This window comes from Lepidochelys olivacea (assembly GCF_965140295.1).
Source record: "Lepidochelys olivacea isolate rLepOli2 genome assembly, chromosome: 8".
Taxonomy (NCBI): domain Eukaryota; kingdom Metazoa; phylum Chordata; order Testudines; family Cheloniidae; genus Lepidochelys; species Lepidochelys olivacea.
Genome location: NC_140418.1, coordinates 95,780,069 through 96,005,786, shown reverse-complemented (window position 1 = coordinate 96,005,786; position 225,718 = coordinate 95,780,069). Strand labels below are relative to the sequence as shown.

At 45.1% G+C, this 225,718-nt stretch overlaps 4 protein-coding genes and 1 pseudogene across 11 annotated transcripts; 2 read left to right on the top strand and 3 right to left on the bottom strand.

Moving 5' to 3' along the window:
• Positions 1-2,174: 2,174 nt before the first annotated feature.
• Positions 2,175-28,041, bottom strand: CDCP2 (CUB domain containing protein 2; the record flags this gene model as incomplete). Its single annotated transcript, XM_084636349.1, has 6 exons — positions 2,175-2,568; positions 3,988-4,166; positions 14,188-14,541; positions 15,909-16,250; positions 17,068-17,415; positions 27,966-28,041. The coding sequence occupies 6 exons, from the start codon at positions 28,039-28,041 to the stop codon at positions 2,251-2,253; spliced, it is 1,617 nt and encodes a 538-aa protein (XP_084492475.1). The 3' UTR covers positions 2,175-2,250.
• Positions 28,042-34,626: 6,585 nt separating this feature from the next.
• LOC311525247 lies at positions 34,627-42,398 on the top strand (annotated as a pseudogene). Its single transcript has 4 exons — positions 34,627-34,743; positions 35,512-35,664; positions 37,322-37,396; positions 41,467-42,398. The product of its transcript is annotated as an uncharacterized misc_RNA (transcript).
• A 95-nt stretch (positions 42,399-42,493) lies between these two features.
• CYB5RL (cytochrome b5 reductase like) lies at positions 42,494-57,170 on the bottom strand. Of its 4 annotated transcripts, none has more exons than XM_084637192.1 (7): positions 57,102-57,170; positions 53,837-54,016; positions 52,412-52,560; positions 51,325-51,412; positions 48,074-48,178; positions 45,472-45,675; positions 42,494-43,725 (listed from the first exon to the last, which is right to left on the bottom strand). In XM_084637192.1, exons 2-7 carry the CDS (start codon positions 54,011-54,013, stop codon positions 43,522-43,524), a joined length of 927 nt encoding a protein of 308 aa, XP_084493318.1. In that variant the 5' UTR covers positions 54,014-54,016; positions 57,102-57,170; the 3' UTR covers positions 42,494-43,521. The 4 variants fall into 4 exon arrangements, with proteins under 4 accessions (XP_084493318.1, XP_084493317.1, XP_084493320.1 ...); XM_084637191.1 differs by having other exon boundaries at positions 57,067-57,138; XM_084637194.1 differs by having other exon boundaries at positions 45,472-45,555; positions 57,067-57,138.
• Positions 57,171-57,260: 90 nt separating this feature from the next.
• MRPL37 (mitochondrial ribosomal protein L37) lies at positions 57,261-65,312 on the top strand. The gene is made up of 7 exons (XM_084637190.1): positions 57,261-57,761; positions 59,688-59,871; positions 60,357-60,472; positions 61,022-61,207; positions 61,491-61,648; positions 64,256-64,459; positions 65,075-65,312. The coding sequence occupies exons 1-7, from the start codon at positions 57,374-57,376 to the stop codon at positions 65,177-65,179; spliced, it is 1,341 nt and encodes a 446-aa protein (XP_084493316.1). The 5' UTR covers positions 57,261-57,373; the 3' UTR covers positions 65,180-65,312.
• A 23,290-nt stretch (positions 65,313-88,602) lies between these two features.
• Positions 88,603-225,295, bottom strand: SSBP3 (single stranded DNA binding protein 3). Of its 4 annotated transcripts, none has more exons than XM_084636475.1 (18): positions 224,875-225,291; positions 224,008-224,080; positions 223,738-223,799; positions 221,652-221,736; positions 130,404-130,493; positions 107,963-108,043; positions 107,200-107,259; positions 103,648-103,714; positions 103,472-103,548; positions 98,495-98,583; positions 98,292-98,340; positions 97,426-97,461; positions 96,788-96,842; positions 95,110-95,180; positions 91,593-91,671; positions 90,693-90,721; positions 90,253-90,354; positions 88,603-89,069 (listed from the first exon to the last, which is right to left on the bottom strand). In XM_084636475.1, the coding sequence occupies exons 1-18, from the start codon at positions 224,928-224,930 to the stop codon at positions 89,040-89,042; spliced, it is 1,191 nt and encodes a 396-aa protein (XP_084492601.1). In that variant the 5' UTR covers positions 224,931-225,291; the 3' UTR covers positions 88,603-89,039. The 4 variants fall into 4 exon arrangements, with proteins under 4 accessions (XP_084492601.1, XP_084492602.1, XP_084492603.1 ...); XM_084636476.1 differs by having other exon boundaries at positions 98,495-98,559; positions 224,875-225,283; XM_084636477.1 differs by lacking the exon at positions 107,963-108,043 and having other exon boundaries at positions 224,875-225,295.
• Positions 225,296-225,718: the final 423 nt, after the last annotated feature.

Here is a 225,718-nt window from a genome sequence, read left to right as displayed (position 1 = left end):
CTGTTGACTCATATTTAGCTTGTGATCCACTATGACTTCCAGATCTCTTTCTGCAGTACTCCTTCCTAGGCAGTCATTTCCCATTTTGTATGTGTGCAACTGATTGGTCCTTTCTAAATGAAGTACTTTGCATTTTTTCTTATTGAATTTCATCCTATTTACTTCAGACCATTTCTCCAGTCTGTCCAGATCATTTTGAATTTTAATCATATTCTCCAAAGCACTTGCAACCCCTCCCAGCTTGGTATCGTCCGCAAACTTTATAAGTGTACTCTGTAGGCCATTTTCTAAATCGTTGATGAAGATATTGAACAGAACTGGACCCAGAACTGGTCCCTGCGGGAACCCACTCTTTATGCCCTTCCAGCATGACTGTGAACCACTGATAACTGGTGGGAGACTCCTTCTGTCAACCTAGTTGCCTCAACACCAGGGATTACGTCGACCTACCTCCGGCACTCAGGGCCCAAATTTTTTCACAGTCGTGAGCGACATAACTAAGTCAATCTAATTTGTAAGTGTAGACCAGGCCTGAGTCACAATCCTGTTGACAGGTTTCAGAGTAGCAGCCGTGTTAGTCTGTATTCGCAAAAAGAAAAGGAGTACTTGTGGCACCTTAGAGACTAACCAATTTATTTGAGCATAAGCTTTCGTGAGCTACAGTTTATGCTTATGCTTATGCTTAAAGCTTATGCTCAAATAAATTGGTTAGTCTCTAAGGTGCCACGAGTACTCCTTTTCTTTTTGCGAATCCTGTTGACAGCTGTTAATAATACTGCAGGTAAAACCAGCAACAGGAGGATTTAGCCACATGATGTGATGCTATTATAGAAATATTATCCAGTTAGCATCCTCATCAGAATGGACCCATGTTCAAGGATAATGCTGCTAAAAAGGACTCCCGGATTACCCACTCACATGCTGTCTACCCTTAGGCTGAGTTGCTCATCCTTTGAATGACCCTGTTTGGACACACAGTATTTTAAGGTCTCGCTGCACTGCAGTACAATTTGTTTTGTTTACACACTCCAGCTTTTCAAACTAAACGGCTTCCCTTATCTATGGCACTGAGATGCTAGAGGGAACTTGACATGGCTCTGTAACGGGATCTGGGCAGCAAGAGAAAATCTCGCAACAGCAAGCACAAGGATCAGCAGCGGTTGGGGACACTGGTGTGAGGGAACCACTTGCATCACTCTGCAATGGCTCCTGCTCTAGCAGACCCAGGAACTATCCTGGTGGGGGCTGGAGGTAGCTGTGGCTGGGTCATACAAGGTGCTAACAGTCAAAGGGAAGCTGCTTTCGAGATGAGGGGGGGAAAAAGGAAAATATGGGAGGAGAGATCACAGGGGGGCTTGGAGGGCTTGCAGCATGAGCGTCAGGAGAAAAGGCCTTTTCTGTAACAGTACCTCGCTCTAGTTTTTAGAGCTATTGGACTACAAACTGGTCACCAGCATAGTGCTGAAGACTGCACAGCCTGGGGCTTGCTGAGGAAAAGTCCACATTTGGGGGAAAGAAGAAAATCTCTCTCTCTCTCTCGTTTGTCAAGTGGATGAAGCTGCTCAAAGGGTTGGAATGTGAGAATAAGTCCTGGGAGACATGGAAAGAAGGGAGAGCAGCTGAGTTGGTCACAGAGGTATGATAAATGCAATGTATCCTATGGCTGTTACAATGGGGGGGGGGGGCGTGCGCACACGCAGTGTAGACCTGAAGAAGAGCTCTGTGTGGCTCGAAAGTTTCTCTCTCACCCCAACAGAAGTTAGTCCAGTAAAAGATATTACCTCCCCCACCTTGGCTATGTGCGTGTGTGTATAGACCGATAGGGACGGGCTTTATATCTACCCAGTGTATTGTATTTTAAAATTCAGCCAAAATTTATTTATAGTGATATTTCTAGCCAGAGGCAAAAAATATTACAGCCCTTACGGTAGCCCCACCACTGGAAGCAGCTGTAGGAAGAGTCATGAAACCCAAGATTCAGATTCCTAAACCCAATTGACAGATTGAAAGAAAAAAAGTACAGCTGAGAAGAGGAGCTGTTTCCCTAGTGCACCGATTTCTCCAGAGAGCAGAAAGCAGATAGAGGTTCAACCCAACCTCTGTTTCAGGACATGGAAGCTGAGCTTCCATTTTAGCAGCTGCATTGAAACTCTAAGCCCAGGATCTAGGCTGAAAGGACACTGGCTGTGCATGTGTGTCTGTGACGGGGAGAGAAGGCAGGCAAGGAGGAATTGGGCCAAAGGCAGCATCCTATAGCAGCACGAGTCCAACCACAGCAATCACCATGAGGATACCGGCAAGAATACAGATGCTAATGAAGACAATGTCACTGGTGTCCTGGCTCTTGCTCTCATCGGCCTCCACTGCTTCTGCATCCTGCCCGTGGGACTCCACCAGGTTCTCCGCGAACTGGTTCAGCCGGTAGGGGTCAGAGCTCGAGATAAGGTTTACTGAGGCTTCTTTCCTCTTAGGCTCGCACTGCACTTCATACTCATGAATGTCCTCCTGGTTCCCAGCTGAGAAGTCGATATACAGGATACTGACAATCACAGACGTGTGGTTTCTTTTCTAGAAGACAAAGGTTTTAAAGGACAAGGGTTTGTTTTTACTTGTCAGCCTTTCAAATTAATAAAAACTAAGCCTCCAGAGTAAAAGTTTCAGGGCATGGCTGGAGTTAGGCTCCCCCCAGGGAAAGGAGAGTTACAGGGTATTCATGGCATTTCATTGCCAGCAGCCTGAAAACTTGCACTGAGAACGCGCATTAAGAATAAGACAGTGTATGAGGGTAGGCCATGGGGCAGAAACCAGGTTGATCAAATTCCCTAGAAATAGGGAGCCTTATTTCACAGGGACGTTAATGAGAGTTGCAAGTGCTCAGCCACTCAACCATGTCAGGCCAACGCTCACCATAAAGGTCTGGGAGTTGGGACTTGTAGATTCTGTTCCTGGCTCTGGCACTGACTTGCTGTGTGGGCCTAGGGAAGTGACTTGGGCCAAGTTTTTCCAAAAATGGCCACTGATTTTTGTGTTCCTCAGTTTTTTGTCCAGCACCTATTTCCTGAGAATCCCAGACTCCAGCTGAATTCAAGGGGAGCGACAGGACCTCAGCATCTCTGAATAAGACCCAAGGAGCCTCATGTTGGATATCCAAAGTAATTCACCCAGAATCAGTGACCATCTCTAAAGAGGTGGGCCTTTCTGTGCCTCAGTTTCCCCTTTTATGAACTGGGGCTAGTTTACCAGGGGCCAGAGTGTGAGAGACCAGAGCTGTGTCCAGTGCACAGAGTGCTTTGGATGCAGCAATGGTGGGGCTTGCTCATGCCAGGCAGGGGGAAATTTAATCAGAGCTGCCAAAAGCATGTGCATAGTTTTATCTGAGTAACTAAAAGCTGGGTACACAGTGCCCTCTGCTTCAGGCCTGTGTTCACGTGGGGAGCAGCTTACAGTGACCCAACAGAACATAGCCTAATTCAACTGTACAAAATTCTGACCTCGAGCAAGTCACTTCGTCTCTCTGTGCTTCGTTATCCCCATTATACAGATGGGGCTAATAATCCCTTTCTCGCAGACCCTTTCGGTACGTCTACACTGTGATAAAAGACCCACAACAAGCCCAGGCTCAGGCTGTGGGGCTATAAAATTGCAGTGTAGATGTTCAAGCTCAGGCTGGTGCTGGGGCTCTGAAACCCTGCAAGTTGCTCCAGCCCAAGTCCAAATTCTTCACTGCTATTTTTAGCCCCATAACCCGGCCCTTTGAGCCTGAATTAGCTGATCCTGGCTCTGAAACTTGGTGCTGTGGGATTTTTTTCCCCTCTGCAGTGTAGACATACCGTTAATCTTGTATATTTGGATTGTAAGCTCTTCAGGAGACGGACTGTCTCTTACTATGCATGCATGCATGTGCATCATTGGATGCAGATTTTTTATCATCTTACTGTATTTGTTTTAGGTAAATAGGATTCACTCCTTATTGTACTAATCACTTACCTGGGACTCAGTACCACAGGTGTCGAACCTGGTGTGTATTTTAAAGTTCAGGCCAACCACTTGGGCAGGACAGGCTGGGGTCCCTAAATAAATCTTATTTCTCTCCAGCTGGGCAAGAGACTGCACAGGAATCTGGATCTGGAAATCTGTTCGCGTGCAGCTGACGTTCACGGGAACAACTGTTGTGGGGGAAGAAAGAAGCTTGTCTAAAATTCACAAGACTGCGCCAAGTGGGGATTTTACAGTACAAGGCAGTTCCCATAGCTGAGACTAGCACTGTAGCTATTGTCATCATGTCATACAAAGAAGACTACTAGTGGCATCCACAAGCAAGTGACCAATGTTGACAATGCTTGCAGTTTTATTGTGAGTCTTCTGATATATAATGTTTTTCTTAAAGCCCCAGCTGCTGGAGTCAGGTGATTATGTGAGAATTTCAGCTTTCATTTGAAAAAAAAAACCGCAGTAAAGTTTCTAGTCCTTACGGTAGTGGAGAAGAGCTTGAAAGTGCATGATCTGAGTGTAACCTAAAGGCTCAGAAAGGAGAAGACAAAGAAAAAGAACCCTACGTTTATCATTTTTAAAAGTCTAATGAATTTTAAACCCAATCTCAGATTTTCTGGGGGCCTGACTCATGATTTGTGAACACTTGGGGTTAGCAAGATTCTGCATCAGCATCCATTGGGAACACCACAGGATGTGTATTGGATCCCTTTGCTTCGGGATGTGATTCAGAGCACTTCTGACAATCTAAAAAGACTTGACCATCCTGGGATCTAGTTATCCAAGATCCTGCTGAAGCCGCACGTTTCAGACCAGTTTGTAACCCATTATTGGCATGCTTGGCTTTACCAATTGTGTCCGCACACCACATGGTTAATACTTTGGGTCTGGTTCTGCCAGCCCCCGCCCTGGGGGAGCAGTGTGGTGGGAAGGATGCCAATCAAACTGGTCAGCTAAAGGCTGCATCCCACAAAGAGGTCTGAGAGCATGTGCACAGCATTCTGCCTTCCTGTGGTCCCCATGGGGCAATGCGGCTCAGTGCCACCCCAATGCAGGGCCATGGTAGTGTCTAATGTGCCCTTTAAAGATGTGTAACTCCTGCCCCAGGCCTAGAGCAGTGTAGGATTGTCTTCTTGTCACCAGCTGAGCACTCTGTTTTCTGCACTGGTGAGGGAACCCTCTCCTCAGGCATGTCTATGTAACAGTTTGACTGGTCTGCCTTCCTCCCCGCTCTCTGTGAAATACTCTGGTCCCAGTGTGGATCCACCTCAGGCCTGGTCTACACCTAAAACATAGGGCCACCGCGCTACATCATGCAAAATTTCATGCCCCGTGCGACATAGTTAGATCAACCTAAACCCTGGCTGTAGACACAGGTAGGTCGCCAGAAGAATTATTCCATCGACATAGCTACCACCTCTTGGAGAGATGGATCAACTGCATTGATGGAAAACCCCCTTCCATCAGCGTAGGAAGCGTCTACACTGCCGTGGCACAGCTGCCGGGCCGTAACTGCTGTAGCGTAGACAGTCTGTGCATGTGGTACGTGGAGCTAGTTCTCAAAACATGGGAGTCTCACGGTTTCTGTTATCGACCCTGCTGGTCTATCTTGCGGCTGTGGGAAACGTTACACCCAGCACCAGCAAGGCAGCAGCTTCTCAGGACTGGAATCCCTCAGTGAGTCAGGCACGGGTATGAAGCACCACGTGGCTGAACAGCATGAAGCACAGGACTGGGAGCTCGGATCTTCCGCATCCTAATATTGGAACGGCCTTGAGTACATCGGTGTCCCCGGGCTCTACTCCTCCGTGTCCCCCGCTCTAGGAAATGGGGTAACAATACCTACCTGGCAGGTGTGTTGAGAAGACAAATCAAGGTGACGCTGAACTCTGATGATGTAAAATGCTAGGTTCGTGCTGGTTCTTCACGGCCATGCACCTTGGGCAGTCATTGACCCCACTTTACTTTGCACTAGTGTAACTGTCTACCTGAGGAGCAGGGCAATGGAGAATCAGGCCCTGCATCTACAGTTCTACAGAAAGTGTTGCATCTGTGTCTGCCTATATAGCAGCTGGCCTTTCTGCATGGAGAAAAAAGCACAGACACCAAGGGGAAAGGGAAATAAGAACAAAAAAGCCCATTATATTTAAAGGTACCTCCCACCGAGCCCAAACACTAACAATATGAATTATTGAATTATTCTAATGAACTCTGTTAGAATCAGACTCTTATGAAACTAATAAGATGCAACAAAATCAATAGGGAAAAAATTGTGTCACTTTACTACACTTAGTACATTATAGAACCATTAGAAGATTTACCAAATAAATAGAGTGCATTAAATCAAGGGGAGGAGAAAATGGATCCTCGCTCTTGGGTTGAAGGCTTCCTTTAAAATGACCATAAATCACATGGACAGCCCAACTAACATCCTTTCATGGGTCCACCTAGACAGAAAAATATTTACGCTAATTACAAGAGCCTGATACAGCCCTCTCTCTGTATGTCATTTTATATACTTTGCCCATTACTGCACTGAGCACACCATGAATCATAGAATCATAGAATATCAGGGTTGGAAGGGACCTCAGGAGGTCATCTAGTCCAACCCCCTGCTCAAAGCAGGACCAATCCCCAACTAAATCATCCCAGCCAGGGCTTTGTCAAGCCTGACCTTAAAAACTTCTAAGGAAGGAGATTCCACCACCTCCCTAGGTAACGCATTCCAGTGTTTCACCACCCTCCTAATGAAAAATTTTTCCTAATATCCAACCTAAACCTCCCCCACTGCAACTTGAGACCATTACTCCTTGTTCTGTCATCTGCTACCACTGAGAACAGTCTAGATCCATCCTCTTTGGAACCCCCTTTCAGGTAGCTGAAAGCAGCTATCAAATCCCCCCTCATTTTTCTCTTCCACAGACTAAACAATCCCAGTTCCCTCAGCCTCTCCTCATAAGTCATGTGTTCCAGTCCCCTAATCATTTTTGTTGCCCTCCGCTGGACGTTTTCCAATTTTTCCACATCCTTCTTGTAGTGTGGGGGCCAAAACTGGACACAGTACTCCAGATGAGGCCTCACCAATGTCAAATAAAGAGGAACGATCACGTCCCTCGATCTCCTGGCAATGCCCCTACTTATACATCCCAAAATGCCATTGGCTTTCTTGGCAACACTGTTGACTCATATCCAGCTTCTCGTCCACTGTAACCCCTAGGTCCTTTTCTGCAGAACTGCTGCCTAGCATTCGGTCCCTAGTCTGTAGCGGTGCATGGGGTTCTTCTGTCCTAAGTGCAGGACTCTGCACTTGTCCTTGTTGAACCTCATCAGATTTCTTTTGGCCCAATCCTCTAATTTGTCTAGGTCCCTCTGTAGCCTATCCCTACCCTCCAGCGTATCTACCTCTCCTCCCAGTTTAGTGTCAGGACTTCCACTGGGGCCTTTTCTTTACATTCTCCTACTGTTCCACTGCCACTGAGGGAGTGCCATTCGTGGCATTTCTAGTGTACTTGCCACCATGGGATCTAACCCTGCTAGTGCAGACCAGACGAATGAGAGCAGTTTCAAGCCTCTACGGTGTTTGTTATGCATTGTCCATTAGTGCCAAGAGATCCCAAATCAGACTGGGCCCCAGCTCTACTAACTGCTGTACATACACACGGTAAGAGGCAGCTCCTGCCCCTTGTAATACAAATAAGCAAGGGACGCCAGATCGCACAGGGCACCCACAACAGAGGGAGGAATTGAACCCTCTTCGCCAACAGCCCCATCTAGTACCTTACCCACCAGGCCACCCTTCCTCTCTGGAACCAGAGCAGAACACTCTACCATTTGAATCTCTACTCCAAAGAAAGAGTCACTGCAAGGGAAACTTCACACAAGAGGCTCATTCTGTGCAGTACGAAGCAATCCCAGGTTCCATCATGAAAATGGTCATGCTCCTATGCAGTGGCTGTTTAAGGTAGGTTTGTACCACACAGACTGTTAACTGCAAGCGGATGTGTGTACACAGATCACTGGCAGGAGTAGGAAAGTAACATGCAGAGATAATTTGCTGAGGAAAATAGTGGTTTTACATTCTACTTTTTCCTTTCAAAATTTAACATTCATCATATGGATTTATGCAACGGGGTCTAGCAGGATTCAGGAGACTTGGCTCCCTGCTCTGCCACTGACTTGCTGTATCACCTTGGGGGAGGCACTTGACCTCTGCACCGGTTTCCTCCATCTTCTCCTCCACCTTTGTCTGTCTTGTCTACTTAGTTCCCGCCCTGAAAAGCTTACACTCTGTCGCTCACTATGTGTATATACAGTGCCTAGCACAATGCAGCCCTGCTCTCCATGACAGCTTCTCGATGCTACTGGAAATCAAAGAATAAACCACAGTGATTATGAGGCGGGAAGCAGAATCATGGCATGGCCACGCTACACAATTAAGGCATCCTCCTTGATGTCGGCAGACAGCCTTCCCAATAATGACGTCGCTTGTACACGGCTACACTTTGCTTCTCCTGTTGGCGATGTGCTTCCTCACCAGGAGCGCTTGTCTCGATTGTACGGTCAGTGTGGGGCACTGCGGGATGGCTTCTGACAGCCAGTCTCAATCGATGCAAACGACACAGTGTGTACACGGGCACTGCACCAACCTAACTACATCGACGTTGACTCGATGCCTCTCATGGAGGTGGAGTTAAGTGAGGGCTTGACTACACTAGAAATGCTACAGTGCTGCAGCCGTGCCACTGTAAACTGTCTGGTGAAGATGTTCTAAGATGACGGGAGAGAGTTCTCCCGTCGGCATAATAAAACCACCTCCGCGAGAAGCAGCAGCTACGTCGGTGGGAGAAGCTCTCCTGCCAACATAGCACTGTCCACACTGGCGCTGAGGTCGGTGTCACTTATGTCACTCAGGGGGGATGGCTTATTCACATCTAGGGTTGCCAACCCTCCAGGATTGGTCTGGAATCTCCAGGAATTAAAGAGTAATCTTTAATTAAAGATTATGTCATGTGATGAAATCTCCAGGAATACATCTTACCAAAATTGGCAACCCTACTTGAGCGATGTAAGTTGTACAAACGTAAGTGGTAATGTGTACAAGCCTTCAGTGTAACGGGCAGTTACGTCGGCAGGAGTGAAATTTTAGTGTAGTTGCTTCTATAGTTAGATCGACATAAGCGCCTTGCGTCAGCCTAACTCTGTAGCGTAGGCTAGGCCTCAGATTCAGAACAGACATTAGGAACCAGATCGACATAGGCAGTTAGGCTCCTACCGTCCACTGAAATCACTGGACGTTAAGAGCCTAAACGTTAATGTGGATCTGGGCCCAGAAGGCTAAATGCAGCAGCTCACTCATCATGTGAATTATGACAAAATCAGAGTGACCCAGGATGGATCTGAAGGCAGAAAGACCTCAGCAATATCTCGGCTCTGTGAGGCTACGTCTACACTAGCACTTTTGTCGGTGCAACTTGTTGGTCAGGGTATGAAAAAAAACAACAGCCCAACCGACAAAAGTTTCACCAACAAAAACGCCGGTGTGGAAAGCGCTGTGCTGGCGGGAGGCACTCTCTCGCTGACATAGCTACTGCGGCTTGTTGGGGGTGCTTTGATTATACCGGCAGGAGAGCTGTCTCCCACTGGCCTAGAGCAGCTAGACAGGAGAATTTACAGCGGCGCAGCTGCAGCGGTACAGCTGTGCCGCTGTAAGGTTCGTAGTGTAGACACAGCTAAATAAGGGCCATGTCATGCCCTTAACAGGCGTGCATGATTGACACCAATGGGAATTATACACATGGGCACAGACCATACTATGTCCTGGAGTACCATCTGCACTTTGAATGGCCTAGGTTTGCTGGTCAGAATGAAAACTTTAGTGTGACTTAAAAGGGAACCTTTGACTGTAGTATTTAGTGCACTTTCTCAAGCTCGTGTGAGAGGCAGCTCAACCTAGTGCTCTGAGCACAGAGCTGAGAGTCAGCAGCCCCTGTGTGAACTCCACAGTGACACTGGTCCTTCCAGCAGACTTGGGCAAGTCGCTTAGCTTCTCCCCCTCAATTTCCCCATTTACAAAATAGAGAATGCTTATGAACCTCCCTCACAGCAGCATGGTGAGGGTTAACATACTCATTTTTAAAACGTACTTATTAAACAGACTTGGTGTGATCTATTTGAAATCATAAACCTATATGTTTATGGGCTGCTAAAAGGATCTGTTGCTGACCATATGTACTGCCGCTTCTTAGTTAGAGGCATTGGGCCTAACTTGGCCTCTTCATATAATTATCACTAGCGTCTAATGGAAAATATGTCCGAATTAAAAATCCATTGGTAAGTTACAGACTCCTTATGCCAGGAGCAGACACTAGTCAAAAATTAATATAGAACACTTTGCACTTCTCTAGTACATCCAATGATTTCAAACCACTTCACAAATACTAATGAATTAAGCATCATAACACCCCTGTAGGGAAGGGAGACATTATCACTGGTTTACAGATAGGGAAACTGAGGCACTGGGTGGTTAAGTGAGTTACCTCAGCTCACACAGGAAGTTGGTGGCAGAGCAAAGACTAGAGCTACCTCCTTCCAATTCCTCAGTCCTATGCTTTCATCAGCAGACCTTCCTCCCTCCCCTTTGCTCCACTGAGTTTTCTGAAAATGCCAATGGCATGAAGCAGATTAATCCCTTGCCAAACATAAAATTAGGCAAAACGGAAGACTTTCTGGAGTCACTGTGGCTGAAACCAACTAGCTACTGTCTTTTATACTGCAGAACCCAGAAGAATCCTGCACCCAGAGCACACCACCAGTATAATTTGGGGTGATTGTGTCTCTGTGCATAAGACATTCCGATGTTTCGCCAGGGTTTCAGAATCTCATACATCAAGTTTGAACTTTGATGGCTGAGTTATAAAACGTTAAGTACATGAGGTTTGTAATCACCACACTGATTCCACCTTAAACTACAGCAATGCTACCGAGCTCAGCTATAATCCCCCTTCTCATTCTATTACCCAACCCAAGAGGTTACCCTGCACTGTGACTGTAAGGGGAGGAAAAAAGAAAGCACAGTAGAGGCTATGCTAGTCCCATCCGCAAACACTCACAAGCAGCTCCTTAGCTAAAAGCCTTCTGAATACTCAGAGAGGATCATCTTGAGCAGAAATAGGTCATGAATCATCCCTGACACACAGGTCAGCTCCAACACAATTATCTTGAAATACAATGAATGCCATCAATTCACCCCCTTTTGAGGAGGCACAAAGGTTGACAACTATATGAGGAGCATTACACAGCAAGAAAGCATCTGGGCAGCTCCTCCTGCCAACTATCTCCATATCCTGGAACCTCCAGGCTGACAGAGTGTGGCTTGGGTCGTTTCCAAAGACACAGCCCTTGCTGGTACCTCACAAACCCCAGGATACTTATGTGGCTTTACAGATAGAACGCCCAGGAAGCTCTCACTGAAAACAGAGTCCACAGGACACTTTTATTTCCAAGGGAATATTCCTTGTGAGAGTGAGTCTCTTGCTGAGCCTCTTGCCAGTCTGCTATGGACCCCCTCCCCACAAAAGTGGGCTCACTGCTTGTGCTAATTTCAGCCATTGAAGGTAAGGAGTAAGGGCCTCTGCCAATTCCAGCCAAACCTCCATCCTGTCTTGAGGGCAGGAGATTAGTCCCCAGATGTGGGAGACATGGGGGATATAAATAATAATCAAAGAACAGGAGAGAGAGTTTAAATAGGTCCCCACTAGGACACTTCAGGTTCACAGATTTTAAGGCCATATGATCATCTCATCTGCTCTCTCACATGACAGAGGCCAGAAAACTTCTCTTGCTGGCAGGTTGAGGCATGAGCTTTCCAGGACAGGCAAGAACATATTCTGTGGGACATCGGGATTGCCAGTCTGGATCAGACTCATGGCTCATCTAGTCCAGTAACCTGTTTGCAACAGCATCCAGCACCAGATGCTTCTGAGGCAGGTGCATAAGAAACCCCATAGAAGGTAGATGTGGGATAATCGGCCCCTCAGGGGAGTCTCAGAGTCTAAGACCAGAAGGAGCAACCAGATCATCTAGTCTGATCTCCTATATATCACTGGCCAGCAACACTCACACACTAAACCCAACAACCAAAATGAGACCCACGTATTACAGCCCACAGGAGACTAGACTAGTATGTGCCACAGGCAGAGAATAGGAGGGGACCAAAGTGCACCAGTGCCCAAGGCCCCTGCAGTGGCAGGGAAATGATTGAGTGAAAGATACCCAAATAATCCTGGCAAGTGATCCACACACTGCAGGGAAGGCAAAATATGTGGAGTGTGGCCATCAGCTACAGCCTGAGCACGTGAGCAAGAACCAGCCAGCCCAGCACCTGAGAATGAGAATGCTCGGAGCCACCTCAGAGCCCTGGTCTGACGCATCCCACTCAACGTCCCTTTTCCCACTGTGGCCAACCCTGATGCTTCAGAGGAAGGCGATATAAACACAAAAACAAACCACCATCATCACCACACAACCTCCCAGAATACATGGAGGAGGGGGCGTGCACAAAATCCCTTCCTGCCCCCTCCTGGTGGCCAGCTGAAACTCTGAAGCATGAGCTTTCAGGAACATAGACGTAGACCAGAAGTGAGCCCCAGGGCCGCCCCCGCCCCACACACACATCCCAAGCAACCCCATCATACAATTGCACTCTTAAATTTGTCCAGCTCTTTATTAAAACTAATTGTTTGCCCCCACAACTCCTATTGGGAAGCTGCTCCAGAACCTCACCCCTCGGATGGTGAGAAACCTTCGTCTAGTTTCCAGCCTGAGTTTGTTCATGGCCAGTTTATACCCATTGGTCTTGTGCAAACATTGTCCTTTTAACTTAAATAGCTTTTCACCCTCCCTGGTATTTGCCTGCCAAATGTATTCAGACTCAGAGAGCAATCATATTCCCTCTCAGCCTTCTTGTTGCTAGACTAAACAAGCCATGCTCTTCCAGTCTTCTCTCATAAGATAGGCCCTCCCTTCTCCTGATCATCCTAGTAGCAAATCTCTGCACCTGTTCCAGTTTGAATCCATTCCTCTAGAACCGGGTGACCAGAATTGTGCACAATGTTCCAAATTTAGGTCTTACCAGTGGCTTGTACAGGGGCATTAAACATTTTTCTCTTTTCTGGAAGTGCCTAGCCTCATACAGCCTAGGATCGTGTTTGCCTTTTCTCTCCTCTCCTCTCTCCTCCTAACTTGAGGATCTTGCTCCTTTTCATAGGTGACTGGAGCCAAGTTTGGCCATGTTATAAGGCTTGCCTGTTAAATCAGGCTTTTAAGTTCTTGCCAATCAGTGGAAGGGTGGTTGTTATGAATGAAGGGCAGGAGTTTACTGGAGGATGCCCAGATGCCATTGTGTTAAGTATTCGAACAATAGCTTATGTAAGTTTGTAGCTATCTTAGCAAGACAAGGTTTGGGAACACAGGTACTCAGTTCCCCAGTCATGGTTTGGCCAGTCTCCTATGCACGACCCTATCAGCCAAACTCCTGCCTGGTGTCACTCCACAGGCTGAGTCACCAGGCATAAACATGGCCTAGTGTTTTATTTGTTCAGTGTCTCAGAACCCTTCCATCCCAGATCTAGGTGGCTGGGTTAGTATATAACCCAGGGGCTACTTCTTTTTAAAAGTGTCTTTGCAGATCTGATTGCATGTGTGAAATGCTGATACAAAAATATGTCATGCACTTTTTTATGACTAGGCATTTGAACAACGGAGTGTCCAACTGATATGTAGGGTGACTGGACAGCAAATGTGAAAAATCGGGACGGGGGTGGCGGGTAATAGGAGCCTATATAAGAAAAAGACCCAAAAATCGGGACTGTCCCTATAAAATTGGGACATCTGGTCACCCTACTGATATGTGCAATTACGGTGGTTGCAGAGGTACAGCTGGGTAATCGCACATGCAAAGAGCCAGTTATAACTCCCCACTGGCTAGCCTTTTGCACACTTGCCCAATTTGCATGTGCAATTATAGTAACAGCATGCATGCAAAAGTTTGGTGCACAAATTTGCTCAAATTTTTGTGCATGTACTTTTGGAACAATTTTTACTGACTGTCCCCATATTTATAATTCTCTGAAGCCTTGCCCTACAACTATCAGCAGGGAGCGAGGGAGAACCGGATCAATGCACTGAGTCATGCCTTACCTCCAATATATGCTACCGAGAACCCCCTGTTGGCCGTGTTCCTGTCTGTGTGGAGGACCAACAGCAGTTTGTTTCGAGTGGATGTTATGGGAGACAGCATCTCTCTCCCACACCACTTCCCCAGGAGGAAAGCTTTCTCAGTGCCTCCATCAAACACTGCCAGATGGTCGTAATCACAGCCATCTGTTAGACTGTTCCGCCCCTCCAGAGCCAAGTCCAGGAAGAAGACTTTGATTCGGTATCCTGGGGGAAGCTGGATGGTCCAATGACATTTGATATTGTTGGGGTAAAAGTTGGGATACTGAGGACTGGAGAAATTTCCTTTGATGGCTGTGTATACTTCCTGGCATTCGCCTGGTTAGAAAAAGAAAAGGCATTACCAACCAAACCAAAACCTCTGGTGGAGGGAGCAGCTGCTGGGGGGTTCCCTTGATTTTATTGCTAAAATATATCTCAACAATTATCTTTTCCACATAAAGGTTTCACAGCTACATACTGTATAATCTGCCCCAAACGTTCAAAGAGTTAGGGGGGTCATTAGCTGCACAATTGTGGCCAGACTCCACACAACGCAAAGGAGTTCAAGAATAGTGAAAACAACGCGCACCCATGCAGGGCTTTTCAACTGAGGACATTAGTGTGCTTTGGCGAAGAAGGGAAAAGGGAAAAGGGAAGTCTACAGACAGGGAAACAGAAGTTAAAAGCTTAACATGTCACATGACCAGGCCATAGACAGGGGTCATGGTTACAGCTCAGAGCAGGAGTCAGGGTCAGGCCTGGGTTAACTGGAGTGAGGCAAGGCTGGGACTAGGCAGACACAAGGACTGTCATAGCCATGGGCAAACGCTTTGCGCAGCCACTGCACGGCTGCTGCAGCTGGCCTTCAGAGCCAGTCTGCTGACTCTTCCCACCAATCATGCTGTGTGGCCTATTTGTCAGCCTGCTACAGGCCAGCTGTGCTCGTTAGGTTGCCTGGAGATTGGCTCTGCTGTTGCAGGCCCCGATTCCTGACAGTGCTACCTTGCCGAGGTCACTGGGAGCTTTGCCATTGACTTCAAGGAAGCAGACTATGGCCCTAACTGAGGGTGGGTGGTCTTGACCCCGACCTAGGACACAGGAATTGTAGGTTCACTTCCCAGCTCTGGTACAGGCTTCCTGCGTGACTCTGGGTAAGTCCCCTGATCTCTTTGTGTCTCAGTTCCCCATGTGTAAAATGAGGCTGATACCATTTCTCTACAAAGGTGCCCCATAAACATTTTGGGGAGGCTTCAATGCTATAGTAATTGGGGCCGCAGAAGGACCTAGATAGGAATGACTTGCTCAAGATCACCCGGCGAGCTGGGACAGAGGTGGGGATAAAACTCTTTCCTCCTGAGTCCTAGTTCAGTCACCTGCCCAGTGAACGATTCTGTCTCTCTAGAGTTAAAGTCAGAACGCTCTTAAATGTACTTTTTATTTAAATGAATACGACCCAGACGCTTGAAGGGCCTCTTCCACCCTCTGGGAGCCCCTCAGATACTAAGGCTTAAAATTCACAAGCATGACATCAAACCATTTCACTTGCCAGTCTGCACCCAAAAGATCTTGCCATTGGTGGAGGAACAGTAAATCTATACCTCCTTTGTGAGAGCAACACCCTGGGACAGTGGTTGAGAAGGAGAGGGCCCAGAGGGCTTCCATATATCCGGTAACTTACGCTGGACAAGCAGTTGCCTCCGTACCTGAGAAAAAATAAGCCTTGAAGCCTCTACCTCCTATGTTGAAGTCTGACTTGAACACCAACAGGAGCTCATGCGTGGAAGAGACGATATCAGGGGGTTTCATATTCCCACAGTAGTGGCTGAGATGCATGTTCCCCATAGTGGGCCCATCATAGACGGCCACATAATCAAAATTGCATCCTTCGTTGTTTTCTATCTGAAAGTCAGCAAAAACCAGCTTGATGACGGAGTTGGGCACTGCCCGGATGATCCAGCGGCATTCAGCATTATTAGGGTAATTCTCGGGGTAATCGGGGCTTGTTATCACGCCGGAAAGGCCCGTGAGCACTCCCCCACAAACATCTGGAAACAAACACAGACAGGTTACACACGTGAAGCAGAGGGAAGTCCCATAGCCCACAAAGGGGATGGAGAACATCCACACACATGTCCCAACCCCAGAAAGAGGAACAAAGGAGGCAAAGAAACAGCTTTGGGGTGTAGAAGGCTGTATGTTGTCTCCAACTCCATAAGGAAAAGAAGTTTCACACCAAATGAGCAGAGCAACCCAAGTTTCATTCCATTTGGAGACTGATGATGGACTAATGTACTGGGCCTGGGAGATTCCTCCTTCAGGGGGCATTGTAGGGAAAGTGTTTTTTACTCTCCTGTCCTGTTTTTTACTAGTCAAAATGGTACATCACATGATGCTCATTCAGCACTACGGTCCCATTGCAGGGCTGAATCCTTCTCTGTTATACCTGTGCATCCCTGCTGTTCATTGCCCAGGTCTAACAACACAGTTAAGCAAATAAGCCTGGAACCCCAGGATTTTGCAGACTCACTTTTCAGACCTGAGCTACACTTTAAGCCTGACACTATGCGAGACCTGTAATTTGTGGGGGCGGGGGGGGGGGGGAGGAGAGATTTTTAGCAGAGTTTATTCAAACACCCTCAAACAGACCAGATTCGCATCAGAACTGAGCCGGGTGTTCATCACATCCCTAATTATTTCACTCTGTATAATCCTTTAACTCTACTTTGTGGGACACTGTTTGTTTCAAAGGTGCTTGTGTAACAGTCTCTTTGTCCACTGCTATGCAGCAAACCTAGAAGTTTTTCACCCAGGCATTTCATGCATTAACCTTTTGAGGAAACACCACATAAAAACTGTTCCAACCTTTCCGGTAAGTTGCAGAAAAGCCTTGACTGGCCACGTGCTTATCCGAGTGAAAGATGATGGACATGACATGCCAGGAAGAAGTAAACGGTGGAGGGGAGCTCTTGCCACAGAACTTTCCCAGGAGATTCCCCTCATCCTCAGAGAAGCCGTTGTAGATTTTGAGGTAGTCGTAGTCACAGCTGTTGTGATATTCCAGGTCAAAGTGGTCAAAGGTCAACAGGGCCGAGGATCCTTCTGTGACCACTATGAGCCAAGTGCACTCAGTGTCATAGGGGTAGAGTCCAGGGAAATTAGGGCTGGAGAAGTTGCCATATGGTGCGGAGAGGACTCCGCCACATTTGACACCTAGAGTAAACAAAACTTTGCTTAAAAAAAACAAACAAACCACAGAATATTTATCTGCTTGGTAAATCTCCGAAGCTGATGATTTGCAAACCAGTTACAATAATTGCTCTTTGGAGCTGCTTGCTCTTAAAAGTGTCTGCACTTCAGTGGTGCACAAAGTGATTTTCTGTATATTTGCAAAGTACTTCGGGCAAAAGAGGGCAGGAGCCCAGAAGTGGGATTTTAAGATGGAACTCAACGTGGTGGTGATGCTGTTGTGCCAAAGTCATTTACAGAAACAATAATTAATAGTGATTTATTAATCTATTTTCATTCAGGGATAGTTTGCTCACTCACTTCCCAATCCTTTGCCCCTCTAATCTAAAGATACTGGCCCCTCTCAGGTCATTGAGTTGTTTATATTATATCTATAGATCAGGGATCGGCAAACTTTGGCACGCAGCCCATCACGGAAATCCACTGGTGGGCCAGGACAGTTTGTTTACCTGCAGCTTCCGCAGGTTCGGCCAATCACAGCTTCCACTGGCTGAGGTTCGCCATTCCAGGCCAATGGGGGCTGCGGGATGTGGCGTGGGCCGAGGGATGTGCTGCCCGCCCTTCTCGCAGCTCCCATTGGCCTGGAATGACCAGTGGGAGCTGTGATCGGCCGAACCTGCGGACGCTGCAGGTAAACAAACCATCCTAGCCCGCCAGTGCATTTCCCTGATGGGCTGCGTGCCAAAGGTGCTGATCCCTGCAATAGATGAATACACATAGCTACACAGGAGAGCTTTCCCATTCTAATTCATGCTGCCTGTTTGAAATCTTCCTCCAGGAAACGAGTTCCATGTGGTCCTTTCTGACCTTTTTCTTCCTGGAAAAAAAGCACAGTGAATCTGAAACCAGTGGAGACACTGGCCTCAGTTATACCCTGCTTGGAAAGCTGCCTTCGCACTCCAGAATTCACTGACTGTCTGGGAGATGACAACAATACTAACTGAATCTAAAAGGCAGATCTGACACCTCCAGCACCCCATTCAGAAGGATGTTGTGCTGGGTGGCCATTCCCTCCGTCTCCTCTATGCAGACCTCTCAGGCGGACCAGAGATGCTACTGTGTATGAAGCAAGTATCTTCTTGGAACATTAGGAGTCATAAAACATCAAGAACCACAGTAGCGTATCCTGCCACCCCCAATACACAACAGCAACCACACAATGTTCCTGGCTACCATTGAGCATATGGAGAGCTAGCTGGGGCCTGTATTTTCCCCACAAGGGGACTGGACCATCCATTTACTTCCAAACGTTGTCTTTTAATCAGTGGAAGAATATTTTATTGAGGAAAAGTCCACAGAGGAGCTTGTTTGGAAAAGGCACCTGTGAGAAAATATACCCCTGAATTCACCCCGTGCACACTATTGTAACAATCTTTGTACAAAGTATGCCTCATGAGGTGTCATTTGAAAATTCAGAATTTGCTGGGCATTATTGTCCTGGTAAAACATGTGTAGCAACATTGTGTGTAAAGTTATAGGATTCTACTAAACATGTTTCAGGTCTGGGGATGGCCAAACCAGTCCCTCAGAGACAAAGGGCAAGCTCACACCTCAGCCAGGCGTAAATGAGGGCAATAGGCCAGTACCTGATAAATGGCCATTCTTTAGTAGGAAAGGAGGTATGGGCGAAAAATCTATATCTTAACAAAAAACAAAAAAACCCCAAACAAACAGTAATAAGTTCTCATCCAAACAGACTTTTTGTCTCCTGAATCTCAGTTGGAAAAGCTTTCCAAGGGAGAGACTGACACTATACAAAGGGGGACAAACACACCGAGGAACCTCGTCCCCTTCTCCTCCTCCTTCTCCTCCTCCCTCTCTCTCTCTCTCTCTGTCCACCAATTCACTGCACCAGAAGAAACAAAGGAAGCAGCCATTACACAGAAAGTTGTCCTGGCCTAAGAAGTTCAGCCAGTAAGACTGTTGAGAACGTGTGGTGAGAAAAACTGTGCTTTGAATTTATCATAGTTCATTAAGTTAGGCATTAGTTGTGTTTGCTCTTTATGTTTCTTGTAACCATTCTTGTAACCATTTCTGACTTTTATGCCTCATTACTTGTATTCACTTAAATCTAGTTAGCACACTTGTTCTATCTAAGTGCGTGTGTTTGAATTGAAGTGTTTGGGCAAATCCATCTGGCATTACAGGATTTCTGCATATCATTTATCTTACTAAAATGCAGGACTTTATATGAGTTTGTATAGTCCGGGAGAGGGCTGGGCAGTACAGTACATACATTTCTGGGGGGAAATCTGGAAGTGGGAATGTGCTGGGGTCACCCTGCAATTTAATTCAGGCTGGCGGGCTGCAATGCACAAGACATAGCAGGGAGGGATTTATATGCTAAAGTGAGCAGTCCGAAAGTGGAGGCAACAACAGAAAAACGGTGTAAAGGGCACCCCAGGTTAGCAGGCAGGGGTGACCCAGTTACTCACTAGTCTAGATTGTATCCTGAGTATGTCACAGCATACAAACACCTGGCCCCTGAAAGCATGAACTGTAAAACAAAATCACTGTCAAAGTAGGTGAGTACTCAGAACTGTCAGTCTTGTCAGCATTCTATTAACTTTCATCTTTCCAGTGCTAATATGTTGGGGGGGAGGGGGAAATATTTAAAGCTGGTATATGAAAATCTAAGCTCAGAGAAACAGGAGTGAAAGGCTTGATTCATTTACCAGTGAGTTATGGATTTACCGATTGATTTTCAAATGAAAACTTTATACCACGTCTTCTTCTTCTTCAACACACAGCTGAACAGTTGGCCATAGTGATCGTTCACCATTTGGTCCATTCCTGTGCGGCCACAAGGGCTTGATGGCCCAAAAGTCCAACATCATAACAGACTTGACGAATCCGTTTAATAGGGGGTCTGCTTCTGGGCCACCCTTGGTTGGTGGAATTTTATCCCGGATGTTACAAGCCACCCGGGGAACGGCGTTCACTGGAACCTCTTGTGGCATTCTTGCGACATGTCCAAAAAGCGTAAGGCGTTGTCTGTGAACAATGACCCCAGTAGTCTGTAGACTGGCATGACCATAAACATCTGCATTACAGATTAAGTCATTCCACTTTATGCCCAATATACGACATCGGCATTTTGTGTAGAAAACCTCCAGCTTTGCCCAGTCTAAGCAGTGTAGTGTCCATTGTTTGCTCTTTTATACTGCAATGTAGTTACTATAAAATAAAGGGAGTGTGAAGTAGCTGGCAAACACCTACAACTCACCAGAATCAGAGAGTGGATGAATGTGCAGTTGTGCTAAGCATATACCACCAGGGCCAGCCCTAGACAAAATGCCCCCTTAATTTGTTAAACTTTTGAATACCTTATTTTTTATTGCATTTGTAGCCCATTTCATGACTTTGATGCATGATTTACATGCATGATTTATCTCTGTCATATAAGATGATAAATTTGCATGCTAGGATCTGTAAATCTGTATTTATTCATGCCATATATAAGCAAATAAAAAAAACTGTTTCCTTTAAGCTTACAGAAACTTTTTTAATTTTAAGAATAACTGAAATGTATTAACATTAAGAAATTGAACTTTGCACGAACATTGGGTGGACTAGTATTAAATAGCGTTACAGTAGGTGACAGCCTTAGACTGTTAACCGTTGTCCTTTAGTTCAAAAGGTTGCTTTTCTTGCCTTTGTCCTCGTGAACTGAAGCACAGCGTCAGAGAGATTCAAAGACTGGCCAATGGCATTTTCAAGCGACAAAATAGCAAGTGATGTCAGTCTCTCATCGGTCATCGTCCATTGAAGATACATTTTAATGAGCCTGAGCTTTGAAAAGCTGCACTCACGACTCACGACTGTGACCAGCAGCATGAGCAGAGTCCTCAAAGCTATCTACACATTAGGAAAAGTGTCCTTCAGCTCTGCATCATAAATGAATTGGAGAACTTGGAGTGGAGAGTGCTTCCCGTGTTGCAAAATGTGACAGATGTTGTCTAATTTGACATAGAGGTCTTTATCATTGACGTCCGAACATTCCCCAAGTATCAGCGTCCTGTGAAGGTCAGTACAATTGTTCAAGAGTGTTCTTCTGTCTGCCAACAGCTTACTAAGGTTAGGGCTTTTCGTGGTGCTTCATTTGTCCAAACCTTTCTTCAATGGATACTCGAGGAGTGTGAACAAGAGAGCAAAAATACTCCCTCTTGAATTTTTCTTCCGAGCTTCCCATCATCTCATCTCTGCCCTCATAACCAAACTGTCTCTTATTCTGATGAATACGAGTTTGCTTGAAGACAGGCTCAACTCCTAAGTTTTCCGCCATTTCTCTGGCAGCAGTGATGGCATCTTCAAATCCATTGTCTCTGTAGGCCACAACGAAATCAAGGCAGTTTCTCATCAAAACAGTAGCAGTCATGATGTCCATCGACTGAGTTTGTAATGCCTTGCTTACAACATTTACTTGGAACAGGATATGGTGCCAAATCACAACTGAGACCAGAGATTTGAAGTCAGTGATCTGGTATGCCAGGCTTTGTGCCTTGTGTCAGATAATGGTCTTGGCTTTACTTAGACTCATAGACTCATAGATATGAAGGTCAGAAGGGACCATTATGATCATCTAGTCTGACCTCCTGCATAATGCAGGCCACTGAATCTCACCCACCCACTCCTGCAATAAACCTCTCACCTATGTCTGAGCTATTGAAGTCCTCAAACCATGGTTTAAAGACTTCAAGGTGCAGAGAATCCTTCAGCAAGTGACCTGTGCCCCATGCTGCAGAGGAAGGCAAAAAACCCCCAGGGCCTCTTCCAATCTGCCCTGGAGGAAAATTCCTTCCTGACCCCAAATATGGCAATCAGCTGAATCCTGAGCCTGTGGGCAAGATTCACCAGCCAGACACCCATCCCATCTAAATTCCATCACAGGCCATTGGGCCTATTTACCATGAATAGTTAAAGATCAATTAATTGCCAAAATCATGTTATCTCATCATACCATCTGTATGACATCTGTAGTATGCAGACTGCACCAGTTCCATCAGGCCGTCGTAAACCTTAGTCACTCGGTACCTCACTGACCTTATGCTGTCAATGTGGCTCTCCCTAAGAGTGTCACTTAGTGGCTTCACTGTCAGATTTGTAACATTGTCCATGAGGATCTTCCCCCTGATAGTTCATGCTGAAAACAGGATGCATATTTTTTGCAGTACTCTGAAGAGAGATACTGAATCTAAAGAAGATGACGCTGCATCTCACACAACCAGGTTGAATGAATGGCAGCCAGAAGGCCCGAAGAAAGCTCTTGGATTCAGCTCACGGATCCTTGCCTAAACACCACTGTTTCTTCCTTCATGTTCACACCATTGTCATAGCCTTGGCCGCCGCAGTTCTGAAGGTTAATTTTATTCTCATTCCAAATGTTCATAAACAGTTCTGTTTGGCCTTTTCCAGGAGAGTCATCCACAGGACGGAAACAGATAAAGTGTCCCTTTACTTGGATACAGCCATCCTCATCATCAACAAATCTTACTGTAAATGACATCTTTTCACTGTGATTAATGTTGGGAGTGGAGTCCATTATTACGGCGTCGTACTTTGCTTTGCTGAGCTGCAACAATATGTTATCAAGCACCTTCCTTGCCAAAAGGTAAATCAATTCATTTTGAATTGTTTTGCTGCAGTAATGGTCCATAGCTTCTTTACAAACTACTTGACGTAGGTGCTCACGCATGAAATCATTGTATTTCCCAAGGAGCTCAACAAAACTGAGGAAATTACTGTTATGTTCAGTGAACAACTTGTCCAATGAGCCCCAGAAAGCCAAATTATTCTTTGCAAGAAGAGGGTAATTGAGATCAGACACTTGAGCATGTTCCTACAATGCTTGGTTTCTACATTAACAATGCTCTGCTTTTCTGCATCTATGCATTTATTCAGCTTGAGCCTCGACTCATCCTCCATCCATCTGGAGTAGGCCATAAAATGGCTGCGTGACTTTTCATGTTGCTTGAGAGCATCAGTTAAGCTATGCCGGTAATTGTACACAGAAAGCGCACGCAACAATTTGGCATTCTTGTAAAATATTTTGCAACAAAAACAGAACACTTTGTCACCTGATTTTGAGTAAACTAGCCAAAGCTGATTCAGTTTCTCACCATTCTTGAGCATTCTTTCACAGTGTGACTCTGAGAAGTGTCACTTCTGCTTATTTACTGGAAATGTCATATCCTCGATTTTGCTCAGCTCGTTCAAAACTGTATGATCAATATCAGCAGAGTTTAGGATCGCTGGTCATAAAGCAGGATCTGATGTATCGATTTGTGGTGTGCAATTTTTCTCACTGCTGTTTCTGTCATCATGTGAGGCTGATTCTTCTATATAGTTTCTCTCTTTTCATGTAAAACAGATTTTTCTTTGTCATCACTCTCCTTTTCATGTGAGCCACATTCTTCTTTATCATCACCCTTCTTTACATCGCCAGGAAAACTGGACGATTCTCCACCACTTTCCTCACATTTCCATTTCTTATCTTCAGGAAAATCTGCTAATTCCTTAGCAATAGGGCTTCCATCACTTACACTTCACTCCTCAATTTCTTCTGCACTGAGACGATTGCTACTGCCTAAAGCCTGGCCTTTGTTGTTCGGTTTCAGATATTTTCCCATCAAATTTGTCCCTTGCTGCAAACTAGATTGCAATTGCGCATTTTGCTTTCTATACTGAGCTCCTGAAGGCTTCTTCAGGGACATCTTTTATTTTCTTCAGGAGAAAACAGATAGTGTTAGGGAGAGCAAAAGTCTATGTTCCGCAGTCTTAGAAAGTCATCAAACATTACGTGTTAAGCATGGCAAAAGAAGTAACAGTATTTCTTTTAAATTGTTGCATGGAAAGGGATTTGGTAGTTATTTCTGGCATCTCATTAAATATGTCCTTTATTAGTCGCTACTTACATGCTTCAAGTCTTAAAACACAAGTGTACTTTCACAATTACACAATAAAACAAGGTTCACAATAGCGCAACTGTGCTCTCACTTCATTCTTATATCTCACTGACTGATTGGCAATGCCCCACCCCTTATACACCCATGAGGGCATGGCTGACAACATTCTAGGAGGTTCAAGGAAAATGTAGTTCTCAGAAAGTCTGGAAGGTTCCATGAGATTCTACAAAGGTCCAGAACATTCTAGAAGGTTAGTGAAAAATGAATCCACATAAGGAATACCTGAAACATTTTACTTCAAACCTTTTATTTTCCCTTTTATTGCTAACAACAAAAACAGCACCCCAAGCCCAACGCCCCCCCACAAGCCCTGCACCCCAGGCAGTCGCCTGGGTCGCTTTCCCCTAAATCCGGCTCTGTATACCACATTTGGGAGCAAAGAAAGACCTTTTGTCCCTTCTGAGGTACATGTGTAGATTCCCAAACAAGTCAATATGCTCTCAGTCTGGGCAAAGTCTATTGCAAATCAGTCACATTGCTTTTCATTATGCTTGGCAGTGCTGTGACCTGCTAAGCATGGAGGATCTCGGCATAAATGTGCATTGTGATGAGAAGTCAAAGACAAACGGTTAATGTACATTTGTGTGTTTGGGCACCTGCGCATGGGCAGGATGGTCAGATAGCAAATTGACATGGTAATTACCAGGGATAGGCGATAAAGTAATGAGGGGAAGGTATTAAACTAATAATGTTATTGAAATAAATAGCTAAGCGGGGAGCCTGCAGGGGGGGTAAAGGTTACTTCAGAGACAATTACTGATGAATTAATAGCTCAGTGCTTCAAGGTACTTAAGTGAGCGCAGTAAGTGACACTGGCTCATGAGCAGCCAGCACCATGTGAGGCCTTTGGATTAAGAGGGAGGTTCATTGAATTCAAGTGGACTTATTTCGTGTTGCAGAACAGATGACAGTGTGGTCTAGTGGCCTGGGAGTCAGGAGATCGGAGCTGTAGCCCTGGCCCTGCCACTGACCTGCTGTGTGACCTTAGAGGTGTCATCTCACCTCTCTGTGCCTTGATATCACCTCTGATTAGACTGAAAGATCTTTGGGGCAGGGAGTGTCTCTGACATACATACATGTGTACATACAGCATCAAGCACAATGGAGCCCCAAACTCAGCTGGGACGTCTCAGTGTTATTTTATAATATAATATTATATAATATAATAATTCTAATTAAGACATAAATGGGAAAAGGGGGACAACCCACTGGCCCAGCCCCACCAGATTTAGCAATTCCAAGCCCTGCGAGGTTGAACGACATATCCCAGCTGGCTGGAGTTGCCGTAATTTTGACTGACAGCTTAAGTACGTGTTCCTGGAGGAGTTAAAACACACAGGGAAGCTGCCATGTGCCTGGGGGCTCGATACAGAGCTGGTTGGAGCGACATTCTGGATGTGGTGCTGCACCCACGTGAGCACTTCTACTATTTTTGCCCCATCCCGCTCTGAGGCCACCACGAAGACGATGTGTGCATTGTAATTCTGTGTGCAGCGTGCACAGAGCAGCAATGCAGCATTCCCGAACCTGTGTCCACTCATTTCTCTTCCAGCAAGGAAATACCCCAGCCTTAGGCTAGATCCTACAAAGTGAGCACCCTCAGCTCCCACTAGCTTCCAAGGCACTGAAGGGATCAGCATCTTGCAAGAGTAGCTCCCAGAGTCCACATCTATCCTGACTAACTCAGACACCAGGACAGCCCCAAACTCCTGCCCATCCTCTGAACTGAAATCAAACCCTGGGAGGATCAAGAGGGTATAGTTTAACTTTTGGGTTGCTCATGTTTTGTGCACCTTTGACTTCCTAGCTCCACTGTGAGATGCTGTTGCCACAGGACCTCCACTGATTATCGGTGAAAACATGACAGATTTCATAGCCTGATCTGAGAGATGCATGTTCTTAGTCCAGGATCAAGTCCACATTGCCTTCATTTTACAGACAAGCCAGACCTAAAACTCTGCACTAAAAACAGCTCTTTGCTGAAGTTCTGATCTGGGTCCAAATTGTGTGACTTGCCTCTGTGTCTTTCTAATGAACATCTGAATTCCTCCAAGGGAGGGAGTGTAAGTCTCTCTAGTTAATTTAGTGACAAAACCAAGCTGTCAATATCTGACTCTACAAAATCCTTAATGTGGCAGTGAAATTTTAGCCGGTATTTCCTCTGCTGGACTTTCCCTACTTCTGAACCAGTTTAAAAGAAGAGTAGTTTGTTGCGATGGTGGGTTTTTAAAAAAATAAATACTTAGAGAAGCAAACAAATATTTCAGAAGAGTAACTGGAGACTGATGTAGAGACTTCCACAGTGCCACCCTTCAGTCTTTCACACACTACAAGAATGAAACACAAATTCAACCAAGCAGCATTCTTAAGCATTTGATCCTGTGTCAGTGTCTGGTGAGCAAAAAGTGACCTTCCGCAGGCCAGACACATCACTACATAGAATCATCGAATATCAGGGTTGGAAGGGACCTCAGGAGGTCACCTAGACCAACCACCTGCTCAGAGCAGGGCCAACATCCACTAAATCATCCCAGCCAAGACTTTGTCAAACCGGGCCTTAAAATCCGCTAAGGATAGAGATTCCACCACCTCCCTAGGTAACCCATTCCAGTGCTTCACCACCCTCCTACAAAGAAGGTCCAAGTGCTGATGAGTAAGTTAATGGCACAGGTTTTAGTGATGCGACTGTAATATTTCATATCTATAGTTAAAAAGCAAATCCAGAACTTCCACACTGCTTTAGACCCAGGCCTTCAGCTGGTGTACGTAGTCCATTAAGTTCAATAGAGACACCAGCTGAAGAACTGGCCCATGCAGTCTACTGTGTAAATAGTTGGGACAATGCAGCGGAAACAGGGCAAGGGTGCCACCAGCAAGGGATAAGGGTTAATCAGCTTAACATAAGCAACAACAAAAAACCCAGAGCAACTGCAAATGCCCCCCAGCCTGGCACTCAACTCAGTCCGATGACCCTGGGGGCAGCGGGAGCCCTGCCATTCACTGCCTGTCTTCCAAGCAGTCATTTGATAGCCTATCCCCTGAGCACATGTGCAAGAGGAGGAAGTTTGGCTAAGATTAACCACTTGCTTACTGGAGAATAGGGAGCAGCCCTGCCCCAGGCCACATCTGCACACACTGTACTGTCTATACATTAAAAATCTAAATAAAACAGAGCCATTTACAAATGAGTAAATACGGTAATAATAATAACGCATAACAATGCATAAGGGCTTGGCCTGCAACTGCTTCCCCACATGTCTAGTTCTGTTGCAGTCAATGAGACTGTGTGTGTGTAAGGATGGCTCATGTGAATAAGGGCGGGCAGGATCAGGTACTAAAACAACATCAGATATTGATAAACCAGATAGACTATCAAAAAGCCCATGAAACGGGCATCGTTCATTCATGCATACACACAACAGGGGACCTAGGAGCGTGCCTGCTGCCAGAGTCCTGTAAGAGCTACTCCAGCTGGACATCAAAATGATGGAGCCCCTGGAAGTTAACCCTTGGTGCTTTGATGTAGAGCACAACCAAACAGAGTCTTACCTTTCTTAGCATGCATCCTGTTTGCCACACACAAGAAAGTCATTGCCACAAGACACCCGAAGTGAATACGCCGCATCCTCAGACACAGCTGTGCTACGAGGCAAACAAATCTACTGTCGTGAAACAGCAAGGATCTGCTCAAAGCCGCCTAGCTGAAAAAAAATAAAAAATAAAAAGTAGGAGGCCGGTAGTATTAATAGAGGAATTAATAATTCATTGCATGTTTGAATTAGTAACCTGATCTATTCCTTGATCCCTTCACTTGGTTTTAATGATCTGGATCAAATGTCCCTAGGATTTACACTATACCAGATACCTTGTCAATACGCTATATTTAGAAGAGATATTAATGTTTCGGCTATGGTATATAACTGCAGTAAGTCTGTGCTGACAACGTGCCCTTCTGGGGCTATGAAAATAATTTAGTTCACAATGCAAGACAGTGAACCAAAATGGGAATTTCAGCCTTAACACAGAAAAGTACCTTAGGAATTAACTTGATTTATACCGCGGCACAGGCACTCGCTGCACAAAGCCAACTGTTGATAAAAGCAAGAGAAACAGAGAACATATTTGAGTCCATATTTTTAAACAAAAAACACATTTCACTGCTGTTCCCAGCAATGTCATGCGATGCGCATATCAAAGACCCAGGGATCTTCAGATGCAAAGGTGCTTGCTCAGTTATCTGCCCAAAAGCTTGCACTGGTTAGTTAGTAGTAACTGCAATTCAAAATGGCCAGTGAAATAAGCAGAAGGATTTTGTGCTGCACAGCAGGGCCTGGAAGGGGGAGCATGTTTAACCATCATTTAGCTGGTGAAAAACAGATGAGAAAGGGCAGCCCGTTTTCTGGGCTAAGTCTTGTATCTTGGCTTGAGTGGCAAAAAGCAGCAGCCTGAAAACCTGGCAGGATTCTGGCAAAGCTTGATGGTTCGTTACTACCTGTGAATGTGGTTGGACATAGCCTGATGTTGAAAAAGGAAACTTGTATATATTCAAGGGGCAACAAAGCAGGTTTGCTTAGCTGAGAATGTCCTGAAAGATTTGCCTCCAAAAGATTATACAAAAGTTATTTTAAATTGACTTCCTTCCCCCTAGTGTCCCAACTCGACTTCCCATTTTAATATATTGCTTTTTTAAAAAGAGGAACTAACAAGATGCATCTGCTATGATCAGACCCTGTGTCCTCTTTGTTTTATACCTTACCCTTTCTTTATGGTCATCTCTTGCTGTGTTTTCTCTCTTAGATTGTAAGCTCCTAGGGGCAGGAACATGCCCCTGTTTATTGTCTGAAAAACACCATGTTCATCTCTGGTTATTATTAATAATTATTTGTATTACAGTAGCATGCAAAGGCCCCAGCTGAGAGTAGATCCCCATTTTGCTAGCCCCTGTACATACATATTGAAAGATTCAGCCCCTGCCCTACAATCTGAATAGACTAGACAGGCAACAGGTGGAAGAAAGGAAATATTATCTACATTTCACAAATGGAGAACAGAGGCACAGAGAGATGAAGTGACTTACCCTAGGTCACACAAGAATTCTGTAGCAGAGCAGTTCTGGACTCAGCTCTTCTGAGCCCCTTTTTCTTTATGTGGCACAGTCTAAACAATAAATAGTTATGTGTGAGAGGACCGGGATTGGTTCACCGGCATGTCTGACTTGGCTTTCATCTCCCGCTGTGCACAGATAGGTTGCTACCACTCCAGGTTTGTTGTTGTAACTCCTCTGTTGATTTTTTTTCTAGCCCAACCTCCATGAATGCTGAGAACTATTTCACAGCATTCACTTACAAGAATGCATTAGCATTTCAACTGAGGGAAGCAGGGGTTATTTGGTGCTGTTTTAAGTACACACTAATGCCCGAGTTAGCCCTGGACTCCCTAAGCAGGGGAGTCTGCCCTCGTTAAATGTGGTGAGATGAAGCATTGCTTCTAGCGTGGTATGATCAGGCAAAACACCACGTCCTCAGCAGATGATGGCGTCATGTCCTTATCATGTATCCGTGCTGAGCTGGTGAAAGGTGCTGAGCTGGCAGTCTTGGAAACCAGGGTCCTCTCTTCACTGATGAGGTACAGCTGCAGCAGCCACGGTGAAGATTCCTCCATGTCGTCAGCCAATATGCTTTAACCCTGATGGGGCGGGATCACTTCTGGGGATGAGAATAATTAAGCCTCAGGCCCATTCTGCCTTGGGAAGGATAAAGAGGAAGATATTAAGTACGAGGATGGTTTTTCTGATGTGGTCACTCAGCCCCTAAGAACAGGACTGGGACCCATCAAGTCATTTCACACAGGCATTCCAGCAGTTGTCAAATAATGCCAGTCTGGGATAGAATTCAATCCAAGATTTTAAAGGCTGTATTCCATCACCAACTCGCATCCCCTGCATTTATTCAGACAATAGCCCAGCCATGTTCTTTGTTAATTTAATTTTATCTCTAGTCTCATGATACCTGGTACTTTCCTGAAATCATCAGCTCCTGGAGTAAAATGCTTACATGCGAACCCCAGCTTTTAATTTTAAAAAAAAACCCAGTACGTTTCTAGCTTTCATGGCTGCAGAGAAAAGCTTGAAAAATGTGACCTGACTGTAAAGTTAAGGTTCAGACAGCAGAAGCTCAAGAAGAAGAACCCAACAATAATTTTTCTCTCATGCTTTTTGAGCCAATCTCCTGATTTTTGAAGGCCTGGGGTTGGTCATATTGAAGTCATCATGCTCATTGCCTCAACAATGTTGTGTATTGACAGGATTATTCCTGCAAGTAACATATTTTGGGTTGGTCATTCGACCAGGAATGGTGACTATGATGGAGGTATTCAATGGTTACCAATCAGGGTAGATGGGCAAAATGCTAGATCTCCCATCGGACATTGATGCAAAGCCTTCTAATGTTAAATCCAAAGAGGTTCACAAATGTTTTATGCCAGATCCAGGTCACATGGGCTCACAGGCCCTGAAGTTTGAAATCTTTGTGGGTGCACACAGGGAAGGGTTAGGGTCAATGCCTTTGTGCTCTGCCTGCCTGAATCTACTTATAACGCATCAGCTTCTGTGCACACTAAGTGTGAGCTCATCGGGGGACTAGAAGTGGGGCTAGTGGCACTGCTGGAGAATACCATTTGGCCTTTCCAGGCTCAAAGGTGGGAGAGAGCAAGTGGGCACCGTGGTGGGGTGTTTACCCCACACTGGCATACAAGAGGTTACTAAAACCCTAGGGAGGCTGCACGGGAAACAGCCAATAGGAGAGAGACAGCGAGGAGTAGTCAATCAGGGCTCAGGAGTCTCACAGAAAAGGAGCTGCAGGCAGAGCAGAGGTTGGTTGCTGCTGGGAGCACAAGGGGTGAGAACTGTGTCCCTAGAAGGCTGAAAGAAAGCTAGCAGCATGGACAGGTCAGTTGCTGGCAGGGACCAGGGGAACAAGGGAGAGCTCCTGGCTGACTCCAGGGACTGAGCAGCTGAGGGCCCTGAGGTAAGGGGGAAGGAGGAGCTGGGGCCATGGGGAAATGGTCTAGGGAATCGTAACAGCAGTGAGAGGAGTGAGAGGAGCAGCAGGAGGCTGCTCTACACAGGGACCCTGGGCTGGGACCTGTAGTAGTAGGCAGGCCCGGGTCCCTCCAACTCACCACTGGGGAAGTGGCAGGATTTGGACTGCAATACTAACCGCCAGAAGCGGGAAACATGGATGGTGACACGGCCGGGGGTTGAGCTACGAAGAGGACACTGCAGTTCCTGGGGCCATGGGAAGGGCTGCCTGCAGACAGAGCAACAGAGTGCAAACCATGGATGGGAGGGCATTGGCGTAGAGCTAATCCCCAGGAGAAGGCACCAGACTCGTGGTGAGTGATGCGCCCCCTGACAGGCACAGTCTAAACGCATTGGCCAAGCACAGCCACAAAGTGTGCTCGTGGACAGCCAGCTAGCACCAAAAACTTCCCAGTCAGAGGTTCACAGACATGAACAGAACTAGTCTGGGCTGCTGCTGGTTCAGTCACCGCCGTCCTCACTCAACATCAGTGGGAATCTCTAGAGTAAACTAGCAATGACACTGCTGGCATCTGTACACTGATTTTCCTCCTACACTAGGATTACCATCCCCAGTGCCCTGGGGACATCCCGAGACACTATGGAACCATTGGTCAGGAGGCACCTTGGAAGCACAGGGACACCACAAAGATGGTCCTGGCTTCCAATAAAGCTCAGGAGAGCTGTGCATTTTCAGTGCTGAACCCCTCTCCTGGTAGACTGGCGGGTGGGGCAACCCACTGCTTCCAAAGAAGAATTGGTCCAAAACAACATTTGTCCAAAGATACTGAGGGTACGTCAACACTGCCATAAAAAACCTCTGGGTACCGAGTCTCAGAGTCAACTGACCTGGGCTCAGGGTGCTATAAAGTAGCAGTGTAAACATTCAGGCTTGGGCTGCAGCCTACATTCTGAGACCCCAGGAGGGTCTCAGACCCCAGGGTCCACCCCGAGCCCGAATATCTATGCTGCAATGTTATAGCCCCGCAACTCAAGCCCTGCAAGCCTGAGTTAGCTGACCTTGGCCAGTTGTGCTCTTTTATTACAGTACAGACATACCCTGAATTTCCTGTCTCCTCTTATTATTGTATTGTATTACAATAGGTCCCAGAGGCCCCACCAAATATCAGGGCCCCATTGTGCTCGGCACCATACATACGCATAGCAAGAAACTGCCCCTGCCCCAAAGAGCTTACAATAGACAAGTCACAGAGTTGCATGGGAAACTGAGGCACAGAGAGGTGAAGTGACTTGCCCAAGATCACACAGCAGGTCAGTGGCAAAGCTGGGAATAGAAACCACATTGCTTGCCTCCTCTCATTCCTTATCCTCTTGACCATACTATTTCCCATGGAAATAACCCCTACAGGAAACAATTTAGTCCTAGGACATTGCCATATTGTTATAATTTTATGACCTCAATGTAGGCAACATTCCTGAACTGCTTTACTTAATATCGCCCCCTCAGATTACTATGGATGTTAGTTTCACCAGCCACATGCTCCGAAGCCATGAAGAGTTTATGCTTACAAACGGAGAGCCATGCCAAAGAACCACCAATTTTGTCAATAAAGGGCCGGATTTCTAATGGTTAATAGAGTAACATCTCACCAGCTGACTGAGGGAGAACAAAGCAAATACTATATAAATAATGCTTCTTTCTTCTGCTCTCTCTCCAGAAAAAGAAATGCAAATCTTGTTTGCCTTAATGTTTATGGAGGGTGGAGGCCTGGATAGAGTCAACACAGTAGCCAGAATAAGTAGCAGGAGGAATGTCAGCCATCCATTTTGTACACACTGGAGGGCAGGCAGTCATGTTAAGTAGAAGTGGCTTCATTTTATTTTAACTTAATCTTGTCAGTGTTTAACGTGGCTGTCACAAGGAGAGCAAAGCACCTTGAACAGAGGCTACACCAAGGCCATCTGCAGGTAGGACAAAAACAATTCTTCTTCCTATCTGTCAGTGAGTAGAGTGTCACCGTCCCTGGAGCCCATGAAATACAATGGGTGGTGGCTGTAGTGTGGCCCTACTGTGTAGACATTAAGCCTGTTACCTTCTGAGTGCACATTTTTACATATTTACCTTTCTTAATACAAAATGCATTCCAGATTTGCAAAGGGAAAATCTTTTTGGTACACTGAGGGCCCGACTCTGCTCACTCAGATTTACACCTGTGTAACTCAGCCGATCTGATGGGAGTTACTCCGAATTTACAGTCCTGAAAGTGAACCCAGAACTGGATCCTGTCTCTCCTGGCCAATACTATTGGCATTCTCAACATGAGAAAATACATGTGAGCAGCTCTAAGACAGGCAGTGAAAGAATAATGCCATTTAGGAATGATCCAGGCAAGATAGCAAGCACATCGTTTACCAAAGGCAACCCTGAACACAGTAATGTTTTTGTGACTGCCTTGTAATCTAAGGAAGAAGCAGATCATTTAGTCTATGCCACTCAGATGAACTCTGTTTTGAAATCTGATTGGGTGAGACAGCGCAGCCCTAGTCTTTAAAAAGTGCATGATCTTGGCTCCAAGATTTCCAAAGCCAGAGATTAGTGATTTTGGATGACTCAGTTTTTTGGGTCTGAACTTGAGACACATTAAGGGACCTCATTTACAGGGGAGGGTGTTCAGCGCCTTCTGAAAACCAGGCCCCTTCAGGCTGGGCACCCAAAACCACGAACCACTTTTGAAAACAGGGCTCCAAGTCAGATGGGGACAGTGCACCTGACTTTTAAAACTTGATAGACTGGTAATCACTCCTAATTAGTGTGGTTGTTTCTCAAAGACAGTTGGTAGCCTAGAACTAAAGATAGCAAAGCCACCCAATGAAGAAAGTACTGAAGATGAATGGTGACTCATAGGCAAGAAATTGATTATTACAGAAAACGTTTAAAACCTTGGTGAATTACAATGTTCTTGCTCGACAGCTCATGCTCCTTTTTGTGCAGACTCTTGTAAAGCGGATGTAATCAGCTGAGGATAATCAAGACTTTGTGTTGCTTCTGAAAGATTTGCTTCTCGTGCCGTGCCACATTAGCCAGGGAAACGCAGAAGACAGCAAGCGTGTCATCTGTCTCCCTCCTTCTAAGGGTGAAATTCTCTGGTGCGGCAACAAAACAACACTCAGATGAATGCCAGGAAACCAAAAGACCCAAAGGCCTCAAAAGAAAGAGTGACAGGTGCTAAAAAAGTCACTTTCAATGCAGCAGGAAGAGAAGAAAGGGCCGCCTCTAAATCTAAGCCAGTAAGACATGGTGCATTTATTAATTAAGCAATAGGGATCAATACCCAAGACATTTCTTGTGGATTAATGTCCAGCTGGGAGGAGCTGACAGCCTGAGGGACATGAACACCAATCTGTCATTAATCCCCAGGAAATGCTCTCTGCCAAGGTCATTAAGTGCCTGGATTTATTTTATGGGTGATAATGACAATAATCATACTTCCTCCCTTAACCCCACCCCAGGAGAAGTGCTTATAGAGCTATGCAACAGCAGCAAATCAAATACAGTATAGGGTACACATGAATACAGACTGCCCTCTTCAAATACAAATGCTCAACATGTGTGTGTGTGTGTGTGTCCTATTTAATATCAGCGAGGAAAAGGCATTCAGTTACTGTGGTGCTGGGGCCCATGTAAGAACCTAGATTAGCAAGGTGATGTATCCTTGCCCAGAGATGCAGGGCATTCACTGCCCCCATTAACACTCACTGTGGGTGGCTGGGATGTGCAGTGGGATGTGTGGGGTTGGCTGGGGTTTGCCTGTTTGGTTAAAGGGTTCAATTGGTATTTTTGTTATCTTCACTTTGGGGCAGGCCAAGGGTTTGAGCTGCTGGGGCAGGATGGGTGGCTAGCGGCTCAGTGAGTGTGTCACAAAATTCCATTTGGGGAAGAGTCCAAGACGGACGCCATGGACCAGACGCTCCTGCAGCTGGTGTCATGACACTGGCATGTCTCTTCACTCAGACATCCACACACACTTACTTCTTGGTCCGTATATTCCCCTTAAGTCCCCAGATGCTCCTGCTGCTGGCGGTTACTCACCTTCCAAGCTTCAGATGGGCATAGAAACCACAAGAGCTTCAGAAGCCACAACTTCTAACCCAGCCACTGTCAGCCTGAGGGGACTTCTAGCCGCCCAGAGACTCACTAAGGAATTTAAGGTACTGTGATTATTGCTGTAGAGATGCTCCTAATCAGAGCCTCTTAAGAGCAAGGCTCCAGTGACCCTTCTGCTGTGTCCTATAGCTGTAACCATCCCCCTCAAGCAGACACCAGGAGGCTTCAGAACATGAGCAAAAGAGGCTAAAAAGAGGCTGCTAAAAGCATCTTTTCCAAGGTCCTATTAATGGGCACAAACTGTAAAACGGAGCCTGGGGCCCTGTTGCCCAATGCAACCTCCACAATTCCCAGCCCTCTGCAGGCCCACAGCCTTTGCTCCCCCACCCCACACACACCCACACCCACACCCACACCCACACCCACACACACACCCACACACACACACACACACACGCAGGTGATCATCCCCCACAGGCAGTGGGACAAAGCCCAGTGGTTTTGATTAGCCCCACCCCTGTCAGGCTGGCCCCGACTGCAGAGGTTCGAAGCTGTGCTGTAGAGCTCCTTAACCTCGCTAGCATGGTTAACAGAGACATCCGCATGCGCCCCTTTCCTGGGGACCATGCTCAGTCCTGGAGTGAATCCCTGAAGGAGAGCCAGTCAGACTCTCTTTATCATCCCACCTACCCTTTGAAACTGGCCTCCGCTAACATGATTAGCCCTGGGATTAAATCCATTTGACTCATGGCACGAATCGATGATGATGTGTTTAACTCCCCTACCTGTTTAAGGCAGCTGCTAGCAGTGGGCTGGCCATCGACTCTGTCGTCCAGACACAGCCACTGTTTTCGGGCTCAGGTAAAACGTATAATGCCTAATACTGGGGCTCAGGCATTTTCTGTTGGAGACAGTTCCAGGATGTACAGTATAGCTAGAGATGCCGGCTAATAGTCTGACAGTGGATAGCTCCCATCTAAGCCACAGAGTGTATTAAAGGACTGCCTAGTTAAACAAACAAAGCCCGAAGGAGCCCTTAGAAAAGTGCTACAGTAGGAGTGGAGATGTTAACCACAGCGTCTGGGACAAATTCCAACTCAGACAATGACATTCTAGCTAAATTCCCCTCGCCCAGGGCAGGGAGTAAGGGGAGCTGGGGTCTGTTCCCAGCTCAGCTACTGTGACCGTCTGTGCAACGTTGTCAAATGACAGCATCTCAGCTATAAAACAGGGATACTGACACCGGTACCTGCCTCATGGGGATGGAGTGAGGCTAAGCTCAGTAACAGTCATAAGGTGCTTTGAGATCCCCTTATAGCAAACAAAATAAGGCTGTATTTGGATGCTTGTAAGTCAAATGCAGGCTATGTGAATACAGATAGTTCAATATGGCTGTGAATATAGTGTTGTTCTTCAGTTCCAGCCCTAAAATGTTGTGTATTGTTGCTGCCTTCAATTCCAGAGGTGGCTGTGTTGCAGTGGTAGGTGAAGTGATCCCTTATCTGCCTCACAGGGACATTGCAAAGCTTAATTAGTTCACCTTTGTAAAGTGCTTTGAGATCCTTTGATGAAAGATGCTGAAGAATGGTGAAGGCTACCGCAGTGTCTGCAGGCCCCATTGTACTGAGCCGTGCACACGCCCACAGTCAGCCACTCCCTGTCCTGACGAGCTGACCAGTGTGTGGGTATGAAAGGCGGCCTGGAGCGTTGTTGTCTTGCTCATGTATCTTAGCACCTGGTAAAGCATGATTTGACTTGTAGAACCGAGCCACTATGAAAAACAAGTCAAGACTCCAGATCTCTCGTCACAAGCCCATCACCATCATCAATGAGAAGGTACGTGTTCTGTCCGCCTAGCACAAGGTCTCTCCGATGACATGCTCAGGGCAGTTTTCTCTTGGACATTCCTGGGGCTGAGGAGAATGGTGACATCCCCTCAATTAGCAATGAAGACTGAATACTCTATGCCAATAACAGTGGGACACACCACAGAGGAGTTGCCCTGTCTAGGAACTGTTCCAAGAGCTTTGAAGATCTGGACTGGGCTGGGCTCAGGCCTCTTTCAGTGACTAGGATACGTGCATGTTTCAGGTACCAGTGGTCTATATATGATAGATCCAAAGAGTTCAGCACCCAATGTGCACTGATTCTGGTGCCTAAATGGAACCTGAGCTTATTTGAAAATTTTGCCCTTTGGGCCTGATCCAAACCCCACTGACATCAATGGGGTTTGTATCAAACCTATAGGAATGCGTCTTTTCTAGCTGAAGAGGTGTGGTCCCAATTTGAGTAGGCTAACACCAGCTAAAATCCTAGTGAAGACCAGGGAGTTGGTAGTGTTTCACATATTAGTGGGTTGAGTTAAAGACTATGCAAGATCCTAGATCTAGCACTAGGATTTTACCTCATGTTAGTTACCGTGTGTTAGCTAACTTGAGTTAAGAACACACCTTGTTTCTGAGTGAAGACAAGGCCTTCATGTCTGATTTTCAGTGGTGCTGAGCCCATAACTCCTGCTTTGGGTCAGGCCTTTGCTGTTCAGAATAGCCGCCATTGCTACGCTCATGGATAAAACTACAAGGGTTGTGATTAGTCCTCGCATTGCTTGGAACAGACTGATCATCTGGGCTTAGAAAGAACATGCTTCCTCCAGGCTCGCTTATTGTACAGGTGGCCAGAGCATTCCTAGTTTCCCCTGCTTTCCTCCAAAGTATGCATCCATCACTGGCCACTGTCAGCAACAGGATGCCTGCCTGGATGGCTCACTGATCCTGTCTGGGATGGCAGTGCCTAGGATGCTCTTATTTGTGTGGTTTATCTTCCCCATTCCATCCAGCTGCACGCCGTGTCCCCAGTTTGTGCTATTTGTTGTACCCACTGGATACAACATTACTCAGGAAGCCAGGAGAGGGGGTAGAGAGCTCTCTACCAGGGAGGCTAGCAGTGATGTGCTCCTAAGAGACAGCATATATCAGCCTCATGACACGTTCACCCTCGTGTGACCTGGGGCCTGCAATTCAGCTGCTGTGCCTGAACTGAGGGATTGCTATTTGTCAGCTAAGCAGTCCTGGGCGAGGGGGGGAACGGGATGAGGAATAATGGTGACCAGCCAGGTCAGTCCTGTCAAAGAGGAGTCTTGCCATTAACAGCAAAGACCTCTGCATCAGGCCCACAATTGATTAGTTTGTACTGAAACCATTTTGCTTCACTAGAAACAGAGTTACGCCATATCTGGGTCTCACACAGTTTCTACCATGTAAGAATCTATAAACCACAAGTTGAAAAAGACTTGGATTAATTTAAATGGAAGGGATGTTATCAAACAGTGGGACTTCAGAGCTGATCAAGGGTTTACCACAGTACCAAGTAGGGAGAGGAATTACTTAGGCAGGAACACGAAGTAATGAGATGAAATTAAGAAAGAGAGTATCTAGGCTGCGTATTGGAAAAACCTTCCTGGCAGGGAGCTGCATTAGGGGGTGGACTTGTCTCCTTGGGGAAGTACTGAAAGCCTCATTGCTAGGTCATGGGTCTAGCACTGGAAATGTCCTGTAGGGACCAATCCTGCATTGGCCAGGAGATGAGCTGATCTCTCTGATCCCAGCATTCTGACATGAAATGAGCCATCTGCATCTCCAGAGATGACTCTGCCCACACACAGCACTAAGAATCCATTTAATAATTGATGCAACAATCAATATCGAAGCATTTTTTCAATGAAACTCTTCCTATGGGATATTTCTCTGTTCTGCTCCTAGAGTCTGTTGAAAAGTGGGAAAACCCATCTTCCTTTAGTAAATAAAGAGCCCAGGCAGCATCCTGCTAACTGAGCATTAGTGTCCCACACAGGCTGGGGCTGGAGTACAAGAACAGCCTGTCTTTGCAGCATGGCTTTCAAGCTCAGCACACTTAGCAAGGGCCCCTACCTCCTCCAAACGGGGCTGCCTGAGCAAGGGAAGGTGTAAATCCGAGGTTAGGCAGAGGGAATCTTAACCTAACCCACCAAGACAAAACACTAAGTGGAGTGGGGGAGAGTGTCTGTGGATAGTGGAGAATAAAGATCATTAGGGTCTGCCCAGACGTGAACTCTATTTAGAGCAGTGGTCCCCAAACTGGGGGGCATACTTCCCCTCCCCCCCAGGGGGGCACAGAGGAATGTTCAGAGGGGCAAGCCCCCAAGGGGAGGGGGGAGCACCCCACTGCCCCGCCCCTGGCCACAGCTCTGCCCTCATTCCCTCTTTGCCCCCCAGGCCAGTTCCGCCTCTAGCCCCAGCTCCCCACTCCCCCATCCCCAGTTCTGCCCCAGCTCCGCCCAAGCTCCTCTGCTGAGCCAATTATGCAGTAGTTGGGGGGGGGGGACAGATTCCACTACTGTAAGGGGAGGGTGCGACAGGAAAAGTTTGGGCACCGTTGCCTTAGAGATTGCTGCGCTGAGAGCTGCTGTTTAAGGCTCGTCACATTTCCAGGGCCACCTCCCACACTAAGGGGAAATTCCACTGAAGAAATTCCCTCCTCCAGGGAATGCAGATGGCTGTGCTGGTGGAGCTGCATACAAAAATGCCACCCTCTCTCCCTGCAGTCTGCCTTTGCAGGCTTGCAACCCAATAATATTCACAGCCTAGTCTGTGTGTCTCTCACTTCCCTCCCTTCTAGCCAGGAACAAAGAGAGAAGGCTTAGCAGCAGAAGGGCCAGACCAGCTGGGCAGGGTTCTGCCCCATCGTGTTCCATATGTGCTGAAATACCTAGGCATGTTGGGGGGGAATTTAAAGTAACAGTTCCAGTTTTAACTCTCCCATTCTTTGCTAACTTGAAGTTATACCCTTGCATTTTCAAAGAGTCACACTGGGTACATCGATACTGCAGCTGGGAGCATGCTTCCCTGCTCAGACATGGACTTGGACACACACACACACACCGATGCAATTTGCTCAAGCTAGCGTACTAAACGTAACAGTGTAGTTGGGGGTATCACAGGCAGTGGCTCAGGCTAAGTGCATGTGCGCATAGCTGGGGTTCTGGGTGGATTTGTCCTCAGGTAGCTAGCCCAAGTCTCCCCCGTGCTACCCCAGCTACACTGCTATTTTTTGCGTGCTAGCTTGAGCAGAGCTAGTGCACCTGCCTAGCCTACCCAAGTAGGGGAGCACGCTCCCAGCTGCAGTGTAGACGCACCCACAGGCGTTTAGCAAAACCTCTAGATTTTCAAAGCTCAATGCATGTGAACAAGTCTTTGAAAATTTGGCTTATAATGGTCTAAGATGATGCCTTCCCCTGTGTTCCTAACCAGGGCCAAAGTACAGCCAGGTACTGAAGAATCTATCTCAGGCTTTATGACACCCAACATATGTTGGGGCAGGACTTGGGAGTCAGCATGGGATAGAAGTCCTACTAGAGAGGACAGGTTCACAGAACTTCCCCATCTACCACAATAGTATAGTGGCTGCCCCCAAGGCGGTTAAAATATGGTTTGATATTCCAGTGCAGACCTAAGCAGGTTTTAACCATGTGTCCGAATTGGGCAAAAGCCCTGGATATATCTTAGCATTTACTGATGCTGGGGAACCAGAACCACATTTTGTGTTGTGGGGACAACTGTATTGTGAGCCAGCACTCTGACCCAGTTCCATTAATGTGTGTGTGTGGGTTAATTCTTGACTCCCAGTAATTGGAGTCAACCCTCACTGACTTGCCTGGACGTTGCCTGGTTAAACCTCGTAGCTCTTTGAAAATGTAGAGATTCACATTGTTGGAACAGAATTTATTGTGGTTCAATTGTAACACACAACAGTGTGTGTGTTTGTACAGGGTCTAAAACCATGGGGCCCCAATCCTGCCTAAGGGTGCTGGGCGTGACCGTAATACAAATAAATTAATTAAATCATATTATAGCATTAGGTCTTTGTTACAGAGTCCAGTCTCGTCGGCAATACCGAAAGAGAAATCCTCTTGTGGCAGAGTGGAAGGGCTGCTAAGGGAATATTTACCGACCAAACGCACCAACGTTACTCTTATGAGCCTGCAAAATGTGCCAGTCTCACTATTGCTTTAAGTGAAGAAAGAAAACACTTGGTCAAGCAAGTCACTCCTCCTCGGTATAAGTTAGTTGTCAACGTCACCATTGGAAACAAAAGCAAAGATGAGACTGTGGATATAGTGGTGGCTAGCCAGTGTCTGTGGGACCCTCATTCAGATAACTTCACATCCTCCCAGTATGTGAATGAGACACTTTATTGTGTTGTTTTGGTTCATGCTGTTTATTTCGAGTAACAATCCAAATACATCTCCTTCGCATAGGAAGAGCTTAGGTATGTTATTAGCTACAAGTAAAGAGAGACACTCAGACACGGGTGTTTGATGACAAACTTGGAACTATGCCATAGCTACAGCATACACAGTGGGAAGAAACTCTAAAACAGAATAAAAATGCTAATTGACAGATGAATTTAAAGATGTGGAGAGAGACTATGTGCGCCATACATCACATGTACACTTATGTGTACAAGATGCCTTATCATATCCTATAACAATACCTGGCTCTTACATAGTGCTTTTCACCGGTCTGCCTCAAAGTGCTTTACAAAGCTAAGTATCCTCGTATCACTGGATGTATTTTTACCTAGCAGCTTCTATGCACTGCCCCTTTCTCCCCCCACAATGCTAGAGCATTCCAGAACAGCCCTGTGGAAAACCCAAACATTACTCCAGATATGAGGCAGTGTTCCTGGGAAGTTCACAAAGTCAGTTCTGGCAGCCCTCTGCCTATGGAAAAGTCAGGCATTCACCATGAAATAGCTTTTCTACCTTGAAAGTAGCTTCCATTTCATAAACAACAGAGATTATCAAATGCTTGGGAGCAAGAAAAGCAAATAATCATCATCCCTGAGAAACTGAGGTTTAACAGCAGCTAGAACATCATGCACACACTTTCTCAAATAGATTTTTAGGATACATTTTTATTCTCCATGTGAAGTGTTGTACACAAATGATAAAGGATTTTACATTTTTTGGGTATACAGTGCAAACCCATACCAGTGCATCAATACATCATGAGGCAAGGCTCCATAAATGCACAGTGACCAGAAGTACTAGAGTATGTCTAACTGCATTGTAAACCTGGGTCTCCGGGACCCAGGCTCGTGGACTCAGTGTTTCCAAGCCCGTGTTTGAGCATCCACACTGCTTTGTAAACCTGGGTTTACAATTGCTGGATCCAGGTCTCATAGCTGTGTTAACGCATCCATACTATTACACTACACAGACCTTCGGTTTGACCTATGTTCACACTGCAAAATGAGAGGGCTTGGACTTGAGTCACAACAGGAGTCAGGCTCTGACCCACCGCCCTAGGAAGGTCCTAGGACCTGTGTCCTGATTGCTTGCTGACTTGAATCTGACTGATTTGGAATGGGCTCAGGTTCAAACCTGCATCAAAGCCTGGTCTTTTGTGCAGTGTAGACATACACTTAATGTCCCTTATGGCAATAACCTCTGGATTAAGAGTTCCCAATAGTGCACAGTGACATGATAGACCCAAATGGCTTTCAGGGTGTTAGTGCCATGACAATGATGCACAGATCGGAGCAGAGTTACTTACCTTCTACTTTTTAATTACAAAATGAAAGTGATGACACAAAAAAATGAGGTAAAAGTAATGTTAAATGTCTCTTTCATGAAACTCTGAGTTACTGCTTCCACTATCATTCTTCTCTTTCCTGGCTGTGCCAAGTTATTGTAGCAAGTATGGTTTGTCAGCTAGCCTGTAGGGATTTCTAAAATAATATATTAAGAATTATATTAAAGACACTGTATAAAATATTTTATACAAAAACATATGAAAATATATGCACGAGAAACCCAAACTGGTCAAAGGACAAGTTCAAATTGATGTTTGCATAGGAAACAGCAAACAGGTGCATGCTTGGTCTGCACTTCTTTTCAGAGGAAGCAGGTCTGGAACACACTGCTAAAATACAAAATAGGAATCCTCTTTGAGTCCTATGGCTTTCAAACATCTAGTCATATCTTCATTAAATGCTACTGAGCCACAAATCAGCACAAATGGCTTTCTTCTACAGGAATTTATCATTTTCTTAATCAAGTTCTCAGTTATACGGCCAGTGTGTGTGTTTTCTTGATAGCTCCAAGGAAGTTTTTCCAGGGAAGATTCCTGGAAAAGCAAAAAGTTTACACTGTATCAAGTTATTTTAGAAAAAAAGGATGATTAATACTTTAAAGAGTTAATGCTTAGACCAAACATCCGACCTCCCTTGACAGTGTTTCATCTGAAAGTTTACCCTTCAGGAATGCATCAAGGTGGTTTCTTCCAGGTCAATAATTGATGTAAATGAACCACTGCCACAGCTGTGCTTTTCCAGGACAATGCAAATCACAAAGCCCAGGATGAATCAAGTGTGAGCTGGGAACAAAGCATTCTCTGTCAAGGGGATCTGGCTGTGGAACAATCTTTCAGAGGAGATCAGGCAAATCCAGAATCTGACCATTTTTAGGAAATGTTGCAAAACATTCCTCTTTGAGTCAGCCTTCCCATCAGAAGTGACACTCACAATATGAAAACCTCCCTCTATTCCCAACCCCCTAGCCCCCCTCTGCAAAAATAAAACCCTACCCCAAGCAGAGTTTTGACCCTGAAAAGGGAGAAATGCCAGATATTCCATGAAGTCCACTAGGGCCTTTGCTATTGTTATTGATTTTATGTGAAAGGTGCTCACATACTACCATGATGGGCAACCATATAAAACTGATTGATAAGTAGACAGATAGAATTATGAAAAGGAAGCTGAACAACTTGGTGTTTAGAACAAACCTCTTATGAGAGGAAATCACAATGAGACAAGATAAGAGAAAAAAAAGTATGGACTGCCATGTATTGATTAGTGTCAAACAGGCACCACTGTCCTGTACAGGATGGAATTTCAAGACCTCCTCAACGTTTGTGACCATCTTATTCTTTGGTGGCTGCCCTGCAAAAAGGTTTTTAGGAGCAGAAGGTCATAAGTTCTACTCCCCATTGCCCAAACTGGCTAAATGTGGGACCCAAAGTTCCACAATGAGGGACACAAAAAATTATACATGCAGGAAACTTAAAATGCTGTGTGATTCACACTGTTAGCATAAACAACTTTCTACAATCTGAATGCAATGAATCTTTATTTCTGATGTTAATAATTTTCAACAATAAAAGTGAGGGAACACCAGATTTGTGTGGAATGTACATAAATTTGAGACTAAATGAGCTGCGCCCCTAAAAATGAAGGCTACTTTAGAGGTAGGCTCTTGTCCATGAATTTGGTATAGTTAGCAACTTTAAGTATGTGGCCCCAACATTTTTACACATAAACGTGACATTGGCTTCATCAGAGGACTCCAGCGTGAGATGAGTTGATGAATAGCTGGGTGGATACATGCTGTAAGGTGAGACACCAAGCTAGCAGTGAACATTTGTGATGACTGAAACTAGCTAATGAATGTGAGCAGCGAATGAAAGGAGCTAACAAATCAATGCATGGGTGCTGAAAAAAGAAGATCCTGTGGGTGCAGTTTGTTTATTGTGAGTTTCACAGGGAGCTGAGAGTTTTATAAATACAATTTTTCAGATGCAGCAATGATCAATTTGGAGGGGGAAAATATTCCATGGTGGACACAGGGCAATGGGAGCTTCCTAACAGAACCTTTGTGAAGACAGGTCAACTAATGAGTGATACAGTTGAAAGTCTGCTAGTTAGTATGAACAGGATTTAAGAACATGTTATCGGACAGATGCTACTGGATCAACACATGGCCTTGTCCACTGGTAAGCAATCAACTTAGATAACACTGAGGCAAAAGCAGAGAAGGCAGAGAGTTGTTCACCACAGAGAACCCAGGGATGAGTGTATATATATCAGAATGTTACCTGGCTAAGGACGTAACATGTTCTGACGTTCCAGTATCGAGACTGATCTTGGAGAAGAGGTTTCAAGTAAATATTTTCAAAAGTCTGGAAGCAACCAACCAGGGTTATAAAGGTTTCATCATCTTCATTTTCTGTTATGTACTGGAGGATGGGGAGCATTGGTGCTATGCCAGTACCAGAGGCAAGCATAAGAAGTTCTCCATACTAGAAATTAAGTGGAGGATTTTGATTGGATTATAGTAATTGGAAATGGAAAAACCTATTAGATTACTCCATTCCTCTGAAAGGGTGCGATAGCAGGCCTATAATATCAGATATGTTCTCTCATGGGGGACTGTGTCAGGTACATTTACGCACAAAATTTAGTTTTTTCAAAGGCAAGATTTTACAAAACCCAAGCTCAACAGAAACATTTTCAGGATTTAAAAAAAAAATCAAATGAAAACGATTTTTTCTTGGATATGAACATACCCCTGAGTTTTAACCTTGATTTCAGCTAAAACATGTTGAGCCTCAGTTCAGCTGCACCCCTTGCCAATACCCCTTATCAGCAGTGGTTTATATTTCCATTGTAGACATGCCCTGAGATAAAGATGAAAGCACTCAGATCACATGTTGTAGATTGTGGTTTGGACCGCTGCAGGAAGGAACTCTTTCCTTCTCTGTACAACTGTTTGGTGCATTATGGAAGTTCTCTACCTTCCTCAGCAGCAGTGGACATTCCAAACAAATAATAGTAATACTTACCACTTTTTATCCACAGAGCTCAAAGCACATACAAAAGATGGGTGAGCATTATAATCCCCAATTTATAGATTAGGAAGTTCAGGCATGAGGAGGGCTTGATTTTCAGAAGAGCTGAAGGACCTCAGCTACTTGCCCGAGTTCGCACAGCATGTCACGAGAACCCTGGTCTCCGGATTCCCAGTCTGGTGGCCTGCCCCCTTTAGCCATGGCTAGGAACTGGATATCGGACTGGATGAACTACCAGGTCAGATCTGATAATGGCAAATCCTACGAATCCATACAAAATCAGATGAAGTGCTCACAGCCAAATGAATCACTCTCATTCAAGAGCTGGATTGAGGACATCTGAGCTGTATCCCAACAGAAAAGTTAGTGGCCTGTGGAAATCAAAGCCCAAAGCTCCATTAGACTGAGAATAGATTTGCAAACTAAAGGGCCCACTCCAACTCCTATTGACTTCAGTGGAAATTGGATCCGATCTTTTATGAACAAATCTATCCTAAGTGCTATGAAACTTTCAGCTTCCTTTTATACAGGCCACTGATTTATACAGTATACTAATTCTTTGGAACTGCTATCAGTGGGAGCCAGGGGTGCTTAGCACCGCTCAAACCAGGTCCTATAGATGCCTAGGGTACCAGTAAGGCTGGTTCCCCGTGGTACAGTTTGCAAAACCTATTCTAATTTATGAATTGGTAAATTAGCTGAGCAGGCTAGAAGCAGGGTACAGAGATAGTGTTTTGGGACTATTTTGCGATATATTTTGACTGTCCAGTTTATTGTGAATGACCTATTTAAATTGCTGAGCTATATCCACTTTTAAAGTAAGATAAGTTTTGTTGTATTTTGGTAACAAATAGCTCTGAATGCAAAAATAAAAGGGAATTTTATTTTCAGGTGTTAGCAGAACTCATAAAATATTTTCCATCTATTATCATTATTCATAAATAATACAAATAATAACAAACAGTTTGAGCTTCTATGGTGACTTTCACCCAAGGGTCAGAATGTGTTTTATGAGCTGTATTTACAGGGATGATTCACCCTCTGTTAGGATGCAGTCACCTCTGGCAATCCAGCATAAACTTGATCCACGAGTTCTGAAGGAGAAGTGAAGAATAACTTTCCCAACTGAAACAGCAGGGGGGATTTCAGGAGGCAGAATCTAATTGCTCTACCTGGAATTTGGCCAGATCCCTGGGGTTTTCACACTCCTACGTTGCAAGTGCCATGGGATCTCTAACAACCAGAGCCACAATTCTACATCTCATCAAAAAGGTGGGGATTAAGTAACAGTCCCTATGTTTGTGGGAAATCTCTCCAAAATTTGATATAGTCATTTTTGCTGGGGGTTTGGCATCCATACATGGGATCACTATTTGCAGCATCATGGACATAAAACTGCACACCTCACTGAAGTCTGCATAATCTGATGATACGTCATGGGCCGCATAAATATATCAAATGCTTGAGATCTGGCCCTGGGACCAGGAGTTTGACACCTCTGCTCTGGTCAAACTTGGTCTTGAAACATCAATGTAGTTCAAAGTGATGCAAAACAAATTTGCACTAATTTTTGGTGATAACTCTGACCAGGTTTCTTCGTTTCAACACTAATAAAAAGGATGGTCAGCAACCCTTGCTAGTGTTTTATAATCTCCCTCCTCCTTACATATTTTGCATTCTAACAAGATTCATTTACTCCAATCAACTTCAAATGCTGTAGCACTGTACAGTAAATGTGTAAATCCTTCAAATAATCAAAATAGTAATCTAATTGACAATCTCCCTTTGGTACATTACACAAAGTGAGCTGCCATGTGCTGAGCCATTCTGTATTTTTTATATAACTAACCTGATTAGGGCTATATGGGAAGCCTCCAAATGGCCCTCGCCAAAAGACTGTGTCTCCTTCAATCCAGGATTTTACATATTGTGACATTAGCCCAGCCTCATAGCACTATTTAAAAAAATCACACAAAAGGAAAGAATAATTATACTTTGCTGGAAAGTTTCCCAGCTTAAAGTTAATTACAAAATTATCTCTGTTTAAACAAAAGGGGGGGAAACATTTCAGGGGTTTAAAAAATGACTGTTCTATTTGCAAAATAATATAAACTTGTAACAGTAGCAAAGTCATTTAACTGAAATGATACTGGATTAAATCCAGCTTGAATATAATGTAAACACAATACACACTTATGAAGCCTACGCTTTCTGAAGCTACGAAAGCCTATCAGAACTCTCATTTACAAAGCACACAAAGAAGAACTCCTCACAGTCAAAAGCACAGCAAGCTTTCCTGTGTTCTCCAGAGCTCAGAACACAGCCACGTAACATGGTTATTAAATGACTGGGAGCTGGAAGTGCATTCTGGGTATTGATATTCAAATGAACACCACATATTGTATACTTTGTTTCAGATCTCCCAGATGCTACAATGGCACAGCAAGTAACTACTGAACCAGAGTCAGGTTTCCCATCTGAAATGTTAAAATGGGTATTTTTAGTACAGATCATCTGAATGTGAAAGGATGCTCTGAGATTTTACAAAAATATTGACATGGACCTCACTAAAAAAGGCATTCACAAAAACTGCTCTTTTTCCTAACGGGTACAAAACCACTGTGAAAACACTGTTATTTTGTTACTGACAGGAGTCAGAGCTTGCCTGCAATAGAGGAGGACACAAAGGGAAACGCTAAAACCATGGGATCATCCAGTTAGTCCTGTTACTATCCCTAGTGGCATCCATGCTGTAAGATACTATCAGAGACATTTTACATTCAATGGGGCTTGCATCTTGGGTAGTCATTTAACACCTATGCACAGTGGGTGGAAAATGTTATCAGATTAGAACGGTTTGTATGGTAAGCATCTTACACTCACCTGCCACAAGCATAAATGGCAACACAAGGTATAAGGCAGTAGCAAATTAGCATTTACTTCCTGTTCCCTACAGCACTGGGGGAAAAGCATTTGGAACTGAAACACTCTCCACACCCAAATATCCCCTCTCAATCTAAATGAGAAATGTCTGAACTGGTTTATAATTAATTTTTGTAAACAAAAAGAAAAAATATCTCCTGGGGTGAAAACTTCTACACTCAGTTTTACACCAAAAGAAACTGTAACATTATAAAACTACTTACAGAAGGGTGTAAAAGTATGGCTTGGCACTTAAGGACTAGAGGCCTAGGGCTAGCCAACTCTGATTACTGAAGGAACTGCTCCAGCCCACCTGTGCTGTGGGCCCTGAGAAAGACAGCTGATTCCCCTATAAGGGGCAGCAGGAAGCTGTGGTAGAGAGTGAGGAAAGGTTCTTGCAGGGAACATGAGAACTCAGAGCCAGGAGGATGAACTCCAGCCAAGTAAAGCACGGGAGTGATTGTTAAATTAGGACCCAGCTCTGGAAAAGAGGAATGGGGACTTTCTACTGAAGGGGAGAGAGATATTGAATGGGGGTTGGGGCCTGGAGGGCAATGTGTTTCTGAGGACTGAATAAATTGGATCCCAGAAGGGGACTGTTTTAAGTACTGTGGACTGTGCAGTTCTTAAGGGGCCCCGAAGAAGGGGAAACAGAGTAACCCTAGGCCACAAGGGGAGTGCTCAGAAGGTGGCTGACCCTGTTACAGAGGGTTATGCATGGTAAATAGCAACTCCCTCACTCTAAACTGTAATATCATAAACGTGATAGTGTAACAATAAGAAACAGAGGGGTTTGAACTGTACTTGGATTGCACAGTAATAATAATATAGTACTTCCCAAAATTGCCTGAATAGTGTGAAATATACTACAACCTACACAGCAAGTTATAAAAATGGGTACTTTCTGAGGAGGTGTTGCAGGTCTTTTATTACTGCCAGAGAATCACTATAGTTCCCTTTGGGATGAAAGGTTTTATATAAAGGAAAGGTATTATTACAATCATTACTATTATTATTGAAACGCAAAACCTGTGTAATAAGCACGTATACATGAAATTTCACAGTCAACCTATAAATGTATCCTATTAATGCACCTCAAATGTAGCACTTTTCCCCGATTGCCACAATAGTGAAATAACCCACCCATAAATGTCTTTTATCAAAGCTACACACATTTCTAAAGGACTACGTTCTATCATACAAATGAATAATAAATCCTCAAAAGTATAAACTCCTGGGAGACAGGCAGAGGTTGTACTCTAATCTGCCTGGAAGCTGTAGCTCTCAGAATTTTACACGTGGAGTAAAATTCATCCTCCCCCCCCAGAAATTAGCAGAGATATGTAAATTTGACGAGAAAGATGGAACTGATTTTGATTTCCTTCACAAAATAATTATTTTCGCTGACTCTGGTCCTACAGTCTTATTCAGGCAAAACTTCCACCTAAGTCGAGGGGTGAAATCCCAGCCCTGTTTAAGTCAATTGGAACTTTGCCATTAGCTTCAATAGAGCCAGGATTTCACTCCAAACAGGTCTCAGTATCAGTTTCTAAATGTGAAGACCACAAAACAGATGCTTTATGGTTCTACACATTTTGCAGGAAAATTTCAGTTTCCCTGAAAAGTGTCCTTAAAGCAAACAACCCCTCAAGAAGCCTAATTGCTGAAGGTTCATCTTGTGATAAAGGCATTGACCAGGGATGTAGGAGAGCTGGGTTCATTTCCTGCTGTATCACAAACTTTCAAAATCCTCCATTGGCATTGACGCTGCACTCACATGACAGACTTTAGGGGTGAAACAGGACCAGAGGGGCATCATTCCCCCAGGGATTGAATGGACAGGATTTAGAACTAAGCCCTGATCCTATTCCCACCATAGTCAATTGCAAAACTCTGGCCTTGATTTTGTAAGGATCACTTAATAGGGAATATGTTGTAAATCATTTATTTACAAAAAGAAAAGGAGTACTTGTGGCACCTTAGAGACTAACCAATTTATTAGAGCATAAGCTTTCGTGAGCTACAGCTCACTTCCTCAGATGCATATCGTGGATTTATTTACAAGACACCTTTTCTCTTTCAGTTTTGTGTACGTGAAATGACCACTCTTATCAGCAAAGCACAATTGCCAACAGAGTCCCAAATTGTTTACAATCTTATCTAATATAGACTACTTACTTTTATTAAAACTTCAAAGTATCCTTCAGCGTTTACAGGGCTAACTGGAGTATAAGCTCTCTGAACCTCCAAACCATTCACCATCCCTCTGAGAAGAAAAAAAGATGGTACAGGAAACCATTACTGGAATCACTGATTTATATTCTTTGGAGCAATGAGCAAAGGCTATTGTCTGAAACAAACAGCAGTCTTTCCTCCCCATGGGTCATCCTTTGCTGAGACAGATGTTCCCTCAATTAGCTACACATCCAGGGACTGAAATAACCTCAGATTTCTCTGCAGACCCTTTATGACACTCCCTAGTATTCCTCCAATTCTCTAGGCAATGGCACCACCTATGTCGCACATGCAGCTTCCCCAGACAAATCCGGCAAAGGAGAGTAACAGACATTTTGTGTGGAGCAGATGAATGTGCAGTATCGTGAGGAATGCTATATTGGTAAATTTGGATTGTATGCTGTTTGGGCTAGGGGCTGTTTTTCACTGTTTGTACAGCATCCAGTAAATATATAATAACTGATACATATCAATGGTGCCTACAGTCTGACCTTCTTCTGTATCTGACAGTGGTCACCATGAGAAACTAGTACAGATGACAGCTCCTCCCATGTGGCCCCTTTTTGGCAAATACTATGCCAGGGGAGCAAATGTTTTTCCTGACCTCAGCTGGCAATCAGCCACAAAGCACACAGACTTTGGATACAATATTGCACTGTGCTTAGCCACCCCAAGTTACAGGGCCTAACACTGAACTCCTGATTTAGTAGTTTGTCTTCATGCTGCTACATGGATATAAATCATCTGCTGAAACGACTACTTTTTCTCTTTTTCCTTCTGTTAATTGCTCTCCTTAGCCACCCTTAGTTCTCTTTCCCCACCACCAACACAAAGCTAATGTTGGGTAAAAATGAAGCTATGGAGTGGCTTTCACCATAAAATTAACAAACTTAAACTCATGAGTTCTTTCAACTGTATCATTACAGAAGCACAGAAATGCTGATTTACTTGGTATGAAATCTTTGTATATTGACAAACTGCATGTTAAGTCATGTAACGTAGCCTGTTTAATTAGAGACAGGGACAGTACCTTAACACAATATGTTGTCCTAAACTCAATCCCAGGCTGCTATTTCCTGGCAGCTGAAATGTATACTGGCAGGTGTCCTCTGTTAGCTGTTCCACAGAGCTTATCTTGAATGCAGTAAATGTATCTGGATTTAATTCTGAATTACTACTCTGCAAGAACAACAATAAGCATTACTGGGGTGGACAGCATCCTTTATTGCACTTTTATTTTTAAAAAACCTTGTGTGTGAATTTAGAGCTGGTGAAACTTAGGACCCCAGAAAAATGTGCCTTGAAAACTCGAGGGAAAAGCACAGATTTAAGGGTCTCTCTGCTGGTTTGTTTTTTGCAGTGTTGTTTTCAAAATCTAAGATGTCATTTTAAAAAAAAGTTAGATTTCCGATCCTACGACCAGGAAGAAAACCTTCTAAACATGACTCAGTGCAATGCTGTCTTTCTGACTGTGCAGAGAGAGTTCAGTAGAAACGGCTCTAAGAGAGCTTAAAATCCTAATGGGGACTTAGCGCTGAACTCCAGTGATGACCATTTTAAAAACCAACACCGTTAATTATTTCACTGCTGATTATGTTAGTAGAAACCTCCAGCTTTACCAGCATGGTTGGATATATCTGAAAGGGCATTTGACAGGAATAAAACTATGTTTTGAAGAGTCAAATAATTGAATGCTATGTCAAATATTAATTTTTTATCCTCAATATATGAACTTGAAAATGAAGTAAAATAAAAGTTGTCCAAGGTGAACAGTGAATGCTATCATGGTAGAAGAGATGCCAACACTCTGCCTTTTTCCCTAAAAACTTATTGCCTCATGCTGTGGAATCATCACCTATTCTATTCTACACAGGGCACATCACTGTAATATCTGAACACTTTCACTAGTGCATTAAAAATGTGCGTAACACCTGTCATGCATTGTTTGTTCTCTCATCCTCTCCCCAAAGGAAGACGTATGTGCAGGAAGGTGTCTTGGTTTGGTAGGATTTTAGAGGACTTTACATGTTGCTATGTATTTATGTTAGCGACAGCAAGATCAAAGAAATGCGCCTTGCGCTTGGAGTGGAAGATGGTGAAGTTTATGATGGCCCTTAATTTTCTGGGTGAGTTCATTCCACAGTCTCAGACTGGCCCCAAAGAAAGTTCTCCTGCACAAACAAGCTTTATCCTTATTGTATCACCTTCATGTGATGTGAGCTTGCTGCAGTGGTACCAGAAACTGTACTTTAATGAGGTACATAATGAAATCCAGAGAGTTTCGGAACTTTCATTACAGCAGATATTGTGGGGGAAGTCTACATTCTTCTAGTAAAAGACCATTATAGATCACCCCACCCTCAGCTATCAAACAGCTATCAAACGCTTACAAACACAAATGTGATAAAAGTACTGACTGACTGGATGCTATGAAAAAGGCCTTTAAAGTCCCTACCTCCTCCTTCTGTTTGCTCAGGAGGCTTCTGTCTTTCTTTGCTTTGGCTTCTTCCCACTGGGCTAGCTCCTTCTGATACACATCATAGACACACGGTTTGCAGCCACTGCCACAGCACTGAGATGGCAAGGGTTCAGTAGGCATAAGAGAGAGCCAGTCATCCTCACTTTCACTCATTACCTACAAAACACAACCCAAGCATCATTCACAGGGCTACTTGTTTTAAGGAAGAGGCACACATGAATCTGGTGCTAGCTATCTGCTGCTTTAGAGACATCCATCTCAATATGTTGAAGATTTAATTCAGAAGGCATCCAAACTTTATCTAGCTGAAGACACATCAGCTAACTTGATACAAGCAACGCTCCATCTTCATTTAGTGGCTGCAATCCTCTACTTTAACACAGAATTGTTATACTGCATATGACCAATGCCCTACAAAGTCTAGTATCCTGTCAGTGACTGTGGCCAATACCAGACGATACAGAGGAAGGTGTAAGAAACCCCTTATCAGTTTGGTGACCGGTTTATGCCCAGCAGAATAATTGTCTGTATTGTGTACACATTAGACAGAAAAAAGAATTTAACTGTGGATGTTCTCAGTATTCATATAAATTGCTATATTTTTTAAATCCTAGACTCAGCTTCAGTAACCAAAGAGGAGCATTGTGACCTAAAATTTATTATCTCTGTGGGCCTACATTAAAGATAAATACAGGGTGTGCTCTGGTCCCATCTTTATCTTGCATCTTTCTCTAAATCCCCTCCTTTATTTTCTTTATTAAAGTGCTGTATTCAACATGAAAAGTAACATTCTAAAATGTGGCCTGCAGCTGCCCCAGCTTTTAATAGAGAGGTCCAACCTCTGGGAGGCTGGAAGATAAGCGATGCTGGAGAAATATAGGTGGTGGTTAGAGAGAGGAACTTGACAGGGAGCAATGGTTAGTGAAATCAGTCGAGTGAAGGGCCATTTTGGTGAGCAAGAGAGTTGCTACAGGGTTAGAGATCGAATAAGTAGGTGAGGGCAAGGACTGGTAGAATTATCTTTAACTCCCCATCCAAATATCCTTATATTAGACAGTCCTAGATCATGTCCTATCAACAGAAGTCCCAAAACTGACCTCTGTGGAACATCATAACTTTTTAATGTACTGCTAAACTTGGTATTATTCTCAGTGCTTTGGCATATACTGTTAAAGAGTGTTTGATAAGAGCTAGATATTATTAAAGGCTCTATCATTCAAACATGAGGAAAATTATAAAACCACAAGTGGCAGCATTGAAGAATACTTAACACCTATAACCATTTTCATGGTGCTTTATGAGCATTAAAACTTATCTTCACACTTGTGACAAACATATTATTATTCTCATTTTACTGATGGAGAAATGGAACACTAAGGCCAGTATTTTGAAAAGCGGCCACTGATTTTAGCAGTCTAGCTGGAGGGAGCAACACGCTGAGCATCCATCACCCCTAGCAAAGTCAATAGGAGTCATGGGTGCTCAGCATGAGCAGGTACTATGCCCCTATCTTTCTGATGGAAAAGAGCCTAAGACATTAGGGAAGGCAGGTCTCTGCTTTGGTGAGTTTCCAATCTGGACTGAGAGTAGGCAAAAGGGGCCTGTACAACACAGGAGCAGTGTTTGGGGAGGGCGTTCAATATGCCCCTCAGCTCTGTGATTCAGGTATGGCTGTAGTATGATAAATCCATCTTCTCCCTGCAGTCCAGCCCAGCCATGCAACTCCATCATGCTACCAGGCAAAGGCGAGACTGGGAGCCTGCTGCTCTCTGTAGCTATGGGAGGTGGCAGCTAATCATCCCAGTTGGTGGGACCCAGAGTCAGGGCAGATTGCAGGGCAGCTCTCTTGAAGCCCCAGCTCCCGGAGTCACAGGATTATGGGAGAAACTCTGCATTCATGGATGGACAGTTCCAGCCTGTGCCATGGCAGAGACAGGCTTGAAAATGGGCCCCTCAGCTAGGGTTGACAGGTGTCCAGTTTTTGACCAGAACACACGCGGCTTCGGTCAGCACTGCTGACCGAGCCGTTAAAAGTCTGGTGAGCAGCACAGTGTGGCTAATGTAGTCTCCCTGCCTGACCTGGCTTCGTACAGCTCCCGGAAGTGGCCGGCATGTCTGGCTCCTAGGCACAGGGGCGGCCACTGGCCCCTGCCCCGAGAGCTGGCTCCGCAGTTCCCACTGGCTGAGAGCTGCGGCCCACAGGAGCTGTGGGGGCAGTGCCTGCAGGAGCAGGCAGTGCGCAAAGCCCCCTAGCCCCTCTGTCCAGGAGCTGGACATGCCGGCCACTTCTGGGAGCCACCCGAGGTAAGAGCTGCATGGCCATGGCCCACACCCCAAACCGCTCCCACACCCCAACCCCAGGTCAGAACCCCTTCCTGCATCCAAACTCCCTAATAAGGTCCACAACCCCCACTCCCTACCCCAGGCTTGAGCCCCATCCCACACCCACACTCAAACACCCTCCCAGAGCCCGCACCCTGCACCCCAACTCCCAGCCCTGAGTTGCCTCCTGAACCCCAAACTCCTCATTCCCAGCCCAACCCCAGAGCCCACCCCCTCAGCTAGAGCCTGCACCCCCACCTTCTGCCCCCTCCTATACCAGCCCACACCCCCTGCCCCACTCATAGCCCCCTCCCACACTCTGAACCCCTCGGCCCCAGCCCAGAGCCCCCTCCTGCACCCCAAACCCCCCATCCCTGGCCCCAGCCGGAGCCCTCACGCCCCCACCTCACCCCAACCCCCAGCCCAGAGCCCCCTGCACCCCAAATCCCCAGCCCCACCCCAGAGCCTGCATCCCCAGCCGAAGCCCCCTGCCCGGTGAAGGGGAGCGCGGGTGGGCGAGCGACGGGGGACGGGGCGAGCGACGGGGGACGGGGCGAGCGGGGCAGGGGTGTGCGGGTTCGTGGGATTAGAAAGTTGTCAACCCTGCTGACTCCGCAGCTGGCGGGGCAGGGCCCGGCCCCGCTCCGGTCAGGACTCTCTATAGCCCAGGTGGGGTGGGCACCCCAGGGCGCGGGGCGCCTCTGCCCAGCCCCCCACGCACCAGGTCCCCCCAGAGGCTGCGGCAGCGGCCGCTGGCGCCCACGGGCCGTGGCTGGCGGAGGACGCTGGGGGCCCCCGGAGGCCAGGGGCCCGGCTGGGCCGGACGCGGGGGTAGCTCGGGGACCGACCGGGATCCCGCCCGCCGCTCAGGCCCGGCTCCTCACCCTGCCCCTGAGCCATCCTCCGGCTCGCGACCTACCAACGGCCGCGTGCCCTAGGCCACGCCCCCGCCATTCGACGCCCCCCAGAGCCCGACTGGCGCCGCGCCCCCTTTCGCCGGGAGGGCGGGAACAGACAGGGCTCACGCAGGCGTCATTGGCCGGCGGAGCCGCCAGTCGCCGGGATAGCGAGCGAGCGCGCTGCGTACCCGGTGTGCCCCGCGCTAGGGAAAATGGCGGCCCCCAGTCGGTGACTCTTCCGGGTGGCTGGGCCGAGGAGGGCCAGGGCCGGAGTCCCTGACGGGAGCCGAGCATGGCGGGGTTGTGGTGGCCTGTGAGGCCGGCGGCCGGGGCGCTGCGGGCGTGGGGCCCGCGTGGGCCGCACCGCGGCAAGACTGTGCAGGCCCCGGACAGGCCGCTGCCCCGCACGCCTTGGACCACCCGCGGGCCGCCCCCGGGGGCCCCGCTGCCCCGCAGCTGGCAGGACAAGCGGCCGGTGCAGGAGCAGATCCCCGGGCTGGAGCAGGTCACCTACGCGGGCAAGCAGCACTTCGTGCCCTGGCTGGCCCGGCCCCGCCACCCGCGCTGGGAGCGGGGCTGGCACGACCCCCGGCACTCCCCGGGGCCGCGCTACGAGGCGATGCCCCTCTACAAGGAGCGCGTCTGCTACGTGTGCCACCAGCGAACCAAGATGCTGGAAGGTAGCGGGCGCGGGGGAGAGGTGGAGGGTGGGTGGGTGAGCCAGGCCTCCGGGGGCTGGGAGCGGGCAGCAGCGCCCAGCCCTGCCTGGGCAGGCAGCAGGGTGGGGGTGAGGTGAAACACCAGCCTCGGGAGAGCCAGGGTCAGTTCCCTGAGCTGGCACTGCTGTCCTGGGTCACTTTGGGCAAGTTACTGCAGCTCTGTGCCTCACTGCCGCTGCCGTAGCTGGGGATAACAGCCGCTGCCGTAGCTGGGGATAACAGCCGCTGCCCTGCCCGCCCCCATCGCGCTATTGTAAATACATGAGGTTGTGAGGTGCTCAGATGCTACAAGTGATGGGGTCATATACATACCTTAGATTGGGAGGAGGGGTGTAGAGGAGCCTGCCTGAGAGAGCAGGAGTAGCAGTCAAGGGACAATTACAATAATATGCAACAACTAGCTGCCAGACCTAGCCTATAATTAGGACCCTACCAAATTCAGGACAATGAAAAACACATCACACACTGTGAAATCTGGGGTTCTGTGTGCTTTTACCCTATACGAATTTCAGAGAGAAGACCATCATTACTCAAATAGGAGGTTCTGACCCAAAAGGGAGTTGCAGGGAGATCACAAGTGTGGGGGTTTTTTTGGGGGGGGAATCACTGTATTGCCACCCTTACTTCTGTGCTGAGCGGCTGGAGAGTGGTGGCTGTTGGCCAGGTGCTCAGCTCTGAAGGCAGCACCACACCAGCAGCAGCTCCCAGGTAAGGGTGGGAATACCATACTATGCCATCCTTATTGCTGCTGGCAGCCGGTCTGCCTTTAGAGCTGGGCTCTCAGCAAACAACTTCTGCTCTTCAAGCTCTGAAGGCAGCACTGTCACCAGCAGTGCAGAAGTAAGGGTAGCAGTACCACAACACTTCCTCCAGTAACTTTGCAACCCACCTCCCCTCCATAACTCCTTTTTGGGTTACTACCCCTACAGTTGTAACATTGAAATTTCAGATTTAAATAGCTGAAATCATGACATTTATAATTTAAAAACTCCTATGACCATGAAGTTGACCAAAATGGACCGTGAATTTGGTAGGGCCCTACCTATAACTCAGGTGGAGGCTGCTTGTTGACCTAAAACAGCTCATATCAAGAAGGCATTTTGCATTGGCTGGAGTGGCTGTAACCTGACTTGTGGTGGGGTGTGGGCTCTGCTGCGTTCTTCCCCCCCGCCGCTCACTTGTATACAAGAATAGTGGTGCGCATAGTAGTCTAGCACCGACTTTCTCAGGAGTGTGGACCAACAAAAATACTGGATTAGTCTGTAAGGGCTGCAGGTTAGGAACTATGTCCCCTTAAGGTACAGGGCTGTGTACAGTGGGGCTCTGACTTTTGTTGGGGCCCCAGCTACTATGATAATTTAAACAGAAAGCTAAAACTTTGGCAAGGGGTACAGGCTCTCTTTCTCTTTGGTATACCAGCACTTAATTTCAGATGAACTATGCATGCAGCAGAATGCAAGATCCCATTTATGTTTAACATTAAGTATAATATGCAAAGAAATGTTTTTACCCCATTCTCTGCTGTGCTATACGTAGTCCCTCATATCTTGTTTCCTTGTAATTCATAAGCCAATATATACTAGAATTAAAAAATGAGTAGGGAAAAACACTTATAAACTAACCTCTTTCAATAAATATTGCATGGTGTAACTTATGGTGCTAATGAGGCATGCATACTTTTTTCGATGTTGTACATAAATGAAAGTGGTCAGACTACATAAAATTAATGTTCCTGATAACTTGGTCATGCTGAGAAGTATTCTATATTAGTGGTAGCATAAGTGCTTAAGATTCAATAAGTAAAAGACCATTTTTATATTAACCCATTTATGGCATAGGTAACACTGCTGAATATCTTCAATAAATATATTTTGATTTGACTCCAAGGAGTAAGGCAAGCACTCTGGCTAACAAAGACCAAGCTAATGGAAGGCTTACCTCCAAAAGTACTTAGTATTATTGATGAACCAGCCAACCAACTAGAGAATCAGGATGAGCGAGTACAAAATGCAGTTTCTCATGCACGTGTCTGGAATACCACTGAACTTATTCCCAAGAGAGAGAGTTATTGGTAAGTCCTCAAAAGTTAAAGAAATCTTTACTTATACTGCAGCCTTTTCAGGGCAGCTCTGCTTCAAACAGCCCGTTAAAAGTATCAGGTTTTTTTAAAACTATATTACCAGCAGAACATTATATTTACTGTTTAATGTTACTGAGGTGAATTTAGTTTGTATCTGGTTGCCAGCACTCACTTGTTTACAATTGTACTTGTGAGTATATTCAAAACTTGTTTTCATCTTATGTCAAAGTGTGTAACAGTCTGTGGGTTTGTACAAACTTAGTTCTATTTTGGATCACATCCTAGCTAATACAGATGTCAATTGTTTTAATAATTGAAAGTAAACATTATCATTGCCAACTTGGAACATGATTGGTATGTCAGATGGATTGAAGTATTAAACAAATCTGCATTAACCATTTGGAAACGTTACATATTTCATAACTTTCAAAGTCATTTTTGTATCCTATCCTACTAATCCTTGTCTCATTCTAAAGCCCTGTACTCTTGGAAGACTTGTTACATTTGTGTAGGACAATGGCTAGCAAGTATCCTTCCCTCGCTAAAAGAATGTTGGCTAGAGACTACAAAGTGGCGGCTACATGGGAGAGAGGTTAGTAACTTCTTTCTTTTTTTTTTTTTTTTTTGTAGAAAACACTTCTCTCTTTCTCTTTACTTGTAATCCTGATAGAATCCTAAAGAACTGATCATTTGTTTACTACAGTATGTGCATGAAATCTGTACAATCTTTCAAGCCACACTTACATGGGATCAGTAGCTAGTGAACTAAATAAATAGAAGTGTTATTTTTGTATTCTGTGTAAAATGTTGTCTCCAGTTGGGCTGCTACTTAACAATCGTGGGCGGGAGGAGGAGGGAAAAGAGAGGTGCCTTGCAAAATAAATCAGTATTTTTGCAGTAATACTATTGTGACACTTCATGGTTGACTCTGCAGGGGTCAGCCTATGGCTTCATTTTTCCATAGAGTATTAAACATTAGCAAATGAAACCTAGGGCATCTTTTCCTTAGAATACATATTACAGTAAAACTATAGCAATAGAAGAATAAATCTAATAGTGTGGTAGATTTATTCTAAATTAAGTATGAATGTTTAGTGAGTCTTTGTTTAATGTGTGCATGCAATATAATCTCTTTTTACAGAATCATCTATTCTTCAGGTTCGTGGCATGAATGGAATACTTTTGAATGCCATTAATCCATTATTGCCAATAGCCTCCAAGGATGAGATTCTGGCTACTGAAAACCACATTCTAGAGACCTTCCATCCCATCTCTCCTACAATTGATCTTCAGGAAGTTAATGTATATGAAGAACGAAATTATACAGGTAAAAGTTACGTAGCACTTAAACATTAGCTTGAATATTTATGTACTAGTGGACAGCACTAAAATCTTTAACTTCCCTTAAATGTTTCATGTGCTGAGGTTAGATGGTGTACAGTTGAGAATGGATTAGCCAATTGGCTAGTGCTGCTATAGGGTATCTTACATGTTCTTCACAGCAGTAAGTCTAACCTGTGTTAATACAAATTTAATAATTACTGAAGAGAGTAAAAGACTAACTTTGTATTAAACTGTTTTTTTGTATCTCATGGTTACCTATAACCCAGGTTTTAGAGAGGGTTATCCCTACCCTCATCCTCACACTCTGTACTTTGTGGAATCAGCCAACGTTCGTCCAGTCCGATTTAGACCAGAACAACTCCGGGCTAAAATGCTCATGTTTGCTTTTGGCAATGCACTGGCAAAGGCCAAGATTCTGTATGGGGTACGTATTAAAATGACTGTCATACCTTACTACTTCTATAGTAGAAGTCATTGTTCATGGAGGCTGTTGTAATGGTATTATCTAAAGGTGCAGTACAACCGGGGTGGTTGGAGATGAATAAATTGCAAGCCAGCAGCAAAGAGAGTTTTGCTTTCAAGTGTACAAAATTGGAGCTCACAGACTTGAAGGTAGATTGTTGAAATACTTACTTACTACCTGCACTTTATCTTAACTGTGGAGAGAGGAGGTATCTGTTGCTGAGTTTTAATTCAGACAAATATAGCACAGAGTTTGTGGTTCAAGCTTTCCTATGCCATCCCATCCTTGTGCCACAATCCTGACCTAGAAGAATGAACACTAGGTGGGAGTGGGTAGTTCAGTCCTTAGCATTGTAGCTGAAAGTTCCAAGAAGGATGCCAACCACAGTGGACTTTTTGTGATGTGGACACCTCTCCCTTTGAAACGGGAGTGAGAATCAGAGGCCACTCGATGGCAATGACTTAGTCACTGTTGACCTGGATTGAATTTGAACTGATGACCTAGAGGTGAGAGCCTGTGAATTCTATTAAGTCTGACATTGCAATATTTTGAAATCTGCATTGATATCTAGTGATTTTGTAGGCCAGGGATTTATAGGTAACCTTTATAGACATGTTTTGATTAAGATGTTTGCCAATTCAGAGTAACACCTTATTATACCAATAGCAATTATTTTAATGTGTTAATGAAGGTTAAGAGTAGACTGGCAATGGGTAGAAATCAGTGAAGCAACTGTCTTGTGTGTAACTGAAATGAAAAACTAGAACAGCCATGTAGTTCAGTTTACATCTATATTCCATTGCCATTTGAATGATATTTAATTAAAATTAGGGCTGTCAAGCGATTAAAAAAATTAATCGTGATTGAATGCATGATTAAAAAAATTCATTGCAATTAATCACACTATTAAACAATAGAATACCATTTATTTAAATATTTTTAGGTGTTTTCTACATTTTCAAATATTGATTTCAGTTACAACAGAATACAAAGTGTACAGTGCTCACTTTATATTTCTGATTGCTTTTTAAAGTGCAAATATTTGTAAATGAAATACTATATTTCAATTCACCTAATACAAGTACGATAGTGCAATCTCTCTTTACCGTGAAAGTTGAACTTACAAATGTAGAATTATGTACAAAAAAAACTGCATTCAAAAATATTAAAACTTTAGAGCCTACAAGTCCACACTGTCCTGATTTCTTGTTCAGCCAATTGCTCAGACAAACAAGTTTGTTTACATTTGCAGGAGATAATGCTTCCTGCTTCTTGTTCACAATGTCACCTGAAAGTGAGAACAGGTGTTCTCATGGCACTGTTGTAGCCAGCGTTTCAAGATCTTTAGATGCCAGATCCGCTAAAGATTCATATGTCCCATATGGCTTTAACCACCATTCCAGAGGACATGCGTCCATGCTGATGATGTGTTCTGCTTGATAACAATCCAAAGCAGTGCGGATCGACGCATGTTCATTTTCATCATCTGAGTCAGATGCCACCAGCAGAGGGCTGATTTTCTTTTTTGGTGGTTCGGGGTCTGTAGTTTCCGCATCAGAGTGTTGCTCTTTTAAGACTTCTGAAAGCATGCTCCACACCTCATCCCTCTCAGATTTTGGAAGGCACTTCAGATTCTTAAACCATGGGTCGAGTGCTGTAGCTAGCTTTAGAAATCTCACATTGGTACCTTCTTTACGTTTTGTCAAATCTGCAGCAAAAGCGTTCTTAAAATGAACATGTGCTGAGTCATCATCCAAGACTGCTATGACACGAAACCTATGGCAGAATGCAGGTAAAATAGAGCTGGAGACAAACAATTCTCCCTCAAGGAGTTGAGTCACAAATTTAACCCATTATTTGTTTAACAAGCATCATCAGCATGGAAGCATGTCGTCTAGAATGGTGGCCGAAGTATGAAAGGGCATACGAATGTTTAGCATATCTGGCACGTAAATACTTTGCAATGCTGGCTACAAAGGTCCCATAAATAAGAAGTGGGGGCAGCATTATCTCCTGTAAATGTAAGCAAACTTGTTTGTTTTAGTGATTGTCTGAATGAGAAGTAGGACTGAATGGATTTGTATGCTCTAAAGTTTTGCATTGTTTTTGAGTGCAGTTATGTAACAAATCTACCTTTAAATTGCACTTTCATGATAGAGATTGCACTGCAGTACTTGTATGAAGTGAATTGAAAAATACTATTTTTACAGTGCAAATACTTGTAATCAAAAATATAAAGTGAGCAGTGTACACTTTGTATTCTGTGTTGTAATGGGAATCAATATATTTGAAAATGTAGAAAAGCATCCAAAATATTTAATAAATTTCAATTGGTATTCTATTGTTTAACAATGAAACTGCAATTAATCGCAATTAATCTTTTTGTTAATTGTGTGAATTAACAGCCCTAATTTAAATGCAAAATCTATATTCAAAACCTGTTTGAATAGAGTAACTTTCTGGGCAAGATAACACATTTGTTAAAGTCCTGGCTTTAAACCAAATGATTGCTGATTCTGCATCTTCTCATCCAGTGTCTGTTGTAACTCTTCCTCCACCTCCACCCAGGATGATCCCAAAGTTTTAGAACACCCGGTAGTAGTACAAAGCATTGGTACAGAGGGTCGTATTTTCCAGTTCATGGTGTTCCAGTTAAATACAACAGACTTGGCTTCTAGCGCTGGTGTTAAAAACCTTGTTTGGATTGATTCTGATCAGTATATGTATGACTACATCCGGTATCTTCCAGGAATCAGGAAGAGAGTTGTCAAGGTAAGTTAACAAGCTTGAGAGAACTAGTTTACTCACCAGAATTATATAGTGGAAATCCTGCCCCTTTACATATATTTTGAGCCTTGGGCGCTTGTACAGATGGTATTGATATAGATAGGACAATAGGCTGTTTAGTTCTGATAAAACTTTGGTACACTGAATTAATAGAGAATAACTATCAGTCTGTTTGTTTTGTTTGTTTATATATATCCATCTATGTATTCAGCTGCATTGCAATTTATATTAAACTTGCTAAAATGGAGACCTCTTACATAGATGTACAATTTCATTGTGCTTATTGAAAAGTTATTCTCCAGTGAAGTAACTAAGGAAATGTATGTTTGCATGCAACAGTCAGCTTCAATATAAAGTAAATGGAGAGAATATTACTATCAGCTCCCCTTAGACTAGGAAGACTCTTCAATCTCATTAGGTAAATTCCCCACCCATCAGTGTAATGCCAATGGAAATACACTCAAACCCACTTGCCTGTCAAAGAAGGCTTGTTTCAGATAGACTGCCATATTTCAAGTTGTTTTCGAGTAAAATAAAAGACTATTACTTGGCTAAGTATCAGTTCACTACAAACTGAATATCCAAGTCTCTTCTCCACAGTTTCCTCCTGGAATATATGGCTATCGACCTGACACATTCAAGAAGTTTCTGGCACTGTATTTGCATGGAGCTGTGCAAGATTCTACTCATACCAAAATCCTTTAAGTTAATTTCTGCTATTTTTTCATCAGAAGATCATACAGCTAAGCAAATGTGATAGTATACTGCTCTTAAATGAAGTAATCTAAGGGTTTAAAACCTAACAATTTTTGAAAATAAAGACTTTTTTTTAAAGTAAGTATGTGCTGTTGAATATAAACTTCCATTGCAGTGGCTTAACTGTACCATTATACACACATGCATTAAGTTAATGAACCCAGCCATAGTTAGTACTTTCCCAACTTTCCACCATCACCAAGAGGGAATATACAAACTGCCATTTATTTCTGTTTGTAGGAGCAAATTCTGGATGTAGCAGCTGGGAGAGCAGAAATCCACACAGAGCAGAACCTGAGCACAGAATGTGTTGAGTGGGTACCTGACTCCAAAGCAAACAGCACAATAGTTCCAAGTTGCATTATGTAGAAAACCCACCTTACAAAGCTTTATGCATAAAGTCTTGGGGGACAGTGGGCCTTCACAATCACCACACTTCGGTTTTACTTCTAGTATGTTTTTGGATAACTTGGTGCCCAGCTCCTTATTAGTGATTTACTTTAGATTATCGTATTACCATCAAAATGGCATTTCTCTGGAGGCAGAGAACTGAAATTCTTCAGGGCACAATTACTGGTAGAGTCCTGTTAGCCTGCAAAGTTGTCAAAACAGTTTGTTTCCATAGTTACTAGTTAGGGGTGGGGAAAGGATGGAGCCCCTAGCTCTGAGCTCGGGTGGGTAGCCAGAGTCTCTCTCTGCTAGAGCTGCAATGACCACACTGCTTTTTAGCATGCTAGCTCAAGTCTGTCTGCCGGGGCTCGGAAGCTCACTCCCAGGTGTAGTGTAAACATACCCTGTGGTGCTACAATAGTAAGTGGCCTCAGAACCACAATTCAAAAAAGGTATTAATTAAGTGGAGAGGGGTCAGAAGAACCACAAAAATGACTTATTAACAAGATCAGAAAACATGCCTTAAATGATAGACTCAAGGAACTCAATCTGTTCAGCTTAACAAAGAAGGTTAAGTGTGACTTGAGTACAATCTAGAAGTGCCTATACAGGGAACAAATATTTAATAGTATGCTCTTCAATGTGCAGAGAAAGGTATAACAAGCCAGTGGCTGGAAGTTGAAGCTAGACCAATTCAGACTAGAAATATAGTGTAAATTTAACAATGAGGGTAATTAACTATTGGAACAATTTATCAAGGGTTGGGGTGAATTCTTCCTCACTGAGAATTTTTAAATCAAGATTGGATGTTTTTCTAACAGATTTGCTGTAGGAATTTTTTGGTGGAAGTTCTATGGCCTGTGTTATACAGGAGGTCAGACTGGATAATCATAATGATCCTGTCAGGGCTTGAAATCTATGAATTCTTACTCACACACCCTTATGAATTTAGACTCTCTACCTTCAGATCAGTGTCTGTAATTGAAAGCAAGGAGGCTGGATTGGCTGTAGCTCACATGTAAGCATTTTCTCACTCCACACTCCCATGTAGGAAATAACATGATGGTTTGCAGTGTTAAGGCTCAGTGCTAAAGGAATTCTTGAGCATACTAGTGTCTCAAATCTGATACTAGTCTCTGCTTTCTTATCTTGGCTGATGCTCTGGGTAAAAACCACCTGGGTGGTCCTATAATAGAAAACAAAGAGCCTTAGCCCCTACTCAAATTGTTTAGGAAGTCAGAGTTTCACTAGCCAAATTCTGGGTTATACCCAGCAGTTTTACCCAATAAATCTTGAAGTCAACTTCTGTAAAATCAAGTTGAAAAATTCAATATGCAAGGGCAAATGCTGGGGGGGGAAATCAATTGATGTACTACATCTATCTAGATTATATTAATTCTGCTTGCCCAAGAGATGAATAGCTCATCTATTCAAATTGTGTTGGAGTCTATTCTTTGCATATAATTATATAGGAATAAATCTGGACTAATAGCTATACAAAAACTGCATTGCCTGTCAGGTGCCAATATATTGCTGCTCCAGCTTGGTTTGGCATTTGCTGTGTCACATGGCTCTCAGAACAATTACAAGCAGTTGGCCTAGAATAGGCTAGCCAATGGCCCTGCTCCCTTAGGTTCCTTTCCAGAATAAAGATGACACACTGCAGAAGCAACATAACCCAAGTACCTCCATGAAATTGGCTCCCTCCATTCCTGCTCTAGGTGCTAACTTATCCTAGAGAAAGTATCCTGAGGATGGTCAACATTTACAATCCTATTTGCACTCCCAGGACAGCCAGGTTTAATACTGATGCGGCAGGTACAGAAGTTTATCAGCTGTCAAACGTGGCAGTATCTCCACCAGAGCTGGGAGAGTAGCTAGGAATGATGAACTCCTGCACCAGAAGTGGGCAGTAAACCCCCCCGGGTGGGGGGGGGAAGGGCTGTACCACCATCTTCCAACATGTGCACAGGACCCTGGCTGTGCACCTAGATAGCGACCGTGTGGAAGTAACCTCCCTGCAGAGCTCAGCAATGGGAAGTTTACTGAGGCAAGCCTTAGAGCAGCACCACTCCTGGCTCTTGCAGCTGGTACTTTAGACCAGTGCTACTCAAAGTGGTGGTCCGTGGACTGGTGCCGGTCTGCGGGCCATCGGCTGCCTGTCTGCAACTCAAACTCTAAACCCCAGTCTGACAGCAGCTGGCAGGGCCCAGGATTCCAAATGCTCCAAGAACTATTGCGGGTTCATTCATGCACATGTGGGAAGTAGGCAGGGCAGCGTTACACTACAGCCCCGCATGGAGCCTGGATTCCCACCGAAAATGGGAGGTTTAATGTTCATGTGAGTAGGAGGGGGCTCACAGATGGGAGAAAAAACAGAAAAATGCTTGTTTGGTTTGCTTCGGAGGTGTCAGTTTCCCCTACTGGCTCCCTCACAGCAGCGTTGGCACTAGCTGGAAGCACCCAGGCCTTAGTGCAGTAAACTGCTGGTTGCCAAAAGGTGGTGGCCCTGCCTCTTAAGAGTCCATTCCACCTGAGGCAAAGCACCACACATGCTTGTTCAGGTACAGCAGCTTTCAATATACTCTACTGGCCATTTAGACAGGCTGGTGTTGAGCTTGAGTCCCCTCTGAACACTTTCACTGACAGGCAAAATAGAAGGCAGGATTATTTACAGAAACCTTTAGGGCTCTCAGTACAGGAACAGCTCCACTTCACAGGATCGCTGCCTCCAGGAATGACTGGGGGTAGGGAAGAGAGATGGAGCAGTTCAAATGAAATTCAGACACCCCGCAGAAGAGACTTGAGTAGGCTGAAGCACTACCTTCTTATGGAAGAGGGTGAATAGAACTTGGAGATCGCTGGCTGGGGTGAGAGTGAAGAGAAGGGCAATTTAGAAAGGCAGTAAGAAAGAACAGTGCCCCAGAGGTTCAATAGGGGGGACACAGGCAGAAGCTTAAGGCTGCAAGAAGCCCCAGGGGGCCATTTTACAGAAGTGTGCCATTGACTAGAGCAGACACTGGTTTGTAGGACTGTGTCACGCACAGCTCATTCTTACATTTGCAGGCCAGGGAAGCAGTGATAGGCCCTTGCTAGCATGAGCTTTGTTCTGGCTAACATGCTTTGAAATCTAGCCCAGAGGGTGCCTAAAGCGAGTCTCTGGGATTGTCACTTAGCTAAATATAGGCAGTAATGGGGTGTCAGACATTGCAGAGAGAATGTAAAGGCCCCATGGAGGAACACACTTAAGCAGGAGCCACCAGTAAAAGCTGGACAGGCTCTACAGCAGAGGTGGGCAAACTACAGCCCATGGGACCCTCGTGCCTGGCCCTTGAGCTCCCAGCTGGGGAGGCCAGCCCCCAGCCCTCCCCTGCTATCCCCCCTCCCCCACAGCCTCAGCTCGCTATGCTGCCAGCACTCTGAGCTGCACGGTGGTATGGCTGCCGGTACTGGTGCTCTGAGCAGCCTGGTAAGGGGGTGGAGATGGGGTTGGATAAGGAGCAGGGGGTCCTAGGAGGCAGTCAGGAGGCAATTGGATAGGTGTGGGAGTCCCAGGGGGCCTGTGGATAAGCATCAGGGCAGTCAGGGGACGGGGGGGTTGGATGGGGGGGTGGGGTCCTGGGTGTTGCAGTAAGGGGACAAGGAGCAGGGGTATTGGAGGGGCCCAGGGGGGCAGTCAGGGGCGGGGGCCAGGCTGTTTGGCACAGACTTCCCCACCCGGCCCTCCATAGAGTTTTAGAACCCCAATGTGGCCCTTAGGCCAAAAAGTTTGCCCACCCCTGCTCTATGTACGCTGGAGACCAGGCTAGGTTTTGTGAGCATCTCATATGAATGTAGGAAAAGGCGTATACTCAGTAACCACGAGTAATCAGTATTCTCAACATGCCTCGACTACCCCCTTGTTTCCCTCTCTTATGAGCAGAGAAATACCTCCTCCTCCGATTTCTACAGTACTGTGACAATTCTAAGCCTGGCCCCTGCAGGGACCAGCCAGAGTGTTTTGTGACAGGCTTTTCAAGCTGCTCCCACTCATTGATCTCCTGTCTGTACTATTTCAACAGGTATTCAGGGCTTAGATAAAACATTTCTCATGCTGAATCCTTCATGCTGTTCAAGGGGAGAGTTGTTTCTTAAACAGTATGTTTCCTTGAAGCGGGCCTGGTATAAAATCAAACTACAGCTTGGGCAAATAGTGCTACCCTGTCAACTCAGTACTCAACTGGAACCCCGGCTGGTACATACCCTCCTTGTGCATTTAACTAATGAAAACAAATGTGGGAGAGAATTATCCCTAGGCTAGGCCCCGGAGACTATTTTTTTTTGTGCATCTTGGCAATTTCTTATTCCTGTATTAACAAATTAGTACGTAACCCAACAAGAACCAACAGGAAAGTTTCTTCTGTACCTTCCTATACAAAAGCAACAGAAGCATAGATAAGGGCTATTATTCTTGTCTGATTTTCTAAGCTAAGGAGGGTTATGCCTGATAGAGCACGTAGTTGGAAGGGCATGACCCACCAGAAAAATCTACCATTGAACTGAGTGTATCTGCTGGCTGTGCAATACACAGTTGGAAAGAACATTACCCTGCACTAACATGCAGGAGATGCATGGGCTCTTGACAGTGGTGAAAGCATGGAGTTACTAGGCTTGCTCTTCAGGCATGGCCACCATGCCAAAGTGTGAAGGAATCATAGAATATCAGGGTTAGAAGGGACCTCAGGAGGTCATCTAGTCCAACCCCCTGCTCAAAGCAGGACCAATCCCCAATTTTTGCCCCAAATCCCTAAATGGCCCCCTCAAGGATTGAACTCACAACTTTGGGTTTAGCAGGCCCAATGCTCAAACCACTGAGCTATCCCTCCCCCCAATTATCCTGACTTCAGCAGGTTGGACCTGCAGCACAATGTTTTCTTCCATAACTCACTCAGCCATGGATCTGAAAGTCAACCTCAGTTCTTTTCTGCTAATGCATCAGCACCTAATCTTGTGTTATTTTTAAGCTGAATTCTTAGCACCAAGGACAGAATTAAAACTGTAATCAGAATTTAAGTTTGCTGAGGACACATGGGCAGGAATAAAATCCAGTCCTCCTCCTATAGCTGTATGAGCTGTGCAGTAGGAGGATAAAAAGAAGTCAATGATAAAATAAGATTTTTAATTTAAATTATATTTTTAATGAAATACATTTTTCCTTTTAAAAATAAAAATATTTAAAATGAAATCTGAAATGATAATCGATTTTAAGGTCCAAAATGTACTATAATTTATTAAAATACTTCCAATTACGTAAAAGTAATTTTCAAGCAGTATATATTTGCTGCCAGAGTTTTAAAGAAGGTCAGACCATTGAACTGGTGGAAGGCACTGGCTACACACCTGGAAGCAGAATTAGTTGATGTGCTAAACAAGCTGTTGACAACTGTAGCCACCTCTGCAGGTACAGAGAGAATATATCCTTCATTTCAGTTTATTCAACTAATTCATTTCAATGACTAGTTCATTCAAAGTTAGAAAACTGATTGGGAATGGAAAAAGGAAAGCTTGTTTTCCTCTTCCAATCTCCAAATAAAAACTAGGTGAGAATGTTTTAAAATCCTGCAGGACATGATTTGTGGCCACCAATCAGTTCAATCTACCAAGTACTATTAATTCTTCCTTGGTCTAATCAGTTTTAAATGAAAAACATGTTTTGATAAAATTTACTCCTTATTGTGTGCAGCATTTTTGATAGTTTTATTTAACTAAAAAACCAATTTTAAAATGTTTTTGTGCATTTTTAATTTAATTCCAATTTCCATCCAGAGCTCAACTACAAATCACAGGTAAAAAGAATAGAGCAAATAGAAAATGGTAAGTGATGCATTTCTTAACATACATTTATTCAGATTCTTAGTTTTTACATATTTTGTTATTTTATATATTTGCTTAAATAACTGTGTGTAGACATTGTGCAGCCTCCTGGTTAGTAAAAGGAAGAACCAAAATTTTAGTTTTGTTAGCTATAGTTTAGTTGTTTTTGGTTAATGGTTACCAACCAATAAGAATCAACCTCTCTTCAGGAAAACAAAAGAACAAATGCAAAACAGAATTAAAATCTACTATTTAAATCATGCCCAATTGCCCTGACCGCTAGAGCTGGACACAAGAGTTCAGTAGCATTCTCACAGCCACAGAGACTGGGAGCCATTGCAGAGTATTATTGTCAAAAGTATAAGGAGCTGGGGAAAGTTGGTCAGGCACACAGCATCCTCACTGTTTCCCTCTGGTAGTGGTTTCTTCCCCACCCCCAGAGTTTCAGGTTTTAGAGAAGCAACCTAGGCCAGCAGCTTGAGAGCTAGGAACTCCCAAAAAATGCTACCATCCACGCTGCCTCAGTTTCCCCGTCTCTACATCATGGATAATACTTCCCTGGGGCTTGTTGTTAGATCTTGAGGGGCTGAACATTTATACAGGGATCCCAGTCTGCTTCCTGTCCACCCTGTGACAATGCTGCTCACTGGAGCGCCTGGTCACCAGGGAGTTGATCTTCCAGCACTCTCCTCTCATGGATTTCTAAAATCATTCAGGGCTATTTTCCCCAAGGAGGGGTGGGAAACCTATCCTCAGCCACTTTGTCCCCTGCCACTCCTCTCCATTCAGCAGATGTCTCGTGGCTCAGTCTTACTATAGCAGAAGCACAGCATGGAAGGGGCCAGTGGTCCTCATCTGGTAGCTGTATTGGAGAGGTGGCTGCCTAACAGAAATGAAGGTCATATGGGGAAGGGAACAAACAAGAGGTTCCTTTTTAATGTAAACAAGATTGAGTTTTGGAATGTTACATTTCTGACAGTCTTGAGTGAGCATGCCCACCTTGTAATACAGTAAAGCCCTTGCCAGTGAAGCTGGTTTCTGAGAGTGGCTCTATGCTACTCCACAGGCAGGGTCATATTGGACTAGATGGATCAATGGTCTAATCCTATCCCATCTCTGTCACTGGCCAGCAGAAGCTGCATCAAAGAAAGGTGCAAGAGAAACCCTGTTGGAACAAGTCTTTCTACCAGGGAACACATTCCAGGCAGAAGAGTTCACTCAGCTACTCCCCTTCTAATACGGGTGTATTGGCAGATGCTGCTCTGACGTCCTGAGTAGTGCAGGTTCCATTCGTTCTATAAAGTACGTTCAGAGCAAACATTTGCCATACAATCCCAGCACCACCATCGGAGGAGTTAAGCGGGGAGCTGGGGCCCTGCCTGGAACAGTGGGATTTGGAAATATTAAACAAGTAGGACATTACACTGCCCAAGCATATCTTAATGCCAGCGTGGACAGCAGGAGTGCAAATTCCAGCAGCATTACCCCAGTGTCAGGACACTGGGGGCACCCGACGACTAGGATAAGTCTAAACTAGTGTGATTGCCAGCTTGAGGAGACATACCCTCTCTAGCTCTGATTGAGCTAATGCACTAAAAATAGAACGCAGCTGCACAGGTGCAAGCTGTGGGACCACAAGTACGCACTTCGGGCTGCTGCTCCTCCTGCCAGAGCAACACTGCTATTTTTAGCAGGCTAGCTCAATGAAAGCAAGTGCAGGTGTGTCTCCTCAAGCTGGAGTTCCTGCCTTCCTTCTCAGGTGGAGACGTACCCTTAAGCTACACTGTGCTGTATTCATTTCCCACAACTGCGGTGCAGAGATCACGATGGGAGAAAGGATGCCCAGGTGCCTGCTTTACACCTTTCACAGAGAAAAGCGTTTGAGCCCAAAAGACAGGTCTAATGGAATGAGAGTGCCTGGATACAACAGTGAAGAGGGCCACGTAGGGACCTAGCCTATTTATGCTGAGCAGTGACTGCCTCCTCAATGCATTCTTAAATCTGATAAACCACTGAAGCCTTAAAGGCACAGGAGCCCTGTTAGGTCCCACCTTAAAGATTGATCACCCATCACCATGGACATGGCACAAAGATACCATATATATCTGCATATAAGCCACCACCCCAATTTAGATGTTACATTTGAAAACAATTCCCTGCTTATAAGGGAATTAGACTTATGCAGAAGTATATATGGCCGCAGGGAGGTGCCAAGGAAGAATGGACACAATTTTAAGGGGTGCTGAAGAATCGTGACAGCCAAGTGCTAGAGGCCTTTTCAGGTAGATACACAGAGCTCCCTTCATACCTGATCCAGTTCTGCAGTGTCAGAGCAAAGGGAGTGAGAAAAGAGATTTCTAGGGGGAATATAATAGGGAATAGGCTGATGGAAAGCCAGGTGGCATAATATACCCTGCAGTGCCCTGACTCTCCTGTCTAAACAGGACCACCTGGAAGATGCTTAAACCCCTTCCTCCCTGGGGATTCAGGAATGAGGTGTGGAAAGCAACAGCAGCAGCTGGAGAGGAAAGTAGGAACAGCAGAGCCAGGCAAGAGGCCCCTGGACAGCAGCCGGCTGGCTTGCAATTCTGGCAGCTGTACTCGCTGGCACAGGGAAGAGTTTGCATGCTGGCTATTCTGTGGGAGGGGGCCACAAGCCAAGGAGCTACAGAACCAACTGTCTATATGAGCTGTTCCCAAGGGGCCATTGAAAACAGTGCACCAGGATTAAAGGATTATCTGAGAGGAATCTGACACCTTCCTTGGGGTTTCACAAAGAGCAGGGGTGATTTCATTTGGCCCTGGGGGAGGCCCTCACACAGACTAAGGGAAGGCTGAGCCTGAACTTTGGCTTGTCAACTGCTTTAAAAACAAAAATAAAAACAAACAAACCAGCATTTCTCTAAGATGGGAGCCCATTTTGCTCCTTCAAGCTCTTACACCCTCAATGGCTTCTCAGGCCCTTAGCAGCCCAGCAAAAGAGATGTGAACGAGGGACGAGACATCTAAAAGCATGTGGGTTTCCTCTTTGAAGCAGGGCCCCGTAGGGGTCATCAACTCTGCCATGAACAGCATAGGCCAGATGAAGAAATGGAGGAAGGTTCAGCTGGGGGAGGGCAACATTTGAGTGCTCCCGGCCTAAAGGATTTTACAGCCAGAATCTGACCATTCTTGGGAATAAGTATCAGGGGGTAGCCATGTTAGTCTGTATCCCCGAAAACAACAAGGAGTCCGGTGGCACCTTAAAGACTAAGATTTATTTGGGCATAAGCTTTCATGGGTAAAAAACCCACTTCTTTTTTACCCACGAAAGATTATGCCCAAATAAATCTGTTAGTCTTTAAGATGCCACCGGACTCCTTGTCATTCTTGGGAAGGCTCTTTCTCCTCAGTGAGGAGTGAACAGAACAGCTTTGAACTTAGTAACTTGTCCATAGCCACACAGTAATAAACTGAGACAGCCCTGACATCCACTGCAGCCACTCTGGGAAGAGTCAGACCAATGCTCTTTACGGTCTCTCTGAGCACAGTCATTGCCACGGTTATACAGGAGGAGGGAAGGGATGGCCTGGTTGAAAGGCAAGTACCGGAAAATCAGAACACTCATGAGCCTTCTCACTCTTATCTCACTGGGTCTTGGGGGCTGGGCTGGTTTTCAGTCATCCCTGACAATATTGTCAGTCCACTTTGGAAGCTCGGAGAACTTCAGCCATAGGAACAGCATCCCTTAAAGAACAGAAAAGCAGTCTAAAGGGCTTAAGGAACAGCGGGTTTCTGGTGTGAATGAGTTCACCCCTTATACCATACATAATGGTGAAATGGAAAGGGGAGAGCTCTTCCTATTGTTAACTCCCCATCCCCTTCCAGCTCTGAAGTGGTGCTTCATGTCTCTTACCTTCCAGGTTCTTTTGGTGAAGGACTTGCAGACTGAGCAGCACACGAGAGCATGCATCGCAAGTGCCTGCTATTCACTGGCATAGCAGCAGTGCGTGTGGGGCAGAACTTAAACCCAGCCATTTTAAGCTAATGTACAGAGGGTCTGTACTAGGGAGAGATCCCTTGTCAGGGATGGCAATGAAGTGAGCGGTAGCTCACGAAAGCTTATGCTCAAATTGGTTAGTCTCTAAGGTGCCACAAGTACTCCTTTTCTTTTTGCATGCTAAAATTAGGTATCTTAAGCTAATTAGCAAAGAAAGCCCAACACCACGAAACTTAAGAACAATCATCCTTTCCCAACAGGAGAGAACTGCTCGCTAGGAGTAGAGAATGTGGACACTATAGAGTTCAATCTCAAAGCTCTGTGTGGTAGTAAGGAACTGAGGGGATTGCAACAGCCCTGCCCTTTAGGCCATAGACTATGGGTTGTGAGGGGGCACTCGGAGCACAGGCGGGGCCCCAATGGGCTTTAGTATTGAAAAGAATCTGAACTCATTTGGACGTGCACTGAGAATGGAATCTTTGCATGTCCACACAGACAACTTTGCTTTTTCCTCTAATTGCTGGAAGGGTTTTTGATTCTCAGCTGTTGGGCCAAGTAGAGAGATGGAGAACATGAGAGCATCAGAAGATTCCAAATTAATCCCCACTCTCTCCCGCACCCCACAGGGCATCAAGTTTAGCAAACAGCTTTCAGAGGTCACCTTATACCCAAGTCAAAGGATAAACTAGGTCCAGGATAGCAACAGCTTCTGCTCTCTGTACGTGCAGATGGGTTGCTGGGTAGCAGGAAATACATGTTATCTACTCAGTAAGCAACCCAGCAACTCCTCCCTACTGTATATGCCTGCATAGGAGCCCATGCGGCACGGATACAGGTCAGTGATGTTAAAATACACTTTTAAAAATCAAATTTACAATGCTAAGCTTATTTGTGAGTATGTTTGGCACTTCTGTGCTGTTTTCATCCCAGCCCAAGAGACAGCTATTGGTTTTCCAACTCCTGTCTTTGAATGATAGGGCTTGACTACATGGGGAGGTATTCTGGAATAAGCTCCATGAGTGGACATGCTCATTCAGGAATTAGGGTAGAAATGCCTTATTCAGAATCAGAAAGTGGATTGAGCTAATTTGGAATATGGCAATCTTATTCTGGAAAAGGAATGTCCACACATGGATTTAATTGGGAATAGTTAATCTGCTTTAAGTTCACACCATCCCTTATTCCGGGTTAATTTTCACATGAAGACAAGCCCTAAGAGTCAGATGGAGAAGGATTTCATTTCTCATCAGTAACTGATAAAAACTATTTAAAGTTATATTGCATTGAAAGTGCTTGGAAAAAGCAGTAACTTTGCCATGCTTGACCTCTGCATACCCCCCATCAGGTATCATCTGTTCTAACATGAAAATACCACAATCCTTCCTTACATTTTAAATAATTGGCATGATCACACCTTGCTCTTACAAACTCCTTGCACCAGAGGATTTCAAAGCCATTTACAAAGGGGATATATCACCCCCATTTTGCAGATGGGGGAACTGCAGTACCAAGAAGTAACTTGCCCAAAGTCAGACTGAACAATGGTCAGAGTTGGGAATAGAACTGAAGTTTCCTTACCCCCATTTCCTCCTGCTGTGTTATCAGCTATTACTGATATTCACACAGGATAACCTGGGTTGCTCAAGGTAAGGAATATGCATATTTTCTACAGAGTGATGAGCACATAAGGAGGAAAACACGGTTATCTATATTTTCGTAACTGTTCCGTTGTTCATGTCCATTCCATTCTAGGTGTGTGCGTGCCCACGTGTGCGGTTGTTGGAAATTTTTGTCTTAGAGGTATCCATGGGGTTGGCAGTGGTGCCCCCTTGAGTGCTGCGCTCATGCGTTGATACATCAGGCACCGCCGGCCCTATGCCCTCTAAGTTCCTTGTTGCTGGCAACTCCGACAGAGGGGCAGGAGAACGGGTAATGGAATGGACATGAGCAACACATCTCCAAGAACAGTTATGAAAGGTAGGTAACCATTTCTTCTTCGAGTGCTTGCTCATGTCAGTTCCATTCTAGGTGACGCAAGCAGTATCAACTGAGGTGGGCTCGGAGTTCACGGTCTCGCAGCGTGCAGCACTGCTCTGCCAAAGCCAGTCTTGTCCCGGGCCTGCTGGCTAAGCGCATTATGGGAGGTAAACATGTGGAACAGACGACAAGGTAGCAGCTCTACAGAGCTCTTGGATCGGCACCCGAGCCAGGAAGGCCGCTGATGATGCTTGCGCTCTAGTTGAGTGTTCCTTGACTATTGCAGATGGAAGCACTTTCGCCGGCTCATAGCAGCATCGGATGCAAGCTGTGGTCCAGGACCAAATCCTTTGAGGAGACACCAGGTGACCTTTCATCCTGTCTGCCACTGCAACGAACAGCTACATTGACTTGCAAAATAGTTTTGTCCTGTCAATATAAAGGCCAGCACCCTCCTGATATCCAGGGTGTGCAACCTGCGTTCCTCTTTGGATTTATGGGGCTTTGGGAAGAAGACTGGTAAGTATATGTCCTGGCTGGTATGAAACTGTGAAACAACCTTGGGCAGGAATGCCAGGTGAGGCTGCAACTGGACCTTATCTTTATAGAATACCACACAGGCTGGTTCTGAAGAGCCCTGATCTCAGACACCCTTAGGGTAGAAGTTATCGCAACCAGGAATGAAACCTTCCAGGAGAGAAGCAGGAAGCCAGAGGTTCGAAGGGAGGCCCCATGAGCCTTGACAGCACAAGATTCAAATCCCAGGGAGGGACAGGGACGTGAGGGTAGAGATGCTCCAGACCTTTCAAGAACCAGGCTGTCATGTTGTGAGTGAAGACTGACCTGCCTTGGAACAGAGGGTGGAAAGCTGAAATAGTGGCTAGGTGGACCCTGAACCATGTCAGGGACAAGCCCTGAAGTTTGAGGTGCAGAAGATAATCTTGGATATGTTGTTGTGAAGCCCAGCACGTGAACCTTTTCCACTTGGCCAGGTAAGTCGCTCCGGTGGAGGGCTTTCTGCTACCCAGCAAGACCTGCTGAACATGGGCCAAGCATTCCCACTCTTCCGCATTCAGCCATGCAGTAGCCATGCCAACAAGTAACACCTCCAGGTTCGGATGCAGAATACTGCTGTAGTCCTGAGACAGCAGGTCCGGCCAGAGAGGTAGTCACGGCAGGGCGGCTACCAGGATAACATTTGCCCTGTCCGGTTTGATCTTCACAAGGACTCTGTGGATCAATGGCACTGGTGGGAAGGCATACATCAGGGCCCCTGACCACGGGAGCAGGAAAGCATCTGACAGGGAACCCGTCCATCCCCTGGAGTGAACAGAACACGTCCACCTGGGGAGTTCCCAACTTTTGGAAGATCATATTGACTGTCTCCGGCTGGAGTGACCACTCATGGCGAGACAAGAAGGTCCTGCTGAGATAATCTGCTAGCACATTCCTGGTCCTGGGCAAACTTTGAGGCTTAGGGCCTTGTAAGTAGTTGTTTATAGTAGTTAGCGTTAAGTAGTTAAGTGTAGTTAGACAGAATCCCAGAGTGCCCCAGGCAGAGCATGTCCTAGTCTACCAGGTGTAAGCCCTGCGGCTACCAGATGAATGGCATGACGCACACAGAAGTCCCAAAGGCAGAGAACTTGGCAAAGGGCCAACAACCTGGCTCCGCCCTGCCTGCCTGATGTAATACATCATGGCAGTATTGTCAGTGAGGACCTGTATCACCTTGCCCTTTAGGTGGGGCAAGAAAGCCTGGCAGGCCACGTGAACTGCTTTTAGCTCCCTGACATCGATATGAAGGGCCAGATCGTCCCACAGCCACTGGCCTTGAGCACTGAGCTCGCCCAGGTGGGCTCCCCAGCCCAAAGCATCTGAGACCAGGGTCAGCGATAGGCCCAGGGTCATGAAGGGATCTCCCTCCAACATCGACCCAGGATTCAACCACCACTCCAGGGAAGACAGGATGTGATCCGACACCCTGACTACCTGGTCTAGGTAGTGTCTGTTGGGGATGTAAACAGACGCCAGCCACGCCTGCAGAGGTCGTAGATGGAGCCGGGCATGACTCACCACATATGTACAGGCGGCCATGTGGCCCAGGAACATCAGGCAGATGTGAGTTGTGGTGAGTGGGTGGTTCTTCACATGGGAAATCAGGTCTGACCTGGCCTGAAAATGAGCCACTGAAATGAAGGCTCTGGCTCGCGTGGAGTTGAGAACCCTCTGATGAACTCTATTTGTTGGACTGGTGAATCTTGCCCATATGCTCAGGGTTTAGCTGATCACCATATCTGGGGTCGGGAAGGAATTTTCCTTCAGGGCAGATTGGAAGAGGCCCTGGAGGTTTTTCGCCTACCTCTGTAGCATGGGGCACGGGTCACTTGCTGGAGGATTCTCTGCTCCTTGAAGTCTTTAAATCACGATTTGAGGACTTCTATAGCTCAGACATAGGTGAGAGGTTTTTCGCAGGAGTGGGTGGGTGAAATTCTGTGGCCTGTGTTGTGCAGGAGGTCAGACTAGATGATCATAATGGTCCCTTCTGACCTTCGTATCTATGAATCTATGACTGGCCTTAATATGGATTTTTGCTCTTTTATCAACAGGTCCAGGTTGCGGCAGGTGCAATGCAACAGATCGAGGCTCCTCTGCACTTGTTCCTGAGACCTGCCCTTGATGAGCTGGTCATCAAGATACGGGAAGACCTGGACTCCTCAACGTCTCAGGTAAGTGGACACTGGTGCCATACATTTTGTGAAGACCTTTGGGGCCAATGAGAGGCCAAAGGACAGCACCGTGAATTGGAAATGGTATCCTCCCATATGAAATGGAGGAAATGTCTGACCTTGGAACATGGAAACGGGCATCCTTCAAGTCGAGGGTGGCATACCAGTCTCCTGGATCCAGGGAGACCATGTGAAATTCCAACTTCCTGAGAGACTTGTTTTGAGGCGTTGCAGGTCCAGAATGGGTCTTAAGCCCCCTTTTGCTTTCAGGATTAGAATCCTGTCATGTCCCAAGGGACCTCCTCTTCTGCCCCAGGTGGGAGGGATGAATGAAGGAGTTTGCCAGAGCATCTTGACAATTTTAAGGACTCCGTCATGCACTGGTAGTGTGACATGGGCCAGGGTAGAGGCGTTAAACAAGGTGTCCGCCTGCTCAGCCATCTCCTCCACCTCCAGGCCCAAGTTCTCGGCCACCCATTGAAGCAGGGCCTGGTGTTCTTTAAACTCGTCCGGCGGGCTGGCCCTTGAGGGTCCCACAACTGCTTCGTTTGGGGATGAGGATGACTACTGTACCACCGGGGGAGGCCCCGGGGCATCTTCCACCATGGGGGGGGGGGGGAAGGGCGGGAGAGGCTTGGAGGTGGGTGCAGTCTTCTCTGCCTTGATCTCCGAGCAGGTCTCATGCACCAAGCCTGGTGCCGCCAGCTGTTGCTCTGAGGCAGCGGCCGCCGATGAGCACTGTGAAGGGGGCATTGCCGTGGCTGGCATTTCCCATGCGCCCCAATAAGGCCACTGCGCTGGCCGTGCTGCCAATGTGGTTCCAATGTAGATGCAGCCTTGGGTGCCCATTTGTGCTGGTGCGGTCTAGGCGAGGGGCTGAACTGCCCTTCTGTGCTGGAGGAATCCCCTTCTGGTGACCATGGTGGGGCTGCTGATGCCCGAGTCTGCCTGCTGACCATCTCCTGGAGCCAGGGGATCGGTGCCGGTATCGAGCAGACTGGTACCAGCGCCGGGGGGACCGGAGATGTGACTGAAAACGCTCCCACAGGACACGCGAGCAGGATCTGCGCCGAGAGGACAACCAGCCAGAGTGCGAACGGTGGTCGTAGTACAGAGACAGGCATCTTCCTCCAGGACACGTGCATCGAGATGGCGGGGACCGCCATTGTGGTGCCCGTGACCGAGGGCAAGCTGTAGAGGATTTGGGCTGTGACTCCGGCGATCTGCAGCACGGAAGTGGAGAGGGCTGCTTTGTCTCAGGGGATCAGCGGCGCTCCACTGCCCTCTGAGGGGTCTTAGAGGCTGGCTTGCCCCTGTGGGGAGCCTTCGCTGATTCCTGTGGCACGTGCTGCATCAGCGGCATGGGCGGAAGCTTCTGCTATCTGCACCAGGGGAGCTTGGGAAGGCATCGGTGCAGTCAGTGGTTTAGGTCCCATACTGCTCCTGGGAGTCGGTAGAGGACCTTCTAAGGGGCTAAGGGCCCTGACCTGGGAGGCACGAATGCACAGCTCAAGAGTGGCTGGGCGGCCCGAAGTGGGTTCCTTGCCTAGTGACCCGTGGCCCTTCTTGCCCAGGGAGCCGTGCTTTCTCACTTCTTTTTGGGCACTGGCGATGGGGGCGCAGTGAGGCACCCAGTGAGTCCTGGTAGGGTGGCTCGGAAGCCAGACGAAGGGCGGACTCCATGAGGAGTGCCCATAAAACGAATGTCCTGCTCTGAGTCCGGGCCGAAGGTTTTTACAAATATGGCATTTATCCCTCATGTGTGGTTCCCCCAAGCACTTGAGGCAGCTGCTGTGGGGGGTCACTTACCGGCATAGGCCTGTTACTGTCCACACAGGGCTTAAAGCTGAGAGACTGGGGCATGCCCTGCCTGGGGCGAAGTCCCCACTGGGACTCTAACATCTAACTACACTTAACACTAACTACTACAAACAACTACTTACAAGGCCCTAAGGCTTAAAGTGATAAATACAAAAAACTGCCACCCCTTGCTATGCAAGGAAAGGTGCTCCAACTAACCACCCTGGGCGGTACGAAGGAACTGAGAGGGCATAGGGCTGGCAGCATCCAATATACCGGCACATGAACGCGGCACTCAAGGGGGCACCACTGCCCACCCTATGGATACCACTAAGGCAAAAATCTCAGATGACCACGCACATGGGCATGTGCACACCTAAGATGGAATCGACATGAGCAAGCACTCAAAGAGTAACTTTACACTGAACAAGAAGTCTGGCATTTGCAGTCTCAATTAAGACAAATCTGCAGCATTGGGCGAGATGGGAAACAAATCTAAATGCACAAGTCAAAGGTTTGTTAGAAACACAAATACTTTCTGGTTTTCACAAGGGTAACTTACCCTGCCAGTCGACCCTTATGCTAATGGACTTAGTAGACAGGGAGATTTTTCTTGGTGTTTTCTAAACCACACAGGTGTCACACAGCTCATCTTGCACTGAGTGGTCTGTGGGTCATCAGCAATGAAACCCTTCTTGGGGATGCAAAGACATTTTGAGAAGCAAATCATGGGGTGCAGTGAGCAGAGATGGGTCTAAAACTGATTAAACCATCTTCTGCAAAAACACCCCCCCCCTTACCCACCCAGCTAGAACATTCAGAGTGTTGCAACTGGTTCCTGGTTCAGGGCTTGTTTTGCACAGCCACAGTATACCATTCTTACATGATACAAGATACAAAATATGTTCCCCCTGAAGAAAAGCTCTCCAGAGAGCAGCATTAAAGCTGCATCACTCTGTTTAAGAGAGACATTTCCAGACCATTTATTAGAAAGGCTAGTTCAAACCATATTAAAGCTTTCCACAAGCAAAAGGAAAAAAAGCAGGAAAATTCAAGTCAAAACTTACCTTCTCTATGCCAATCAGTTATGAAAAATGGAGAGGACAAGTGTCAAACAACAGTTCACAACAAATGATTAGCAGTTATCCAGCATACAATCCCTCAGTTATCTAAAGATTGAGAAATCAAAACATTTCAGACAAGTTCTGAAGTGCAGAACCTCGGTAAAGTTTTTTCTCTTCACAAAAAAGACGAATCCTAGACCTGGTAATAGTTGTTCCACCGTAAGGTCAGAAGGTCATGCAGAAAAACATTTATGCACCTTGTCACTGTTCAGGGTAATTGCACCTGTATTTTGGGCTCTAGGCTCCCAGCTCCTCAGCCATCACCCCTCTTCCGTAGAGGCCCACATCTCTCCTCTGCCTGACCAGGGTTTTTCCAGGCTTAGAATCATAGAATATCAGGGTTGGAAGGGACCCCAGAAGGTCATCTAGTCCAACCCCCTGCTCGAAGCAGGACCAATTCCCAGTTAAATCATCCCAGCCAGGGCTTTGTCAAGCCTGACCTTAAAAACCTCTAAGGAAGGAGATTCTACCACCTCCCTAGGTAACGCATTCCAGTGTTTCACCACCCTCATAGTGAAAAAGTTTTTCCTAATATCCAATCTAAACCTCCCCCACTGCAACTTGAGACCATTACTCCTCGTTCTGCCATCTGCTACCATTGAGAACAGTCTAGAGCCATCCTCTTTAGAACCCCCTTTCAGGTAGTTGAAAGCAGCTATCAAATCCCCCCTCATTCTTCTCTTCTGCAGGCTAAACAATCCCAGCTCCCTCAGCCTCTCCTCATAAGTCATGTGTTCTAGACCCCTAATCATTTTTGTTGCCCTTCGCTGGACTCTCTCCAATTTATCCACATCCTTCTTGTAGCGTGGAGCCCAAAACTGGACACAGTACTCCAGATGAGGCCTCACCAATGTCGAATAGAGGGGAACGATCACGTCTCTCGATCTGCTCGCTATGCCCCTACTTATATATCCCAAAATGCCATCTTCTTGGCAACAAGGGCACACTGCTGACTCATATCCAGCTTCTCATCCACTGTCACCCCTAGGTCCTTTTCCGCAGAACTGCTGCCGAGCCATTCAGTCCCTAGTCTGTAGCGGTGCATTGGATTCTTCCATCCTAAGTGCAGGACCCTGCACTTATCCTTATTGAACCTCATCAGATTTCTTTTGGCCCAATCCTCCAATTTGTCTAGGTCTTTCTGTATCCTGTCCCTCCCCTCCAGCGTATCTACCACTCCTCCCAGTTTAGTATCATCCGCAAATTTGCTGAGAGTGCAATCTACACCATCCTCCAGATCATTTATGAAGATATTGAACAAAACCGGCCCCAGGACCGACCCCTGGGGCACTCCACTTGACACCGGCTGCCAACTAGACATGGAGCCATTGATCACTACCCGTTGAGCCCGACAATCTAGCCAGCTTTCTACCCACCTTATAGTGCATTCATCCAGCCCATACTTCCTTAACTTGCTGACAAGAATACTGTGGGAGACCGTGTCAAAAGCTTTGCTAAAGTCAAGAAACAATACATCCACTGCTTTCCCTTCATCCACAGAACCAGTAATTTCATCATAGAAGGCGATTAGACTACTCAGGCATGACCTTCCCTTGGTGAATCCATGCTGGCTGTTCCTGATCACTTTCCTCTCATGCAAGTGCTTCAGGATTGATTCTTCAAAGCTTCAAAGTTCCCTGCTTATACCGATATCCCCAGCAAGCCAGACTGCCTAAACAGGCCAGCATCTGCACTTTGCTCTCTCCCCGAACGCTATGAACAGCTGGCATTGTCAGCAGTCACAAGTTACCAAACAGCTCTTTCTATGCAAGCACATTTATTCTTAAGGTAAAAGGCATTTCAGAGGAAAAAAACATTAAAAACAAACCCCTGCATGCATGCTAATAAGCTTACCAGAGATCACCCCAACTCCAAAAAGAGCTCTGACAGGAGCCAGTCCTTCAAACCCCACACTGGGGGTTTTCTGTAGTTACAGTTCACAACAGCCTTAGCTCAGAACGAGAACAGTCACATTAAAATCGGAGAGAAGAGCTGTCACGGAGTGTTTTCTTCAGAATAGCTACATTAAAGATTACCTTGTATTGCAATATCACCTGGGAATTACGGAACCCATTGTGCTCGGTGCTGCAGATTGGGTCTTTTCATATTGTGTGTGTGGGGGGGTGAGGGTATAAAAAAGTAACCTTCCCCTTGGAGTTACACCAGTACCTTCACATGATGTATGTGAGAACAGCACATGCTGACTGGATGTTTACGATTCGTTAAAAACAAAGCTGTAAACTTAACACTCCAATATCCTTTCTTCACCTTCAATCAGGATTTTGTGCATCTCCTGCAACAGATGCTGGCCACAAATAAAATCCAGCTCCTTTCCCTACATTCTCCACTTTGTTTTGAGCGTTTGCAGAGCCGGTGCTAGCCCATAGGGGGTCCTAAGTAGGAATATTTTAGGCTTCCCAATTCTAAAACAGACAAGCTCTTATAAAAAGAGAATGGGGGCCCCCTTGAGCTGCTTGGGGCCCTCAGCAACTGCTTAGTCTGCTGATGCCTATCACCAGCACACACAGTTTGATGTCACCTGGGAGCTACATTGTAATTGACCTTGTCTATATTTGTGTATAAAGCACTCCCTGCTCTACAAATGGCAAACAATCAACAATTGCATGAAGATGAGACCCCTGAAAGGGAAAAGGAGGAATTTTCAACTTTTTTTTTTTTTTAAATGAAGATGGATACCTGGCATACACTTAACACAATTTTCCTAGGGTGAAATTCTCTCTCAGCCCACAAGCCAGCATGAAGCCAGAGTCTGGGCTGTCTAGCCTACAATCAGAGATGGCAGCAGCCCAGTTAGGCACGCTCGCATTAGAGCTTTAATCTAGCTCAAATGGCTAAAAATCACAGTGAAGCTGTTGCAGCGTGGGCCTCAGGGCTGGCTGTGCAAGCCCGCCCGTAACAACTGGGTACATACTTGCATCGCTAGCCAGCGCTGGGGTCCTGTGCCACCACATCTTCATGGCTAGTTTTAGCCAGGCTGGCTAGACTAAAGCTAGCGTGGGTATGTCTGAGCTGCAATCACACCTCTGATTGCCATGTAGACAGACTAAATGGACTCGGCTCATCTTGCTCCCACCTGCATAGCAGGCAGTGGTGCTCCAGCACGACTCCTCGTGCAGATCTAATGGGTGCCCCACACGTCCATCTGCACTGGCTGCTAATGGGCTCTACTTCCCCAGCAAATATAGGGGGGGCAGGAGGACCTTTTCACCCCACAGAGTCACAGGGCTTTCTGCGGTGTGGAGAGCCTCCCCCATGCAGGGAATCTCACTTTCCCAATGAGGCTCCTAAAGGTGCTTTTAAAATACTGACATCCACTTTTAACAGAAGGGTCCCCAGGCCCCATCAGTTCTCTCCCAATGAGCACGCTCATAGGATGGGGAATTGTAACATTCTTCCAATGGATAAGACACATGCTGTCCATCAACATTTCAGTTTTAAGACGAAGAAACGCTGACTTCGACCCCCCTCCACCAGACATTACTGTTAAAGCTTCCAATCCCAGCGTGGCTGGAGACAAGCTTCCAGAGATATTCCCACAGATCGGAGTCCTTAGCAGGCATAGCCCAAAGGAAACTATCCATACCATGGCATTCACTCATCCCACTGCCCCTGCCCCGGGGGCCCAGGTTCTACACAGCACCTCCTGAGAGGCCTAGCTCAGAAGGTGCAGCTTGACTTTATATCACCTTGGTGCAGCCCAGATTCTGGGCCACTCCGTGGGCTGAAATGGCCACTGGCATAAGGGGTTTTTCTAATTTATAGCCGCTTCTCCAAGGCGGCGGTGTAGCCCAGAACCCATTGCTACGGGCACACCTCTACACTAGGGCCCAATGGGGCGGGAAAAAGAGCACAGAGCTGCTTTCCTCAGTCTTCTGTTGCTCTGGGCTGAAGGAATTCTCCACCGGCCCCTGAGCGGCATCTCTGCAACTGACAAAGCAGTGGATAAAAGCTGGGGCTAGGATCTGCCACCCCTTCTAAACCCTACCGCTCTGTCTGGAACCGAATGTCTCAATAGAAGTTCCTTGTGGGGGAGGGGTTAAAACGGCCCATCCTCAGTAGATACACTCTCCCGCCCCCGCAAAACTGTACAGAAAGTGTTTGAGTCATTAGAAGTGCCCAGCTTTCTCATGGCAAATCCCAGTAACAAACAGCCGAGACCTGAACTCAAATGTTTATGTTTATATTTATTACAGCATGGAGGGGGGAAAAAACCGTTTCATTCAAAAACCATCCCATACCAATGAAGACAATAATTTAGCTATCCATTTTAAAATACATTAAAACCGGTCTGTCATTTCTCACTTCAAAAAACAAAAAACAAAACAAAAAAAGATGATCCATTCTGGAGACCACGGATGTATCAGCAATACAACAAATCTTCATTTGATTTTTTTTTTTATTTTTAAATATTAACCTGACTGTAACTATGAGACTGACACCCTTTCCCCCCCAGCCCCCCCCTCACCCCCCCACGACCTTCTACAGGTAAAGCACAATTAAAATGCCTAGGAAAAAGAAGGCAAACATTTAAAAAAATTCATATGACACACTAAAAAAAGTTTGTCATCTCATGTCTTGCAGTCAGAATAATAAAAACCAGCCAATGTTCCCAAAAAACATCTCAATGAAGGGGTGCAGAAAAAAAGACATCCCTTTAATAAAACATTATCAACAAATATCGTACACAAACTACAATGTATAATAATTACTTTTTTTCCCTCTCTTATTTTAGAACCAGACTACAAGGTAAGAAAAAACACTGAAACAAGATACAATGTTCTCAATAATCGGCACAAAGGGAAATCCAGGGAGATAATATTTTACATAATGTGATATACATGGATCAGAAGTGGAGATTTATAAAACAAAGACCAACTACAGGGTAGTGTAATGTACATAGATCCCAGACTCTGGCGAGTGTCACTTTAACATGGTTGGTTGGTTACTTTTCTGTAGTCACCTCTACCAAGAGAAGAAAGGTAATTTTTTCATTTTTGTTTTTATTTTTTTTTTTTGTTACAGAGTGAGCCTACAGAATAGCAAGTATACATTTGAACAATTACTTTAAAATATCTCCATCCAGTTCCAAAACACATACAGCGAAACCCTGATAAGATCACATCTTTTTTTAAAAAAATACAAAACCAAAAATCAACAAAGATGTTAGCTTGAGATCACAGTTACAAAATCCCAGGTCAGATTAACCCTTTCTTTCTCTCTCTTTTTGGTGGTAGTGGTGGGGGGGAAATATAGCTCAAGGATTCTCGCAGGGGGAAGTATTGAACTCTCCTTGTATTCCAAGAGGGGGAAAAAAAGACTAATACAGTGCATGCCACGGTCACAGATAGTAAGATCACAATTAATTCTTGAGGATGTGATCCTATGAGGGGCCAACTGCATTAACAACTTTCTATGAGGTGGAGGAGTCTCTTCTGGAGGAGGCGGCGTTGTGCTGCAAACAAGAAAAACAAAAACAAGAACACGCCTTCCGAACAAAAACCGCCAATTGTAAACTGTCCAGTTTATTTTCAAAAAAATAGGACTACAACAGAGACAACATGAGATTTCATATCTAGACTAGCTTCCTGGTGTAGCACAGCACAAACATACAACAGGTTTAAAAGAACAAAGCAAAGAGGTTGGAGTTGGGTACTGGAGGCTTCCATTTGTTTCCCAAAAAAAAAAAAAAGTGTCATGTACATATATAAATCCTTCCGCACAAGAAGGATCTTGTCACGTCTTGAAATATTTTAAGTTTTGTCCTTCATGTTTTATGGAATAAAAAGTTCAGCCTTTTTATTGCATGAAACTAAAACTGGGGTTTGGCCCCCTCGCGTCTCTCTGCCAATACACCTAGCTTCTTCTTGCATAATTTCTTTTAGATCCTCCAAATGGCAGCTGACTCTCTTTATCCTGGAGAAGAGGAAGGGGGAGGGAAATCACACACTCATCGTCATGCTGGGGGAATACTGAAAGAGAGACAAGCACAGAATGAGTACTGGGCAAACAGGACTGAAATACTAAACGCGGCCAAGGCCAGGGAAGAGGGGATATGAAAGTAAGACTCGGGCTTATGAAAACTATAAAGCAACATAATTGGATGTAATAAATCAGAAAGATAGAATATGCTAGAGACTCTTAATTTATCAGCACATAATCCGCTGCATAATGGTCTTTCCAGGGAGAAAATAAGCAAAACAGTATGGGGTAGGAGGCAATTTAAATGCATGCATGTATATAATGCTAAATACAGTGAGAAAAAAAGAGGGGGAGCCTCTTGCATCTGTAGAGCTTGAAATCCATCGTGAAAATACTCTGCAGATCTCAAAGATGCGTGCACATTTGTTGGCAGCTGAAAGCGAGCATGGTTAGCGGTGTCTGCTCAGGGGCAGCTCGGAAACAGCAGGGGGTGTTGCAAGCCTGAGCAAAACTGCTCTCAAGCATCAATAGGGGGTCCCAAGATTAGACCTGCAGCTTCCCTGCTGTTCCAAACTGCAGCACAGCTGTATACGGAGCTTTTCACAGAGCGAAAATGTTTGTCTCTAGCTCACCACGATAGCTCACTTTCACCAGAGTCAATTTCACGCACACGATGGCTAGAAAGGGGGCCAGCAAGGTTTATTTACACCTTTATTAAAAAACCCTACCAATTGGGCACAGAGCCGGGTTACACAAGCACGTGACCCTACTGCTGTCATGTTTTTTCTCCCCCCTCAGCCTCATCTGTTACATGCGGTTGCCATCTTGTCTAGCCTACATGCTTTTTGGTTCAATACCTTGTTCAGAAATAGATCTCAAAATGCAGCGCAAATGGCAGGGAAGATTTTTTATCGCTACTTTTTGTTTTTCGCTTGGATGGGGGTCTCCAAAGCACAGAGGTTAAGCAACATTCCCTGGGTCAAACAGAAAGGCAGTGGCAGAATCAGGTTTAGGAACCAGGGCTTCTCCGCTCCCAGCCCTGTGCCGAGTCCTCTGGACCACAGCTAGATCTGTATTAAATGACAACATGCTTTCTCTACGATCATCAAAGAAAGCACGATCACCTCTGCCCCTCCAGACCTCAGGCCCCACCAGGAAGCAGAGACAGAGCCTTATAAATTTTGTGATCCCAAAAGAGAGGGGGCTTAGAGACTGGGTGTCTGAGCAACTCACATTGTCATTTTGGAAGGAATGGAGGAAGTTACCTCCCAGTTCACCATCATCTCTCGGAGTGCCCGGGGGGTTGCTAATGCCACTTATGTTGTTTGGAGAATTCTAAGGAGACAAAAGAAGGAGAAGGGGAGTATGCCTCAAATACGTCACTGAGCACAGACTGGCAAAATCCCTCGCTAACGACTGTGAGCAGCCGGTGGGAAAACAGGAGAGAACGGCTGTGTTTTATACAACCTTCTGTTCGCGCCGAAGCAAATGTCTCATGGGAAAGGGCTACAGGATGGGAGAAAGCCTCTGGTGTCCCTCTATTGCTCCCCCTACATTGGGGACTCTCCAACCACACACACAATTTTCTCACTGCTGATGCTTTATGAGGGAAGGACGGACTACAGTTGAAAGGAAAATGATTCACCTTTACGGTCACCAGAGTGCACACTTACTTTTGGAAGTCCATCTATGTCGCCTGACCCTATCGAGAGAGGGGAAGAAAGAGAACTTTTATTTGCAGGTTAGTGACATTCCTTGCTCAGAATTAATGCAGTTCTCCTTGGCTAGCCCATTCAGTGCTCGAGCAGGTGCTGGGCAGGTGCCTAGAATGCCATCCAGAAACAGGAGGCGGTTGCTACATGCAGCTACTCCAGGGCATTGCTAGCAGCAAGCAATACAGGTCACAGCTGTGTTAATCCCACACCTCTTAACATTTGCCTCTGGTAAAAGGGAACGGTGGGGGGCCTCAGCTGCCTTTCCTTTGTATGCTGGCCTCCAGGGAGTGGAGGACCGCTCACCTGACTGCAAAGCGCCGGGCACTCTTACTGAATGGCACTAGAAAAATGGCAGGTTAGCTGCAGGGGCCTTGGCTCTCCCTGTGGCACTCGGACACTGATCAAGCTATAGCATAGCTCCTAGAGCAGGACAACATAGGAGACAGACTCTAGGTTAATGGTGGCCTTTCTACTGCTTTCAATTAAACACCAACACTGGTTTTGCGTTTAAGCTCCTTTTCTGACTGAATCTATCAATGCTGCTCCAGTGAGACTGCGATAGTGCTCCATGCTACAACAGAAGAGTATCCAGCCACGTGGGCGGACAGGCAGCTGGCAGGTAGGTCAAGGCAAAAGGCGGCTGTGTGGGGTATGGGCCGGAGGAAATAGGGTGATTCTCAGACCTCTGAGAGCTCACAGTGCTCACGTGCCTCCAAAAATCACTGACTAGTACACCAGGAGCAAGGCAGGAAAAGCCACCGGACAATAGTATCTACCTCACAGAGCTCTAATCAGCATTAAACAGCTTGTTAAGGGTCAGCTCTAGTGCGCTTCCCGCTCAGCCAACCTTGAGCTTACCTAACGATCCATTCATGTGGTGTGGTTCCATACCGCCCATGCCTCCCATTGGGCCATCAGAACCGGGCCCCATTGGGAACTGAGAAAGGAAACAGCAGAAAATGTAACCCCAAAATAAGAGACCCGTACTCCTATCAGCATCAAGCACACCAGCCCTCCCACTGGCAAAGATGGCCTCAAAACAGAGCAGAACGTTCTATGATCCAAATTTTGCCCAGACACGGAAAGGTGACCTGGCTCCCGTTGGGTTGGGAAGCAATATCCCTTGAAAACTTATCCGCCTCAGGAAAGTTACAGTCTTGGTCACTAAGGCTACGTCTACACTACAGAGCCCACATTGGCACAGCTATGCCTACACAGCCTCCAGTGTAGACAGAGTATGTGGAGAGAAGGAGTTTTTCCGACAGGGTAGGAATACCATGTCCACAAATGAAGCACTCTTCTGTCAGCACCATTGCATCTACCTGGGGTTTTTGCTGGCATGGCTACATCTCTAGGGGGTGCAGGCGGTAATACTTTGGTCCAGTTCTGGCTGTTGGATTTAGTGTGCGGATGGTGGTGTGGCCTGCGACATACAGGAGGTCTCAGACACTTTGGTGGTCCCCTCTGGCCTTCGACTCAATTACCCCCGACTCTATAGCTACACAGAATAGCAGGGCTCTGGTTTCACCCTCTGTGACCTCCACCATGAACAGTGTTTAGAGAGAAACTAATATCCCTCCTTTGGGACCATACACCCGCAGCGGACAGGGCCCCCCACCGTTCTGGAAATAACTCACTGTGGCAGGCTGATAGGACCTGAATCACAGGGCTATCAAGTCAGCCAAGACACCCAACGAGGCGAGCGGGTAATATGACGGGTGTCAGGCGCGATAGGGAGGGCTTCCTTTCTCCCACCTGGTTTAATGCTCTAAGGTGCTATGGTGAGCGGGGGTTCAAACCCCTCTTCCAGAAACACAGTCACAAACACACAGCAGTGAAACCCATGCTCAGACACATGCGTGTGACCCTTTCGCCCCTCCTGCCCCGCCATCAGACGGTCTGCCCCAATAAGAACAGCAGGGAGGGCGGGGACATGCACACATGTGGGGGGTGACCCCCAGCTGCCTTGTCAGCAGCACTCAGTGCTCTCTCAGCGGACAGAGGCACACACGCAGCAGCACAATGGTTCTGCAGCTACTTTCCCCCCCGTGGGCACAGGCAGCCCAAACAGTTACACTTCCTTGAAGCCAGGAAGTGATGTCTAAAGGGCACACATTCTCCCCACCAGCATATCCCCAAGTGAACCAGTCACTATAACCCAACGTGGGGGTCAGCATGCTGTGCCCTACGAAGATTGGCTCCCCCCATTTCACTCCACTGTGCTTGTGACATCCTTCTCTGGCCATGAGGGGTTGTTCCAAGATCACTGCATGGCAAAACCACCTCTCGCCTGAAGAGTGCGCAACCTGATCTACCATTGCAAATCCAGGCCAAAGATCTCCTGCCAGCACATTTCAATGGCTGGCTGAGGGAGCCGGCCATATTTCCTTACACCACCGTTCATCTTCCTTCCCCCAGTGCTGCTCATTCCCAGCGATCAGTGAGGCTTCAACATGATCACCTTAGCTAGATCTACCCCTCAAACCCCTGTGCTGTGAATGTCATCCATCTGGCTGCAGGGGGAACGGATGAGCCTCCCTTTGGGGCCTACCCATGCAGCTCCTCAAGTCAGACAATGGGGTTTGCTCTTGAGCAGTCTGAAGCCTGGGCGTCAAGTGCCTCACATCTGCCAGGCTCCTGACCCATGAGCACAGGGGTGCGAATTGAACCTGGCTCTGCCATTTTCCTGGTGAATAAAGCCATCAAAGCTAGCTAGCAGCCTGCACTCTCCATACCAAGCCGAAGAGCACTCCAGGATTCAGGCCAACTGGCAGCCTCTGCTCAGGCAAGGCCTAGAGACCCAGAGTATGGCCTGCTATCGGGCCGGATGGAGGAGCACTCTCCTCACTGCTGTACAGCTCCTCCAAGCCAATGCCGTCAGCTCCTCCCTTACCGAGCACCGAACCAAAACAGACTTCAGGTGGAACCGTCATGCTCTGACACACCCACCTTCTGGCACCACCATTTCTTTTTCTAAGTGGATGGGTGCAATGTCTTCCCACCCCCACACCATTCCTCCTCAGCACACAGACAGGAGTGATGGATCCTCACAGCTGATCCAGCCAATGCAGCCACTTATGGGTGCCACACTCCCATGCTCCACACTGAACAGGGGCAGGCAGATTCAATAACGCGTCACCTCCTTGCAGCAGGGCCCACCCTCGTTGGGAGACTGGAAAGCACCGAGCACAGAGTGGGCACTACTGTAAAGAAGTGTGGGAAGGTTTTTGTTTATCCTCATCACCTCCCTCATTTTGTTTCCCTGTCCCTAGATCTGCAAAGATCACATTACTGGAAATGGCCAAGGGAGTTCCCACTCGAGTCACTTTACCTTCATAAGCTGAAGACAAAACAGAGTCAAAACCAGCAAATATCTGTACAAACAGACATGCAGCCAACATGGGCACAAAAACACCCCCAAACCCGTCAATAATGGGTTTGACATCTTACTGTTTTATGTGCCAAGCTGCAGCACAGAATGAAGCTTCAGGGCCCAGTTATAAAGCCCCTTAAGGTACATCTACGCAGCCAACACCCACAGCTGGCCCAGGTCAGCTGACTCAGGCTCACAGGGCTGTAAAATTGCTGTGTAGATGTTCAGGACCCTGCAAAGAGCCCAAACACAACCGTTTTTAGCCCTGCAGCCCAAGCGCCATGAGCCCGAGTCAGCTAACCCAGGCCTAGCCACGGCTGTGCCACAGGTCTTTTATTCCAGGACAGACATACCCTTAAAGTCAAGAAAAGTCAATCTGGTCTGATCTTTTTCACCTGCAACACCCATCAACATCACAATGAACATGGCCCTCTTCTCTGCACTTCCCCTTATCCAGTTCATTGATTTGGGCTGTGATTGTCAGAGGAGCCCAAATCCCACTGAAATTCAGTTCATCCCTTGAAAATCCCTACCTTTGGGTCTAGTCAGTTTTGCTGTTCTCCCCTGAAGAGTCAGCTTTCCCTTTGGCGCGAGCTTTTGTTATTATATACTCACCCTCCCGGGGGGAGAGAGAGAAAAAAAATCTCTCAAATGATCACAAAAATCCACCCACGCTGACAGAGGGATCTCAGAAACAGGCAGTGCTTGGAACCAATTTTTGAAAACGAGTAGTTTATAAGACGACTGTATCCCTTTAAATGCGACTGCTAACTGGATGCATTACTGACATGATCTTGGCCAGAGCAGCACGAACAGCCCCATTTTAATAAGCATAAAAAATTAACAAAGTTGATGAAGAGTTAATCACTTTCTGATGGTTTGTTTTATTTCTATTTTGTAACCAATGGCTGAAATCAATTAAACTGCTCTACCCTCAACTGATGAAGTTAATTATGATTTGTTATGGTATCTGATATGTAAATTATTAGAAAGCAGACTTACATTCGATCGACTGCCTCCAGGCGGTACTGGATTAATCATTGTGTAGATGTTGTCACTTGAATTGGTTGAATCTGTAGAACAGTGAAGCCCAGTAAGTCAGAGTGATTAATTCATTTCTTAATTAAAACAAACTCATGCCACTTGAACTCATTCTTTTGTATTTTATCACCTAAAATTCCCTGTAAGTACCACCATTTTCTGGCTAATTTGTATTTAATGAAGATTCACAAAGTTTTTAATCACAGAAATTCAACTGTGAAAATAATTCAACTACTGAGAATCACAGGGCTTGCTCGTCAGAAGCAGCGTAGAAAGATAATTTGCTTCTATGTATCACTTAACACCTCAGAATTATCCAAACATTATCCAAGATTATTACAATACCGGTATTAAAAACAAATTCCCGAACCAGTATGGAAAAGGAACCTGGGTCTTTATAGTGCACATGGTAACAGACAAACCATTTTAATCACGTCACAATACATAAATGCACGAATTACAAGTGTGCTGCAGCAACAGAATACTGGGGCAGTGACTAGCAGCACCCATTGACATATGGATTGTTTTATTATGACCTAGTCTGAAATGTAGGTCAGAGTTCTCATAAAAATGCAGAAGCAGAAAGACAGTCGTAATATTACATTTTAGCTCCACCCCTGCAGCTGTGAAATACCACAGTTACAGAGCAAGGCTACTTCCCTGGAGCCCACCCACCCGCCATCCCCTCCGATTGATCACTACAACAATTACAAAATCAGCCTTGCAAAACTGCCAGAGAAATTTACCAGTCCTGATGCAGAATCTACATGCCCACCTTTATGTGGGGAAGGAGGAAAAAAATCAATGTGGGAAATTTTAGTGACCCATCCAAAAAACAAGAAATTTGGGGGCGAGGGAATTAGCCTCCCTGTGACAAGCAGAATTTTGCAAAGCTGTTTTCAAAAGCCCCTGCAAGTCCACATTATAAATCTGACCACCACAATGGCAGCCTCCACAGCCTGACTTGGTCTTTTTGAGGGAGAAAGCGTCACAGTTAATGTGTGTGGGGGAAGAAGGGGCACAGGAAACATTTGTAGTAAATAGAGATTGGATTTTTTTTCTGTAGCCAATAAACAAAGCCAAGGTTAAAAACAGTATTTTATTAAAGAGCAAGCGGTAGCTGGGATGTCAGCCCCTAAACAGTACAAAATGACTCCCTCGCTTTTTGTTTGCTAACCAGCCTGAAAGGAAAGAAATAAATAGAGTCAATTTTTTATAAGGACGTTTTGTCAAAGAACAAGCAGCATTTTGCACATTTCTAGTGAGGCATGTAAACAAGGCTGGTTCACTTTAGTAACACGGAGATTAAACGTGAAGTGACTGCTGCTTCTCAGGGAGACAAATCCGGACACTGAGAAGAGCTCCCTCCTCTTCCCTACTTCATATGTGCTCACACGTGCTCTCAGAGTCCCCCCCCACCGTGAATTTTCATCCTCTTGACACTCAATCCTGGGCGGAGAAGTGAATACAAAGCCCCATCCTAACAACTACCAAAAGCTTCTTTCAATACGATTGCACGTGATCAGAAATCCAATGGAATGGCAGCTGAGCGTGAGCTGAGGAGTTAGGAGGCTATCACTGAAAACAATCAGCAAATTTGGGTTTTTTAGTGCTGAATTCGTTGGCTGTTGAATTTTACCTGCAGGACTAGGCATGATCGGTGTTCCTGGAGGACCTCCACCACCAGGGGGCCCCTGTAGACAAGATTAAACACACGTCAAAAACCACTGTGATAACATATACTGCAATAGGTCAGCATGATCCTGCTGCTGTCAGCAACAATGTCTCACCTTGGTATTCAGCCAAGCATTAATCTCCTGCTAAAACCTTTGATGCACTCTCCTAGCCAAAGTACAATGCTTTGTTTAAGCCTCGAGCAAAATCAGAATTAAAAAAAAAAAAAAAAGCATCTGAGAGGTGTATATGGGAGAGAGTGGAAATCATTTGCAGTGTCCACGAGACCCCTTCTAAAACATTTTTTAGATTTACAGGAAAGGGAGGCTGTTCTGGGTACTCAGAAAACATGCAGATTTCTAGAAACAAACATTCTTACATTTTAGAATTTCTGCCTCTACCCAGACTTCTGTACCAACTCAGGATAGAGGGACATGGCTACGCTATATACGTTTAACTCACACCGAGAATCTATTTATAAGTCCGAATAAGTTATATCTACATACACATGTGTGTGTACAAAGAGTCAATGACCTGTAACGTATATACGTGAAATCTGACCACAAATCTGGCTAGAAATAAGAACTCAGCCCAGGAACTTACCACGTATGTACCAGGCGATGAAGAAGAATATGGAATCTATAAACAGATCATAGGAGAGAGTCACCTATCTGAAATGCAGCATTTCATCAGTAATATCCCGATTTACACATTTAACTCGGGTGCGCACATTCTGCTTTGTCAAACTGAAGCGGAAATTCGGTTGAATTACAGTAGTGGCCTCTGATGGGTTATAAATGCCCACCATGCACTGAATATGCTGGCACACAATATTTCACTTACCCCGTCCCTAAAACCCTACTATTGGCAGGATATAAAAAGGCAAGAAAAATTAATGGTTCAAGAGCAAGGTTGTGGGTGTTCTGCACTACATCAGACACATCTGTGGTCACCGAATGACCAGGCTGCTGCTGGAAGACCCTGTCTCCTTCCTTCCCCCTACTTTTTTTTTTTTTTTTTTTTTTGTGTGTGTGTGCCCACAGTGCTGCACAGTATCACACCTTTTCCCTGAATCACAAAGAAAATGGACAGAAAACTGGCTAAGGAACAGATTAGAACAAAGAAACACAACTGTAACTTTTAGACACACCAAGGCAGTAACCAAATTAACGGAACACTGTGCAACATAAAAATCTTCTCTACTTAGCTGGGTGCTCGCTGGGAAGCACTCGACGGTATGGAGGATGGTGAATGTTTGCCTGGGGGTTTGTCCACATTAAATGGGTATAACACTACTCTCCTGTCCTGATACTCAGGCATGTCCACGTAATACCTGTACACTGGCTGGCTCGAAAGACGAGGCTTTAGTCAGAAGTAACAAAAGACGCGAGAAGGAAGTCATATTTGAAGAGATGCTCATGTACAAACTTTTGCTCTAGTCTAATACTGATAAAAAGACAGACACTTACTGAATTAGCACTGCTAGGATTAGGCCATGGTCTACCAGCTCCCGGGCCCCTAGAGTTTAAATGAAAAAGAAAAGCTTTTTATACATGGCACGTCAAGATACAGCTCAACAGCAATGTAGAACTGGGATTCCAAAGTAATTTCAAATCAAGGGTCAAAGCTGCTGTCAGACACCAGAGTTAAAGCATCATGGGTTTTGCCTTACATGTTAATTCCAGGCATGCCGGGGCCTAAAGAGTTGGGTGGAGGTCTCATTCCGCCGCCATAGTTCTGCAATGATAACCAAGGATCAGTCTACCATAACGAGAAGGGAAACCGGAGAAGAAAAGAGAAGGGAAAAAAACAAACAAACAAAAACAAGAGGGTTAGTTTGTGAAAATGAACTTTAATAAAAAATTAGATGATGATGAACATACAAGCAATTAAAAACTTTAAAATAAAACAGGACTATGGTATCTTTCCATTGACTCTCCGCAAGACATCACAGGCTGTTAAAGGTTTATACAGAAGCCAGACAGATTTTGCATTATGGCTTCCCTATTGCAGACTGGAGCACAGCACTGGGTTATCCTAAGCCTGGACCTGCCCTCTGGGAGTGGCCCACTTCAGAGGAAAGAGAATGCCCCGGCCAACCGTGCAATACAATTATTATGGAGTGAGGGAAATTCCCTCCCAGCTCCAGCAGGCATATCAGTTTCTGGCCTGTGGTTTTTCTTTTTTCCCCCCTTTCTTTTGTTTGGGGGTGGATGGACAGAGAAAAAAAAGTATCTGCTTGAAAGATCATTGCTACAGTGTAATGAGCAAGCAATGGGATGCATAGAAGAGATGCCAACAGCATGAACGTTTGCAGTAGCCTTCTAAATACGGAAAAGCAACCTGTCCTCCTAGGGTTGCATCTCAAGCTTAAAAAAAAGAAAAAAAGATTGGTCTTAAAGTCACTACAGAACAGTGTGCATTTCAGACACGCACGCACACACAGATTCACAGCCCGCAGAGTTGCAAGGGAAGGGACGGGACTTCGATTTTCCTACAGAACTGTTCAGATTGACCAAGTCACTGACTCGCACCTCTTCATGGTCAAATCTGATAGTGCGTCAGCAAGTAAAACCCAAACGCATGCACAGGGGGTGGGATGGAAGGTGACATGCAACACAGAAATGCTGTAAACAACTCAGGCACCTGCTCTCCTTTCTTATGTCACCCCCTGGCTTTGCCTATCACAGGAGTCTCCGATCAGTGTACCTGATCTTATAAGAACATATCTATTGTAATGCCAAGCCAGAGAATGCTGTGGCTCCAGGAGCAGGAATCCTCATGCTGAATTTCTCTGCCTCTCTCCAAGTCAGTTGCCCATCACCAACGGATCTGGGCATGCCTTTCGCAGTGTGCATCAGCCTTGCTAAATTCTTCTTGTCCATTCATTCAAGGTAAAATAGCATTTGTTTCTTCTGTGCCTGGACCAGTTTATTTCCTCAGCAGTTTTGCAAGGCTGGTTTATCTAGGAAACCACCACTCCCACACACGGAGCTAAGCACCCATCCCAGCAAACCACGACTGTAAAAGGGATAAAGAGGAGGAGGATGTTGACAGCCAGCGACTGGGAAAAACGGTGCAGTCACTAGATGAAGTGCCTGATCAAAAGGGTTCTCCCTCAGACTTGCTCTGCGCTCCCTGTGTTTGCGAGCATGGCAGTGCAAGTCGCTCACACCACCCGTTTCAGAAAACGCGGGGTGGGTTCCATTCAAGGAGAGGAACAAAACCTGTGTGGCTCCCGGGTTTCACAGACACACACTCCCATTTTCCCCCTGCAAACTTCTACTCACTCAACGGGTTTCCCCCATCTCTTTGAGAGAGCCTAGAGAACTGCCCCCATCCCCCACTTTAACTTGACTGTGCGTATTCCTGAGGCTCTGTATCCGGACAGCTGTCCCTCTGGGACTGGAATGGGACAACTTCTATTTATCCCCAAAGAGCTCTTGAGATACACTTACGCTGCACATGGCTAGTTCCCCTAGCATGGGTATAACAGCAATGGAGACCACGAGGTGCTGCTTAGGCAAACAGAGTAAGACACACTCCTGAACCCTCTGGGTACGTAATCTACTCCCCAAGCCAGGTGTCCCACTGCTGAAGTCTTTCCCCAAAGCAGGGAAAGACCCCAAGGCTCTGGCAGCTTCCTGCTGCCTCCCCGTGCCAGAGCCTTTCCCCGACATGTGTCGCTACGCATCACCGTGTGGACACAGCCTGCCTTTTGCAGTGGCGTGTAGCTCCATGTATCCTACATGCCCTCCCAAGAGGCATGCAGTGTAGACTGAGTCAGCGGCTAAGAGGCTCTCTTCTCGCCACGAATGAGGGGATAAATAGGATCTCCAGCAAATTCCGTGTTCGTTCCTAGGACTGGAGATTTACCTAATGCTTGGCAGTGTAGTACTCCACTAATATTTTTGATTTACACCAGTGAATTTGGGGTTGGCTTATTTGGGAAATTTGGTTTCTCATAAGACAGAGCATTTTGGGGTTTGGTTTTTTTTGGTTCCCCTGCCATCATACCTTTATTTGTAACTCAAAGCACAACAGCTAGGTCAACAGAATGGTGTTGCAGGAGTACAAATATTTCATTATGGTCCCAATTCAGCAAAGCACTTAAGCATCTCCTTAACTTTAAGCATGTACTGAAGTCCCATTGAACTCTTTGGATTTAAGCCCACGTTGACATGCTTTGCTGAATTAGGGCCCATTATCTTATCTACATGCATACTTTTAGGAGGATGAAAAGGGTTACCCGAAGAAGTCACTAGCAAATCTTAATTGATCAAATCTCAGTTTCTATGCTGAACTGCTACATAAAACCCCATGTTAAAACTTAGTACTTCTAATTGGTGCTGAAAGAAACAGCCAAACAGGCCAAAGAGTTTTAAAGGTGTTAGAGAAAGGGGAAAAGGTGCCTTTGTGCTGAGAAGCTGGGTGTCAAGCTTCAGCAAAATGTGAATTAAAAAGGGAAAGTTATAAACCCTTAGAAGCCCGTATTTAATAGAAGCACTGACGCATCTAACCTCAGCAGCACCAACAAATGCCTTTTTACTGTTCACAGAATTAACGCTACAATCATTAAAAAAAGAGATCGGAAGTCAAGAGTTTAAAACATGATGCTAGATTGTAAAAGATGACTGGTTTTCAGTTAATATCAGGTGGCTGGTACATGCCTGCAGGTTACCGTTGGTTGGATAAAAATGTATTCCATACAAATGCTTATTAAGTAATATTTTAGAAGGTCTTGAAAAAACACTTCGGGAAGGTAGTGGGTGTGCAGCATGTACACTGATTTATTACACACAACAAAAAGGGTGACTTGTTCAATATTTTTGATTATTTCATGCACGCACTAAAGCTTCTGGGCATCTGCTTCTTGAGCATTTTGGGAAGACTCAAAAACATGCCAACCGGCTGATGAGACTGCACGTCCATTTTCACAGGCTTGCACTTGTTTAAAGGAACATTAAACAAGGCGCTCTCTCTAACGTACATGCTCTAATAGTCCCGGCATAAGAAAGCAAGCCCTAACACTCAAAACTTTCAATACCACCTGGGACTGGGGAAAACCTATACGGTGCTTGATTAAAATACAACAGCTTTCAAGTTCCATGGCAATCACCTTGGTTCGTCCAAACTGCTGAGAGCACCCAGAACTTTCATGGCACTTTTTGCTTGGCTGATGCAAGTGCAACAGATGCAGACTTTTGTAATCATACATGTGGGACTATTAAGAGCTTTGTTGTACCAGTTCCTGACAGTGTCAGACCATTAAAATGTATAACCAAGCTATTGGAATCTAAGCTTGCCTGCAAAGAATGCTTGGGATTTTTTCTGAGGTGTGGGGAATCTAGCCGAGTTTCACACCCATGCCCAAGGAGAGGGATGTACATTTTTATTCAATCAACTTTTCTCCCTTCTTGTCAGTATTCAATAGTTTCTCATAAGTTAAATAATTTCTTAACTCTCTTCACACAAGACCCCTTTAGCTCAACAGCCTCCTGGGAAACCTGTGCAACGCACATTCATTTATTCCAGGGTTACACAGCTCTGAAGACAACACAGGAAACAAGAAGTCAGGGAGGATAAACCTACGTCCGAGATATGGTAGTACGTTGTTTAAAGTCTATCACAACAAACAAACAGGAGTGAGTCAACATAGTAGCATACAAATTCACTTGTTAAAAGGAATCAACACAAAGACAGAATAGATTAACCCAGATCTACTTCATTTAAAATTTACTCATAATTGGACTGGTTCCCCCACTCCCTGATATGTATGCAACCAAAGAGGGATTTGGCATCATTCAGAAATCGGAAGATTTTCTCGGATGTTGAGCTACTACTCATGCTAGTGAAAATTCAGAGAATGATATTCCGCTAACACTAAAAAAAACAAACTGAGGATTCTTCAGTAACGCCGATGTTTAGCTCCTACCATAAAGGAAACTAACAAGTTTGTTGAATCTCCTGGGAAAGGACAAGAGCTTCTGAAATATACTTGGAAAAAAGTTACAGGGGAAAAAAAGGAGTCAGAATTTTTCTGTAGCTCATGAGAAGATCACTCAGCATATCCCACTTTGGGGGAAAATCCCTAAACCTCATCAGCAAATTTTTCCCTCATCGAAAATCCCCAATCTGAAGTTTAAAGGTAAAATTGGGAGAGGGGAAAGAGGCAAGCGTTAGATTTATCCAGGAAAGAAAGAATGGCTTAAATGCCAGAGAAGTGAAATAGTCTATTGAATAGGATAGGGAAAAACAGAATACAGAAGAGGGAAGCTTTATGTTCCCGTTATAAATGGCTTACTTTTTTATGTGGGCACTCCCTTTCTGAAGTGTTATCAAGGCAAGTTGGATAATGCATTCACCATCACTACGTGGTCACAGCTAAACAGCACTGCCTCCAACTAATGAGCAAGAGGGGCTTCTGCAATATCCCTAATGAGGATGCTGAGCTCTGAAGATACAACTGTTGGAACGCGGGCTTTCCAGCTGCAATGCGCGAATGTAAAACGCATTCGTGCTAATGGAGAGTATGTGAGAAGAACTCCCAGCTCTTTAAACCCCTAGAGATTGTTTGGATGATGTTTTGCTTATAAACTTTATGAAGTCGTAAGATGTTATTTGGCACTGGACAGGAGTTTAAGTTTACCTGTGGACCAGGACCCATGGGGCCCATCCCTCGTGGAGGATTCATCCTTTGCATTGGTCCTCCCATGTTAGGGTGCCCTGTTGGGAGTAGAATCAATGAAGTCATTATAGCAGAGTAACAGTGTTTGGCCCAAAGCCAACAGAGAGACACCTTCAGGCATCCTTGAGCATGTTTACCTTGTTGTCGTGTAGGGTCCATTGAATTGGGCAGCAGTGGCTGTGTACCAGGAACAGCCCCTGGAGGCTAGAAAAATTGGGGGTGGGGGGGAAGAAAAGGGGGTAGGGGGTGGGGGAGAAAAATAAACTCTCAGATATGTAACCAAAATATGTAGTTTAAATTCAAGGCTTTAAACACAAAGAATTCAGGTGACGTGGTCTATTTTCTGGGAAACAAGGGACTTATCATAACTTCCTCTGCTTACCCACAGCTCCTACCTGTATATATCTGTGGAGCCATCTCCCATGACGTGTTTCTCTAAATCCCTGTAATTTGCCCAACTTCGCTTTCATAACCCTCCTACTTTTGTTTCACAGCCTTTAAAAAAAACCACCCCCAGTTCTCTTGTAATACTTCACACTACTGTACTAAAGGTCCAATTCCAAGCTTCTAGTTGTAAGTAAATAGAAGGAGGGGACCCACATGGCTGTCAGGATGAGAGAATGTCTGATCAAAGCACTTCAGTGAAATGATACTGATGCCAATGTAATTTCAAGGTATACACTTGGCAAATATGCTATGTAAATATATTAAAGTTATTTATTTGCCAGTGAAGAGACATTTCATCTGCAAAGATGATTTTAAAAATTACTGAATAGCTTATGAAGATGGCCTTAGGACTACTAAAAATGTATATTTACTCATTTCCTAGTATCCCGAACACTGTATTTCTTTTTTCAAAGTCATACTCCACTTGGACAACAAATCTAAAGTTCAAAAGAGGACTTCCATGTACAGCTCAGTGCAAATACAGAGGGAAAAAAAACACAGATACCATACACCTTGGGGAAGCAAACTGTAAACAATTTTGAAACACTGTTGCTTTTCTTTTATTTGAATACCAACATGAAATAGATAATGCTGTAAAAATTTAGAGACTCTCCAATAAGGAAGGATGTCAGTTTACGCAGGCCAGGCAACACATCAATGCCATGAGTAGGTAACTCAGGTAACAGAGGGAAGGTTTTCATTCCAAATCTTTATAGATTTACAGCTTGGGAGACAGAAGTAGGAAAATAATAAACACACTTTTCATATATGGTTCACATTGCTATTAACGTGTTTCTCACCTAATCGTTACTGCCTCATTTCTTGTTTATTTGGCCCTGCTGTAATGTTTTTGCACCTCTGGATCTAGCCAGTAACCTAGCTAAGTTGTGAGAGTATTTCTCAATGCAGCAGGTTTGGGTTTTTTGTTTTTTTTTGGTTTTTTATTTTCAAGTCAAATTAGTTTTATCCTCCTCATTAACTTAAATTATCAAGTGTATAAAAACAAAAAGCACAGAACACCGAGATTCTGAAGTTGCAACATTACAAATATATCCCTCACAATGCCCGTTCACAAACATTTCCGGTACATCATTGCAACTTGAGATCGAAAGGAACCACGACTCCACCTTGACGCTATTAGACAAAAATCAAAATAGTGTTCTACAACATGTAATTTGTACAAGACTAATATCCAGAGCACTTACAGATAATCCAGCATTTTCCTTGTGCTGTCCATATTTCAGCAGCAAGAGCTTGGGACGTCTTGCAAGCCTGATTTAAAGGGACATTGTAAAACTGCCCTTTACAAAAAGAGTTGTCTTTCTGCATTTCACCAGGCCTGGACAGCACAGACTGACTTGTCTGTTTAACTTCTGCTCCTAATCAGTTTCACTTTCCTGTTTTCTTACACTAGGCAGAAGCTAGAACCTCTACCTAAGGAAAATCTGAACGCACCTGTGCACTCTTATGCATGCACATGTGAGAAAATTGTCGCGTAGCCATTCTCAACTGGTGGGACATCAATAGTCCTAGCAGGGTGTCAAGCAGCTGATCTCATCCTCTGGTCTTCCATCTTTAGGTAAAAGAGATGTGCTTAGCCACTTGACTTCAGTCCTCTTCCCTGAACCCACCGTGCCAGGCACCAGAGAGCATGAGATTAAGGTCCTAACTAGGGGGAGGTCCTCCATTGTAAAGCACTCCGAAAAAAAGTTACATGGAGCTGCCTAATCAGTGTCATTTTCCATGTGCAGGTTTCTCATTGCAGGGCTGAGAGATTTCACCAGCACTAATGAGGATGAGAATTCAGAGAAGGTGAAGGAGTTGTGTAAAGCCGGGTGGACCTTCCTTCCTCAAATCCTCCCCATTCGCTCCCTATAACCCCAAAAGAAACATACACTGTCCAGGACAGGCTTTTTTGTTTTTATTTTTAAAGATTCCTCACAGCACAGGGAAAAGCTGGAGTTAAGAGTTTATACTGGTTTCAGTGCATTATAAGAAGTTTCATCTTATTTAGTACTTGGTAAGATAATCAGTGTTTATCTCTACCAACACAACACTTTGGGAACCAAATCGGTCTCTTGTAACTGACAAGCTTGTTGGCTGTAAGACGGATTTCTCTTTCACAAGTTTTTCTTACAATCAGACAGCTAAACAGAGATACAGGGAAAAAATGGATGCCTAAATGTTTCAAACAGAAAGAATGCATATGCACCATTTGTGAGTGAGTTCTGGTGACCGAAAGTAACAAGAGCCACTTACTACTGGGGGAAAAAAGTCATAGCAAAGTATTAAAAATTAAATGGCGTTTTCTAAATCATATTTATAAAACAGTGTTTTAACAGACAGCGTAATGCACTAACAAGAGTAACAAGGTTTATTTTAAAAGTTTACTGTTTACTTTGTTAACAGTAAAGTGACATCTTATTGGAATAGAAACTAAGTAGGTAACTATTTTTCTGATGTACTTTGTGCTACACCTTTTGCTAAAAAGAAACTGAAGGAAAGTAATTGGTTAAATTCTTAGCATATGCTTCAACAGGATAAATTACAACAAAATGCCACAATCTTAAAACTCCTGCACATAAACAGGCTATGTTCATAATTATATGAACAAAACCCCATTTTCTTTTAAGCTGCCATAACGAAGAGGATAAGCACAACTAAAATTTAACCCTGCAGCTGATCGAAGTGTTCTGGTGGATCATTTCTCTAACAGCAGGATTATATGCATCACTTTAATTTTTAAAGATTCCAGGGAAAATTTACATTTTAAGCTAGCTTTGTTGTAAACCATCATCAGTCGCATAGCATAATTTTGTTTATATCAGCTGAAATCATGGGAGACAGTCAGGGAAAACCAAGAAGTTGTGCGATTATAAAGGAGAACTCAGAACTGCATATTACATGGAAGCTCTTTTGATAGAGAAGAAGCTGTTGGCAGTGGACACAACACAATTCCTATGCCAGGTCCTGATATTTACATTTATGTGACGGAGTTTCTACCAGCAAATGGTTTCTTGAGATTCAATGCATTACAAACCCTCATGAAAAGCGGAGAAAATGTTGTGATGGAATTTGTTAATCAGTGAGTTAATGTTATTTGAATTGTGATACCACAAAGTTGTCTAAGAATATAAGAAACCTTCAGCTCCGTGAAAGTCTGGTTTTCCCCCCACTGCCAAAAAAGTTTCAGTTTAAAATCCCCCATTTAACTCAGGTAACAGAGGAAGGAAATACAATACCTGGTTTCCCATTCTGATGGGGGGCCGGGGACCTCCTGCATATCGCGGTGACATAAAAGGCTGTAATTACATGAAATTAGTTCAATGACAGGATGCACTCACAGCATGGAGATAAAGAGAATTACTACATTCCATACAGACTCTGGTTACAATCTACACATTTTTCTGGAGAAATCTCTTTTTTAAAAACGAGTTGGTAAAAACAGATCTTCACACTCCATTTTTGTATTTTTCACAGATTTATTTTTGTTGGAGAGATGGTTTAACATACTTGGACAGTACTATATAAGGCTGCTAAAATTAGTGCATGGGAGACCCTGACTATTAGACACTTTCCAAGTGAAAAAGAAAATTGGTAAATGAAGCAAAAAAAACCCAATGCCAAGAACCAAAAGCCAAGCACTTAAACCATATATTCATATCAGTGCTATGAATGCAATTTAAAAAAAACAACACAAATTAACAAAATTCTCACACTATCACAGCTATGTATATTTGAAACTTACAAATGGACTTTCTAATCCATTGTCAACTGAACATACAAAATCAAAAGGAAACAAACATTTCATATTGGCGCTGGCATGATGTTGGAAGAATAAATTTGAGGATCAGATCCCCAGCTGGCGTAAATCAGCGAAGCTCCATGAGGGTCAAAGGAGCTATGCTGATTCACATCAGCTGACAATCAGACCCAACAAGCTTAAAGAGCAAAATAGAACACAAGCCCCGTTATTAGTGGCCTACATATTTCTAGTGTCTTTACCTGACTGTGGGGTCCCATCATGCTGTTAGGATTGTGAGGTGGAGGCTGTGCGTGTGGCGAGGGCTGAGAACCAGGTGGTCCCTGTGAGGTCAGACAGTAGAAGGAGGTTATAGATTAGCACATGAAAGCGCAGAAAGAGCTAAAAAGGATTTACTGGTGGATCTGTTTGTAGGGAGGCCAGTCTCGTTTTAGCTGAGTTTCTATTCATTTGTAATGAAAGAACAACGAATAATGATATATGCAAAAAAAATTAATTAAAAAATAGAACATCTGTCAAAGCACACCAGCAACCTTACAGTAATGGTTTAGAATTCAACCAGTCTGCAATGACAAATACATTTGGATATGCTTTAAAAAAGTGTGTGTATGGAGAGAAAAAAGTCTTCTCCACTACCCTCCCACACCTTCCTGAAGGTAAGGAACACCTTAAAGGGCTTCCTTTTGATTTGTGGGTCAAATGGTTAATACAAGGTATTAAAAATAGTGTTGAGGCAAAGATCTTGCTTAGAAGCACATCCCATGTTTGTGCCAGATATTTAAGTTGAAGCCTAGTTTAGCTCCAATAAATGGATGGCACAACTCCAACCCATTTCTACATGCAGGGCTGTGTTGTTACCCTTAAAGATGCAATATCCTTCCTCAAGACGAATTACCTAAATGATGCAAGTAAAGTTTCTTTTGAGTAAAGCGATACTAAACATGTCTGGGGGAAAAAAGAAAGATTAGTTCATGTAGCTTTTAACACCACAAGACAGCAGTTTCTGACATTTTGGGGTTGAACACCAATCCCCCCCTCCCCCCCTTTAAAGCATGAAAAGAAAGTTTGTTTGGAAAATGTGAGCTCTGAGCAAGAATACACTGATGCATGTTAATGCAAAAAAAAAAAAAAATTTTTTTTTCAAGTCCAAGAACTTGTAATTGGTATAGAAAGCAAATAAGCCTTGTAAGTATGTTATGTGAAGCAGCCACACACTTCAGGAAAAGCACAGCAGCAGATGTTCTATACCTGCCACATTACTAATTTCAACAAGTGTTCGCCTTCTAGCTGCTGCCAGCAATGGCATGGTTTGTTACCATGAGCAATTTTCTTAATTAACAGACATTAATTAGCCATTTAGCAATTTTGCAAGCATTTGTTTAGCAGCTTTCCTAAACATGAATACCACTGTGATAATGGTACTGATTAGAGGGGTCCCCTAATTAACAGTACAGGGAAGGAAAATTGAAATCACATAAATTAAAAAGGGAGGGGAAGTTAATGAAGGCAGGACATTTGCACCTGCAAATCTTTTGTACTACAGAAACTTGAGTGCAACCTAAATAAAGTAAGAGGAATTTTTTTAAAGTGTTACACAGAAAGACACAGCCACAAAGATTAAAACAGAACAGCCCTCTGTCAATCTTCCATGTTTAGTTTATATGCTCATATAAATGAATCTGTTGCATTAACAGGACATACATAACTAGTACTACCTTGTAATTTATAACTAGTACAGTAAGGCAAGAATAGTTCTCTTACCTCTTCTAGATTCATTGTTCTTGGCAGAAGTATTAACTCAGAGTTGCAACACCCCACCATGCCCCACCACCACTTCAAAAAAAACCCTCTGAATATTTCCCCCTGCTGGCATGTTTGCAGAACTGATGTCACCCCCTCCCCAAAGAAATCCTTCCAAAGTAGAGGAGACAAAGCTAGAAACATCGCAATCTGAACCCCAATCATTTTGTTTATTTCACTGAGGCCCTTTTAAACATTCCCTTCCTGAACTGAAAGAGGAGAAAATCCCATAATAAACCAACTATCTACTGAATACCTACTAGACAAGCACAGGGAATGGAGTCTGTCCAGAGTAATGGATCTCACTAGGAGAAATCAGTCACATGCAAAAAAATATAAATAAATCTCATTTTGCCTTTCTTCTGTGATGGATCCACTATGCTAGACAGAAGTCAGACCTCCAGGGAAGCTGCCAGTGTGATCACCACCCACCAACCATGTGAAGAAAGTAAATTTGGCCCCGGATCCTGCAATTGACAACATGCAGATGGACTGTTGAGCCTGTGAAGAACTCCACTGGAGTCTAAGAAGTCCACTCAACATGCTGCAAATTGCAGGACTGGAGCTTAGTGAGTAAGTAAAACAACAGTCACTACAAATAAAAGAAAAAGGTGATTGTGGGTCAAATGAAAGACACCACAGAGAAACCCTTGCTAGTTAAAACTGCCTCAAGATTAAAGAGATCCTTTATGATGTACATTCAGGTAGCTTTGAGCTCAAAAATGGCCATTTCCCACAAGAAGTATTCTCTCTCTCTATTTATAGATTACACACCACTCCCTCTTCATCCTGAAAAACATATGCAGAACAGAGAGACGGGCCTGTTGTCCAAATACTGTATCCAAAGAGAAAACACCAACTCAATTTCGTAACGCTCTGGGAAAGAAGGAATTGACCACAAGTTGGGAAGAAACCTATAAGACTGCTAAGAGGGCTGATGTTTCTCCATCCAATACCTTGCATCTTTGGCAGAATGAACCCCAATCTCTACAGCATTTCCTGGTGTGCTGATTCATCTACCTGGGGAATGGGATCGTTTGTTCGCTGTGGCGAAGCGAGAGAATGTAGCCGCTTTCATGAGACTGCCCAACGCCATGAGCAAGGCATTACACCTTCCTCCACAGATGAGAATGGTTCAGATAGAAATTATTAACCAGACCGCTTCCTGAGAATGAAAGTGCATTTCTAAGTGGCATAAAGGCTCATGACGGATAGTTCCTTTTCCCGTTGACTGCTTTAGGAGGAGCTCAGTGTTCTAAGCCAAGCACAGTCTAGGGCTGTCATGCAAACCTGCCCAGCCAGAGAGAGTTGTAACTACAGGTCTACAAAAATGCAATAAAAAAGGAACCCAGCTCGCTTAACCCTCTGACCAAGCTGCAAGACAGGTGAAAGGATCTGGTGAGTCAGGAAACAGACACCAAGGATGGCTGTTTGAAAGGAGCATTAGTAAGGGCCAGTAGCACCACTTAACGAGATTTCGGCTCCCCGGGTGACCTAATCAGGAGGCAACCGGCAGCTACAGCTACACACAGTGAGAGATATCAGGATGCAACCAATGACTTCAACAGGGGAGGGAGCGTGGCACAGTGATGAGACAAGTCTCAGTGAGCACCTTCTCGGACCTTGTGCAAAAGGCCTTCTTTAGGGGGATCCTAAGGTAACTCCTGGAGAAAAGGAGAGGCATTGTCTGTTGGGGCTTCGCTGATGCCAGAATCTGTATGGGACTCAGTAAGTCCAAGGCAGCAGCAGGAGCTGAGATCAGGAAGCATCAAGGAACCACGATATAACCAGGGCTTGCTCTATCCAGAAGAGCACACGGTTTGATGCTGGAATCTCTGCCCTGTACTGGAACATGCCTGCAGGCTCTGCAGCTGGATTCAGACTCTGCAGGGGGAGCAGACAGGCAGTGTTTTGCTGTAGTCCCCAAGGGAGTTCCAACCCATCTGTCAGCAAAAGGGGGGAGGAAGGGGAGAGAGAGAGGCTGGCTTGCAGGAAAGGCCATTACTGAAGGGGATACAGACCAGCACCCAGTGTGAAGACTGCCTTGCTGTCCAGCACACCAGGAGGCAGTGCAGACCTGGTGGTGTGCCAATGGGGCGGTAAGTGCTTGGGGAATCCTTCGGTGCTCACAAGCACTGCACTCCAAATTAAGAGCCCTGCGCCAAACATGCCAGGAAAGGCTGGGGGTGGAGGGGTCACTAGTCTTCCTTAAAGTCCTTCCATGAAGGTTCTCTTCATTCCAAGAAGCCAAGCTGGGTTGCAGGAATTGACATGGGAAAAAACAAACCAACAGGAACCTTGTTTCAGGGGTTGGGGGGGGGGGGGCGGAATTACCTGAGAGCAGAGGGCTTATCCCAAGAGCCACATAGCTTCAGAAACAGCACTACTAAACCACCCTCTCCCACCAGCTGACACACCCTGGAGAATTACCAAACTGAGCAGATACAATTCCTTTGCATTGGTGCTTAACCTAGCTATGGCAAGTGTCTAGGTCAACCTAATGGTCTCACACACGAGTTACATGGGTTGGCTGCATATCTAGGGGCTTTCGCCTCTGGGGTATGGCAGGTTGTCGCATAAGGAAAAGGCGATATAAACCTGGCATGACCTGGAGGGGAACCTTAGTAAGCCCTGGTCTACACTAGGACTTTAGGTCGAATTTAGCAGCGTTAAATCCATGTAAACCTGCACCCATCCACATGATGAAGCCCTTTATTTCGACTTAAAGGGCTCTTAAAATCTATTTCCTTACTCCACTCCTGACAAGTGGATTAGTGATTAAATCGGCCTTGCCGGGTCGAATTTGGGGTACTGTGGACACACTTCGATGGTATTGGCCTCCGGGAGCTATCCCAGAGTGCTCCATTGAGACCGCTCTGGACAGCACTCTCAACTCAGATGCACTGGCCAGGTAGACAGGAAAAGAACCGTGAACTTTTGAATCTCATTTCCTGTTTGGCCAGCATGGCAAGCTGCAGGTGACCATGCAGAGCTCGTCAGCAGAGGTGACCATGATGGAGTCCCAGAATCGCAAAAGAGCTCCAGCATGGACTGAATGGGAGGTACGGGATCTGATCGCTGTATGGGGAGAGGAATCCGTGCTATCAGAACTCCGTTCCAGTTTTCGAAATGCTAAAACCTTTGTGAAAATCTCCCAGGGCATGAAGGACAGAGGCCATAACAGGGACCCGAAGCAGTGCCGCGTGAAACTTAAGGAGCTGAGGCAAGCCTACCAGAAAACCAGAGGGGCGAACGGCCGCTCGGGGTCAGAGCCCCAAACATGCCGCTTCTATGATGAGCTGCATGCCATTTTAGGGGGTTCAGCCACCACTACCCCAGCCGTGTTGTTTGACTCCTTCAATGGAGATGGAGGCAACACGGAAGCAGGTTTTGGGGACGAAGATGAGGAGGTTGTAGATAGCTCACAGCAAGCAAGCGGAGAAACCGGTTTTCCCGACAGCCAGGAACTGTTTCTCACCCTGGACCTGGAGCCAGTACCCCCCGAACCCACGTAAGGCTGCCTCCTGGACCCGGCAGGCGAAGAAGGGACCTCCGGTGAGTGTACCTTTTAAAATACTATATATGGTTTAAAAGCAAGCATGTGAAAGGATTCCTTTGCCCTGGCATTCGCGGCTCTCCTGGATGTACTCCCAAAGCCTTTGCAAAAGGTTTCTGGGGAGGGCAGCCTTATTGCGTCCTTCATGGTAGGACACTTTACCACTCCAGGCCAGTAACACGTACTCGGGAATCATTGTACAACAAAGCATTGAAGTGTATGTTTGCTGGCATTCAAACAACATCCGTTCTTTATCTTTCTGTGTTATCCTCAGGAGAGTGAGATCTCATTCATGGTCACCTGGTTGAAATAGGGTGCTTTTCTTCAGAGGACACTCAGAGGAGCCTGTTCCTGCTGAGCTGTTTGCCTGTGGCTAAACAGAAATGTTCCCCGCTGTTAGCCACGGGGAGGGAGGAGGGTTGAGGGAGTAGCCACGCGGTGGGGGGAGGCAAAATGCGACCTTATAACGAAAGCACATGTGCTATGTATGTAATGTTAACAGCAAGGTTTACCCTGAAAGAGTGTAGCCACTGTTTCATAAAATGTGTCTTTTTAAATACCGCTGTCCCTTTTTTTTTCTCCACCAGCTGCGTGTGTTTCAATGATCACAGGATCTTCTCCTTCCCAGAGGCTAGTGAAGATTAGAAAGAAAAAAACGCACTCGTGATGAAATGTTCTCTGAGCTCATGCGGTCCTCCCACACTGACAGAGCACAAACGAACGCGTGGAGGCAAATAATGTCAGAGTGCAGAAAAGCACAAAATGACCGGGAGGAGAGGTGGCGGGCTGAAGACAGGGCTGAAGCTCAAATGTGGCGGCAGCATGATGAGAGGAGGCAGGATTCAATGCTGAGGCTGCTGGAGGATCAAACCAGTATGCTCTAGTGTATGGTTGAGTTGCAGCAAAGGCAGCTGGAGCACAGACTGCCACTACAGTCCCTGTGTAACCAACCGCCCTCCTCCCCAAGTTCCATAGCCTCCACACCCAGACGCCCAAGAACGCGGTGGGGGGGCCACCGGCCAACCAGCCACTCCGCCACAGAGGACTGCCCAAAAAAAGAAGGCTGTCATTCAATAAATTTTAAAGTTGTAAACTTTTAAAGTGCTGTGTGGCATTTTCCTTCCCTCCTCCACCACCCCTCCTGGGCTACCTTAGTAGTCGTCCCCCTATTTGTGTGATGAATGAATAAAGAATGCATGAATGTAAAGCAACAATGACTTTATTGCCTCTGCAAGCGGTGATCGAAGGGAGGAGGGGAGGGTGGTTAGCTTACAGGGAAGTAGAGTGAACCAAGGGGCGGGGGGTTTCATCAAGGAGAAACCAAGAGAACTTTCACATCGTAGCCTGGCCAGTCATGAAACTGGTTTTCAAAGCTTCTCTGATGCGTACCACACCCTCCTGTGCTCTTCTAATCGCCCTGGTGTCTGGCTGCGCGTAACCAGCAGCCAGGCAATTTGCCTCAACCTCCCACCCCGCCATAAACATCTCCCCCTTACTCTCAGATATTGTGGAGCACACAGCAAGCAGTAATAACAGTGGGAATACTGGTTTCGCTGAGGTCTAAGCTAGTCAGTAAACTGCGCCAGCGTGCCTTTAAACGTCCAAATGCACATTCTACCACCATTCTGCACTTGCTCAGCCTGTAGTTGAACAGCTCCTGACTGCTGTCCAGGCTGCCTGTGTACGGCTTCATGAGCCATGGCATTAAGGGGTAGGCTGGGTCCCCAAGGATACATATGGGCATTTCAATGTCCCCAACAGTTATTTTCTGGTCTGGGAATAAAGTCCCTTCCTGCAGCTTTTGAAGCAGACCAGAGTTCCTGAAGATGGGAGCGTCATGTACCTTTCCCAGCCATCCCACGTTGATGTTGGTGAAACGTCCCTTGTGATCCACCAGAGCTTGCAGCACTATTGAAAAGTACCCCTTGCAGTTTATGTACTCGCCGGCTTGGTGCTCCGGTGCCAAGATAGGGATATGGGTTCCGTCTATGGCCCCACCACAGTTAGGGAATCCCGTTGCAGTAAAGCCATCTACTATGACCTGCACATTTCCCAGGGTCACTACCCTTGATATCAGCAGATCTTTGATTGCGTGGGCTACTTGCATCACAGCAGCCCCCACAGTAGATTTGCCCACTCCAAATTGATGCCCAACTGACCGGTAGCTGTACGGCGTTGCAAGCTTCCACAGGGCTATCGCCACTCGCTTCTCAACTGTGAGGGCTGCTCTCATCTCGGTATTCATGCGCTTCAGGGCAGGGGAAAGCAAGTCACAAAGTTCCATGAAAGTGCCCTTACGCATGCGAAAGTTTCGCAGCCACTGGGAATCGTCCCAGACCTGTAACACTATGCGGTCCCACCAGTCTGTGCTTGTTTCCCGAGCCCAGAATCGGCATTCCACAGCATGAACCAGTCCCATTAGCACCATGATGCATGCACTGGCAGGGCCCATGCTTTCAGAGAAATCTGTGTCCATGTCCTGATCACTCACGTGACCGCGCTGACGTCGCCTCCTCGCCCGGTATCGCTCTGCCAGGTTCTGGTGCCGCATATACTGCTGGATAATGCGTGTGGTGTTTAATGTGCTCCTAATTGCCAAAGTGAGCTGAGCGGCCTCCATGCTTGCCTTGGTATGGCGTCCGCACAGAAAAAAGGCACGGAACGATTGTCTGCCGTTGCTCTGACAGAGGGAGGGGCGACTGATGACACGGCTTACAGGGTTGGCTTCAGGGAGCTAAAATCAACAAAGGGGGTGTCTTTACATCAAGGAGTATTTCAGGCAGGACTTCACGGAGGGTTCCTATAAGAAATGGAGCACCTAAGTTATTGTTCTTATTGGAAGAAGGAGATTAGTCTGGCCTCTGATTGATACATGGCTAGATTTACTTCGCTGCACCTTCTCTGTGAGTGACTGCAGTGTGACGTAGAGGAATGAGTCCCCTAGACGGGGGGGTGGGGGGGGCAGCAAATGAGTACAAAACAAATCTGGTCTATTTCTTGTTTTGATACACTCCATCTATCTTTTCCATCTTTGGCTGGCAGCAGACGGTGCAGAAGGACTGCATGCTATCCACATCTCATGGCTGCTCAGCAGAAGACGGTGCAGTAGGACTCCTAGCCATCCTCATCTCTTGCCTGCCCGGCAGAAGATGATGCAATAGGACTGCTAGCAATCCATATCGCCTGCCTGCTCACCATAAGATGGTTCAATAGGACTGACTGCAGGACTAAAGAGAGTGACTTGATCAAGTCACTCCAAATTTAGTCCCTGCGCCCACGTCTGCCCAGGCGCTCCTGGCCGACGTGGCCAGGAGCACCTCAGACATGACGATGATGGTTACCAGTCCTATTGCACCGTCTGCTGCCACAAGGCAATGGGTTGCTGCTACTGTGTAGCAATGCCGTACCGCGACTGCCAGCACCCAGGAGACATACGGTGACAGTGAGCTGAGCGGGCTCCATGCTTGCCATGGTATGGCATCTGCACAGGTAACTCAGGAAAAAAGGCGTGAAACGATGGTCTGCCCTTGCTTTCACGGAGGGAGGGAGGGAGCGGGGGCCTGACGATATGTACCCAGAACCACCCGCGACAATGTTTTAGCCCCATCAGGCATTGGGATCTCAACCCAGAATTCCAATGGGCAGTGGAGACTGCGGGAACTGTGGGATAGCTACCCACAATGCAACGCTCCGGAAGTCGACGCTTGCCTCGATACTGTGGAAGCACTCCGCCGAGTTAATGCACTTAGAGCATTTTCTGTGGGGACACACACACTCATAGAATATCAGGGTTGGAAGGGACCTCAGGAGGCCATCTAGTCCAACCCCCTGCTCAAAGCAGGACCAATCCCCAATTAAATCATCCCAGCCAGGGCTTTGTCAAGCCTGACCTTAAAAACTTCTAAGGAAGGAGATTCCACAACCTCTCTAGGTAACACATTCCAGTGTTTCACCACCCTCCTAGTGAAAAAGTTTTTCCTAATATACAATCTAAACCTCCTCCACTGCAACTTGAGACCATTACTCCTTGTCCTGTCCTCTTCTACCACTGAGAATAGTCTAGAACCATCCTCTCTGGAACCACTTCTCAGGTAGTTGAAAGCAGCTATCAAATCCCCCCTCATTCTTCTCTTCTGCAGACTAAACATTTCCAGTTCCCTCAGCCTCTCCTCATAAGTCATGTGTTCCAGACCCCTAATCATTTTTGTTGCCCTTCGCTGGACTCTCTCCAATTTATCCACATCCTTCTTGTAGCGTGGGGCCCAAAACTGGACACAGTACTCCAGATGAGGCCTCACCAATGTCAAATAGAGGGGGACGATCACGTCCCGCGATCTGCTGGCTATGCCCCTACTTATACATCCTAAAATGCCATTGGCCTTCTTGGCACACTACTGACTCATATCCAGCTTCTCGTCCACTGTCATCCCTAGGTCCTTTTCCGCAGTACTGCTGCCGAGTCATTCGGTCCCTAGTCTGTAGCTGTGCATTGGGTTCTTCCGTCCTAAGTGCAGGACCCTGCACTTATCCTTATTGAACCTCATCAGGTTTCTTTTGGCCCAATCCTCCAATTTGTCTAGGTCCCTCTGTATCCTATCCCTGCCCTCCAGCGTATATATATACCGATTTCTAAAAAACCGACTTCTATAAATTCGACCTAATTTCATAGTATAGACATACCCTAAGAATGGTTTCAGAGTACACCAGGTATACTGCTGCTTTGATGGGAATGGAGTAAGAAGACTATGACGACATATGACAGTTTCCCTACCACCAGGAGGTACTGCTTCTTCTAGGGTGACCAGACAGCAAGTGTGAAAAATCAGGACAGGGAGTCGGGGGGGGGGGGGGCGGGGGTCATAGGAGCCTATATAAGAAAAAGACCCAAAAACTGGGACTGTCCCTATAAAATCGGGACATCTGGTCACCCTAGCTTCTTCTATCTACATCCGGGGAGAGACCAATGAAAGTCATTAACCGTTACAGTTAAGCTGCTTTTTAAAATAAGGCTAAAAGATGGATTTCTCATTTTGCCACACATCTCAGTAACACCTTCTGCCTTTATCTTAAATGGACTTCAGTTTCAGAGCGGAATGGTCTACTGTTAATTGCACAAGGCATCAGAGGGATAAAAAAAGTAGTAAAGATCATTATCATTCCTAAAAGCATCGTTAGGGAACTGCTACAGGAAATCCAGTGGCTTCCCCAAAATGCGAGTACCTCTTTTTGGAAAAATCAAGGTAGCCAGCGACTTTTAATTAACTTTCAAGAAACTTCTAGCCAGTGAACACACATGCCCAAATGGTCAGTTACATTCCTCCAAAAATGTAAAGATCTCAGAGAAGAATTGAGAATAGTCAATGTCCTGCCTGAACACTGATTTCAATAGAATCAGTGACACCTCGTCTGTGGCTAAAGCTGTTATCGGCAAGAACATTTCAGCCTGGGTTCAACGACAGCGTGGAGAAGGACTGGAAGTGGCATAGGAGAACAGCACTGCTGAAGCTGTGCAGAGAACAGTAATGCACAGCAAGAGTTTCAAAACACACCCATCATTAAATTGCCCTGACAAATAAAGCTGCACTTTCGTCACAGCAGAGTTAAGCACCCACAATGCAGCCGTGACTCAGCTTCTGCCGAAGAGGAGTTTTCCATATACCAGCGTGCAAGTAGGTGTGGTTAACATACATTTAGGGCATTGTTGTAAAGCAGACTGAAATTTTGGAGCTATGATTAAAGCTTTAAGACCAGGAAATCTATTTCACAGAATAAGTGTTTCAGAGTAAAAGATCAGCAATTTGACAGAGAATGAATACCCCACCCCACCTTCAAATTGGAAGTACATCTTGGGATTTTTTGTGACTGAAATGCATCAACTGTGGACTCGGTGCTTTTCCCCTTAAGATGCTGTCTACCTTCTTCTAACAAGCCTTGTCATATGGTTTAGAAGGAGTTAGATGAGGGCACAGACTGCTTACAGTTGTGTTTGAGAACAGTTTCAGGTACCGTTTAAGCCACTTGGAAAAGGAGTTCGACACTCAGATATTTGAAAACATCCATGCCTCAATCTGGAATTGGCCATCGCTATTGCTTGGGGCTTTCATCTTTTGACCCTTCCGTTCCTAATGGAACAGCTGCGTGAAGGTATACTCCGCTCACGCTCAACTAGCCCGGGCTTTTCCCCTGCTGAAGTGTTACATGAGAACAATCACCTGGGACAAAGCAGCAGAGGTTAAAAGCGACACTTGCATGCATGAAGCAAGCGCGCAGTCTGACATGTGTGTCACCTCCCACCCAAATTACATGGAAAAGCATTAGAGTGGTTCTGCCCTACCTGCCGGTGTTAATTAAAAGGGGAGAGATCAATCTCTGCTCTTAAGTAAGACTGATCAGCAAGTAGATCATTGCAATTCACAACAGCACATTTCTGAATTCCTCTAAAGAAAAGCTGGTCTTGGACTGGGATCTGTCTGCACGCTTCCAAGCAGACAGTCCTTTTTTCTGGTACAGCTTGCTTAATCTCCAAAAAGTTCACAAATTTGCCAAAATACAGCTCAGCATAAAGAGCAGCAGCGGTTAATTGAGTCCTTTCCAAGAAGTTCCAAATCTTTGCCCCCTCTTCCCCATCCGCTCCACAATAGACAGACAGACAGTAATGGCCCTGTGCAAGCTGCAAGCACGCGAGAAATTGTAACATACTCCCGGGAAACTCAAGACTTTGTGAAACATTTTGTTGGCAAGCAGCACATGGCAGTAAATCAAATCCTCATGGCCACATTATTGTTCAATAGTAATGCTCATGACAGCTACTTCTGGATAATATAACTGCAGATGTACAGTTTATGCAAACATCTCGGCAAACACTGCATGCTCTTTCAACTTGTTATGCAGCATGGGAGGAGCTGGATGTTTTCAAACGGCAACAACAACAAGCATCTGAAAATGTTAGCTACTTCCTGTCTGCTACCCTGAGGCCACTAAATCCATTGTGCTCAAATTAAACTGCAGCCTTCCATTCTATTTTCTTCTGCTCTCCTACATCCCAATCTCTTCCAGCTTTTACAGCACCGCTTAAGATTCATTTCGTACCTCTTATTCAAAAAAAAAAAAAGACCAGAACGTCTGGATGTTCTCTCTAAATATTTGCAGATGTTCTACAACCAAGGAGAATTGCATTTCAACCAAGAGTGCCTGTTGGGTCTTTATTTTCCTAGTTTAAAAAAAAAAGACAATTGTTCTTTTGGCTATAAATCTATCAGTGAACTCATCTGACTGATCACAACGGTTCAGCAATATGGAATGCTTTAATGAGACGATGAACTGGCTCCAATCAGGGGAGCCAACGCTTCTATTGGGATGTTCAACATACATTACTTAAACTTGTCTAATAGGATGGGGCCAGACCCCCACACAAAAAATCCTGATTTTTTTAAAAATGCTTGTTCAGGTACAAGACTAATTATCAGGGATTTCACTCCGTATTAAGAGGGAAAAACAAGTGCTTCTGAGCAAGTGAGAGCTGAACTTTGTGATTATTTCAATATCTCTTTTAGACGGTTTAGCCCACTATTTCCCAAACTTGTGACAGCTGTGCCCCTTTTCAGAAAAATTGAACTCATTTCCCCTCCCAGCAGCCCTACTCTGGCTAGTTCTTTGGGTCATCCCCACTTTGAGATGGGCTGGGGTAGATGTTCTGAACATAATTCCTATTCTTTCTTACATACGTTGATGTGCAGTGAACAGTTAATTATGCTGACATTTGACACATTGGCATCTGACTTAGCACCCAATGGAACGAATGGGGCGGTCTGCAACTCAGACATCATTTCAAGTTCTTGGCCGAGATCTGCTTGAGTCTACATTGCTTATGCTCAATTCGCTTTTTGAAAGTTTTCTTCACAATCATAACAGCTAGAAACTTTTTTAAATGAAAGAGGAGACTTCAGGAAACAACCTGCCCAGTCTCCCCCCACACTTTGGGAAACAATGGTTTAACTCATTGCTTGACACAAGTTGCTTTATCTTCTCTCAGGTACTTCTGAAAGACTTATCAGAGTGGTCTGGGAAGACAATTACAGATACCTGTAGGTGTTCTAGTCCATTTCTGTCAGCACGGCTCATTACCGTGGCCTTAACTAGACAGACTATGAGAAATATATTTCTCATAAATTGGTTAGTCTCTAAGGTGCCACAAGTACTCCATTTCTCAGAGACAAATCTATACCAATAGATAATAGAAGTGTTTTGTTGTTGCTGATGAGATTATTTCCACTCTATCTTTCATAAGCTCAACTTCTCAACCTTCTTGTAAAATATTAAACATGGAAAATTGCACAAGCGATCACAGTTGCATATGTGTGTCAATTTATGTTTCAAGAGTAATTTAGCACAAATGGATCATGTTTTATGAGATGCACACTTTCAGATAATGGGTTTTTTTTTATTTTTAAAAACATTTTTAAGTACCTCTAGGGGTGGGGAGAATAATGAAGAATAGTATAACAAGGTAAAGTATCAACACAACAAGTTATCTACAATTTATACTTCGCTAAAGGAAGGCATCCCACATTTTAAATGATATTTCTCTAGATACACATTCCAACATAAAAGAGGGTACCCAAAATGTGATTTGCCATCATTAGAGAGGTGTGAAATTGTATATTTTATTGGGTAGAAAAAGAGAATCTAGCCCCCCTTTTAAAAGATAGAATTCTAAGATGCCAACTGGGAAAATTAAATCACTAAAATTCTTTATTAGAGAAACTCTGGAATCCTTCAAAATAAGTGCAGGAATGTATCAAAGAACCTTCAACCATTCTATCAGAAAACACTGCAGAGATTAAAGAGGCATTTTCCATAGCAGCAGATACCATCATTCCCCCCTACTTTAGAACTCCACAGTTAATCACGACAACATTAGCAGTAGGTAAGATGCATATTAAAGGCATTAGGCCTGACTTGCTATCCAAAGGATTAATGCTCTACTTTAACTCAAGCCATATATGCAATAGTCAGGAATGCAACCGCATTTTACAGCCCAAACGACAGGAAACTGAAAAAAAACCAAAAAACCAAAAAAACCCTGTCCTGCAGCAGCAGCAGCATGATTCATCATGTACTCAGGTTCAGGATACAGGGCTCTGGCAGCAGCTGAGCAAAATTCAGTGTTTAGCAAGCCATACCTCAGTTACTAGGAGACTCAAATGGCTGCCTGACCTATGGACATCTGAAATGACGACTCTTACCTGCAAGTTTGGATTTAGTGTCCCACACATTGCTGAACAGCTTGGTTACTCTCCCTGCTCAGGGTAAGTGACAGTCAAGCAGGACCAATCCTGCTTTTGAACACTGTCAAACACCCATCCTTCCCCATAGCTGTGATATTCCAGAATCATAAATTAAGAGAAGGAAGAGACCAGCTATAGGTCACGGAGTCCATCCTCCTGACAGTTCACGATTATTCTCCATAGTTCCTTACATTTACTGTGGGCTTTGTGCAGTGAATTTAAATGTTTCAAATAATGAGCGCATCCCTCACTGCCCGTGGGGGAGACTGCCACAGGGCTAGAGGCTGCATTCCCAACTGCAAAGCTGACCATGCTCAGAAATGTTTACACTGCTGTAGTTTTACCGCTAGTTTGGCTGGGGTGTCACTTTTGTAATGCCGTTTTGGAAAAAATATTTTAATAATATTAATACTAATAGTCCATAAGTGCCTGACTTTCAATGGGACAAAGGCTCTTAAGTCACTTTTGAAAACGTGTAGATGGACTGGGTAGATAGATGTGAGTTCAGATGTTAAGAGGAATTATTTAAGATGGTGCTAGGGGTAGATATTTCTCCCTTACTTTATGGGGCTGTATTCCTGACTATTACATGTGTATGGTTTGAGTGTGACAGAGCGTTAATTCTCTGGATAGCAAGCGAGGCCTGATGACTAACATTCTCTCACCTACTGCGAAGTCACTTATGAAAAACAGAACTTTAGTTCCTAAATCACTATGGTACTTTTGAAAGCTTATCCTGAGAGCCAGTTTACATTTCTCTCTACATTTCATCCCACCACTCCTAGTATAAACTTTACGTAGACTCCTTCCTGGCATCAAATGCTTCAAGCATCTCCTTCGCTCAACAATACTTATTTGTTCTTTTAACCAATTGTTCTGTCCCACAAATCAAACTCCAGCAGCGATAAGTTACAGACCACATGAGCTTTGAAAAGAAAAAAGTTATAAAAGACAAGACTTTCAATAACTCCTCATCTCCCTCTCCATATCCTCACTCCCCAAAAGAGTCACCCAGCTATGAAGTGACTTGGGAGGGAGGTGGCCCTCAGAACTGGCAAAGCAAATCAGAAATTAAGTTTACTGACAGGTAAGAATCCTCATTGTCTGAGATTGTCTTTACAACAATGCTCTTTAAAAATACACCCAATACACAAGGATTTAGTGACAAAATAAGAAACAGGTACTTACTGTCTGAAGAGCTCTACAACTTATGGCTGCACCTAGGGGAGAAGAGTCTAAACCTGCAACCCTTTGTGAATGCCAGAAGGGACCACTCTGCAAACCTCTTCTTTGCCAAGGCTCCGGCTACAATTCATGTCTCATGAGCTCTACTTTCCTGGGTGCAGGGAATTCTTTCTAGAACAGTCTTCTCCTATACACTTCCTGGTCCTTTAGCTTACGAGTTTGAATTTCAAAGGCTTACATTCCCTCCCACACTACCAAGATTATCAAAAGATTTCCATCTCTCTTGTCTTCATGAGAACATTTTAGTGCCCTTTTAGAATATCCAGCAGCCCCCACCACCACCTGCAGTCCAAGTGTGACTAGGTTAGGACAATAGTTTGAGGGAGGAGTCTTGCATCCCAATTCCAACGAAAGGAGCATGTGACTCTTTGGCATAAATAATGAAAGGAAAGCCCACCCTTTCCCTGTAAGAACCCAAATACAGCTCTCTGCATGCCCAGGCTGCCAGCTTGGGAACTCTCCAAGGCAGACAACACTGTTTAGAAAGACAGATGGCAGAAGGTGCTTAAAGGACAATGAAGTTGCAATGCAAAGAAACAAAGGACAAAACAGGACAATAATTCTTTAAGCTGGTTCAAATTAATACTACCATCAGGAGGAGAGATCCTGCCAGAAAAGCCTCTTTTTCCCCATCTGATGGCTTTGCGAGGTCAGGAGCTTTCATTTTAAGAGGTATCAAAGCCAACCAACATGTGACTCCTCCTGGAAACTAATCAAAATGCCAGAGGAGGCCAACAAAGCCCACTTCCTCTGCAAGGAACCACCAAGGAGAGAATCTATTGGAAATCCCATCATATGCAGGGGAAGGCACAGGAAAACACAGTAACCAGTTCCAAGTATGAGAATGAGTCCCTTGTGGAACAGATCTGGCAAGTTCTCACCAATCCAAATACTAGGGCAATGTTGATACACCCATTGTGAATGCTTCCGCATGCACACACCACTCCCTGGGAAAAACTTTCTGCCTGCTCAAATAACCTCCTGCTAGATTACTTGTGCCGACCGTGAGGTAATGACTTCCTGCCCAGTTCGGTGGAAAGCAACTCATCTCTCTCCACAACAACTAGACCCTCGTTCCCCTGGGTTTGTCTGTTGGCACCTGTATTGTGGGCTTGAGTTTGCCATGACAACCTACTGTTGCAGAAGATTGTCTTGGAGCTCTCCAGACCACTCTTGTTGCTAATACCTTTATATGCTAAGCTTTTGGCCATCTCTCACAAACTGTCTGAGGCACTGGATGTGCTGGAGAGCTGGAAAAATGGGCTTTAGTTGTCAAAAGAAGCCAAGCCATAATTGAGCTCTACGCATAACGCCACAGCTTTCTACTCCCTAGAAAAGCAAAGAGGACTGCTGAAGGTAAAGTTATTCAAGTGCCCTGAGCTTCTAGGAAGAGAGCTCTTTGTTTTAGGAGGAGGAGGAGAAGCCTGGAACGGAGGCTTGAAATTGGGGCAATGCATCAAGAGAAAACAAAGAGCACCGTAAGGATCAGCCCTTGTCTCACAGGAAAGGGGGCAGCATTTGTTGCAAACTCTAAATTGCAGGTTTCTTATATGACTGAAAACCCTGTTCCACTAACTGGGCTGAACATCATTCCCAGATGTAATGGTCAGCCAGACAAAGCCAGCCTCTGCTGTGAGCAGCTGGAAGACTAAGACCACTACTAATCTTTAGTCCCATGCTCTCTTGGGAAGAGGTCATCCTCAATTGGGAGGGAAGATGTAGAAGCTGCTGGTGGAAAATGCAAATCCACTATGGGGAGCAATGTCCAGTAAGCATGTTGAACCCTGGCTAGACAGTATCATACCGCTTAATAGAGAGTTTTGAATCGAGATATCCCCATGGGGAACCATTAGAGATTTGATCTGTGTGGGCCCTCCTGGGGGCTAGGTATGAGAAGCCCATTGGAGAGTATTTTCCACAGGCAGAAAAAATAGGATAAGCCCTCACCCCTTGTATTTTCTTGCTGCTTCCTAGGAGTCTCATGACATTCACTTTGCCTGGGAGCAGGCGACAGGATGTTTTGCCCTTCTCATGCTGTCTAGCAAAGACAGATTCATAGAGGTGGTGGGTTAAGGAGAGGAAAGTTCTGTGGCTGTTGCCAACACTTTGTTATTCTGAGGGGTCCACAGAGTAGTGAGAGGGTAAGAAATCGGTGTCAGAAATTGCTTACATTCCAGTAGAGAAGCCCATGTAACAAGGCTAACTTGTGAAAAATGGTGGTTCCTGACATGGTAGCAGAGTAAGGAAAATCCCTTCCGTTTCCCCTTAAATTCATATTATATGTGAACGGCCCTGCCAGCAATGAAGCCATCCTCTTAAAGCCATCCTCTCCTGATGGCCTGAGGCTCCCACTAACCCCACCAGGGTGGACTGATGGTGGCTTCATTCTCTGGCCCAGTGGTAGAGCTGGGGTTGGCTGGCTACACATGTTCTTAATAAGTGCAAATAGGTCTGCTCTGTGCTACTGCTGTCCTTTCTCCAAGGCACGAGACTACCTGGGGGAGGAAAGTTGGAACTGTGGCAAGAGAGATGCAACGTTCTGGCCCTCAAGCTCTGCATCAGGACTCTTCACGTAGCCTGTGAGGCGCATTGGTGGGGCAGCAGCAGCCCAGCGATTCTGATCCAGGGAGCCTAGAACTGCAGAGTCAGGCTTACACCCTCTTTTGGTCTATCCTTATTAACTAGCTAAGCAGCAATCTGGTGTCTACACTACTAGGAGGTTTTGGGTTTTTTTAAACCAATCAGTTCCCACCCCATATTTTTAGAGAGAAAACAGACTGCCACTGGTTTATGAGCAAGCTAAGGCATATGCTGAGCTTTACTACACTATCGGGAATGATGCGTTTATGCCGGAAACCCAAGAAGAAAATAAATGAAATGACAAGGATCTCCAGTTTTTCCATCACAAGAGAAATAAGTAACACAGAAGCACTCACACAATTCAATAAGAGCTACTTGGAAGTGTAATAATCAAGGCTTTAGAAATATTAATGAGAGACATCTGATGTGATACCAGAAAAGGCCTGGGAGCCTGAAAGCTTCACCTAGGGGGATCATGAGTTACATACAGTACCTCAGTTTCTCCTCCAGTAGTCTCATTGCTGTTTTACCAACAGGCTTACAAGATAGTAAACAAATACATTTATACTGGGTAACGAACGCTAAGGAGGCGAATGAAAAACGAACTCAGAAATCCCACCATCTTTCACAACTCCCAAGATCTCTAAGCATTAGGGGGCAGTATAGGAACACGGACTAGCTCGTGCTTTGTTACGGTGCACCTCTCACACTAACTGCTGATGCATAGCTAATACAGCAACCGACACTGATTTATGTTCAACTTTCCATTTCATCAGAGTGTGTTACAGAGCTACATACAGAGTTCAAACTTTGGAGAAAATATATAACCAGAGCGCGTCTCATGATTATTATATATGCATACATGTGTACACACACACACACACACACACACACACACACACGCACGGCATTTACTCATCACTAACCATGCCTTAAACTTTTGCTGGGAGCTCTTGAACGGTAACCCTTTTGTCCACTACTAGGAACAGGAGAGGTCTATTCTACTGCTGTTGACATTAGGCATAAATTTAGCTTTCTAACTAGAATGGGAAGAGCTTCCCTGATCTTTTTGACGGTGAGTGAAGGGAAAAAATGTTTTTGTACGAAAGGTCACTCTGAGGAGGAGAAGGGAATTTTAGCAGGTAACCATCCATGTGACCACAGTACAGTCACATGATCAACATATCAGAGTTTCCTGCCACTAGTTCATTAACATTCTGAACCCATATATGTGTACACAGCACTTGTTAAATACAGCGTTTCATTTCTGGCAAGGTGCCTGGCAGCAACGGGGATCTAATGACAATGCTTTACCATCAAAGTGGGTCCAAGCTTTGCACAACTGAAGGCTGCATTTACCATTTGCCACAAGATGAAAGGTTGCAGCTAATTTTTATAAAATGGAATAGACTATGCATTCTCCACCACAAACTCGAACACAAAATTGTGGCCTGCAGCTGTGGCATTGCATGCTGGGACCAGTAGTCTCCCAGGGCCACCATCATCTTGGATATAGCTAGATTTCAGAACTCTGCCACCCACGCATTTAGCCCACAGGCTATAGCGTAAATAGCTTCACAAAGAGTTTTTACAAACCTCATCAGCCCTAGAGAACCTCGTACCCAGCATTACGATGTGAGAGCCTGTTGAGCGCATAGCTGTGCACGCTATATTCAGATCTACTCCATCCCAATGACCCTATGGCTTCAACCACCACCTCTATTCCAATACACCCAAAACCTGCCCCCTTATCTCCAGTCTCTCCTACTCTTCAGGCTTTTGGCTCTGGATAGGTCCATGATCACCTCTAAACTAATCACCCCCCAAACTGACCACCTTATTTTCCCCTGTAATCTTCACTGACAACTCTACAGGCCTTAGAGACAGACTGGGCTGATCTTATTGTCCCCCATGACCCTTCTCTCCTTTGCTCTCCTTTTCCCATTCTTGGCCTTGCACCTCCTACCATGCTTCCCTTGACGGCTGGAACTAGTTCTTTGGCTTCATATGCCAGGCCTCTTCCTCCTCTAACCCTGCTAAAAACTAGCTTTGAAAGGCAATCCCTCCTCCTTTGGTATCCTCAGTAACCCCCAGACCTTCCCTTCCTGAATTATCCTGTATCTGGTGTTAAGCTCACTGGGGGAAGGGGTCATATCTGATTCTGAGGTGCCGATTAATGCTACCCTGTAACAGAATTTTTGTTCTGAAGTTACTGGAATCCATACTAACCACTAACAGACAAAATCCAATGTAGTGGGTCAAGTCTGGAAAACAATTAGGGCACAGTTAGAGCACCCCCTATATTACACCAAGTCAATGGTCTTCAGTGATCGGACTCCACATTATGCCTTTACTACATTCCGGTCCCATTCCTTGCCTCCATCTGCTAGTGGACTAGTCAGTCTGTTGCCCAGGCTGACACATTAGGGTCAGGGAGGGAAATCCTAGCTGCTTCAATCCTTTGCATTTCCTGTGTCCCTTCAGACATTGCCCTCTCCAACTCAGTGTTCTGTTCTCCTACGAAGATAAGAAACTAACTAAAAAGCAGCTAACAGCTCAACACAGAAACCCACTAGCAAGATGCCGGAGCAGGCAGAGCTTGCAGTCTCCAGCTTATCCAAAAGTGGAAACGATCTGAACACCGAAAAAAAAAAAAATTACGGTGGTTTTGGTACAAAGTTCAGACACCGCTAAAACGTGGCCTCCTTTCCAGGGGTGAGGGAGACGGCAGTTGGGGCTAGCATTTAGGGAAGGAAATGTGTGTGGTAGAATTTGGGGTGGGAGGCAGCTTTTAGGGAAGCACTGCTTATGACAAGTGAATCATGTGGAGGGAGCCCTGTAGCCCACCAATGGACACCACGGCTACTAGAGCTGTGGGCCATTATAAACCAGAGGAAGGAAAAAAGAAGCTTAAATTCCCTCTGTCACTCCTACCCCACACCCACTTTGGTTAAATAAAATGTGTCACTTCTGGATCTGCTCCAACTTTTTTGAAATTTGAAACCCCACAGAGGTGTGAGGTTGCAGGCTGGGGCGGGATGGGTATGGACCAACTTCTCACTCAGCAGAATGAAAATTAAAACCCTGGAAACACATTTGTTATGTACACGGAACAGAACGCAAGTTGCTGGCAGCAGCTATAATCTGCAAGGCATCGCCTCTTTTCTCTTTGTCTCCTCCGATATCAGAGGCGCTTTGGTAAACCCTGCAACAGGCCAAATCAATATTCAGATGTTCTTATTTTGACATGAGCATGTTCAGGAAATGGGGAATTGTTTAACAAAAAGATCCCATCTCTCCACGCATGCACATCAACCACAATACTGCCACAACAAATCATGATCAGTTTATCAAGTAAAGCTGTCTATTGCCCAAGAACTTCTCCTGTATGCAAATCATGAACCCAGATAACAATAGCAACTGGTCAGAACAAATATTGCCCACCGACAGCCAGCTCATCTGTTACATGAACAAGCACTTATTCCTTAAGAAATAAGATCATAACGCACCAAGATTTCACATTGTGGCAATCAGCACATATACATGGCATACAAAAAGGTTCCAGAGAAATTAAAAACATCTTACAAGTAATAAATCTTAAAGCTTCCATTCCAAATGCTCTTTAAAGTCCTTCCCATTAGGATCACGCATAGATTATATTGCCAAGTCTTGAATCAGGGCATAAGTAAAATGAACCATGGAAATGGAGAGGACACTTACAGCAAATTCTTACAAGGTGTCTCCTTGACATGCAATGATTTTTGACCCATATTGAATCTGCTTCTGCCTGTGGCTACAATTTAAGCTAGTGTTTGTTAAATGCGTTCAGTGATTGCAGTTGGAAAAAATCAAGTGGTTAACCAGAGGGAAAAGGTTCCAAGAACCAAAATCCAGCATGTTTTGAATTATGCACAAGCCCGTTGTGACCGAAGAATAAATAAATTCTCCCCCCCCTCCCCAAAAAAAGCCATTTTGGAAAAATATCAATTGTAAAAAAAGAATCAGAGAGACTAATTTGCTGTGCTTACAAAAAGCAACGTGGAACAGCAGCAGAACGTTACAATTGATTGGCTACTTCTGGCATTTTTAATTAAAAAAAATTAATCAAGAGACTATTTTCTGGGATCCTCTTGGAAACTGCAATGCTGACATTAAGAAGCCAAGGAGACACATGGACCAACACCACCAAAAAGAATCAGGAAGTTCAAAACCTACCTGAAAGAAACCTGGAGGGATGGGACCGCCTGGCATTCCATCATTAGGAGGAATGTTTCCTAGTACTGGACTTGGGGCTGCAGCTGCGCTCTGCAGGAAACAGAAAGATGGACAAATTGATTTCATGTCAGATTTAAAAGGCAACCTCTGCTGTCATACCCCACTATACCAATTAACCCACAACTAATCACTGATAGCATCAAAGGGGTATGAAATCAACCTGCACCCTCTATGCCCATTTTCAGAACACTATGCTAAAGCATTCAACCAAAATGGAAGCCGATGATGGTCTTTAGGTTTAATATCTTGGGACCAAATGTTGCTCAGGTCACCTCTATCTATGCCTGGGTGCAACTGAGGGCAGGGATTGACCCTAAAGTGACTTTTTAAACAACTTTTCCACACCATCCATTTAATTATGGTAAGTACGTATTTTAGAAATACAACAGCGGCATTCATTGGAAAAGAAATCAGCAAAGATGCCCTCAGGTAAGGCATCATTAACCTGAGTTAAAAAAACAACAAAAAAAAACCCTTTCAAGATGGTTTGGAACAAAAGCACCTATGTCTCTTTCCCTATTGATTTTCTCTTCACAGATCACCAGTGAGGACTCTGAACCCACTGGTCAGGGCTTCCAGTTGACTTAACACCCTGTCCCCTACCCCTTCCCATTTATTTACTTCCTTGTTCCTGCACCACTATTCTCTCTCTGGTCAGCATGCTTCTGGGAATGGAGTTTACATTATCCATTAACAAACAAGAGGAAGAGCTCACGTTGCACCCTGTTCATGGCCCTACAAAAACTGAGGCTTTTTGGTTTTTTAAAGTAACCAAGATATTTAGTATCGTTAATCCATTGGAGAATCTGATTTTGGATTCTAATGTGTCGAATTTGGAACTATTTAAAAAATAAACTTAACAAGTCCTTGCTTTATTTTTCCAGATTTGCCACACTGTTTTGCTCTGTCCTCGAAGAAGATGCATCCCCCACCTTGCACCTTTTTATTATTTATTTTCCAGTAAGTGTCTTGTAATAACTGCAAATGCTTCAGCTCTACATACAGCCCCTTCCCTCCAGGTCCCTCACAAAGCTTTTGCATTTCCTTACATTTTAGTTGCTTGGACTGCATACCTAAACTGCAAGTGGCTCTGCTGAAAGCCTTTGTTTTGGTAGACAAATGATTTGGTTTTGTTCACCCTTGTGTACAGCAGAGAGTGCAGGTTACTTGGATAACACTTGTTCCCATTTAGCAACCGTATTCATATTTCCTCCCTCTATATTATATACATTGTGGGGCAAAGGGGAGTTCTCTGGCGTGCATATCAAACCCGTAGCGGGCCGTGAAACAGAGAACACCTTCTGGGTTTTGCTGAGTGAACTGGCCATTTTTATAACGACAGTAGGTAAAGATAAACAGCTGCAAGACTAAACTGAGTATTCACTTTCAGTTTAATGAACCAATCACTCCGCTTTGGCCTTTCACCTGTGGAAACAAACGGAAGGATCTTAGTTTAAATTTGGCAGATTCTGCTTGTGTCAAAAGAATAGCTGTACACACTGAACTGGCCTGCTACTTAATGTAAGTGGCAGTTTCTGCTTGAAAAAAGGAGCAGCATTATGTAAGGCTGCTGCTACTCAGAAGGAAAAGAAAGATTTCTTCCCTCAACACCACAGCTGACAGAAATGTCCCTTCTAGGACAGCAATAATCATTCTGCTGTTTGCTCACTTATCTGTAGACGAGCACGCAGATACTTCCAGTGCCGTTTAAAGATCAGAGTAATTTGAAAACCAACGTGACCGAGTTTAATGCAATCAGTGATGACTTTCCTTTGAATTTTTATGATAAACTTGTGTACCTGATGTTACGTAACAGAACTATTGCTCTTTTCCTCCGGTCATTTAAATTGCATTCACAAAGGAAAGCCCACAAGATATCAAAACACAGCAAGATCCTCTTTCTTCTTGGTTTAAGTCCCACACCTACAAATCTCCCCTTCCCACCAAAACTTCTTTAGAGAGAGGAACACTGGAGAGTCCATTTTAAAAAGGTAAATGGCATCTCTTCAAGTGTTTATTGTAATTTATGCGATGGCAATTTCAACAAAACAAGAAACTCGGAAGACAGTCGAATGGGCAAGGTAAGCCTTATGACAAGTCAGGAACCAGCTGAAAAACACCACAATATTTCACCCAATTTCAGCCAACAAAAGCCCTCAGATTCAGAGTCCAGGCAGCGAGTTTGGGTTCAGAAAGCCCCATATGACAGTTAGCACATCACCCAACTGAATTCACCTCTCCTCCCTCCATAGCCTCTCTAGTCTATCCTTCACTCTAAGCGCGTCATTGGTTGTATGTATTTAAACAGGGAGGGGAGGGAAGCCAGTTTAATAGCACTTTTAAATTATTAAGCCAGTTTCAGTTTTGGGTAGAAAATTTGCCTCGAGGCTAACAACCTGTATGCCTGGGTTTCAGTTCAGTGTAATTTGAAACTGTCAAGCTATTTACACCTTGCTGTGAGAAAAGGCTGTGTTATCAATGCAAAGTACAAAACCCAACACAACAATACTAAGCAGAAAGACTGAGAAAAAACCTACTGAGCATAAATAAAGCCCCTCATATGCATGGGATCATTATTCTGCAAGTGGCACCTTAGAGACTAACCAATTTATCTGAGCATAAGCTTTCGTGAGCTACAGCTCACTTCATCGGATGCATACTGTGGAAAGTGTAGAAGATCTTTTTATACACACAAAGCATGAAAAAATACCTCCCCCCTCCGATGAAGTGAGCTGTAACTCACGAAAGCTTATGCTCAAATGAATTGGTTAGTCTCTAAGGTGCCACAAATACTCCTTTTCTTTTTGCTAATACAGACTAACACGGCTGTTGCAGAATAACAGGTTTCAGAGTAAGTGTTTTTTGAAGGAAAAAATAACAGCCTGGTTGTGGGGAATGCCCCTTTTAGCCAGGGCACAGGATGGTTTCTGCGCAAATTAGTTCAGAATGAACTTTCGCGCTCCTGACTTTTGGTTTAGGTTTCTCTGCCTTTGCAGGCAGCCAGCTCCTGCTCCACCAGCCGCATGTAATGAGCTGTGAAGTCACAGCTATTACTTACTCCAGAATGGTTCTGGGCGCTGGCTAGTCAGGGGGGAAGCAAGGGGAAAGTGCTGCTTTAGATTGTATGGGTTTGTAGTTCGCCCCACTACCTGCATTATATTTTATAGCCAAATCAGTATAAAGCATTTTTATTAAACATTACAAACAATAAGGATCTGAAATAGACGGGCTGCTTCTAAAATCTTTTAGCCAGAACATGGCAACAATCTCTCCCCACAAAGCCATCCACAGCAAACATCATAAGCCACCGCTTTCACCTTTGCAAAGCTTATTTGGACCAAAGGCAATTTACAGGGTGGATTAAAAAAAAGTCAAATTTAATTTTTAAAATTTAAATCAGATTTTATTTAAATTAATTAAAAAAAACAAAAACAAGCCTACTTACAATTACATTTCCAAATGAACTAAGGCCCTAAACTTCTTATCTAGTAAAGTCATTTAAATTAAATACAACAAATAATTTTAAGCAGTCCATGTTTGTTGCCAAGTTTTAAAGGAAGGCAAACCCCTGAACCGATGGAAGTCACTGGCTAAGCACCTAGAACCAGAGTTTATAGAAGTATTAAACCAGCTTTTGGACAGCCTTAGCCTCTTCTGCAGGTGCAGAGAGAACATTCTCTTCAATTCAGTTTATTGAACTAGCTCAGTTCATTCAAAGTTAAGAAACCAATTGGGAGCTGAAAAGGCAGGAGAGCTTGTTTACCTCATCCAATCTAAATAAAAACTAGGTGTAAGAGGATGAGCTCTACTAGTTCTAAAAATCTTGAAGAACATGATGACCAGAGACAATCAGTTCAATCAGTTAGCTACAGATAACATTTTCAGTGTTTCATAAATCAATTAGCTTTAAATGCAAAACGTTCCATTTTTTTTTAAAAAGTATCCAGCACTTAGGTAGTTTTATTTAAAGTAAAAAGTTTACATGTGCATTTTAATTGAATTTAAAATTACCATTCAGGTAGAACTTGACAAAAAAATCACAAGTAAAAAATTAATCTGGTAAATAAAGAATGTATTTGCCATTTTCTGGCATAGTAAAAAATGTAAAGATTAAGAAGCTGAACAAATGTAACTTACATAGTTTAACTGCTTAAATAAGTGTGTACACACAAACTCTTCCTGCTTAGCAAAAAGTAGTAACAAAAACAGTGCAAAGGCTATATTTAGTTGCAAATCAACACGTTTTAATAGTTACAAACTAATGAGAACCAGTCCTTTAGGAAAAGAACTAAAAAAGTACAAATGTAAAACATGATTAAAATAGGTGATTTACTTGCTGATTTATATCATGATTGAAGTCAGTGATTTAAATTGTTTGATGTAAATTAATCCATTTTGTAAATTTACAGAACTAGATTATGAACCCTAAAATTCCAGGTTTAATAGCAACTGTCAACTCTCAGGAGGTGCTACCTAGACCAATCTCTGTAGTACTGGTTACAACATCTGAACATCCTTTTTGGTGGATCATACATTTAAGGAGCCAGCAGTGATTCTGTCAAATACGCACGTCCCATTCCTGTACACAATGAAGCAGGCCTCATTTCACCCCACCTCCACCAATTCTGATGGTCATAACTGGCTCTCACAAAAGCACAGGCAGGTGGAAAGCTTATTTTTATTTAAATTATTTCAGTGAATAGTATAGGGTGTCCCTAGATGAGGGAAGTTTATATCGGAGGCAGTGTGTGGTCTAACAGATCTCTGGAATGGGAGTCAAGAAGCCTGCTGAGTAATCTGCGAAAAGTCACTTCACCTCTCTATGCCTTTGTTTTCCATCCCATTCATATTGTCCATCTTGTCTATGTAGGCAGTGAACTCACTGAGGCAGGGACTCTCACGTATGCATACAGTCCCTAAACACAATAGGGTTCTGATCTCTATTAGGACCTCGAGGAACTACCAAAATAAAAACCATATATAACACACAAAAGAACAAACCCCTCATTTATGACTTCATTCCCCTGCCCTCAAGGCAGAACTGACTAGATGGGCTATTCAGGTCCCTTCCAGTCCTACACTTCTATAAGACGACAATGCTGCCCCCGTGCAACACAGGGTGTGCACTGGTGTAGCGCATCTACCGCTGCCCAAGTGAAAAAAAACAAACCCCCAAAACTCAGCCTAACACTTTTTGTCTCTACTATGTTGACTAAGTTTCTCACTTACCCATCTCCTCCCTTCACCACTCCTCTTCCCCCACCCATTTGTAGAAGTTAAGACAGCCTGCAGGTGTGTCATATCCCTTGCAAATGGCTCTAAGGCAATCAAGAGCCAGGCAACCCATCACTGCTGTCCCCAAAACCAAGCCTCTGTTGAATTCAGCACTATTCAAAGCCACTGGTGTGCTTCAACCAGGCTGCCTTCTTACACATGGCCCCATCCATGCAAGCCTGTGTTTAAACATGACCTGACACTGGAGAGGGGGAAAGTACCAGGCCTGGACCTTGGAATACTGTGGATGACATCACAAGTACAAGGAAGCAAAAGCTGAATGATGGAGAAGTGATGTTTATCCAGGCTGTTTAAAGCCTAGATTTGTTACACCACTTATCTAAGTAAAGCACTCGGGAGAAAACATTCTTTCCCTTGGGGATTCAACACCCCTTCAGCCCAAATTAAGGGCTGAGAATGCAACTGTGCATCAGAAGCAGAATCCTCCAGATAAAACAAGGAAGAACCAGATCTGACATTCCTGGTATTTGTACAGTTAAAAATAACTAGCAGGAAAAACAAACCCACCCATTTCAGGCTGTCTTTATACAATACAGAGCAGCAAAAAGGGGCACAAGCCCAATTTCTCTCCCCTTTGCAGGTCAGACTTTAGAAGTGACATGAAATCTTAATTCAAGCCCACTGAACACACTGCAGGTTCTCTGCAAGGCAGATGAATGCTTTTAATGAGAAAATATACAAGACCCAGCGCCAAACTGCAGCAAATCCACTTAACATTTCCTTTATAAAGCCCTCTATCATACAAAATGCTTCTCTCCGAAGAAGGCAGCACTGCAATAAAGCTGCCAGGCAGTATTTTATGGTTTCAAGAGATTTCCAGCACACCATAATCCCTTGGTGGGAAACCTCCCAAAGCTAAACAGATCCCAAAGCATTTTAGAATAATACAGTTCACATATCTGGGCACTTCAGGGCCCATCTATACCAGATACGAACTATGTGCCATAGAAAGCAGAGGTGTTGCGATCTGACTGGTTACTGCCAACGGGCAAAGAACACATGGGTTTAACACCATGTAGGGGGACCTAGGTCAACCTGAGCTAAAATACTCATTTATCAAGGCTACCGTACCCTGGCAATAAAGTCATCATGGCTGCCCTAAGCAATGGCAAAGAACTATGCACCACAAAATACGTTCTGCTAGCGTAAACAGAACCCTCCCCCACCATCTAATTTAGTTATTACATTTTCCTGGTTGAAACAGAATGTTGTGTTGCATTCTCTAGGCAAGAGCTAAGGAGCAGAGCAACAGGGCACAACACAAATGTTTTCAAGCCTGTGCCAATTTTCCATGAAATCCCAGAATTGTTTTTCCATGATCCATACCCCCACACTCCGTTTACATGTACGGTTCCATGCACATGTGGCACTTGGCAGAATTTAATAATTAAACACCCACAAGTGCCCGAGCACATTGCAGGATTGGAGCCAGATTGGCCAGTACTTGATGAATGATTTCAAAGACTGCAAAGTGAAATTTTATTTTTTAATTCTCCTCCCCAACTCCTCTGTTCTCCAGTAACACTAAGTTAAACATGAAGGTCCCTCTATACAACAGCCTACCTATGACCTAAGAGAAACAGTATATCCCCAAATGCATGGCACTTGGACCAGCTCTGCAAGAACACATGACATGAATGAATTGGCAGTGGCCCCAGTAAAGAGTCACTACAATGCCATCAGATGCCACACTAACATGCTCTACATTAAATGAGTGTCTTTTAAAGTGGTGAGTGGGTAAAAGCATCCACCTCTGAATTCACTACCAGCCCCTTGCGTTGCCTGGTATCAACCAAGAGTGTCTAAACCAGGTTAGCCTCCTCTCCTGCTACACTTCAACCCCACAACTACCTGAAGGGTGCACATACCAAGTAAAGAGGAAGGATGGTTTTGTGGTTAAGGCACTAGATGGGTGATCCGAGTTTGGCTCCCAGCTTTATCATATGCTTCCTGTGATATTGCGCAAGTCATTTAATCTCTCTGTGCCCAAGTCCCCCACTAGAAAAATAGGGCTACTACTACTTCTCCCCCACCCATTGTCATGTCTATTTGGATTATAAACTCTCCAGGGCAGGGACTCTTTCTTACTATGGGCTTGTACGATCTTGACTGGGACACTTAGGTACTCCAGGAATACAAATCATAGTTCAGAAGGGAGAACTGATAAGAACTGTGGGGTGATAAGAAACTAGGAACAATCTGGAACAACTGAAAATTTAGGCAGAAGATCCAGAAAAGGTATTCTGCCCAAGAGGTCTAGCAGAGCGCTTTTCAAAGGGGAAAGGTACCCCTTGATGGAGACACTTAACATTAGACCGGGCAAGGCACTAGAGATTATAGAATCAGAGAAGTATAGGACTGGATGGGACCTGGAGTGGTCGAGTCCAGTTACCTGCACTCAAGGCAGGACTACATAATAACTGGACCATTCCTGACAGGTGTTTATCTAAACCTGTTCTTAGAATCCTCCAGTGATGGAGATTCCACAACCTCCCTAGGCAATTTATTCCAGTGCTTAACTACACAGACAATCAGGAAGTTTTTCCTATTGTCCAACCTAAACCTCCCTTGCTGCAATTTAAGTCTATTACTTCTTGTCCTATCCTCAAAGGTTAACAAAAATCATTTTTCACCGTCCTCCTTGTAACAACCTTTTATGTCCTATCCCCCCCCCCCCCCCGGGGTCTTCTCTTCTCCAGACTAAAACCAACCCAATTTTTTTCCAATCTTGCTTCACAGGTCATATTTTCTAGACCTTTAATCATTTCTGTTGCTCTCCTCTAGATTTTCTCCAAGGGGAAAATCCTGCAATGGCTGGAGGCACTAGAGTGACCAGATAGCAGATATGAAAAATCAGGACAGGAAGTGGGGGGTAATAGGTGCCTATATAAGAAATAGCCCCCAAATATCAGGACTCACCCTATAAAATCAGGGCATCTGGTCACCCTAGGAGGCCCTGACGAGATGACACCCCCCCCTTTTTTTTTTCCCCCAGTTGATCCATTTTCTGGCTAAAGAGGGATTCTTCACATGCGAGGGACCCACGTTACCACTGAGCCAGTTTGTCATACTAAGCACACTATAGTATTGGCTTGATTTTCCGAAGTGCTGAGAGGCCACAATTCCTACTGACTTCAATGGAAGCTGCAGGTGTGGAGTACTTTCAATACACCAGACTGCATGGAGAAAGTGTTTAGGAGCCCGGGAAAGAGTTTTCATTTTGAGGACGCCAAGAGCTACGGTATCTCTCGTGTTGCTTCAATTTGGGTGCGACATCAAGGAACAAAGTTCAACATTATTTCTGTCGTGCCAAGAGTGCCTGAGAGCTCCTCCTAAGCAGACAACACACACAAGTCCGGGGGGGAGTGTGAGGGAAGAGATTGTAAAGCAAGAGGATGGAGCAGTGGTGCAACGGGTAGGGTTTCCTCAATGTAGGGAGCAGGACTGGAAGACTCGGATGAGAATGGGAGCGGTTACCTCTATAGCTTGGGCACAGCAAAGAGGGGGTAGCAAAGAAACGAAGCCAGGGCGGAGCTGACTTGTGCAAGGTGGCAGTATTCAAATTTGTTGCTGAAAGGGATTCGGCTATTTTAAGGCTGGAAGGGACGATTATAGTGCGATCTGCATAATGTAGAACCTCATCCAATCGCTGCTGGTTTAAGCCCATAAACTGCCGTTTGAGCTATAACATCTCTTTTGGAATGACATCCAACCCTGAATGCAAGAGCTCAAGTAATGGAGTATCTACCACTTCTCTAGGTAAGGGGAAGATACTGAAGGGATTCAAGAACCAGGCAAGGCAGGGCTATTTGCGCTTGCATTTTGGATGGGTTGAAGGGAGGGGGATGTCTAAGCAAGACCCACAGGCCTAGGTAAGAAGAGGATAACAGTACTCAATGTTTGATGATTCTGACTCCTCACATTTGATATTTTGGACAATTAGTAAAACAGACCCCTGTAAAGTCTCCCTTACTGCATGAGGGCATATCTGTTGTAACCGGATGTGAGACGGGTCTTCCTACTGTGGATATTTGCAAGGCACAGATTGTGATGGGGGTAAGCAGGTAAACAGTGTTATTTATACAGCACAAGATTAGGAAGTCTTGTGTGCAGCCATGTTCATTATCAGATTATACACACATGCTGTTTTTATTTGTCTAGTTATGTTAAAGGCTCTTTGCCAACCTCAATAAACACGCAGTATTAGGCAAATCACATCTTGTTACCTGCCTATTGACAGTCACTTCTGAGTGGTAAAACCTTGTTGGCCATGAGATATTCACATCCACGGCGGCAGCTGTAACTTTAGAAGCAAACATACTTGCACACTCAGAGCACTTACACCCAAGGATCTCCAAACTCTTTGCAGATGCAGCTTGACAGCCTACAAACAGGGACTACAGCCCAGCGATAAACTCGCTAGCCCAAGCACACACGGTATCTGAGTCAGGAGTAGGCGAAAGAGGTCTCATTTCCCCCCTCCCCCCCACCCAAAAAATCCCCTGTTCTAAACCGATCAAGAAGGGGCTATCACTGGGTGGGAGGGAGAAGTGGGTTGTGGCCAGCTTCTCTTCCTATCTTGCTAAATGAAATGTGTGGGAGGGAATATCCCAGCTGGATTCCAGGCATGGAAAGGGTGGAGTACACCATTAGCTCCTGTCTGTTCATCTTCCCTAACTTTCTGGTGGTGACAGAGTCCAGGCCAGACTGACAGTGCTTCAAGCAATTCCAAGCCATGGTACTTTTATAAAATTCATGAACTCAAGTTCCTCAAATCATTCAGCAATTCCTGGGATGGTTCACATCTTTCCATGCCCCTGGTATTGTTGCTGGCATTCAACTTTAGTAGGGAGTAGGTAATTTACCTCCTTCCAGGGGCCTGAGCTGTGACTGACCTCGTGCACTTGGAGCATTGCATGATTTGAGACAGGGTAAGTTTATTCTTGGCGGGACACACAACTCAACTCATGGAACAGTTCTGAATAGATCTGTATTTTTTAAAAACAGAAGCAGCCAGTAGGATAGCAAAAATCTGGATCTCTGAGTTTTGCTTTCCAAACCTAGACATTCAGTTAACACACCAAGTTGGTACTCCAGCAGATGCCGTCTAAGCCTTTAAATCGCACACTAATTGCACTAATTGAGCTAACAGTCTCTGTTTCGTCTCCCTACCCTGAGTCAACCAGCGTCTTCTGGTACTGCTGTAGAGATCCAAGCTGTTGGCTTTAGTGTTATTTTGTCAGCCATTAAACGATTCATCAGAGTCATTAATTGATTTATTACTGCTGCCTGCGAGTATAGCTTTGCAAATAAAGAATGATGTAGGTCAGAACGCAATAGAAATTGGACAAAACACCACAGCTAGGAGCTGGATACTTGAATTATCTGTAGGAGAGCACTCATGCAGGCTCCCTGACACCAGGGTACACAAAAAGACTGTGTTGCTTGGCGGTGTTGCCAGAAGCCCTGCTAACTGGAACAGCCTATCAGCAGGGGGAAGCTGTGGTACTAAACACCAGCCTTCCAGTGCACGAGGAAGCCATTCAGGCTCTCACCACTGCCAAAAGCTAATAATCATGCACTCCTGTAATGCAATCCCCTGTACCTGGCAGCAGAACTAGAAACACAACAGAAAGGATGTGACAATAACTGAAGTGTTGGAGGTACAGGATACCCAAATTGGGCTTCAGCCAGACTGAAATTATTCAATGAAACGGCAGCCTTAAAACCCTCACTCTTCGAGATGTACATTTCTCTAGCACTTCCACAGTCCACTAATTTGTTGTGGAGACTGAGCAGCAGCAGATTATTTCAGCATGCTCCTTGTAAATCAACTGCCTCTATCCCCTTTCAATAGCGAACAGGACCCTCATCCCCACCCATTATGCTCTGTGGAGCAGAATTTTCCCTGGCGGAGATGCACAAAGTAGACCTGCATCTACAATCAGACACTTGTAAATCTGAAGTCCAGAGTGCATTAGCAGCCAAAGGAATCCATGTACGAGGTTTGGGCATCACCTCGTACACATGCCAGAAGCAGTCCATGTGTGTATGGGTGTGTCTACAGCGTGTAACTGGCAGCCTGTGTAGATCTTGTCCAGTAACACAGGAAGCATAGAAGGGAAAGATTTTCCTGTAGTGGAGCATAATCATACTCAATGTATTAAATTCATACGCAATGCAAAAAACTCTGAAGACCAAGGGCATAATGGTTTTAAGTCAAAATGTATATAGCACTTAAGGAGAGATTAAAAACAAGGCTGTTTTCCTAAACTAATCTTTAATATGAAATCCACATTACCCAACCATGTTAACTGCATTCAAGGGGGAAATTTTATATTGTATATATACACACACCCATACATGTAACTATTCACCTAAGCCTTCTGCAGCATGTGTCACAATCATAAGAGACATATCCTCACATGGCTCAGTGTGTTTTGGTGAAGGATCTGGAGCATGTCATTCCAGCAGAAGGTAGTGATGTAATCTCCACAGGAATAGTTATTCTGCTCCTGTATCTCACACCTCACTAGTGGTGCAATTTACACATCCGCAGACAGGACCCAGGGCCCACGACGTGAAAGACAAACAGCAATTCACTTTCCAAGTCCAGATTAACAATGAAAACAATTTGCCTCTGTTTAGGCGGAAGCCCTGTGTGCTGGACAGTGTCCAGTGAAGAGGGCTGTCACACAAGGACTAACCTCTAAATGAGACAGAGCCTTTCTGCATGCTGCATTCTAGCTGCAGCTGCTCAACGCTCAGTGTGGTACTTTAACCGCATATGGGGAAACCAGAGCTCAAATGCCACAATTCACTACTTCATGCTCCTGTGTAATGGAGGACCGAGGAGTTGTTTCGTACCAGCGATGTTGTGGGGGGTAGGCGACTTTGGAAGACGAAAGGGCATTTTGCTGGGCACACCCTGTTTGACATCACTTCACCACCCTTCTAGTTAGAGGCCTGGACAGGACGCGAGCTTTTCAGCACCACTGGATTACTGTTGAGTCAGAATTTAAGGCAAGAAGCGAGCACCAGATCTAGCCTGACCCCCTGCATATCACAGCCCACCAGCACCACCCACCTCCCACACATTAAACCCCCAAACCAAAACATTATAGCTCACAGGAGACTAGACTACAGAAGCCTGCTCTCCTTTATCAGCCACCTTACCAGCACTATCAGCTCCTACAGACCTGGAGCAGACCAGGACCGGAAATCAAAAGCCCTATGCTGAACTGATCCTCTTTCTAAAATTCCACAACCACACAGCCTACCCAGAAGGTATCAAAAAACCTGTAGCATGCAAGGCACACTCAGTTACAACATCTAATGAGCCCTATTTAAAATGTGGGGTAGAGTTTAAAGGGTGGTTATATACTATAAAAAGCGACTTTGTAAAAGTGGCAGCATCCCAGGGCTCCAGGTTTATTGCCTAGCTATGACTCCTTCACAGGTGTGCCCACTTTACAAGGAAAAAGGTATTTTCTCCTAACTACCAGCTTTGTAGACTCAACCCAAGATCGATGAGTCAGTCTGCCTTCTCAAGCATCACCACCGGGATAAAAGTTTCCGCAGGCTGAGTTCTGCCCTTGGTTACACACACAGAACCCCTCCGCTGCCTTCAATAAGCTTGCTCAGGAGTAGCTGATTGGAACGGTTGATACACAACAAGAGAAGCACTAGAGTCCTGCTCACTTTCTTAGCCGCAGAGGCTCTGCAGGGCTATTAGGAGTAAAAAGCAGGAAAACCCTATTCCCGCCACTGAAGCCAGCAGATACGCACGTATGCACAAGTGGCAGATCTGTGGAGCAGCGCAGTGGCATTTTTCCAGACTCACTTTTCAGAGCACAGGCACACTAAGGAAAATACACTCTCCTGCCTGTCTATAAACATCTTGTATGATTAGATTGTAAGTCTCTCGGGGCAGGGCCCATCTTTTAGTTCTGTTTGTACATAACTAGGGCCCTTCCGTGCTACAGTAATACAAATAATAAAAGTTAGTGGAGGCACTCAGTTGATTAACAATTACACAAACAACAATATGTTCACTTCCATCAGACCCAACATCCAAAGGGAAATACTAGTCTTAAGCGAGGGAGCCAAGTAACTCAAGCAGATCCTGGAGTCTGAACACAACTCCGAGGCACGGGACACAGTGCCTTTAGGGCTCAGACTGAAGTGAAAAGGGGAATAATAGCAAAGTATCCTTTTAGAGCAGTAAAATAAGCTGGTTCCATTGTCAAATTGCTCTCCATTGAAACCCTGCAGCATCTGATAGGTAAGGAAGAGGCAAGAGGAAGATCGGTTGTGTGGTTAAGGCATTTGACTGGCACTCAAGAAATCTAGATTCTATTCTTGCCTCTGCCAGAGGCTTCCTGGCTGACATTCTGCAGGCTGTTTCATCCCTGTGCCTCTGCTCCCATCTGTAAAATGGGGCTAATACTTCCCTATCTCTCAGGAAAAAAGTTGTAAGGATAAACCCCATTCAAGCGTTCGAGGTGCCTGAATACCATGGTGATAGGTAATGAAGGAAAGCCCCATTAAAAAAAAAATAATAATAAAAGCTCAAACTGCCGCAACATTTCTGGGTTTTGTTAAGAGTCAGTAATTGGTCAAGCTGGCAAGAAATAAAGGTTATGAATATTCACCTCCCGACTCTCCATTGAGTGATCTGAGCTTCTGAAAGTTGATCAGTTATGACATTCCCAATGCGTACTTCAAATGTGTAAGTCATTGTTCACTGGATTCTTAGCATTCATTATTTCTTTCTACCCAACGACGGTCTATATCAGTGGTTCTCAACCTTTCCAGATGACTGTACCCCTTTCAGGAGTCTGATCTGTCTTGAGTATCCCCAGTTTCACCTCACTTAAAAACTGCTTGCTTACAGCACAGTACTACTGAAAAATTGCTGACTTTCTCATTTTTACCATGTAATTGCAAAATAAATCTATTGGAATACAAGTATTGTACTTACATTTCACTGCAATACTGAGCCTGTTTTTCACTTGTGAGCCTTGTCTGAAGCCCAGACCCTGCCGTCCGGGGCTGGAGCCCAAAGTCCTGCACATAACTTAGCTTTGTGGGAGGCCACAGGCAACTGCCCTGTTTGCCACCGCCCAATGCCAGCACTGCATATGCAACCCCCTAAACCTGTCCCATGACTACCCTCAGGGCTTCAAGCCCCAGACTGAGAAGCATTGATCTAGATAAGCTGAGTACCCCCTAGAAGACCTCTACATACCCCTAGGGGTACACGTACCCCTGGTTGACAACCACTGGTCTATATGATCGTTTTGCCTGGTGTAGGTCACTAATTGATGAAATACTAAAAAAAGGTCTCCATACAAGACCTATTTCCCAAGAGTTCCCCCTTTCTAATTTACATGGCACTATATTTCTCTTCTAAAGAACTGACTTCCTGCCATCTGCTCTCAAACCAGGTCCTGCTGCAAGCAGAGCAGTGAGGATCCTGATGGAGCATGCAACCTAGCCACTTTGGCTCAACAATAAAGGACATTTAATACTTCACCCTATCTTTCTACACGATCCTGTTCCTGATGCCCTATGGGTATTTCTGCAGCAAGTTGGACCGAAGTTCTGTGACAAGAATCTTTGGTTCACGTTCAGTCTAAATGATGCATCCAGTTCAGTTACTTCAGAAACGGACTGTTTCTACTGAATGAAAAATGAATAATTCTCACGGTCAGCATTTATTTCATTATTAAACTCAAGTTGACTCTTCCTCTACATGTTCAGTGTGCTGAAGAGTATGGGATTGAAAATATGCAAGACAAGAATCCTTCCCACACCTGGGCAGTAAACAAATCCCATTGCTTCTATAGTCACACATCAAATCCACCCCTTCCCTTCTATCCCAAGGGCTAATTCACATGTCCACAGCCTACTTACCACCTCTAATCTGGTCCAGGAGATGTTTTCTTTGCAATCCTCCTGCCCATCCAAAGCCCTCACCTGCCTGACATTTTCACTGTCACTCCCCTTTGAATCCCTTATGGGCACCCCATGGTGCTATGCACCAGCTCTTAACCCTGGCTTTTGAGGGCCCACATCCCTCAGTGCTGACCTGTATTTCCACCCCCCATTGATGCCAAAGTCAAGGCCTTTCTTTTCTTCTCCCAAGTCCTACATTCGTATCTTCTGCAGTGCCCACCTAGGTATGGAACACCTTCCTTAAGCCACTTTGCTAAGCCACGCTCTGGTCCCCCCTCTTCCAAATCCCTTCTACAAACCCACTTCTGCCATACCCTCAAGAGCTCAAAAGAAGAACTAAACTTAAGGGAACTATCAACACGTGCACATGCCTCAGTGACGTCTCACTGTCACCCTTCTCCTTCCTCCCCACCCCACCCCCCACAACCTGCAAGAATCTCATTAGCTGTGTCACATATGGCTTTCATACTCTTTGTGGCAGAAACTGGGTCTTCATTTGCTCCTACAAAGCACCTCACTCGCTTGGGTAAGAGGGACAGTTCAGTGGTTTGAGCACTGGCCTGCTAAACCCAGGGTTGTGAGTTCAATCCTTGAGGGGGCCGTTTAGGGATCTGGGGCAAAAATTGGGGATTAGTCCTGCTTTGAGAAGGGGGTTGTACTAAACCTCCCGAGGTCCCATCCAACCCTGATATTCTATGATTCAGCAAGCTGAAAAATAATTCCAGGGTACACAGGGCACTGTTTTTCCACTGAAAATATATTTTTCTTAACCTCCAATGCTAGTGAAAGCCAGCAGTGAAGACCAAAGCCCACAGTCTAGCCACAGATTAGTCACATCTCAGGCAGCAGTACAATCTTCTCCTCTCCCCCCCCACCCCATGCCTGATCTATTCTGAAAGGACTATCCTCCAGGGACTAAAGGAGTTCTGTCTCTATGCTAATTTAACCCTTGACCTTCCAGCTGAGGTTGCTAGCTAGTACTGGAGGGTGTAATAATATTAATGAGATAGACACAAGTTTGTTAGAAATTGGACTAAAATAAACAACGTCATTAGGTGGTGGCTACTTAGAGTACATGAGCATTAGAGGCAAAAGGATCTGAGGCTCAGTAAACCCTTCAAGCCAGCCAGCCCTGCTTATGACTGGCTTTCTTTCCCTGTAACAGGGTGTCAAACAAGTACAAACAGTTCTATCAGACATAGCACTTCAGACTCTAGCAGATGGGTTGGGAGGGAGACAAGACTGCTGCCAGGAAGCAAAGAGAAGACAAAAAAATTGATGGCTGAGCATTTGCGCATTAGGCTCAAGATATTCTCTTCCCCGGCCTGCCTTTCAGCTTGGCCCCAGCGTGAGAGTGCCCTATTTAACAAGGCAGCCCTCAGACAATGCTGTTGCAAGTAAACACAGCACTTCCATTCTCTCCCCCTTGTCAGGATAATCACACTGCCATCATATCATTTCTTTCCCATGTCACAAGTGGCACGAAGCAAAGCTGCTTAACGGGTCACACAGTTGAAAATTGAAGTTAACCTCAAGACACTTGGGTATATATTTCCCACTTGATTCACAGGCATAATTCCTGGCTTTGGGTCTCACTTCCCGAGCCAGTAGGGAGGGCAGGATATGGGGGGCTTTGTCTCGATCAATGCAACACCTGCTTGATGACTGAGAGGGATTTTTAAGGTCCAAAGGAAGATCAGCCAAGCCCTCAGCATCAGACAATATTCATACGGCCAGCATGTTGGAGAGGAGGGTGGGGGAATAAAGCCTTAGTGAATGTATAGTTTTGACTAAACATACAAGATCTCTCTCACACACACACCCCTACCTCCAACTCCTCCGGGTCCTGATTTTCACAGCTGGGCTATTCCAGGCAATACATCTTAAAAGTAGGGCATGGGAAGAGGAGGAAAGAGCAAATCACCCACATAAAGTGGCCTCAGAGGCTCTGTGCAGGGCCAGGGCCAGGGCCGACAGACATGTGCATTCCACTATCATAACACAGGTTCTGCACACTGGGACCCCTTCACAGAGCAGGGCCCTGAGCCACATCAAATCCGTGAAGAAAAGAGAATTGTTAACCTGAGGTGAAAACTTGAGTTTCTCCCCTCTCACTGCATTTCTTCCTCATAGAACTGGAAAGGGCACTTACAGGCCACAGCCACATCCCTTCCCCTCCAGCCTTCTAGTTCCACAGACCACGAAGGGAGTTTAGTTAAAGTAATGCATTTCATTAGGGAGTGTGGTGCATGGTGCTTAGGAGATGCGCTCCTGGACTCCATTTTCAACTGCTGCTGGTTTCCTGTGTGACTGTGGCCGGGTTATTTACCCTCTGACTCAGTCTGCCCATCTGGAAAATAGGAGCAGTATTATTTACCTAACGGGGCTGCTTGATTCATGTTTGTGGAGTACTTTGCACCGTACAGCCCTCTCATCTGAGGTTCTCTGGGTGTTGCCTGCTGCCTACACCACAATCACCGCAAATCAGAACAGCAGGAGGCAACTGGACACGGTGGTTGTGGGCCTAAACAGTAAGGGTAAATCTACACTGTGATAAAAACCCCTGGCACCAAATCTCAGAGGCCAGGTCAGCTGGCTCAGGCTAGGGGGCTAAAAATTGCAGGGTAGACATCCAGGCTCAGAGTGGAACCCTCTCCGCTAGCAAATTTTATAACCTTGCAGCCAGAGGCCTACGAGCCTGAATCAGCTGACCCAAGCCAGCTATGGTTCTTATCACAGCTGGCCGTACCCCTGGAGTCTCAGAAAGGTGCTTCTGGATGTATTGAAATAAATTTACATTAGCAGTGACTAAATATTAGGTGAGTCAGCAGTTACTTCACAAAACAACTCTGTATGGTGCTTTGTTTAAAATCTGCCCTGGAGGTACGCAACATGAATTCACATCCCCAGTACAGACTTCCAGAGATGGCTGGGACAGATGGGTGATCTGGTATCTATCTACTTCGCCGCCCTCAACATAGGCTTCGAGAGCATAAAGGAAAGAATTAACTTACCGGTCAGGACTTCAGCAGACGGCATAAACAGGTAAGACAATTTAATTGGACTCCAGTTAAGCCTTTTCATCTCATTAAAGCTGCCTTCATCTTATATAGTGAGGTTTTAAATTTAATAATAGAACTCTACCACACCTCACAGTAACCTGATTAACAGAGTATGGCACTATGTTGACCATTTCATACAGATCTAAACATCAGATGATTTCCTGCATTAGTCTCTTTGGGCTAGCAGTGTCTGCATTACATCAAATGATCCTCCCCGCCCCCTTTTTAGAGTTTACACCACACGACAGAGTAACACTGTTGTTTTGTAGACGCCATAATTTGTTACACTAAAAAACTGCAACATGCTAATAACGCTGAAGATTTTATGCAAACAGCGACAGCGTGCGGGGAAGGAGGAATTTAAGCAATGGTTCCAGCAGTTAAAGTTCAACTACTAAGTCCATCAGCTTACAGCTTTAACATATTAAAATACTATATACAAAGTGTTTTCTCCACCATATTTCCCACCACCATTTTGTCTGCTGTTTCCAAAACTCCCCGAGGGGGATGAGAGGGAAAAAAAGAAAAAGCCATGAATGTAGTACCAAGTATTTGGGAATAGTTTCCATATTAACAGTAACAGCACTTTACTCTCTCTCTTACCGTGCTAATAGCCTGTAACTGTAATAATTCAAATAGACTGCCTCACTATTCCAGAGATTTAAAAGCTAGTGGCAGAATAAGGTATGAGCAATGGTCATACAATTTACATTTAACTCTCTCTTTCCATCTCTCCCCAATTAAGATGCAATGCATGGAACTAGCAACTTCACTACATGAGAAGCTGCTCACTATATATGTAGGAGTCACAGTGCCTTACTGTCCTACACAATTCAATTTAAACCTTGGAACAGTCTGAAGATGAATTTCCTCTACATTCTTAAAAGCTTCAGTATCGCATCAATTCAAATAGATTCCAGACTGAAGGCAAAACTTAAGCGCTCTTAAGCCCTGAAAAGAATGAGGGAGATGGTGCAGAGAGGGGTTGATGGCAATTTTCCATCGAAGGTCAGATGTACATTGCTCGTTCTAGCCAAACCCACAAACATTTAAAACAGGTGTGTCACAAATGCATATTCAGTGATGGTGAATACACACACACCAAAAAAAGAGGAGATTGTGGTAATTTGCAGAGGTTCCCAAAAGAGAACTAACAAAAGAGGCTAACATTTTCTCTGCTGTCAGTAAAGGAACTAGAGGTTTTGGAATAGGACATTAATTGCGTTTTACTTTAAGATCATGTAATAGACAGGCTATAGTGAAGATTTGGGTTAACAGTGGGAGGAAGAAAAAAAAAGACTCAAAGGATTGCTGTGGCGTAACTATGCATTAACTCTATGAATGGTATCCGAGAGCCAGGCTTCTGACCTATACTACGACCTCAAGGTTAAGGGGGGGGGGGGGGAGGGTAAAAGGGTATTTACTGCAAAGGAGACTTTTTGATGGATGACTAGTTTACTCTACTTATGCTTCTAATATTTTAGCAGATTTTTATGATTACTTATAATGCACCATCTCAGATAGCTGCATACCAAGGAAATCCTTAAAGTAGCAGTTTATTTTTCAACCAGGAACAAGCGTGTATTTTTCTATCCTCCCCCACAAACAAAACCAAACCCCACATTTTCACATACAAAGCCAATGCTTTAAAAAAGGCAACACTGGTTCAATGGTGTTCCAGGCTAATACAGAGCTTTTTCCCTTGTAATGGATAATCTGAGACGGCAGCTACAACAGAGTAGCTTCAGACTCAAAACAATAGGATTTTAATCTTTTAAGGCGGTGGCCCCCTTATCCCTGGGAAGGAAACCCCTTCAGCCATTTACAAATTTGTAAATAAGGATCTTGGTAGCATCTCATGGACATCTGCTCAACAATCCTGACAGTGTTACTGCTAACATTTACAAACATCCTTACGCAAACACACATCACTCTCTGCTGATCTTGCTTTATCTAAATATATCCTAAGGAAATAAGTTGGCAGTGCTGCAAAATTTCACAGCAACCAAATTTAAAAAAAAGAAGAAAGAAAATCAAAATGAAAGCTGTAAGACAAAAGACTAAGAAAACAAAGGAAGATGAGCAAGATTCTTCGTGGGCTCACACATACACAGAGGTTAAATAAGGCCAAATATTATTTACTGGCAATTAATGGGTTGTTTTTTTTTTTTAAAGCGATGCTTGCTCAGTAACTGTCCAATAAGCTTGTTTACACAGATATAATTGACAAGCTACTCAAAAGGATACAGCGCTAAACTGAAGCAAGCGACAGCTGTGCGCACGCATCCTCAATCATTCCGTTAGCTGGTCAACTGGAAAATTCAACTACAGGGGGTTAAGCTACTCTGGTCCCCTTGCAATTCTGGATTTATCTAATTAATTAATTTATTTTTAAGATGCCGTAAAAGAGGTGATAGAAGGGTGTTTTCAACCTCATTCTCAATAAGTTTCATGGCAACTTCTTGTTTTTAGATCTACGGACTTTGGTTTTTGCCTCAGCTCTGGGAGTGCAGAGCACACATGCTTTCCCAGTGGCAGTTTCATGGCTCATACAAGAAGCCAAGCACAATCCAGTACGTACAAAAGTGGGTGAAGTTCCAAGCTTTCCTGTCTTACGGACTAGCTGGCAGGGAAAATCCTTCTGAAACCTGCAGTACCCTGTTTGGCTACACTGCCAGCGATGAGGGCAGGTAGTTTTAGCTATGGAAACTGTAGATTAGACAGGCACTATAAAAATAGACAAACAAGGGTCTCTCTTCCCATACGTTTGTTCAGCCCATGGCACATTCTGGGCAACACTATAACATAGTATAATAAAAACGATACTAATGCAATGTTGTTACATGTTTGAGAACATGTCTGGAAACGTAAAGTTGAGGTGTCAAGAATAATATAAATGGCTCATATTGCCTGAGGTATGTAACACGCTTGCCACAAAAAGGGGAAATTTTCACAAGTGCTGAAAGGATTTAACAGCACTAGTCCCACTGACTTTCAATGGGATTTTCTTCCCAACTCCATTCTTCACATTTTAAAAAAATTCTCCCAGAGTAACTAGCTAAGGCACTAGATAGTTACACAATTCCCTTACCCAGCGGCCCACTTCCAGAATGATGCATGTAATTACACAACTTAGGGAGGTGTTTTATTGTGCATGCATAGCCATATTTTACTCCTATGATTTTGTAACTTGTTTTTAACTCAGCTCTCAGTAATCATCCCTCACTGTGGATTGGCTTCAAAAATGTGAAGAGTTAGGGACTGCATATTAAATGGATTTACCCTGCTGGAAGTCAAGAGTAACTCCACAGCACTTACACTGGTGTGTACTCAGAATCAGGCTCTGTAATTAATTTTGTAAAATGGCAAATATATATTTAAAGCTAAAAAAAGTCTCTCGATATACACACATACCGCTAACCAGAAGCTGAAAAGATTTTCAGAAGTTCCCCAAAAGTTGACCTTTGGTGACTCCTTAGCCCAAAAAAGAAGAAAGTTTTCAGAAATGTACTGAGTAAATTCATGGCGTTCTGACAGATATTTTGCAACCTGAACTACAGCCTTCCCAATGTGAACACGCTGTGCTCTCGTTTCTTTCACTGGCAGCTTGGAAAGCGCTGACAATCGAAGGGTTACAAGGATTTATTTTAATGCCAAACCTCCAGCGCAAAATCAACTTCCAACCTAAACATTTAAAAAAAGTTTATGAACTTCCAATGCTGCCAAACAAGCTCAAATGGGTTTCACTGAAGCACGCAATTAGCAAGCTTAAAAAAATTATGTAAATACACAGATATTAATTACTATAAATTCTCCTCTAATAATTCCAGCAACAGAAACACCAGGCTCTTTTCCAGCAATCAATACTATCAATTTAAGGACCCACCTGCCAAAAAGTTATATAAAATAATTATATGAAACTCATTAGATAATGCAATTGCTTAAGGCAATTAATCTACCATTCATCTATTACCAAGTGTTCTTCAGTTTTATTGACCTCATTGCAGCATGACAATCAACACCACTATACTTTTCTCTTTGACACCCTAACCCACAGCAAATAGTTTCCACATTACTACAACAAAGAGGCATAATTCCTTTTTTTTATGGCTATACTGGCCACCTAAGCTCCCTCTGGGCTTGCTTCTTTCCTACCTACACAAGATTTAGAGAAAGCTTACAGTTCAATTTCGGAGTTCTGAAACAAAAGAAAAGTGACACAACAAAGCTGCTAGGAGAGGCAATTTTGCCAGAGTTTCTGCAAAGTTGTGAGCATTAAAGCAGATGGGTGTTTACTCCTTGCATCGCTTCTCACTTCATGTGCTGTTACCACCATGTTGTAATTACGAAGGGTCACTCAGCCACATGCTCATCAGCATACTTCCCTTCTGGACACACACATGTACTTGCATTTCATCTTCTTTTATGTTCACAATAAAAGCCTCATTAGAATGAGGCTAAGCAATGGAGCTCTCCAAATTGAGTTCTTATTTAGCTACCTTTGAAAAAGCTGAACTAGAAGAGAAATACCTCCCTCTAAAAGAAACTAATTGATAAGCTTGCTCCTCCGTCCCCAGTGCTATCTCCTTGGCAGAGCCTAAATTGACCCCAAACGGACAATGGGTTGACTTGGCCCTGCTTCTACCCATAAGGAAAGCAGAAAGCTCTCCCTTTTCGTAGGCAGTCTTTAACATCCACATCCCCAGTGGAGAGAGCAAGTGAGGGACTCCACCTGAACACACCCCACATGCTTCTGCCTCAATGCCACTGTCTGGCCACAGGCAGTGCTGAAGTGCACTTGGAGAACTTTACCTCCTCCAGAAACTGGAAGTGATCACCTTGACCACACACACAGGGGAGGGGTGAATTAGCTTTCCAGAAGAACAGATAGCAAAAGATTAGCCCTTGTAAGGGTAAGCAGTGATGCCCAATGCATGAGGCAGCTTTGCAAGAGCGTTGTGGCTCTTCAGACTGCTATGGCTAAGGTCGTAAGCAGCGTTCTCCACTGCATAGTGAAAAAAATACAGTAACTCTGCTGGTCAACTGACAGCTGTTACCCAGTGCGACTCACCAAAGGAACGCACAACGAGCACCAAAATGCATTCTGGTTTTATTGCCACCCTACACTAGTGTTTATTTATAAGCCAGTCCCGGGTTTTACCTGTTCCCTGAAAATCCGTCCTCTCATCTTCACGCTCAATGAGTTATCAGAGGTGACTGGGACAGGAAGGACGGTCCGAGCCTAACGCTCTAGACTGGTATGCAGGAGATCAGGGTTCAATTGCCAGCTGTACCCTAGGCAACTTGCTTACTCTATGTCCCAGAACCCATCTGTAAAACGGGGAGAATACCACCCCCCAATATCATAATGAAGTTATCCTCACAACAGCCTTTCAGAGTAGCAGCCGTGTTAGTCTGTATTCGCAAAAAGAAAAGGAGGACTTGTGGCACCTTAGAGACTAACCAATTTATTTGAGCATAAGCTTTCGTGAGCTACAGCTCACTTCAACGGAGCCATAATGAATGGGATATGCTCAGATGCTGGCATGATAGGGGCCAGATATGTAGGAGGGCAGATTCCTGGACACCTATCCGGAAAGGGCATATGAAGGGTGACAACTCATAAAAGGATCAGAAGGTTCAAACTGTAAGAAGAGGCAGTGAAGTTCAGACACCCAGTGCATCTGGTGAAGAAGTTAAGCACTTTCCAGTATCTGAGGTGTCGTGGGGGTGGGGGAACAGGTGAGGGGAGGGACAGCAATTGTGGAAACAGAACAAGTAGCAGCAGCTTCAAAACAGAGAAAAAATTAAGATACTTAGGAAAAAAAGCTTGCCTGAGTGCAATTAAGGGATTAACTATCTAGTGAAGCAGCAAAGGCAACATCACATCACTAGGGTTGGTATGGGTCAGCTCTTCCCTTAGCCTGCACATCATCCTTTCTTGTATGGGCGCAAAGGTACTGAAAAGAAAGGCAGAGCGTGATATTGTGTTTAACACCACGCCTACTTGCTAGAGCAGGGAGAAATGGCACTTCACGCAGTGCCTATAACAGAGCAGAAGTAAGGAAGAGGGTTACACATTACATATACATGTGTGTCTAGACAAAATTAACTACATGCAAACATACACAAGCCAATTGGCTGCATCTCTGGGTAAGGGGCTAAAGTGGAATGTGGTATCACCCAGCTCCTCTGTCACTGGGTAATCAATTTAAGAGGTTTAGTGATTTTTAGGACAAGTTAAGTCTGAAAAAATATTTTCCCCTTCAACCATGCAGACAGAGCCATTGTTTTCCAAACAGCTTTGAAAATTAAAACTTTGGAGCAGATTACTATGAAAACCACTGAGAGAGATATGTTCAGATCATAAGCTCTTCAGGGCAGTGACCATGTCTTGCTTGCTAAAAACCATTCAGTTATGACACTGTGTAAACACTAATAATTAAGTGAACAGGTATAATACGTCTTTAACCCTAAATCCCTTGTCAAAAGCCTGTTGGCTTCAAGAGATGGGACTGCTGTTTCTTAGTGCAAATGATTTTCACTGTTGCTTTCTCTGCCTTTTTATTTGGCCAGCTCAAATGGTAATGACATTTGGAAGGGGAGGAGGAGGAGGGCTAGATTTAAACTGAACCTAAGTGAAAAGAAAAATCCATGATAAAGCATGCACTGAACTATATTTACACTACTGAGTTATTCTTTTAAGAAGTCTCTACTTATTCAAAACGTTTACAGACATTGTGCTGCTCTGAATAAAGGTTTTGCCACTCATGTCGAGCTACACAGAATGCTGCATGATACTTTGAAAATCTGCAAAACCAAGATGTTGCTATTACTCCACAGCAAAAAGGGACACACAATGGGAAGTACTCTGTGCAGCCCCGTTTAAACAGATGGATCTTATCAATAAAATTACAGCTGTCCTATTTGTAAGGGTATCTTAAACAAGCATCAACTGATCATACAAAGTTAACTAAGCCATTAACTTTGCATTTAAAAGAGCTGACAAGAGATAAAGGGTTCTGAAATTCAAGAAACCCAAATAAAAGCAATTAGCTTCACATGCTTCCCCCCCTCCCCCGCAATAAACCTAGGCAAGGGTTAGCAGGAAACAATTTTGTCTGCACTGAAACAATCCCCCCTCTCCTAGTTCTGAAAGTCAGATGCAAGGTTTTCTTTCCCCTCCCGAAGGCATTAGGTCTAGAAGCATACACACGTTGATATAATCTTTTCTGACTTGGTATTTAGCAATTTATCAGCTCTGGCTTCACTATAAGGTGTGAATGCTACAAAGAGAACAGTCAGTCAGGTATAAGAGGGGGCAACTGAAGGGAACTGCAGGATTGAGTCAGTTCTGAAAAAAAGGAATGATGGGGGAAACTGAGGCCAGATTCTGGGATCACAAATCAAGGCACTGATTATTCTGTAGAAAATGTTCCTACTTTGTATATTATCTTTTAAGAGGAGGGAAAAAATTAATGCAAATACTATGGACAGTCTCCCATTCTTGTTGTGCACTTCCAAGCATCTGAATGCCAAAATATCGCTTTTGCTTAAGCCTATTTTACTGCTAGCAGCTGTCTGTTATTATTCTACAACACCAATGGCGAGTCTGAGAGAGTTCTTCCAGAGCAGGTGAACGCCATCTGCCCGTCCCTGACAAGATGCCCATTTCACTTAGACAAAAAGCTGACAGCTATGTGGCCACCATCTTCGTGCAATAATATGAAAGCCTTTTGAAATGTTGCTGTAACCCTCCACAGATATTCAAATAGGCATTGTGTACCTACAGAAGCAACAACACTTCTCCTCTAGCATCTCCAGGTTTTAAGCCCCTCACAGGCAGGCTGGAGAGGAGCATGCTTTCAGAAAGGCCTGTAATTGACTTGCCTACTGATCTGTGAAGAGTAAGTTTTCCACAAAAGCCTTTTTTAAAAAAATCCCCCCCCCCCCCACGTGTAACAAAGTGGCAGGTTAAGAAAAAAATTACCATTTGTAGCAACTGGCTTTATAATTTATTCTACAGAACGCTAGTGATAAGTATTAAATACGCCAATAGAGCAGGAAGGAAATGGCTTAAATTGAGGCGAACAGGGTTGAGATGGTGACTGCCTTAACTATCCATCATCCCCAGGTATTTACTATCCATGTCCCTTCTCAGACAGCTTTTGAAGATTATCACTACTGAAAATGCTATCACATGCCCTCTCTCACCCCGACAGCTGGGGTACTTGGGCTACCAAGTTGGGAAGAAGATACCAGTCAATTAGAATTGATCCAAGCCACAAGGGCACCCCTGGACAAGGATGTAAAGGCTTGGGTGGTGGCAGACTACAGGAAGCCAAGAGGAACACTGAAGCTACAGAATCATTTACTGATGGACAGGTCTCTAGTATTGAGACTATCCCCGTCTGTAAACCCACACAGGGCCAAGACAGACTGCCTTGAAAAGTTCAGCCTCCCCCCATCACCACATGGGATCCCAAGATTCAAGCAAAGGCTGAAAATGCAGAGCCCTGAGCCAGAGAAGAGCGAACACCCAATGCTGCTCAACACTGCCTCCCTTTTGCTCTCAAATCTCAGCCCTGGTCTACACGACCAACCTATGTCGGTGTAATTATGTCGCTCAGAGGCATGGAAACCCCACAACCCTCAGTGACATAGTTACACCGCCCTAACCCCCAGTGTAGACAGCGCTGTGTTAACGGGAGGGCTTCTCCCATATCTAGGCCTTCTTAGCTGGAGGCATGGGGACCTGTAAGGTGAAGCACAATGGGATGGGAGCACTGGGGAGATTAAGGAGGTATTCTCAGGGTTCTTCGTGGAGGAATAAAACAGAAGTTGGCAATGGGAGGAGAGTACCAGAATCCTATTCTCGTTGTAGTGTCAGACGTAGGTTGATATGGTCCAGCCCAGTGGCAGCCCCCAACGTAGCCAGGCGTGACACTCTTAGTTCCCGGAGGAAGTCCCAGCAGTAGGGAGCTACCAGTGGATTCTCACTCCTGGCTGTTCAAAATGGGAGACTGCATCCACAATGCTCTCTTTGCAGATTTGGGGCACATCAGATCCACGTGAGAGGATCCTTAGGCCCCACAACGTTCCACTGAGGTCAAATGGGCTCCACTTGGGCCTAACTGTCCATCCACTTAGATCCCGTTGCCGGAGCAATGAGGCTTTGTTCATAAGTGCCCAGTGCAATGGCCAGAGCTTGTCACTAAGGGAGAAGGAGAGGAAGAGATTGCTAAAAGCCTGCTGGGACCACTCCAGTCACACAGGATGAGAGGAGAGCCATAGACCTTACAGTGCAGAATCCTCGCAAGGAGTTTGTCAGGTCACCACTGCAGAAGGAGGGGGATAAGCCAGTCTGGCTGCGTCATATGGGGAAGAACCGGCTGTAACTTAAGGCAGTAGAACTAGGGGCCACCAAACGTTTTGCAGCTGAATGGCTGTCACAGACCAACATTTCCAGTCTGCCCAGGTCACAGCACAATCCCTCAAGTCAGCGCTGAGCCGGCAGTGAGGTTAAATCATGGGGTGTATCAGATGGCAGCTTGTGGGGTTAGGGAACACTTGGCTAGAAAGAGTAAGCCACAAAAGAAACACGGCTGAGGCGTGTTACAGTGAATCAAAGCCCAAAAGGGCCTGCTTTATCCTGACAAAGGGGAGGTTTTCCTTTGGCAGTCCTGTGCATTATAATCCAACCACAAGGTTTACGAGAGGACTCCCTCGGTGAGTCCTCAGAGTTTTTCACCCTGAAGGCATTTCAAAGGCCCTGCAGGGCTTGGAAATGGTACATGGACTTTGTGGTTGTATTCTTTGAGAGTGGACCAACTGCTGTCTAGCTTTGCGAAGCTCTCTGGACTGCACGCAACAATCACACAGGGGCGTTACCATGAAATTCTTTGTCAAGTATTTTTGGGCAGGCTTTTTTATATGAAAAAGGTGAGCTTGAAAAGCTTCCCGAAAAATCCTCCTAAGACCAAGTATCTTTAAATGCTACAAGTGAAATAGAATTTACTAGCTACACAGCCACACATGGGACTGTAAATGTTACATGTGGTGCGGGGACATTGGTGCCACCCTGAAAGTTTTTAAGGTTCTTATCACACAGGTTGCCTTTTAAATCTCTATTCCCTGCAAGATGGAGAAACCGAAAACAAGATGATGAATGCCACGGGCCCCTCACTGTAAGATTTGTTCCAGGACACTTGTGCCTGCCACGTCACTGGACCTTGTCTTCTTACTAGTCTGCAAACGACCATGTGCACTTGATGTAATGCAAACATAACTCATTCACTGGACAATGCACAAATATATATCCTATTCCCATGTCCTTAGAGTATTCCTTTCCAAAGGACACCCCACACACGACCAGTCTTGACTAATCCCTTTGTGCCATATGGCGCTTGAACCATTCAGATCCCAGATATGCCTCCAGAATATTTAGTGCTGAATGGGGCAGCACCTTGTAAGTGCAGCTGCAGCAGCTGGTACAAAATTCCAGAATGCCTCTGAGATCTGATGGCTCCAGGGAAAGGTGGTGAGGGATTAGACCCACCCAGAAACTCTGCTCCCCTCCCTTCCTTCTCTTAGGAACTCTGAGTCATGTCAAGGTCAGCTCTAATGCAAAGATGCTTGAGAGGCTGATGGGGAAAGAGACTCAGGCCTCTGCTGCAAACCATACAACATTGCCAGGTTCTCACAATTGCTGGACCACCGCTAAATGTTCAAACATTTCTGAACCGTTCAACCTCCGTTCATCCACAAGACTTTGCCTCTTCTCTCCCATTCCCCTCTGAAATGCATGATAAGGAGCAGCCATGTGATTTACAAGAATAGAGAGCTGGACCACTGCTCTTGTATCAAAGGAATTTATGCAGCCACAGAAGAGCAGGGAGGAGCACAGGTTAGATGGGGGACTGCCCCATGTTTTTTCATCTTTTTCTGTAGGCTCAAGTTTCTTATCTGGGCAAGGTAACCGACTCAGGAGGCCAAGAGCTACGTTTCCCCCTTCTCCCAGCTTTTTATCAGATTTGCAATCAGGCCTGAACACAAATTAGGCTCACTTTAGAGGGTAGGGTGTATCTGGTCTCCAATACAATGCAGCAGTAATGGCTTGAATAGTGCACACCTACTGCCAATTTCCCTCACATTGTTTATTTTTGCAACTGCACATGTTAACCAGCACTGCAGCATCTGGACACCTTAAATTATTACTACCTCCAAAACACATTGAAAAAGCGACCACCACCCATGTAAGGTGACTAATGACTACTAACAAACTCTACTCAGGCGTATAGCTACAGCTCATCTCCCTGCTGCGACAAACACACTGAAACAGATGGACCATGCACTATGTCCCGAGTAGCACCATTTGGTTTAGCTTTTAAGTCCTCTAAATATCCGCAAGAAAATTACTAACATGGAGATTCTCTTGGTTTGCAGCAGGAGCAGCTCCGGTTCACCTCTGGAAATTAGCTCCTTTCCATCAGTAGGTCTCAATGTGCTTTACAAAGGAGACCTTATCCCCATTTTATAATGACGCAGAGGGGGAGCGACTTGCCAGCGCTGACCCAGCACAGCCAGGAACAGAACTTAGGTCTCAAGTACCAGCCCAATGTTCTATCCACTGGGCCACACTGCCTCTGATAACCACACCCAGTCACATCTAGTTGTTGCAAAGGGATCCAGGAGACCTGCCACCTGTTAGTGTTGTGCTGAAGCGAGTTTAACAACGTATTACAGGATGCAACAAACAGGGAAGACTGAACAGGCAAAATTTCAGTCCGCACACTGATGAGGGCTTTTTAAAATAAGCATGGGGACCTGTTTCCATGGAGTGATTAGTTTACTGCAGTTATCTGTGGGGTGCTGCTCCAAAAGCCAGTCTCCCAGAATCAGTACTTACTGGAGACATTTTAAAGTTAATAGACTAGCTTGAGTGATGGGAAGTAAATTTGAGGTAAGCTACCATGTAATTCAGCATTATTTGCTATCACTGGTGGCTTTCTCCACACTCTGAAAAAGCCAGAGACTCATCAAGCTATAGAGGCCAGTCAGATTTCAAATGACCAGTAGGAAGATCCTTTGGCTCGGAAGAGGATAGGTCAGAGCAGTCTGATTTCCAGAGTGATTTAACTCTTAGGTGTGTTCCAGAGCAGGATACAGAGTGCACATGGGGGGGGGGGGGGGGGCGCCCCGCGGGTACTAATTATGGCAACTGTACAGTGAAAAGGAAAGGAAAAGCCGATACAGCCTCATCTGTGCATCAACACAATGCAAGACTTCCAAGGACAAATCATTACATCTTTCTGCTACTGTTAGCCAAGGACGTCTTGTTTTCCCTTCAACAGGCATCTTACAGTCTTCCAAGATTTCAGCTACATCAGCCAAGTTCCCACTCCCAACAAACTCTGGACCACTAGCCAGAATGTTAAGTTGGTCTCCAGTTTGGGAGGTTTAGTTGAAATGCACTTGATACTGTGAAGTTCCTGGATGCTACATGGGGATTTACCTGCATGACACCCTCCCGTTAACATCTCTGGGTTTAATACAATTAAATCCTCCTACAGTGCCCAGAAAGTTTCACCTTTCAGCATCTGCTACCCTCACCTCCCATACTTGCTTCCAGATTTTTATTCCACCAGGGGTTAAAAAGACAAGAAGCCTTGCCATTGCTTACTGCCTTAATCAAGCATGAGGAAGCACCTCTGTGTTGGACCCAAAATTTTACTTACTGTAGCCTACCATGGATTTTGCTTGTTTCTAGGTACCCTCAATACCCACAACTCCAATTGCCTATGCAATACAAACTTCCAAGTTTCAGGTAGGGGAACCCCTTATCTAATAAAGCTCTGCAATGCTGCACATTTCTTTTGTGGCAAGATTTTGTAACCTAAAAGCAAAAGATCCCGATCCTGCTGAGACTTATGCACTTGGTTATTGGACCCTAAATCAAAACAATACTTTTTTTGTTTAAGCTTACTAGTGTTTGAGTAATGAATTTGAAAAAAATGCCTCCCACCCCATCAGATTTTTAGCTTGCAAAGGAACAGTCGGTTTGGTAATGCAAGCACTACACTGTTCCTAACGTTTGCAAAATTCACTTCTTTTAAAGATGCTTCCTCTTCGAAAGAAAAAAAGTTAATACAAGCTGGACACATTTGTGAATCAGTTAAAAACAAACTCAGCTTAGGGAAGCAGGCTCACAAGTAACCCTAACACACCAGGATTCAAAACCCTGACTTCTTCACCCAATAATAAATTGGAGTACGATGCAGGGAAACAAGTCTTAGGGCTAGTCTACACTGGCAACACTAAAGAGCTGCCGCGGTAGCGCTTTAACGTGGCTTGTGTAGTCACGGCAGATCACTGGGAGAGAGCTCTCCCGGCGCTCTTAAAACACAAAAGAAAAAAACACCTCCACGAGGGGAGTAGCTACCAGCGCTGGGAGCGCTGTCTATACTGGCGTTTTGCTGCGCTCAAGGGGGGTGTTTTTTCTCTCTCTCTCACACACACACACACACACACACACACCCCCGAGCGAGAAAGTTGCAGCGCTGTAAATTGCCAGTGCAGACAAGGCCTCAGTATCAGGAGATTTTAGTTTATCACTGTCAAGGGGCAATATAAACAACAGAGGGTGGGGACTCATTTTAAAAAGGAGTTAATATCACAGGATCTTGTTTAGAGACCACCACCCCCCCCCCAACAATATTAAAGAAACACTGGTTTTGGAGTGGATGGGAAAAGAATCCAAAGGATTAAACAGAAAAACACTGAGACGAGGAAGGGAATTAAATGTGTGTGATTAAGTTGTCAGATCTGTTCAACTCAAACAACAAGCATGGTCAAATATCCCAGCACTGGTTGAATTTGACTTGCACCCAGGAACTAACAGGCATTCGATAAAGAGGGGGAATTCTTGGGACTACAAACTGCCCATAGAAACGTCTTGCTAGGTTTGTTTATTTTGCTTTACCGGGTTCTTGAACTATCAGAGGCTGCTGGTTGCTCTGTGCATTCAGAGCTGGAGCCTGGACCGCTGAGACTGTTCACATGAGGGAGACAATTACATCGGCTCAGGAGAATCGGTGCAGTTCAGCAGGCACCATTTTCATCTAGATTCCCAGCAGGGCTGCGTTTCTGCTGAATTTTCAAACCAACTGGAAAAACGGAAATGTTCAAATTCCCCCCTACATACACAGTCTTAACCCTCATGTGCATATGTCTGAATTGAGCAGCCTAGGACCCAGTGTAATTGTCACCTTCTATTTTTCTTCTGGAAACTCATTTTTGTTGGCCAGATGTAAGCACCTCCCAGTGTTACATGCTTTTCTGGAACCCAGAGTTGTCTTATGCCATCAGAGTGACACCTATAGACTTACTCCTAACAGAGCCCACAAGCCCCTTGGCTTCCAGTACCATCTTTTGGAATTCTCTCAGTTATCGCCTAGTAGCTAAACGTTTGATCAGACTCAAGGGCAGACTGCAGCAAGGTGGCATGTTCAAGAAGACACAGTTAGACACATGAGAGAAGACAGGCCACACAGCTTATTCAACGCTGGCACTCCCCCAACCTGAAGTTTCACCTAGGAACCTCTGAGCTTCTGCTTGAAGGCATCTTAAATATATCAAATACAGACAAAGCCAAGCAACAGTTATGGAGGCTCATGTCAGAGGCTAGGGAGTCCATCAAAGTGGATGCTGTTATGGAGACTGATTATAGAGGGTTCCTCATCAAATTGCTACATTAATGACACCATAAAACTGTGCCCACTAGCAAGAGGAAGGATGACCAGGAGAACAGACTGATGCAGAAGAGCGGACAAATCTTTGCAGTTCAGAGATGGCTTTGCCCCATGGCAGCAGTGGGCCAAAACTGCTCACATGAAGGGCATGTTTTCCTCTGCAGCACACCTCATGTACTCCTGCTATGTGACATATTGCTGTTCTCAATAACATGGTCCTAATGTAGGCAACTCCAGGGAAGTCAAATGGCCCAATGCTTTATTGAGTGGTGGAACACTGGTAAACCTGAGATGGTTCTAACTATGTGGTGATAGCTTCTAGGGGTACTCCTCTTGACTTAAGCTGTCCCAGAGCTTCTCAGAACAGTACAGGCTGCAATTTGGCATGCCTTGGCCAGCTATAGGATAAGACCTTTTACCTCATTACAGACATATTGGCCTGCATTCAAATAGCCACAGATGTGCACGACATGAAGTGGGTATTTTTAAAAAAAAAAACATCTGCCTCACCCAGCCATCACTTCCTCCCCCACTCTACAAACCCAGAATCTACAGCGCGGGTGGGGAGATGGACCACACTTGTCCACTGTGCTACAGGAAACGATGAGACCTACCAGCTTGCAATGAACAGTGACTGTGGGGGTATGAACTTGCATATCTATAGATTTTTCAAGCTGTGCATTCACATTTTATGATTTGGAAACAGAACTGGATCGAGGAAAAAGTTGGCAGAATGCTGTGGGAGCTAAAATCTGGAGAGTTTGCACACTGCTAGCTCCTTGTACTAGATGTTTTCCAGTAAAGCACTGGAGTAAGTCAATCTGGCCTCTGCTGGATTATATCAAATTCTTGTTTTGGTATGATGGACGGCCAAAGTTCAAGAGAGGTCCAGTGCTCGAACAGCAGAGTTGTGACACATCCGTATGGAGGCTCTCTCAGCTTCTTGACACCTGGCTTTTGAGTTTATGACTAGCATCATTTACATGCACTAAAATTACATTTTAAAAATCTTTTCAACTTTGTTACGTACAACAATTTGCATCATTCAATGGGTGAAATTGGGGGCTTCGTAATGAGATATAGAGACTTTCAACTGAGATCACACGTTCAAATCAGGTTAGACTGGAAGTGACTAAAGTCTGTACAATACCCTTCATTAACACAAACTTCTGGTTGGGGGTGGGGGTGATGGGGAAAAGAGGGATGGGAAGCAGGCAGCACACACAACCTCTGTCCTGTACGTACCCCAGGAAAACAACTACTGCATTTGTAAGCCAGACTCCGATGAATAAATAAATAAAAAACACACTCTCAATGATTTCCTCAGACATGAAGGAATCAAGGCAGTACGTGAACAACAATGAATAGACTCGATATTTTAGTGCAAACCTATGAGAGATGACTTAGCTACAAGCCGGGCAATTCCCATCATGGGAAAGCTTTTTCCACATAGCCAAAGGAAGTGACATCAGAAGCCAGGGGCTTTTATTAGCACAGCACCCTGCTAAGCTTTACAAAGCGGCAATGTGGATTCTAAAAGGATCTCTTATTGCACGGAAGGGCCCTTCAAATCTTCCCCCAGGCTGCAGCTTTTGTGGTGCCTTTACCACAACAGCCTTGACTGGATTCGTTAACTATCATCTTTAAGCTGGGCCTCCCTCGAATGGAATTACGGCTGATTTTACCGCGAGGCAATAACAGCAAAATCACCCCCCTCCATTGGGCCATAAAGGAACTTGCGAAAACAACATAATGCAGCTGGGATGCAGTCACAATGATTAGCTTTAAAAAGCTTGTTTGAGAATATTTTGATATATCTGCCCAAAGGTGCCTTTCCACTTCCAACACACATGGGTTAATGGTGAGGAAAAAGGAACAGGAAAGAGTTAAAAACCCACATATGCCATGGAAAAAATGAGCTGACGTGACCACAAGGAGCAACAGGGCCAAGAGTGAGGCCCCCCCATTCATCAGGCACGGTCCAGGGCTTCCGTGAGGGTCGTGCAACCAAGAACAGGGCCATCCAGTCTGAGCGTTGATCTACGCTGCAGTCAGAAGTGGGACTGCAGTTCAGGCAGGCAGCCCCGTGGTGAGCTTTCATCGAGCTAGATTGCTGAAGACATGGCAACACCAACTCAGCATGGGCTACACAAACATGCCCCATCCCCCGGGTACATACTCTTGTTTTTAGTCTGCACTGCATCTCTTCACTGTTACTTTGCTACCGCACGCCTACCTACACTGCTAATCACACCTCCAGCTGCAGTGTAGACAGCCTATAGTTGAAGGAGAGGAGGGAATGGAGACCTACCTTACCCAGCCTATCCACAGATGTAATCCAATTTCTTACCGGGAACTCTACTATATGGAAAGTGGGAGATTTAGATCAATATCTTCAAGACTAACTAGTGATTCTGCTTGTCCAACCTGAGACACCTTCAAGGATTTATTTTTATTTCTTCCCTCCCTCCCCCCCCCCTTTTTTTTTTTTAAGAGTGGATGGTTGTTCAACACTTTTTGAATCAAGCTGCTTTGAGGTGTCTCTGATTGGACCCTGAGAAACTGGGGCACCCAAATCACTAACTCCTATGTGCAAATCTCAGCCTTAGTGTGTAAAGATGCCAGAATTAAGGAATGAACCGTGTCATTCTTGTACATGAAGCGTTTTGCACGGCATGCTCAACATTCCAACTTCTTAAAGAGACATAATAAACAAGTAAATGTTGCGAGTAGCACCTATGATTACTGTAACACAAAGATCAGAAACCAGACTTTGTTTTTCAGTTTTACCCTGTGAATTTGAGAGGTCAGGTCAGGTTACAGCTTCACCCATTCACTTTGTGTAAGTCTCATACACTGCAATAAGGGAGAGAAAACGACTGAGGGAAAAGAAAAAAAAGAACATGGCAACAAACCCACAAAAATTAACACAAGGCATCAGAGGCAAGGAAAACTGTGGAAACAACTTAACTCTTTGTCAACCTGAAAAGTAGCCAACTCTGGTGTCCCTTAATTTACTGTGGGATGCACTTAGATCACAGGCACTTTTAAAATGGAAGCCTGAAGTTTTGACTGAGATTTTCAAAAATGGGTGCTTAAAGTTAAGGTCATAAATAAATCCGGCTCAGTTCCCAATAACCTCAGACAGTCTCTTTCCCCACCCCCACTTATTGCTACATGAAAGCTCCACACAAACAAACAGAAGCAGAGGGTAGGTACTCTGTTTTTCAATCAGGTCAAGCTTATTTGGAAGCCTAAACAGCTTCGGGAGCATAAACTTTAACCCTGTTTTTAAAATTCTTGACATGACTCAATGCTTACTCTTGTGGTTAATGAAAAGGCAGGGAATGGTTTGAGTAACTGTTTAAATCCAGACAGGAAGCTCAGTTTTACGTTAGCAAGGCTTTACGGGAACAGAGAGATTAATTCAAATTAAGGTAGTCAAACACACCCAGAAATCCTTGGGTACGTTCCCCCTTTAGGAGTAAATTGACATTTAATACTTTCTTCCCAGACACCCCTCCTCCTTTGTCTCATCTCAATTGTTGGAGAGATCAGGCAAGTTCTCAGGTTCCAGACTTTAAATCTGGAAAGGGAATACAAATACAGGTTTGATCTGATCAAGCAAACTCTTCTCTGGTCAGCCTAGCTGATCAGCAACACTTCTGCATTTTTGTTTATTAGGGACATTTAGACAGAGCAAGGATATCAAATTAGCCTATTTTAGAGCAGGCCTCATGCTGATGGGCTTAGTGTATAGATTTAAAACAGAAAATCAACTACAATTCAGGCTTCTGGTTTATAATACAAACAACTGTTTAAAAGCGGAGAACTTCTGAAACTCAGTTCACGATTTACTAGTAAAGTATTTCTTTATGGCGACATGGCGCAATTTCAAACTTCTGTCCACATAGCCAGACTAGTTTACTTTGCTTTTATGTTAGGAAATGCACAAGAGATTTAATATATTAAAAAACACACACAGATGGATGGATAAAGCAAAAAAAAAAAAAGTTTTTGAGCAAAAGCTTATCTGAGAAATGCCTGAATTTTAGAAACTCGTGAATCTGGAAAAGGAGAAATTTGCCAAGTGCCAGAGCACACAATAAATATACAATAGGAAAAGACTGCATTTGTAGACATGGTAAGTGGTAGCCATATATTAAAAGTAAGTGCACTAGATGGACATAACCAGACAGATTTCATAGTAAAGAAAGTGCCACAGGGCAGCCATGCAGCATAGACCACGTAAATAGTTGTAAAAAGAAAAGGAGTACTTGTGGCACCTTAGAGACTAACAAATTTATCTGAGCATAAGCTTTCGTGAGCTACAGCTTGCTACATGGCAATGGGCACAGAAGACCAGGATTTATTTACTCGTTAAGTAGACAGGAAGAAAAGAGGGTAAGCACAACTCTACAACAAGAGTGTATGGTCTAAATCGAATGGGTTCCAACTGAGATCAGTGAACACTGTTATTCTCACCTTGATGAGTGGATGCTGTCTCTGTACATATTCCCATCAGCATTAACAGGCACTGCAGAGCTGAGGTCCTCAAAACAGAACATCCCACTTCATGTACTGAGGGCAGGGAGGTGAGAATGAAGATGTTGAGGTGTAGGGGGAACAAGCAGGACAGTGGGTTAAAACCCCCTGGAAGCAGTTGGTCTGTTGGCCCTAATGGTCTTTTCCTACTCCTAATATTGGAGGTATAATTACTAGCTTCCGTATTCTGTCAGCCTCTTGCTTTCTTCAGCGTACCTGGAGCCCAGCATGGATAAAAAATTTGTATCCGCATCCGATCCGCGAACATGCTCCATGGATATAAAGCAGATATCTGCAGATTTGCAAGGCTGTAAGCATATCCTTGTGTGGGTATGCCATGTGTCAAACTAGAGAGACAAGGTGCGTGAGGTAATATCTTTTATTGGACCAACATCTGTTGGTGAGAGAAGCTTTCAAACTCACACAGGGGTCTTTTAACTCACCCACCTTGTCTCGAATATCCTGGGACCAACATGACTACAACAACACTGCGTAGAGGGATAAACTAGCAGATACAATAAATGAGTCTTTTCTCCTCCAGGAAGTGCCACTTTTAATTGGTCATTATGTGATCTTCAAAACATAAAGCTTAAAATAATTTGTCAAGATGAGCGCTTCAGCACTGATTTGTGATACGCTCAATATAGAGTTTTTCTAGAAACATCCGTGCACAAGAGCAGCAGCCATTTGCATTCATATTTGAAAATGCTTACTGAGGAATTCTGAGACTGGGGAAAGTGAAACATCTTCCCAAGAGTCTTTTCTTGAGCTGGACTCAATAGCCGTACGTTATAAACTGGGTAAAGCACAAGTTAAAAGTGAAGAGCAATATTCATAACAAGGCAGCATCTGATTGGTTTTATAGGTGGTTAAGCAGCCTTGAGATTTGTACCTTGAAATGCAGTAATGAATGTACGATACACTCAAGATACTTTGTAGAACTGAACTCTCTGGAGTAAGCAGCCATTAAGAGTGAACATCAGATTAGTAGGCTAGAATGCAGAAATTTGGTTTGGGTGAAAATGAACACGTTCTTCATGGAATTAAAGAAAATGTTTTGAAATAGATATCCATTAACCCCTTTCCCTGCGTATGGAGTTCACAGATGCTCCACTGTTTGGAGCATAAGAATGGCGTTCGGGTTTAGAACTGGAAATCAGGACTCATTCTATGTTAGTCTCTAAGGTGCCACAAGTACTCCTTTTCTTTTTGCGAATACAGACTAACACGGCTGTTACTCTGAAACCATTCTATGCCTGCTTATCATTTTTACTACAAACCCATAAGCAAGTCAATCCGCGACTAACTTTACCCATACATAAATTTGGGTATATTTACCTCCCTTCCAGAGTGCTTATAAAATACTTTAAGATCTTCAGGTGAAAGGCACATGCCACAAAGCATGATCTGCTCCAATCAGATCAGTCTAAACCAATTAAATACAAGAATTTGCTTGATGCATGTAGGATGCATCAAAATAGTAGATCTCCTGGGACACAAAGTATCACATAAAACAGGATTTGCCAGTGTGGCTGGATATAACAGTTATGCCCTTGCATTCCTCTGACTTCAACTAGTAGCCTGTTAGCACAGTAACTGGGACAACCAGCTACACCGCAGTAGTGAACAGCTTAAGAACGCTTTTAGACAAGATAAGACAGGACAGCATATTAAGTGCATCCAGTTCAGTATATGCACCAAGGAAAGCTTTACATTTATGTGTACCTAAATGCAGTAAGGGGCCCACAACTGAGCTCTTTTCTCAATGCTACTAGAACAGAGGGTAAAGATTTAGGTTTTACATTGAATATACTGTTCTCTCTCCAAGTCAGATTTGACACCATTTTAGAGTTATGGCCTATCAGAAAAGTCCAGATGTTGAAACAGATTCTAAATATCTTAGTTCTTTGTGTCAAAACTTCTCTTTAGAAAAAGAACAAAATGGTTCTCCCATGTTTCCAAAAAACCCTGGCAAAGCACACTGTATGTGACTTACAGAGAATAAGTTGTAGAAGCCTCGACCTTGACTGCCCATCATATTCAGTGGTGAATTCTACTGTAAACGCTCGGAGATTTGATAGCAAACTAAACATTCCATAACTTTGCATACAATGGGGAAGGTGGGTTGAGGTCCACAGCTGTTGGTCTCCTAAGATTTATAGACTGAAATGACTTTAGCTCTCTTCCAGTCCTTTGGGAAAACTCCAGTTTTAGGGACAGATTAATGATATGAAATTGATGTAGTAGCAATATATCCTGCTTCGTAGTTTGAAAAGTTCTGCATTGAGCAGATGAAGTCCAGTGGATTTGCGGTGATTTAGTACCTGCAAAGTAATGTCTCCAATATGTCAGTAAATCTGCTAAATGAGGTGGTTTTGTAAGGGCGATTTTTAAGATGGATTGTCTGACATGGTGCCAAATTTTATCACTAGTTTAGTCCAATATGGAGTACCCAGACACACTGAGAAAGTTTTCTGGTTCTGAAACTTATCTGTATAGAAACTCAGCATGCGAGACAGATCCTTTAACAGAAAGGAGCTTTAAGCTTGATTTGTCTGCTCAGAAGAGAAGCAACCAGGTCTCTTCCCCAATACCTGTTTCAACGTGGGAGAAGGGAGTCACAGATACTATTTGGCTTCACTCATGCTGATGATTCAGACCGGTGTCGCCAGTGCCACGAAGGAAGCAATGATTTTACTGACGGGGTATGGAAAAGATGCCACAGCAATGCTGAGGGGCAAAAAATGGGAAGGAACTCCATTCCTGCACGTTTGTCTCAAATTTAGACCCCTGGCTGAGATTTTTATTCGAGACCCAAACCAATCTGATTCAACAGAACTCCTCTGGCAATCTAAAAAGCCAAGGAATGGGTGGTTAAGATGCTTACATTTCCAGAGCCCCTAGATCTGGCTGAGTACAGCAGCATTTAAGGAGAACGTTGGGATCACTGGAGGTTAACACCTTCAATATTTCTTTACTATCAAAAATAAGTGCATTTATGCATGCGCATGTATTTTATTGACAGCAGCTGAACAGATCATAGACAAAAGCTGGCTCCAATATTCCTTTAATGCCCAATCTAGGTGCAACATAGAAAGGATACAAGTCAGATGTATGACCTGAACATTTTAAGTAGCAGCAGACGTCTCAGTGTTGCAGATGTAGATGCAATACATCAGTTAACAATCACTTACACCAAGATCTAGCCCTCTAGATTTTGTAGCAAAGCTAACGTAAAGATCCATATCATATACATTATGATACTGCTCTTTCCCGTTACTCATGCTGATGATTCAATTAATTTAAAACAGCAATGAAATTCCTCCATTAACAACCGTTTTGCTCTCCAATCCCCTACCAGGGAGTTCAGAAGACATTGGCAGCCTGTGCAAATGTGGGTGGACAAGGAGGTAAGCAGGAAGATAGGGAGAATTTGGGGAAATAACTAAGAAAAAGGAAACAGTAGAAAGAATTTGGGGGGGAAAGGAAAGAAAACAGATGGGAGGAACTACAGAACATGAGGGCAGTGAAGTTGAGTTGGAGGGACAAAAGGAAACTGCGGGCAAATACTGAAAATGACAGATCATGATCCATTATAGCAAAGTAGTGAAGCCAGGAGGGAAACGGGGTATAAGAAGCAAAAGATGTCAAGTAGGTTGGCAGAACCGTGGATAGATTATTCAAAATCCACTGTTTGTGGAATAATCTATTAAACAGGTACTTCCTGTGGTTCTCTACCATCTCTGTTGGATGATCAAATACTAGTTGGTAAACACATCAAAGATAGATAGATTTGAAGGCCAGGAGGGACCAACAATCATTTAGTCTGACACACTTGCATAACATAGTGTAAGGACTGTAGGACTTCCCTGAATTAATTTAATTTCTGCTCCGACACAACCAGTGAAATCCATTGAGTAAACAAATGAAAAATTATTTTGTTATTTGACTAGCTAATAACACTTAATGTATCAAATAGAAAGGCAATTCACAATCTACAATTAAATAAAACACAACAAACAGTACCCAGCTCTTTGATTCCTTTTAAATCACAGAGGGCATGGTGGGCAGGCATTTATCAGCCAGGTTGGCAGGCTTAATCTCAGGTTAGCAAGTGTTGGGCAAATTTTTCAAGGGCACCTTTACATTTTGGTCTTAGCTGCTTTTGGGACAACTAAGAGAGAGAAAGTTTCAAATTGAATCCAGTGAGCAAGCATGATCTAAAAATGTTATCCTCTATTATCAGCTGATAAGTCACCCAGCTCTGAGAATGAAACTGGAAGAGGAAAAAAACTATTTTTTAAAACTATTCAAGAGACTCACTGACCATCTGTCCCCTCTCTTTAGGTACTTTTCCTGCACTCGCTTGTATTATCAGATGGCAGCAGGAGCACATCTTGTGGATCCGGGAGGAGGAGGAGGAGTCTTCCCCAAGGGAGCATTAAGCTAGACAATTCAGACCAGGGTGTCAGACTCCTGTCACTTCCATAATTCATCCAGCTCATTTGCACTGCGGTCACCCTGTTGTGCTACAGTGAGACAGACTGCAAGCCCTTCGAGGCAGGGACCAAGTAGAAGACAGAAAAAAAAACAAAACAAAAAAAACAACTAGAAGGCTACAGACACAGGAGTCAAAACGGCAGCAAGGGGGTTATGGTCACCTGCAATCTTTACAATTAACTTGACTGAGCTGGCTTTGCAATTTACAGACCTTCAATCCGCTATTCTTCCCAGCTGCATCCTTCCCTTCAGTGCAGCTCCCACAACATGTTGTGCTGAAAATTCACTGGTTGGGGTAGGAAATGTAATCGTGGATGTGTCACTGGGACCGGGGGTTACCGGTAACCATGGAAAGGAGCACAAACCCACTAGAGACAAGTTATTCTTTTCGGGGGCTGGGGTGAGAACAGGAGAGGTTGCCATTCAGATATCTGCATTAATGGCCTTTGTAAAAAATGCTTGTTACGGATGGCTGAGAACATGAACAAACGTTTAAGCTAAGTTTAGCATCAAGTGGGGCTCATCTTTTAATTTCCTCAAGGCAGACGTGTTCGCCATCTAGAGTGGCATGAAAGCAACATGGCCACCTTACGGGTTTTCCTTTCTCTGCTGGTTGGCAAGTGTCAGAATAGTTGGCTTAACCAGAGCCCTCCCATCTGCTTTTGTTTTCAAATGTGCTCTTCAGTCCTGGGCTACACTCAGTCCCTAAAGTCAATGGGCATCTGTTCTCCTCCACCCCTTGCAGTCTGCCCCAAACTGCCATTCTGACAGCTATCAATCAAGCAGTAATATGCTGACCACAAGACCCAGTGGGACACAATTTTCAAGTCAAATGTAGCAGTTAGCATAAATAAAGCATTGCCCTGTTTTTAGGATTCTGCAGCTGCTGCTAGGGACTCTTCATGCAACAAAGAGGGAGGGAAGCGGGGGGAAGCAAAGGAAAATGGCAATTCTACTTTTCTGAGTCATAACAATTATGACGTTGTGATAAGGAACGCTTTTCTATGAATTTGTAAGCACCAGTAAACCTGTTTTGCAATTGTCCCCAGGGAAAGAGGCGAGAGATTGAATGGGATTGACACAGCTATTTTCATCCTGACAAACCCAGCTACAACTTAACCATCCTTAGCCTCACCCACCCTATTCCTGACACTACTTGGCTTCTAAGCTTCCTTTTGCCCCTAGAATAAAGGGCTTGCTCTTTAAATACATTTAAATGGAAGATGCTTTTGTATGAATATGGTTCTGAAAGCCAGCATTTATTTTTGAACACTGAGTAAGAGAATACGTGTCATGACGCTCTCAATACGCATTTGTCAGAGTTTTCCAAAATACTTTGCAGAAAAGTGGGGAAACAAAAAAGAAAGCACAAATATTAAGAGAGCCCACTTCTCTACAACCACCACATTCTATACAAAGTGGGTCAATAAATTCCATGTGAAGCTAACCCCAAGCACACAGTATGCCCTGGAACAACTGGCTCTATGGGTTAGCATCTGTACTAGTTCATTCTTACTAACGGTTCAGTGCTATATGCTCCTGACTATGCTCCATGTTGTCTCCCACCTCCTTCTATGAAGACCATGTAGTGATCAAAAGGACTAAATTTCCTGTTTTTCCAAAAATTTCAGGTTAATTAAGCCCAGAACAAAGATCAAAAATGTTCTCACAGACCTTCTGCCATAATTATCTAATTTCTGACTTCAAAACCAGCATTTCAGCAGTTCCAACAATGCACATGTCAGTGATAGAGTAACCCTAAATTTCTAGGAGTTTTGTTGCAAATACACTGCCAAATCCTTTTCAGAAGTCACGTCTGAGGCGCTCTTTAGTCTGGTTAGAAGTTTCAATTGATCCATGCACCTGTGGAATGAAGTTTAGCGGGCCACAAACAGCTGAATTAAAGCTCTTGCTCCACTGACTTGGATCTCTCTGCACAAGGAGGACCCCGCCTTTAAATTTAGTGGAATACAATGCCAAATATATATTAGTACACCCTCAGGGATGTTCTGCCTTATCATTTCTAAAGCAAACGAACACTGCACACAGCAAGCAACTGGATTATTGATACACAGCTCTTCACTTACATTATACACATTGCAGCTATTCCACTTGCTGACTTGAAAAAAATTCAGCACCAATACCTGAAACATGATGTGTATCTGGCATATTTTGGTTACTTTCCTTATGTCCACTATCAGCAGTCATTGCAACACCAGGAAGATTTAGACTAACAGCACAGAAAGATGGGTGACTGGGCAGCCAACAACATTTTATAATGCTCCAAGACTGGCTTTAAATTCTCTTTTTAAAACTAGACCACAGACTATCACAATAAAAAAAGAACTACAAATTTCTCTCAGTGACATTCTAAGTATGCTCCAAAAAACCAAGATGCATTTTTTTTAAGCTTGTTAGATTAGGAATAAACCTGTTTATATTTTTCCTTCCGTGAAAACAGCACCGTTGCCAGAATTAATGCATGCAAATGAATTTGTTTTCTATAAAATCAAATGAATTATGAATAATGTGAAGGAAAGCTACCATGAAAAGGGTGTTTAGTGTCTTGAGATGTTCTGCTATACACTACATTTTCTATTCCATCAATTTCTATGGCACCTCACATACAAGTCTGTCTCTCCTTCACTCAACTCCACATCTTTTCCAGGGCTTCAATTTTGACTGGTTACTGATTTTTGCCTGTGTCAAAGTGACTTGTCTGAACAGAGTGAGTTGCAGCTTTTTCGTTTTGAAACCCTGGATTTCATTATCCACCAACACTTTGCTGGAGCCACTAGACCACATTGCAATTCAGACATTTTATATGACCAGATATTGCCTGCCCTCAGCAGCAGACCATGCAGGTAGTAAATATACACTAGATCACAGTGCAGTGACCCAGTGATCCCAGGGGATCTTCTACAGAATGTCAATATCAGTAACACCCCTTGCTGACATTCTTCCAACTGTAATGCAGTTCGCACATTGCAAAAGGGGAAAAACAAAAGAGCAAGAGGCTGGCTCTTTCGCTGCTTTACAAAATTCACAAGACTTTCCAATGAACCCAAAGGAATCCACCGCACAGGGATCAAAAGTTAACCTGTGTGGTCAGCTGTCCTTGACAGACGACAAGGCAGACAAATGTAAAATGAACTACTGGAGGTCTCACCAAGCCCCGCCTCTCCCCCTTCTGAGAAAGAGATTACAACTAATACCTGTGTGTCTGGGAGGTGCACAATGCAGGTGCATTTGTCAGTTCAGCTTATAAATGCCATTTTTTTGGGTAACAAAGTTTTATCAAGCAAACAGCAAGAAGGAAAGTCTCCATGCACACCAAGGAGAAAGCAGAGGCTGCAGGAGGAAAGAACTCAGCCCTTATGTACCCTATACAGTTCACAGCAAACCTACCTTTAGGCAACCCTAAGGGCATCCATGTTCTCCAACAACAGGTGTCCTGCACCTCCATTGCTAGGCCAAACAGCAACACTTCTCCCTCTGCCAATCCCAGTTACTAATCTGCAACCACTCCCTTCCTCAAGATCTCCCAACACCACCTCCCAGCTGTCTATTCCCCCCCACAACACACACACACTACAGCCTCTCAAAGTCATCTCTCCACCTTCCCCTCTGATCCCATCCTTTCTCACCACCTCCCTCACCTTCCATATCAACCCCATTCATTGCCCTCAGACTCCTTCCCCTCTCCATATAAACACCCCCCCCACCTGCTTCCCCAGCTACCCCTCCACCTGGCCTTCGTCATCACTTCATCTCTAACCTTCAACCCTTCGACTGATTTCTCCTCCCGCAACTCTGTCTTAGAATTCAGACTGGAAGACCCCTGACATTCTCTGATTCTGCTCCCAATAGGGTCTCGAATGACCTCCTGCTGGCCAAATCTCAAGTTGTCTACTCAGTCCAAACATCTCTGCTGCTGACATCCTCTCCTTGACATCCTGGACATATGTTCTCCTCCTACCCCTCTGACTGCATGTTCAGTGGATCTTATTTTCCTACTCCCCCACTTCTAGTCTGTGGGCATGTCCTCAGCCCTTTGCACTTCTCACTTTACACCATGTGTCTGGTTTCAGCTAACAGGATTCAGTGATCATTTGCATGCTGATGACTCACAAATCTCTCTCCACCCCTAAAGCCTTGCCTTCCATCCAACTCTACATCTCAGCTTGTCTCTCACATCTCCTCTTGAATGTCTGATCACCAGCTCAAACTGAACATAGCCAAACCCAAAACTTTCCAAGTCATCTCCTCTCCTACCACTGTACACCCCTCCCCCCGAATCTTCTCCCTCACTCACACCTGCAATCTGGGGATTATTTATTTTCAACTCCTTCCTCAGTCTTATTGTCTGGAGCAAGGCAATTTCCCAATCCTGCTGCTCCTTCCTCCACGTTCCATCCTTTTCTCTTCATTCTCGTATTTCCCTTTCAGGCTCTAATCACAACCCAGTTTTATTATTGCAACATCCTCCCTCCGTCCCCTCCAAGCGTTCAGCGTACACATTGCCCCCATACAAAAGGTTACCCACTGAACACCTCCTCTTCCTTGCCCAGTTTGATCCTGTAACTTCCCCTGTGAATCCTTCCATTGGCTTTGCCACCAGCATCATCCCAAATATAAGCCTCGTCACCACCACCAAAGCTTTTCATGACTTGGCTCATCCCCTCTCGCAAAACTGACATTGCTTGGCATCCCTCCAATCTTCCCATGCTTCCAACCTGGTGTGCCAGGTTGTCAGATTCTCAACTCTGGGCCTCTTCCACACAGCCCCCGAGTATGAGACACGCCCCTGAGCTTCTCCACAAGACCTCTAACCTGTCCACATTAAAGTCCCTCTTGAAGACTTATTTCTCCTGTGCTGTATGTAGTAAATCAAGTCTGTCTTGTCAGTTGGACTGCGAGCTCCTCTGAGCCAGGCATGAACTTCTTCACTTTTTGGGAAGTGCCCAAAGCACAAATCAGCCACCAGCATAAATAATTGGGGATCCATAGATATTTCTGAGAAGCCACAGCACCAAAAGATCCACACGCTCCGGATTTTGAGCGGCTGGTGTGTAGCACTACTACAAGCCAGGTCTCCTGAGTTCCAGTCCTGTGCATCACCCACCACAAATTCCTTCCATTTATCCGTGCAAGATTCGTGAGGATTGTTATAACGCTGAACAAAAGAAAAGGCTCGGGGTGGGTGGGCTGAGGCGTACACACGCGTGTACTCACTGTCTCACCCTCCTGCCCACACTGACCCCCGCTTCAGTTCCACCAGCCTGGAACTGCTGGGGCTGAGCTGGCAACCCACAAAAAGCCATGGTTTAAAGCAGTCAATGGGGAACATATAATAAGGTTGTTCTGAAAGTAACGAGGCAAACAACCCTCAGAAAAAAAGTCTGTGAAGCCACACTAGTCAGCCGGACGATACTGCAGTTGTTTCCATTTTGGTCCTTATCAGATGGTCACACTAACCTATTCTGAGATTAGGGGCTTGATCCTGCCCAGTGCAAAATGACAAAATGATGGGGAGCATGAATTGGAGTGTGAGGTTAACCAGAGCATAGCTGAATGGGTGCCAAATGACCCCTGCCTAGCATCAGAAGCAAGGCATGAGGGAAGGGCTAAGGGGGGGGGGGGGGGGGAACGGACACGACCAGACAGACTCCAGCCAGCAGGAGCAGCTGCAGAAGCAGTCAAAGCTGGATCTTTGCACATTCAGAGATCTTTCTACAGCTTCAACTGGTCATTCTCTGCCTGTACTGATCGGCTGCTTGCTGTAAGCCTCTGTCTTTCCTCCCCTCAGTATTTCACACCTGCCCCTCCTTCCCTTTTCTCCCCACCTGGTCCCATGCTTCCCTTCAATTCACCCCCCTTCACTTTTCTTCCCAGTCAGCTGATTCCCCCCTGAACCAAAGCCACCCCTAAAACACAGGGGCAGTAATGTCTCATTTGCTGCCATCCTGGTGAACGCCCTTGCTTGTGTGTCCTACCCCTTCCCCCACCCTGCGGCTGTCTTGTCTGTTTAGACTACAAGCTGCTCAAGGCAAGGATTGTCTGCTACTGTTTGTAAAGGGCCTACTGCAGCGAGGGCCCCTTCTTGATTGGTCTTCAGGCACTACCAAAACAAACAAAGTTAACAAGAGTGTAGTTAAGTTCATTAGCATCAGGATTTTAAACCCATACAAGCCCAGTCTTTGCCCACATGTTGCCCCTTTTTAATCTAATGCTTCGGTTAGTTTTGAATTGTGGTAGCACCTAGAGGCCCCAACAATCACCACCCCCCCCATGCGCTAGGTGCTGTATACACATTGGGGGAGAAAGTTCCTACCTCCAAGAGGTACAAGTCTGAACAGATAGGGGCAAGAGGGGAAACAGAAGCATGAAGGAGGAAAGTAATCTGCCCACGGTCACAGGGCAGGTCACTGGCAGAGGCTGGTATAGAACCCAGGTCTGACTCCTAGCCCAGTGTCCCAGCCACTAGTCCACACTGCTGCACGAGCAATGTAACAGACCAGGCACACTAGGAGAGCAACAATGACTTCTAAGTCAGGGCAGAGGACAATCGCAAGCACCCTCACATCCACAGAGCACTTCTGCTCTCAAGTGGGCTGGAGCACAGCCGTCCAGGTGTCTCCCTGCTCTGCACTGGCAAGGACCCGGGGGATGCAGGCTGAGGTGTGGTCAATTAGAAGGTTCAAGCTGTTTAATACTCAAATAAAGCCAGCTTTTAAAAATCACATGAGAACAGAGAGGCAGTCAATATACTCTGAACTTCCCCACTTTACTCTTAAATTGGTTCTGTGATAGGAACAAGTCTCTTGTTAGCTAACTCATAAGTAAAAAAAAATTACGCTTCCAAAATAAAACCATATGGCGTAAACCGCACAAAGTCTCCCCTGCCTGCCACATATCACTGCAACCAGTTCTGTATCTCAAGTGTAAACATAATCTGGTTTATCATATTCCCATAATATTTTAGGGAAAAGGGATTTGGAAGAGCTACATTTTCCTGGAACCAAGAGACGTGCTAAAATAATGCCAAGACGTCCGGCTAGTCCACCATTAGGAACACTTTGGGAGGCTGGAATGAAAGACATGGCAGGAGCTTAAATTAAATTTCATAATTAAAATTATTACAAGATGGCAAAGACTAATTTTAGATCACACAGAACAGTTTTATTTTAAAGAAGTTAAGACTTTTTGGGGAGGGAGCTGTAGGGGGGAATGTATCTCCTGCGTCCAATAGCGTCTTCCGCCATTATCTGGCTAGAATAATTCACCTGAGATTCTTAGCAAAAACTACTCCCATGCTGCCCTCTACATCCCCTTGGCCACAACTCTTAAGGACTGCTTAATTTCTACTTCTTCAACTGAAGTAAGAAAGCAGCATCCTGAGGGCCCTGCAAGTCTCCTTGAATGGGAGCAATGTTGTATATCCTAGAGCACTCAAAGGATTAATTCAATTTAAAAGGAAAGTTCCTTCTGGTTAAGCATTTTTCAAGTGTGACACCAAGACAGACAAGCATCGCACCAAGACTTTAGATACATATTCTCATTAGCGTCGGAATACTGGACACCGGGCTGTGGGATTCAGCCCGCACTCCATTTGAGAGCGAGAACAGTTTAGTCCAGGAGTGGCCAACCTGTGGCTCTTCAGACGTTAATATTGTACAGGCACCGACTCCGGGGCTGGAGCTCAGGTGCCGATTTTCCAAAGTGCTGGGGGGTGCTCACTGCTCAACCCCTGGCTCTGCCGCAGGCCCTGCCCCCACTCCACCCCTTCCCGCCCCCTCCCCTGAGCCTGCCGTGCCCTCACTGCTCCCCCTCTTCCCTACAGAGCCTCCTGCACATCACGAAACAGCTGATCAGGAGGGGGAGGCACTGATCAGCAAGGCTGCCGGTGGGTGGGAGGCACTGATGGGGGGCTGCTGACGTATGACTGTGGCTCATTGGCAATGTACATTGGTAAATTCTGGCTCCTTCTCAGGCTCAGGTTGGCCACCCCTGGTCTAGTCTATAGCTCAAGCCACAAGTGTTCCTCCACCAGAGGATAACTGATTACTAGCTTGGTCTCTAGGCTTAATAAGAGACCCACAAAGATCTCGAATTTGGTCTTCTGGAGGAAGTTAATGCAGAAAAGGTGCAAGGGTTATATACACTTTACCGTAAACGAGACCTACTTACCCTACCTCCACAATCCTATTTAACCGCCCCTACGCAACAAGAGAATTTATTTTCAACCTTGACTGTCATGGAGAGCAAGAAAACAAACTTGGCGTTTGGGGTATACTGTAACATTAAATGCAAGCAAACGTGAGTGTAACACTGCAAGGCTGCATGTGCAAGCACTACAAGCCAGGCAACTCCAACCCCTCACTCTGACCCCTGGCGTGCACTCGTTACAACAGAAGCACAAGCTCCAGCTCCGTGCACGTGGGCTAGGCAAGTACCAACTTAAAGATGGGCAGACAGGCAGACTGAGGCGACTTGCTCATGGTTACACAGCAAGTTTCAGACCAAGGCTAAAACCCACGTCTATTGCATTAGGCGTACGCTCTCCTGACCACTAGACCATAGGGCCTCTCTCTAGGCAGGACAACTTCTCCAGGCACTATCCTCATAAGCATCCATATGACAGAATCCAGAGACTCCAACGAAGATCAAGGGCCACTGAGCTGGGCACTGTACAAACACAGTAAGAGACAACCTGCCCTGAAGAGTTTACAGCCTAAACAGACAAGAAAAGGAGTAGGAGGGGAAGCAGAGGCACAGAAGTGAAGCAACTTCCCCAAGGTCACACAGCAAGTCAGTAGCAGAGCAGACCCCACCCAAATCCCAGTTCAATGCCCTAGCCACTGACCCACCTTCCATCTCCAGTTAACATGAACACCGGACCCTTAGTGGTTTTATTTAATTTATTAATATGGTGCTCCCAGAGGGCTTTACAAAGCCCCCATTTACAGGCAGCCTGACAGAAGAGTGGACAGAAATCAGGCAGGCCAGTTGCAGAGCAGAGCACAGAACACAGGATCTCCTACCACCCTGCCCTGTGTTCAACACCCTAATTCCTGGGGCATTCTGATGGGGAGCACAGTTACTGCAAGAGGATCCCTGTTGCTGGCCCATGGTTTTCCATGAAATATTTGGCCCACTGTTGGGCTAGTTCAGAGCAATTCAAGGGACCGAACAATCTACTGTGAAGCAGAGCTAGCTCTGTGCACACGCCCGGTAGGTCATTCCTTAGATAAGCATTTAAGGCTGCAAAAAACCTCCAGTGTACGTGCTTGGGATACAACTTTCAAATGCTTGTAACTGTAGAATCAAAACCAATTCCCTCGTAAGGCCAAACACTGCTTCCCAGCAAGGATGCCTTCCACGCCAAACTTCAGATGCCAGGCACTACCTCAGCAGCCGTGTTAAAGTCACCATCATTGTATAGTTTTTAAACAAGGGGGGAGGATGCTTTGTTTTTAATTTAATCCCAATGGCTGAACTATTTTTTTGCTCAAATTTTCACCTTTGGCAACAGACTAAACCTGGCGATCAGGTCACAAAGCTACTATCTGAAAACAGGGGCTTACTGAAGTACAAACTGCTTCGCAACTTTCTCTACCAGGCATCCATTATACTAGGAGATTACACTCCAGGTACACCTACAAAGTGTCTGGGGTCTTTAAGCATTATATAGTCAGGAGACAAAAAACAGACTGTCAATTTAGATGCCAACATATTTCAGATGGGACAGAGGGCTTACAAAATAAGGTAGGCTATACACTGATTTCTTCTGCTAAGGCTATTGTAATTTGGCTCCCAGTGTATTAGACCTTATTAGGATGAGTGACTGGATGGCTCAGGGGATTGGTAATGGGATATAGAGAGACTTTCACCTCTATGTCACCCTCTGGTTGAAATCCAGCCCAGCTCAGTAATGACTGAGTCTTTACAGTCTGAAAGCTGTTCAGGCTTCACCCCTTCCTTAGAAGGCATGAAGCTAAATCACAAATTGGTACCCTTGTCAACAGCCTGAGCAGAGGTCCAGGACAGACCAGGCATGGAGACAACCACCTTCTCACCTCTTCAGGCAAAAACTCCACTGCCTACTCCAAACCTGTTAGGAGCACTGTCCTATTACTTGGATTGAGGTAGCACCCCAGATGTTCTTCCTTTACATTTGAAAAGCATCTAGACGCTCCCTGACTCAAAGAAGGGAAAAGCATGACCAAATTTGCACTGCTTCTGCCCATGCTGAACCTGTTCCGTGAACAAAGCTCTTTAGAGCTCTTAGCCCAGAACCCTTCACAAGCAGCACAGGTCTAAAGAGGAAAAAAGACTCCAGAGTTACTAACACACAATACTGGGTCCCAAGGAATAATGGAACACCCACCACCAACGTGCTACACGATTTGAAGGCCTCAGTTATCCTGCACAGCAAATCACTGCGGAAGGGTGTGGACAGTACCAGGGGATTCCTGATTGAAGCTCCTGGAAACCTGTTGGAATTTGGCCAGCTTGGAACACTTTAAAGCCTGTGCAGGAAATCCACTCTTCTTCCAAGCAATTTCACTCCAAGTATTTCATCCTGTTGTGTCCCCTCACCCCCAATAAAACTGTAACACACTCAAGATGTGCACGCGTGCACCCACACCTTGTCACTTATCCTCACAGATATATATGCCATCATGTGCCAGCAATGCCCCTCTGCCATGTACATTGGCAAACTGGACAGTCTCTACGTAAAAGAATAAATGGACACAAATCAGACGTCAAGAATTAGAACATTCAAAAACCAGCTTGAGAACACTTCAATCTCTCTGGTCACTCGATTACAGACCTAAAAGTGGCAATTCTTCAACAAAAAAACTTCAAAAAACAGACTCCAACGAGAGACTGCTGAATTGGAATTAATTTGCAAACTGGATACAATTAACTTAGGCTTGAATAAAGACTGGGAGTGGATAGGTCATTACGCAAAGTAAAACTATTTCCCCATGTTTATTTCCTCCCCCTCCCGCTGTTGCTCAGACTTCTTGTCAACTGCTGGAAATGGCCCACCTTGATTATCACTACAAAAGGTTCCCCCCTCTTGCTGGTAATAATTCACCTTACCTGATCACTCTCGTTACAGTGTGTATGGTAACACCCATTGTTTCATGTTCTCTGTGTATATAAATCTCCCCACTGTATTTTCCACTGAATGCATCCAATGAAGTGAGCTGTAGCTCACGAAAGCTTATGCTCAAATAAATTTGTTAATCTCTAAGGTACCACAAGTCCTCCTTTTCTTTTTGCACCCTTGGAAAGGAACCTGGTTCTGCCCTGCTCAGACTGAGTGAACCTCAGCCAGAATCCGCCAGTTCCCTGGCCTGGAACACAGCAGAAGTATCAGATTTCACAATCCCAAGGATGTTGCTACAGGGAGGTTGTGACTGCCGCAGGCTGAATCTTCTTTAAGCGGGCAGTGAACCACTGCCTCCTAGTATGACGACGTTCCAAGGTGATTGAAAACAATTAGTCTGGTCTTAAACCTCTCTATGCCTTAGCAGAAAGATATCAATCTATGGCACCTCATATGTAAATAGGGGTGGTAGCATCCTTGCAAGATGGAAATCTGAGTATTTCATATCATCCCTCGATTCCACCTATACTTTACATATCACACATTTTGCATTCTGAAGTGTCGCTGTGAGATCTGAAATAGAGACTGCTACTCATCCCACATATGGATGAACTTTAGTCACAGATAAAGTGCCCTTAGATGAAAGGTGCTACATGTAAGTGTGATATCAGCGTAGGGCTCTACTGAAAGCAGCTGAGAACCCTCCATAATCCTAAGGATTTCATAAACAAGACGTGCTAATAATGCGTACAAACCCTTTCATTTACACTAGTTTTGATTACAAGGATGTATGAAGCATACTGCAGAAATTGCCTGACAAGAGTTTATTTGGATCTTACTAATCTTGGTAGAACATTTATAGTACTTGCACAATTTTTGCTAGCTTTTAGGCATGTGCTGACTGAAATAAAATCATTTCAGTAAAATATGCTTTGGGGTGCCCAGAAACGTACTCAAGTGTCAAACTGCAATATCTACAGTCAAACAAGATGCTTCAGTGCACTTTATACCTAACCTAAGCCTTGCCCACACTTGGAACCAGCCCCATCTCCCGCAGCCAATGGCCAGCAACTGATGCACCAGCACAAAACCCAACGGCAGAAAGGGCCAAAAGCAGTTTCGCTAACCACTGCTTCCAGCAAAAGGCAAGTTTGCAACCGTTCAAATCTCAGCTTTCCTTGTCTACAATCTGGATTTGCACAACTGCACCTAACACTGGTGCCTCACTTCCGATTGCTGGAAATTCCCAGTGGAGGCAAAGCTGGCATGGATGGCAGGGAGAAGACAGTCAAGCTATTACCTTGCGTCCAGAAGGAATGTCCCCACCCCACATTATACAAGAATAAAAGCCCTGATCCCACAAACATTTACACCCTTGAGTAATCCCACTGAGCTTAATGGGACTACTCACCTTGAAGTGATTTATGGGTGTAAGTGAATCCAACAGCATCACCAAAGCTGGCGACGTGTGGCTAGGTGACAGTATGTCAACACCCAGCCTCTCCGCAGAAGACTTGGATATTGGTTACAAAACCTTCCCAAGGACTGTTTGCCTTGTTGGTTTCCTGAGCACCAAACTGAACTCCCAAACACTTCACAGCAAGTGACAGTTTTTCCCCCTTGTTTTGGAGGGGGAAAAACAAAACAAAAACAACTCAGAATCTAGAGTCACAAATCCTCACTCTCCTGGCAGCTTCATGGAGAACACAATCACAAATGAAAGTTTATAAAGTAGCTACTCTGGGCAATAGCCGGACAGGCTGTAATCAATTAGAATACGTTTCTGGAGATGAGCTTGGCCCACAGCAGTTACCAATAAAGAGCAAAACGCACATTGCAAAGTCACTGCTCAAGCTTGCCAGCTGAGATTTGTAGCAACATGAGCACTCCTCTCAGTAAAAGTCAATTGTTCTATCCCAACTACAGGGTGTACGTCTACATTAAACCACTTCATTTACGAGTGACCATGAAACCGATCAGTGTCATTCTGCAACCCCATTAGCACACTGCTGGGTGATAAACCCACTGCATCGTCACCTGATGCTCTCTCTCTCTAAACTATTGTCTATTGTTTGTCTTTTGATTGTAAGCTCCTTAGGAGAGTTGGTCCCTTCACTAATGTGTGGTTCCGAGCACACTGCCCGCACTCGGAGGCAATCTTCTGTATCCAGGAGTTTAAATGAAGTGGACTACTCAGTTAATTTATAGCTGTAATCGCTAAAAATTCACACCGGTTAAAGGGGAAATCTAAACAAGTTGTTAGACCCCCCCCAAAAAAAGCCTGGTTAAAAATAGCTACATTTCAGCAGAGCCCATTTAGCACCCAAGCACCCATATGTTTTTTTACGAGAATACTGCATCTTCTAAATAAACCAAATAGTTAAAGCCTGGAGGTGAACAGTTAAGGGACTCAACCCACCATTTCTGTACCCCAGCTTAATATAAAGCAAGTCAGAACCAGGCTTTTCTTCATACTGAGCCAAACTCTCCCCTGAAGTAAAGAAATAAAACCATCAGTCCTTAACTTAGACATCTTAAGCATATTAATTGCCCTTCAATTTCCCATCCCTCCTTGCTTCATGGTCCCGTGGCTTGGCTCGGCAGGCCCTTACTTTTCCTTTCAGCGCCCTCTATGAGCATTTCACAGGCTCCCTTTTCTATTACTGCTTTTATGAGCCCATGGGTAACCCTTTCTCTGCCTATGTTGGTGTTCAGAATCACAAGTGTTTTTTTTTAATTAGGTAACTGGTGCTGGACCTTTCCCCCTCTCCAAAGAACAAAGACAAGATGAAAGGGCATTTCTCAGCAAGGTGGGGGGTTGGTGGTGGGGGGGGGGGAAATCTACCATGAATTTGGCATTTCCAGGTCAAGCCGGATTGGAAACATGAGCCAAAGAATAAATTGGGAAAAAATTCAAACGAATTCAAATTTTGGTTTGAAAAAAAAAAAAAAGAGGAACAAGAAGATCAGAAGAGGTGTACTACAATTAGGGTGTTGTGAAAATTTCCTCAAACTTCCTAGAAAAATCCTGGCCTGGAATGAGATGTGGCATGCCAAGTTTCAAGACGACTGGGGAGGTGATTAAGAACAGTTTGTGGCAGTGGGTTTGAACAAGATTAGGTTTAAGGATGATAGAACAGCTACCATCCTCCCTCTTCAAAATGTACTGGCAAGAAAGGTCTTCCAGACACTTTTCCATCTTTGTGTTTATGACTGAATGTGTCCAGTGCAAGATCCCATTTTTCCTACATGGGTAAGGAGGAGAAATTTGTTTCCTCCCCATGTACACCTTCAACAGGAAATCACTAAGCAGCACGAGGCTTGGCAATACTCACTGTCCACATTCTGCAGAATTTCTGGATACTTCCTCAATAGGACACTCGACCAAGTACCTATTCCATTAAAGAATTATTTCTTTTTGTTTGTAAAGCAATCACCACGGTTTCTAAGAGGAAGAAGGGAAAAAAACAACAAGCAGCTTGGAATAACCTTTCCAGTGCTGATCGAACATGTGGCACTAAAATCAGTAGCTACCTAGAGAACTAGGTATTGCTCTGGTTTAATACCACCTTCTTCGCCCTCTGGAGACAGAAGCTGTTTGTGAAAACAAGATCGCTGATCTCAACTTGAGTCCCAAGCAAACATTTGTTTGGAATTATTCCCCCACCCCTCCCTGAACAGCATTATAAATAGCCAAAGACAACATGTGCCAGTGAATGGGACCTGTAGCCTGATCTATAGGTTATGTATGGGCTGACACGCAAACCCCCACAATAACACAACACCCCAGCCATCCAATGGTATTCCGCTTTCCTAAACAGAAACTGCCATTTGGTACGCCTGCAGTGCCGCTGGGAGGTGTAATTCACATATGCTAGCTCTGCTTGTGCATGCTAGACATAGCAGGGTGGGTGCGGCACTAGGGATATAAGTAAAGTCTTAGAAAACTTAATGAGTTGAACGATTAAAATTATATCACTTAACCAGTTACCTGGGGTCGCTCCCGCCAGCGCAACGAGGCTGGCCCCGAGGCCCCTCCAGCCAGCGCACAGGGGGTTAATAGTTAAGGCCGGTTAACAGTAAGCCAAATGCTTATCGGTTAACCAGTTAACCTTTTACACCCCCATGTGGCACACCTACTTACCTAGGATCTCAGGCAGGATCTTCAATAGAGGTTATCAGTTAAATTCCTCCTGAAAATTCTCTGTAAAAATGGTGCGGGTGGAGAGGGGTGGGGTGGTTAATAGCTCATCACCCAGCAGGAGAAATACAACTGTTCTAAACAGAGATGAAATACACTCCCAAATGATCCACAAGTACACTACTGACGGCAGCATTTCTTCACCCTCTCCATGGCCTGCTCTTGGAACTGCAGGAACTCTGAAAAATCCCCACGAAAAGGGATAAAATCCCTAAAAATCAAGATCAGTCTCAGACTTCCGTGGAGACAAGATGCTCAAGTAAAGGATTTTGCCTTCTGATCCTTTAGTCTCTGCTTCCTTCGTGGCAACTTCCATCTCCACGCAATCCTACAGCTAAAGCATAGTATAGCTGGTATGCCAAGAACCACGCCCTGAGTGAGGACCATTTACTTTTAATCCAGAAGGCTGTAAACCGGGACTAGGATCCCATGAGGGTCAGGGTGGGTCACTACTTGGATTAGAAACTGTGCGCTGCAGAAAGTACTCAGCGGGTCACCACTCCCCCAGAGCCAGTTCCGAGCCAACGAGGCAGTCCCGTCCATGCAGCGGTGTGTGACTCCTGTCTGGGAGCATGCAAGGTGCTTGCACACAGTGTGACCAGGGACAGCTGCCGGTGAGCCTGGTGCCTGCCCCAGCAGGCAGGACTGGGAGCAGCAGAGCCAGGCCAGAGGAGCTGTCTGCGCTGGGTGCAGACTCCTGCAAGCCGTGGCCCGACATGCTACTGCTTTTGCCGCTGCAGTTCCTGGCCCAGTCGCTGGCCCTGGCCAGTCTCGCTCATTGTTGCTAGAGTCCTGCAGCTCTGCAGATATAAATTCTGTATCCGCGCAGGGCTCTACCAACCTCCCTTTCGCATCACTCATATTCACCCATCAGCATATACATGCACAGGGGGAGTCACGGTGCCTTTGCTACAATGCTTCTGACCAGCTTTTAGGCTACCTTAACTGGTGAACTCAGCCAACAAGCTGATCATGTGCCTTTAACCCTTGGGAACTTTTCTCCCCTTTCCTCTCTTCTGCCTATAACATGCACATATACAACAAGGCAAGAGACCAACCACTGGTGAGCGGGGTCAATAGACAGCATGTGGAATGGGGACACGGGGACTCATTCTGAGAGAAGAACAATTTTAGTGCAGAAACTTAGGCAGGAGAGGCACTCACAAGCTGTAGTAATGAAGCAGCCCTGTACTGACCGAGCCTGCACAGAAGAACATCTGAACCTCTGGCTATCCATTAAGTTAAGACAGGATTTGCTGTACTTTAGTAACTGCAGAACAGGCACCACCTGGCATTTGTATCGACTCCACCGTCTCTTCAACAGGCAAGGGTCCAAAAACTCCTCTTGATGTGCAAGATAAACGGTCATAGGCAGAGAAGAGAGATCGCTCGCTGGCTTACAGTCACCAAACAGTCCCGCACAAGGGGAGGGTGGGGGGGAGGGAAGCGTGGCAATGGAGAGAGCTGAGATACCATCCCATGACTCTTACTACAGACATCCTGTCCATCCCCAAACACAGACGCTTCTGGCTGGGGTTTACCAAGAGATGGGACAAACTTTCACAACAGCTCTCACTAGCAAAGAGGCCCTTTTCCCCCCTCCCCACATGCCAAGCACTGAGCGTGTGCAAGATACTTAGCAGAAAGATTTACTGTGGCTGGAGCCAAAGCTTAAGAGATTTATAACATTCAGCCTTCAGATCACTTTCTAGAAAGACTCTCCACTGTATTTTGGCTAGGGGGTCTTTGCAGCAAGTAATTTTTCTAATTGATTCATTAGCTCTGCAGTCAATTAACATGTTCAGGAAAATCATGAGGGTACTAAAAGGCCTGTTCCTATTTGACTCTGTACACTATGTAATCGAGGGCTTCACATCACACCAATGCCATCTGAGACCAGAGTTCGCTGCAGCTAATGAGCATCTCATCTAAAACGCTGAAGTTTTCAGGATGCACTCTTTGGTCACAGTGCATTTTTCCTTCACTTGCCTTGAGGTGGGAACCGCAAGCTGTTTGATAAGTGCACTGCGAGGAGTTGCCTCGTTCCACCGGAGCTTCTGTAGATCCTCAGCCAACATATTATTTGCAACCTCCTACAGCAAGGATCAATCAATAGCCTCAGGGCTCAAACATCAGCTAGTAAGAGAACGAAGCGGACCACCAGCCAGAGGCTGGACACACAGGCTACAAACCCAGCAGCTGACAGGGTAGATTGTGGGGTCGTTGCCAGCCACATACAGGGGTCAATTGCCTGGAAAGGAGCACAGCCTTAGACCGCCAGGGCTGGGATTCCTATCAAGGTGTGCCCCTGTTGGGTGGCGGTGGGGATGGGGGCATTTTCATATCAACCCCAACCAGCAGATGTCTGAAATGTGAAGCTCTCATTCACAGCTGCTGGTATTTGGAAAGGAAAATAAAGCTCCTTCTCTCCCACTGGATCTGCAGGCCATTGGGACTCCACGACTCTGCTTTGCGCTCAGCTTTCAGGCTGCTGCCGGAGAAGGGAGTCTCCTGTAACCTAACCCTCTCTCTCTCTGCCTCCCCACCCGCCACCTCTTCCCTTGGGTTCCCTCTCCACAGGGCCTGCCCCCTTCCCTACTACTCAGTGCTTCTCCCACAGGAGCAAGTGAAATCAGCAAGGCTCTTGTCATTTTCTCTGCTGCCTTCCAAATCCTGAGTTTATTTATTTAGGTTTATTAATAGCATCTATCCATGCTCTAGGCACCTATAAAAATATTAACACAAAGGATAAATATCCCTAATATGCAATTTTACCACCTGAAGACACTTCACAGTAGCCTATCACTAATGCAGCTCCTAACTGCCTTTTGCAATTAAAGATCTACCATAGCTCTCAATATACCCTGCCCTTAATCATGTTCAATACCACCCAGGCCCTTTTGCACCACACCCTCAAGATGCTTGGTCAGACAAAAGGAGAGAGTTCCAGAGACAGGGAGTCCGGCCTTCCTGTATCACCACCTTTCACACCATACATTGATAGCTCAAGCCACAGCAATGACTGCAAGTGCACGGGTATCATGTAGGCAGACCGGTGGTCTCTTGCAGCCCAGGGCTCAAACCAGAAAGAGCTTTATAGGTCAACACCAACATCCTAAATTAAACCCCGAAATGAACTCTGAACCCGTGCAGATTTTGGAGAACGGACGAAATGAATGCTCTAAATATGAAGTATTACTTAAATGGACAGTCACATTCTGGGCCAAACTAAGTTTAAGAAATCTTAAGGGGCAGCTCTATGCAGAGTGTATTGCCAGAACCCGGTTTCAAGGTGACAAGGACGGACACCCCATGGTGACCCTTATGCTGGTCCAGCTAAATGTACAGATGACAAAAGCAGCCTTGGCCACACTTCTGCCCCCTGAGTTTGCTCCCGGATGCTATGTGAAATGAGGACTTGAGTAGTTCACAGTCATTGCACTACCTCCAATAGGGCAAATATGATGTTTGTTCCCACAACCGTCTTCTGAGCCAATTATCCTCACCCAAGCCCCAGGTCTACCTAGAGCTGGAGTAAGTTGTTAGTCAAGTCTGACAAGATGGACCAAAGCGGAGTGTAATCACGGTGCTGAAGGCATCACAGACGACCACGCTTCCAAAAGTGCCTATGTTCATTTCCAAAAGTGACTTAGGTCTTCCAGTCTGACCTCCTGTATATCACAAGCCACCCAGCACAATACTGGAATTAGACCAAAGTCGGACAGCCCACAAGAAATTCAACTATTATGTGCCACAGACAGCCAACAGGAAGGACCAAAGTTCACCAATGCCTGAGCCCCTGCAATGGCAGGGGAAGAGTAAGTGCGCTATACCCAAATAACCCTGGCAAGTGACCCACACGCACTGGTGAGACCCCTGAAACGCATGAACTCCCCCTATATATTATAGGCCAGCATTCCCATTTGCATTGAACAGCGGTGTAAAGAAAAGTTTACATGCTACTCTGGGCAGTCAGAGTACCCCAAATCGCTAATTCTCCTTTGAGACTCATGTTCTACAAAAGTGCTGATAAGTCATTCACTGACCAGTCTGACACTCTACAACCTTGTATTGTCTTTACTGGGTTCATTTACCCCCCAGCCTTTAGATCCACATTTGCCCCCTACTCCCTCTGCTTTTGTTCAAACCCCAGCTTCCTATTTAAAAGGAGTTTGATGGCTTTTGTCCCTTCTGGCGTTGCATTATATCAGCAAATCAGAAAGGAGTTAGGTTCGCCAAGGTTCCAAAAGGGCCTAGGGAAATACCTTAGCACCACAGAAAATGAAATCCATTCTGCTTAGCTAATAAGACCAATCCTTTAAGCAAAAAGGAAATCCTATCTATAATACACAAGTTTAAAGAGTATTTATTGGGCTTGAGATTTGCTGTGTGATTATGGCACCAAGGGAGTTTGTGGATCACCTACAAAAGGCAGGTGAAAGAGAAACAAGTTGAGCATCAGTGCCTCTAAAAACAGGTTGCCTTACTAATTTATTTGTAATATCACAAAACTACTTGTAAATTGCACATTGTCTCCAACAATAATTGCCCCAACAAAACCAGGCCACACTGTCATTGTGATATTAACAAGGAACCTCTAGCTGGGACAAAGAAATTCAAAGTTTAAAAAAAATTATTTGCAAGAGGGACGGTGCGCCAAGCCTAGAAGGAGCAGTCTGCATTGTTCTGGGTAATCCAAACAGTTTTTGTTTTGTTTTGGAATGCCAGTAATTCTAGTGGCAGGAACAGCAGCTTTACGCTCAGAAATGAACCAGCTGGAGAGCTGCAGCCTCATGAAATAATGAAATGCCAAACCAACCCCTGCATCTTCCACAGTCTCTCAGGTCACCTACCAGATTAGAAGGCCTGTTGCTACGGCAACCATATCTTGCAAGTGCTAGCTGAACTTCCCCATAATTTTTAACCCTTTAACTAGAACAAGAGGGTAATGCCAATAATGCAACATACACAAATTTGGGGTTACTGTCTGTTAACACACCAGAAATTTCTGTTTGATATACTTGGTTTTAGCTATTTTCCTAGTAACGAACATTACTGAACAATATAAAAAAAGATCTAGCAAACTTCATATGCATCTGGCAAGGCGATGAAAAAAACAACCCCAGGTTATGCATATGAAACATGAACATGCAAGGCAAAAATGGAACTTTTACTACCCCTCGTGGTCAGAATTAGTGGACTTGTATTACAGAATATGGGTAAACCCTTCTGTGGTAAACAGAAGGTAGACTGAAGCCATACTAAGGGCGACAGATGGCCAATGGCGTACTAGCACCTTCCAGTTGGCTAAAAGGAACCCACTGCCAAATGACAAAAGGTTCTCCCCCTCCCCACACAAATAGCTTCATGTCAAAGAAGTCCACCAGCGATGCCGCAGACCCGCCTGCACCCAAATGGCTACACAGCAAGTTCTCTCACTCACAAGCATGGAAGAATTTTGTATCGGCATGCCCAAGGCTTTACAGAAGTACAGTCAGAGAACATAAAGTAGAATGCTGGCACTGCCAAATGTTTTGTCAACTTTGTATGTAATTTGAGAGACGGGGGGACTCTCTAGGAATTCATCCTAGCTACGGGAAGAACAAATTATCAGCACGTTTTAGTTGTTCACAGGCCTTGAACAAGATCTTTAAAACAGGATTTTCTAAAGAGGAGTAAAGTTCAAACACTAGACTATCCCAGGCTATTTCACAGTTCACTGGGAGCAGCTGAATGAGGGATCCCTCCGCTTTGCATAAAGTTTATTTTCTGCCTCCCTCCTTCGTGCGGGTAATAAATCCGCCAGCTTGATCGGGATCACATCTGCCCCTACAGCTCCCACACATCATGACAGGGTGAAACTGACTAGAATCTTATCAGTTACACTCAGCTGCTGATTCCACCAGCCAAGCAAGCATCTAGTGTACAGCAGAATCAGAATGGGGGTGATCCTCAGGTAGGGAAAAAGAGGGAGGAGAAAAAGGCAAAAAGCTTGAGTACGGCACTAAAGGGGGATACAACTCAGTCCTCTGCATGTCACAAAGGGGGATACAATTCAGTCCTTTGCTCCCTAACAAACAGGAGCTAAAAGTTTCAAGAGGAAGGAGGACAGAGCCCGACGTCCCTAGTGACCCCCCCTTCTGACCAGCTAACTAACAGCATGTTGGAAAGACACTCAACTGCTCTCTGCTGGAAAGGTCTCTGCCAGGCACAGCTAAGAGAAGGGGGCAAAGAGCACATGTTGGGGAGAAAACAAGGGTTCTCTTCCTTGGAGAAGTTGAGAGCCCGGAACAAAAGGGACTGAAATAGAAAGAGGGGGAGGGGAAGATGCACAGAAGGGAGAAGAAAATGGAGAATGGCAGAACTCAAGGGTGAAGCAGACGAGAAGTGCAGGAAAGGGGAGGGGGCAGAGAGAAGGGGGAAGAAAGCACCTGCTGAGTTTTAATAGGACAGAGGTGTAGCCAAATGCACTCAGAACCCCTTGGAATCCTTCCCCCACTTGAGAATGTGCTGTAGGGAGAGAGGCGGCCCTTCCCTCCCGCCTCTAAGCTAGTCCCAACAAGCTCCTGGGAAAGTGAGGCGAATTTCAGGTTTTGCCTTTGGTCAGCATTAAGCACTGCTGAGGGGAATTACATTGTTTTTATTAAGTTAAATAAAAGGAGACCAGAGATGCTGGGATAGAGATAGAATGGCAACGGGGCTGGGGCTGGGCCCTGCAGCCACTGTTTCTAGAGTTTATCGCTGGGCTGCACACTGAACCTGAATCTGGTAATCTGCCAGCTCTTATTATGTAAGGGATACAGATATGGAATGTTTGAGAAACTACCCAACGGATTCTAAAAGGGACAGGCACCCCGCAATATGATCAGCTACAGTAAAAGCTTTAGCAGGGCTGCCTCACACTCCAAGGTAACACCCCGTGTACCCCCCAAAAATTAAAACGATGCCCTTGTTAGACTGCCATCGCCCCCCCCCCCACCTCAAGTACTAATTTGACACTGGCGGCGAGGAGCATTTGGTCTGCAGTCAAAGCAATTTAATACTCTGTCATTCCGAGAGTCAAAATCTCTTTAGAGAAGAAAAAGCCTCAACTGGCAACAGAAACATTAACCATGTACTTGCCAGGTTCAAAAATATCCAGTGCCTGCCACGGTGCAGGGCCCAAGCAGGGCCTAAACAGCCGATTTCAGACATTTGTTAGAACCTCAAGAGGTTGCCCAGCCAAAGTGTGAACATGAGATGGTAACTGCACAATTCTTTACATTTGCCATTGTTAGAGATGTTCCAGTGTTGCAGGGTCCTTCTTTTCCCCCCCGCCACCACACCCCCGTTTTCCCCAGGCTGCTCTCGGGTCGAGACAAGCTGAATGCCTCGAAGTTCATTCTAATTCATTTCACATTAATGAGTTCAAATGAGTAGCACCTAGTGGTTGTCAAGCATGCAAAAGTGCCATACATGTGGTAGTGAGAGAAGACTGTCCTGCAGTCCTTCTTTCAGGCAAAGTCCCCACTGAAGTCCATGAGATTTCTGCCCTGACCCGAAATGGTTTTGTTTTTTGTGGGGTTTTGGGGGGGGGGGGGCAGGGAGGGGGCATGCATGCATGTTCACATCACAGCAAGCCTTGGAGGATGAATTCCATGGTGACCTGTAGAGGAAAGTACCAAAAGTCTGGTGCTGATATATACCCAATGCCATCAAAGTCAGGGCAGGAGCCAGGCAGCACATGGACATTATTAAGGGATGGGGCTGGAAACTGTTGCAGCTTATCTTAGGAGAGAAGCAGCCATCTTCAGAAACAGCAAAACTGGGCTAACGGTTCATTGCAGCACTTCCTCTTCTTCTGCTGCAAGGGTCTCCATCACACTGCATTATGGGTAAGGACCCAACCACCACCACCATTCACGGCAGATCACTTAACTTCTTCGCTGGGTCAGTTCAATCCCCCATCTCCACTGGCCTTTCACTGAACTAGTTTTAAGCGTTTAAATAGTTTGCCTGGCAAATGCAGAACGGGCCAAACCATTTTAAATCACTCCCAGACACCGTGCTGTAGCTTTAGGCCCCAATACAGGTGTAGTCAATTGGGGGACCACGGGCCAACCCCGGACAGCCAGGCTCTTTTGAACAGACCCCAAAAATCTATTTATCTTTCCCCTCCCCATTATTAGTTTCTCTGGAGTCTCGACTATACCTTTACCCAGAAATCTGGACTTTGAGAAAAATCTAATTGACTAGCCCTGCCCTCAATGCTCACACCAGGCAGGTATGCCTGGCTCAAAAGCCCAAACCAGTTGGAACCATGATCAACGAATGCTGTCACCCAAGACTAGTGCACACATCTTGTGTTTCACCTGTACCAGCCGTGGAGTGGAAAGGACCTGGGTTGGAGGATCACTCTGCAGCAGGTGCAGTGGGCAACGAGCTTTGGCCACTCTGCCACATGCAGCGATCCACCTGACCCGAGAGCACATATACAGCAACAGCAGCCCAAGTAGGTTTGTCTTGTAAGATAGTGCAGGCTATCAAGGCTTGCCATCTCTCTGAACTACCATGCCTCAGCCAGCCTGTTCCTCCCTTGATATCAGTGTGTACCCCGCGCACACCCCCCCATTACACATACAGTGTTTAGAGGTATGCTGTTCCCAAAAACACTCTTTGCTACAGAAATGCTCCTCTTTTTAAACCCAGCTCATTTACCACATTATATGACTCTACTAGAAATCTCTCCCAAACAGCTTAAGAAAACAGATTTAAAACACAAACCAGAAGCCTTGCTCAATCCCCCCCCACAAAGCCATATAGCTTCTTTATGCTTTCTCAGCAAGACAAGCCTGGTCAGGGGAGACCAGCAGTCCTGGCTTGGGAGCTACAAATGCGCATAGCTAGTAACAATTCCATAAGTTATAATGAAACAGTTTAGCTGCTCCCTCTCAATACACTCGTCCCTGCTCCTTGCCAACTGGCTTAAACAATAACTTAATTAGCTATGTATATCAACTCTCAACATCTGTAACCAGCAAAATTTACAACCCGAAATAAAGAGGAGTAACCTTCTCTACATTGAAAGACATTTAGGTTCTTGTATTACAGCTATGTGGACAGGCAAAATTCATTATCTGTAATAGCTGCCCTTATAACCAGATTAAACACAAAGGCATCAATTTCAAATTCCTTGACCGGAGGATGGGCTCCCTCCCTTCCATTGCAGTAGCCTTTCCTCCTAGACGAATTGGCAGCATTCAGACAAAACCCACCATTTCAAATTCAAAAGCTGGAGTTCATGTATATACAGATCTCCATTCCCTGCTCCACCCTCCAGCACTGAAAAACTCAACACCAGTTCCCTGGCTGCTGTTCATGGATCCCTGGCTGGTCACTTGATGGCAGGAGTGCTACTTATATGGCCCCCATTAATGTATCTAACCTCACAAATTTCTCTGAGGTAGGGAAATTACCACCATCCCTATTTTACAAATGGGGAGGGATGAGGGATAGAGAGACTTAGCAATCTTTCCCCAAGGTCACAGGAAGTTGGGTGGAATGGGGGAGCTGGGCTAGCACCCTAACCACCAGTCCATCCTTCCTCTCCCAAAGAAAGTGACCTGCGTGATCACCTGGTGCTATGATCACATCTATTTCACTATGACAACTAAAAATATGTCCATACTTTCCTAAAGTTACTTTTCCATCTGTGCATGTTATACAAACAAGGACAGGAAGAGAGGTAGCATGTGTGGTCATGAGCAGGAGGGAGGTAACCTACAAGACACCATGAAGATATGGTGCAAACAACTGAAGCCATCTGATGCAAACACTGGAGAGAAGGAAGGGTCCTGAGGATCAAATTATTGTTTTTGCAATAAAAGAACCTGGTCCATGAGCTATGTACTTGGTTCCTTCTATCTTCCAAAAATGGAAAACGTGGGATGGAAGGATGGGGATGGTTTCATGTTCACTTATTTCAAATGCATGTTCCCGAAACAGAGATTGCAATACAAACCTGCCTCTCCCTGGTTTTCTATAAATTCTGTCCAATGGTCTGCCCATACACAGGAGTTTCAAAGGGGTCTCAGAACTGAAACGGAGAGGTGCCTCTTACAAAAAGATCCAAAGAAGTTGCAGATTCTGCAGGCTGAGTGCACTGCCTGCACCTTGGGCTCCTTCCATCTCTCCGTCCCACACACAAGCTCCCTGCCCCTTGATTTCAGGGACATGCTGCAACCCTCCGCCCATGCCAGACTGTATGCCCCCACCCCCGCATTCCCTGCTCTCCAACATGCTAGGGTCCTCCATCTTCCCCCAATGCCATGGGCTCTCCCTTGCCAGGGTGCTTCACTATTCCACTATGCCAGGACCATGCGTGTGACCCATGACCCTCTCTCTCCCTTCTTCCATTTACTGAAGTCCTCCATCTGTCCCCCATGTGTCAATTCTGAGGTCCCCTAATTCTCAGGGCTCTGTATGTGGCCCTATTCCACACACCCCACTATTCTCTTTTATCCCCCCTTTCAGCAGGTCACTAAATTCAATAGGATTCTGACCACCAACACACAGAACATTCCCTGAGATGATGAACTGATCGGATGTGACATTTCACCATCCCTGTGTTACATCCAAACAGCACCGTGCCTTCGAATCGGCAGAGTTACGCTCAACAGCGCAATGTTACCCCAATGATGTTTAAAAATCTTATATTGAAGGTGAGAAAGGACAAAAATACTTGTTTTCTAAGCTGCTAATTAACATACCGTGGCCCTTTTTTGCGGGGGGGGTGGGGGGGGGAGAATAGTTCTGTTCCTGATTGTGTGTGCTTCATGGGAATGATGAATGAGCCCTTGTGTAACGAAGATTCAAACAATACTATTTCACCTCCCCAATCATTTCCTACAAGGCATGTTCACTACAAATCAGCAAGCCAAGCAGTGATAGCCTGTTATTTTCATCAGATTACGCTAAGTGAATACTGCACTCAGAGCCTGCTTCCACCCAGAATAAACCATGTGCTTGAGTGAACTAACTTGCTCAACAGTCCCCTAATTGCTTCCCTCCCCCACCCCAAACCGATCAATATATTTGTAACAAAAGGACGGAGACACACGAGTACAACTAGTTGCTGAGAGGGGGACCAAAAGGGAGAAGTATGCCATCCAATTCCATCATTTCCAGCAACAAGACAACGGACCGCAGGAGCTACAAACACCCTAGAACATACTAAAACTGGACAATGCGGAGAGCAAACCGAGATGAAGCAACATTAAAAGTTAAAATTAATTAGCTGGCACACTGACAGAGAATCCATTGTACTGCACAATGAAGCAATCGAAAGTGCAAAGGCTTTATATAAGTAATGCTGAAAACTCCTTAATGACTGCAGGTAAAGATAGACGCACTGTTAAGACATGCCATGACACCAACCAGGCTCCAAGAGAAGCACGAGTAACGCTTCTTTTAACACAGCCTCGTAAAGCTCATCTGTGTTGGGTCCCATAGGCTTTAAAGAAAAAAGCCTGGATGGGAAAATATGAATAGTGTTCACCCCAGCCCAGCGTTCCAGGACTCACCCTGAGAGCAGCACCTTTGTGAAAAAGGGCTTTGAAACTTGGTTGAAGGTTTCCTCCTGGCCTCCAGACACCCCAGTATTGCATTACTCACTATATTTCTGATCAAGTCACTACAGTATCACTGATTTGTCAAGGTGGGCAACAATACAGGTCTGGGATAAGACCTCACACACAAAATCCATAGGAACAAAGTTAGTTTCAGGCGGCAGCCCACATCCTTTTATTAAATGGTGCCACTTCAGTCCCCAATACCCACTCTCTCTGCCACGAAACAAAAACCATGCATCTTCGGTACTCCTATGGCCCCTTTTACCACAGCAATGAGCACCTCACTATGATGTATTTATCCTCACCATCCCTGTGATGCAAGCAAGTACAATCATCCCCATATAGTGAGAGTAAAATGAGGCACAGGGCCTTTAAGTGGCTTGCCCATGGTCACAGACGTAACTGAATCTGGGTCTCCCAGACTAGCACCCTAACCTCTGTTCCATCCATCCTCGCCTAAAGGTTATTTTCCTACATGTATGACTTGGCAAGAATCTCAGGCCTCAGAATTACTCTAAGGCTGTAGAGGAAGCGATTTACACAGCCAAGATGATGAAGTCAAGACAGCAATGAGATGCAGACAGTCACCATTGACGTACCAGTCATAAGGCAATTACGAACTTGTCCCCAGCTTCTACAGTGAAATGAGCTCTGGTTGTCAAAGAGGGTTGGAGGAGGAGTAGCCAAGCCACTAAAAGAGTGGGAAACAACTTTTTCACTACAAACTGCCCCCAACTGCAGAAATTTCCACTTTCTCTAATCAGGACTTCGATGTACACGGTAGGCACCTTTGAAAGACCTGAGAGAAGGTAGACAGTCATGTCAAAAAAGAAAATCTTTTGAGCAGTGATCTGTATCAATGGAGCAGGAAGCCCAGAGGTGGCATCTTTTCAAGTGTTAAGGATGATCACCAGCAGTATAAGAATGGCCATACTGGGTCACACCAAAGATCCATCTACCCCAGTATCCTGTCTTCTGACAGTGGCCAATGCCAGGTGCCCCAGAGGGAATGAACAGAACAGGTAATCAAGTGATCCATCCCCTGTCACTCATTCCCAGCTTCTAGCAAACAGGTTAGGGACACCATCCCTGCCCATCCTGGCTAATAGCCATTGATGGACTGATCCTGCATGAATTTATTTAGTTCTTTTTTGAATCCTGTTATAGTCTTGGCCTTCACAACATCCTCTGGCAAGGAGTTCCACAGGCTGACTGTGCATTGTGTGAAGAAATACTTCCCTTTGTTTGTGTTAAACCTGCTGCCTATTAAGTTCACTTGGTGACCCCCTAGTTCTTGTGTTATGAGGAGGAGTAAATGACACTTCCTTACTTTCTCCACACCAGTCAGAATTTTATAGACCTCTATCATATCCTCCCCCCCATTAGTCATCTCTTTTCCAAGCTGAAAAGTCCCAGTCTTATTAACCTTTCCTCATATGGAAGCCATTCCATACTCCTAATATTTTTTTGTTGCCCTTTTCTGAACCTTTTCCAATGTATCTTTTTTGAGAAGGGGCGACCACATCTGCATGCAGTATTCAAGTTGTGGGCGTACTATGGATTTATATAGAGGCAATATGATATTTTCTGCCTTATTATCTATCCCTTTCTTAATGATGCCCAACTTCGTTCGCTTTTTTGACTGCCACTGCACACTGAATGGATGTTTTCAGAGAACTATCCACAATGACTCCAAGATCTCTTTCTCGAGTGGTAACAGCTAAATTAGACCCCATCATTTTATGTTTGTCTAAAAGCAATGAAGTAGCTGAGTTAAATATTGCACAGGGTTTCTTGCACCTTCTTGCAGCATCTGGTACTGGCCATCGGACTAGATGGGACCTTGATTCTGATCCGATCTGGCAGTTCCTACTTTCACAAAGCAATAGCCAAGGCCACTTCCTACCTTATGCAGCAACAGATAGCCCTCTTGCTCTCCGAAAATGGTTGTGACATCCCTAATGCTATGTTGCCTCACACAGAGAAACATCTAAGAAAGAGCCGTTCCACGCTGAATGGGTAACATGGGAACTGCTGAGTGGAACAGCTCATCTAGTAACCCAGTATTGAGATGTAGCCAGATGTGTCAGAGGAGAAATGGAGAATCCTGCAATGTACACTTGAAAGAGCAGCAAGACCTTGAAGTGGGCCCAGAACCTAGATGGAAGCTACAGTCCCAACTCAGAGCCCCCGCAGGAAGCAAGGGAAAACACCACAGCACGCTGCACATCAGGGAGGGAGGCTGGGAAAAAAGGAGAAACTCCTTCTGTTCTACCAACTGCAACTGGCTGGCACTTGAGAGACATTGGCTGGCTCCTGAAACAGCCACATCTGGTCACTCAGCTGGAGAGAAGGTCGCCAGGGAGCAGGTGCAAATGGCAGAGAAACTTACAGAACAAAGCCACACTTCAGGACTGCTTTATCATGTGTGTTAAAACTCATGCTGAGGTTACTCCGCCAATTCAAAGTGGCAACTCTGTCACAGTTCAGGCTCTCAGATAAAAGAGAATGGCTTCACCTTGCGATCCTGCAGGCAGATGGGCATAGGCTCCAGGAGACAGAATCCTTCTATGTGATTTACACACAGACCCCATCTGCGCCTCTCTTGGTTGGAGGAGGAGGGGGGGGGGGGGGAGAGAAGGAAAGGAGAAGGGAAGAGCCTACAATGAAACGCCTTACTTTTCAGACATGAATCCATGCAAGTGGGGACACAGGAATCTGGTCACTTCCACACAGCCTCCCCAGACCCAGTCTTCCCCCTCCCCTCCATGATGAGACCAGAAGACATGAGCACTGGGAAAAGAGTTACATCAGTAATGCTCAGGGCAGCCATCATCTCCATTGCAGCTGCCAGGAATGAAGGCCATGCTGCTGCTTTGCCGAGTCCCATGACTGGGCACTGGGTCTCCCTGGCATGCAGTGACGGAACAGTGGGGTAAATCACCAGTCACATACACCAGGCAGCTCGCACTGTCACTCGAACACTGGCTGCTCCACCTAGTCACCCCAACTGCCCCCACTAGCAGCTGCAGCTCCATCATAGGCAGGGGCTTCCCACAGAAGGTGGTGGGGGCCCTACGCGTTACATAGTCCATCAGCACCATCGTTTTTCTACTGAGGGCCAAGAGGAAAAGTCTGAGGAATCAAACACTAAGGCCTCTGAGCTGATACCTTCTGCTGCCAACTAGAAGAACCCACAGCTATCTAGGTGCATGTGAGAAGTTGTGTTTGATGGGGGTGGAGGTGTGTAAAAGGCAGGACACTGCTCACCACCATTTTGTTAGCCCAAAGGAGAAAGACTAGTCCAACTCAGCAAGAAGCTTGTCTGTTGGCTCTAAGTGGCCGACCACTTCTCAGCCTCGCCTCCCCGTTAGCCATTCCTTTGGCCTGAATGCCCTACCGATGCCAACCTGCTTCCTGTCACGTGAGGCGGTGGATTACCCACAGCAACAGAAAAATCCCTTCCGGCACAGCGAGGCTGCTGCAATGCCAGTGTAGATGTGGCCTTGGTCAGCCCAGAGCAAGGGGTTTTCAAACATGCAGCTGTACTCAGCCTTCAGAAGAAAAAAAGAGGCTTTGCTTGGTGCATAGCTGGGCTCCAGCCACCATTTCCACTTACAGTGTGCCCCATCTCACTTTGGGAGAGGTGGCCCCTAAACTGCAAATAAAAACCTGCTGACCCCAAATAGACAGGCTACAGCATTTTCTGCAAGGAAGCCCCCCTTGCTGCTGCTAATTTTGTTCACTGGAAAAAGGTCCTTCTTTCCCCTTATCCCTTTAACCTAATTGCTCTGTCCAAGCAACTAACTGGCTAAACTGAGCTACATTCCTTACAGTAAATAAGACACACTTTCATGCACTCACCTGGCAAAGCAGACAGGAGGGTTCATTTGACTAGCTGCCATTCTGAGCTAGCACTATCTATTGCATCCAGTACTTTCATTGTGTAACACCCTTAGCACCTTGCAAAACAAGAAATTAAGCTCGTTTTGCAGAATGGGAAGTAGAGGCAACAGGATGAAGTGGTTTGCCAAAGCCCATGCACAGAGTCAGTGCCACAGTCTGAGTTAGAACCCAGAAGCCCCTGACCCAATCCATCTTGCCCCGCTGCCTGGAAATCCTCCATTCCACATTACTCACCCCCTGGGCCAAACAGCAGAACCATAAGTGTTCCTCACTGCCCTGTCCATAGCACATTTCTAGAGTGTGCCAGAGCTAAGCTACGGACTGTAGCCAAACAGAACTTAAATTTCAAGTTTATTTGCGGTAGCTTTGCCTTTCAAATGTAATAATTTGGATTAGCAACCAGGACTTGCAAAAACATCTTTCAGATAAGAAAGCCAACCCTGAAAGCTACACACTGTTTTAAGAGCAAGTTAAACACCCCCCTCTTCCTCTGGGGTAGGATGTGCCGGTGGACATGTCCCCTTGCAAGGCAGGTTTCACTTACAAGTGTTCAGGTAAGACAGCACTAGCTAGAACACATCCTCTGCTTTGAAAGCTTATTTGTATTTAGAAAAATCATCAGAGGTACAAGCTCAGCCTTGTGAAGCTCCATAAAGTAAACTCTGAAGCAAAAACGGCTCGGGGGAAAAAATTGTTACAGGCAGTAAAAGATGGGAAGCAAAAGCAGATTTTCACTACAAAAAGCTCCTGCATCCTGGGGGGATAAACGTTCAAGATCAAATATTTAAGGGTTTACACACACACTTTTTTTTTAAAAAAAAACGTTAGCATAAGGCACAGCCAGAGGTCTTCCTTTGGACTTTATCTTGACACGACAGGCTGCAGAGTCACTGCCTTTATAAGAGACATCAGGAGCGGCTAAAAACCTCATCCCTTGGCAACCAGGCTGTCTCCCTTGTGGACCTCCTCCTGCCCTCTGAGTGAAAACAAACCCAGATGACAGCTCTAGTAGCAGCACCAGGCAGAAGCGTATGTCAGCAGGATGGCACGAATGAACTGCGTGGGTTGAAGCAACACTGCACACAGCCAGCACCCAACAGCAGAAGTGGCAGAGCCCGTTAAAAAAAAAAAAATCTGCATTTTCTGTAGATTTCTTTGTGCTCCCACCGCCTCCCTTCCCTTCCCCCACCTTAATCCCCAGGGCAACAATCAGTTATGCAAATAAGCCCTGCCCCCATTCCTTCCACACGCCAGTCTAACTGCTCCGCATCTGCGCCACGTCCTTTGCGCACAAGCCACAGTGTTTCTATTGTTCGGCCCATGCAAACTCTATGCCACAAATGTTCCCTTTCGAATCGCGATCATCTCCATCTCTCGCTTTCCATCAGAGCACCTCTGCAGATTTAACCTAGTCTTTATTTTAAACAGGATTTATAAGGAAAAAAATCATCAATGTTCTAACGAGGTACATGCCCCCCATCAAGCCATGCACAAATTTAACCCATTATAAGCACCACACAGAAACTAGGAGGAAAGCTTCATTAAAAAAAAATCCTTGACCTTAGCAAAGAAATAAAATACCACAGTTTGCTCATTAGGATTTCATGATGGACGTTCCACTCCTAATGGAAGTCCAGTGCCCAGCACCATACTTCTGACTTGGCAGAACCAATAGATTTCATATTGGGAAAGCGACCAGAAACAACATTTATTTACAACGCCTCCACATGGATGAGAGACACACCCCAGCTATCAGATGGTTGCTAAACCAGGTTTTTTAACCATGCCCTTCAGACTCCAATGGAGAAAGTTGGCAAACTGATCTTAAAATAAAAGGGGTTCAAAATATAGACAATGGATCTTAAACTTTTAATATTTTTGTAGTTCATAAAAAAGGATGCGGATTTAATGTTCTGGTTTCAAAATTAAGTCAAACATCCAGGTTAGGGTTCGGTTTTGTTATTTTAAACCTGAGCTTGTTGGAAATAAAAATATTAAAAGTTTCTAAGGAAAAAGAATAATCAACATTGGGCACCCAAAAGTCACACACACACACCCCCACCCCGAGAGAGACTTGTGCTTTTAAAACCACACTAGCACTATTCAAACTGAAATGCAAAGGCAAGTATCAGCCTGGTGAAGGTAAACTCTGAACAGCCGCCTGACAAGCTATTGCTCACTTGAGTATTTCTCCTTAGACAAACAGCGTACAGATGTAGATTCCCTAACCTGTGTCCAGTCTGAAACATCAATATGCCAAAGAGAAATCTACAGATATAAAAACTGAAGACTTATGGTGTCAATAACCTCAATTTGTACTACAGCTTCCATCACCGCTTCTACCAGCCAAAGCAGTGCCTGCTCTGTAAAGAGAAACGAATCTCAAGCAGATAAAGCCGAGACAGAAATCAACTTTTAAAAACCATCTGTCTTTTCATGGCAATTTCCATGAATTAAGAGGAGTGACGAAGGCAGGCAGTCCTGTGGGTCAGAAGAGCGTTGGATGGCTCCATGCAAAGCATTATTCTCCCTGTCAAGCCCAGCACCATTTCACTAGCCTCTCTGTCCCCCACCACTTTGCTCTGCACACGGGGAGTCCCATTATTCCAACACAAGCAGTGTCCACCAACACACGTTTAACCTTTACATCTTCGGCAGAAGACTGGATTTTCCCCTCTTCCTTTAACACAAAGCACACAGGCCCAACAACAAAAGAAACTCACCACTGCAGTACCATAGCGCTCCTGCAGATGGACCTGTGTCACCCTCTACTTCCACAGCGTTACCCAACCAGCTTCAGTGCCCTCAGCATGTCTGCTGCCCAGAAGCCGCTAAGTGAAACTTTCCGTGCCTAAGCCCACACCTAACACTTAGATCGACCTAGCCACATTGGCTCAGGGCTGTGAAAAACGTTGCACTGTGTGTGACGTAGAGAAGTTGCCCTGAGCTCCAGTGTAGACACAAATGGCAGCATTCCGCCTGCGGCCTGGCAATCTAGCTACAGCCTCTCCGAGAGGTGGATTAGCTACATTGATGGAAAACCCCATTCTGTCGACAAAGGCAGCGTCAACACTACTGCGCTGTAGCTGTGCTGTTGTAATGTAGACATTCTCAGTCTCTAAATTTCACTTTTGTTTTCACTGGGTGGGAGGGGGCACACCACACAAGGGGCTGAGAGCCCCGCTGCGACGCTGGGCATCTCTGAGGAGTGCAAAAGCACTGTAGGCAGCGAAGCGAAGGCTTAGGTTAATAAACTCCTCAGGTCCACTGCATGCACACAACACAGGGCTGGAGCAGCTTGGGAGAGGAAGGCTGCAGGGCAGGCGAAATGGGGATAAAGAGGACAGGAAGGAAATGATGCTCTAGTCATATAAAAACGGGGAAGGAAGTCTTAGGTTTTCCAACAGACTAATCCACATGAGTTTGAAGGAGAAAAGCACAAGGTTTTCAGTACGCACCCATCCTCACCTTGCAGTCCCCCGCCCCAATCTCCCACCCCACTCCCTTTGCCAAAGCCAACAATGCCCTGTCACTGAGAACAGGCCCCACTCTCACCAGCTCCTTGGCAGGTAGATTCACTGTTGATGCAAGTGGCAAAGATCAGACGTTCAAAGCCGCGGACCTTTGTTTATTTTGAGAAGAGAAATGTTCCTGTCAAGAAAGGGCCGGGCCAGAAGGGGATGCTTTCTACACCGGGGAGAGGGGAAGTCCGCCAAAGCCACATTCTGCTAGAATCTTGAAAAGTGCTTTAATGATGCAACTCCACATGGTGAGGAGAGAGCACGGGATTCATTCCCAACACCCCTGTTCTGCTCCGTGCTCGCGCCCCAGACCATGCACCGTTGTGATCTCAAAAGGCACAAACTCCTGCTCATCCTCAAGCACGGTGTGTAATTTAACTTTCTGGTCAGAAAATAAAAGACGTGCTAATTCAGTAAAGCCAAGGAAACCTCTAAACTACACAGTGTGCTGAACTGGTAAGGCAGCGGCTACTCCTTGCTCCTCCCATCCTGCTGTATCAGGGCTTAAGCTTGCTACAAACCTCACTCTCAGCAAGTCACCAGGGTAAAACATCACCCCTCCCCCACAGTTAGCAGTAAACCAACAGCATTTTCAGTTTAAAGAAACAGCAGCACTCCCATCTCTGGCTCCATTTGGGGTTTTGTTTTGTTTTTTAAAAAAGGCTTTCAGTATTCTTCCCTTAACTCCCCTTCCACCCTCAATTCTGAATCTCGCAGCCTTTCACCACGAGGTGATCACAGATGATCACAGAGCGGGGAAAGTGCTCGCTAAGTTAACAATCTTCACAATTGTTCTGCGACCTGAATCAGTTATCGGGCACAATTATTGCTTCAACAACCCTGTTACAAGCCCTGCAGACCCACTCATTTCTGCTCATATAAATTGTGGCAGATTACAACATATAGGTCTGTTTACTCAGAACCTGGTGAGCAGGTTTCAATGCCAACTCCTGACAAAAGAAGCCAGCAAGTGACAAATGTGATCTGAATTTTACCTAGTTATGGCTGTGCTGTGACAGATTAGCTGACTCATGGGAAGGGGTTTGCATAGGTTGTCTGAAAAGCTGCATCCACTCACTCCCCGGATGGACAAAAGCTATTTGGTAGGCATGGATAGAAGAGGGAAAGCTGGAACACCTAGCAGAAGGTTCAGAAGCAATCTGGTTTCTTTCTACATGTCCTATAAAGGTTATGAAATGCACAATTTACATACCGTTGTCCTCTGGGTTTGGTGGATTATTTTAAAAATGGCAAATCAGAAGGGGTACTTTCCACTTTCCCCAAAGGTATGAAGAGATTGTACAAACTGACAAGTATTTTCAACTAAAATGACACCCTACCATTGTTATAATGTATTACTTCTTGTTGGAGCACCTGAAGGGTCCCCTCCAACTGAGGAGCCAGATCGCACTGTGCTGGGTGCTGTAAACACTCAGAGAGTCTATGCCCCAAACAGCTTACAAACTACATGGAGAAGTCAGAGTAAAATCAAAGACACAAAGGGGAAGGTCACACAACAGGTCAACAGCGGCACAACTGGGAACACAGCCTATGTCTGCCAAGTATCAAGTCGGTGCTCTGCTCACTAGACCACACCGCCCCGTAATAAAAGAACAGGTCGCAGAGCGTTTACAATCTGCATAGGCAAGCATTTCTCCCCTTGCATTCACTCGCCAGCGGTTTGGAACTGAAAAGGAAAAAAGGTCAGCAACGAGCTCTCTTGACAAAGTACTCTTTTTTCCCCCCCGGAAGGGGGAGTTCAAGTCACTTTTGATTCTACCGTAATTGGTAAACAAAATCACAAGCACCAGCAACGTGTCAAAAGTTTATGCTTTTAAAGGACAAGCTCCACTCTGAGGCTCCTACTAAATAGCAGGAATGCTTATCACAAAATGAACTGTATCTGTGGTTCTTGGGAGATGAAACCTCAGAAAGCCATCCAACTGAATAGTGCATCCAAAGCCATTTGTCAGGCGTTAACACTCAGACACCCAACATTTGATGTTTAGTTGCGCAAGAATGTATAGAACCAAGGCAGTTCTATGTCCATTCTCTCGCAGCTGGACTACAGTCAATCGGATAAACCAGTTTCAGCATTAGGTTTCTCTCCTCTCCCATTCTTTAATCCTCTACCTTTACATGACTCCTTAAAGAAAGGAAATTACCCAACAGTGGTACGGACACCGCCTCTAAAACCCTGTGCACAAGCAAGGATTCTGCACAATCAGTTGCCATTTAATTTATTCAGCATCTGGGCAAAGGTTACTTTTTATTCGGTTTTACAGGCTGTTGCAGCTGCAGCACACAAACGCATATGCGGTATTCTAAAAACCCCGAGTATTCGGTTCGCTTCCTAGGACTGGCCTGCAGCTGTTTTCAATGGAGCAAGAGGTGGTTTGAAAAGGGAAAATATGTAACAAAAGGTAGGAGAAAATCCAAGTTTCCAAGGTAAGGAAGGAAATGATCAGGAGAACAGGAAAGCCTCGCTCATACCGATACAAGTTGTACTGACCTAACAAATCTTCAATTGCCAATCAGAGAAGCAGACACACGTTTTCTCCTGAGGGCTGTTTTGCTTTGGTCTCATTTCTGTGGTTGGGTTTAGTATGTGGGTGCTGGTGGCCTGGGACATACAGGAGGTCAGACCAGCTGATCTGGTAGTCTCTTCCGGCCTTTCAACTCTAGAATGAAATTCTGCTGCCTCTGAACAAGAACCTTGCCCCACAAACACACCCTTTGCTGCACCCCTTGTAGTACCTGGCTGGCCCATACTGTTGGTTCAGAGAGCTCTCTGAGCGCCCCAATAAAAGAGGTCATCGTCACCCTGGCTTCATACGTGAACTGCATATGCACCTTCTGCTTCATTTTCTTTGTTCCTCTGAAAGGACCACAAAGGAAATGAACGAAGGCTTACAAGCTTTGGATTTATCCAGAGCTACAAATCTGTCAGCGTCTGGGCCCTAAAGAACACCCACCTCCGAACTTCCACTGAGACGGGGGTCAATCACAGACAAAACACCCAGAGCCCATGGAGGGATTTCTACAGCAAGCCTCTCAGAACAGCTCAGCCTGGGTGCTTGACATTACACATGGCTGTGTTTTCCTGAAGCAAACAATGGAATCCTGCATCACAAACAAAAAGTAGCCTTTTATACTGCCTGGGGAAGTGATTCCCACTCCCTAACCACCTACTACTCCTTGACTGGCTTCACTTTCCAAATGCCACCAAGGCCCCTCCAATGGTGACTAAAGCTAACAGTATGGGGGGCAGAAAGGGGGTTGTTGAAAAAATGACTCACTTCTGTATTACTGAAATCTCAGCACTAAACATCGATTGGCTAAAGGGTGATCAAAATGGCCATTAAGCAGGGGAAAGCAGGGAGGAGAAAGAATGATACAAAGTAACCCTCCTCCTGCTACCCCCAAAAAGCTAACACACAACACACGTGATCTCAGCAAGCAAGAACATTGTGTGTGTGTGTGTGTGTGTGTGTGTGTGTGTGTGTGTGTGTGTTGGGGGGCGGGGGGAGAGAGAGAAGAGAGAAAACACAGACATACAGACCTTTGAGCTTCTTAAGCCTTAGGTTGGGAAGTGTGATTTGCAACACCCACAAATTTTCCTCCTCCCCAACCCCCAAACAACCACCACATCCAACAAATCTATGATTGGATCATTTTATTTGCTACAAGAGCATTGTTAGATTTGGATCTATCAGCGGCCTCAGTTCGTGGTGTGCTCAACTTCAGAGCTGGGGGGTGGCACATGAATTCCATCTGCACGTGTTTCCTGGCTATAATACAAAGTGATTTACTTTGCTACTGATGGTCTTCGAAAGACCATTTTTTAAAACATTTTGTTTAATGTAACTTTTTTCCACCCAACTCTTTCTCGGGTTTAAATCCACAAGGGATTTAATCTGAAAAGTTTGCATCTTCCCACTATTTGTTGACATAAAATAAATGTGGCGGTCTTACTTTACAGAGGCAGTCAGAATCAGAGGGGGGGAAAAACGTCTGTTTCTATTTGAAACTGTCAAAATTAGCATTCAGTAATTAAAAATCACACCCTTTCTCTTAATAACCTAACCAGCATGATACAATCAGGTTGTGCCAACTCTTTAATCTAATTGACTAATTACAGATTTTAATTTAGTCAGTTACTGAACAACTGTTGACAATTTGTTTTCATTAGGGACAGAACAGGATAAATATTTAGGAACCCCAATCACAAAGAATATAGCCTAAGTTCTGCGCCATGACTTCAGAGTGCCCTAAACTTGTTTTTCCATCAATATCAACTAAACGAAGGTGCAACTATCCAACACTTCAATAATCCTTGCTATATGCACGTTATCATTCCAAGGCAAAAAGAGATGGTTTTGTCTGCAAGAACCGTCAATGCTATTAAAACAGCGCAACTTTAAACTGAGAGCTTAAATGAAGGGGTGTATTTTAATGATACAGTTTTGCTTTTACATATCTTAAATAAACTTGTCTGGACAGCTGATATTTATCAGCTTTGGCTCATTAAAAGGTGAACTTCTATGGGGAGGGCGGGGAGAGAGAGACCTAAAAAGTTACGTAAGCGTCTGCTTTGGAGACTATTGTTGAAACTCTTAAAGGCACATGGATTTATTCTTCTTGAAAAGACCACCATCCTTTCCCCTCAAATGCCTCCATCCAAAAAGAGATGGGTAGACATGTGCAGAAGATTGTAAAATCAGCATGTTGCTAGGTTGGGAGAAAATTCTACGTTCCTTTTAGGGGTTTTACAGATAATCCTGCAAAAGTGCCAAATGTTAAGAAAATTCCTCTGTTCCGTTACCTATTGGGAAACTCTGGCCCTACTGAATGGATATGAACATGCCTTGGAGACAGAACAGGCATATTTCTTACCAGGGAAGCAGTCTGTTTAGTTTGTGCCCGTGCAAGCATCTCCTTACCAAAGCCACAAGGGAGTGAAGTTTGCTGGCAATCCCCTCTGTCCATGTCCTCTTTTCAATGGAAACGTGACAAAATCGGATTCTTCAAAATTAATGCATGGAACAGGTTCTGCTCTTTTGCAGCAGCAGAACTGGAGTTCCAGCATCACTGCTACTGTAAAAGATGCTGTGACCAGAGAGTGCAGTACAGATGTAACTGACTTCCTAGTTGGTCACTGATCGGCTACAAGAGGCTCCTAAATGACGGCATTAGACTCCTGTCAACCCCAGCCTTTGGGGACAAATTTTTAAATGGTAGAGTATGCAACAAAGTGGCTAGCATGTGTGCGCACCGATGTCCTCTAACAGACGGAATCTGATTGGCCTCATAGGCGCCATATTGCTCATCACTTTAACGGACGCGAAAGGAGAGGTGCTTAAGACCAGCTCTCTGAAGTCCTGAGAAGACACGGTTGCACAGCGTAGCAACCACTATGAAGTCTTACGATATGGGTCTACTACACATAAGCCAAGAACAACAGCTCTTCATTGGTGCTGAAGAGGTACCAAGAACCATGCACGTGAATGGTCTAGAATAGACACTGAATACCCAGAACAACTGCAACACGATTTATCAACTGAGTCCATGGCTAGCCTACCTAATACACATCCAAACACTTTACATCTCTTAGGGCAGTGGTTCTCAATCAGGGGTATGGGTGCCCCTGGGGTACGCAAAGGTCTTCCTGGGGTATATCAACTCATCTAGATATTTGCCTAGTTTTACAACAGGCTACATAAAAAGTAGTCAGTACAAACTAAAATTTCATACAGATGAAGACTTGTTTTATACTACTCTATATGTTGAGCTGGAAGTATAATATTTATATCCCAATAGTTCTATTTTATAATTATATGGTAAAAAAGAGAAAGTCAGCAATTTTTCAATAATAGAGCGCTGAGTCACTTTTATATTTTTATGTCTGATTTTGTAGGCAAGTAGTTTTTAAATGAGGTGAAACTTGGGGTACGCAAGACAAATCAGACTCCTGAATGGAGTACAGTAGCCTGGAAAGGTTGAGAACCACTCTCTTAAGGGGTCACAACATCCTGCCTTCCACACTAAGATGCACAGATTTGAAATGGTAAACAATCCTGTACCAAGAACAGAGGACATTAACAAAACAGATCTTAACAGCTACAATGTACAATGTTAGAGCTACAGTTTAGACCAATGGATAGGGGGAAAAAAAGGAAAAAAAAAATCTTTAAAACATCAAGATCATCCCCTACAGACACTAGTTTAAAGGGCACCAAACAAAGGCATTGTGCAATCACATTTAAACTAGCACAGACTGCCAGGTTAGTGGAAGTTGTGGAAACAAGGCCACAAAAAAGCTGAGGTTTTTTTTGTTGGTAGTGAAGGAGTAATAGGAGTGGAGAATACCTCTACAGATACCTTAGGGCACATCACCTCTCTGAGAAGGCAACACCTTCCACAGTACAGCACTTGCAGAGAACAGTCTTGGCCTGAGGAGTTGGCAGCTTAGTTTTGAGAGTTCAAAAACCACTGTCTGGATCCTATACTTGGTGTGTGGCCATTGAGGGAGCAGGACTGAAATACATATTATCTTATTCTGCCCAGATGAGGCTCTATTGAAGGAGCCTCAGCTTGTCCCCTATTGATTAAATTTGTGTGTTAACACCAATAATTTAAGCCTTTTAGAAAAAAATATTAACACCACACCTGCTGTCTCTGCATCGTGTAAGGCAGTGGTTCTCAAACTGTGGGTCAGGTATGAAAGACACCCCTCCCCATATCCCCAGTCTCTACTTGAGCCTAACCGATCAGAGAAAAGACTTCCAGAGAGCAGTGACTGGGGTTCGGAGACACACCTAGACCCCTCCTGACAAGGGTGACAAGATTAAGATGTCTCCATTAGCATACAAAATGAAGAACAGAGTCAACTCCCCTAGCCCCATCTGCATGAAAGATGGGACAGGGAGACATCTCCATTTGCATACAGAATGGAGAATGGAGAACAGAGAACCGCACTGAACTCTGGGACCAGAAAAGCAGGGATGCACTGCATCATGGGGGATCTCTGCTCCAGATGTTAATAAACCTATGCCTGCACACACACAGCTCAGCAGTTACCAGGCCAATTCTAGTAATGAATCCTTGAATGATTTCCAAAATACTGAAGCAGCCTAGTTGCATTGTGAGCTCCCTGGAAGAAAACACCACCCATAGCGAAGAGTGATCAGCTACTATTGTCTAGCCTAAAGAAAACCCTTGAGTCATCAGTTTACCTATAAACAAATCTAGCGTTCTCCCTTGAACCATTTTATTTTCTCGACAAAAATCCCTACTCACCCTCCAGTCAGTGTTCTGATGCATGGACCCAAACTCTGCATCTGTTCCACTGGGCTCCATCTAACTGATTGTGCTGGGGGCTCTGCCTGACTCCAGCACTCAGGACCCTGAGCTACCACCATCACCTGGGAACCCTGAACAGTTCAAGCTCCATAGAGTGGATGAGCTCTCTCTCTCTCTCTCTCTATTTTCTTTTCTATCTCAGGTATTAATGTAACTTATGTTGGTTTAGGCTCTCCTTGGGGAGTTATCACTACTATTCAATAAAGAAGGGGGTGTCACACCTTAAGAGTGCTGATTGACCTCGTCTGTTCAGACCTGCTCTGTTAGTGCGTGTGTGTGCTCATCTGGTTCTAGGGCTGGAGGAACCCAACCCTGGGGAACCTAGGTCCTGCAGGGTAGCTCCACTGGGAGGGGACTTGCAGAAGGAAGGAGTAGAGCTCCATATGAACACACAAATGACATAAGTAGTACAGTAAGTCCTCATTTAAAGTCATCCCGGTTAATGTTGTTACATTGCTGATCAGTTCGGGAACATGCTCATTTAAAGTTGTGCAATGTTTCCTTATAACATCCTTCGGCAGCCGCCTGCTTTGTCCACTGCTTGCAGGAGGAGCAGCCCGTTGCAGCTGGCTGGCGGGGGCTTGAACCCAAGTGGACCAGTAGCCCCATTATCAGCTCCCTGCTCCCCTAAGTTCCCTGTACAGCAGCCGCCCAGCAGGCTAGCAATGGCAGTTCAGCTGTCCCTCCCCCACTGCCATGTGCTGCTCCTGCCCTCTGCCTTGGAACAGCTCTCCAGAGCCTCCTGCTTGCTTGGTGGGGGGGGGAGACGGAGGTAATGTCAGGGTTTCCCCCTGCTCCTGCACCCCGCTTACCCCATCTCCATAGAGCAGAAGGGACAACACAGGGTTCAGGACCAAGCGAGCTTCCTGGCAGGAGCTGTGGTCTCAGCTTGCTGATTAATTTAACAAGGTAGGGTACTTAAGAGTGGTGTCAGCATGCTTAAAGGGGAAACGCGCACCTCTCTCACACGCACAGGGTGCGTCTGTCTGCCATGCTGTCTCCCCTCCCTCCATTCATTCTGCCTTGAGAATGGCAACAAGGAGTGGGCTTAGCCAATTGTGGGCTTAGCCAATTACTAGTTAATCATTTCGCAGTAAGGCATTCCCTGGGAAATATCCCACCCTCTGACTCCACCACCTCAACCAAGCTTCACAATCATCATCACTGTGTACAGTATTTACTTGTTTGTTTAAAACTTATACTGTGTGTGCGTGCATATATATCACACACACTATACAGTCTTTTGTCTGGCAAAAAAAAATTCCCTGGAACCTAATCCCTCCATTTACATTCATTCTTATGGGGAAATTGGATTCGCTTAAAGTTGCATTTTTCAGAAACATAACCACAACATTAGGTGAGGAGTTACTGTACATTAATAGAATTACAGAACCCCAACCCTCAAACACCCCGAAGAGTAACCCTAATAAATGAGCATACCCAAAAGTAACGGGCACATCTGGTAACAGGGGTTGCCAGGACTAGCTTAGACATGCTAGGGCCCAAGCCCAAGGGCTTCAGCCCTGGGCATCAGGGCTTAGGTTATAGGCCCCCTGCCTGGGGCTGAAGCCCTTGGGCTTTGGTTTTGGGCCCTCACCTGGGACTGCGGGGCATGGGCTTTGCCCCCTCTCCACCCCCAAAGGCAGTGGGGCTTGGGCAGGCTCAGGCTTGGGACCCCCTCTTGGGGTCCTGTAGTAATTTTTGTTGTCAGAAGGGGTCCCAGTGCAATGAAGTTTGAGAACCCCTGGCATAAGGGATTTCCAAAAGGTACCATTTAACACAACAGGTGATTTTTAGACGTTCAAAAGAAAGAAAAAAACCATGGACTATTAGACATGTGAAGCAAATGAGATATTTTTGCAGAACCGGCCATACCATCTTTTCCAGGACTAATCACAGCTTTCCTTACACTGCCCATTAATCCTTTAGAAATGCATCTTTAAACAAGACAGGAGAAGTTGGACAGGAAGAGTTGGGTTGATTCACATTTTTAAAAATCATTTAAACCATTAAAAAAAAAACCCAGTGCTTTATTTTACATACAGACACAATCTAATGATCTAGTATTCTTACCCCAGCAGCCGCCATAAGGGGGACAGACACCTTTTGAAACCTATATATGAATGCAAAGGTGGGGTGGGAGGGGTGGAATTGGTTTTTGTGTTTTTTTCAAATCTCGTGACCAAAGAGCGATTTTTCTCGATACTTCTCGCCCTCTCAAGTTCAGCTTGAAGGAGGTTGTGCAGACAGAATAATGCCACAAAAAGTATGTAGCGACAGTCAACTAGATTTAAGTTCATTTTCTGTAGCTTGAGGCCAAAATCGACTAAAGTGGTTCTGGTGATCAAGTTTTCTGCAATTCCCCATTCTATGTATTAGCTATTTGACGGAAATTCACTGCGGTATTTAAACTGGCAGTCATCACAGCTAACTCAAATTGTATTGGCTTTCACAATGTTGAAATGCTGAACTGCAACCATCAATCGGCCAATTCTGAGATAACGTGGTGGTTGAAATTCTCTGTCATGCTGTACAATCCCTTTGTAGCTCACCGGCTCAGAAGATGCACAATGAAACCTGCAACAAGAGTGTCTGGCAACACAGCGCACACTGTAATATGAGTGTGCTTACAGAGGGGCTTTGCCTAGAAGCAAGATAAAGGCAGCCGTGCCAACAACAGTAACCTCCAGAGAGAATATAACATTTTCTATTGGAAATGCACACAAAAATACTGAAACTGGAGACAGATTTTGGATATTTCTCCCTCACACTCCCTTTTGATGTTTTCACAACCCCAAAATGAAGCAGAGAATAAAATGTATCCAATTCGACCAGATTCCCACTGCACGCAAGATCCAAAAAATAAAGTACATTAATTGATAAGGATTGCATACAAAGTTCAGACAAGGTCAAATTAGAAGAGTCCACTGGAAATCAACGTATGCGGCTTAAAATGAACATAATTTTTAATGCTTTTTACTATTGGATCAACTGTTTCTGTAGATGTTGTGGAATAGGCTGGCTATAGCAAAGCTACAGACAAGAATAATTTATTGAGGAGTGTTGGCTTTTCACACACACTGGAAAGCTACAGTGTTTGGCTTGGTCTGGATAGAATAATGACCCCTAACACAATCCCGCTCTTATACATTACGCTCCCACTACCAGGTATTATGGCACAGCATCTCATCCAAAGCACAGCATCTTTCAAACTAAGCTAAGAGCTCAAACTCTGTGGAAACGGCATTTCCTAACCAGGTGAGGACCTGGGTTAATCAAGACGTCATGAAAAGTCGTGAGAGACTGAAGCGAAAGAGTGATTTTTATTTAAATATTAAAATGTGATGGGGGAAATTGGTAATTTCTCCTGCTGCTACTATTAGTTTTCATAAGGTTATATTGGGAAGTGAAATGGAAATTACACAGCATGCAAATACCACACTTAACGCTCTGCTAATGAAGCATGCTGCTGCTCTTACTCCGAGCGTGTGTTCCCTAAGCCAGCTGATCTTGAGAGATGTGCCTCTTCATGTGGCCAAATGACCACACCTCCAAGGTAAACAATGGGAAAGCAGCATGGAAGGGAAACTTTCCAAGTTTGAAGTGTATTTCAAACTGGTGTATGATTTCTGTGCTAGGCACCAGGCATGAGCGGTTCTAAGACCAAAACATCTAGAGCTGATTATTTTACAGTGCTCCATTTACACAAAGGTGAAAGTTGAGAGTAGTCCACAAGTGTATATCGGAGCAACTGCAAAGTCTATTGGTAAATAAATGTCGTTTTATGCATTGCAGACATGTGCAACCTCCAAAAACCAAGTTCTGTAATTGGTGATGATTAAACAATGTTCTACAAATCTGTGACATGCTGTATAATGGGTTATTTTTACCACATCCAACACACACTATTAGTTATCTGGCCACTCTGTTCATGATTTGCAAACCGCACAGGAACAGTACTGCCAGCCCCTTCACACTCAATGAGCAAGGGATAAGGAATCAAACCCTGGTTCGAACCACTGAGCAGCCCCATAACTTTAGGTCATGCAAGATTTGCAGGCAGTTCTTCACACATTTTCAACACTCCTTTCAGCTTCAGCAACAGATGTTCTGCTTTGGAACAGTAATTTAAGAGGAAGTTCAGAAGGTGACAAGAGCCTCCATTTAGACTTCGGCGCTCCTTAGTAACCCTGAGGGGATAAATTTTCCCCCGACTCCACCTCCCCAAACAAGAATATCCTCTGCCTCCTCATCCTTCCACATATTACATAAACAAAGACTGGGACGAACACCACCCTACAACAGAACTCCCAATGGAAAAGACCAGTGCGTCAACAAGAGACAGCTTTGGTGTTGCCATTAAAGGAGAATCTAGCATCACTGCCCCATGAACGTGCTATGTCTCTCTGCATTTTCAGAGCACTCACACAAGAGCCATGGGCCATGTACCTGTCTCTCAGAGAAACGGGTTCCTATTCACATAAAAAGGTTATCGTTTGCTCTCTTTCTTTGGTCAATATTTAAGTTTTATACAGGTAGTTTCCTCACCCTGTAAAGTACACTACATTCTCCTGCTGTGAAAACATTGATTCTTGAGGAAAAAACCCTTAAGCATCTGCAGTAAGCAACAACGTGAAGCAGAAACGTAATCAACCACTTTAAGGCCAATGAGAGGATGATGAGAATAAACTGTAAGTAAGAGAAGGGAGAGGAATGGGGAGAAAGCAAATCTTCTTATGAGTCTTCATAATAAAACTAAAAAGGTAAAGTATTAGGGCTGTTATGAAACTGTATTACACTGAGAATCAAAAAACAATCAGGATTGTGTCTATTTGCTGTAAGCTTAAAGCAACATGTATTAAAGAAGTCTGTGACTCTAATGCACTCATGCCTATTGTTAGAATTATTACCAAGCTAAAAAAGATTAATTTCTCTAAATACACTAAATCCTCAGACACTATTGTAAGGCTGCTGCTAGCATTGCTATATCTTGGCTGTGAATACCATCAAGCACACCTTTGTTGTGCATGTAAGACCCACCCCAAAAAAAATCTGGCTTGCTGTGCCAATCATGGAGTCTTAACACAGTCAGGAAACTGAAAATTACAGAAGAGATGCTTCAAGAATAACTGTCCACTAGGACACAGCTGCAATCTCCAGCAGAGTTTTCAGGAACTTGAGTTATCAAAGTTAGCCTTAATATGAAAGGTCTGCTGGCAAGTAGTCAGTCACTTTGTATCTCATGCTCTTGATTATGAAGTCTAAGCTTTTAATTCAATCTATCTAAAAAACAATACATGAAGGACCTTGCCACATCATTTGAAATATTCTGAAATCTGCAGTGCATACGGAATGGCACATGTGATACAAGAGTATTCACCAATGGTCAGCAAGTCACAAAACAAAATTCCAAGGAAGAGAGGAAAAATCACAGTAGAACACACAGACCCAAGGAAATCAGAGCAATTTCTGCCGGTTTCCCCTTGTATTTCTCTAGGGGACAGCTCAGCAATTCCCGATTGGCTTATATCAAGGGGGAATTCTACTTCTGTATCCTGAACCACTATTGAGACATTTATTTTTTAACCGGTTCTGAAAACATGTGCTAGCTTGATGGAAACACCACCTTTAACACATTCACAGCAAATATTTTCAAACAGCACTTCACTATTTATATCCCATGAGCTTTCATGCTTTGCCACCCCAGCAACAAATGCCTCACCAGGCAACGGATGGAGCAGTTGGAGGTCTTTAGTGTGGTCTGGAACTCATCCACTGCGTCATATTTACAGGACAAAACCTTACATATGTTCTAAAGGAGACTGGCAGATGCACAGGCAGGTTCACGGCAGTAACAACAGGAAAGGAAAAGGTTCTGTACCATTTTCTCCTGAAGATACTATGAGAGCTGGACAGGAAGAAGAGGGCTGCTGTTGCTGATAGTAAAATGAAGCTCACTGACATTTTCCTGTAGCAACCTAGCCCAAGCTTGCATCAATTCCTCAGTTCACATTCCACGGTCACTATCCTAACAACTTATGTTCAAGTTCATGTGAATGCTAGAGTCTTAATTGAGCAGTCTCGTCTGCCCAGGAGCATTTCCCCTCTCCACAGCTCCACCCTTTATTACCCTGGATTCCGCCCTGGAAGAGGTCATGGTAGAAGTGACACTGATGACAGAGGAAGATTCCCACTAGTCAAGTCTGATTTAAGTGCCAAATTGTTTCATAAAACACTCAGAGCACCAGCAAGATTATCTGGCTACTGCAGTTTTAAAGGTGTACCTCGGAGGCCATGCTGATATGACCTGATCCAAAAAGAACAAAGTCTGCTCTTATCAAGCATCTTAAAATCCTTCCACTCTGAAATCACCACTGCCAACAAGCCAGGGTCTTTAGAACAATTCCATCCCAGAGACTGACAATTTGCAAAGTTTGCCTAGGAGTACACATAACAGTCAGCCTAACATGTCCACCAACAGTTTCAGAAGGCTGCAAAGCCTCAAGCAACAGCAGCCCTGTGACTTCTAGTCATGGAGTTGCTCAGGAAGCATTTTGCCCTGTATTACCGAAAAAAAAAAAAAAGCCAGCTGCCGATACCCTTATTATGCACATCTGTTATTTACCTGGGATCCCCTGGACATAAATCTGAAGAACAAACAGTCACTGCTTCACATCCAATCCCAGAATATAGCCTGTCCAACCTGTTCACTCCCAACCAATACCTAAATCATTTTCAAATAATTTCTCTCTTCCAGACACTCCACAGCCCTTAAAAACCGGACCTTCAACAAAAACGGGTTAAATAAAAAGACTGCAATGCAGTCTTAATGAAATGAAGTACCTTTATATTGATATTTTTGAGACAGGATTATTGGACGTCCAGCGCAAGCTTCCTAGTAGCCCTAAGTGCACTTTGTCTGCAATGAGTGGAGAGTCCGTGCCCCCCCCCCGCCACTAAAGAAACTGCACTTTGAAGATTTCCCCCTTTTCAGATCCATAGATTACATACCAGCCTTTTTGTTGCACAGAAAAAGGTAAAGGAGATGTCCTCAACATAAGAAATCTCAGTAGTGCTCCCCCAAAGCACAGCTACAGTAATGCTTTGGTGTCCATTGTTATACAAAACTACTTAATTCCACCAATAGTCGGAATACCTTTAAGCACTCAAGATAAACATCTGAACTAATTTACATAATTGCAACATTATGGAATACTGTTCAACCAAGTCAGAACACTCGTGATTTAAAAAAAAAAAAAGTACGGCCAGTTGGCTAAGTTTGCTTTTGGTGTGTTGAAGAGGATCAAGCTATCTGACCCCCTAATTACAACAAGGATTAAAAATTGGTTACTCACGTAATCATGAAAGGCTTTTGCTTCACTTGAATGTTCACAAGTATCTCGCCTTTCAGGAGCTGCACAGTAAAGGTCCCAAAATACACTGCATGGCAGAAAAAGCAAAACAGGATCCAGTTACTAATTATTACCTATATACTAAACAGCAAATATACAGGGCCATAGTACAAACTGTGCCAACAGTTCAGTAAAGGTAAACAGCTTTCCACCTCAATTGGCCTGTAGTCGAGAACATTTAAAGTCCATCAGAATCATGCATCCCATTTCATTCCATTCAAACCTTCTAGCAACAACTCCAAATAAAAGCATTTCAAACTGGGTCACCTTAAACATTTTAAGAGACAAAATTAGTCCTGGTAACAGTTACAGTGAGCTGGCAATCTGCTGAAATGAAGAAAGGTAATTCATGGACTTCTAAAACCTCAACTTAAGAGGTTATCAACATTGTCATCTCAGGATGCCTCTTCTCTCCTACCCCCAAAAGGTGTTCCAGTAACCAGCTGTTTCAGCTTGTTCAAACCTCCTTTCTACACTTAAAATTTTGAGCAACCCTTTACAAGAATCCAGTCTGGAGCTTCAAGTTCCAGTGTTCATCTACTGAACCTCGAAATAACGTTTCTCACATGTAGGAAGTATTCCCACAATGAGTACAACCCAAACACAGAAATTTCACTTTGGCATGGGAAGCCATACATAAAATTCTCTTTGATCGCTTTGGTGTTGACTGCGCACAGGATTTCTAGTTAAGAACATCTCAAAGCGCCCCTAGACTACTCTCCCTCAGATACAGAGAGCCCCACTCAGCATAGCATGTAGGTACTGACTCATTACTTCTTGTTGACCTGCACTGATTGCAGGGCAGCATCTTGCCACTTGAGAGCCTGAAGTTGACTGGATGGCAATCCAGTGACAGTATTAGCATATATATGGCAGCAGGCAGAGAGAATCCCGTTTTGCAGGATCCAAAAGCCTTCATTCTATACCATGTTCCCCGAACCCTTCTTCTTTAACCATGTTACCCAACATGCAGGCAGGGGCAGAAGTTAGACTGCCTATGTATGCAACATAACCCAATTCCCTCCACAGGTCCAGTAATACCACAGATCTGATCTTCCGAGACGAGTCTACTCTATATGCTTTGTATGTCATAAGCATCCTGCACTAAGTTGGCAAATGCAATTAGGAACTGGTTTTCTCAGTTTATACAACATTCTCCATGACTGGCTGCAGGGGAACTCACAGCGGCTCCAGTCTCAGCCACTCCCAAACGCAAAGTGTCTGCTCTGGAAAACTGGGAGGCGTGTATGCCTGGTTTTCCTGAATTTTGGCAATATGACCAAAATCTCTCTCAGTCTAGCCAGTATGTTTGTTTGGTTTTTTATTTAAAACAAAAACAAAAACAAAAACAACACACCTGCCGCATGCTCACAACGCTACTGCAAACTTTAAATGAAAAGGCATTTGAAATCCATTGACAGTAATTCATAGACGCAATTAGTCTTCCCTTGCTTCTCAGGGCAGAACAGTAGATTCTCCAGAAACTTAGGAGCCCTGCAAGTTTGCCACAACAAAACACCTTTGCCAAAGATAAGCCACAAAAACAGACCTCTTATTGGGTCTGTCTAACTGATGTCCACCAGTCGGCACTGAATGGAAAATGGCATCTCCTCCCCTCACCCAAAAAGAGCCCCCAAAAGATCAAGTCATCCTGAATCACCATCTCAAAGAAAGCAAGAGATCCTTTCTGCCCTTGCTTTAGAATGATGCAGAGGGACAGGCAAGCATTTATTTTGATACCCTGACTATCCAGTGAGAAGAAGAAAGAAACCAACAGGAAGTTCTCCCCTTCTTCCTTATAACAAAGGACAAGTTTCTACTCATGCCAAAGGAAAAAAAAAATTTTATCCCTTAATAAAAGGCCACAGTTCACCACCATACCCTGTTACTACACAGCATTTATTTATCAAATGAGACACGGATCAAGCCAAAACTTTTACCTAGGCTATTTTTTTTCTTCTTACAGACGGGTTAAGATCAAACATTTTTCTTTTATTTTTTTCAGGGGGAACTAGGAATGCACACTTACCACCACCATGAATGTAGAAACCCAGGAGGCTCTCCTAGTGTGATATTTTTTTCCCATCGGATCTACAAACAAGAAAGCGTGCAAATCGGTTAGATGAGGCGGAGCGAGAGGAGAGAGGACGCTCCTCCAAATAGCCAGGAGGCTCTGAGGCCAACTAGCAATAAATGGCAAAAGGTGATAAAAATTCAAAATGGAGGCCACAGTGGCTGCTTCTGAAAACAAAGGCTATCAGGGGAGGGGGGGGGGTCAAAAATAAATAGAGACACTTACCTCTGATAAAAAGGTCTGTGCTGATTTCTGCGCTCCTACATGCAGCAAATATTCATAGACGTATAAAGCTAACCTGTAAAAGTACAGAAAGAGAGAGACACCATTACACTGGGAAATACTTCATGAAACCGTCCCACTCCGACAAAACAGTGCCTCCTCTCCTGGGAGATGCATGCCAAATCCTATGGCAGGAAAGGCCCCACCACCACCCCCAGAGTGGGAGCGATGGAAACTGCCCCTTCCTCTACCCCCCTCCCGCCCCAAAAGTTGACCCTACTTTCGTGCAGGAAACAAAATTACTTCTCAAGGCACATGCACAATCCAGCATGCAGCCAGCATCCCCAGTCACTGAGCCAGCCGCGGGCAAGCCAGAGCCCCAGCAACTCCACACACACACACAAAAGGGGGGGAAAGGTTGGTTCAACCCTGGAAGTGCATGAGGAAAGCTGAGGGTATAAGGATACAGGGAGGGGGCGGGAGGACAGAATGCTTCGTCTCCAGTCCCTTTGCCCCAACCTCCTCTGCCTGCCCCAGCTTACAAACTCCAGCAGCCAGCACTAAGCCAGGGGGCCAGACGGGGCACAGAGGTGGGAGCAAGTGATCGTGCCCAAACAAAGCCCCTCGCCCCTTACACTTGCATGGACGGACAGACAGGGTCAGACAAAAGGACGCGGTGGAAGCAGCACGTCCCCGTCGTCTCGTCCCGTCCGTCCCCGTCCCCCCGCCCCGGACAGAGCAGCAGCCAAGTCTGAAAAATGCCCTAAGGGAGACCCCGTGAGAGCGGAGCCTCCAGCCCAATCCGAACCTCCAGCTCCCCGAACCCCGCTCCAACATCGGGGCTCGCCCAGCGCCGCAAGCCCCGCTTACTTTTCTCGAGCCTGCCCGTCCGAGGGCACCGCCGAGCCTTTGCCTTTGGCGAACATGGTCCGCAGTAAGGAGGAGGCGAAGCCGCCACTGGCTCTGCCGCCGCTGCCTGGGTCTCTTCGGTGCCGCTTGGTCTCCCAGCCCCGATCCCCTCGCTCTGGCTCGCCCCGGCCTTGGCTGCCTCCCCGCTGGCTCGCTCCGGCTCCAGCTGTCAAAGCCCCAGCCCCAGCCTGGCCCCCATCACCCTGGAACCGCTCCTGCCCCAGCTCCTTCCCCGGCCGCCGCCGCCACCACCACGGCTACTCCGAGCTCAACCGAACGTGGCTACCCTGGGATGGAACGCGGCGGGCGTCAACGTTCCACAATTGATACACGCCCCGGCCAATCGGCGACCGGCGGGGGGCGGGGCCGCCCCGCCCCCAAGCGGCGTGTTAAGGTAACACGGAGCTAAAGGCGAGAGCTGGGCTCTTCCGTGGTAGGCGGAGGCGGCCGCCTTCAGCCTGCCTCGTAAAGGGCCCCATGGGGTGTGGGGCTTCTCCTGCTGCTGGAGGCCTGGGGGTGTGCTGGTCCTGCCTACCTCACCCTCTGGCTTCCTCTTCCCTCCCAGTGTTCCCACCTATCTCCCACGTGCCCTGCCCCCTAATCCCCCCCCACCCACCCGCCCTTCCCCTCTTTCACACCCCACCTCCCTCTCCACCCTGTTCCACCCCTATGAGCCACCCCCGCTAGCTCCCTCGCCCTAACGCCCCGTTCCCCTACCCTCCTCTAGTCCCAAGACCCCGAGCGGCCACCCTCCCCAGCCGCCCTTTTCCACCCCTGCCCCGCCTTGCTCTTAAATCCCTTTACC

What these genes read in the sequence shown, in the direction of transcription:
- CYB5RL (XM_084637192.1), bottom strand. Translation starts at nt 54,013, where the DNA reads ATGAGTGAAAGTGAGGATGACTGGCTCTCTCTTATGCCTACTGAACCC. An exon ending in TGAGCAAACAGAAGGAGGAG is followed by an intron (nt 52,561 to 53,836) that starts GTAGGGACTTTA and finishes TTGTTCTTGCAG; the next exon opens with AGTAGTAATTCAGAATTAAA. An exon ending in CATGTTACGTCCTTAGCCAG is followed by an intron (nt 43,726 to 45,471) that starts GTAACATTCTGA and finishes TTGCTTTTCCAG; the next exon opens with GAATCTTCCCTGGAAAAACT.
- MRPL37 (XM_084637190.1), top strand. Translation starts at nt 57,374, where the DNA reads ATGGCGGGGTTGTGGTGGCCTGTGAGGCCGGCGGCCGGGGCGCTGCGG. An exon ending in CCCAAGAGAGAGAGTTATTG is followed by an intron (nt 59,872 to 60,356) that starts GTAAGTCCTCAA and finishes CTCATTCTAAAG; the next exon opens with CCCTGTACTCTTGGAAGACT. An exon ending in GGCGGCTACATGGGAGAGAG is followed by an intron (nt 60,473 to 61,021) that starts GTTAGTAACTTC and finishes CTCTTTTTACAG; the next exon opens with AATCATCTATTCTTCAGGTT.
- SSBP3 (XM_084636475.1), bottom strand. Translation starts at nt 224,930, where the DNA reads ATGTTCGCCAAAGGCAAAGGCTCGGCGGTGCCCTCGGACGGGCAGGCT. An exon ending in GATCATGCCTAGTCCTGCAG is followed by an intron (nt 95,181 to 96,787) that starts GTAAAATTCAAC and finishes ACTGTTCTACAG; the next exon opens with ATTCAACCAATTCAAGTGAC. An exon ending in CTGGAGGCAGTCGATCGAAT is followed by an intron (nt 91,672 to 95,109) that starts GTAAGTCTGCTT and finishes TTCCTTTCTCAG; the next exon opens with TTCCCAATGGGGCCCGGTTC.